A 246,977-nucleotide genomic window follows, 5' to 3' on the forward strand; every position below is an offset into this window, starting at 1 on the left:
ATTGTTTTATGAGCTCTTGACTCAGTAATTGAATTATTTACTTCCAAATTTGTGTAATGAATTTCACTGGACTTCAGCAATCTAGATATGAATGTCCCACTGAAAGCATTCAAAGCTGAGTTTCCCACATATACAGATGCCTTATTAAATTAAATCCAGAAAGTTAATGGTAAATAGGACAACACATTTTCAAACCACTAAGTTACCCCTCTTTCACGTGAGGTCAGCATTCTCCTTGCTCTGCCAGATTCTTTTCCCTCTTGCTTCTGTCTAACTCACAGGTACAATGCAGAGGTGAGGGATGATTGAACATTGTTGATTCTTAGCAAATTGCGATTCCTTTGCAGATTGCTCAATCTCTCTGTGGCTGCAGCTGTACTAGCACACTGTTCCTACACTTGGAAGCAGCTGAGAGAACAGAAACTCTTCATACTTGGGTGACTGTCATCTGAAGTCCTCTGTTCCCCCTTCAACGGAGATGAAAGATGCAAATGATCTTTGTGTGTGACTAGAGCCCTTTGTTTTTCTTTTTATTCTGAGATCAATCATCTTATAGGCTATTGCAGTGCAGAAGCCCAACAATTATCCAGAATTAAAGGACAGCGGCTGAATGGTATGAATGCCTCTGAGACAACACAAAGAGCATGAGCTCTGGTATTTTTGAGAGCAGAAAAACCTTAATGTCTCAAATGTGGGGATGGGTACAAAAAGTCAACATCTGGATTTCAAGAACTATAACAACCCTCGCTTTTTATACTAATTTCTTTCCCAATTCCCCATATGTTGGACCATGGTGTGAAATGGGCAGTAGCATACACATGTGCAAGCTGGGTGGAGAATGGATTGACAGCAGCTCTGAGGGGCAACACCTCAGGGGTGTTGGTGGCTGAGCAGCTCAACATGACTCAACAACCTGCTCGGGCAGCTCAAAGGACTCCTCTGCCTTTCTGGGCTGCCTGTGGGCAGCAGGCCAAGGGAGGGGGTTCCCCCCTCTGCTCACCCTGGTGAGACCCTACCTGCAGTGCTGCATCCAGCTCTGGGGCTCCCAACATAAGGATGTCAACATGTGGAACAAGTCCAGATGAGAACATGAAAATGCTGAAAGGGCTGGAGCACCTTTGCTGTGGAGAGGCTGAGAGAGTTGGGGTTGCTCAGTCTGGAGAAGAGACGGCTCTGGGGAAACCTGAGAGCTCCTTCCAGTACCTGAAGGGGCTACAAGAGAGCTGGAGGGGCACTTGGAAAAGGGCATGAAGTGATAGGACAAGGCGGGAGGGCTTTAACCTGAAAGAGGGAAGGATTATATTGGATGATTAATTAGTCATCTGCTTACACAGGTGAAACTGAAGGAGGAAAGGAAAAGCTGTTATTTCTTCCATGATCCAAACCAGGAATCAGAAAAAGATCTACAGAGAAGCCAACTGCAGAATGCTCTCAGTAGCAGATTGGAAATGTTCATAGCAGCCTTACATTTTCAGCTTGTTTTAGGCATCTTGAAATTACAGATGGAAGAACTTTTCCACAGCCCTGCATTATCTGATTCTCAGCAGCATTACAGAAGGCACTCACTCTTTGCCTGGTATGTTATATGGAAGGGGGTCAAGGACAGCATGAGGGGAACAAAATAGTAGAAATTTGATCCAGTACTTAGCAAAAGAGAGAAAGATGCCAAAATTTTGATACTGAAAGTATCTGCTGTGCCCACCAAGCATCCATTGTGGTCTGGAGCCTATGGACACCATCTAAATTAGAAACACTACTGAGATGACAAACTGCACAAAATACTGGTGAAGTGCAAAAATGAGGGGAAGAAAAAGCAAAAAGTCTTTAATGAGCTCACTCAGCTTGTCAAATATCTGCCCAGACACAGCCTCCTAATGAGAGATACATCAGCCCTGTCTGCTGGGAACTGAACTGAGGATGCCAAAGACAAGTCAGACAATAACAACTCAGCTGTCAGATGGGCAGGCGATTTTCAAAGCAGTGCCCTAAAGGTGAGACACCAAAAAACAGTTTGTAAGAGCAGAAGCACTAAGAAAGTAAATTTAATTCAAGGAATCAAGCAGCAGCAAAGTTTTATGGTTATGAGCCTTTGGGCTACAACTCACACAGTGCTAAAAAACTTAAATCACAAAAAACATGCAGTGATCTTATTAGCCAAGGACCATGTAGGCATCCATGTTCACTTTTATTATAAAAAAAGAAACAATAGCATGAGGTTTGCAATTTTATTGTAGGAAAGCATGTAAGGGGTTATTTACACTAAATACAACTGCAAAGTATTTCTTCACTGTTTTGTTTAGTTGCTAAAAATACACCTCTTTTTAAAAAGAAAAAAACCCCAACTGATTAATGAACACAGGCAACATTTGGCTGCTGCACTAGAATGTTTCACACATTAGGTCCTCCTAAAAAATCCTGCCAAAGGATTGCTACAAATCATAGGAGGTTCCTCAGTCCACTAAGCCTGGCACACAGAAACAATGCACAGACACACTTCCTGACAGGAACGTAAAATGGATCATGTTTTAACTAAATTCTTGTGTCTCTGCACTCCCAGCTCACCTCCAGAGGGAAACACTGACAAGCTGCCCAACTGCTGCTGAACAGAGGGTGTTTGGCTACTTCAACTGGCAAGAAAGACTTTTAGTGCCAAAAGTGCTGCTGAATTGAAAATCATGGATTTTCACATCCCACTAGGACTGGATCAGGCTAGGATCATCACACAGAAACAGATCCTGTAAAACTTAGTGGGTTGTGGTTAGGAATTTTCCAACTGGTACTTACGTTGCTCCTCAAGCTGTACAAAGGTGCAACAGGAGACAAACTGCTTTGTTGCTGTAGCTCAGTTAAACCCCACGTCCTGCTGACTGAAGTTCTGCCACCTGCACAAAGAGGTTCCTCCTGCCCCTGCACCATCAACAACCTGTGCCCTCCCCAGAGCTGGACCAGCTTCAGTACAGCTGGAGAGGATGTAGAACAGCAATTGGCAATTTCCTTCCTAGGTGCTGTTCCCACGCAAGAACAATAGTACTTTTTAGAATATATTTTTTTCTGTTAAAAAATTAGGTACCAGTGCACAAATCCAAGTTTTAGACATTAAAAAAAAAACCCAAAAAACAAAAAAACAAACCCAAACAATCAAAACCAAAACAACCAAACCCAGAAAACTGCAGAAACAAACCAACAATCCCACACAAAACACAAAATGCTGAACTCAGCTTCACTTCAGAGTACTGTAAAAATAACATTGAATTATGTGTCCAAGGATTTACATAGTAAATACATAGCAGAAAACCTAGAGGCCTTGGAAAAAGACTTTTTGTAGGTAAAAACTGAAGGTATAGCCCGATGAAATTATTACTGGAATACTGATTGAGAACTGTTCTGTTTCTGTTGAGTCAATATAGAAAAACCTGCATTTTCTTGAAACCACTCCTAACTAGCTGAGCATCTCCTGCTGCTTAAGAGACCAACTGCTCTTCAGCAGCTTTATTTTGACTCCCTTTATGCATGTAAAGGCTCTTTTGGCTTGGTTTGCTGTCTTGGACACAACAAACCCATAAATAGGTTTTTCAGTGCCAGCCTTCACCGCCTGGCAGGTTTGGGCATTATATACACCTTGACGGGTTTGCTGAAGGGGATGGTCCCCTCTATGCCATTTTCAGAGGCTGGGAGAGCCTCCAAGCTCTCACTCCAGGTAGATTTAGGAATTCTGGTAGATGCTTTGCTCCTGTTGGAGTTGTAAGCCAGCAGCAATCGCACCTCAATCTGACATGGCTCTGCAGAGAAAAAAAATAGAACAATCCAAATGTGATTGTCATTGCACAGTGAACAATCAACATCAAATGAATTTTAATTTCACGTATGGTGGGTATGTACAGACCTGTTCTGGAGTGACTAGAATCCAGTCTAGTGTCTGAAAACAAGCTTTTGGCATTACATTCAGCACAGCAGAACTAAGGACTATTCTAGGTTTATCCCCCTCTCTTTGTCATCATTTAAATCTTACCACTAACTTACAACCTTCAAAAATAACTGTTGGAAAGTTACTACAGTGAAATAGTAACAATCATTAAAACCCCCACAGAACTAGCAGGCCCTGCTCACTGTATTTATGTCAGGATCAGTCCAGATAACATCTGGCAACACTTGTGGCACAGGCGATTACTTGAAGATTCTCTATTTGTTGGAAGTTTTTGCATGCCCAACAGCCTCTTCCTCTCTTTCACCAACTATGCAGCTGGGCAGAACAAGGTTCCTAATACTGTCCTAGGATAATTTCAATTTACTCTTCTCTCAGTGGTCATAACAGAACAGGGGTTTCAGTATACACAGTATTACCCTGGACTTACTGCTGGACCTACATACACAACAAAGTTCTCCTTTCTAGACTGAAAACCAGATTTGTTTAGGTTTTCTTTATGGATGGTACTGGTTTGGGCTGGGATAAAATTAACTTTCCTTCATAGTAGCTTGCAGGATGCTTGTTTGGGATTTGTGACCAAAACAGTGTCAATAGCACAGGGATGTTGTAGCTATCACTGCACAGTGTAATACCCATGAGTTTTCTCACATTGCCTTTCTGATCCTCTACCTGTCCCACTGGGGAGTGAGCACCAGGTGGTGTGCAGGACTTAACTGTATACCAGGGATAAACATAACAGGACCACATTAATGAAACCTAAATGAAACCTGCTGAAACCCACAGGATTTTAAGATTCCACATCTAGAACTGCAGGGATCTCCAGCTGAGAATCATCAGCACCCGACAGAACACAAGAAATAACTCTTTTGCACAGGGACTCCACCTTCAGCCAACACCTCCCTAAGCTCACTTGTCACTCCACCAACTCTTATTTGCAGCCTGCAGTCACTTCTTTCACTTCTGCTTTATATCTGGCAGTTAATCAGTGCTTTGCACTTGAACATTCTCCTTCCTAAGCACACTCTTTCAACTGGCCTTTAACGAGTTTTATTGTCTTGAATTTCAAGGCAATTCTGACCCTGTTTTCTGAGGCCCTCCCAGCTCAGTTTCTTCCCCCTGTTTTATATGCCTAAGTGCCAATGTCAAAGTTAGTGATTAAAATAATGCCTAGAGGAGACACCAGAACAGCATGCCTCAGGTCCATGCTTAAAATGCCCTTGAACACTGCAGAAGTAGAAATAAGGACTTCAGCTCCCTCTGGTGAAGTAATAGGAACAGCCCTTAAACCCAGATACTTCCAGTCCTAGAAACAGTACCATGTTTTCTTCTCCAAAACAAAACTAAGACAGCAGGATGAGTGAATACACCATGGAGATACTATATAAAAAAAGCATATGTGAAGGAACATGGAATAAACAAAATTCTGTTGGTTAAAATAAAAAAATCAACAAATCCAACGAAAAATTGCTCAGAAAAAAAAAACCTCTCAGAGGAAACCCCCACATTTGAATAAAGGTGAAGAGATTAAAAGAAAATAGGACAAATGGAGCTGTGAATCAAATACACTTTGCATTTGTTGTTTGAAGTCCACAAGCCAATTACTGAAGTGCTTCCATGGGGAAGTGTGAACAGCAGCTGGGACTGAAGAGGACTGTTGGAGTCACATCATCATCAGAACTAAAGGTGGGGTTTTCAGGGCATTAAAAGGGTGAAAGTTGAATCAGCAATGAAATTGTACTGCTGTACTGTTCCCTGCCATGCTCTGATACCTGTGAGACCCGAAACAACAACTTACAAGGAGTCAGTTTAGCACAATCCCGTGCCTTTACCTGAGGATGCAGACCTGGCTCCTTTGCTCTGCACATGAGTGGGTGACCTCACCTTGAACACAGCTCTCACGGGAAGGCTCCCAGGGCTCTCCCAAAACAGCATCCCCTTTAATAACTTACAGAGCAGCAGTGTCTGGTAAACAGGGAGCTGTAACTGCTCAAAGGCCTGATCGACACCAAGGGCAGCACAACCACAGCTGCAGAGTCCAGGATCCTCAGAGCCCCCCAGACTGTGGGTATGTAACTTGTGTCTAATGGAAGTGCAGCCACACAGCCACATTAACTTGTATAATTAACATTACCTGTCCAGGCTGTGTGAGAGAGGTAAACCTGAGTTATCAGCCTGTGCCTCCCAGGGCCAGGATTTCGGAAGTCAGCTGGTTTAGGATGGATTATCTGTGCTTGTCCATCTGGATACAACACCTAGAGGGGAACAAGAAAAAGAAAAGGAAAAAAAAATAAAGGAATGACTGCACGGGAGATCTACACAGTGGAACAGTGCATTACTTGGCTGTTTACTGTGTATGAGTTAGGAAGGAAAGACAAGTGGGCTTTAGCTTGGAGCCAGAAGTTCAGCTGCCCCGGATATAACAGCCACATGCTGCCATTCAAACCCACAGCACAGGTGGAAAAATGGCCACACTAACATCACCTTCTTCCTCTGCATTCTAACTGAGGATTTTGTTCTTTGTAAAGCAGTGATGCTGCACAGATCATACCACTCCTACCTCCTCAGCTGCATGAAAAACTGATTCAGCAGCAAGAAGAAAACTAGAAATACAGAGAGCCAAGAGCCTGCATATCTTTGTGCCACACAGAACAACTTCTTTTGCTTCTTTTCCTCCTACTAGATCAGCTGGAAGCTCACCAGCACTTATTGGTGTTCATGTCCATAACATGCACAGTGCACATGGAAGCACAGAATGACATCCAAGTGCTCAAAGCAAACTCAGAACTGCACCCAAGTCAACTCTCAGCCCACTACAGACAAACCAGTTTCTGAATGACTGGTCAAAACCCAGAAATCCAGCATTGTTACTAATAAAGTATATCATTACTTGCAATCTAAAAGCATTGACATGCTCAAAGAAATTCCCCCCAAGACATAATCTTGTTCGCATTTATGTCAAATGACTTCTTACCTGAACTTTAACAGTTCCTTGGGGATCCTGCACGTGTTCCAGAGTTGCATCAACATCCAGTGCCACAACCAATCCTGATGTAAACCTCAGGGGATTATCAGATTCACCAGTAGGCTCAATGATATTTGCAGTGGCTCTATGGAGCTGTTAGGGGCAAAGCCATTGGCAAATTCAGAAGGTGGGGGAAAGAGGAAAAAAAAAACAAACCATAGTTACTACTCTTCTTAACAGAGACCTGCATCAACTTTGGATTTTTTTTTTTAATATTGCGAGGAATTACTAGGTTTTTAATGTTTTTAGCAGTAGTCTGGAGGATGCTAGATAAGAAGACAAACAAGAAATAAGTAAGAGTTGTGTCTGACAAGACCCTGAATTCTAAAAGCTTAATGGTGTATTAGAAAGCAGTCAGATGCCAAGACAGTCCACAAGGATATTGCTTTTTATTTTCTGTTAAACCAACCTGCTCTGGAAGAGGAAGGTGGAGGAAGGTACTTTGCCTCAACGTTGTCTGAAGAATCTTGACCACTTCTGAAGGCTTGGACGTCACAAGTCTGGGCATTAAGTCCAGCAGTTTATCTACAAAACTGCCTTGCATATGTGGGAGCTCAGAGATGAAACATCTGTATCAAGAATAGATTAACAATCAAATATATTTTTCAACTTTTCCCACAGTATTGTTATTTTTAGTCAAGCTACTTTAATACTTATATTTAGTTATAATGACAGAATTAGCTACCTGCCTTTCTCTTCTGATGTATCTCATTCATAAGAGATGACTTGTGTTGGGACTGTGCCTTGCACTCAAACTGACACCACCAAGGGCTATGTAGTGTGGGCAGCAGGTCAAAGGAGGGGATTCTCCCCCTCTTCTTTGCCCTCATGAGATCCCCCCTGGAGTACTGTGCCCAGTTCTGGAGCTCACAGTGTAAGAAGAACAGAGGAGGCCAGGAACATGCTCAGAGGGCTGGAGCACCTCTGTTAGGAAGACAGGCTGAGTGAGTTGGGAGTGTTTAGCCTGGAGAAGGGAAGGCTCCAGGGAGACCCCATTGCAATTTTTCAGTACTTAGAGGGGGCTTATAAAGAAGACTACACAGGCAAATCATGACAAGACAAATGAGAATTGTTTTAAACTACAAGAGGAAATATTTAGATTTGATTTTAGAAGGAGATTTTTCACTGTGAGGGTGGTGAGGCACTGGCACAGGTTGCCCTGAAAGGCTGTGGAAGCCCCATCCCTGGAGTGTTTAAGGCCAGGCTGGATGGAGTTCTGCCCTAGTGGAAGGTGTCTCTGCTCATGGCAGATGCAACAAGATGGTCTTTAAGATCCCTTCCAACCTAAACCCTTCTATGATTCTGTGATTCTATGATTTTATGACTCAGCAAGGAATTGTATAGCTAGTCCAGAGATACAAGTATCTTTAGTTGGCTTAGCAGAATTTTATTTCTAGTTCTGCCTAAATTCACATTTATTATAAGCTTGGCAGTCGTGGCTGGTTAACTGATAAGAAAACAGGACCAAATCTGTCCTACCCTAATGCCCATCTGGAGCTGGAAGATAGAACTCTTTCATTTTGTGTGTATCTTTTCCTTGCACAGAGTCTCAGCAGAATTCATCACTATTTCACAGAACCAGAACCATAGAATGGTTTGGAAGGGACCTCAAAGATTACCTGGTTCCACAGCCCTGCCATAGGCAGGGACAGCTTTCACTAGAATCAATCCAATCATCAAACTGACACTTAATACATCTATTCTCCCTGGAAGTAAAGGTGACTACTAAGAGGTGGCAAAAGCAGTAGACAGGGCCAGGAAAGATACTGCAGAATTCTTCTCTGACTTATTGCTACATGATGAGTACATCAAGGGTAATCAGCTTTTTATTAAGCTCTGAAAGTCAAAACACTTTCAGCAGACTTCAGGAGACAAAATAACAAAAAAAAATTTAAGTATTTATCAAAACAGCATCTACTCAGAATAGATAAATCCCCATAAATACAAGAAAAAAGCCAGCTATTCTATAAAAAAATAATTCAGAGCACATGTTTCTGAAGTACCAGCATAATATCATGGTATTAAGGAGTTTAACTACAAAGGTTCTTCTTGCTTTTATTATTATCACATGACAGTTCCCAATGTAGGACAGCAGGGAAGGGAGATGTGAAGAGATGAAAAACAAAGTGAATATCCCCTGATGACAATGGTGGTGATATAAAGTGAAGAAGCAATAGAGTTTGTCACCTCTGAAATGAATCCACTTCTTGGAGGAATTTTTCACACATCCCAAAAAGAGGTTCCACTCTGTAATTAAAATAATATTCCTTGGTTTACTTTTAAAGAAAGAAAAATGGCTCTATGGCTATACACATTGAGATGGTTTGGAATCCAATTGGACCTCTTAAAAATGGGAAGATTTTAGTTTTTGAACCAAAAAAGTATTCCTCACTTATCTATCTCCCCCTCTTACATAAAAACCCCCATTTGCATAAGGCACTAATTAAGTTCCCAAAGCTACTGTTAGAGAATACTCATTTTCCACCTATAAAACAAGTGGTTAAAAGGCTAATATATTATGGACGTCCACAGTAACACAGTAAATTGATGGCAACAAACCTGAAACAGAAGTAAACTAAGACAGTAGCCAATTTACTCTAATTCCATCAGCTGAAGTTCTCATTCTACAACCATGTGTTACTTCTTTAACTTCATCAGCCAAAACAAACAACTCAGCCTCTCATGTACCTAAGCCTGCGCAGGAGCAGCTTCTGAGTCACACACAGCAGTTGCACATCAGTCAGGAGGACAAGAGTTCCCTGATGCTAAAAAATCAGCAATGAATACCTAATGAAGCAAATGTGTTTGGTACATTCTTTTGATATATTACTTTTCCTCATTTAAGCAGGTCCCAAATATCAACTCTGCAATGTTTTTAACCTACTTATATGTTCCTAAATGAGAGAACTCAACCCACAAAACCCATCTTCCCAATAGTTTTGTCATCTAATTCAGGATTGTGTCCCTATACAGCTGTATCAAAGGTAATAGAAAGCATTTTTTTGTTCTAAATTACTCCAGCAAATGATTATTGGCATGCTGCCCTGTTATGTGTCTAATTTATACTTGCTGTTTTTTTAAACAAAGCTTAAGGACAATAATGTTAGAGCTAACCCTAAGAAGATCCTTAGGTCAGGTGCTCCTTACCCTCTGGTGGTGCGGGCAGTCACTATCAGCTGCAAGGCCTTTGCTTGAAGTCTCATGTGGTGAATAATGACCACTTGTCTACTTTCCACTCCACTGTACATGAACTCCATTTTGTAAGTTTCTTCCAAGATCTGCCAGACAGACACCATAGGGATAAAATAACCATCAGACTGTTAAGCCCTGGTACAACCATGATCACCAGATTCTGGTATTTTTATCTCATACTGAGAAATACATGAAGCAAGAGGGTGTGCTCAAATAAATACAGTTGAGTTCAGTATGACTGTGCAGATGCCAAAGAACTTTCAAGTTATTTAACAGGGAATACTCCCTCATCTTGCATTGACAGCAAGTGACCTACATTCACCATCACAACAGAAAACACTTTCCAGGAGGTTCACACACTACTCAGGAGGGCACGCAAGACAAACATTTCAATTAGAGATGATTTCAAAAGGTGTATGGCTTTTGTTTCTACTCATCAACAGCAGAGAAGGCTTTGATGTACAGCAGTACCTGTCTATTACATCTTAATTATCTGAAGACTCAAAATATCACCAGTTTCCCAGCAGATCCATGAACTTGCTTTTACCCTAGATTTGTTACCAGACTATCGAACACCTTGCTTTGCTTCTTTACCTTTTCTTAGGGTTCAGCTTCAGTTTTTCCAGGATCTGATCATTTATACATCACAGAATCAGAATAACTCAGATTGGATGGGACCTGTGGAATTAATCTAGCCTAGCTCCCTGCCCAGAGCAGGTCTCATTAGATCCAGTAACTTGGGGCCACATCAAATTGCAAACTTCCAACGACAGAGATTCCTCCCACCTTTCTGGGCAACAGTACTCAACCATCCTTACAGGAAATTTTCCCATTATAGCTGATAAAAAATTCTCATAATTTGCCAAGTGCCTCCTGTCCAGAGTAGTCTGGTTCTGTTTCATTTATATCCTGTAATGACAGTGCTAGACAGAAGTAAATCCATCCTGAGGCCTGCTCTTTCCAGGCTGCACCATTCCAGCTCCCTCAGCCTTTCCTTGCAGGTAATGTGCTCCAACCCTTGACCACATTGGTGGCCCTCTGCTGAATTCAGCCCAGTTTGTCAGCCTCTTCCTTCTACTGGAGAGGCCAACACATGACACAGCCCTCCAGATGGCATCTCCCCAGAGCTGGATCATTTCCCAGATCAAGTCATCCCAGTTGCAGCTGGCCTCCTGCAGTGCCTCATATTCAATGTACTGAACACGATGAGGTTCCTGTCATCCCAGTTCCCCAGTGTGTCCAGACCAGCAGCCATGCCCTCCAGCATATCAGCTGGCTCCTCAATTTGCAGGACCCTTACCACCTCTTATTCAAGCTTTGCAATTTCCATTGCCCTCCCCTTGGTCACAGCACAGAGCTGTGGTGGTGGGCAGCCATAATTTATTCTTGAGAAATGCATTCTGGCTGTTCCAAGTAGCTTTGTTGATCTTGTTTAGGAACAGCTTTTATAAGTATTTGGTGCATAACCTTCCCAAGGAAAGGGGCAAGGACAAGCAGCCCACAGTTTCCTGGATCTTCTTTCTTACTCTTCTGGAAGATGAGTGTGATATTTGCCTTTCTACAGAGGTCATGAACTTCCCTCCCTCCCCACTCATCTTTTATAGAGTAGAGAAATTACCTCAGTTTGGGGGACTGAGATTTACTTGGAAAGACTACACCAGTGGAAGGTCTGCTGTGTATAATTGTTCCATGGCAAACAAAAGACTCCTACCCAAGGACTGGCCTCTGTGCAGGCTCAGCTGCTTCCATCTCACCTGTTTTGCTGCAGTAGATGCCAATGCATTCTGTTTCAGGTACAGGGGAGCTGCCACATTCCACAACTTCTCCTGCAAGGCCTACAACAAAAAATAAATAAATTATGATAAATATCCAATTCAGTCTAAACAACTGGTTGAAAAAGCACACCAAAGCTTTCTTTTGTGCTTTTAAATACAACACAAGGAACCAAGGCCTCCAAAATACACATTGTTCTATAAAGAAACAGAGATACCTATGCAACTAGAAAATATAATGGAAGTTAATAATAATATTAACAAAGCTGTGAATGAGAGACTCGTCAAGCCAAACTCCTTGTATTTCATAACCAAGAGCTCACTTGTTATCAACCCCCTGGGACCAAGATCAGGGCAATCTCAGAGGGCAAGAAGTGGGAATAAAAATAACTGTCCCCAGAAACACACTTACTTCCACAGTCACTTTCCTCCACTCCACCAAAATCCTGGAGTTTCTACGAATATTGTGTCTAATTCAGCTGCTGATATTGGTATTAAAAACAAAACAAAAAAAACCCCAACAAACAAACAAGAAAACCCAAAAAAACAAAAACAAAACCCCAGAAAACCCCTCAAAAAAACCAACCAACCAAACAAAAAACCCAAACCAAACAAAAAACCAACAAACCCCCCCCAAAAAAAAAAACCGAAAGATCCCAACTGCCTACCTCACTCTATTTGCTTTTTGCTTTATATTTTAAAAAATGTAGAAAGCTTGACTGACTATTTATATCACTGCCTCCTTTTTGAAGTTGCCTGTACAGACTATATCCTTCCCCCAGGCTGGCACATGAATCCCAGTTAACTACCCCTAAAATCACAGGGTATTTAGAGCCTTTAAAGCTATGGAACCTTTGAGCCTTAAGAGGCTGGGAAATGAAAAAAAAAATTCCCCCAGCAGCTTTTTTACTGTTGGGAAAAGAAGCAACTGGAAAGAAATCTACTGAAAAGGACTACATGGACATTCAGGTTCTCTGAATTTCTAATTGTATTGTATGAGTGGAGGGTGTCCCTGCCTGTAAGAAGGGGTCTGGAATCACATGATTCTCAAAATTCCTTCCAAGCCAAGATATTCTGTGATTCCTGATATTTTCAGTTACTTTCCATTCCATGCACATTAGTGACTCCTCTGCATCACTGATCTATTGACTGTTCTACAGCTCAAGCCAAAAATGGCTGATGCAGCTTTTGCCCTTCTTCCAAACAGAGCACACCTCTGCCAGACACAAAAACCATCTGGTTCATTCCAGTCAAACCCTGGAGAAGGACAACAAAGCTATCTCCAAAGGCTAGTGCTCTGCCTGCACAGCACATTTCCCTTTGCATTTAGCTGGATTGTACTGAACCGTACCACTGCTCATCTGAAATACCTTTGGGTGATAAATAATATTCCAAGGATTTGAGGCCTGCCATGAGATATGCCAACTGGCAACTATGCATTAGCAAAGCAACTGAAATCTATCCTTGGTTTTACGTAACAAAGCTTTCATTGAGTCCCTTCTGGAAACCTGTTTGCTGCTTGTTTTACTTCTTGCTTTATATGTGTATAAGTTACACTCAAACACCAAAGAATGCCAAGAGACTAATTTAAATACTACTGCCAGCTTACAGCCCTGAGCAATCTGATCCAGTGGAATCCCTGACCACAGCAGGGGTGATGGAACTAGAGGGTCCCTTCCAATTCAAGACTTTCTATGAAGTAAAAAATTAGTTCTTGTTTACAGCAAGAAGCTGACTTTGAAAAGAGACTTTTGCAAAGGGCTGCTGCAATGGTGTCTAAGTAGTCACTTGACCTGCTAACACTAAATAGACAGATCATTTCAGCACTACAGAAGAAAGCATGACTGATATGAAGGCTTAAGAACTCCTCTAGCACTGGTACCAATAAACCTATCTCTGCAAATCACCATCTATAAAAATGGCAGCAGTCTAACAAAGAACATTCCAGTAGCCACAAGCAGGGAAAAGTTGCTCTCCTAACACAGTGGCCCTCAGTGTGATTTCTGTCAGATAATAAACTCTGCACTGACAAAATGCTCATGAACCAACACAAGCCCTAGGTACAGCAGCAGAGGTCTGCATTGGCAAAGTTACTGCATAAATTATTTGCCACAGGAGGGAAGCAGGATTTTCAGAAATCCACAGAACCTGCTCTTTCATCACACATCACTTTTCAGCATGAGTATCAAAACATGAAAGCATGCCACTGTGATGGACTGGGGGCATTTTTGAATAACAGCTCAAAAAAACCCAGATGAAGTCAAACCTTGATGAGGAGCAGCTGACACTGAAGGTAAGTTGCAGTGAAATCTGCCATCCCTGCCAGTTCTGACTGCAGCTCTCCAAGCCTCTGAAGATCACTGAAGCATGTGAAAAAAAAAAAAAAAAAAAAAAAAAGAGAAAATAATTTTGAGACAGAGAACAGTTTAATCCAAACACACTCAGAAGGCAGTGACAATAAAGCCAGCTATTTCTGCTGCCTGCTTTTATTAGAGCAAGCACCAGAAACAGCAGCAGAACACACACTACAAACCAGTTTGCACCTTGGGACCCAGCATGTCCCTTTTCTGGGAAGCTGACACCAGCACAGCAGTGCAAGCATTAAGTCTGTCAACCCACATTACTCTGCAGCCCCAGGGAACCACAGAGAGTGGCAACTCCAGATTTAACTTAAAACACTCCAGCCTTCTACATCAGCTAACGACCTATTTTTGTTACACTGCTGGGAAATCAAACTATTAATGTTGGCTAAGAAAGGTTGTTGGGAATGTGTTAGGCTCATGCAACCAAGTGTATCTGAAACAGAGCTGCCCTTTTAAGCCAAGCTAGAATCTGATGTACTGATATTTGCCCAACTAGGTGGTGTGTGTTGCCTGGTATGTCTTGTAAATCATACAGCAATATAAGCAGCTTTTAATATGATAGAAAAAAATTGTCAGTTAATGGAACCCAAAAGGCTTTAGTTCTCTACTGCTAGCCAAGTCTTCTTAAAGTGTGCATTAAAAAAACAAAATTAATTTTTCTTACAGAACTGGAAATAGGTTGGATGATGTGGTTTCAACATGTGCCTTTTCTTCTCCATGCTTTGCTTTGATCCCATGTCTATTAAAATTGTCACTTCCAAATTTCCTACTTAATTTATTAATTTTATTTTTCAGCTGATAATTTTCTTTTGTTTATTTTATATTTATCTTTGTATTTAGGATGCAATTCTGAATCTTTGGCTCTGCCAAACCAGAGACGTACTGAGCCCCGAGACATTAACAAAAATCCATGAGGTTATCTGTATAATATGCAGTCAAAGAAAATCTTTCCTAAGCAGAGAATCATAGAATCGTTTATGTTGGAAAAGACCTCTAAGATCATCCAGTCCCACCATTAAGCTAGCACTGCCAAACCCACCACAAGTGCCACATCTACATGTCTTTCAAATCCCTCCTGGAATGGTGAATACAGCATTGCCTTGGACAGCTTTTTCCAGTGCTTGACAGCCCTTTCCATGAAGATATTTTCTTACAATCCAAACTTCCCCTGGCACAACTTGAGGCTGATTCCACCTATCCTCTTGCTACTCAGATGAGACCAGTTCCACCTGGCTACAGCCTCCTTTCAGTTAGTTGTAGAGAATGATAAGGTCCTCCTGAGCCTCTTTTTCTCCAGGATAAACAGCCCCAGCTCCCTCAGCTGCTCCTCACCAGACCTGTGCTCCAGCCCTTCCCAGCTCCGTTGCCCTTCCCTGGACACACTCCAGCCCCTCAATGTCTCTCATAGTGAGGGGTTGTGCTTTCCTTCAACAGCAATGCACCAACAGCTGAGCCAGCCTCAGTCTTACACAGAGATTCCATTTAATCTCTTTCCAGAGAGCAGAGTGAAGAGGAGACTCTGGGGTGCTTAATTCCCATGTCACAATCAATCAGAACATACTAATGGGGAACAGGATGTTATCGCTCAGCTAACAACTAGGCAGATATTCAATTCCCCAGTCTTATATAGTTCCAAATTCCACTACTATTTCCTTACAAATCTTAAACAGATTTCAACATCTCTGTAAGAAAAATTATTATTGGATAGATGGAGAAACTAAACCACAGAACAGATTTGCTCAACAGCCTGTTTTACATTTCTAACCACACTGCAGACTGATGCTCCCCAGGCTCTGCAGCCAAAACTCTGAGTCCCAAGAAGACACAACTCCACAAGATCTGTTATTTCAGTGGATGACAATGATAAAGGAGGAGAGAGTTATGTTCCATGACAACATTCACTGCTGTGAGCTGCTTCTATCCTTCTGCTCTCAGCAACCAAATTGCTGGTGCAGGGATATCTTGACCTCCGCAAAATAACCTTTAACACTTTCTTTGGCTTTGTCCAAATCCTCCCTTTGGCTTAAGGATGGAAAAGAGGAGTTAGTTTAGTACAATTTCCTGGGGAGGGGGGCAATCCCATCAGGAAAAAAAACAAGCCAATAATTTCCATCAACCCAAAAACTGAAAACAGTCATGGCCTGGTAGCTTCCCAGACCCTCATGACTGAGAGGTTCTGGATGCTTGGCCTAGAGATTACCTGTTTCAAGTGTTTAGTGCATTAAATGCTTTGAGACTATATTTTAGGCTGGTACACAGCAGCTGCAAAACAGCTGAGGACAAACCTCACAGCTCCCACAGCTGGGTTTTCAGTGAGAGCACACTGTTTACTCTCTGCTGCAGATGGGTGTGACAGTGATTCACAGCAACATACACACAGCAGAAGGCAGCTATTTTGAAGGAATAAAAATAATTAAGCTTTTTTTAAATTCCATATTCCAAACAAAGCATTTTGGATTGTTTTCCTAACTCTTAAAATAAGGCTCTTTTGCTCTTTCCAAGCAGAGGAATCACATTGAAAGGACCTTTTTCAAGTGTTTTGTTTGTGTAAATGAGTCTAGGGATGAAATGGAAGAGGCAGCATAAAACCCACACTGAGAAGCAACACCATACACCCTTATCTATACAGCAGCAGACAGCAGCATGCAAGAATGCTTCCTATTCCTGGAAAAGCTCTCTGATTTGAAAACTGATGAGGAATGCCCAAGTCCTTTGTAAGTGGGATTAGTAATAAGAACCCAAAACACCAGAAGCAGGTCCTTTCCTGCTGAATGAAGGGCCATAGGATCCAGAAAATGCAAGAGCAAAGGGGACAATACCTTTCCCCCCCCCACAAAAAAAAAAAACAAAACAAGATCTTGTGCATGCACATTACAAATAATACGATCAAAGCCAAAAATTACCAGGATATAAAACTGAGAATGAGATACAAGGCTGTCACCCATAAACCACAAAAACTGAGAGTGTATTTTAGCATGAGTGAACAGTCTAAAAAGAACATCCTTACCCAAGGCTTACCATGTGCTGAAAAGATGTCCCCTGCCCAAAAGGCACACTGGTTATTCTGGGGGGCTGTGCCAGACCTGAGACCATGCATTTGATTTGAAAACAGGTCAAGAACACTCTTTTATCACAACAGTCTCTAAAGGAAGGCTCTAGTTAAGTGCTGGACAGAAGATTACAACACTCACATTCAGAAGCAAAGCACCTGCATCAGAGTAAATAAGCACCATAACACATCTTTCCATTAACAGGGCAGCTTGAGGCCTTACCGGATGGTAAATTCCAGCAGCTCCTGTATGCCCCGTGGGTCGAGGTGCTGAAAGTTGTAAACCCTTTCCAGGCTCTGATGCAGGAACTGCTGGGAAGGATCTTCATGTGGGGTAATACTGGGAGAGACAGCAGAGGACACCAGCTTTCTACCTGGCAACTAAGTGAGAAGGAACACATACAAACAAACAAAAAAAAAAAAGGAGAAAAGTCTAACACAAGGCATTGCAAAATGCTGACATCTATTTAGCAAGAAACTGAAAGCTCCAATTCATTTCTCAAATACAGAATTTATACCAAGGTTTTAAAATCCGCATCTTTGTTAGCCAATCCTCCCCACTTTACAATCCACTTGCACTAGAGATCCTCAGGTTAAACTTCAACATCCCTTTGAGGGAAACATCTTCCTCATCTTACATTTGACACTGTGAAGACAAGGGAAGTCTGAGAACACACAAATCACCACTCATTTTATAAGCTGTGATAAGACTTACAGCCAACTTCAATCGTACCTATGTTTCTATGCAGGAAAAGCATGTTGCAAAGCAGAATAGAACACATTTCACCTATGAATAAGCTGTTCAGGTAGGACACAAGTGAAATGTTGGATGATCTATGAAGCCAGAAGCTATAGAAAACTCCCAGGAATACTGCCCTCCCAGTAATCTTACCTAACCAGCAAACCATGTAGTATTCTCACCTGAGAGCAATGATGTTACTATTCTCCCCAAAATATTACAAATTCCATACTGTAACAATTTAACATTTGTCTCTCCCGCCTTAATGCACATTTCAGTATTAATTCCTGTGGTGCACTGGAGAAAAGCCTTTCAGAATCTAAGTGCTACACACAGACATGGAAGAGACTGGCAATATTTCTAACAGGTGTCAAAGTCCAAACCAAAGCAGTTCTACTTACTCTTAATGGAGGCACCAGGTGAGAGAGACTGTCCCGAAGATAAGCGTAATGTCTGAATGTATGGTCAGAGAACAGGGCAGGCATTGTTGGGCAACTTTTAGCAGCATTAAAAATCAGTACCAGAACAGCAATGTCTATTGCAAATGGATTGTTAAGAAAAATGAAAAACAGCAAGAAGAGCTCCTTGGGATGGGAAGTTAAAAGAAGTCATCAACACTTTCTTTGGCCAGGATTTGTCTAGGAAGTTCTCTATAGTTGGAAAATACTGAGCCAAACCCAAAGAAACAGCTGTCTGAGCAGATGAAAACCAAGTACAAAGTGCAAACATTACAGGGCGAGCCATACTGGAAAAAAGATGTTACTGCCAACATGGGATGGCTCAGAGGGAACACAAAGGAAAGGAGCCAGGGATTCCAAATACAGAACATGCACATTAGGTGGAGTTTCACTCTTCCTCACAGCTTACTGTGCTCACCAGTTTACATCACAGAATCACAGAGTGGCTTGGTTGGAAGGGACCTTAAAGACTCTTAAAGTTCCAACCCCACCCTGCCATGGGCAGGTTCACCTCTCACTAGACCAGGCTGCTCAAGTGTTTTGGTGCCCTAACAGCATCCAAAATTGTACATTTACTGCCAAGTCTTTGAAAATTGCTGCATTACCTAAAATGCCCTGAAAAACATCACTCTGCAGAGACTTTAAGCAACCCAAAGAATCAAACATGGAAAGATAGTTCTGAAATAGAAAACACGTTTTCATAGTCAGAGACCTGTAGAAATAGAGAGCAGCCAAAGGCTTTTGAAGTTAGCCCAAAGGCTGACACCTGCACCAGGGCTGATCCCAAGCACAAGCTCTGATTCAAGTTTCCTAAGTGCTTTGAAGCAAACAAAACCATGTTTTTAAATATCAGTTTACACTGGAAACATGCTATTCAGGTTTACCCCAACTTCTGGCTCACAGGCCCATCTTCACATAATATGCCTCTGTAAAATTTGGTGGCAAGTTACCTCCAAAACATTCTCTAACATAATATTCTTTGGTTCCTGGCAGGAAGGTGCACTGAGTTAAATAACAGCATTCTTCCCACTGCAATTCTTTAATTCTTTAAGTTCCTTTAATTCTCAATTCATAGGACAACTTTACTCATATTATTACTAAACCATGTAATTACAGATTCATTTCTCTCAACCTGATTCTAGCCCATTTCAATTCTCACAAGGTATTAATTTAATCTGTATAGAATTTCTCGTTGATGGCCTGTGACTGGTGAGAAAAATAAGGAACAGCTTCTAGAGGAAGGTTCCACTCCAATGTGTCTCAGCATACATCAGAAATAACATTCTGTTCTACCATCACACAGAAGGGAAGCAAGGAATAACAATGGAAAAATGCATTTCCAGGCATCTCCTGTTGTTGAGGAGAATGGCGTATCAATAATCATTTGTATTCTAAAGCACTGGAAGAGCTAACAATAATATAAGGATTTCTGATGTTCAATTTTTTCAGAAAGATGAAAAAATCAAAGCATTATGGAGATTCAGGCACTGCTGTACTTAGAGATGGTGCTCTTTTATAAACTGTACACCAGTGAGCACAGCAGAAGTTTTACCTAAAAAGAAAACAGATATGAAAAAACACTCTTCTTATTTAAAAGCTAAAGCATCTTCAAAATTAATGCAAACTAGACAAATGTTTTGACATCAAAGGGCTCATCTGCAAAGCCTAAACCTTGACAAATTACTTGATTACTCATCACAGCACAAAAAGAAGACCAATTATAGTCCACTGATATTTATGAAGATGGTTCCATCTAACAGTTTTTCCATCCTTTGCTGAGTAACAAACTAAGTGCAAAGGGATTCAGAAACAAGCACAGGATTGTTTGTCTGCTACAGTGAGAAATGGTTGAAGAAATGTGAGAGTCAGGAAATCATCAATAAAATCTACTGCAGTTGAAATTATCGACTGGCTTCATGAATAAAGATACAGGCTGGGTCATCCATGTCTGGTTCTGGAGTGTCAAAGAAAGGATGTGTGCTCAGCAGCTCTGGGACTAATGGAAGCACCAGTGTGGGATGCCTACTTCCCAGGAACTTCAGACATCTGGAAATACACAGATTGAAATATATGTTAGTAAACAGGCACTTTTCAAAATACAACATTTTAAAGCATTACTACTTTATATTGCAGCAACATTTTTAGACAGTCAGCAAGAAAATCCTGCTGTCCAAGCTCACTCTTTCTTTGCAACTGACCATTTGCATTAATATTTTATAGGATATGAGAAAACTGGAAGGACAAGCAGTAATAATTTCAATTTTTTTATTTAAAGTGTCCACAAAATAGTTAACACTTAGAGTTAATACAAACCAGGAACTTTTATACTAAAGACTAGTGAATGAATGCATTTTTTTTTCTTCAGAAATAAGGAAGATAGGAGGTAAAACCTCAAAACCCTCAAACTCCAAAAACAATGTAAAAGTACACTGGAAGTCAAAGCAGGCTAACCTAAGTGTCTCCAGTAATATATCTAAGAATTCCATCTCAAACCATGTGTGTGGAGCACTATTCCCTTTATTGCTTTCATTAAACAACCAAAAAATCTGACACAGAAGTTCCTTCTTTTTACTTAGACAGAAAAATTCCTCTGACAGCACAATGCCACTTATCACAACTGATGCACTCAACTGCTGGTAAATTATTACTATTTAACTCAATATCAAGTGAGCAAAACCACTTTTTTTTTTTCAAAGAATTCATTCTTCCTGTGAAAGCATTGAGTGCCTGGAATAGGAGGACATTTCCAGGAGTGGTCATTACATCTGGATTCTCAGTACAAGTATTGGCAAACAAGAACAATACAGAGTTTCCACACTAGTCATGAATAAGTACATATTTACAGAGTAACAGGATTGTACACCTGCAATAACTATTACCACCTTAGCAAGCTCAGTACTTCCTAGCATCTCACTTACTAAAAAGAGAAAAGTAAGTACACACACAAGGAAACTGAACACACTCACTTCCATATGGATTCTCTGTCTGTGGGATACTTGGTCAGGTTTTTCAGCAGCTCCACCAGTGCAAGATGGATGCCTTCTTTAGTTGAAACATTGGTGCAACACAACAGTTCATGAAGAGCTTCCCGAATGTCCCTTGAAGAATCCTGAAATAAAACCCAACCCAGACACCGCTGAGTGAAACACACCTGCACACACATTTACTTTAAAGGTGGCAGCCTCTGCTCCTTGGCTGAGTTAATAAAAGAGGTCAGTGAACAGCAGTGCCTGTTTCTAGTCACCAGAGCTAAGCACAGATGAAATGACAGACCAGGTAAGAGACTCCTTGTCTCATTCTCCTATGTGCTTCCTTTACTGGAATGAATGGGAACTGCTTCACTGCTGACCCACTCAAGCAGAGCAAAAATCACTACTTGGTTTGGGTGATGTTGTATCTTTCCATTTCTCTTACAAGAAAAGGAAGGTGTTGGGCAACTTAGTAAAAGAATCACCAAAGATTGGTTTAGCATTTTCACAGCAGCCTTTTATCGTTTTTCAACCCAGGGAGCTCAACTCCACAGGTTTTCAGCCCAGTCACCAGCCTCCAGAGGGTCTGAGTACGCACTGAGGACATGTCAATGTCTGGACAGACCAGAATAATGACATTCCTTCTGCCAAAACCACCTTGACATTCCATGCCCATGTATCACCATGTTCCTTGCTATCAGCATTTGCCTGGCACTGCTGGACACATTGTGAAAATTTGATAGGATACAAGAAGGGGATGCTTTTCAATGGTGGATTTTACCTTTTCTAAATTATATTTTCTAAGTATCAACAGCTCATTAATCACTGTCTTACACAAAAGAAGAAAGAGTAATCCTCTTGTAAAGGCTTTTAAATTACAGCCAACACACCTGAACAATCAACAAATGGCTTTTGTTGGTCAAAGACTATGACCACAGAGAAGACAAACTCTAAGGACTGGAATGACCACAGACATAAAATACTCCAGAGCACTAATAAAACCCACCAGAAATGTGGTACAGAGACAAGCAAGGCAGAAGACTACAAAACGACAGAGATGAGCACAACTCCATAGAAACTGAGATAAAGGACAACAGGGAAAGCAAATTCCAAAGTCTGGTGAGAAAAGCAAGGTGTACCTGGTACAATTATTCTGATAAAGTAAAAGCAGTGGGGTGAAAACAGAAGTTACTCTCAACACCCCAGTGTTCCATATTTATGCTGCTGGAACAAATTTAGGCACCAAAGTTAATGGTACTTTTCCACATCCTTTATTTTTGAACTGAAAGATGGATTTTACAGAAAAGCACCAAGCATCTTTCAGAATCAGATAAATCCATCAAAATGTTAATAATTCTACACTTAAGCTATGCCAATGCCTGATGATAATTATGATAATATAAACCACAATACATGTAGGATTTATCATACATGGTTAAGTCAGTACAGAAGAGCCAGCCTAACCAGGACATTTTCATACCTCAATGCACAGGTCCCCAGTTTAAACAAATGTAAATAATGACAAAAATGTGAGGCACCTATAGTTTATTGTGTATTTGCAAAGTCAGATCATATTCCACAGTATTAGTTGCAGACTGATAAAATAGGCTTAATTAATTTGCTACTTCCTGAGGCACAACTGAAAGTAGTAATGGCTGCCCTGGGTCAAGGAAATAAAAGGTGAAGCAACTGAAACAATGGATTTGCAGTACCTCCCATGGCACTTCCCAAAAGAAGCAGAAACTTGCCTGCCATGAGCGGTAGATTAAAAAAAGCCTCAGGGGCTATAGCTCAGCAAATCAATCAGGTCTGAGAGGACAGTTTGACACACTACCATTCATACAGCCAAAATCTCTTCCTGGATCAACCTCATCAACCAGCAAGAGCAGCTGACTCATGCTGTTCCCCAAATCCTTGCAGAACACCGACTGGGAGGATGCTGGTTGGGAAAACTCAAAATTATACGGCAGAGCACACTGAAAAACACCCACAACAGAAAAAAGATCTCAGGCCCATGGCCAGCTCTGCTTGGTGAGCAAAGATGTGGCCAAAGCAGCTGAGTCAAGGAAGCAGAAAGAAAATGAAGCTGCATGCAACATGAAGTGCATGGAGTGCTGGACCTCAACACAAGACAGAAGGAAACACATGGAGGCAACAGCACAGTGATCAGAGGAAGAGTTTTTATCTAAAATTTGTCTATTTCAGAAGTACTCTCCTGTTCCAGTGCTTACAAGCTACCAGATTTTAGGAACCTTTGGCAGAGTTCAAAGAGTCAAAAAACTCCAAAAAAGGGTGTATTTGCTCTCAGAGGAAGGGACTGGTTAGCAGTACATAATTAGGCACCCCAAAGCAAGCAGAAAAGCAATTCTTGCCCTCCTCAAGAATTTCTTACCTCCAAGACAGCTAACACAGTATCCAGCTGGTCTTCCCGCAGCGTGATGTTGTTGGAAATTTTTCTCATTGTGTGTATTGATTGCAACCTGACCTCCTCAATTTCATCATTAAACATGTCAACCAAAAAATCCAGGCATTTCTCCGCAAAAGAAGGCGAGGACTGAGCCAACATACACAGGGCTTCAACCGCAGCAATTCGAACCTCTGTTAAAAGAGGAGCAGGGAATTCACTGTAAGTTAATTTAAACTGTCTGGTTTAAAAGGACATTCACCCAACAGTCAGGTCTTGTACTCTTCAAGGGCTGGGCTAAGGACAGGAGATGCTAAGGAAACACTGAGGGCAAAGAGCCTAAGCAGGGACCCACTGGGGACCTCCTCACAGGCAAATCTTCAAATCAAGTCTCACTTCTGATACAGCCCCTGCTGCTGCCATAAGCATCTACAAAAGGGACCTGCAGGTGAAAAACAGGTCTCCAATCCATCAATAAATACTGCATATTTTATAGTGTGTTTTGCAAGCATAGCATTAACAATGATATCTTAAGCAAACTAATTTAGTTAATTAAACTGTGATTGTTTTATTCTTCCTGACATTTTAATTGCTTGGCGCTTTCACTGCATTTTTAACTTGATATGCAGCCCTTTATGAATTGCTGAAAAGTCTCCAAGAATCAATGTTTTGGCAGTTAACAGAATGAAAGTCTTTTGCTTTCTGACTTCAGATTCCTCAAAACAAAGGAAAAAGGTACCACCTGAGTATGAAAATTATTTGAATTAAAATTAAAAAAGCATCAGAAAGCATCCTGAGTGTACTTATGCTGTAAAGCATTGCAGGAATTTGAAGAATACCCAAATAACAAGGTTAGGAAGAGATAAGATTCTCTTTCCTATAATCAGCCGCATTAGCTTCCCTAACATTCATGTGCTGTGAACAGAAAAATGGTAATTAATTGATGTCCTGCAAACATTGTAGTTTTAAACATACTTTTAGTTTTCACTCAAATTAGCTCATATTGAAAACATTTACTTGAACTTGTGTGGAGCTTTTAGGCCTACTGTTCTTAAAGAACAGATCTGACTCCTCAGGATTCTAATCAAAAATGCACAGACAGCAAAAGCCCTGCTTGCTCAGTGATGATGCTTTTTTCACAGCTCAGCGTCTCCATGATCATTAAGACCCAGATATTAAGACAAGAGAAACATTTTGCCAATGTTGCTCTCATAAGCTGACACACTAATTCAGATTTAACTTATAACATGGAATTCAAGACATGAAGCAGCACTGCCAGTCAGGGAGAGCTCAGCAGTACTTAAAAATGCTGCAGTGGAGAGAGAGATCTGTGTATATTTCACATTTGTTCATTTTATCCACATTCCTTGACAGCATCATACAAGACCTGTGGCACAAGAAATTGGAGAACCTATTTCTTAAGGCCAAGGGGCTGAACCAGTGAAGCATTTTTTACTGTTAGGAAAAAAACAAGGTGCACTTTCAAGCTTCAGGGAGAGTTAACTACTGGGAAAAAGTGCATTTATTTGCAGGGCTCATGGAGAAATAAACCCACTTTTACAACACAATCTAGAACAGTATTTTTGTTACGATAGTTTTGTATGTTTTAACCTCATCCTTCCAGTAACATTAAAGGCAAATTCAAAAATGTCATTCAGAGCTTGGAATTTTCATGGTTTTTGCAAATGTACCAGGAGAGGCTCAAATGGAAAACATTCAGGTTGTCAATCATTGGAACAGACTACACAGGGAAATGGAGGAATTGCCATCCTTGGAAGTGTTCAGAAATGGATGCGGCACTTAGGGACATGGTTTAGTAGTGGACTTGGTAGTTAACATTTGGAATCGATGGTCTTAGAGGTATCTTCCAACCTAAATGATTCTATGAATTTCCTTGTTGCTGACAAAACACCAATTTCAAACAGCAGCAACTAACCGCCAATTTATGTCCACATGCAGCTGTTAAATTTAAGTCAACAACAACAAAAATTAATCCCAGTGGGTTTCTGCAGAACAGAAGCAAGCCACTTATTACCATACATGTTACTAAAACTTTACCATTTATAGGAAGCTATTTGCTTTTGCTACCCAATTGAACACTTCTATCCAAAATTCTGTGAAACAATTCAATACCTTTGAAACAACTGCCAATCAGAGATCACAATTATGCTCATCAGCCAACACACATCTCCTCCCATTAGCTATTCCGTGGCCAGTTAACACTTACCATACATCTCATCTTCCAGGCCATGAACAAAAGCTCCACAAGCTCCTGATTCAATCAAGTTCACAGCACCAGTATCGATTTCCTCTTTGGGAGCATCATCTCCCCACTTTCTGCCACTTGAAAACTCCCCAGAGCTGTAGAGCTCTTTGGCTCGTTCATGTGCAGTGCGCTTCCTCTGTCCAAACAAGCATTTCAGTTACAACCATGTAAACTTCAAAAGATGATTGAACAAAATATTAAACTGGATCTGAAAATAGACATAGCTGGAGGCTTAGACATTGACACACATGCAAGTGCTAAGAAAAGCAAACAGTACCTACTCTTCTATGGCTATTCCTAACTGCCAGTAACTCTTTGTAGTTTTGATGCAGGGAAAGGATAAGAACACATTTTAGTTAACATATTCTTAGACATCCATTGTAAAAACAGCCGAACTCAGTCAGAACAAAGGCCCATCTAATTAAGAAGCCAATAAGTGATCTGCAAAAATGCTATCACTTTGCAGTTCAACTTGTTAAACTGCAATTAGATACTTTAATGCTATCAATACTATCCAGAGTACAGCAATGTGTAAAATGAGATATTCATTCAGTGTGCTTGCCAGTCTGCCTCCTTTTCCCACATGCTCTAAATAAAGCTGTGCAGCACTTTCTTTAACAGCCTTTACCAAGGCACACAAAAAACAGCAGCTCATCATTCTTTTGTAGACAGAAAAAAATTAACATAACCTTGAGCATGTTACTTAAGGAAGGAACATTACTGAAAAATTTTGCTCACAGGGCTGAGTAGACTTTTAGCTACGCATGTTTCTTGAAATGTTGATGCTTTTGATCAGATGTTGCAGGATGTTTCCAAGAGCTTGCTCCTAGAACTAGGATGCCATCTTTCCATACACTATAAGCAAAGCTTTTAGCCAAAAACTATCAGAACAACACAAACGTTTACCTCTCAGTTGTTGCAAATCTTGAATAGCCTAGAGCTGTTTCTTACATACTTGATTACTGAAATCTAAAACTAGCATTTGCTTCATTGACTTTAATCTAAAACAAAACCTGTCATCATCAATTAACTCTCAGCAACCCTCAGGCAAGGACAAGGTGAACAAGCACACTCAATATTAACATACCTCTTGTGTGATTTTAGCACCTATACACAGGAAAACAAACCTAAACACTTACATACCCTCAGATCTGACATGAGCTTCTTGTCAAGGGTCTGCTCCAAGAAATGGGAGCTAACTTGTTGCATAGAACCCTGAAAAAAAAAAATATATCAAAGGGATGGAACAGGATTATTCTGAACTGCACCATATAATTTCCTGATTTATCCCAATATGGCATCCAATCTTATCCCCTCATTTGAACAGCTTTATGCAATGCCTGACAGTACTGTACATCATGATCTAAAAAAGTGAACTTAAGAATCAGAATATCTTATTTTCCCACTGAGGTTAATGTGGCTTTTCTTGAGTTCAGTCAGTTCACATGTCCTGTGGTAGAGAAGTAGGGTCAGGAAATTATTACATGGATTTGTTTTTTTTCTTTAATGTTCAACAATCTACTCTCAAGGTACAGCTGAGCTGAAAAATTGTTGGGTTTCTTCAACCTTCCTCGGTTACTTCACCTCAGAATTTTGGGAGAAATTTACCTATACGGTTTTAAACATCCTCCCATTCTTCTTTATTTTTCAAATATATATGAAAAGTCAAGTAACTTAAGAGAAACTATTCTCTGCCAGAGAAGCAAAGAATGCAACTTACCAATAACTTCGCAGCTTGTACTCTTACAACCCAGGAACCATCACTAACCATATGGCAAATTTTTCCAAAGGCATCATCAACCAAGCGAATTTCTTCATTAGAAGAAGGAATTGGGACGATGCTGACATAGAGAAATCAGTTTGTTGATTGTATTCCATACTGGATGGCATCAATAAGAAAAAACCATGCTGATTTCCTATGAATGTTTAACAAATGCCAGGAACCAAAACTTCACTGCATCAGTGCATTCTCATCAGGCATCAGCCATTTGTACACATCAGTTTCCTAACAGCTCCTCCTCAGACCTACTAGCACGAAACTCTCAGGATTATGATGATTACTCAGCCAGTATTTTGAGGACAGTGCATGCAGGACGTACCTTTCAGGGTAAAGCTGACTGAGGACCCAAATCAGCTGAACTGCAGCACTGCGCACTTGTTCATAATCATCTGCCAACAGCTTGCAGGCCTGAAAGAACATTTACACCTGAAACATTTCCACCTGAGCTGTCATTCACATCTCACAATGTCAGCAGCATCCTTAACACAAGACAGTTAGGACAGATTAAAAATCAAAATGAACCCAGTCTTCCCTGCTCCTCCCTAGTATTTCCAAGTTTGATCAGGCAGACTAGATCTAATCAAGTCAATCAGGCACATGTTTTAAACTCCAGAACTGCCTGTACTATGCAAGAAGGATGAAATGTGAGTCTGCAATAGAACTGATTTGATACAGGCTGCAGCTGCACAGCTTTACTGATATAACAGACACAAGCTTTATGGGTGCTCTCCAACAAACGAAGGTTTAAGACATCCAGACTATGACTGCCAGATGACAGGAATGACTTCATCATGCCTTGCCCTTTCCATGATCACCTTCCCAACAAACAATATACAACAAAGCATATGCTTTAGTGCATTTAAGCACAGTGGATGCAAAATAACCTTTTTTTTCCAATGTCATACAACAACACAAAATACCTTCAACCTAAGTGTAAAATACTCCTCCTCTGCTCAGTGCCCTCCTCCTCACAAAACACACTGCCAGAAAACTCAAAGAGAAAGATGTGCAAACAAGTACAAAACAAATATAAGGTTTTACCTGACTATAAATAGCTTGCTGTAACTTTAATCCTCTTTCATGAAGCTGTAGCTACAAGGAAAAAAAAAAACAAAAAACAATGCAAGAAAGTGTAAGTACAGGTTTAAAGGACACAGACTAAGTTTTCACCACTGGTTTTCTGTTTCAGCTGCTTGCATTTTTTGATTGTTGCATAATTAAAATACTGCATTACCTTGACCATAAGTATTTTAAATAATATTCTTGACTTCAGTATAATTTTTTTTGCTTCATAGTCATTCATACTTAAATTACGGAAAAAGAATTTATACAAATACACTGCTTGTTCACTGTCCCATTCTTCAAATAATTTTTTAGTGTTAGCCATATTCAACCACAATTAGAACAATAATGAATTACTTTACTACAATTCCTGAAACATAGATCCAATAGTAGCATTTACATGGCATGAAAACTCATGGGCAATTTTGCTGTTACTGAACCACAGAGGCAGCAAAGTGTCCTACATTGTTTCCTTTTAGAAGGATGACTTTACAACATCCAGGAGAGAGAGATTTCAGAGAGATTCAAGTGCAACCTGATCTTCTCAAATGCATCTTCCTTCCTTCTCTGGAGTTTAGTAACATTAATTCAAAGATCCTTGTTGACCATCACATGAGATGGAACATTATTATAAACTCTCAGGGTAATAAGAGAAACTTCTGTATCCCCACACACTTACAGGCAACTCACATTAAGCAGTATTTTAAAATGCATGGTCTTTGCTTGCATTTCTGCAAAGCTAAAAGCTTCTGAAGGGTCCCCACACAAAAAACTCCAGTATATAGTATATCTTATAAACAGTTAGAGAATGCTAATGCATGCAACCATGAGGCTACATGTTTGCTTTAAAACAAACAAACTTCCTTCTGGACTTATCACAAAGGTTTCCTATCATAAGCAGATGCCTACTGCATTTTGGAGCACTAGTAGTTTACTGCAGTTCTTGTAACCAATACTAAATCTAGAAATAAATCTGTCACTAAAAGGAAGAACCTACACACTCAAAAGAATAAACAAGTTGAAAAGCTGCTTCAGCTATAGATGAAACAGAAGTTATGAACCACTCAAATGCCCTCTCAGATCTCATGTCACCCTAATATTTCAAGATCTATCTTATTTTTTCAGGTAGTTTTGATACACTGAAAAGACTTTTACTAGTTTAATTACAATAATCTCTAAACCAAACCTCTGTGGAATAGTTTGCAGTCCTCTCTCAGCTTCCTGATACAACCTCAAACCATTTATTCCATGCTACCAGCTACACTTACCATAGCTTTTATAGCTGCAGTCCTAACTCGAGGGTCCTGATCATTAAAATGATCTCCTATTATCTTCTGGACATCTTTGGCTGCCTGGCTTTCAGCCTCTTTTGCAATGCCTTTTTCCACTGGGCCAAGACAGCCAATTAGCTGAAGACACTTATTCCTTACTCCATGAGAAGAATCTGTCAGATGCTGTGGAACAAGAGATGAGCAGATGTAACTGGATTCTTATGGTTCTTTCAGCCTTTTGAAACATTGTGCTATATTTCCTGGCAGTTATTAATGTTAGTATTGTAACAGTTTGTTGAGAAAAATTAAAATAATTTTAATACTGGCTACCTTTGTTTTTTTCTTGTGGCAGTGACAAAAGTTCCCTAGCCCAGGGAGGCCTCCTTACCTTGCAGGCTACCTCCACCAGCCTCATCCTGACAGATGGATTCTCTGGGAGTTTTGTGCCAATCACTAACAGGGTGTCCAGCAGCTGAGCAAGGACTTGGTGAGACTCTGCAAAACAGAAGAGTGAAAGGCTATGCACTACTTTGCTGAACTCTTACCAGCTACAGGATCAGAGACTGATCTACATTGGAAGGCCATGCTGAAACAGTCTCATTTCATGGCGTGAACTAGCCCAGCTCCCTCAGCTATGCCTTGTACATCACACACTCCAGTTCTCCACCACCTCAGTGGTACTGCTGAACTCACCCAACCTTACCAGCACTAACCTGGCACTGGGGAACCCAAAACTGGATAAGGTATTACAGATGTGGCCTAACCAGTGCTGAGTAAAAGGGTATAATACCCTCCCTTGACCTGCTGGCTACACTCCTGTTGATACAGCTTGATGAGCTGGTCTCTAGCACGATACAAAAAAAAACTGCTCTTCAAACACATTTCCATTTTAAGCAAAACTGTCCTGTAGAACAGAGAATCTCAGAAGCAACAACTTTCAGATTGAGATTGATGCAAAAGCAAATTTTGCACTCCCTTAGAACAAAGATATAAAGCAGACAGGTCAGGGGAACATTCTTCTCCTCCTCAGAACGTGTGACAGTCATCTGTCATCATTCACAAAAACAGAAAATAAATACTCTAATCAGCAATTCCCAATTGTACATCTGAGATGTAAGGCCTTGCCACTGCTCCAAATGCTTTGACAGCATGATTCCACCTTGACCTCAAGCATCACATCAAAAGTGAGACTTACTCTCATTCTGAAGGGTGTTAATGGCATCATCCATAATGCAGTCTGGGGAAAATCCTGCAGTCTTTGACAACAACCCCAGCAAGGATGCAATCTTCAGTCTTACAGAGGCATCATTCTCCTGGAAGGAAACAACACCCAAAAAAAGCCCCAGTCCAGCAAGGTTAAAGAAAAAAAAAGAAAACAGCATATATTACCTATATACATCTACTCATTTAAGAAACAGCAAATGCTGTCACAGGTGATAATTACATAAGTAACCATCATCAATGAATATTCCTTTAAAATTAATTTCAAAAGCTCATGCATTTTCGAGATTTATTTCGTGGTTTCTAGAGACTCATGTACCCAAGACTTTGGGTCATAACTGGACCCTCTCTCATTGTATTGCCAAGGACATCCAATGTAGAGTAGAAAGGCAAAAAGTCATCTGGGTGTCATACATGGATCTTATCAGCATTTGTGCAACATTCAGAGTTGCAGAAAAATTACATTAACAAATATCCCATCTTTCAACAAGAAATTTTACAGTTACAACTGTTATATCTGTCAAGTATTTAAGAGAGACTTCAGTGCCACACACAGCCTCCAAGTGACAAATGTGACACCCAAAGTAGCAGTCCCTTTCTCAACTAAACTGAGATGCATTTTTTATTTTAGGGTTGAAGCTATGTGTTTGAAAAATGAATGCTGTCATCAGGACTGCCCTACCAAAATATATAGGGATGAAAGAGCATGAGGCTACAGACCATCTTAAACAAATCAATGACACTTCAAACAAATAAATCATCACATAACTTCCACTGTAGTTGCAGCTTTCAGGTTCAGGTTTCTGGATGACCAGGAAAAGTGTGTTATGGAGTACTAAGAAACAAGTTCTTTCGAAAATTTTGTCTGTAAGTAAAATAATGTCAGCTATGGTAGTTTTGAAAGCAGTATTTTTAAAAGCTGGATCCTGTAACAGGCTGTGCTCTTGCCAGTGTGATCCTGTCTGCAGGTTCATGAGTCTTTCTTCTAATACAAGCTACAAAACAAATTTCAAGTACAATTAACCTGTTATTTGACCAGGAACTCTGTATTTCATAGAATCAGAGAATCATTTATGTTGGAAAAGACCTCTAAGGTCATCAAGTCCAACCCTTAACCCAGCACTGACAAGTCTACCACTAAACTGTGTCCCCAAGTGCCACATCTACACATCTTTGAAATACCTTCAGGGACAGTGACTCAACCACTGCTTTGGGCAGTCTGTTCCAGTGCTTGATAATCTTTTCAGTGTGGAAAGTTTTCCAAATGTCCAAGCTAAACCTCCTTGGAGCAGCTTGAGGCCATCTCCTTGTTCTACTGCTTGCTAATTGGAGAAGTTTGGACAGTTTTCTTCATAGATTTGATATTAGGAAGAAATTCTTCACTGAGAGGGCAGTGAGGTACTGGCCCAGAGAAGGTTACCCAGGGAAGCTGCCTCATACTTGGAAATGCTCAAGGTCAGGCTGGATGGAACTTTGGGTAACCTGGTCTAACAGAAGGTGTCCCCTAGCAGAGGGGTCAGAAGTGGATGATCTTTAATGTCCCTGCAACCCAAACAATTCCATGAGTCTATGATTTTAAAAGTGCTTCTTTTTTACTACATAAGCAATAACTAAAAGGTTTCTCCACTGCTAGAGAAGATTAAGAACAAGGTAAGGGCACATCAGTCAGGAAAGTGTTGTATAAAGCTGAAACAGCTCTAGGCAGCTGGGCTCCCTGGAAAACTTGACACGTCTTTTGTCCCTCGCCAAGTTAACTTACACACAAGCCATGTGCAGAGATAACTTGTCACAGGCTGGTGAAACCATCAGCACAGACATCAAGTATCACAATCAGAAATCACTTGGGTCAGGGGCTACAGCTGTTCACTCTCAGCCCAGGCTGGTGGCAACTGAGTCAGCAACACAGGAGCCTGTGAGCCCCTGTTCAACATCCCACACCAAGCAAACAGGAATAGAAGGAGCAAGCATGTTTGACTCCCAGCTTCACCACCTTGTAATAATGCTCCAGCAGGATCCTGACAACCCCTTCCACGCTCTCCACTTCCACAGGCTTCCTGGCAAACTGGAGCAGGTACTGCAAGGCATCTGCGGGCGAGGTGGCTTTGCACAGGTCCACGTGGAGCGCTGCCGACTTGCTGGGCTTGGTCAGCCGCAGCTTCTTAGTGGACAGGTCCTCATGCTGCTGCTGTGGGCAGAGGGACAGAGCTCAGAAACACAGTGTATCCAGACCCACTCCTCCCAGACTGAACACGGGGAGGCCTAAGGAAGCTGCCATGTCCCACGGCAGTCACTCTCCTTCATCCATCTGAGAAAAAATACATCCTCGCACCACAGTGGCTGTCACTGTCCTGCCCAGGTGGTCGCTGTCCCCGCGAAACACGGCCTCTCCCCACCCTAGGCTGGGTCCAAACAACTAATCCGGGGCCAACACGACTTCTCCCACTCCCACCGGCCCGGAGCAGCCCAGCAACTCGCCGTAGTTCCTTCCTCTTCCCCGCAGCAGTGACGGCCCTGCTCAGGTCAAAGAACCAACACATCGGGTCCGGCTGGAAGAAACCACAGCGGGTCCTCTCGCCCAAGCTCCCTCTCAAGCAGGCTCACCTCAGAGCACGCTGCACAGCACTGCAGTGTCCGGACCGCTCCTCAGCATCTCCAGTGAGGGAGACTCCACAAGCACTCGGGGCCGCCCCGGCCCGCTCCCGCCCGACCCCTCGGGGGCCGCCCCGGCCCCGGCGAGCCCCGGCTTTCCCAACAGCTCCGCCTCACGCTCCCGCCGCAGGCAGAGCTCGCAGCCGCCACCCCGGCCTGGGGGGGATGTGTTACCTGGACCACCTTGGTGAACTCCTCGTACACCCGCTTCTTCAGGTGCGCCGCCATGGCGCGGCCGCGCAGCCGGAACAGGAACCGCGGAGGCGCCGGGCGGGGCGGCGCGGCCTCGTCCGCCCGCGGCTTCCCCGACAGCTGCGCCCGCCGTTCGCTGGGACTCGCTTTTAACCCGGCTGTGCCACCTCTGGGTGCTTTTTGAGCGAGCAAAGAAATGATGTTTTTGAAAAATGCGTATTTAACGATTGGCTTCTCGCAAATATTACCGTGAATATTGTATGTGTAATGTTAGAAAGTTATGCTGTGTTAATTCTCTTACGTAGTGTGTTAAATATAGTTTTAGGTTCCAACATAATGTTAAAATAGAGACTATGTGTGGGGGGGGAATTGTTTTTTTTAGAAATTAAATACTTGCTTCGAGGAACGCCTAAATCTTCCAAAGGAGAGGAATTTGTGGCTTCTTATCAGAAGAAACCAATTTCTTCAGGCCTTGCTCAGACTCGAAGATGCCATGGGGCTTAAAGGAAACAGTTGGCATACAACAGACAGAGTTTCTTGTTTTAAATGCATAACCATGAAGGATATATGAATATGCAACGAGTGTATTGTTTTAAGTGTAATTCCTTTGTTCACAAGACGTGCTTTTTGTGACTTAGTGTCCGAGAGCATCCGGACATCCGTAATTCTTTGCTTTTTATTGTCTTGTAATTGTTCTAACTCTAAACTTTATTACTCTAATTGTATTATTATTTTATAACCATTTTATAATTATTAAACTTTTAACATTTTAAAAATCAAATGATTGGCATTTTTCACAATGTTCATCAGTTCTATTAAATAATTCTCTTCATTAATTAGTATTCTGTCCTCTATTGGTTATTTATTCTTCCTTCTCACGTTAATCAGCCCCCATTTCTCAGACTCTTTGTAGGATGTGCTGCAACACTCCAGGTAGGAAGTGTTGCAGCACATCCTGAAGAATCTTTGTTATCTTCTGGTTTCTGCAAAGTTCCCTTATATTCTATAAATGCCGCATTTTTTGTGTCCACTTTCAAAAATACATCTCTCGCAGGTTTTGTTCATCAAAGCATATCAGGGCTAGTTTAGCAAAACTTAAAGTTTCAGCGATTTTCCCAATCCAGCTCTTATCAATATCAGTTTGTGTAAAGAAACTTACTTACGTGCTGGCTAAAAGTGACTTAAGACTAATGCAATGCTAATAAATAATATACTGCTTATGATTAATAAATTAATTAAAAATAACTAGAAAATTTATTTCCATCAGAGTAGTAGAATCACTAAAGTCAGAAAAATTTTATAAGATCATGGAGTTCAACCGTTAACCCAGCACTGGCAAGCCCACCACTAATCTCTATTTCCAAGTGCCACAGCCGCACATTTTTTGAACACTTCCAGGGATGGGGACTCGACCAATTTCTTGGGCAGCCTGTTCCAATGTCTGACCACCCTTTCAGTGAATACATTTTTCCTGATTGTTTTCCTGGCACAACTTGAGGCCATTTCTCTTGTCCTGTCTCTCACCTGGCTACAAGCACCTTCCAGGCAGTTGTAGAGAGCGATAAGGTCCCCCTGAGCCTCCTTTTCTCCAGGCTGAACACCCCCAGCTCCCTCAGCCACTCCTCATGGGACTTGTGCTCCAGACCAGCTCCATTGCCCTTCTCCAGGACACTGCAGGGCGTCAATGTCCTTCCTAGAGTGAGTGACACCAAACTGAATGCAGGATTCAAGCATGTACCAATTCAATTTTCTCATGGCAGCAGTCCTAGAGACTTAGGAGGTTGGTTGGTGTGAGGCTTTAGGTATTCTATGCTGAGATTTTTTTCCTCCTAATATCTGATTTTCATCTCTGTTGTTGTGACTTAAGCCAGTTTCCCCACCCTTAGTATGTACAAAGTGTAACAGATCTCTTTAAACCAGCCTTTTGTCTATTGGGAGGCCTCCTCAATCTCTCTTCTTCCAGGCTGAGCACCACCAACCACTTGATTATGATCAAAAGAGCCTATTTCCTAAACATTTTGTCCTCTCAGACACTGACTGCATCCATTCTTAACAAGGCAATGAATGTGACAGATCTCAGAGTCCCTTCACCCCTACAGCAGAACTGCCCCGCAGTTGCTGGAGTGACTCATGGCTGTCACTGGGGGGAAGTCCATGCTAGGATAAGCACATCTGAAACACAGCTTAATTAGGAATGGTTCAAATCTGTTCCCTAAAGACAAAACTTCAGGTCTTTAGAATTTGGGGATCTTGAGGGGGAAATGTCAGTAAATAAAGCACTTCTGCATCATCCAAAAAAATTGTAAAATTTATTTCTTTGAAATCTCAGGGACCATTCTATGATTCTATGGTTATTGCCCTTGACTGGAAGAAATTAATCTTCCAAGAAGTAAAAGAAATATGATCCTTATCAAATCAACCATTATGATTCTCAGAGTGATTAAAAAAAATCTCCAGTATAAAAATAAACTTTCAAATTCTAAGAATTTTAAAAACACATTGTAGAATGCAACTTGTGTTCTGTAAAAGAGAATTTGCAGGCTGTTGCTTCAGTACCACTTCCTTCCCACCAAATCGTGGCAGGTTTTCCCAATTCTTCCAGGAGCTTATGTAGTTAGAAATAGCATCATAATAATAATGAGTGTCATAAGAAAGAGATTAAGATTGTGTGGTCTGAAAGAGGAGTGTGTGTCCTTAGATTATAAACTCCTCACATCAGTGATGTTTTTGCCTTTTGTTGATCATGGACCGTAGATGAGGTTCTCTGTCTTTCCTTCAGAACAAATAATAAATAATTGTAATAAATACATTGAGTAGAGAGTAGGCTGTCTGCTGGAGGAATAAGAAGCAATCAGAGGAACTGAATCCTTCCTTTTAACCCAGATTCTAGTGTAGAAAGGAGAGAGAAAAATAGCTTTTGCCTTCCCATTTAGAAACCAAATTTAATTCAAGTATGTGGTAATATCACTGTTTCAGTCAGGATTTCCACATATATGACCTGTTCCCATTTGCACTGAGAGAGCAACTCTACATGTTCACAAGACATATTTGGGATTATTCATTTCTCTTAGGTTGAGTGAGGTTGGCTCTATTCACAGATCCATCTCTTTGAACTGAATGAATAGTAAGCAACACTGAAGAGTAAAATTTGTCCTTTTTCTGGAGCCTTTTAAATCCCCCAAAAAGTTATCCCCTAAAGCCCAAGTAAAGTGGCTCTTAAGTGCTCTTTGATATGGCAAACAGCCAAAGGAGATCCTTTCATTGGCCTGTGCGTTTCTTCCTGTCCCTCTGGTAGCTCGTCGTTTAGTCTCCACAGTCCAGGTTAATTTGTTCCAGTGATTGCTTTCTAATGTTCCCTACCAATGGCAGCACTTTGCTACCACCAGGTGAACAGGAACTTGTAGAAGAAGTCATGCGATTTGAAGCGAAAACCTTTTTCAGCAACATGGGGCTGAAAGGATATTTTATACCCTTTGGCTTCAACATCCATTTGAATGCAGTCCAGCAGATCAGAAATACTGGGCACAGCCTTCCAGGGGCCAAACTTCACCACAGATTTTTTATCCATGTCCAAACTGTTCAAGACATCCTGACACCTGGCTGCGTCCTCCTCGGTTCTGACCACACATACGATGACGCTGGACTGTCGGGATGCAACCGCTTCCGCCCTGGCGATGCGGATCATCAGCTCGATGTTCTCGCTGTAGTTGGGCACACGAGCCAGAAACTGCCTCCTTGCCACGAGCTCCCCAAATATCTGTGGGGAGTCCTCAAGCTGCTTGATCAAAGGTTCTATGTCATAGAACAACGCCTCCTTGTAGACGTCCTGGATGCACTGGGTGGGCACTTGGTTACTGCGCAGGTATTCCAAGATGTATTTGAAGTAGGTGCCTGGCCTGTCAATGAAGAACCTCCCTTCAGAGTCAGTCCTGAGTTTGGGCTGGCCGGTGAACATCTCTGCCAGCTTAGAGCCAGGGTGTTTCTTCAAGGTGCTCAGTGTTGTCGTGTACATCTCCCCACCAACATTTAACTCCACAATTGGTGACAACTGAAAAAGAAAAAAGTGAAAAGCGATGTTCATTATCAGTTTGAGGTCATCAACATGGAAGCGTCAAGGAAAAGGCAGATTGTTGTGGTTGAAGGATGGAATGAGTGAAGAGCAGTATGAGCTCCCATTTTGTGGGTATCAGATGGGAACCTCCACCTGATTTATTGCAAAAAGCAGCTGCAGAATGCTAATACAACTCTCACAACCTAAGCAGCAGAGACTTGGACATTTCTAAATGACGAAGTCCTCACCTCATCCTTGGAATGTAGGAAAGTGTCATTTTCCTGGTGGGAAAGACGGAAAAGAAGTACCCTGCCTAGGAAATCTGGGAGTGACTACAGGATCCAACACTGATCTCCTAAGTCACTCACAAGCATTGTCCCTGTGGGCCACCTACAGCAACTCTCACCCACCCCTTGTGCAGAGGGACAAAGATAGAGCCCAAAGCTGTGCCACTTCATTTTTATCATCTGAACTGTTCGTTCCTCTTCAAAGGAGAAACTAAAGCTCTTTATAATGGGTGGAATTGGCTTCCACTCATCTGAGGGTTCAGCTGCAAACACTGAAGACACAAAAATCCATAATGTTGGAGGTGAAGGACAGAAGCTGTTTAGCAAAGCACCTTAAAAAGTATGGCTTTAGTTAGGAAGTAAAGGAAATATTTCATGCAACTGGCATGGACTTAAGAGGAAAAAAATGTAAAGATTGTGGTTTTGTTTGCATTTTTAAACCCTCTGTATTAACACCATTGTGTGAATTGAAGGAGGCCTGAATACCTGGAAAGCTGGATTTTTAAAATTGGCCTTCCTGTATATTCAGTTCTGAAAAATTTTACCAGCTTCCCTTCGCACTTGGTCATTTTATGTAGTACTCAGCAAGTGAAAAGAAAAGGGAAGAAAGAAAGAAGACAGTTCCTTTCCTCCTGCCAGCACTATTGTAATGCGAGTCACAAGCCAGGCCAGGGCCACACCTGCCATTGGGAAGGCGTGAGTCAATAAACAACCATATTTTCCAGGAGCTCACCTGCACTTTCTTGGATCTGAGCACAAAAGGAGCTGCCTCAGTGCTGCTGGTCACATGCCTCAGGTGAAGTGTGTACTTACGTGCTTAGCTGCATCACATGGGCACAGACCCATGGCATGACGCGAGTTGATCTCATAGCACACACCAAGAGAAGGGGGGGCTCCTGTGCCCTCTCCCTGTCCTGTTCTTGTACCTATCTATGTGCTCTCTTGCTCACCTCATGCCAACTCTGCTTCTCTTTCACCTTAGTGAGTTGGGTTGGATGACAGAGGATTTAATGAGCACAGAGCTGACAAAAGGATGGGACAAGGAACAGACAGCCTGGTGCAATGGGACACCTTCCCTTTAAGCAGGAGCAAACTATCAGATTTAGCAGAAATTTGCTCACACACTAAGCAAGCCAGGGAAGCAACAGGAGATTCAGGCAAAGACCCTACTGGAATATTGCTTTGCACTAGTGTGGGTAGTTTCAACTCAAGAGCAATCATTTACGCTTGGGTCAAGATGACAAGCACTATTCTGTCTGAGACTATCTTGTGATTTCCACCTACTGAAAAATACAGCTGTTTCTGGAGTCAGGTCTCTCCCTAGGAGATTTGCTGATAGTCCAAGAGCTACAAACAGCACACCCCACCAGAGAAAATTTGACAGGAGAGTCTCAGGCTTTTGAGCCTTTGCTCCATTTTCAGATGGTAGGTCAGATGTTTCATGCTGTTTGTCACTAACACAAATGGATAACATGTTATTCCTTAATACAGTAGCCCAACAAACTTCATGTTCTTACAGCTTGATTAATGGTTTTAGCCTGGCATCAAAGTGGTTCTCAGCAGACTGGAAGTATTGGCATCAGCTGATTCCCAGTTCTGTAATTAGCCAGCAAGGTGACACTCAGGAAAGCAAATCCATCTATTTGTGCCCCAGTTTACTACTCTGTAAAACAGTTACTTCCATAGGGAAGCATTTTGCAACTTACATCTGAAAAGTGCAATATAGGATGCCGTGCAAGTGGGTTTTCTTAATACAGAGAGGTCTGGAGAAGAGATTGTTCATCTTTAGCCAAGAAGACAAACTGGTTAGCAATAGACTGAGGGTAGAGGAGAGTTAAAAAAAATTATCTCATCACTGATTTCTGCTTAGTAACATGCTGCTTGTCTGAGACCACCATTAATTTTCCTTATAGCTAGAAAAAACTACTGCTCCCACCTGATGATCCTTCATGTCAACAACACAGGGCAGCTTTGGCATCATTAGAGACTCATAAGACTTGTTCAAAATCCCAAAACCTACAACAGGGTTGTTCTATTTAGGGAACTGACCAATTCAAGTTCATGTTAATTGAATTCCATTTCTTGCCAAAGGAGAACTGCTCTGGTTATTTGCTGTTGTAAGATCTTGCATGCCTGTGAGAGACCTGGCCCCCCTGTAATACAACAGGTGCAAAAAGGCCAGAGTCAGTCTAGTTTTTAACTAGAATCTTTTTCTTAGGGAAATTTGGCAAGGCCTAGTGTCTTCAGATTAGCATATGGGGGGAAAAAAACCCACTCAAATGTAGCCCATTAGGGCTACATGGAGGGGTGCTTTGATCCTGCATGAGGGAATTGTGCCCTTGAGGACATACCTTACTCACCATATGCAGGCTGCCGGCGACCTGCTTCCCAAGGGGCTTGTGCTCCGATGAAATACTCATCTTCCCCAGGAGCTGAGGACTCAGCTGTTTGGGCAAACCTGCTGCTCAGTGCTGGTGTCCTACCCCACACGCAGGATGGCTTCCAGCTGTTCTCCAAACCTCTTTTGCTTGGACTTTCTTTGCTGGGTCGCCTTTCCCCACTCCCAGCCCAGCCGCTGCCACGGAGGTTCCACTTTGTCCCAGGCAGAGCCCTGGCTCTTGCTGCAGGTGCAGGGAGAGGGGAGGGACAGCCTGAAAGCGGAAATATTTGCTCATTAGTTTTCTGGCAGCCAGCAAGGTGCAGGGTGGACTGGGGCTGGCTGCCAGCACACACCTCGTGTGCTGCTATCAGAGTGGTGACTAAGGGCTGAATAATCCCTTCCAAGGAGGCCCAGGGCTCCTCCGATGAGCCCCGTGAGGTGTGCCTGTGTGTCCACCTCTGCCGTGACAACTGGCTGCATCAAAACCAGTAAACACTTTCACAGCTTTTTGGCCTCCGTGCCAAAAATGCCTCCATGCCTCCACTGCTGCTTTATAGCACAGTTTATCCCAAACAATTTCACTGATACCATTTTTCATGCACACTGATGACAGATTTACAGGGTGTCTACAATCTGTCCAAGATGGTGGCATTTTCTTCCTCACCTATACAATCTCTGGGCACTGAGTAATTTGTGCAAGATAAATAAAACCAAACCTGGATCTCTGCTTGAGCAGAGATTGAGAACTCTTCAATTGGCCATAAATATTTGATTATTATCTTTTCATGACATTGTTTTCTAATATCCTGTATCCACCAAATATAGAATGTGGCCAGCACCACAGATTTAGTGGTTGTAAGAGTATCACAAAATCAAAACACTCACAAGGATGTAGTGAAGGTGAACTTGAAAGTACTTAAAGGGGGCTTATAAAAAAAAGAGTGAATTTTTGCCTGAGCACATTGTGACAGAACAAGGGGGAACAGCTTGAAGATAAAAGAGGAGAGATCTAGACTGGATATAAGGAAGACATCCTTTACTGTGAGAGTGATGAGACACTGGCACAGGTTGAGAAACCTGTGGATGCCCCATTCCTGGAAATGTTCAAGGCCTGGTTAAATGGGGCTTTGAGCAACCTGTTCTAGTGGGAGGTGTCCCTACTCATGGCAGGGACGGAGGGGTTGCAACTAGATAATCTTTGAGGTTCCTTCCCAATCCAAACTATTCTGTGATTCTGTGATGATTCTCTGTCTGTGTTAATTTATTAAGCACAGAGTATTGCATTAAAGCTAGCCTAAATAACCTTTCCAGAACCAGACACAGTCCTGCAGGGTCTTCTTTATTTCATTCTAGGTAACTTTAAGTGCACTGTTGCTTTCAAATTTGTCTTCAGGTCACTCATCACTTCTGTGTCTTTGTTTCATTATGGTGGCAATATTGCCATGGGCATGATTGTCCAGAGATGTAACTTAATGTTTGTAATGAGAGACAATATCTTTTATTAGATCAGCTGATACAGATGGATAAAACTATCCATGTTTTAGGGCACATGAGGCATTCCCATGTCTGTCGGATTCTGCTTTATCTTGCTTGGGTTTTTTTTTTTCCATTTTTTTTCCCGTTTCTGTTGGTCTAGGAAAAGGTGCTACCTCTCTACCAACGTTGCCTTACCCTCTTTTGTTTCAAGATGCTCCTCTTTGCCAGCAACTAAAAGAAAAAGCTCAGACAAATACAGCGTTCCTAAAAGTTTTCCTGGGGGAGATGTTAATTATGAATATTGACAGCATGGTATGTAAGGAAATAATTTGCACAAAATCTACATTGTGCTCATGGACACCAGCTTTGTTGCTTTTGAATACCCCAGGGGTTTTGCTGGATCTGTATCCTCTCAGAAGACGTCATTGATCTGAGCAGGAGCTTGAGGCATGAAGGGAAAAACAGTTAGAATTTAGATTGATTCACTTTCCTTGAAGCCTGTCCTGATGAAAGGCTCCCTCAAAGGTGGGCCCAGTTGAACGCTTTGTGCATTTGGGTAAACCTATCATTAAACTCATCTTACATTTTGCTTTTGGTTCTTATGCATCCTCAGAGATCCTCAATGATAACCTCTCTCTGAGTTATCTCTGCTGCTTTGAATAGAAATGCTTGAATTTTCCCTTTTCCAGACCAGCAGAATTGGTAGTGCACCAGTGGATGCACCAGTGAGGTCTGCTTGGGACCCCAGGCTTCGTGACTTGTAATAAATTTTAAAAGATTAATGCTTACTGGAAAACAGGGAGATCTGGAAGATCTGCGTGTCCTGGACATCTAAGGGCTGCAAATCCCATTCGTTGGCCTGGCTTATGTAGATTTTTCAGATAATATAGCTAACAGAGTTCACATCCACCATGTCTTCAATGCTGGAGGTGGTAACATTTCCTTCTGCAGCTGCAGAGCTGGAAAGACAGGTGGACCATCACCTCTCTGCTCACATAAGCTTTTCATGTGGGCAGGATGAAGGGCAGTAGATGAGTTTTCCTTGCTCATCTGAGAGATTTCCCCAAATCAGAATCAAGGGTGGCTAATGGCATTCAATTCCACAACAGAAATCCTTACCACTTTAGTAAAAGGAATAGTTGCCAGCTCACGTCCACAACTCTCTTCTACTGCTACACTAACCACAGCTGGTCCTTCAGTGTGATGAATATACTGGTCTGGTTCCTCTGCCCATCATTTTTATTTGATGTAAAAGGGATATTTCCTAGTCTGTAAGCTCTTTCAGGCAGGGACTGGATATCCTATCCCTGTTTTTTCACAAAAGAGTTAGCCTGTGCCTGGACCTTGGATGAGCAACCACAATAATGAAGCATAGGAATAATCATATTAGTGCTTAGAAATTTGGTTTTACAAAATAAGAATAACTTGACAGTGACTTTGTGGGCAATAAATATGTGCTTTTTAAAAATTGTATAAATATTTATATAACATGAGCTGGAACATCTCTGTGCTCATACGTACATTTACTCAGAGAGTGATGAGGCACTGGCACAGGTTGCCCAGAGAAGTTATGGCTGCCCCACCCCTGGAAGTGTTCAAGGTTAGGTTGGATGGGGCTTTGATGAAACTGATCCAGTAGGTTACATCCCTGCCCATGGCAGGGCTGTTTGGGAGACCTTTAAGGTCCCTTCCAACCTAAACCACTCTGTGATTCTGTGACTGCACATCAGTTTGGAAAATAGTACTATCCATAAAAGTATTTAGTTATTTAATATATTCAATTGTCAGCCTCTGTTTAAGAGACTCAGCATTCAAGAACCACTCCTAAATCAAACACCATGTGCTGTGCAAACACTGTCAGCATTCCTAACAGGTGCCTTCCAGCCATTTATCAGCTCCACCCACCTTCTCAGGATGCATGGCTGAAGGCTTGTATCTGAGATCTGAGCTGCCAACAGTACATTCCACTGCTAAACAGCACAACAATTTTTCTTTTTTATTTTCTGTGCAATTAGAGTTTCACTAAAATAAAAGCAAGGCAGGGAGGTCCTGCTCTTATCTTCCTTTTACAGTGCTGTAGATCTTCAATTGCTGCCAAGCAATCAGGACCCTGCTAAAGGGGTCAACATGAATATATAAGCAAGGCATGGAGCTGCCTGGAGGTGAGTGGAGGAAATAAGCATAGCATCTGCAGGACATCTGCAGATCATCATTAGATGGAGGTTTTTGGAGCTGATGAGTCTCTGATTTCAGCCTGAAGGATGTTATTTCACTTTTGTGTTACAGCGGATTCAGCGAGCACCTGTACCAACACGAACAACACAACCAGAGTCTGCAGCACAGGGCATGGTGGCAGTCCTCCTCTCACCACAGATGCTCAGAGATCTCCAGTTTTATAATCTAAAGTGGAAAGTTGTTGGAGAACCAGTGTTTGTTCAGCCAAAGGAGCACTATTTCAACAGCTGAAGCTTTTTAAAAATGTCCTGAACAGATATGGGGACACTTTCCTCTAGTGCCCAGTTCAATAGGACTTCCCAAGGGTGGTGTATCTGGGAGGGAATGAGTCACTTGGAGGTGGGACCCAACCTGTCCTGAAGGCTCCAACCTTCCTGAGAAGAGCTTACAGCTCCTGCCCACCCACCCAGTGAGGGCTTTGCCCCTGGTTTCCCCACAGTTCACAGTGATCAGACGTGAGCAAGGTCCTGCCTTCCTACTCCAGCTGGGCATCTCCACCTCCTCCTCTGTCCTCAGCTCTGGAGTGTGTCATGACTGAGCAAGGAGAAGCAGATCTGCCTCACCTGTTTTGCTGGGGCTTGTGAAGATTCCAAACAGGTTGCTCCAACAGGAGAGGACACGGTGCTGGGAATCCAGGAGAGAAGATGATACTGCAGGAAGGAAGGAAGGATGCTGGGGAGCAGATTGGGATCCAGAAGCAAGCACAGAATGATGGTAGGATTACACCAAGGTTTTTCAAGGTGGGAGAGACAGAGAGCTGGGGGAACATTAATCTCAAAGCCCTGCCAAAAAAAAAACCCAGGTCATTTCCCTGCATTGGAGCCTGGCCTTGGTGGCCAAGGTCCTTCACCCTCATGTGCTGGGGGACGCTGGTTCGACAGGAGTGACAGCTGGTAGGAAACACAGGACACATCTGCACAAAGCTTTACATTTTATTTATATTTCCAAAGAAAACGGTTTGGAGGGGTTTATACACACACAGAGAACAGCATCACTTCAAAGTTACAGATGCTTTCTACAAAGCAACTACACAAACCACTCATTTCTGCCCTGCAGAAATCCCCCTAGGACAGGAGTGAAACAAGGCAGGAAGCTTGCCAGCAGGATCGGCCACAGGACAAGTCAGATGGTATAGGCAGCACCCAGCAGGCAGACAGCCAAGCTCTGTGCTGCTCACAAAGGATGCTCCATGGTGGGACTTGACACAGGCAAAGCGCCACTGGGCTTTGAGAACAGACCCTGTAGGAATAACACACATGGTTGGGATGTCCTCCTTCCTGTCTGGGTGTCTTCCTATATAAGGGTAAAGTCCTGTTAATGCCCTCTGTTGTGGCTATCATTTTTCTATACTCCCCATTTTGCTACAATGAGCTTGGCCATGAGTCTCATCTCTGATGGATCACGGGGATGTCTCCCCAAGGGGCCTCAGGCATGAAAGTCCCATCAGTAAGAACAGGTTTGCTTTTCAGGCTAGGGCAAGACTGAAGTGTCTGAGCTTTTTGCTGGTGGTGTGCCAAAGTTAGATATTTGGAAACCTGAAAGTGACAAACTCCTCCCTAAAAATGACTGTTGCATTTTCATTCAGAGAAAAAAGATAAATAACTGGAGCACTAGTGTCTGGCAGCTCCTGGAGTCCAGTCATGATATATCTACCACCCATCTCTTTTGTTCCTGGGATCATTTGTGTCACAAGCAGAAAGACATTGCCTATGCTGCAAACTGGGGAGCCTTGGGGACAACGTGGCGCTCATGGAGTAGCCTTTGTTCACTGACACAGCTTGCATCAATGGCAATTGAGAAAGACACATCCAGGAGGATGTTTCTGTTGAGCAATAAAGTGCAGACTCAGAACTCCTGGGATTTGGGGGTGTGATGCAAACATTGTAACACCACACAGCTCATGGGACATGAGGACGAAGTATGTTACCCCTAAACCAGCTCTTCCTTGGCACTGCATGTCCCCAGGCTCTTACCTCAGAGACGAGAAGTGCAGGCTCAAGAGCTGGACTGATCTTCACTAAGGTTGATCTGGTCCAGGATCTGGCTGTACCTCCGGGTCAGGGCTTTGGTGTTTTTGGTGAGGTCTGTCAGAACCTGCTGCAAGCCGTTGACATGATGGGACAGGCGCTCTTCCAGATTGCTGTCTGCACCCTCATCTGAGGCTGTGGCTGTGTCTGTGTCGGCACCGCGGGGGCTCTGGTCAGCGACAGAGGCCAGGCCTTTCTCCACCATGGGCTTGATGGCCTTGAGGAGCTGGTAGCGCTCGTAGAGGTCCATGTGGCTCTCTGCAGCCGGGGCTGCCCCCTCCTGCTGCGGGAAGACCCCTCGGAGCAGGCTGGGGAACATCACCTCCCGCTCCATCTTCTGCGTGGCTGAGAAGTACTGCTCCATGGCCCTTCTGCTGCTGCTCTGGCAGTGCTGCTCTGGGCTCTCCTGACACTGTCACCTGCTCCCTGTCCCTGCGGGGGCTTTTTATGCACTGCTGGGGCACATCCCTCCCCTGCTGTCCTCCCCTGCCAGCCCGGATGGTCTGGATGGCCTTGGGGTGGGGCTTGGCTCCAGCCCAGCTAGGGCTCAGCTACACCATGTCCCTGGCTCTGTGTAATCTCTTCTGAGCCTCTCCGTGGCCTTCACCCGAGCTGGCCAGGGGTCCTGCTGGATCCCTGTGCTCTGAGTGTGGTGGTGAGGAGATGCTTGGGGTCTGTCAGGAACTTCCCAGTCCTGCCTGTCACCACTGTCCTTACTACTGCTGGAGGCCCAGGTGAGTCCAGCCCCTTTCCCCAGGGCGGACAGGTTGCAGGCAGCACCATGGGAAAGCTGCCTTGATCTGGACAGTTTTGAGGAGTGGAGAAAGAGAACAAGTCATCACAAGTTATCACTTGGTTTATCCAGAAAAGGTGAATTTCTCATGTGCTCTGCCTGAAAACTCACTTTCTTCTGTTCTGGTCTGGGGTTCTCACCCAGCCCAACTATGGCAGCTGGCTTAGAGCAATACTGCTAAAAGAAGGTGATATTGAACAGGTGATACTTGTCCAAAGGTGCTTGTCCCAGACTGCTTATTAAAGGAGTAATATGAGCAGCAGCAGGATTTAAAAGTGACTAGAGAGTTAGAAAAGGTACTTTTAAAATTCAGAAGTTTTCAGCCTGAGGAGGAACAGGAAGTTCCAAGTCTGAAGGAGGGTCCTTGGAGGGGCAATGACAGGAGTCAAAGACTGTGGAACCCACCCCAAAGCAGCCCTGCTCTGGAGGATTCCAACCTCCACCCAGGCCTGGCAGAGCATCCTCCAGTCAGGTGCTGTGAGCAGCTTGCAGCCAGCTCCTGGGCTGACAGCAAAGGGAGCATGAGGCAGGGACAGAGACAGTCAGTGCTGGAGAGGTTGGAAGACACCTCTGGAGACAATCTGCTTCAACAACTGCTCAAGCAAGGTCAGCAATGGGACCATGGATATTGGATATCTCTGGGAATTAAGATTTCACCCCCTTTCTGGTAGCCTGTGACAGTGAGCACCTTCAGTTTTAGGAAAAAAAATAAATGTTTTCTTATGTTTATATGGGATTTATCTTGCGTTTCAATTTGTGTCTGCCCCTCTTTTCCTGTCCTGTCACTGAACACCAGATGCAAGAGTCTGGAGTAATCTCTTGATCTCCATCATGTCTTTACAAACACTGATTAGAACTTTCTCAGCCTTCTCCTTCCAAATCTGCACACCACCAGCTCTCTCAACCTTTCCTCATATGGAAGATACTCCTTCTCTTCTATCACCTTTATGACCCTTTACTGGACTCTTTCCAGTATGTGCAGGTCTCTCTTGTACCAGAAAGACCAGAACAGCACTCCAGGTGAGGCCTCCTTAGATCTCAGCAGACAGGAAGGATGACTTCCCTCCACTGCCTTTGCCCTGAACACACCTTGCTGTCTCACAGCAATATTGCCTGAAAACAGAGCTAGACAGGGGGGGAGTGGGTGTGAATTTGTGGGGTGCTCTTCTCCAGCATCTGCCCAGGAAAATGGTAGGCAGCAGCCGGGGGTACAGATAAGGTCAGAGCACCCCAAAAATTGAACGGCAAGGGTGTACACGCAAGGAACCTGCCCTGGGGGAAGGGAGGGGAAATTGGCAGTCCCCCATTGTTGGGGCTGGGCAGCATGTGTGATTAGGATGTCTGAAATTGGTTAGGGAAGGGAATTTGGTATTTCTTATTAAATACTTTGGGTCAAAACTGAGCTTTATCTCTTGTCTTTCTCACACTGAGCTCTGTCCCATGTCACTGCTCTCTCGTGGATATGATGTCTCTAAACAGATTTAAAAGAAGCACTGCCACTCTGATTTTCTTGAACAATCTGGAAGAACTTTCCCCGTGCTGGCCAGCAACAGTGTGGGTGCCCTGGGAGGCTGTCCAGGGCAGCACAGAGCCAACTCCCCCTGCCACAGATGCCAGATCTGCCCTGTCTGCCAACATCCCACTGGGACCAGTGCAAAAACCTCTTATCATCTGTGGCCAGCAGCAGTGGGCAGCAGCAGGGCCCCGTCAGGCCGTGGCGCGCCCTGGGGCAGCGTGGTGCAATCCCTGCAATCAGAGCAGGAGGGAGGTTCCTGTGACACACCGGGCTCGGGGCCAGCTGGAGGGACAGCAGCTCTCAGAGACAGACCCACGGCTCCTGGGGGATGCAGGCGGCCCACAACACGTCAGCAAGCCCTTCCAGCTGCCCCGGGTCATGGCCTTTGATGACATCCTAGGTCTCCCACTGCTCCTGTTCAGCAGCCGTGGTCAGCGCCTCACCCTGGCACTGCTGGGACACTTCCCTGGGGCACCACGAGCCTCTGCAGCTGCTGAGCGCTGCCCAAGCCCAAAGCCATCGCTGCAGTGACTGCAGGTGTCCCTCGCTGTGACACCAGTGGGGTTCCACCCCAGCCGGCCACCAAGGCCCACACAGCCACTCACTCACTGCCCCACCAGCAGGATCAGAGACAGAATCGAGGGCAAGAACGAGAAAAGACGTGAGCTGAACCAAAACCAATGTAATAGGGAAAGCAAAAGCCATGCATGCAAACAGAGCAAAGCAAGGAATTCATTCACCGCTTCCCATGGGCAGGTGGGTGTTCAGCAGGACTGCAGGGTCCATCACAGGTAATGATGGGAAGACAAAGGCCATCATTCCAAGTGTGGATCACTTCTTTCTTCTTCCTCCGACTTTATATACTGATGACATATGATCTGGAACATCCCTTGGATGGGTTGGGATGAGTTATCTCACCAGTGTGTCCTCCCAAGTTTCCATGTGCTGCAGTCCCCTCACCGCAGTGGCTGAACAGAAACAAGAAAAGAAAATTAATTCCATCCCTGCCCAAACCAGCACAGCCAGCCGTGTTCTCCAGGGGACACAGATCCCACCCTTGAGCAACAGCCAGACAGAGCCCCAGAAGGCCATTTCCCTGTCTGTGGTCCTCTCCCCACCAGGGACCAGTCTCCATCCATTCCTTATGGTTCAACATTTGCCTCTGCAATCAGCATGGAGACCAAAGATCTCCAAAGGAAGAGCTCCATCATGCCCCAGCCAGAGGTGCCATTGCAATGGGGACGGCCCAGGTCTATCCCAGTATGCCCCTCATGCTCCATTTCCTCTGGATAAGACAAGGCTGCAACTTTGCCCAGGCTGGGGAGAGACATGGAGAGCAGATCAGCTCTGAAATGCTCACTCTGTCGGTAGGGAATTGTGTTTGCCCTTATCTGGGAAACTTATTGTTTGGCATTGTTTTCCTGGAAAAGCAGCACTTCATGGTACTGTTGCAGTGAGCACCTTGGGTCTCTATGGCCACAGAACTGGTCTTTGGACAACCTGTCCACGACCCACCATCCTCCTGGGAAGCCCACCCAGGCCGGGGTCAGGAGGGGGGAAATGTCACCCCATTTATCTCCAAATGACCACTATCATCCCCAGTACCTCCTGCTGACACATCTCCCATGACTCTGGCTGCCCCAAACCCCTCAGAAGTGGCCCTGTCCTGCCTAGGACCTGGCCAGGACCCTTTCAGAGAGGGCACTTCTGGGTCTGCCCTCAGCTGCCCCTTCCAGAGCCCCCATTCCCCTCAGCAGTTCACACAACCACAGCTGGCTGGAGACCCTGTCCCTGCTGCCCACACTGGGGCAGGACAAGGCAAAGCCAGAGAGGTCCCAGCAGCTGAGAGAAAAGGCCTGATCAGGAGAGAGAAGATGGGGATCTCCAGTGTAACCCAGAGCTGGGATGTCTGGACATGGAGCTGGGGTCTTGAGGGAGGGTAGAGGAGCAGAGACCTACAGCTCTGCTGCCCCTGGCTCTTGTCTGACTGGGCCGAATTTTAGGCAGATTAACCCTTTTTGTGCACAGCAATCAGGCATCAGCTCTTGGGGTGTTGCTGTCAATAAAAGAAAGAAACATTTCAGCCTGGGGCTGGTGACACAGAGGAACACGTTGCCCAGTGAGTTTGCACAGGCCCTGAGGTTGGACACAGTTCTGAGGCACCTGGTCTAGTGCAAGATGGCCCAGCACACAGCAGGGCATTGCACTAGGTGGTCTCTAAAGATCCCTGCAAACCCAAACAATGCCGTGACTTTGGGATTCTTTGTCCCATTCACATTCCCCAGCATTGCCATGGGAAGATCCCACCTCACAGAGCCAGTGTCCCCGTGCCCCTCCCAGGGGCACTCCATGAGTGAAAGCAGCACACTGACAACACTGGCTTCCCAGGGATTCTTTTATTAGCAGAAACAGGGGGAAATGCCCTTGGAGTCCAGGTACCAGCTGGAAAAAGGCTTGGCAATCTCAAGGAACCCTTGGAGGTTGGGCCCACATCACAACACTCCCAACTTCCTGCCACTCTTTGAAAATAAAGAGGAAGCTACGAGCCTGCAGCTCTTCCAATGGCCTTCCCAGCACAGCCAGATGCTTCTTCCTATGAGGATAAGGCACCACCTGGTTCTGCCGTGGTCACAACCATCTCCAGAGTCGGTGCCCGGGCCGGGAGATCCCATCAGCTGCCACGGAGTGGGGAATGCCAGCGAGGCTGGGGAGAGCCTGCAGTGCTCAGCGACGGGGACGTCTTGTGCTTCCTGACAGCAGCGCCGGTCCTGCAACAGCAGCATTCCTTAACTCCAAGGCTCATCCCAGGGGCACACAGCACCCTCAGCCCTCAAGCCCTGCAGTCTCTGCACAGGGCAATGGCACGGGTTCCCTCCTGCAGCATGCAGAGGGAGATGCAGCCCCAGCTGAGGGGACAGCCCCCATTTCTAGGCCCTTCCCAGCAGGTCCCCTGCCCTGCACTCTTGGGCACCTCTCCCAAGAGGGAGCCCAGCCACTGCCTTGCTGCCCCTGGACTCTGCATGTCCCCAGCTCTTACCTGGTGGCCAGGACAGGGTCACCAGCTGGGCTGGCCCTCGCTGGGGCTGATCTGCTCCAGGATCTGGCTGTACCTCCGGGTCAGGGCGTTGGTGTCCCTGGTGAGGTGGGTGAGGACCTGCTGCAGGCCATTCAGGTGGTGGGACAGGCGCTCCTCCAGCTGGGCATCCTCGGCCTCGTTGCTGTCCGAGGATGTGTCCACGTCGGCGTCGGCATCGCTGGGGCTCTGGTCAGTGACAGAGGCCAGGCCTTTCTCCACCATGGGCTTGATGGCCTTGAGGAGCTGGTAGCGCTCGTAGAGGTCCGTGCGGCTCTCTGCAGCCGGGGCTGCCCCCTCCTGCTGCGGGAAGACCCCTCGGAGCAGGCTGGGGAACATCACCTCCCGCTCCATCTTCTGCGTGGCTGAGAAGTACTGCTCCATGGCCCTTCTGCTGCTGCTCTGGCAGTGCTGCTCTGGGCTCTCCTGACACTGTCACCTGCTCCCTGTCCCTGCAGGGGCTTTTTATGCACTGATGGGGCACATCCCTCCCCTGCTGTCCTGCCCTGCCAGCCCGGGTGGGCTGGATGGCCTTGGGGTGGGCCTTGGCTCCTGCCCAGCCGGGGCTCTGCCCTGCAGTGTCCCTGTCTCTGTGCAATCTTTCTTGGCCCAGGCTCCCGGTGGCCTTCACCCGAGCTGGCCAGGGGTCCTGCTGCCTCCCCATGCCAGGAACTGTGGGGGTAGAAAGGAGGAGAGGTGCCCAGGATCCTCCCCCATTCTGTCCTGTGTTACCTCAGTCCCCAACGCGACCAGTTCTGGAACCCACTGGGTGTGGGTCCAGCTCCTGCCCCCCAGTTTGGGAAGGCTGTAGGGGACTGTCACCTCCCCTCCTTCCTGCTGCCATGCACTCAGGATGAGAATACCCCATGGACATTGAGCAAGATCTTTGGCACACATAGAGAAATCTGGAACACTCTGGAAATTCACTGGAACCTTGTCCGCTGGGGGTCAGGGGACAATGGAGCCTGCTAATGTCCAGAGATTTGGGTGTTCATGAACATCCAATTCCCCGAACGTCCCCGTGAGCTGAGCAGGGTTGTGGACAGGGACAGGGAGCTGACTCCATGCTGTGTAACTCCTGTGGCAGCAGCACAGAGCCATTGCTGCTCCCAGGGGGATTGTGGACATGGATACGCTGCCAGGGTCACAGTTCTGGGAGAGCAAAAGCCACAGCCAGGGCAGCAGCCAGCATTGCCTGTCCCTGCATGTCCCTGAGGCGTGTGGCAATCAGGGAAAGTGGTTCTATCTGGGGAAAGGTTGTGGGGTACCTGGTTCCTTTTGCAGCCCTTGGTGCTGGCAGCTCTCCCTCTGTCCCCCTGTGTCTCAGCCCAGTGCCCGCACTGCCCTGCAGCCTTTGCCCACCCTTTCCCCTCCCATCCTCGGCACCCCTCTTGTCCCTTTCCTTGTGCCCTGCCATCTCTTTGTGTCCTGCCATGAGGCCCATTGCTGCACCAAGGGGTGTCGGTGCTGCTGGCCCCGTGCAGGTGCCAGACAGAGGCTTGGCCACATCAGGGCACCTGGGCCACTGCGGAGCTTCCTGCAGGTACAGGCACATCACAGGGCTCTGGGGACAGAGGGACACAGGGGATGCTTTGGTCTCCTACTCCCCCCATCAATTGCCAAGCTTCTCCTGGAGAGCATGGAGAGAATTTTTTGGGATGACAGGGGCTCGGCAGACTATGATTCCTCCACAGCTCCTCATCCTTGGGACGTGAAATATTGCCAAATCCACTCAGTGACTCTGGAGACTCCGTCAGCCAAAATTTCAACCCCACATCTCCCATATCATGCAGTGAGACACTCAGAAGAGCTGGGGTGCTGTCACTGCCAGCAGGGATGGCAGGAGCAGAAGGACAGAGAGTCCTGCTGGAGCACAGCATAGCCACCACAGGGGTGGAGACTGGCTAGGTTTGGGCTGAGCTAAACTGGGGTGCCCAGTCTTGATTTGGGTCCCTGGGGAGGCTGCTCAGGACCACCAGGGTCCCCAGGAGGTGCACTGATATCCTCGGGTCTCTGCTGCCCCAGACCCCCACATTTGGGCAAGCAGAGCCCTGACCTGCGCTCTAATGAAGGGTCCTGCCCCAGGCCCAGCCCCAGCTCAGAGTGCAGATCCTGCCACCACATCTGTCCCCAAGTGTCTGAATCATCCCTGGCACATTCTCCTCTCTTATCCCTCCATGGCACCAAGGCAAGGGAGTGTGGCACCATGCTCAGCACATGGAGCTGGGAGGAGAAGGAAGAGGGGCACAGCCAGAGTGACAGCAGTCGTCCTGCCAGGTCACCATGACATGCAGTGGAGCCCTGCTCTCCTGCAGGTGACTGAACTCCTGAGTGCCAGTGGGAAGGGGTGAATGAATACTGCCTTTTGCTTTGCTTACTTGTGCAACTTCTGCTCTCCCGGTGGAGCTGTCTTCATTTCTCCCAGCAAGTTTTCTCTCTTGATCACTCTCCAATTCCCTCCCCCAGCCCATCTGCGGAGAGTGCCAAAGCAGCTGAGTGGGGCTGAGTTTCCAGCAGGGCTCAAATCATGATATCCACAGTGAAGCTCCAGCCCCTGGGCAGATGTGTCCCACCCTGAGGCTAATCTCGGGGGAGTCTATGATGTCTCTGAGCCTTTGGGAATCTCCATGATGAACCAGAAATCCTGAGAGCAGGAGGCTGGCAGAGTGAGCAAAGCTCAGTGGAGCCCTGGGCAGCCCGAGATGCCAGGAGCAGCCAGAAAGGGAGAAGAGGAGCAGTGGGGTGAGGTCTGAAGAGGGGAAGGCCAGTGGCAGAATGGGCACCTGGCTGGGCTGTGAGGGGACAGCGGGAGACCTGCTAACACTCAGGGTTGCAAAAGGGAGGAAGGACCCTGCGGACTTTCCCAAAATAGAACCAATTCCTCCAATTGCCACATACTGCAAGAATAGCAGGGACAGCGGTCCTGGCCATTGACCATCCATGGAGTGGGGTTGATATGGTGGGACCCCCGAGCCGGGACAGGTGAAGGCCTCAGGGAGTCTGGGCCCAGAGCCAGGGGTGACAATGAGGAGAGGTGCCCGGCTTCTCTCCCATCCTTTCCTATGCTATCTCACCACCCAGCAGGTTCAGTTTTGGGGTCCTGTGGGATTGGGTCCACCTGCTGCTCCCTGGTGTGGCCAAGCTGCAGGCAGCGGTGCTGCTGGGGATGTCGCCTCCCCCACGCCTCCCTGCCATGGGCTCAGGATGTGAGCACTCCAGGGACATTGAGCAGGCTCTGTCCATGACTGCCAGCCTGAACTCGGCAGCACACAGCGGTGTGGAACATCTCACTGCGAGTGCTCTGCTGCATGGGATCCTACCTGGGTCATGAGGACATGCAATGGGGACAGAGATGGGACCAAATGCCACAGGGGAACTGCATCCATGGGACTGAGCTTTCATTGCCCACAGTGAAGCACAGATGGTGCCACCTTCACACCCATCACCTCAACCCAGAGCTGAGGCCATGGCAGGTAAATGGCCAGGACTGCTCTCCCTTCTTATCTCACAGTATGTGGCAATTGGAGGAATTGGTTCTATTTTGGGCAAGACCACGGGGTCCTTCCTGCATTTTGCAACCCTCAGAGTTGGCAGGTCTCCCTCTGTCCCCTCAGCACCCAGCCAGGTGCCCATTCTGCCACCTGCCCTCTCTCCATCAGACCTCAAACCACTTTTCCTCTTCTTCCTAATGGGGTCATCAAATGCACAGAGTGGATTTGGCAGTTTTTCGTGTCCCAAGCATCAGGAGCAGGAGAGCAATCAGTCTCTGCCGAGCTGCTGTCATCCCCAAATATTCTGCCCATGCTCCCTATGAGCAGCTTGGGAAGCAGTGAGGGGAGCAGGAGGGCAAAGCATCCCCTGTGTCCCTCTGTCCCCAGAGCCCTCTGATGTGCCTGCACCTGCAGGAAGCTCCGCAGTGGCCCAGGTGCCCTGATGTGGCCAAGCCTCTGTCTGGCACCTGCACGGGGCCAGCAGCACCCACACTCCTGAGTGCAGCAATGGGCCCCATGGCAGGACACAAAGAGATGGCAGGGCACAAGGAAAGGGACAAGAGGGGTGCCGAGGACGGGAGGGGAAAGGGTGGGCAAAGGCTGCAGGGCAGTGCGGGCACCTGGCTGGGACACAGGGGGACAGAGGGAGAGCTGCCAGCACCAAGGGCTGCAAATGGAACCAGGTACCCCACAGCCTTTCCCCAGATAGAACCACTTTCCCTGATTGCCACACGCCTCAGGGACATGCAGGGACAGGCAATGCTGGCTGCTGCCCTGGCTGTGGCTTTTGCACTCCCAAAATTGTGACCATGGCAGGGTACCCATGTCCACAATCCCCTGGGAGCAGCAATGGCTCTGTGCTGCTGCTACAGGCATTACACATCATAGAGTCAGCACTCTGTCCCTGGAAACTCAGCCCAGGAGGACGTTGAGGGCATTAGATATTTCTGGGCACCCAAATCTCTGGACACCCGCAGGCTCCATTGTCTGCAGACAGCCAGTGGGAATAGGTTCCAGTGAATTTCCAGAGTGTTCCAGATTTCCCTATGTGTGCTAAAGGCATTGCTCAATGTCCCTGGCGTGTTCACGTCACGAGTGCATGGCAGCAGGAAGGAGGGGAGGTGACAGTCCCCTACAGCCTTCCCAAACTGGGGGGCAGGAGCTGGACCCACACGCAGTGGGTTCCAGAACTGGTCGCGTTGGGGACTGAGGTAATACAGGACAGAATGGGAGAGGATCCTGGACACCTCTCCTCCTTTCTACCCCCACAGTTCCTGGCATGGGGAGTCAGCAGGACCCCCGGCCAGCTCGGGTGAAGGCCACCGGGAGCCTGGGCCAGGAAAGATTGCACAGAGACAGGGACACTGCAGGGCAGAGCCCCAGCTGGGCTGGAGCCAAGCCCCACCCCAAGGCCATCCAGCCCATCTGGGCTGGCAGGGGAGGACAGCAGGGGAGGGATGTGCCCCAGCAGTGCATAAAAAGCCCCCGCAGGGACAGGGAGCAGGTGACAGTGTCAGGAGAGCCCAGAGCAGCACTGCCAGAGCAGCAGCAGAAGGGCCATGGAGCAGTACTTCTCAGCCACGCAGAAGATGGAGCGGGAGGTGATGTTCCCCAGCCTGCTCCGAGGGGTCTTCCCGCAGCAGGAGGGGGCAGCCCCGGCTGCAGAGAGCCGCACGGACCTCTACGAGCGCTACCAGCTCCTCAAGGCCATCAAGCCCATGGTGGAGAAAGGCCTGGCCTCTGTCGCTGACCAGAGCCCCAGCGACGCCGACGCCGACGTGGACACATCCTCGGACAGCAACGAGGCCGAGGATGCCCAGCTGGAGGAGCGCCTGTCCCACCACCTGAATGGCCTGCAGCAGGTCCTCACCCACCTCACCAGGGACACCAACGCCCTGACTCGGAGGTACAGCCAGATCCTGGAGCAGATCAGCCCCAGCGAGGGCCAGCCCAGCTGGTGACCCTGTCCTGGCCACCAGGTAAGAGCTGGGGACATGCAGAGTCCAGGGGCAGCAAGGCAGTGGCTGGGCTCCCTCTTGGGAGAGGTGCCCAAGAGTGCAGGGCTGGGGACCTGCTGGGAAGGGCCTTGAAATGGGGGCTGTCCCCTCAGCTGGGGCTGCATCTCCCTCTGCATGCTGCAGGAGGGAACCCGTGCCATTGCCCTGTGCAGAGACTGCAGGGCTTGAGGGCTGAGGGTGCTGTGTGCCCCTGGGATGAGCCTTGGAGTTAAGGAATGCTGCTGTTGCAGGACCGGCGCTGCTGTCAGGAAGCACAAGACGTCCCCGTCGCTGAGCACTGCAGGCTCTCCCCAGCCTCGCTGGCATTCCCCACTCCGTGGCAGCTGATGGGATCTCCCGGCCCGGGCACCGACTCTGGAGATGGTTGTGACCACGGCAGAACCAGGTGGTGCCTTATCCTCATAGGAAGAAGCATCTGGCTGTGCTGGGAAGGCCATTGGAAGAGCTGCAGGCTCGTAGCCTCCTCTTTATTTTCAAAGAGTGGCAGGAAGTTGGGAATGTTGTGATGTGGGCCCAACCTCCAAGGGTCCCTTGAGATTGCCAAGCCTTTTTCCAGCTGGTACCTGGATTCCAAGGGCATTTCTCCCTGTTTCTGCTAATAAAAGAATCCCTGGGAAGCCAGTGTTGTCAGTGTGCTGCTTTGACTCATGGAGTGCCCCAGGGAGGGGCAGGGGGACACTGGCTCTGTGGGGTGGGATCTTCCCAGGGCAATTGTGGGGAATGTGAAAGGGTTAAAGTATCCCAAAGTCATGGGATTGTTTGGTTTTGCAGGGATCTTTAGAGACCACCTAGTGCAATGCCCTGCTTTGTGCTGGGCCATCTTGCTCTAGACCAGGTGCCTCAGAACTGTGTCCAACCTCAGGGCCTGTGCAAACTCACTGGGCAACGTGTTCCTCTGTGTCACCAGCCGCAGGCTGAAATGTTTCTTTCTTTTATTGACACCAACCCCACATTATCTGATACCTGATTTTGGTGAACAAAATGAGGGTGAATCTTCCCAACACATGGCCCAGACAAGTAACAGTGAGGGGCATCAGAGCTGTAGGTCTCAGCACCTCTTTAGAGTAGCCTCTCCCACAACCCCAGCTCCATGTCCAGGCATTCCAGCTTTGGGATACACTGGAGATTCTCATCAACTTGCTGATTGACAGCTGCTTTCCTACAAAAGCCAGACTTCTGGATACAGGAGCAGTGAGCTCCTTGGGTCTCTGTGGCCACACAGAAATGGTGTTTGGGCACCCAGTCCACAGCTCACCATTGTCCTGGGGAACCCGCCCCAGATCATGGCTCAGGACCATGGCTCACCTCCACATCAGCCCATGCCTTCCCCAGTACCTCCTGCTGACACATCTCCCATGACTCTGGCTGCCCCAAACCCCTCAGAAGTGGCCCTGTCCTGCCTAGGACCTGGCCAGGACCCTTTCAGAGAGGGCACTTCTGGGTCTGCCCTCAGCTGCCCCTTCCAGAGCCCCCAGTCCCCTCAGCAGTTCACACAACCACAGCTGGCTGGAGACCCTGTCCCTGCTGCCCACGCTGGGGCAGGACAAGGCAAAGCCAGAGAGGTCCCAGCAGCTGAGAGAAAAGGCCTGATCAGGAGAGAGAAGATGGGGATCTCCAGTGTAACCCAGAGCTGGGATGTCTGGACATGGAGCTGGGGTCTTGAGGGAGGGTAGAGGAGCAGAGACCTACAGCTCTGCTGCCCATGGCTCTTGTCTGACTGGGCCGAATTTTAGGCAGATTAACCCTTTTTGTGCACAGCAATCAGGCATCAGGTCTTGTGGTGTTGGTGGTAACAAAAGAAAGAAACATTTTAGTCTGAGGCTGGGGGCACAAGGGAACAGGTTGTCCAGCGAGTTTGCTCTGCCCCTAATGTTGGAGAGAGACCTGTGCCCTCCTGGGGGGTCCTGCCCCAGGCCCAGCCCCAGCTCAGAGGGCAGATCCTGCCACCACATGTGTCCCCAAGTGACTGTATCATCCTGGCACATTCTCCTCTCTTATCCCTCCATGGCACCAAGGCAAGGGAGTGTGGCACCATGCTCAGCACATGGAGCTGGAAGGAGAAGGAAGAGGGGCACAATCAGAGTGACAGCAGTCGTCCTGCCAGGTCACCATGACACGCAGTGGAGCCCTGCTCTCCTGCAGGTGACTGAACTCCTGAGTGCCAGTGGGAAGGGGTGAATGAATCCTGCCTTTTGCTTTGCTTACTTGTGCAACTTCTGCTCTCCCGGTGGACCTGTCTTCATTACTACCCATCAGTTTTCTCTCTTTAACACTCTCCAGCCCACCTTGAAGGAGTGACAGAACAGCTGAGTGGGGCTGAGTTTCCAGCAGGGCTCAAATCATGATATCCAAAGTGAAACTCCAGCCCCTGGGCAGATGTTTCCCACCGTAAAGGCCACACTGGGGGGACACTACGATGTCTCTGAATCATCAAGAACCATCATGGTGAACCAGAAATCCTCAGAGCATAAGGCTGCCAGTGTGAGCAAAGCTCAGTGCAGCCCTGGGCAGCCCGGAATGCCAGGAGCAGCCAGAAAGGGAGAAGAGGAGCAGTGGGGTGAGGTCTGAAGAGGAGAGGGCTGGTGGCAGAATGGGCACCTGGCTGGGCTGTGAGGGGACAGCGGGAGACCTGCCAACACTCAGGGTTCCAAAGGGAGGAAGGACACTGCGGCCTTTCCCAAAATAGAACCAATTCTTCCAATTGCCACATACTGCAAGAATAGCAGGGACAGCGGTCCTGGCCATTGACCATCCATGGAGTGGGGTTGATGTGGTGGGACCCCCGAGCCGGGACAGGTGAAGGCCTCAGGGAGTCTGGGCCCAGAGCCAGGGGTGACAATGAGGAGAGGTGCCCGGCTTCTCTCCCATCCTTTCCTATGCTATCTCACCACCCAGCAGGTTCAGTTTTGGGGTCCTGTGGGAGTGGGTCCACCTGCTGCTCCCTGGTGTGGCCAGGCTGCAGGCAGCGGTGCTGCTGGGGATGTCGCCTCCCCCACGCCTCCCTGCCATGGGCTCAGGATGTGAGCACTCCAGGGACATTGAGCAGGCTCTGTCCATGACTGCCAGCCTGAACTCGGCAGCACACAGCGGTGTGGAACATCTCACTGCGAGTGCTCTGCTGCATGGGATCCTACCTGGGTCATGAGGACATGCAATGGGGACAGAGATGGGACCAAATGCCACAGGGGAGCTGCATCCATGGGACTGAGCTTTCATTGCCCACAGTGGAGCACAGATGGTACCACCTTCACACCCATCACCCCCATCCCAGAGCTGAGGCCATGGCAGGTAAATGGCCAGGACTGCTCTCCCTTCTTATCTCACAGTATGTGGCAATTGGAGGAATTGGTTCTATTTTGGGCAAGACCACGGGGTCCTTCCTGCATTTTGCAACCCTCAGAGTTGGCAGGTCTCCCTCTGTCCCCTCACAGCCCAGCCAGGTGCCCATTCTGCCACCTGCCCCCTCTCCCTCTGACTTGAACCCACGGCTCCTCTTCTTCCTAATGGGGTCATCAAATGCACAGAGTGGATTTGGCAATTATTTGTGTCCCATGTAACAGGAGCAGGAGAGCAATCAGTCTCTGCCGAGCTGCTGTCATCCCCAAACATTCTGCCCATGCTCCCGATGAGCAGCTTGAGAAGCGGTGAGGGGAGCAGGATGGCAAAGCATCCCCTGTGTCCCTCTGTCCCCAGAGCCCTGTGATGTGCCTGCACCTGCAGGAAGCTCCGCAGTGGCCCAGGTGCCCTGATGTGGCCAAGCCTCTGTCTGGCACCTGCACGAGGCCAGCAGCACCCACACTCCTGGGTGCAGCAATGGGCCCCATGGCAGGACACAAAGAGATGGCAGGGCACAAGGAAAGGGACAAGAGGGGTGCCGAGGACGGGAGGGGAAAGGGTGGGCAAAGGCTGCAGGGCAGTGTGGGCACCTGGCTGGGACACAGGTGGACAGAGGGAGAGCTGCCAGCACCAAGGGCTGCAAAAGGAACCAGGCACCCCACAACCTTTCCCCAGATAGAACCACTTTCCCTGATTGCCACACGCCTCAGGGACATGCAGGGACAGGCAATGCTGGCTGCTGCCCTGGCTGTGGCTTTTGCTCTCCCAGAACTGTGACCATGGCAGGGTACCCATGTCCATAATCCCCTGGGGGCAGCAATGGCTCTGTGTTGCTGCCACAGGAGTTACACAGCATGGAGTCAGCACTCTGTCCCTGGAAACTCAGCCCAGGAGGACGTTGAGGGCATTGGATATTTCTGGGCATCCAAATCTCTGGACACCCGCAGGCTCCATTGTCTCCAGACAGCCAGTGGGAATAGGTTCCAGTGAATTTCCAGAGTGTTCCAGATTTCCCTATGTGTGCTAAAGGCATTGCTCAATGTCCCTGGCGTGTTCACGTCACGAGTGCATGGCAGCAGGAAGGAGGGGAGGTGACAGTCCCCTACAGCCTTCCCAAACTGGGGGGCAGGAGCTGGACCCACACCCAGTGGGTTCCAGAACTGGTCGCTTTGGGGACTGAGATAATACAGGACTAAATGGGAGAGGCCATGGACACCTCTCCTCCTTTCTACCCCCACAGTTCCTGGCATGGGGAGTCAGCAGGACCCCCGGCCAGCTCGGGTGAAGGCCACCGGGAGCCTGGGCCAGGAAAGATTGCACAGAGACAGGGACACAGCAGGGTCGAGCCCCGGCTGGGCTGGAGCCAAGCCCCACCCCAAGGCCATCCAGCCCATCTGGGCTGGCAGGGGAGGACAGCAGGGGAGGGATGTGCCCCATCAGTGCATAAAAAGCCCCCGCAGGGACAGGGAGCAGGTGACAGTGTCAGGAGAGCCCAGAGCAGCACTGCCAGAGCAGCAGCAGAAGGGCCATGGAGCAGTACTTCTCAGCCACGCAGAAGATGGAGCGGGAGGTGATGTTCCCCAGCCTGCTCCGAGGGGTCTTCCCGCAGCAGGAGGGGGCAGCCCCGGCTGCAGAGAGCCGCACGGACCTCTACGAGCGCTACCAGCTCCTCAAGGCCATCAAGCCCATGGTGGAGAAAGGCCTGGCCTCTGTCGCTGACCAGAGCCCCAGCGATGCCGACGCCGACGTGGACACATCCTCGGACAGCAACGAGGCCGAGGATGCCCAGCTGGAGGAGCGCCTGTCCCACCACCTGAATGGCCTGCAGCAGGTCCTCACCCACCTCACCAGGGACACCAACGCCCTGACTCGGAGGTACAGCCAGATCCTGGAGCAGATCAGCCCCAGCGAGGGCCAGCCCAGCTGGTGACCCTGTCCTGGCCACCAGGTAAGAGCTGGGGACATGCAGAGTCCAGGGGCAGCAAGGCAGTGGCTGGGCTCCCTCTTGGGAGAGGTGCCCAAGAGTGCAGGGCTGGGGACCTGCTGGGAAGGGCCTTGAAATGGGGACTGTCCCCTCCGCTGGGGCTGCATCTCCCTCTGCATGCTGCAGGAGGGAACCCGTGCCATTGCCCTGTGCAGAGACTGCAGGGCTTGAGGGCTGAGGGTGCTGTGTGCCCCTGGGATGAGCCTTGGAGTTAAGGAATGCTGCTGTTGCAGGACCGGCGCTGCTGTCAGGAAGCACAAGACGTCCCCGTCGCTGAGCACTGCAGGCTCTCTCCAGCCTCGCTGGCATTCCCCACTCCGTGGCAGCTGATGGGATCTCCCGGCCCGGGCACCGACTCTGGAGATGGTTGTGACCACGGCAGAACCAGGTGGTGCCTTATCCTCATAGGAAGAAGCATCTGGCTCTGCTGGGAAGGCCATTGGAAGAGCTGCAGGCTCGTAGCCTCCTCTTTATTTTCAAAGAGTGGCAGGAAGTTGGGAATGTTGTGATGTGGGCCCAACCTCCAAGGGTCCCTTGAGATTGCCAAGCCTTTTTCCAGCTGGTACCTGGACTCCAAGGGCATTTCTCCCTGTTTCTGCTAATAAAAGAATCCCTGGGAAGCCAGTGTTGTCAGTGTGCTGCTTTGACTCACGGAGTGCCCCAGGGAGGGGCAGGGGGACACTGGCTCTGTGGGGTGGGATCTTCCCAGGGCAATTGTGGGGAATGTGAAAGGGTTAAAGTATCCCAAAGTCATGGGATTGTTTGGTTTTGCAGGGATCTTTAGAGACCACCTAGTGCAATGCCCTGCTATGTGCTGGGCCTTCTGCCTCTAGACCAGGTGCCTCAGAACTGTGTCCAACCTCAGGGCCTGTGCAAACTCACTGGGCAACGTGTTCCTCTGTGTCACCAGCCCCAGGCTGAAATGTTTCTTTCTTTTATTGACAGCAAGCCCACATTATCTGATACCTGATTTTGGTGCACAAAACAAGGGTGGATCTTCCCAAAACCTGGCCCAGACAAGTAACAGTGAGGGACATCAGAGCTGTAGGTCTCAGCACCTCTTTAGAGTAGCCACACTCATGACCCCAGCTCCATGTCCAGGCATTTCAGATTTGGGATACACTGGAGATTCTCATCAACTGGCTGATTGACAGCTGCTTTCCTACAAAAGCCAGATTTCTGGATACAGGAGCACTGAGCTCCTTGGGTCTCTGTGGCCACACAGAAATGGTGTTTGGGCACCCAGTCCACAGCTCACCATCGTCCTGGGGAGCCCACCCCAGACCATGGCTCAGGACCATGGCTGTAGTAGATAGGGACAGGCGAATGGAAGATTTTGGGATGTCACGGAAAGAAGAACCCTTCCCCCTTATCCTGCAACACATTATCTATTACCCCCAGAACATGTAACCACACCTAACCCAGTAGTTTTCCACTCCTTACTAACTCTAGTGACCCTACCAACCCCCCCTGATGTAGCAAAGTCCTCTGAGACTATTTAAACCCATGAGATAAGATAATAAAGGCCTTTCGACCGTCCACCACATTGGTGTTAGCCTGTGTTGTTGGCCCGAGTAGCCCGGGCAAGGCCGGGCTGCTGTGCTGTTCCTAGCAACCAGGTCGCCTTGCCTTCCCCTGAAGGCCACATATCTGGTGCCGAAACCCAGGAAGATTCGCTCGGGTAGCGGGTGTCGCCTGGTCAGGGTCAGCAGCTGGAGTGGTGAGACCGTATCCTTGGCGGGGGAGACGTCCCCGGACCCGTGGATCGTCATGGATGCCATTGCGAAGGTCATGAGTGCGATTCATAAGCAGTGGGGTATTAAGTGCAGGCTCAAAGACTTTTATGTTGCTATAGCAAGGCTCCTTGAGGTTAGGGTGATTGAACGCCCCGTGGATGTTTTGCATCCAGAGATATGGGAAAAAAGTACAGCCATGCTGGCCAAGAACATGAAATCCTCAGGCAGTGGCAGAAGCCTTAAGGCGTGGGGCAAAATTGAGAAAGCCCTACACAGAGCATTAGAAGAGCAGGAGGCATGGAGCGTGGTGCGCACATGTTTATTAGTTACACCCAAGCTAAGGGTAGGAGCAGTAACACAAGCCGCCCCTGAGGGTGGCCTGCCCGGGAGCAGGGATCCAGCAGGGCCCGGCATGTCACCCCCCTCCCCGGGCCAGAGCCCAAACCCCACCGCGGAACCTTCCCAAAAATCCGCAGCTTCCCCATCCGTCCCGCAACCACCAATCAGCGACCTGTTGCCGGAAGTGCAGCAGCGCGCGGAATCCTTTTGGCAGGAACTGGCGAAGGAAGCCAGAGAGGCAGAAACCATGGCTCGGAAAGAGATCCAACCCCCGCCACCACCCCTGTACCCTGCTAAAAATGGTGCTGCCAGCCAAGGAGAGGGGCGGGGCGCGGGCAGTCTCGGCGCGAAAAGCCCGGAGGCGCGGGGTTTCACAAATGTGCGTGTGCGGGAGAAAGAGGAGGAGAGCGGCAGAGGGCTCGGAGCCGATCGGCAACCGCGCCTGACGCCGCCACCATGTAAGGGAGAAACCCACCCCTGCAGGAGGCAGGGCGAGCCCGGGGGGCGGCAGCGGCGCCACCCCTGGGGGGAGGAGCGGGGTCGGAGCCGCGCAAAACGGCACCGAGCCCCGGAAGTGCGCTGGCATTTGACTTCCGATTCTGAGTCCAGCAGCAGCCCCAGCAGCTCGGAAGAGCTGCCAGGAGCCGGCTGGGTCTCTGAGACAGAGGGAACAGAGCCAACGCGATTTAAAACAAAACCGAGTAAAGCTTTAAGCCACACCGAAAAGCAACCACAATACAAACCAGCCCAGTTTACCGACTGGGGAAAAATAAAAATAGCCTGTGCTGAATGGTCTCCATCAGCTGCCATCCAAGCCTTCCTGGTGAAGATCACCAGCCCGGAAAGGAACCAGCAGAGGGTATATATTCCGGTAAATCCAAAAGATGTATAGTCAGTTGTCAAAGCCATTTCAGAAAAAGAAATTAATTCGGCCATGGTCTCCACCCTAGTCGATAGTCTCTTTAGTAATGGCAACTTGCTTCCCTTTAATACTATTAAGAATATGCTAAAAAGAAAAAACACACCCCACCCCAAAACCTTGCCCTCAAAGATCACCAATACCCCGACCGGTCATGCGGATGCCTTCCAGATAGGCCACGTAGAAAAGTCAGACCCAAACCCAATCTTTCATATACTAGAAGGTACCTTTCTAACCCTGAACGAAACCAAACCAAACCTAACTAACTCCTGCTAGCTTTGCTATGATATTAAACCCCCTTTCTACTAAGGCATTGCTTTAGACACCCCCTTCAGTTACTCCACAGCCAATGCCCCCCACCATGCAGATGGGACACTCCCTGCAAAGTGTTGTGGCGCGGCATGCGCTCCTCTCGCTGCGGCACTCCGAGCCGTGCCGGGCTGGGCGGTGAGGGAAGAGAACGGGCGGCCGCTTCCCCCTGCAAGCTCTGCAGTTCAGTTCGTGGTGCGCGGGGACAGACGAGGGCGGCATGGGACTTGGGGGTGAACGGGATGGTTTTATTCAGCGAACCCCAAGACCCCCTCGGGGGCGGGAGCAGAGGTTTTATACAGAACTCAGGAGGAGGGGTGTAGGAACAGTAACTACTAAGGGAATAGCAGGGGAGGAGTTTAGGGCAGAACTAACATATCACAAACCTATCAGGGGAAACAGGGGAGTGCTAGGGAAGACTGACACTGGGGAGAGGAGGAGATTGGGAGGTCGGGGGGGGGGGAAACAGATATTAAACAAATATTAAATGAAAGAAAAACACACCACCGCATCTCCCTCTTTTCTTTTACAAAAGGAAGGAGAATTCTGTGGTTTAAGCAAATTAATAAAACATGCAAATAATATGATAACTTTGTAAATTACTTAAAGGACATGAAAGTCACATTATTGCATTTATAGGGCAGGAAGAGTAGTCACATCTTAAATCAGACATAAGACTGTACAAAACTTGCTGTTTTGCTGCTCTGAGTAACAATCTAGAATAATGCAAATAATTGAAATAATTGAAATAGAATTGAAATTAGATAAAGACTAGGTGATTGAAATAGAATGAAATAATTGACAGAAATTAAACTAAAAAATTTAATTAGAATGATTAAAATTACAACTATCTAATTTAAATAAAATAATTAAATGGAATTATTGGAATTAAATATAATAAAAGATTAACTAAATATAACTAATACATTTTTAAACCTCGCAGCAATGCAGCGAGCCTGAAGCGATACACTAGCTACGTGATTCCTGTAGCAATAATGGTTAAAAACACAGCCTTTAAGTCAAAAAATATTAGAAAAGACTGAATTAATTATAATTACAATAAAACAGCTTAATATAAAATCAAATTGTAACATTACATATTATTAAAAAAAAACATAAGTTGAAAGACATAAAAAAATGATAAACTAATTGTGATTATAACATATGAAACATATAAAAACTTCATCTGGAATATATAAAATTGTCCTAAACGAAAGTCCAAATTAAGGGTACAAAGCACAGCAGGATTTGTGACTTCATCTGATTTAGAATTTGCTTCGTTACGGCGCTTGCGATGTTCAGCTTCTTAAATTCTTAAAGCAGAGTCAGCAGATATCAGCGCTTGTCTTAAAGCAGAGTCAGCGGATAGCGATGTGGTTTGTTCAATTTGAATGTCCGTTTGAGAGGTGGGCATAATATCTTGAGTATTAATTAACTGGGATGATATTTCTTTCTATAAAATATAACTCAACAAATAGATTATTCAAAAAATAATTAAAAGCAAAAAGAGGAATTCGTAGTTAAATAAAAAGGAGTATTGGGTAGGGTACATTAAGGAATAGGATAGGGGAATCAGACAATCACTTAATTAGTGATTGCCATGATTAACAGGGGGTATCGGTAAGGGGTGGACCGGGGCGCCGCCATTTTAGGGGGAAGACAAAATGACGGATCCCCAGTCCCGGGTTTCGGCTCCATTTCCTCAGAAGAAGATCCCTCCCGACCTTCCCCCCGGAGGAAGAGCCCGAAGAAGGATGGGGGAATATCCAACCCCGCCTCCCCACAATAGGGACTAGCCTCGTGCAGGGACGGTGCAGGGCCATTGGGAGAGAAATGGGACTGGCGGGAAACCAGGGGCAGAAAAGAAGGGTCAAGGCAGGAAAATGGGTCCCGAGCGGCGTGGCCAGCGCCATCTTGGGAGGGGGTGCCAGATACACTGCACTTGGCCTGAGCAGTGTCCGGCAGGGCACTTGGGGCGGCTCAGCCACAGCAATCCCCAAGGGAGGATAGGAAAGGGTTTTAGGAAAGTCCGAGGGGATGGGGATATAGGGAGCTTCACAGAAGCAAAAAGGGAAATTTACAGGAGGGGGCCCGACGCAGCTGGATGTAAAGGGCCTCTTTTAACTACCCTCCCATAATTAACATGTCGCCCTCTTAACTGTTCCCTACTGGTGTCTTTTCTACCCCCTCCGTCCAGCCCAGAATGGGGAGGGGAGGATAGAGAAGACAACATTTTTGAGGAGAAGAAAAAGCAATCCAATCTAGGTCCCCACAGAAGACTAGGCGAAGAATAGCACTCAGTGCTAGCTTCCCCCAGAAAAGGAAAACCCACCCACCTGCCAGGGACATGCAAGGCTACAGCCCCAGTCTGGGCGCAGACGGGGGTTAAAACGCAAAAAAAAAAGTGGCAGACCCAGCCGCCCATCGGGGCGATCCCCCCCCCCGTGTAGCCTACCTTACCTTGCAGGCTCGGACGGAGATGGCTTGGATCTTCTCCTCGACTCGATGGAAAAGTCGCGCTGAAAACTGGGGATGTTCCTTCCCGGTTTTGGCCCTTCCGGAGGCCTGGGTGTTCCCGTTAAACCAAGACTCGTCCCTGAAGCCTTGGTTTCGGCCACTATCAGCCTCCGGTGGTCTCACTGCAGATGCTGACCGAGGAATGAACCTCTTCTCGGTCAGCCTTTCTTCAGGCTCCCCCGAGCCGCTGCCAAAACCGCCCTCTGTGTCCTCGGGTAAGTCTGCCTGCCAAAAAGCTCTGCAGCCCGGCTGCCCGTGCAGCGCGGCTGCTCCAGGGCGGGTAGATGGCGAGAACAAAGAGGGTCCCGGAGCCTCAATCTTTTTTGCTCGGCGCTCAGCTCCTCATAGCATGCGGCAGAGCTTTTACGGCCGTAGATTTTCCTCTTCCCTCCTTCTTCTTCTGTGAGGCGGGCGCCCCCGCGAATTTGCCCGTTTTTTTTACAAGACGAAGGAGGGAACCATCCTCTTGCTACCATATGTTGTGGCGCGGCATGCGCTCCTCTCGCTGCGGCACTCCGAGCCGTGCCGGGCTGAGCGGTGAGGGAAGAGAACGGGCGGCCGCTTCCCCCTGCAAGCTCTGCAGTTCAGTTCGTGGCGCGCGGGGACAGACGAAGGTGACACGGGACTTGGGGGGTGAACGGGATGGTTTTATTCAGCGAACCCCAAGACCCCCTCGGGGGCGGGAGCAGAGGTTTTATACAGAACTCAGGAGGAGGGGTGTAGGAACAGTAACCACTAAGGGAATAGCAGGGGAGGAGTTTAGGGCAGAACTAACATATCACAAACCTATCAGGGGAAACAGGGGAGTGCTAGGGAAGACTGACACTGGGGAGAGGAGGAGATTGGGGGGTCGGGGGGGGGGAAACAGATATTAAACAAATATTAAATGAAAGAAAAACACACCACCGCAGCAAAGGAATCACCGTGAGTCAAATCACAGGACAAGGCAGATGTTTTGGCAATGCAACTTTAGCAAAGCAGAAAGGCAACTTATGCACTAAAGTTGTCAAGCCCAACAGAAAGATCAATCAGTGGGTAGTCCCATCCGCATCTGGGATGTGGGTTTGCCAGCGATCCGGAGTGAGTCCTTGTGTGTTCCTTGCCAAATTAAACGACTCTATCAACTTCTGTGTCCAAGTTCTGATTGTTCCTAGGGTCCTGTACCACTCGGACGAAGAGGTATACCACCTTTTTGAGGAACACGACAGACTCCACAAAAAAGAAATAATCACAGGTATAACTATCACAGTGCTGCTCGGCCTGGGAGCAGCTGGCACAGCCATGGGTGTCTCAGCCATCACAACCCAACTATATGGACTCTCTCAGCTGCAAATGACCATTGATGAAGACCTGCAGAGGATCGAGAAATCCATCTCTTATCTAGAGAAATCAGTCTCCTCACTTTCAGAAGTAGTTTTACAGAATAAGCGAGGACTAGACCTCTTGTTCATGCAACAAGGAGGACTGAGTGCAGCCTTGAAAGAGGAATGCTGCTTTTATGCAGATCATACGGGAGTCGTTAAAGACTCCATGGCAGAACTCAGAGACAGGCTAGCTCAGAGAAAGAGAGACAAGGAAACCCAACAAAGCTGGTTTGAATCCTGGTTCAATCAATCGCCTTGGCTTACCACTTTAATTTCCACCCTGGTAGGTCCACTGGCAATACTGCTTTTAGCTGTTACCATAGGACCATGCCTGCTGAACAAGCCAGTCTCATTTGTTCAGGCCCATCTAGAACGGGCAAACATTCTGTTCGTAGGCCAGCAACAAATGCTATAAACCAAAAACTGTGAACACTGCCAATCGCAAAAGCCTTCGAAACTCACCTTGCGAGAATTACTCAGGTTTACCAAACCCCTTTTTCCTTACTAAGTTACAAGTTTGTACCTCACTCCAGTGCCTATATCTATGACTACCTCATTTTATTTATGAAAAGGAGGGGGGAGATGTAGTAGATAGGGACAGGAGAACGAAAGATTTCGGGATGTGACGGAAAGACCCTTCCTCCCTCACCCTGCAACACATTATCTACTACCCCCAGAACATGTAACCACACCTAACCCAGTAGTTTTCCACTCCTCACTAACCCTAGACGCCCTACCAACCTCCTCTGACGTAGCAAAGTCCCCCGAGACTATTTAAACCCATGAGATAAGATAATAAAGGCCTTTTGACCGTCCAGCACATTGGTGTCAGTGCGTGTTGTTGGCCCGAGTGGCCTGTGCCAGACCAGGCTGCCGTGCTGTTTCTTGCAACCAGGTCACCTTGCCTTCCCCTGAAGGCAACAGTGTGGGGTGAACCATACATCTTTTGGGGGGTGGGATGAAAGAGTCCATTTCACCCCAGGACACATCCAAAGGCAGGGTCATTGTCCGGCTAGATGGGAGAACTGTTCTCATGTTGATGTATTATTTATGAACAATTATATTTATCTATCATCTGCGACACCAGAGGATTGTGGACATGGATACCCTGCCATGGAGGGAGAGCAAAAGCCACAGCCAGGGCAGCAGCCAGCATTGCCTGTCCCTGCATGTCCCTGAGTTTTGTGGCAATCAGGGAAAGTGGTTCTATCTGGGAAAAGGCTATGGGGTACCTGGTTCTTTTTGCAGCCCTTGGTGCTGGCAGCTCTCCCTTTGTCCCCCTGTGTCCCAGCCAGGTGCCCGCACTGCCACGCAGCCTTTGCCCACCCTTTCCCCTCCCGTCCTCAGCACCCCTCTTGTCCCTTTCCTTGTGCCCTGGCATCTCTTTGTGTCCTGCCATGGGGCCCATTGCTGCACCCAGGAGTGTGGGTGCTGCTGGCCCCGTGCAGGTGCCAGACAGAGGCTTGGCCACATCAGGGCACCTGGGCCACTGCGGAGCTTCCTGCAGGTGCAGGCACCTCACAGGGCTCTGGGGACAGAAGGACACAGGGGATGCTTTGCCCTCCTGCTCCCCTCACTGCTTCCCAAGCTGCTCATCGGGAGCATGGGCAGAATGTTTGGGGGGGACAGGGGCTCAGCAGACTCTGATTGCTCTCCTGGTCCTGTTACATGGGACACAAATAATTGCCAAATCCACTCTGTGTATTTGATGACCCCATTACGGAGAATAGGAGCAGTTGGTTGAGGTCTGATGGAGAGGGGGCAGGTGGCAGAATGGGCACCTGCATGGGTGCTGAGGGGACAGAGGGACACCTGCCAACTCTGAGGGTTGCAAAATGCAGGAAGGACTCCGTGGTATTGCCCAAAATAGAATCAATTCCTCCAATTGCCACATACTGTGAGATAAGAAGGGAGAGCAGTCCTGGCCATTGCGCTTCCATGGCCTCAGCTCTGGGATGGGAGGGATGGGTAAGAAGGTGGCACCATCTGTGCTCCACTGTGGGCAATGAAAGCTCAGTCCCATGGATGCAGTTCCCCTGTGGCATTTGGTCCCATCTCTGTCCCCATTGCATGTCCTCATGACCCAGGTAGGATCCCATGCAGCAGAGCACTCGCAGTGAGATGTTCCACACCGCTGTGTGCTGCCGAGCTCAGGCTGGCAGTCATGGACAGAGCCTGCTCAATGTCCCTGGAGTGCTCACATCCTGAGCCCATGGCAGGGAGGCGTGGGGGAGGCGACATCCCCAGCAGCACCGCTGCCTGCAGCCTGGCCACACCAGGGAGCAGCAGGTGGACCCACTCCCACAGGACCCCAAAACTGAACCTGCTGGGTGGTGAGATAGCATAGGAAAGGATGGGAGAGAAGCCGGGCACCTCTCCTCATTGTCACCCCTGGCTCTGGGCCCAGACTCCCTGAGGCCTTCACCTGTCCCGGCTTGGGGGTCCCACCACATCAACCCCACTCCATGGATGGTCAATGTCCAGGACTGCTGTCCCTGCTATTCTTGCAGTATGTGGCAATTGGAGGAATTGGTTCTATTTTGGGAAAGGCCGCAGTGTCCTTCCTCCCTTTGGAACCCTGAGTGTTGGCAGGTCTCCCGCTGTCCACTCACAGCCCAGCCAGGTGCCCATTCTGCCACCGGCCCTCTCCTCTTCAGACCTCACCCCACTGCTCCTCTTCTCCCTTTCTGGCTGCTCCTGGCATTCCGGGCTGCCCAGGGCTGCACTGAGCTTTGCTCACACTGGCAGCCTTATGTTCTGAGGATTTCTGGTTCACCATGATGGTTCTTGATGATTCAGAGACATCGTAGTGTCCCCTCAGTGTGGCCTTTACGGTGGGAAACATCTGCCCAGGGGCTGGAGTTTCACTTTGGATATCATGATTTGAGCCCTGCTGGAAACTCAGCCCCACTCAGCTGTTCTGTCACTCCTTCAAGGTGGGCTGGAGAGTGTTAAAGAGAGAAAACTGATGGGTAGTAATGAAGACAGCTCCACCGGGAGAGCAGAAGTTGCACAAGTAAGCAAAGCAAAAGGCAGGATTCATTCACCCCTTCCCACTGGCACTCAGGAGTTCAGTCACCTGCAGGAGAGCAGGGCTCCACTGCGTGTCATGGTGACCTGGCAGGACGACTGCTGTCACTCTGATTGTGCCCCTCTTCCTTCTCCTTCCAGCTCCATGTGCTGAGCATGGTGCCACACTCCCTTGCCTTGGTGCCATGGAGGGATAAGAGAGGAGAATGTGCCAGGATGATACAGTCACTTGGGGACAGATGTGGTGGCAGGATCTGCACTCTGAGCTGGGGCTGGGCCTGGGGCAGGACCCCCCAGGAGGGCACAGGTCTCTCTCCAACATTAGGGGCAGAGCAAACTCGCTGGACAACCTGTTCCCTTGTGCCCCCAGCCTCAGACTAAAATGTTTCTTTCTTTTGTTAACACCAACACCACAAGAGCTGATGCCTGATTGCTGTGCACAAAAAGGGTTAATCTGCCTAAAATTCGGCCCAGTCAGACAAGAGCCATGGGCAGCAGAGCTGTAGGTCTCTGCTCCTCTACCCTCCCTCAAGACCCCAGCTCCATGTCCAGACATCCCAGCTCTGGGTTACACTGGAGATCCCCATCTTCTCTCTCCTGATCAGGCCTTTTCTCTCAGCTGCTGGGACCTCTCTGGCTTTGCCTTGTCCTGCCCCAGTGTGGGCAGCAGGGACAGGGTCTCCAGCCAGCTGTGGTTGTGTGAACTGCTGAGGGGACTGGGGGCTCTGGAAGGGGCAGATGAGGGCAGACCCAGAAGTGCCCTCTCTGAAAGGGTCCTGGCCAGGTCCTAGGCAGGAGAGGGCCACTTCTGAGGGGTTTGGGGCAGCCAGAGTCATTGGAGATGTGTCAGCAGGAGATACTGGGGAAGGCATGGGCTGATGTGGAGGTGAGCCATGGTCCTGAGCCATGGTTTCGGGTGGGCTCCCCAGGACAATGGTGAGCTGTGGACTGGGTGCCCAAACACCATTTCTGTGTGGCCACAGAGACCCAAGGAGCTCACTGCTCCTGTATCCAGAAGTCTGGCTTTTGTAGGAAAGCAGCTGTCAATCAGCAAGTTGATGAGAATCTCCAGTGTATCCCAAAGCTGGAATGCCTGGACATGGAGCTGGGGTTGTGGGAGAGGCTACTCTAAAGAGGTGCTGAGACCTACAGCTCTGATGCCCCTCACTGTTACTTGTCTGGGCCATGTGTTGGGAAGATTCACCCTCATTTTGTTCACCAAAATCAGGTATCAGATAATGTGGGGTTGGTGTCAACAAAAGAAAGAAACATTTCAGCCTGCGGCTGGTGACACAGAGGAACACGTTGCCCAGTGAGTTTGCACAGGCCCTGAGGTTGGACACAGTTTTGAGGCACCTGGTCTAGAGCAAGATGGCCCAGCACAAAGCAGGGCATTGCACTAGGTGGTCTCTAAAGATCCCTGCAAAACCAAACAATCCCATGACATTTGGATACTTCAGCCCTTTCACATTCCCCAGAATTCCCCTGGGAAGATCCCACCCCACAGAGCCAGTGTCCCCCTGGCCCTCCCTGGGGCACTCCATGAGTGAAAGCAGCACACTGACAACACTGGCTTCCCAGGGATTCTTTTATTAGCAGAAACAGGGGGAAATGCCCTTGGAGTCCAGGTACCAGCTGGAAAAGGGCTTGGCAATCTCAAGGGACCCTTGGAGGTTGGGCCCACATCACAACATTCCCAACTTCCTGCCACTCTTTGAAAATAAAGAGGAGGCTACGAGCCTGCAGCTCTTCCAATGGCCTTCCCAGCAGAGCCAGATGCTTCTTCCTATGAGGATAAGGCACCACCTGGTTCTGCCGTGGTCACAACCATCTCCAGAGTCGGTGCCCGGGCCGGGAGATCCCATCAGCTGCCACGGAGTGGGGAATGCCAGCGAGGCTGGGGAGAGCCTGCAGTGCTCAGCGACGGGGACGTCTTGTGCTTTCCGACAGCAGCGCCGGTCCTGCAACAGCAGCATTCCTTAACTCCAAGGCTCATCCCAGGGGCACACAGCACCCTCAGCCCTCAAGCCCTGCAGTCTCTGCACAGGGCAATGGCACGGGTTCCCTCCTGCAGCATGCAGAGGGAGATGCAGCCCCAGCTGAGGGGACAGCCCCCATTTCTAGGCCCTTCCCAGCAGGTCCCCAGCCCTGCACTCTTGGGCACCTCTCCCAAGAGGGAGCCCAGCCACTGCCTTGCTGCCCCTGGACTCCGCATGTCCCCAGCTCTTACCTGGTGGCCAGGACAGGGTCACCAGCTGGGCTGGCCCTCGCTGGGGCTGATCTGCTCCAGGATCTGGCTGTACCTCCGGGTCAGGGCGTTGGTGTCCCTGGTGAGGTGGGTGAGGACCTGCTGCAGGCCATTCAGGTGGTGGGACAGGCGCTCCTCCAGCTGGGCATCCTCGGCCTCGTTGCTGTCCGAGGATGTGTCCACGTCGGCGTCGGCATCACTGGGGCTCTGGTCAGCGACAGAGGCCAGGCCTTTCTCCACCATGGGCTTGATGGCCTTGAGGAGCTGGTAGCGCTCGTAGAGGTCCGTGCGGCTCTCTGCAGCCGGGGCTGCCCCCTCCTGCTGCGGGAAGACCCCTCGGAGCAGGCTGGGGAACATCACCTCCCGCTCCATCTTCTGCGTGGCTGAGAAGTACTGCTCCATGGCCCTTCTGCTGCTGCTCTGGCAGTGCTGCTCTGGGCTCTCCTGACACTGTCACCTGCTCCCTGTCCCTGCGGGGGCTTTTTATGCACTGCTGGGGCACATCCCTCCCCTGCTGTCCTCCCCTGCCAGCCCGGATGGTCTGGATGGCCTTGGGGTGGGGCTTGGCTCCAGCCCAGCTGGGGCTCTGCCCTGCAGTGTCCCTGTCTCTGTGCAATCTTTCTTGGCCCAGGCTCCCGGTGGCCTTCACCCGAGCTGGCCAGGGGTCTTGCTGCCTCCCCATGCCAGGAACTGCGGGGGTAGAAAGGAGGAGAGGTGCCCATGGCCTCTCCCATCCTGTCCTGTGTTACCTCAGTCCCCAAAGCGACCAGTTCTGGAACCCACTGGGTGTGGGTCCAGCTCCTGCCCCCCAGTTTGGGAAGGCTGTAGGAGACTGTCACCTCCCCTCCTTCCTGCTGCCATGCACTCGTGACGTGAACACGCCAGGGACATTGAGCAATGCCTTTAGCACACATAGGGAAATCTGGAACACTCTGGAAATTCACTGGAACCTATTCCCACTGGTTGTCTGTGTCTTGGTTTGACAAGACAGGAGTCTGTGAAGGAGGGCAAAAGCCTCCTGTGCAATGGAGAAGGTAAACCCCCTCCCTCCAAATTACCAGGATTTTTAAATTAAACGGCTCTCAGGCAAAGATATGGGAATAGGAGTAACAATTCTTTACTAGGAGAAACTAAATAACAATTTAAAAAGGCAAATGCAATTGGTACAAACAAAACTAGTGATAAAGTCCACAACCTGAGGATTCGGGGTGTTGGTAGCAGTTCGGTTGAAATGATAGCTGCTCCTCTTGCAGCGGCTGATGAATTGCAGCTGCAGTGGTGATCTTTAGAAGGGTATAGTTTTCTCTGAAGATCTGGTGGCAGTTGGGCTGGTCTTCCTCTGCGCCGGAGTTGCCTCCAAGCTCCGCCGCTGCCGCCTCACGGCGCTCCTGCCGCTTCTTGAGGAATCCTGCCGAAGGAGCTTCTTCTCTGGGAATCCCGCAAAGAGAAAGCTACTCTGTCTCCCGAAAGCTACCACTTTATACAATAAAAGAGTGCTTGGCTTCCCGCTCTGGGTGGAGCATCTCACAATGGTATGGTGTTAAGTTACCAGCCCTGCACTGAATCAGTCAATGGCCCATTAACAAACCATTACCTCTTCGGAGCAAACCATTGTTCTTGGAAGAGATAATAAACCTGCCCAACCTCCAACAGATGGCAAATAGAATACAAGCTTATCTTACAAACCAGGACAGTCTGGAGACAATGGAGCCTGCGGGTGTCCAGAGATTTGGGTGCCCAGAAATATCCAATGCCCTCAATGTCCTCCTGTGCTTAGTTTCCAGGGACAGAGTGCTGACTCCATGCTGTGTAACTCCTGTGGCAGCAACACAGAGCCATTGCTGCCCCCAGGGGATTATGGACATGGGTATGCTGCCATGGTCACAGTTCTGGGAGAGCAAAAGCCACAGCCAGGACAGCAGCCAGCATTGCCTGTCCCTGCATGTCCCTGAGGCGTGTGGCAATCAGGGAAAGTGGTTCTATCTGGGGAAAGGCTGTGGGGTACCTGGTTCCATTTGCAGCCCTTGGTGCTGGCAGCTCTCCCTCTGTCCCTCTATGACCCAGCCCAGTGCCCGCACTGCCACGCAGCCTTTGCCCACCCTTTCCCCTCCTGTCCTCGGCACCCCTCTTGTCCCTTTCCTTGTGCCCTGCCATCTTTTTGTGTCCTGCCATGGGGCCCATTGATGCACCCAGGAGTGTGGGTGCTGCTGGCCCCATGCAGGTGCCAGACAGAGGCTTGGCCACATCAGGGCACCTGGGCCACTGCAGAGCTTCCTGCAGGTGCAGGCACATCACAGGGCTCTGGGGACAGAGGGACACAGGGGATGCTTTGCCATCCTGCTCCCCTCACTGCTTCCCAAGCTGCTCATCGGGAGCATGGGCAGAATGTTTGGGGATGACAGGAGCTCGGCAGAGACTGATTGCTCTCCTGCTCCTGTTACATGGGACACAAATAATTGCCAAATCCACTCTGTGCATTTCATGACCCCATTAGGGAGAATAGGAGCCGTGGGTTCAAGTCAGAGGGAGAGGGGGCAGGTGGCAGAATGGGCACCTGGCTGGGCTGTGAGGGGACAGAGGGAGACCTGCCAACTCTGAGGGTTGCAAAATGGCAGAAGGACCCCGTGGTCTTGCCCAGAATAGAACCAATTCCTCCAATTGCCACATACTGTGAGATAAGAAGGGAGAGCAGTCCTGGCCATTGCCCTGCCATGGCCTCAGCTCTGGGATGGGCAGGATGGGTGTGAAGGTGGTACCATCTGTGCTCCACTGTGGGCAATGAAAGCTCAGTCCCATGGATGCAGCTCCCCTGTGGCATTTGGTCCCATCTCTGTTCCCATTGCATGTCCTCATGACCCAGGTAGGATCCCATGCAGCAGAGCACTCGCAGTGAGATGTTCCACACCGCTGTGTGCTGCCGAGTTCAGGCTGGCAGTCATGGACAGAGCCTGCTCAATGTCCCTGGAGTGCTCACATCCTGAGCCCATGGCAGGGAGGCGTGGGGGAGGCGACATCCCCAGCAGCACCGCTGCCTGCAGCCTGGCCACACCAGGGAGCAGCAGGTGGACCCACTCCCACAGGACCCCAAAACTGAACCTGCTGGGTGGTGAGATAGCATAGGAAAGGATGGGAGAGAAGCCGGGCACCTCTCCTCATTGTCACCCCTGGCTCTGGGCCCAGACTCCCTGAGGCCTTCACCTGTCCCGGCTTGGGGGTCCCACCACATCAACCCCACTCCATGGATGGTCAATGTCCAGGACTGCTGTCCCTGCTATTCTTGCAGTATGTGGCAATTGGAGGAATTGGTTCTATTTTGGGAAAGGCCGCAGTGTCCTTCCTCCCTTTGGAACCCTGAGTGTTGGCAGGTCTCCCGCTGTCCACTCACAGCCCAGCCAGGTGCCCATTCTGCCACCAGCCCTCTCCTCTTCAGACCTCACCCCACTGCTCCTCTTCTCCCTTTCTGGCTGCTCCTGGCATTCCGGGCTGCCCAGGGCTGCACTGAGCTTTGCTCACACTGGCAGCCTTATGTTCTCAGGATTTCTGGTTCACCATGGAGCTTCCCAAAGGCTCAGAGAGGTAGAGTCCCCCCAGGGCGGCCTCAGGGTGGGACACATCTGCCCAGGGGCTGGAGCTTCACTGTGGATATCATGCTTTGAGCCCTGCTGGAAACTCAGCCCCACAGCAGGCTGGGGGAGAGAACTGGAGAGGGTAAAAGAGAGAAATCTTGCTGTAAGAAGGGAAGACAGCTCCACGGAAAAGGAAAAGCTGCACAAAAACCCAAAGCAAAAGGCAGAATTAATTCACCCTCTTCCCACTGGCACTCAGGAGTTCAGTCACCTGCAGGAGAGCAGGGCTCCACTGCGTGTCATGGTGACCTGGCAGGACGACTGCTGTCACTCTGGCTGTGCCCCTCTTCCTTCTCCTCCCAGCTCCATGTGCTGAGCATGGTGCCACACTCCCTTGCCTTGGTGCCATGGAGGGATAAGAGAGGAGGATGTGCCAGGGATGATTCAGAGACACTTTGGGACACATGTGGTGGCAGGATCTGCACTCTGAGCTGGGGCTGGGCCTGGGGCAGGACCCTTCATTAGAGCACAGGTCAGGGCTCTGCTTGCCCAAATGTGGGGGTCTGGGGCAGCAGAGACCTGAGGATATCAGTGCAGCTCCTGGGGACCCTGGTGGTCCTGAGCAGCCTCCCCAGGGACCAAAACCAAGACTGGCACCCCAGTTCAGCTCAGCCCAAACCCAGCCTGGCTTCACCCCTGTGGTGGCTGTGCTGTGCTCCAGCAGCACTCCTTGTCCACCTGCTCCTGCCATCCCTGCTGGCAGTGGCAGCTCCCAAGCACTTTTGAGTGTCTCCCTTAATGTGGGAGATGTCAGGTTGCCGTTTTGGCTGATGGGGTCCCCAGTGGCACAGAGTGGATTTAGCAGTTATTCATGTCCCGAGGAGGAGGGGCAGGAGAGCAATCAGAATTGGCCGAGCCCGTCACCCCCAAACATTCTGCCCATGCTCCCTATGAGCAGCTTGGGAAGCAGTGAGGGGAGCAGGATGGCAAAGCATCCTCTGTGTCCCTCTGTCCCCAGAGCCCTGTGATGTGCCTGCACCTGCAGGAAGCTCCGCAGTGGCCCAGGTGCCCTGATGTGGCCAAGCCTCTGTCTGGCACCTGCACGGGGCCAGCAGCACCCACACCCCTTGGTGCAGCAATGGGCCCCATGGCAGGACACAAAGAGATGGCAGGGCACAAGGAAAGGGACAAGAGGGGTGCCGAGGACGGGAGGGGAAAGGGTGGGCAAAGGCTGCAGGGCAGTGCGGGCACCTGGCTGGGACACAGGGGGACAGAGGGAGAGCTGCCAGCACCAAGGGCTGCAAAAGGAACCAGGTACCCCACAGCCTTTCCCCAGATAGAACCACTTTCCCTGATTGCCACACGCCTCAGGGACATGCAGGGACAGGCAATGCTGGCTGCTGTCCTGGCTGTGGCTTTTGCTCTCCCAGAATTGTGACCATGGCAGGGTACCCATGTCCACAATCCCCCTGGGAGCAGTAATGGCTCTGTTTTGCTGCCACAGGAGTTACATATCATGGAGTCAGGTCCCTGACCCTGCCACATCCCTGCTGAGCTCAGGGGCAGTTTGGGGATTTGGATGCTCCTGGATACCCAAATCTCTGGACACTGGCAGGCTCCATTGAACCCGGACACTCAATGGGACAAGGCTCCAGTGAATTTCCAGAGTGTTCCAAATTTCTGAATATCTGCCAAGAGTGTTGCTCAATATCCCAGGCATGTTCACGTCCTGAGTGCATGGCAGGAGGAAGGAAGGGAGTTGATGGTCCACTGCAGCCTTCCCAAACTGGGGGGCAGGAGCTGGACCCACACCCAGAGAGCTCCAGAACTGCTCGCACTAGGGACTGAGATAATACAGGACAGGATGGGAGAGGATCCTGGGCAACTCTCCTTCTTTCTACCCCTGCAGTTCCTGGCATGGGGAGGCAGCAGGACCCCTGGCCAGCTCGGGTGAAGGCCACTGGGAGCCTGGGCCAGGAAAGATTGCACAGAGCCAGGGACACTGCAGGGCAGAGCCCCGGCTGGGCTGGAGCCAAGCCCCACCCCAAGGCCATCCAGCCCATCTGGGCTGGCAGGGCAGGACAGCAGGGGAGGGATGTGCCCCAGCAGTGCATAAAAAGCCCCCGCAGGGACAGGGAGCAGGTGACAGTGTCAGGAGAGCCCAGAGCAGCACTGCCAGAGCAGCAGCAGAAGGGCCATGGAGCAGTACTTCTCAGCCACGCAGAAGATGGAGCGGGAGGTGATGTTCCCCAGCCTGCTCCGAGGGGTCTTCCCGCAGCAGGAGGGGGCAGCCCCGGCTGCAGAGAGCCGCACGGACCTCTACGAGCGCTACCAGCTCCTCAAGGCCATCAAGCCCATGGTGGAGAAAGGCCTGGCCTCTGTCGCTGACCAGAGCCCCAGCGATGCCGACGCCGACGTGGACACATCCTCGGACAGCAACGAGGCCGAGGATGCCCAGCTGGAGGAGCGCCTGTCCCACCACCTGAATGGCCTGCAGCAGGTCCTCACCCACCTCACCAGGGACACCAACGCCCTGACCCGGAGGTACAGCCAGATCCTGGAGCAGATCAGCCCCAGCGAGGGCCAGCCCAGCTGGTGACCCTGTCCTGGCCACCAGGTAAGAGCTGGGGACATGCAGAGTCCAGGGGCAGCAAGGCAGTGGCTGGGCTCTCTCTTGGGAGAGGTGCCCAAGAGTGCAGGGCAGGGGACCTGCTGGGAAGGGCCTAGAAATGGGGGCTGTCCCCTCAGCTGGGGCTGCATCTCCCTCTGCATGCTGCAGGAGGGAACCCGTGCCATTGCCCTGTGCAGAGACTGCAGGGCTTGAGGGCTGAGGGTGCTGTGTGCCCCTGGGATGAGCCTTGGAGTTAAGGAATGCTGCTGTTGCAGGACCGGCGCTGCTGTCAGGAAGCACAAGACGTCCCCGTCGCTGAGCACTGCAGGCTCTCCCCAGCCTCGCTGGCATTCCCCACTCCGTGGCAGCTGATGGGATCTCCCGGCCCGGGCACCGACTCTGGAGATGGTTGTGACCACGGCAGAACCAGGTGGTGCCTTATCCTCATAGGAAGAAGCATCTGGCTCTGCTGGGAAGGCCATTGGAAGAGCTGCAGGCTCGTAGCCTCCTCTTTATTTTCAAAGAGTGGCAGGAAGTTGGGAATGTTGTGATGTGGGCCCAACCTCCAAGGGTCCCTTGAGATTGCCAAGCCCTTTTCCAGCTGGTACCTGAACTCCAAGGGCATTTCCCCCTGTTTCTGCTAATAAAAGAATCCCTGGGAAGCCAGTGTTGTCAGTGTGCTGCTTTGACTCATGGAGTGCCCCAGGGAGGGCCAGGGGGACACTGGCTCTGTGGGGTGGGATCTTCCCAGGGCAATTCTGGGGAATGTGAAAGGGTTAAAGTATCCCAAAGTCATGGGATTGTTTGGTTTTGCAGGGATCATAAGAGACCACCTAGTGCAATGCCCTGCTTTGTGCTGGGCCATCTTGCTCTAGACCAGGTGCCTCAGAACTGTGTCCAACCTCAGGGCCTGTGCAAACACACTGGGCAACGTGTTCCTCTGTGTCACCAGCCCCAGGCTGAAATGTTTCTTCCTTTTGTTAACAGCAACACCACAATAACTGATACCTGACTTCGGTGCCCAAAAAGGGTTAATCTGCCTAAAATTCGGCCCAGTCAGACAAGAGCCAGGGCTGCAGAGCTGTAGGTCTCTGCTCCTCTACCCTCCCTCAAGACCCCAGCTCCATGTCCAGACATCCCAGCTCTGGGTTACACTGGAGATCCCCATCTTCTCTCTCCTGATCAGGCCTTTTCTCTCAGCTGCTGGGACCTCTCTGGCTTTGCCTTGTCCTGCCCCAGTGTGGGCAGCAGGGACAGGGTCTCCAGCCAGCTGTGGTTGTGTGAACTGTTGAGGGGACTGGGGGCTCTGGAAAGGGCAGCTGAGGGCAGACCCAGAAGTGCCCTCTCTGAAAGGGTCCTGGCCAGGTCCTAGGCAGGACAGGGCCACTTCTGAGGGGTTTGGGGCAGCCAGAGTCATGGGAGATGTGTCAGCAGGAGGTACTGGGGATGATAGTGGTCATTTGGAGATTCATGGGGTGAAATTTCCCCCCTCCTGACCCCGGCCTGGGTGGGCTTCCCAGGAGGATGGTGGGTCGTGGACAGGTTGTCCAAAGACCAGTTCTGTGGCCATAGAGACCCAAGGTGCTCACTGCAACAGTACCATGAAGTGCTGCTTTTCCAGGAAAACAATGCCAAACAATAAGTTTCCCAGATAAGGGCAAACACAATTCCCTACCGACAGAGTGAGCATTTCAGAGCTGATCTGCTCTCCATGTCTCTCCCCACCCTGGGCAAAGTTGCAGCCTTGTCTTATCCAGAGGAAATGGAGCATGAGGGGCATACTGGGATAGACCTGGGCCGTCCCCATTGCAATGGCACCTCTGGCTGGGGCATGATGGAGCTCTTCCTTTGGAGATCTTTGGTCTCCATGCTGATTGCAGAGGCAAATGTTGAACCATAAGGAATGGATGGAGACTGGTCCCTGGTGGAGAGAGGACCACAGACAGGGAAATGTCCTTCTGGGGCTCTGTCTGGATGTTGCTCAAGGGTGGGATCTGTGTCCCCTGGAGAACACGGCTGGCTGTGCTGGTTTAGGCAGGGATGGAATTAATTTTCTTTTCTTGTTTCTGTTCAGCCACTGCGGTGAGGGGACTGCAGCACATGGGAACTTGGGAGGACACACTGGTGAGATAACTCATCCCAACCCATCCAAGGGATGTTCCAGATCATATGTCATCAGTATATAAAGTCGGAGGAAGAAGAAAGAAGTGATCCACACTTGGAATGATGGCCTTTGTCTTCCCATCATTACCTGTGATGGACCCTGCAGTCCTGCTGGACACCCACCTGCCCATGGGAAGCGGTGAATGAATTCCTTGCTTTGCTCTGTTTGCATGCATGGCTTTTGCTTTCCCTATTACATTGGTTTTGGTTCAGCTCACGTCTTTTCTCGTTCTTGCCCTCGATTCTGTCTCTGATCCTGCTGGTGGGGCAGTGAGTGAGTGGCTGTGTGGGCCTTGGTGGCCGGCTGGGGTGGAACCCCACTGGTGTCGCAGCGAGGGACACCTGCAGTCACTGCAGCGATGGCTTTGGGCTTGGGCAGCGCTCAGCAGCTGCAGAGGCTCATGGTGCCCCAGGGAAGTGTCCCAGCAGTGCCAGGGTGAGGCACTGACCACGGCTGCTGAACAGGAGCAGTGGGAGACGCAGGATGTCATCAAAGGCCATGACCCGGGGCAGCTGGAAGGGCTTGCTGACGTGTTGTGGGCCGCCTGCATCCCCCAGGAGCCGTGGGTCTGTCTCTGAGAGCCGCTGTCCCTCCAGCTGGCCCCGAGCCCGGTGTGTCACAGGAACCTCCCTCCTGCTCTGACTGCAGGGATTGCACCACGCTGCCCCAGGGCGCGCCACGGCCTGACGGGGCCCTGCTGCTGCCCACTGCTGCTGGCCACAGCTGATAAGAGGTTTTTGCACTGGTCCCAGTGGGATGTTGGCAGACAGGGCAGATCTGGCATCTGTGGCAGGGGGAGTTGGCTCTGTGCTGCCCTGGACAGCCTCCCAGGGCACCCACACTGTTGCTGGCCAGCACGGGGAAAGTTCTTCGAGATTGTTCAAGAAAATCAGAGTGGCAGTGCTTCTTTTAAATCTGTTTAGAGACATCATATCCACGAGAGAGCAGTGACATGGGACAGAGCTCAGTGTGAGGGAGACAAGAGATAAAGCTCAGTTTTGACCCAAAACGCTAAATGAGTAAGGATTCCCAAATCTCAAATCAATACATCTTCACCCCCAAATATGGTCAGTGTTTGGATTCAGGAACCAGCAACCAAGTGAGAAAACAGAAATGTTGAATCCTTATTAGCAGCAAAGAAAAATCTACATAATAATAAAAAACACAGAGATGGAATTAAGTAAGGAGAGCATGTATTTTGTTAGCTGTTCAGAAAGAACGTCACAGCGAGACTTGGGTACAGCATCAACAGGGGCTGGCCAAGAACGTGTTCAAAGGTCAGGAGAACTGCTACTGAGAAATAAAAAATATTAACTTACAAATCTGCTCTCTGGGTTTTATAGAATATATGTTTTGTGAACAACTTGCCATTCTTGCAATTAAAAGAACTGAAAAAAACATTAATGAAAGTTATTATGCTGTTAAAAATATCAGTCATCCACATCCTGACAAACCATAAAGGAACAGAAGAGCAAATAACTAAACAATAACTATTTAATCAAGCTTTCATTACAAGAAAGTGAGTAAAGTTTCATCTTTTAAGCCATGGACGGTTCAAGAGTTGCAGCCACCTTGCTGAAGTTCTCAGGATGGCAGGAATTGTTTCTGTGTTGTGTCACCACTCAGCGAATTGGGTAGAAATCCTCCAAGAGCTGCCCTATTCTTTTCTTTTCTGCAAGAGGCAGGAAAACCTAATCAGCATTTGAGATCAATGTGGAAAGTGTTTCATATTAAATCTTTGATGTCAACAAAACCACTAAAAGTCTAATTTTTGCTACCCACAGCAAACTATTAGCTTGCTCTTGTAACTAAATGCACAACTTTTTTTTTTTTCTCCCCATACAGCTCTCCACAGGTCCCCGTGGAGGAATCTCCATAGTAACAGTTTTTTATTTCTACATAATCCTTGGCATGATACAGACCACAATCTAACAGCCAGAGTCACCCAACTCTATTGTATTGGAAAATGGACAATTTTCACCTAAATTTGCCATTGCATCGTTGGGTTCAGTGACTACATTTAGTAAAAAACCCCTGTTCTTCACCATTGCTCTAAGCCAACACCAATTCAGGTTTCCTGATATTCCTATTTATTCTTTTTTCACCAGTTCTGCTTGTTTTCTGAATATTCATAATGAAATTTCGGCATCTATATGCAACAGGCATTTTACAGGAATAGACAGTACAATTGTGAAGTTACAAGAATAAAATCTGCGATTTCTAATTTCCATTATTTCTTCTTCAGTGGCACAAGTTTGGTGTGTCTTTTTTTTTTTTTTTTTTTTTTTTTTTTTTTTTTTTTTTCTTGCTGTGCTACTTTTATATTAAAATGAGCTTATAGGAGGAAGAGGCGGTCATCGATGCAGAACAACAGCTCGGTAACAGCATGTATTTTCACATCAGAAAATCCTTTAGAATGCTACAATTTAGATCGTGAAGGAGCAGGGAAGCCTTAGCCTGGCAAAATCTTTGCACACGGGTTCTGGCAGGCTGAGGTCTCTGCTAAAATACCAGCTGAGTGTACCTGTTGGTGACTGGAAGTCCAGCGGGTGGTGCCTGATGTACTCGAAGAGCTCTCTGTCCACCTTGGCATGCATGTACTCGGCGCGTTTCACCAGCTGGTAGCCAACAAAGTATCCCAGGCTGGCTAACAGGATCTGCCGGTGAATACCTGCAGCAGGAGGAGAGAGGAATTGTCCCCATGTCTCCCAGCTCCCCGCAGGGCCCCGCTTTCTCCAGGGCCCCCAGACACTCCTCTCTCCCTGCTTCGCCACTGCCAAGGTCTCTACAGCACCCACAGCTCCCACGGCCCCCGCCAGGCCTCCTTCCCCTTCCCACCACCCACCCCCTTCAGGGAGTCGCTCCAGATCCCCTCCACCTCCAAACCATTTCCCAGCCCCTCCCAATCCCCCAGCTCCCTCACTTCGGGGCTCCCACCCCTTGGCTCCCATCCCCACAGTCACACAGAGAACTCCCTTCCCTCCAGGGCTCCCTCTCTCCCTCCTCACTTCATTTACCCTCAGTGACACCCCTCTTCCCAGGCCCCCATATTCCCTTTACCGCCTCTAGCCTCGGATCTTGGGGCTTCCTCCCCAGCCCCAGCCCCCGTCACCCTCAAGGTCACCCCAAATCCGCCCGTCGCCCCCATTTCCTCTCCAGTCCCTCATTCCTCGCTGTTTCGCCTTCCCCCTTCATTGATCCCTCCGTGACCCCAAAGCCCGCACGGCCCCAGCTCCTCCCCTCCGCCCTCCCTCGCACCCGCTCCGTTCCCCCTGCCCTCAGCCTCCCCCGTCCCCCCGCACCGGCTCGGAGGATGGGGCGCCTGTTAAAGGCGTTGTCCATCAGCGCCGACATCCACCCCACGAACCCGAGCCACACCGAGCCCTTGTTGAGGAGCGGCGGCGGCGGCAGCGCCCGCGACTCGTCGGGCAGGAACGCCATGGCTGCCGCCGCCCAAGGTGCCCGCGGGAGCGGTGCGGCGGCTGCGCCTTCCCCGCCGGCCCGCGCCGCGCTCCCTCGTTCCGCCCTCCCCGCTTATGGCTGTTTTACCTAAACACCGCCCCGAAATCCAGCTCCCGCAAATCCCACAAATACAGCTCCCACAAATCCCACAAACCCATCCCAAACTCTCAGGCTGAGCGGCCTTAGCCGGGTCGAGGAGGGCGTTCTCTCAGACCTAACCCCACTGGGTGAGGCGGCCCCGCTGCAGGGCCAGCGAGGCCGGCCAAGAAGTAAATTAGGGGCTTAATTAATTAATTAATTTTAAGAGCTCAGATTAAAGTCTGAGACCTAACACATAGTGTTAGTTTTTTCGGGTTTAACTAATACGAAATCACATTAAATAATTTGCCACTGTCGCAGGATAGACGGAACCGTTGAAGAAACCTGCATTAACAAAACACATCACAGCTCCCAAAGGCTTCTCAGCCTCTTTCCTAAAAACGTATTATTTAGCCTTTGTCCATGAAAGGAAAGCTCATGTCTTTACACACAGTTTGATGGGTGAAGGTATAGGTGTTAACATCTTTGAAACAGGTCTGAATGTCTCTGCTGGCTTAGGGCAGCCGGTTTGTTGCAGAGCCCTGGCACCTTGGCTCTGAAACTGCCCCGGGTCTGCACAAGCCTGAACCTCTGAGCTTTGGGAAAACAGGAGGTTCAAGGGGGAAGATGTGGTGGGCAGCTCGGGAAGGCTGTACCTCCCTAACCCCTCAGCAATGGGGAAAGGAAGGGGGACACGTGCGGCCGGGAGTTTAGGAACAAGGGAGGCTGCAGCCCCGAAACCTGGAGAGAGAAAACCCTGCGGGTGTGTGCCCCAGTGCCTCTCCCCCTTTATTCAAATAAAGCTGAAGGACTCCTCTGCCTCCTTTTTAGGCATAAACCTCTGGGGTTTGTGGATTTTCCAGACATCCACACAGAAGGAGGTTGGGCCGTTGCTGCTCTGCAGTGGGAAATGCTTCAGTTGAACCTGGGATCGTACAATAATGATGTACAGCCACTTCCAGTCACAGGTTTAACTTCAGAGAATCACAGAATGGTTTGGGTTGGAAGGGACCTAAATGGTCATCCACTCTCAACACCCTACCATAGGCAGGGAGAACTGCCACTAGAGCAGGTTGCTCCATCCAACCCTGCTTTGAACACTTCCAGGGCTGGCACACCCACAGCTTTGCTGTGCGGCCTCTTGGAGGATTTCAGGATGTGCAAAGGCACGGCTGGAGAAGAGCATATTCTTACATATCACCATTTCCCTACACAGGACAGCCCAGTAGACAGATAAACACAAGCACTGTGGATGCCTAGCCCTGAGCAGAGCTTTGAGGCTTGGAGCTGAGATAAAATACAGGTGCAAGAAGCATTGTGGCACCACTGGCAGCCACAGCAGCTAAAACAACATGGCAAAGCCCTTGATAGTGTAAAAAAGCAGAAACTGTGAGAAAATAATGAAAACCAGAGTGAGAATGTCTTGAATATAAAATCACCGGCAGTGAAAACTTTAAATGTACAAAGAATTTGGTTACAGAAACATCCACAGTGATTAATTTACCTGTTGCCCTAACAAGTGCCACTATTTTAAACACCCTAAATATTCAAAGAACTAAAACAGCATAACAATCCCCTTGGCTATCCTTGATGAAGGGGTCCCATACTTCACCTAACATAGAAGAAAGTTCAGAAACTACTGTCAAAAATAGTAATAGTAGTAATAAAAAATCCATCTCTCTCTCCTCCCATTTTTAGGTCAGCACTGGAGTCCAAATCAGACCCCAACATCACAGCAACATCTTCTAGGGATGGTTATGTAGAGTTTAAAAGGTATAATTATTTACTGCAAAAATAACTGCTATTCTTTGAGGAACATGATTCCACAGATGCAGAAAACAATCTACCTTTTCCTTAAGTCATTACAGGAACCATGGACACCTGATCTTTTGTTAAGAATTACAGAATTTTACATGACTTACAAATACAGCTAATGCAGCCACATTATCAGGTATGTTCAATAGCATTAAAATACTTTTTAATTTTAGTAGCATGCCTCAATTTGATCATCTGGTCTACAAAAAAAGAGCTACTAGAAGAATATGAAAGCCTATTTGCAAAGTATCTATGAAACAAGGAGATCAACATGACATGGACATATTAAAATTTGGTATTTGAGTGTGCAAGAGTTTGACAAAGCACCTCAGGACAAGTTTCCAGCTACACACTTAGTTGTGTGTGTGTGTCCCTCAAAAGCAGGGTTTAGACAGGAACAGAAATAAGGCAAGAAATACTCAGACAAAAAATACCAACTTTTTAATTTACAAATTCCATAGAACACAGTTACAATGCTCTCCTACACAGCAATCATCCCTTGTAATTCGCCGCAGCAACTTCTATTCAAATACGAACCATAACGGGAGAATCAGGCAGGTTTTCCTCAGGCCAGAAGTCTGGACCTTAAGCTTCAGTTTACCCGCAGCCCTCCCGTCACTGTGACAGAGCTTCTGATCAGAGGTATCCTCGCTGGGCAGCACAGGAGTGTTGGAAGAAGATCGCCCATGTGGCATTGGCACACATACACCGTGTCTCGTCTTGGATGGCCTTGTGACAACCCCTCACCGTGCCAGGAATCCCCTCCAAGGGGTGTCCTGGGACTGGTCCCAGCACTGTGGCTTTACTCAGCCTTTTGTCTGACAGGAATTCTCTCAGTCAAGACAGAGACGTAGAGTTTCAGCCAAGCGTATGTGATTCCCAGAGCACAGTACACTGAGGTCAGCAACAGGGGGACAAAGGGGAAGTGCCGTTTCCAGGGGGTCAGGGGAAATATGATTTCACAGAAGATTTCCAAGGGCACTAGTTGGATGAGGTAGATTGTTTCAAGCCAGTTAAGTAGAGGTTTCTCTCTCCTGCCAGAGAAATAAAAAAAGAGGTACTGTTAAAACATATGTTAACTAAAAATAACTATTCTGTATTTCAGCTATCTCAATGCAAAGAGAATCTCCCATTAGACTGCAATAATGGCTTAAATAGCAAGTTAAGAGTTTCAGTAGGAAAAAAGCAGTGTGATAACCAAGAGTACAGCTCAATGTCCTTATCAAGTTCCAGGATGCCTTGGAAGCCTAAGGAGAAACCTCATCAATTGTTCTGCTTCACCTCACTGGGTTTCAGTGAACAACTGAACAGCCCTTCATACAAAGACTTGTTCCACCAAAGTTGTTCTAGAGCCAAAGAATGGAAATGTCAGATTTTTTTAACCTCTTCCCCAAGCTTTCTGTAGGATGGACTTTTCTGTGATCTATCTCTCTTGCAAAGGACACTGATGGCAGGAGTTTATTGCAGGTAGTTTAAAGGGAATTTCATGTTTTAAAGTGAATTTTCATGGCAACTTAAAAAACTCAGAAACTTGCAAAAGCTCCCTCTCTTAACAAAAACTAAGCTCCTATGAGTTTTTTAGCTAGAGCTCTTGAGACAGAATGACTGAATTCTTAAAGAAAATCACCTACAACAGCAGGTGTCTGAAGTACTGAATACATGTTTACAGCACTTCATTACAGCTCGGGTTTGCCCTGAAAAGTTTGGGAAAGAGAGAAGTGGGGACTGCAGGGGTTATAATGATAAGCACTATCTTTGGCCAAGCGGTAAGAGATCCACAGGCTGTGAAACTACACAGGGTGACTTTGGCAATTCTATGTTCTGCCAACCAAATACTTGTGGTTTTGTTGACCAATTACAGCTTGCAAATGAATGTTATTTACAACCCGTCCTTTCCACACATTAAAATACTAACTACTACTGAAAAAATCCACAGTACAATAAGAGAAACAATCAGCAGACAAATCACTGTTGTAAATACTAGAATACCAAATGAAATCCTCACACGTTACAGCATCACAACTCTATGCTTTAAGAAAGCAAGAGGCAGGTGGGGATCTACAGCCTCCTGGGACTAACTGGGCAGCTGTCACAATTACCAGGATGTGCTGCAATTATCCTAATTTAAGCATTGCCTCCTGAGAACAGAGGCAGCAGCATCTTTTGACTAGTAACATCTTAATTTGACTCTTCAGCATCAGTTTTCTGTGCTGTTTGTCCCTTATGACAATGGCTGTTCCCAACACCAGAAGAAACGTTGTTCCTGGCATTAAGATCAAATTTCTTTAATTACCTGAACAGAGATTTCAATGACGAGAAGCTATAAACAGTAAACAACAGCATAAGCAGTATTTTAATTGGAAGTTCTGAAAAACAAAAAACATTATGTATTTTTAAAATTAATGATAAAAAGCTTTTGCCACATATATATTGTAGTGTCTTTAAATCTTACTAGTCACATTTGCATTATCTGGCTTTATTTTCTCCATACCTACATGTTTTACTGCTTAGGATACCTAAAAATAAGTACAAACATTTACTAAAGCAAACACCAAGCATTTGCAATACACTTGCTTCAACTATCTATAAACATACTGAACACATAAATTATAATTACTATTTGAGAAAGCACTACAAATAAGATTTTCCTTTCCTAAAGAAAACACAAACAACTGGGAAGTGACTAAAGCAAAATGACAAACAAATCAATCAAGACTATTGAGCTCAATGTTGCAAACTGTATAAAAATTAACTAATAGAAGAACATCTTACCTGGTGCTGTGAACAACAATGGAAAAAGTGAGAAATGCCCTGTTGTTGCCAGAATCAAGTAGATGCCAGCATCCTTGGCTCTCTGAATAGACAATAAGCTAAAAACAACAATAATTTGTTATGCTTTTTTCTTTTATCAAAGAAACCTAATTTCAGCAGAAGACTATACAATTGACTGAAGACTCAAGAACAAGTCAAACAGTTTCATAGTAGCCCCATCCCTGCTAACACTGGACCTGTGATGAAGTCTCCTGCTTCCAAACCATTTGGCCTCAGAGATAAAAACACAGGAGAAAAATCAGCCAGGAAACCCTCCCTCAAAAAACAAGACACCCACTGAACAAAACTATCAGCAAGGCCCAGCACAAATCAAGAGCTTGAACATCACTAAATCTCTGAGGAAGGAAAATACAGTTTGTAGCAATACTGGTCAGGCAGCTTATGAACTAAAGCTTCAGTTCTACCCCAGGCAGGCATGAAGCTCTTTTGGAAGAACCTGTGTATTGTTCTGGTCAAGCACAGTGCAGAAGATCCCTCTCCTCAGCTGGCTCATGAGCAATTTATCCAGCAGTTTAAAATGTGAACCACAGCACCCATTGAGGTTTGAACTGTGCCTGAAATTAATTTACTTTAAGTGCACTACACTGTTACAGCTTAAGGCATTCTATGGAAGAGATCCTCTTCTGAAATTTACTGAAAACAAAGTGATTCCCTTTGAGGATTCTTCAACATGTGGCTGCAGGTTCAGTTTGGCCAACTACTTTGTACCAAATTTGCTTACCTTAAAGGCAGAATAGCAAGGAGTATTGCTTTCTCGTGCACGTGCCAGCCAAACATGAAGGAGCTCAATGCACAAAGAACAAGGCACTGTAGAAAGCCTCGGGGCCCTTGAGGTTTAAACCAAAGACAGAAAACAGAGGGCTAGAAACAACAGGCAAAAACAGGACTTCAGTGATAAGTCTGGCAATCCTGAAGACAAGCCATTGTCCAAAGAGATTTCTCAATGCTACTAAACACCACTGCACCCAGGTTGTGCGTGTGTGGCACAAGCGTTATACTGCACTGGAGGAAATCAATCCATTTGGATGTATGAGAAGAGACTGAAGGATTTTTGTTGAAATACCAGGAGGGAAAAGCATACTGAAAGACCACAGCCAACCCCCCACTATTTGTGCTGCATGCAAAAATTGTCTGCCAATCTAAGCCACTAAACACATTTTATCAGTCACTATGTATTAGTAACAATGTATCTGTTGCCCTATAATCAAAATTCATATGAAGTGCATACTATCAATTAAAACATACTAGGGACAAAACAAAAAAATATTCAAAAAATATTAGTTGCTCTTACCAATATAGCTATGAAAGTACAGATTAATGTTGCCAGTGGAGTCACTGAAGGGAGGACAGTGTGCTGAAACTCTTGAACCAGCCCTCCTGTCATGGAGGCTTTAGGGATTTTTGTGCCATCAAGAAAATTGCACTTTAACCCTAAAAATAAAACATAAAAAAGCACAAACTGATAAATGCTAATAAAGAAAACTAAGTAGCTGAACTAAGTACATGGCCAAGTTTTTTCTTTTTTTGAAGGATGGCAGAGGAAAGTGATTGACCTCTGACCTACTGCTGATGCACTGGATTATGTGGACAACCATACAATTTATGGCAATCTGAAAACATAATTTACTGCCTACATTTCAAATGGGGAAGACTAAAGTCGAGAGAGCACTCTATCTGCAAACAGGCACCAAAAAGCAAGATTAACATACTGACCAAGAATTGTCAGTGCTTTATCCATGGCATTATACAAAGCCCAGAAGTTGGGGGCCCAATAGGCATGGCAGAGACCTCGCTTGAAAGGGAAGAGCCGTGAAATTACTTGAGGCAGCTGACCCTACAGAAAACAAGATCAAAGAAATGGCCAATTTAGATGAGACAGGGTTTATATTTTTATAACAAAATTTTCTAACTGTTCAGGGGAATAACATGTGAAAGGGGTTATTACCAATACTAGGAAGGGTCCCAGTGAAAGAGCAGAAACAAGACAGACAATCAGTCCCAGAAGAGTTACATGAAGAAAGCTGAAACTTCTCCACTTCAGGGATCCATCTACAAGAAACAAAGTTTAAGGAAACAGCTGCTGTGGGAAGCACAAAGGGAGACAAAGCATTCTCCATTGATAAGGCTAGCACCTCTCTAAAAGAGGCACACAGCCTTTTATGTCAGTATATTCAGTTTCTTCCTTCAACTGCTGGCATTTCTTTTGCCCACATTGCAGTTCCTGCATTATACAAGCTTTTAATATTTTCCAAATTTACATTCCCTATTCACGTAGGGTGTATCAGGCATGTTTCAGTGCTAAAAAGTGGGGAGAAACTCAAAGAAGGTCTTTGAAATAGTTTCTAATACTGTCTAATTGTTCCATATCCTGAATAGTTCTTATGGCTTCCATGTGCTACCTGCAGCTTGTTCATGTTGATTTTTCTTAACAAAGAATTCTTGCAGGAACTGGAATTGTACAAAACAAATCTATTTCAAAGATCCTTCAAGATCCTAGCAATTCTGCTCTCAAGCAGAATTTTTGTTTGAGATATTTTGTTCCAATTCTATCTGCAGGTCTTGAGTGCTCCCCTAGTTCCAGTGATTAACACAACTTCCCCCAAAAGTGAGGAAAATCCCATCTTACCTGCATTATTTGCAGTAAAGCAGTAGGATCGTAACAAATAAACGCCATACGCTGGGGCCACATATACGTAGATGTGTTTGAAATGCAGAAGAACAGCAAAAAGAAGAGCACCCTCCAAATACCTTTTCTGAAAGAAAACAAAATAAAACCTAAGCTTTTCTCTTTGTAGTCACTTTTAATGATCCTTGGTTGTACTCCTAAGATGATGGGACATTTCTTATAAGTATTAAAATACTTATATTCTTCAAATATACTTCAAATTACAAATTCAGTAGTGTTACATGTAACAGGTATGGACACAGGAACTATCCTGTCACACAATCACCTCTTCACAGCTTCAGAAGTATGTTTTCTAAGGCCTGGTGATTTGGAAGAAAATGCCAAGAAATGATGCCACATTGCTCAGGGGTAACACTGATTATAGCTTTCCTATGGGGAACTGCAATGCTGCAGCATCAGTAAGCAATTATGGTGAGTTTCAAGTTTTTTTCTTCCCCACAAATTCAATAATTAGACATCCAGCTTCACACAGCTCAACATGAAGCCACTATCCTTACCCACAACATGAGCAGCACTATGAATTGAATTAATGCACCCAAAATACACATGGCAACAAATAGACAAGAGTCACTTGGGTTTACCTGACACAGCCGAGCAACAGAGAGAAGCATCAGGCCAAAGAGGAAGCCATTGTACTGGAAGTGAATATCTGAACCCGAGTCAAGGAATAAAGCAGGCTTTCTTTACTAGTATGTGTTCTGGAGAAGACTAAGTTTTGAGAATTAAAATTAAAATAGAATTTAAATCAAGAAAGCAACCTTAAATTCACAGCACATAGACACAAGTCATTATTTAACCTTACCTGTAAGTACTGTCAGACACAAATTACACGAATGCTGGCATATTACCTTGATAAAATGAAACACAACAATCTACACATGTACTGTGCAAATTCTCTAATAGAAAACAAAAAAGGTTAAATATCTGATTTAATTTTTAAGTTATTAGTTTCTGCCACACATTGGTTGATGGATGGTGACAATAGCCCTCACTTTTCTACCACTTATAAGCAGGCAACATACACAAGAACTATGACAGAGAAAATTAAGTCCTTCTTCTAAATGCACACTGTGCTAAGACTGATTTGCAATTTCCAGAGTTATTTTTATATACGATATGGACCTGTTGGAGGGCATTCAGAGAAAGCCAGGAAGATCCTTGGAGGACTGGAGCACCTCTTCCATGGAGACAGGCTGAGATAGTTTGGGTTACTTCAGATTGAAAAAGGGAAGATGCTGGGGAGAACATGTAGCTCCTTTAGAAGATGCTCTAAGAGAGCTGGATAGGGACTTTAGACAAGGGCATGGAGGGCAAGGAGGAATGGTTTTAAACTAAAAGAGGAGAGATTTAGATTGGATAATAGGATGAAATTATTGTGAGAGTGATGAGGAACTGGCACAGGTTGCCCAGAGAAGTTGTGGATGCCTCATCTCTGGAATTGTTCAAGGTCAGGCTGAATGAGGTTTTGAGTAACCTGGTCTAATGGAAGTGTCCCTGCCTAAGGCAGGGGGTTGGAACAAAATGATCTTTAAGGTCCTGTCCAAACCACTTACAATTCCATGATTCTTCTTTAGAAAGACTTCCTAATTCCCATATAAAGTTAAACCAATTGAATACATTCTGAGTCTCAAAACACTTTGCAGATTTTCCTTGCCACAGGACAAACTTGGAACCACACCCAGAACATGGAGCCACTCTGCTAATACTCCTGCAGGTGTGCAGAGGAGGAACAGCCAGCAGGAACAGGCACATTGCTGCCAGACTGGTTGGTCCTCCTCCACTTCTGGAAAATCAGACCAAGGACTGATGAACTTCCATTTTGCCAAATAGTAATTCTAATGAAAACAAAGTTATTTAACTAATCCCAGAAACAACCCCAGCAGTGTTACTTGCTATGACAGCAATAATAATATAGGATTGTGCCACACACTGTAAGAGGTTGTTAAAAAACCAAACAAACCACCACCAACCCACACCGGTTTGAAAGGATACGATCCACAATTAACAACCCAAAATTCCACAAGAGCAGAACAGCAAGAATAAATGTTGGTTTTTCCAGGATATCCTTTGCAGCTCGTTTTCCATTTATACATCTGCAGCACCTAAGCAAGAGCAGAAGAAACAAAAGCTTTAATTCAAACATATAAGCAAAAACATTGTTGATTTTAAGAGTGAAGAGCTGCACTTACTCTGAAGTTAGCCATTTTACCAGGATGCAAGGCAATGATAAAATTCTTGCTAAATTCAACAAAGGCAAACAGTATCATGAACAAAGTCTAATATAAAAAGGAATTTTCAATTTCAATAGCTGTGGTGTGCTCCACATGCTAAAGCTTACACTACATAACAGTCTCAGGTTCAAGACTCCCACTCAGTAACTGTAAAGCTGTCATAACCTTCATTGCTTTCATGAGCAGTGTATTGCTACTTTTGGAAACAAAATAGTGTTGTATTTAAGGTCCTCAGCTGGACATGAACCTCTCTCTGGCTACTTCGGCCTCCTGACATATTATGAGTTATTTCTGTTGGTTAAAAACAACTTATTACTTCTCAGTGTGAAGCAATATGGTTCATATGACTCCTGAAAGCAGTCTTAAATTACATAAAAAAGTTACAGATCATCAGTGTTGAAAGACTATTAGTGCAACCTCCCTGCCATGAGCAGAACACCTTCCACTAGACTGGGTTGCTCAAATCACCATCCAACCTGGCCTTGAATTTTTCCAGGCACAGGGCATATGCCACCTCTCTTGGTGAAATGACCTTGTGCACACACCAGCCCTGAGCCTTCAGCCTCACATTCATACATCTGTGAGTCAAAACAATAAAAGGAAAAGAAGTCACAGTGCAAAGCTAGCTAGCATAAAGAAAGTAAATAAAGGAGCTTAGGCAGTGCTCCAATCAGAGAACTTCCTACCCAGGTCTTGAGCAGAAAGAATAAAATGATGGAAGACTCTTATAACCAAATCATTAAGGTAGGCAACACATTTCTCAGAACAACTCCCCCTCCCCTACTCTTTAGGAGTAAGGTAAAAAATTCTTCAGTCAGGCCGCAATGAAAGCATCCAATCCTAATTACATCAGACTTGGAATAATCAGTTTATCATCAAAAACACTAGAGCAATTTTGCATATTTGATAATACTGCCATTTTGTGACAGATCTCCTTTATGCTTCTAGAAAAAAACAGAGTAATAAGAAAAGTAACAGGAAAAAACCTGTTCTGAGCACACCAGCTGTCCTGCATCTCCTACAAAATGAGTTCAGTGCATAAGCAAACCTAAGTATAACACATGAAACAGCAACTGGTGTCCAAGTGCCTGCAAATCATCACATGTAGTGCAACTGTATCTCCAAGAAAAATGTGCTATCTTGTGTTTAGCAGAATATTTCAAGATTCTCCTTGAACAAGTTCAAGCAACTCTGGCATTTCTCTTCATTTACAAGCTTATTTGTACAAATAGTTATTTGTTGTGTCTACAAAACAAACCCACATACAAAGGACTACCCACTATCCCTAAAATCAGAACATTAAGACTTACTCATGAACTGCATATATGAAGAGGGTATCTGTAAAGATGACAGAAAGCCTTTGGAAGATGATGGTTGCACGACTGGCGTAATTCAAGTTTTCAACGACCAACATCTGGGGGTCAAAGTACTTGGCAATGTGAGAAAGCACATATTCAAACCAAGCAAAAAATGGTGGATAATCCAGGGTCCATTCTGAGGTCGCCTAAAGACAAAATAACAAACCATGCTGTTTGCAGTCCTTCAGTGCAACAAACCAGCTAATGCATTTTCTCTCCGTACCCTCCATGTAACTCCAATCACTCCACAATCTGTAGCCAGCTCTGTGGTGCTTTAAACTGTTCTCCTGCAGTACTGGCAGAGATGTGACATTTCCTGATTAGCAGGAAAAGATTAAAGAGCATCTTGTGCACCTGCACTAACCAGTATATAACTGTTGTCTACAAATAATTTTACAGTAATAGGGTCATTATTACATAATCTCAGTAAAATAACTCAGAGACAGTGTTTGTCTCTATTAGAGCGATCACCAACACAATCAACCTTAGGTAGGCTGAGTCATGACAAACCCAAAGGTGAGTTATCTAGATAAAAATCAATGCATACTACTAATACACCAGCAAAGGCTTCAGCCTCAAAATGACTTTCACTCATCAGCTAACAAGTCTTAACTCTCAAACAACCATATCAAATGGCATTATGTGATCTCTTCCCATAAGGACATTTGTTATGACCTACCAAGAATTAACTCCTTGGCTGTGGAAATAGGAGAGGAAGAGGCATGTACAGAGCAGGTTGGGGTGGGGTATGTTTTTCAGTGAGCATGTTCCCAAATGCTTATGCTGTATTGATGAAAGGCATCCTATGTTCTGGCATAGGGCTAATGCTGACATTATAAAAATCTGTTTGTAAAACAGTCCTTGGATCAGTCCTACAAAGCTCTGACCTTCACAAATCATTTACTTCTAGATGCTTATGTGGAGTAGGAGACACTACAGTATCTATCTATCCCTGTACTCCAGCAGATACCAGGGGACAGATTAAAACCCAATTAGGTAGGCTGAGTCACGACAAACCTAAAGGTGATTCGTCTAGATAAAAATCAATGCATGCTACTAGCACACCAGCAAAGGCTCAAAATTTAAATACAGTAATTGATTTCATAATGGAAAGATGTATATACCCGTCAGCATGACTCACTCTTTATTCTGGTAACTGTGTATCACCAATGAGAAGAACACAGACATCAGCAATTTAAGAGTACAATTCAACTTGCCCTGGTGCTACACAGCATTTCCAATAACCCAAGTGCCTTAATTGCTTTTCCCATTTTGCCTTCATAAGTACTTGCAGCTTCGCCAACTAACTTTCATTTTCTATCTAAATGCTACACAAGGCCAGCAAATTGTGACTGGCACCTTTTTGTCCCACTAATGACAGCTGCCAACCACATCTTCCACCATTCACAAAGTCTGTCATACCCAACGTGCTTGTAATTCATACACAGCTAAAAACCACCCCAAATGTGTCCTTACCTCGTAGTACCACTGAGAGAGGGGCAAGTTGTGGGTGATGGCAAGCCAGTTCCTATGGACTTCGAAATCTGTGGAGTAACTAGAGAAGGTTCATGTTAAGAGTCAGATGTATGCATGCACTAAGGAGGGAGAAAATTCAGAGCACATCACCACATGCAGATTAGAAGGAAGCCACTCAATTTATCAGTTCTAGGACACCACAGCAATCAAGTAACAGAAACAGTAACAATGCTTCTCAAGAACTTTATGCTAAAGATGTATCATAGAATGGTTTGGGTTGGAAGAGACCCTAAAGACCATCTCATATCAACCACCCTTCCACTAGACCAGGTTTCTCAAAGCTCCATCCAACCTGGCCTAGAACACTTCCAGAGACAGGGTATGCAGATTGTCTGGGCAGCCTGTACCAGTGCCTCACCAAGCTCACAGGAAAGATTTTTCTCCTGACGTCTGATCTAAATCTCCCATTTTATTTAGTTTAAAACCATTCCTCCTTGTCCTATGACTGACCATGTAAAAAGCCACTAATACAGGTGCTTACAGGGCAAGAACTATTTATAGCTTGGCTTTTCCGGACAATTAATGCAAAATTCCAAGTTCTAACTGAAGTTTATTAGGAATTTGTTAGGGGGTTTTCTCAGTACAAAAACTTAAAATTATAGAGCATTATTGTTTCAGCACAGTTTCAGTCTTCCCGAACAGCAGCCAGCCGGAACGAGCAAGAAGGGCTTTCAAAGAGGAAAGGAAAGTTGTGCCACGGGGCGGAGGCAGCGCCGCCTCGCTTCCCTCACGAACCCGGGAGCCACATGGACCTTCAGGGCCTCCCTCAGGAGCGCGGCGCCACGCTGCCCGCGCCCGGCCGCCCTCGGGGGTTGGCGGCAGCCCTACACCACCCGCCCGGCCCCGTCCCGTGCGGTGCAGAGGGAAGCTCCTTACTAGGCGGGGATGAGGAGGCACTTGAGGAAGGAGACGCCGAGCGCCAGCGCGCGGAACCAGCCGCGCCCGCCCGCCGCCATGGCGCGCGCGCCCCCCGCCCCGCGCCGGCGCCGCCCCGCGCATGCGCCGCGCCCGCCGCGCCGGTTTGAAGCGCGCGCGCCGGCCGCGCTGGCGGCGCCGCGGGCGGGCCGCGCGTGCGCGGGGAGGGCGGGGCTCCGTGAGGCGCCGGAGCGCGCGGGGGCGGCAGGGAGGGGAGGCAGGCTGGGTGCCAGGAATCCTGTGCCGTGAGGGTGGCGGGGCACCGGCGCAGGAAACGGGTCAGTGATGAGCCCGCACGAACACAGAATGAGAGAACGCCACCAAAAATCAGAGCTGGAGCAAGAGGCGCGAGAAGAATGGACTGAGGGTCTAAAAGCTCAGGGACTTCTTTGTTGAGCATCCCTCTGCGCAGACACCCAGCTTGAGCTGACCTGCTGCTGTGGCGGGCTATTGCCATTTACTTTTAGAAACCCAGCACCTGCGGGTGCTGCGGGGAAGCTCGGGTGGAGCCCTGCCTGGGAGCGAGTGTGGGTGAGCGAGGAGTTGGTTGGTGCCGTGAGGCCACCCGACCTGCCCTGGGCAGAAGCTGCTCTGAAGTACCAGCTCCGCTCCAGGGAGGGGCCACCTCCAACCTGTGTTGCTGGTGTCCGACTCGGCTTCCAAGTACAAAGTGCTCTTTCAGAGGAATAGGCTTAATTTTTAAAAATACCTTCCTGCCAGCCTGGAGAGTTGATGCATACAAGGCTGATGCCTTTTTAGCTTCCTTACAGCAAACCTCCATCTAGCTAAGAATACTGTCTTGTAGGAGCTGCATGGAATCGTGCGGTTAACATGTTCAATTTTTATTTTCCTGTACAGCAGCAGTGTATTATTTGCTCAAGCTCAGGAACTAGAGACAAGTCTAACAAGCAGTAATGCATCAGGGTTTAAGGGTCCTCACTGGAAAAACAAATCCTCTTGCGCATTTATAATTGTTTGAAACATAAATGGACTAATGAATTTTAAATGGTTTTGTTTATTTACAAAGCCTTGTTCATTCAAGGTTTCTACAACTTGGAACCTTCTTGCAATTCCCAGCCACTGAGAGCTCGAGGTAAGCATTACAAGGAGGCAGTGGTTAGAAAAACGGAAAGCTGTAGGTGCAGCAAGCATCACTCGTGCTTTTTTCTCAATAAATATGTCAGGCAGAGAACCTTCTTCTTCATTCACATTTTATTTACTGCTTTCTAAAATACATATTAATAACAGTTCACAGGAGTTACAAGCAGAGGAATGCAATCAGGTTTTTAAATGTAATAGCCCTACAGGACCTCTATGAAGGTGGCAAGCAATAAAGACCATCTTTTCACACTTTTCAAACACTACTGCTTCAAAAGCATGGCTTTTAGCGGGTTGGGGTCCAAATTCCCATCAGTGGGAAAATCCCGCAAGTAGGAGATGGAGCATGAAAAGACTGAGGGGAATGCCCAGAGGATGAGGAGAAAAGAATATTATTAGATATATTATTAGATACAGCCCTCCCCTATAGCTCATTTTTCTTCTGAATTCACAGGGAAAACATTCCTTGTGTTATTCCCAAGTGAATAACACTGTGAGTTTGATCTGGATATTTATCAGCAATCAGCCCTTCTTGCAGAGACTATCTGTGACTGCCTGTACTAATTAATGTATGAGACTGTTATTGGGAGAGCCTCATGTTAGCACTTCTTGTACCCTGCATGTTTGTGTCCATCAGACACAGGTGCAGAATGGAAGTTAAATGTTTCAAAATACATGGGAATTATGCACAGAGGCACCAAGTTCTACAGGATGGGGTGAAAATAAAACTGCCCAGAGGAGTCTTCTTCATAACTTCTTCATTAGTCTGTGAAGTATCAGAAGTTCCTAGACTTATTTTCCACAGTCCATGGCTGAAGGCAATATTTCTCACTTCCACCAACCTTGTATACAGACTCCACACCAGCCTTTACACCTCACCTTTTATTCCTGGGAATAAATACGATTGACTGCAGATATTTGCTGCCAGTGAACTTGATCAGCCATTTATACTCAACAATCCAGATAAAAAGTTCTAAGTACTGAAGTACAAATGCTTGGTGACTCGAAGTACATGTAAATTGATGCAAAGCTGCCTGCTCCCAAGAAGCTACTAGCCTAAGTCTTGGCATGACCTGTATTTGAAGTGCATAATAGGAGATTAAAACTGGAAAGGACCAGTGAATCATTCTAATCACAGACTCTTGTAGCAAAATCTTTTTCTCCGTTGTTATCTTGCTGGTTTTTTTTTTTCCCCTGAACACATCAAGATACTTTTATTCTCCCCCTTCTAAATCCTGGATTTCTTGTTAGTACGAATTCTTTCAGATCAAACTTTTTGCAACTACTTCTTTTATTTCTTTACCACTGTGCAGAAACAAACACTCCTCCCATCAACTCCTCCCAGCCTTTAACAACTGTATAGACTAAGTCTCTCTTATTATTTATATACAGTTTCAATCTCATCATTGTAACTGTACACGGTTAGATATTTAAGGGCTATCAAGCCTAAAAGCAGATGAAGAACTCCATGAGTGATTCTTTCTGGAGTCCATTAAGATGTTTCATAATAGTCTTTTTGCCACATAAGAAATACCACTGTGCTACACACATGTCCAGATATGAGAATGCCATTAGGCTACAGCTAAAATCTTGTTTATCATCTGCCTTAACTCTGGTATTCTTCTCCTCTAACAATACTGAACACTCTATTCAGTGGTCATTTAGGAAAGAAAAATGAGGCCATTAAAAAAAAAAATTGCAGGGCTTGGCTCATTTTGTACACTAAGGTATTGAGGGAGACAGGCATATGGCAGAATCAGGATCTTGTTATGCACCAAGATGTAGGAGAAAACAGACACAAAACTTTAAGGGAAGAAAATGTCACTATATCCTTTCCAGGAAAGAATATGTTTGTTCTGAGAGTGAATATTCCACTCAGCAGTGAAATAATTTTTAAATGTTACTGCTAATAAATGCTACGTGCTTTTCATGACTAGTGATGGGGTTGTGCTATACTTAGCATGGCTTTGTGCATGTTTGCTTCTCTTTAATTCAGGCAAACTCTTGAGAAGAATCATTATCAGTGCTGTTGACTGGTAAAGAAAAGCAAGTTACACCCCAGGGCTCAGAAAAAGAAGGTAAACAAAAAATAGCTATTCAGATAGAATGCAAACAAATTCTCTGGAGAGAGAATGTTCCCATAAACAGCCATTATATTGTAACTCACAGACTGCAGAATTTGGAAGCAGCTATAAATTGAGCTAAGTGTGGAGTTTGAAATAGCAGCTGCATTTGTAGAACATATGTTTGACTGTAATCAGAAGTGATTCACTTATCGCCCTTTTCCAGTATAAATAGTACCTCATGCTTAAGGACGTTTATTGTGCTTAGCAAGTTTGAGCTACATCAGGTTTTTCTGTTCCCTCCAAAGCATGGCTTCACTCATGTCTTTGCACTGGAATTTTCCATCTATTTATTTTTATAAAAGAGACATATTTTGCATCTCACTCTCTGTTAATAAATGACAGAGATCTGGGGCCAGCTGTACCTTTTACTGACTTAGTTGCATGAGCACAAATGTGTATTTGATTTGTTCATCTTCTGCATAACAGATTGATGGATTAAAGAACTCCAGGTGAATATCTGAGTCCACTTCTCTTATTTTACAAACTCCTCTTATTTGCCTTTCACCAAAAATGATACAACTCTCCCATGGAGTATTTTATTTTGCTGAAACAGAATGGAGCAGTACTGATCCACAGCTCTAAAGGGTGTAGGTCAAGCTTTCCCCCCTCCACCCTTCCAGATGAGATCTAAGCCCACTGCTCTTACCTTTGGATAAACTCAAGGTGACAGGAAACAAATTCCTACTGGTATTATTTTTGTCATGACATACAAAAGCTCCGGTTACAGATAATTTAAAATCTATTCTCCAGGGTGTGGGTTAAAAAGAAATACCATCAACAGTCCCCAAAATCTCTGTTATCATAAATTCAGGAACAGCCTGTTTCAAGTCACAGATTTGATGAAAGAGGGTTCATTTTACAGATCATAATCATGTTACCAGCACAGATCATCCCTGTCAATGTCCAGCTGACTGGCCAGCTCATGCTTTGTAATTCAGGACTGGGATGGAAAAAAAAAAAAGAGTTCTTCCTAATGCAACTAAATATAGAAGAACATGGTGACTCCAAGTGGAATTTGGTCACAAAATCCTGTTTACAATCATCAAAACCCACAAAATTTGCCACATTTAGTGGTTCTGAGGGCTTCAAGCCCAATCAATGCTTTCTGACAACACGGTCCCCCATATATCATGCTGGTTTAGCACCAAGTCAGACAAAGGGCAGTAGTTTGTAACAACTGCAGAATATGCATTCTACCCATGAGCATGCTGATTTGTGTTGTTTATGCAGTCACAATTTGGGGCAGTGGAAATATATTGATCACACTGTTTTTTTACAAGAAAAAAAGCTTCTTTATGCTTGTTCACAGGTCAGCTTAATTTAACAACAGAGTAGTTACTTTGGGAAACAAGAACATGTGCTTTATTGAGCTTTGCAACCCTGTGCTAGAAACCTTTGGAAGCACTAAACCTCTAAATGCAAAACTTAGTTATTGCATTTTCCCTTCTATCTCGTTAAAGATACCTGAAAATGTTCCAGAGGGCCTCTCATGCACTCATAGCAATCTGGTTAAGGAAATACAGTTAAGATACTTTGAAACATAATTAGCTGAGAAAGAACCATCTTGAATGTGGCACACATGATGTTTAGAGACAACATGCAGCTATCTAGTGAGTTATGATCTTCATTACAGTACAGATGAGGTGTGCAGGGGAAGAGTTTGACCTCTGGTTTCCCACTGCTTTCCCTCTGGCAAGCTGACACTGAAGCAAGCAGGTAAAATTCTTTTAGTGACCTGACCATTTCACAAGATAATAGACCATACAAGGCTCAATGAACCAGGATAGGAAAAATGACCCTCTGTTTTTGCAATGAAAAATACTAGGTGTAACCTGGTGAGAATGTTGTCTTTTCAAATTAAATCCATCCTACCAGACAGTATCCCATGCATTCCAGGCACTGCTGCCCAAAAGAGGCTCAAATGTTTAGAAGACATTTGGGAGTCTCTGCCCCAAAATCTGTCTTCACCTTAGAAAGCTTCAGCAGCATCCTCCAGACAAATATTAACATTTTAAGAATAAAAAAAGGACTAGCTGTCTTGGATGCCTTTGGAATGTAAAAGTAAAGATTTAATCTTCTTCATTTGTAATAACACCATTCTCTCTTCTATGGCTTCCTTGCCAGTCACATTATTCCAACACAGCTTCCCTGAAAGCGCAATAAAGCAGGGGCTTCCTCACAGGGTTCAGAAAAAAATCCAAGCCAGCTTCACAGAAATCCTTTGTTGAACCCAAAGAGATGGGATCCCTTACTCATTTGCAACTCGTCCCATCCCTTACAGCTGTCTTGAGTGCATGTTGGAAGGCTTCTCCTCTGCAGATCCAAAGCTTCTTGAATGCTCTGCACAGGTGATACATGGCAAGGCATGGCAAACGTGCTCCTAGGGCTGTCTGCTGCACTGCAGCTCCATGGTATCTTTCACTGCATCCATTCTTCAGATACATTCCAAACCATGGTTACCAAACTCTTGCATCCCCTGGCAATGCGGGTTAAGGATCACCCATTTTCCAACTGGAAAATGTAGAGGTGGCAGAACTTAAGTGATTTTCCCCAGAATTGTACAGCAGGTCAGAGGCAGAGGCAGAGACAGAGCCAGTCCTTAATTCAGGCGCTAGACAATATTGCTTCTGTCTGGAATATGGACACATTCTGGAAGGTCGTATTGGTAAGTACATTAAAGGACAGTCATCTCCTTGTTAGTGACTCTTAATCCAGATAAGAATGATTCTGAATTAGGCTGTAAGTGTGTTTTAAAGGGAAACACTTAACCTGTGTTATCGCCATGCTGGCATCACAACAGCCATTCCTACTTGTATCGAATTAGGCGAATAATCTTATTATTCATGAAATCTGAAGTATGTGGATGAGCAGAATCTATGCAGAAACCATCACTCATGGCTATTTTCAGCACTTCTTCCACAAACACCTGGAAACTATTGATTTGCTTATTATCTGGCACCACCCAGAGTCTCTTCAAGTTCTGTTTGGTGTACTCCTCTTCGGGAAGGCCTTTCACACTTGCAACCCAATCTAAGGTCAAGTGGTTGGGGTCCTGCAAGTAACTGGATATTGAGGAAAGGTTTCCATTGAAACAGTAGTACAGTTTGGAACCAAGAAGCTTCAGGAACAGGCATGATGTGGAGAAGATATGAGCACTGAACACTTCCATGTTGGAGGAAGACAGGCTGTAAATCTGGGGTGCTTCTCGGACAGTGAAGTGAACGGTCTGGGTCTTCTGATCTAGGGTGATGTTAAGCATGGCATTTTTCTCTGCTTTAGAAAGCTCTACCTCCTTCTCCTGCAAGGCCTCAATCAGGGGCTGAATTTGATAAAAATCTACTTCTCGCCGCAGTAAGCCCATTTCCTGAAAATCTTCGGGAAGGTCCAAGTGAGAAGTTCGCAAAAAGTTCAGGATATAGCGGAAGATTTTGCCATCTCTGTCAATAAAGCAGTTGCCTTGGCTGTCCTTCTTGGTTGGGATCTTCCCACTAAACATGGCCCCCAGCATGGAGTCTGGAAAGCTAGTCAGAGTGGACAGAGAGGTAGTATAGAGTTTTCCTCCAACATTGAGCGTGATAGGTTCTGACATGATGGAAAAGTCACGGTGCTGGGACTAATTCTAAAAAAAAAAAAAATTAAAAAAAATCCAATACCACACATTTAGTTGCATTAATATTTTTGAAAGGTTACACTAAAGAGATAAATAGTACTAAATATATAAGGGTAACCATGTGGCAAGAATTCACCATAGAAATTAGAAGTGAGGAATTATTTTTTGAGGTTGTATCTTGAGAACAAGCATAAGGATGTTTTTTTCTCCTAACAGATTTGAAGAGGACTTTGTTTAATTCAGTTAAGTGCCAGAAATCATGAGTCTTCCAAACCTTTACAATTATGCTAAAAGTGAATCTCTCCTACCAATATCTACAATGAGGGCAGACTTCAAAGTAGTGTTCTGGGCTTGTACGACCTCATTTCCCTCACAAACAGAGAATTTAGAGGGTGCAAAGAAGGAAAGGACAAGAACTTGACACAACCCAACATCTTCCACAGTGTTTGAAGCTATGATTAAAGTAATAATGTCTGAGTGCAGTCAGCCATACATAGCAGGGAGCCAGACAGCAGTTGCTGCCTTAAGCACATGACAGTCTGTGGTTACTTTCATTAAAAAAAACACCAGACTTTTTCCTTCCATTGTGCTTTACCCTAGAAAACATTTTGTAATCATTTGGGGCCATATTCCAGTTGACATTGTTTCCACACCAAGCCTCTGCGCCTCTGCTGTCAGCTGACATGAACTAAGGATGGGGTTCTAAGGTGCAATTAAACCATAGGAAGGGCATGCATGACCTCCCCTTGCCTTCCACCATACTATCTTCCTCCCTTATGCCACCTCTGGCACTCATCTGATCCCACAGTGAGTCAGTTTAGGGAGAAAACACAACATTTTATCTTCAGCATGCCTTACTGTGTGTTGGAACTGGACCAATGCCAGGGCTGGTGCAGCTGTCTCCATTGCAGTTCAGCTCAGCTGCCTTGTGCAGGTGGACCATTATTCCTGCTACCTGAGGACGTGAAAATCTGTTTTTTCTTTGTTTACTGAATTTGAATGTATCAGCAGTTCAGCAGGAATCTCACCAGAGGCGGGAGGTAGCTCTTGCTGTAGTAACTATAGCCATTGAACAGAAAGCTCCCTTAAAATTGAACTTAAGTGCAGGCATTTTCCTAACTACCCACTGTTATCAGCTCTGGAGTCACAGCAAAATGCACATAGGGAGAAGGTTGCCTGTGCTGGAATATCAATTCTTTCACGGCTGCTAAAACCCAGATAATAGTGCTAATGGCATTCTGAAACAAATACATCTCTAGACAGCAGCACATTTAGCTAAGAAAAACTGGCCCAACCTAGGGCAGATAATTAACAAAGGTCAAAGGAGAACCTGTCTTTAGGTTGTTGGTTAAGACTAACATTCAACTTTGCTCTTTAGCTCTTGGCACACAGCCAAATCCCACTGGACAATAATGGAAAGATGCAGATGAGAATCCCTGTGAATGCCTTGGTCCCATGCATCCAGCAAAACTGGCAAATAAAGATGCATGTGTAGGCCAACACAACAACACGTGCATTGATGACCATAGACCATCCTTGTGACTATCCTCAGCCAAATATATTCTAGGAAAAAAACTATCCTTTCCAATGCTAAATTCCCCTTGAACTGTAGTCTCAGTGTACTTCCCACCTTTGAAGACTTCAACCCAATTTAGAGTCAAGAGCTGTTTAAACTTGATCATGTGGAGGCTTCAACTGATTGAATTCTGTAGCACGAGTGGCTATCATGGATTTTTTTCCCTAAGGGCTTGCAATATGTCTGCAAAAGCATTGCTACAATAACAATCAGGCAATCACAAAAGCAGCCTAAAATGGATTTTACTTTTTTTCATATTTAATCAAACAGAAACTTCCCCATACCTCCCTACAAATAACACAGCCTGTAGAAGCATTACTGATAATAACTTCAAAAGTCATGTTCATTGCTTTCCACCTCTGCTGCCCTTCAAGCTTCTGTAGACTAAACAACCTGTTCTTCCTTCATTGGTAAAGCTTTCCAATTTTTGAGCCCATACCTGCTTATTTACCCCATAAGAGTTTTTCCTCAAGCTGTCTGCCAGACTTAGTCGAACACAGAGGAAGATGTTTCCTTTGATGTGTCTGTGACAAGTCTTCTCTTGGCAGAGCTCATGGTCAAGACCACCAAGCAGCCCAAAGACACAGATCTTCATTTCAACTCATCATCTGTCCTAGGTTTACTGTGATCCAGCACCTCACTGATAGCCTGAATGAGAGGCAGACAACTCAGTCCAACCTGAACAGGTAACATTTAAATTTCCTGTAACTGTTTTCTTATCAGCAGTCCAAAAGGGATGCTGCAAAAAGTGTGGCAGTAACATGAGCTCTCTTAGGCTGGAGACTGTATCTATGCCAGCAAACTGGTTTGATTTCTGATGTTGGTGGCAATAGCATCAGAAATCAAACCAAGCCTTAGCTCCGGAGCTGGAAGAGTAGCACAGAGATTGGGAGCCTCTCAGTGTGCGGGCTCTGCTTCTCTCCCCTCTCTGGGCATTGCCCAGACACATACCCTGGACAGCCCATTCTGCTTTTCTCTATTCTGCATTCTGAAGACCCATACAGACTCGATTTTGCTCTCCCAGGACACCAGCATGCTCTGATTTTGAACCTGCCCATTACCTCTGCACTAGATTAAATTTTAAAACATTTAATGAGGCAAATATCTTGCCCATGGATAAGGCCGGAGGATAACTATTCCTCAGCTGTCATTCCTAATTGTCTTCTTTTGCCCAATTCATCACATTTCTTAGAGGTTTATATCCTCATAGTGTGAAGATGAATCAGATAGTCTGGGAACCTCAGAAGAGCCAAAAACATGAGCACAAATGAGCATGAATGTCCACTGGATTTATAATCAACATGGACTTAATGCATTGACCAACCAACATATTTGGGAGTAGCTGGGCAAAGTCAGTCTTTGCTGCTTGTTTCCCTAAACACTTGTTTATGAAAAACTATTTTTCATAAACCTGTAAAAATTGAAATAAAATGGGTTGTAAATTTTCTCTCTTTAATCATTCAACCAGCATTTGCAGCCCCTAGCATGTTTTTTGAAGCCTGGGTGCTCTGCTAATGCAATATAAAGATTGTAGAAGAATACAGCATGAAAATCACTTCTTCTTGGTGAGATTTTCACAAAGAGGAAGTACCAAGAGTATCTGATCTTGGACATGGGACGTTACTGGTCTAGTGGAAGGTGTCCCTGCCCATGGTGGGCAGGAGGAGGTGGGTTGGAACTAAATGATCTTTAAGGTCCCTTCCAACCCAAACCATTCCATGATTGTATGATTCTATAACCTACAGTCACCAAGAAGAAGTATAAATTGGGTTACAGTTCTTGGAAACAGAGAATTACAGTGAAGTATTTTGTGTAGCTCCTCCCCAAGTAGCATTTAAAATTCACTCAAATTAGGTTAGCTAGAGATCTAATTTGATAGCTGAAGATGCAAATTTGGCTGAAGAACACAAGATTCATTTTGTGTTTCCAAGAGCAACCTGTATTTAAATACCTCTTTTAATATCATGGACGGGGGTAAAATCTACATTTGATTTAAAGTCATGTTCATACCACATGATGTAAAATGAGAGAAACCAGCAGTGCATGGTCAGCTTTATAAAAAAGTCAAACTCCTGAACCAAAGCTGCTGTCTCAGCATCTAAGCATTTCAACTGACCACAGCTTGTAAATTTTAACTTGGGTTTGACTCCTAGGAGCATCCTCAACAGCTGCATAGAGAACATTTCTGTAATAGCCCTCCAGCCCATGAGTTTAGTTGAGCAAATAACTGGTTTGAAGCTGGGAGAATGATGGGGGTTGACACAGCAGGAAGGTATGCAAGTATGCAAAATGAGAAAAGCTAATTGTTTTCACTCATCAATGCTTTCATGTATTTAGAACCATCCTCATCAGACCACTTTGTTTCATAATCATTTTGAATGTTGAACAGTTTTGGATAAGTTTATTTCCCCTCTCCTGTATTCATCACATTTAAGAGCGCTTTAATTAGCTAATAAATAAAATTCTGTATACATAATTTAACTGAGTGACTGTTTCACCCAACTTGGCAAAAACCCACAAGTGTACAGTAATCATCAAAACAAAAAAAAACCCACCAGTCACGATTTCCCAATCTAAGTAAACTGTAAACAAATGGCACAAATATTGCTATGCTTTCAACTACTGAAAAACACATACAGCTGTAATCTCTCCTTCCTAGCAAAAAGAATGCAGTTTAATAGAAAGTCTAAAGTTATAGATATGTTTATATGGTTGTCAAAAGATAGCCATAGCTCTTTCTATATATATACATATATATATAAAGACAATTTAAAACAGGATTTTAATTAGGAAAAGAAATTGATTGCCACATTTCACTTTAAAAATGTCAGGGAAGGAAAATGAATCAATCCTTCTGGATTTCAGAGGCAATGCCCAAGATGTGGATAACCAGTTGATCCTAGTATCATTCAGGGGATTTAATTAATGAGATTAATTAAACACAGAACAGCAAAACAAGAGCAATCTGTAATTTGGTTGAAGAGGATCATGTTGAGTTAAGGTTTCCAAAGTCCACCCCACAGGCTGCTTAGGGCCTCTGAAGCCCTTACACATGGTACTAAAAGCATTAAAATTGTAACATCCCCTGAAATATGAGTTAACATATGCTGTTACAGAAATAGAGTTTTTGCTTCAAGATGTAGCATTACATGGCCATTTACAAAGTCACTGTTTTTAATGGTCTTAATTTGATGGACTCACACAATTATAGAATGGCTTGGCTTGGAATGGACCCTAAAGATTATCTTGTTCCAATCCACACCCCATGGGCAGGGACACCTTTCAGTAGACGTGGCTGCTCAAAGTCCTATCCAGCCTGGCCTTGAACACTTCCAGGGATGGGGCAGCCACAGATTCTCTGTGTAGGCTGTACCAGTGCCTCCTAACCTTATGTCAAAAGATTGCATGGCTGGTTTATTTTTTCATGTAGCCTTTAATAGCTCACCTGTGAAACATCCCTTGACAACCAAAACTTGGAAATTCTGTATTTAAGACAGTGAAATATGTGCCGTTGCTGTAAGAAGTAGGACTAACAATGAACCACAAAATATACACACAGGAAAAAGAAAGGAAAAATAAAAAAAAAGAAGAAATTAATTATTTAGTTTGACGCAATGAATGATGCCTAAGTGGCAACAGAATTAAAGCAAGCCAGGGACCATTTCTGCTAAGCATCAGGAAGAGCAGCCAGACTAAAAACCTCTCTGGCTTTTTGAGTATTGCCCAAGAGAGATGGTGAAAGCCACATGAAGTAGACAAATGTTACAAGAGACAGATCAGGTAGTGCTTTATAGGAAGTAATTCTGCCTTGGGAGGAGCAGGATTGATTTCACCTCAAAAGGAAGTATGAAAAAGAAATGGCTAGGCACCTGTCTGGCTGCTGGAGACTTTAAATGGGATTCAGCAAAAGACGGTTGTTGCAGGATGGGGCTCCAGTCTGCTCCATTAGAGCATATTAACTGTGAACACATCATCAGGCAAAGATGCTCCTTCCTTTGTGAAGCTTGTTCTGCTTTGGGTTTTACCCACACCTGGCATGCAGCACTTTGCTCCACTGTGTCTTACTGAAATACATGTTTTTGTTTGAGGTAAAAATTCCAGTTTCTACAACACCTGAGCCTTTAGAAAGCAACAAACAAACAAACAAACAAACTCACAAACTCTCATAAAGCTGAGAACGCCAGACCTGGACACAGACTAGCCCATGGCACTTGCTGCAGTTCTACCTGCAGAACAGTTCTGTGCCTTGTCCCTTCTCAAGGAGACAACCTCGGGAGGAATCCAAACCCTACAAGTTTGTGCCTTTCTGTGTTATGAAGGCTGCAAACAAGGCACTTCGAAACCTAGAAGTCACCTCTTGAAAGAGAGGTTTATTATTTAATAATAATAAACTAACTAAAAGGGGAGGGCAGAAACAACAAAGAAAATAGTATTTAAGGGTTTAAAAAACCCCAACAAACCACACCTCACATGACCACTTACCCAGCTTTCAGCAGACAGCAGGCACCATTGAGAGCTAAGTTTTAGGAGGAATTCTGGACAAAATCCTATGCAGGGATAGACTCTCCCCTCCCTTCATATATCCCTGATGCATTTACTTAGGTCAGCTCATCCTTTACGATAGAAGGTTAAACATTCTCAATACAGTCTCTGCACCCTATATGCTTATTTATGGCAATCTTAGAGAGGAAACCCCATGTTTTCCTATGGCTGCAGAACGGACCCACCTGATTTTGGACACTTAATATGAACCCCTCCAACTGAGCAGCACGTAAGAGGCTTAAATTCAGTCCGTGAAGCAGAGCATGGCGTGCCTGCCAGGAGCAATAGATCCCAAAATGAAGCGCCTGCGGGCCGGCACAGCAGCTTTTTTTTTCGGGACTACTGTGGTGCCTCTGGAAATTTCCAGCGGGCGTCTGGGGAAAGGCCGCTCACCCCGAGGCTGGCACGGGGGACGTGGTGACGAGCTCTGGGAGGGGACTCAAATTCCCAGCAGGCGTGAGGCAGGAAACGACGGCTCAGCCTTCCTTTCTCTTCTTGCTACAGAATTGCTATTGATCTGCCGGCGGCTACAATGCCGGGGGACAGACATACTGACCATCCACCTTCGGAGTGCGGCTGCTTATCTGCTATTTGTTTGTATTTAATTTATATTTAATTTATATTTAATTTTCTGACCCTGACGCTGTTCTGCCAGGGAGCCGCAGGAGGGATGGGAAAGCGTGAACGGGAGTTTCATAACAGCCCTGGTCTGCTGCGGGTGCGATAAGTGTGTGTTCATCCCTTTCCAAACCTGCACCTCTGTGCCCTTGAGCATCTCCTGGGCTGCTTGCTTAGGGATGCAGCTGAACGCAGGAGGCTTCATGTAGGCTCTCTGCAGCTGGTGAATTTACGCATAAAGAGAAGGGGCAGGGAGGCAGAGGTAGGGAAATAGGGCCAGTGCCCAGCTAGTAAAAGCAAGGAGCGGTATGAAGCAAAGGTCAGGTTCCTCCTGAGAGTAGAGGAACAAAAGCAGCAGCACACAGCAGGGAGCAGAAGAACGAAAGAAGGTTAAGTGCTGCCGAAGGAGAACGGCAGACGACAAGATGGAGGGGGAGAGGGAGTGCAGAGCCACGGGGATGCGGCTGCAGCCGGGTCTGGAGAATAAAAGCCCAAGTGCTGCAGTGCTCAGCGCTGTCCTGGTGACCTTCAACACCCGTAGGCTCAGTGGCTGCTGGGTGGGCAGTGCAGATGGTCAGGAGGGCACTGCCACCGCCTGCCAGAAAGGAGCCTGCCTGGGGTCTCAGGGCAGTGGCAGCATAATTTTTCCTTCCAAGCTCATGGAACCCTTTGTACAGTCCAATATATTATGCCAGTTCTGGCAGAAGTTTTCACTGATTTTCAATGTCCTGTACCAGCACCCATTTAAGTATCACTTGGCATGCCTGGAGTATTTTCCAGATACACTTTATTTCCTTCATGGACCACTTTATTTTGTCCCTGAACAGTTTCATGGCACACGTGGTAGCCACCACCTGCTTGATGGACACACGAGGTGGTTCAATAATCCAGTTTCCACCTCATCTCCCACTGACACCATTGTTTCCAGAGCATCCCTGCAATTAGAGGACGGCTAATTCCCAGTACGGATGCTGTCGCACCACAGCAAAATCCACTCAGAAATCACGCTAACAAGGGAGGCATCACCAAAATTAGACCCTCTGGAGGGCATATATCACTCCCATCACCTAGATGGATCCAGCTGCGAGTGTGGGCATACAGGGCTTGGACTCGCCGTGAATACTTGAATTTCGGAGATGTTTCATTGGAAGGGGGCAGGGGAATGTGCGAAGTTTGCAGAATAGCTCTAAGCCCGACCCTGTTACGGACAATCCTTGGTACGGCTCCTCCCTGCATAGCCAGGCGCTCACAATACTGAATTAGCTTAAAATGCTCCAAAAATAACCCCAAATTCCCCTTCAGAAGAGGCTGACCCGTCCTTCCCGCATCCCTCAGCGGACCAGATGCGCGGCTCCCGGCCGCCGGTGCCCGCTTCCTCCCCGTGCCTCAGTTTCCTCCCGCTCGGGGAATTCCGCTGGGGGTGCCCCCGGTCCTCCCCACGCCCCCCAGCCGGGCGGATCCCCCCCCAGCACCGCCGGGGACCCACCTGCGCCCCCTCCAGCCGCCGAGCTCCGCCGCTGCCCGAGAGGCGGAGGGAGGCGGAGGAAGCGGGGGGCGCGGCGCTCCCGGCACGGCCCGGCACGGCTCGGCCCGGCCCGCTGGGAGATGTAGTTTCGTTTCGCCGCCGCCCTCGGCCCTGCCCAGTGCTGCCCCAGGACTGCGGCTCGCAGCCGGTCACGCCGCATCCCGGCCCCGGCCGGAGGTAACGCGGAGCGGGCGGAAGGGAGAGGGGTTCAGGAGCGGGGCGGTCAGGGGTTGGGGTGATCGCAGGAAGGAGGGGTCGAATGCTGGGGAAGTGGTGCAGTAGCGGAGGTCTGGGCTTGGGATGTAGGAGGGATGTTCAGGGGAAGGGATGCAGGAGGAGTAGTCGGGAAAAGAGGTACAGGAGGGATGCTCGGTGTGAGAGATGCAGGAGGAACGCTCGGCGTGAGGGGTGCCCAGGAGAAGGGTTGCAGAAGGAGGAGTTGGGAAAAGGAGTCCTGGAGGGATACTCTGGGTGAGGGATGCAGAAGTGCTCGGGGTAAGAGATACTGGAGGAGTGCTTGGGATGATGAATGCTCCGGTGAGGGATTCAGTAGGAATACTCAGTGAGAAGCATATACGAAGGGTGCTCAGGGAAAGAGATGCAGGAGGGGTAGTCAGGGAAGGGGATACTTGGGGCGCATGGGATGCTGGAGGGATGAGGGAATGAGGGATGCTCTGGGTGAGTGATGCAGATAGGCTGCTCAAGGCAAGCGGTGCAGGAGGGGTGCTGGTGGAAAGCGTTGCAGGAGGGATGCTCAAAGGCAAGAATGCTTGGCAGTCGGGATGCAGAAGGTTTTTCAGGGGTCGGGATGCAGAAGGTTTTTCAGGGGTCGGGATGCAGGAAGGAGCTGGAAGTAAGGGCTGCTTGAGTGTCAGGATAGAGTTGGCATTCTCAGGAACTGGGATGCTCTGAGGGAGGGATACTCAGGAGAAGGGTAGGGGTGATGGGAAGGATACTCAGAGGGATGGATGCTCTGGGTTGCAGTGTAGCAGAGGGCTTGGAGTGAGGTATGCAGTAGAGATGGTTGGGATGAGGACTACTGAAAAAGCTGAGATACAGGAAGGATGCTCAAGAGAGGGATTCTTGTAGGGAGGAGTTTGGGAGAAAGGGCCGGGTTTTGGGATTGCCAGAGAGATGCTTGGACAGAGGTATGCTCTGTGTTCAGGGTGCAGACGGTCATGGTGAAGGAGGGGAGCTTGAGCATTTGGCTTTTTGGGAATTAGACTATAGGTGAATGCTTGGAGGGAGAAATACAGGAGCAACATTGGAAAGTGGGGGTGTGTGCATTCCTCATCTGCCTGCAGGACTTTGCAAACGTGTTTAGAAGGCAGCATCTTGTTATAACAAACTTGCCAAGACAGATTCAGGTTTTCCCTAGGGAAGCTGACCTGGGGAGAGACAACTTGGGATATTCCCATCTGATAGGGAGCCAAAGACTCTAAAAGTGAGGGTCAAATTCAGATTAGCTGAGATCAAATCCAATTTCAAATAAGATCAGCCCTGTCTTGGACTTTGTGGGTGTTACTGAAGAATAAAAGCAGATGTTGGAATATTTGCACTGCTATGAGGTTTTCATAGCATTTTAGGAGATCAACTATGCCATGCTGCATCTGGTGGCAGGGAAATTTCAACAGCATGCCTTACCTAGACTGAAAGGATGCAACTAAGCTTTCACCTGAGAAGGGGTCTCAAAATGCTCTGGGCACCTTTGTGATGGAGTCCATAAAGTTTGCCATGGTCTCACTTTGCATTTCTGCTTTCTGAACTGGCTGAAAAGCCAAATATATTGGGGGCTGGAGGAAAACTGAGGTCTCAAATGGGCATCATACCCCATTTTTCCTTTCCTGAAGGCACCACCAAAAATTGGAGATCTTTGTCTCCAAACAGTGAATCAGTGTCTGATGAATGCCAGGCAGCGTCAGCAGTAGCCGCCCTCAGTCTGGTATGCTTTGGTGAACGGGACGTGGTTTTTCCTTGGGTTATATCCAGGGTTTTAATTTCTATACAGAGACAAAAGCAGACAGAAACCTGAAGAAAGAAGAGTGATTTGAATGCTATAAATACCTTCAGGAAAACAACCAGCTTTCCGGAGTAGATGTATTTACAGTCTCCAGGGACAGTGATAGAAAGTACCCTTGGCCTGAAGGTCAGTGCAGGATCTGGACACTCCCAGTATAAAGCCTTATGGAAGTAGGGTGCCACAGCCCAGGCTGAGAACTCTAGCTAAGCAGGAAAGCAGAAGTCTTCTGGGGAAATAAAAGGAAGATATCTTCAGCTGGAGGATGTGAGGAGGAAAACTGGGTAAAACTTACCTATTGCAGGCAGAGCAGAGCTTTTGAGCATCCAATGCCAAATAAATTCAGAGAAATCAAAAGCAACTGGTGTGGGTTATTTTTGTTCTGGAGTTGGTGCTGGGCTCAGCCACAGAACCAGTGTTTTTTCACTGCTGGTCTGGTGGTTTGAGCAAGCCTTACCTCATGCCCCTTTCTCTCCTGCTGATTTTCAAGTCAGAGAGGAACTTAATTCCTTGTGTCTTGCTTTCTGTATGCATACCAGGATGGTTGATAATACACTAGGGATGGTTTTGAGATGCTTTATTAGAAAAGGATACCAGTATGTACTAGAGATGTGTGTCTGTGGTTGTTGACTGAAGGGAAGGAATGGACCTGGGAGGAGCAGTCTGGAGAAAGAGAGGATGAAATGTTAGAGCCGTAGGCTTTATTTGGTAGTGCACTGATTGCTTTGACATCCAGCCAAAACCTTTTTTTTGAATTTTATGACTGAGTGCCTAACAGCGAAAAAAAAAAAACCAAAAAAACCAAACCAAACCAAACCAAAAAAACCACAAAAAAAAAAAAACAAAACCAAAAAAACAAACAAACCCCCCCTCCCCCCCAAAAAAAACCCAAAAACAAAAACCCCAAAAAAAACCCAAACCAGCAAGAGAAGAAACTCAGGGATCTGTGTGCACCAAAGGGATCAAAGAAGAAGCATTGAAGAAATAAGAGAGCAGGGTAGGATAGGTAAGATAGATGGGTTGAGATAGGGCAGCCTGCCCAGCACTGTTGTCACTTGGAGAGGGCTGATAGAATTGTATGATGTGGTCAAACATATTTATGATATTTTAGAGGAAAAAAGAACAATGAAATACATGGTACTGCAGAAAAAAGGAAAGGGGTCCACAGTGGTCTGTGGATCAAAGGTATCAACAAATTTTAAAGAAGGTAGGGATTACTACATGATAAATTTAGGCTGATTGCAAATAGATATCTTCTTGTTGGTTGCTTTTTTGAGACCTTTGCAAGAGTGTAGCCACAAGAGAGGAACTCATTGTTCCCAAGGTGGAGCCCCTGATGTACAGCAAAGCCATGCAAAATTCCCGCAGTCCAGTTGGGTGACAATGCCTTAAATAAACCTTCACTCTCTGGAGAGAACAGAAAGCTACTGAGCTTTCTGGAGAGAACTGAAAGCTACTGTCCTGCAGAGTGCAGGGACAGCCTCCTGCTCCAAATCTGCTGCCTGTGGTGAAGGGCAATCTCCATCGGTGCTGTACTAAAGGGCGGTTCTGATTCCGAGGATAGAAAAGCATGAAGAGCCTTGTGAGCCAAAAGTAATTAACTCTAGTGAGTAGGAGACACACAACACAAGTGCAATCTGCCATTGGAAAAGAGTCTGGGACAGGAAGCAAGGAATATGTGATCTTGAAAAGTGAAGGTGAATTTAGAAAGGCAGATTATAATCACATGCAAAAATTCAGCCAGGCTTCTGTGCTGGCAATTTTTCCCTGTTGTGACTGCAAATGGGTAGTCTCACTTCCTTTTCTAAAGGGCTATTTAATGGGATTTTTCTGCAGTTATTAGCTCTAGTTTTCAGCTTAGATCTCATAAAAATTAACCTGGTGCTCCGCTCTGCCACAGCACTTTATGAAGTTCAACTCAGCCAGCAGCTGAAAGCAAAGGACAGTGGAGCATTGCCATTAATGTATTTGCAGGTCTGAAGAGGTTTGGGTGCTGGCTCTGTAACAGCATATTCCATCTCCTCGAGCAAATGTTTTGATCTAGATAATTTTTACGGTCCCTTCCAACCATTCTATGATTCTATGATCTAGATGTGCCTCAGTTTTCATATTGCTACAATAACATGAGTATCTGTTAGATGTGGTAATGATGTGTGGGCTGTGGTTTCTCCTTCTTAGCTGGATGAACAGAGATGTGCTTTGAACAAAAAAAAACCAAAAAAAAACCTCTTTGCCTATGAATTTATTGGACATTTGTTCCCTGCAAAAAAAAAAAACAAAACAAAAAAACCCCCCAAAAAACAAAACGTTGGTACTACACAATTACGAGGTTGTATACCAAGTCATGGCAAATTTTGTAGAAATTTTAGAGAACAGAGCATTTTTTGTGCTGTATCAAGGTAGTATATGAGCTCCCTTTTATCCTGCAGCAGCTGTGCATGCTGCAGGATTGAGCCCTAATTGCCTGGCTGCCTGGAGGATGCAGCAGGAATAGCAGCAATGTCTTGGCTGACATAAAAGAAACCGTTTTGGCAGGAATTAAGGACAATAAAAGGTGAGTCTCATTTCTGTATTTCCAGACCTCCAGGGAGTTCAGGGAAGTAGATACTTTTCTTCTTTGTAAATCAGAAGCAAGCCACTTTGTGTGGCTCTACATTTGGATGGTGGGAATTATTTTTCCTTCTTTAGTGGTATTTATCAAAGTCTCTATGATGCCATTGTAGGTAATGTGCTGAATTTATTACTAAGGTTCCCTAAAGGTAAGGTACATTTTGCATCTATGTTTTCAGAGCTTTGCTAAGACCTAGGGTGTGGAAACTGGTACTATATTCTGCAAAAAGTACTAAGGAGACTTTACTGGAAATATGCTGCTGGCAGGGATAAAGGAGTGAATTGATTTAGAAGTAATTGGATAGATTTCAATTGAAATGAATCCTAATTAAAGAAAAAGAATGGGCAGAAGAGAACTATAAGTACAGCTCGAAACAGTGGAGTGTGGAAAATAGACCCAAGCAAAGCCAAAAGTGATTTTTCATCCTGAAGTTGGGTTTGGGTTTTTTTTTTGGGTTTTTTTTTTTTTTTTTTCAGTTTATTCAGTTTGAAGAATAACACTAAGCTGGCCAATGCTGCTCTTTGCTTAAGTTCCTTTTCCTTCTCTGGTTTCTAGAACATGCTTGGGTTTCAGGGAGCCATCTTGTGGTCAGCAAGCATCTTTGATGTCAGTAAGGCTTTTGAGATGATAACCTGCACCATCCTTATATCAAACACAGATGTGTGGACTGGTAATTGGGTAGGAAACAGGCTGGAACTATCCTAGGACCTTTCCCTTTTCATATTTGTTATGAATGATGTGGAGGAGGAGATGAAATTAATTTTATCAAATTTGTGAGTGCGGCCAGAGTTGAAGAATAGTTAGTATGCTTGGGGACAGGGCTGCCAAACAGGACATGCTGTGGCTGACATGAACCTCATGGAATTTAACAAAGACAAATGCAAAGTATTTTAGGATGAACTCTTGGGATGGGCTCAGCTGGGATGGACTAACTCCTTGAACTGTTGAAGGCTGGGCACTGACAGCAGCTCCTCAGTGCCTACAAGGAAGCTATTGAGGGGACATATCCAGGCTTTTTACAGGAGTAAAAGGCAGGTGAATGAGAAAAAACAGACATAAATTGAAACAAGAGCTTCAACTGCAAATAGAGAAAACTTTCCCACTATGAGCTAATTAGAACAGGAGCAGGTTGCCCTGGAATATTTTCTAGACCTTAATGGATAAAGCCCTAAGCAGCTGGGGTTGATTTCAGCTATGGGCAGGGTTTGGGCTAGAGACCTCCCAAGGTTCTTTTTCTCCTCATTTTCTGATTTTGCATGTGTTATTCCTGCCAGTCATTCACTGGGATAGTAGGACAGTTTTGCCATTTCCTGTGATGTTTTCTTTTTCCCTCCAAAGCTCATATTGTGTACTCTGCGTTTTATGTGAGCTACAGAACAGATGGGAACTTCAATGTGACTCTTCAGTTTAATAATTAACTCTTTGACCTTCTACTTCATCCTTGTGTGCTCCAGGAACTCGGTTCTGTTCATAAGCAGGAATGAGCCAATCCTCCCAGCTCTTCAGTGTGTTGTTAATGCTGGTGAGGAAGAAGTGCAAAAGGTTGTTCTACTTCAGGAACACTCATTATAGAAGCTTGATTGTCTGAATAGATAGACTTTTTTATGTCAGTATTAAACAGGAGAACCAGATCTCCAAGGTAGCATTCAGCTGCCCGACAGTGAGCCATCCTTCCCTCTCCTGCAGTTCCCTGGGTTGTTTATGACACACTTCCAATTTCTACAACAAATGAGACAGTGATCTTACAGACAACACTCCAAATCACTTTACTCCTCCTCTGAAAACCCTGATTCACTTTCCAGGGAGGTCTTGGGAGAAAAAAATTAATATTAGATGCTTAAACTGATATTGCTCTGAAAGCATCTGGAACGGTGCTTATCTTGAATTAGCCATCTTAATGCCTAGCCTTTGACATGTGAATGAACTTTTAGTTTAGAATGTTTTTTTAGTGCAGTTTTAAGACTATAATATTTATTATTGCATACTACAAAGCCACTTAAATGTCGCTTTAATGTAGTTCTAAGATTGCAATATATGGCCTGGCTGGCATTCTCCATCCTGGCCTTGTCTGGCCCAGACCTAGGGAGCAGTTTGGTCTACCCTGATGCACAGCAGAACCATGGGCTTGTCTGTCCCCTCTTGCTGACACAAGGTGGTTGGAGGGGTGCAGGTGGGACTGTCTTACCTAAAGGCCAGCCTTGTCCTGCAAAGGCCTTCATTGGTGAGGAGAGCATGGACCCTTCAGCACAAGGTCAACTCAGGGGCTTCTCCCTGTGTGTCTTCAAGGTCTTAATGTCCATATAAGTCATTATGATGCTTCCTGCTGAGGAATATGATCCTTTGGGACTTGTTTGTCTATTGACTGTGGAAGGAGTTTGTTTCAGCCTTGTCCTACTACATAATGTCAGTCATGACCCAGTTGCACTCCAGACAGCAACACTGAGGAAGCCCATCCTCCTGTCCCTTTCTGTGATCAGCCTGAGGAAGAACCAAGCCTTTTAGGAGATGCAAGTTTATCTCAAAATTCAGATGAAATTACTCTTTGCATTGAAAATTTGGTGAAGTTTGGTGATGCTAAAGTAGCTAAAAGCCTGATCATAGTGGGGACAGTGGTAGGCCACCATCAAATCTGAGAGGGACAGTGAGAGCACCCAACACCACATACACCAGAGAACTGTGCTGATTTATGGGGTTAGGTCTAAAAGAAGTGCAGCCATTGTTTGGCCATCCTGCCTGTGTGGTGTTTCCAAATCACTGTGCCAGGCTCAGCATTGATTGCTCCAGGGAAGTAATAGTGAGATATAACCAATGAGCACTGTAGATCCTTCTGTCTCCTCCTGGCCCCTTATCTATGTTCCAGATGACCAGGGTGGCTGGGATCAGGCTGGAAACCTGCAGAAAGGAGGTGAAAGGGCTACCAGCCTGACTGCAGGTGTGTGCCAGTTTGTGTGTGGTCAAGGTAACCACTGAGCTACAACAAGGACAAATGCTCCTGATTTTGGACTGTCTGCAAGCCCCATCTGCTCTCCACGTTGACTTTTAGCCTTTTCTGACACTGTGGTACTTTCTGTTTGAGATGAAAAGACATTATCTGTGGTATTTTGTCTTCTCATTTTATCTTTGCCACTGGTTTAATGCAGGTTGGTCCCTCAGGAGTCCTGCTTATATATTCTAACCTGGGAAAGTAGTGTGATGGAGAGCATTAGCTCTGCCATAGCTTGTTGCAGGGAAGGCAGCAGTAATGCTTGATGGGGAAGAAATAAATCCAGCACATGAGCAGAGGAATGTATGAGTCAGCAGGCAGGGGCCAGAAAGGACAAGGTGGTTCCTGGAGAGGCATTGCAATCTAGTCTGCGGTCATCGCTGGATTGGAGGTGGCTATATATATATATTTGTATATGTATTTATCAGTAATGTTTTCTTGCCATTCTGTGAGATTGTGGGGAACCAGTGATGGGAAGAGGTGATATTTGGTCAAGTGAGAAGGCTTCCCAGCCAAGCAGCTGTGAGTATGAGCTTGATGTTTGTGTCTGGCATGGTTTTACTTCTCCACCTTCAAACAGCTGTCTACCAGGAGAAAAGATAATCTCTGGCTCAGATACAGGCTTACACCAGGGATGGCATGGTCCTTGGACGGCATCTGCTGAAGTCTTTTCTGGGCATCATCTGTGAAAACCCTACTTGGGGCACATGTCATCTGCATTTATATTCTTCATAACCCTGTCCACTTGAAAAACTTCAAATGCTTGCCAAGTGCTAATGAAGGCTCTTTCAACCAAGCCCGCTAGGAATTGGTGCATGTTGTTCTCATTTCACAGATTAGGGAGCTGAGGAACAGAAAGGTGGGGATTATTATTCCAGTCAGATACACGAGCGCAGCTCATTTTAGGCTATAGGCAGGAAGAGACCTTCTCCAAATGTGTATTTGTGCACTGCACTGTGCTAGGGGGACCTGCTGTGGATGAGCTTTTTTAGTCCCTGTAATACATTATAATAAATCCTGACATCTAATTTTATCACTCTATAATGGTTTGGTTTTTGTTGGCTTTTCTTGGATTTTTTTTTGGTGCATCCAACAATTGGTTATAAATGTTATTCTGAGCTTTTCCTTGGGAATTCCTTGTTTTTTTTAAACTCTTCTGTAATGCCTTATTACTGGTGAATTCAGGCTGTGACAAATGGGAAACTTTGCCTGACTCTGCAGTTTCTCTCCCCGCTCGCTTTGGTCCCGCATACAAATGCGGCAGGTCCCTGGGGAGCAGCCAAGACTGCACCACTCAGATGGAGTGGCTGGCAGCACGGTGTAAATGTTAAACAAACACCCCTGCCATTGCACAGAGAAGCTGCAGTCCCACCTCTGCTTCCCAGGCCTTTTCTCTCCTTCCTGAATGTGAAGACAATCATTGGGACCATCTCTGCCTGTTGAGGACACCTGAGCCAGCAGATACCACTGTAAGACCTTGGCTCCCTTAATTCCCCATTTATCCCTTCTGTGGTCTGTACTTGGTTGTTTGCAAGACAAAAGTGTTCAGATGTGTGATTAACCAGAAGAAGTTCTGTATCTTTTTTATATTCATTCTGTTTGGGGGCTATAGTCTCAGTCAAATATCACCAGAGTGGAAACTTTTCTGAATGCTACATGAAAAAGCCACAAGGATTATCCTCTTCAGAGTGGTTCCAAATAGCTCTGCTTTTTTGACCTTCCTTGCCCCAGCTTGGGCTTAAAAGCTCAGCAGACCCTCCTTGAACTAACCTGCTGCTGTGTCCCTCTCTTTTAGGAGCAGGGAGCAGAGATGGATAAGATACTGGAAGCTGTAGTGATGTCCTCTTACCCCAACAACGTGAAACAAGGGCTTGTGAGGCGCGTCATCGAGGCGGCGAAGCAGCCCATGGACAGCGAGCAGTGCTGGTCCATGCTGGAGCTGTCCACCAAGCTTTATCTCACTGGGGACACCAAGTATAAAAGAGAGATTGGGAAAGAGGTTTTGGAGGTCTATGGCCACTATCACCCAGAGGAATTTGAGGAGTTCTTCAATGTCCGCTTCCTGCTGAGTCTCCTCCAGGAAGGCTATGGACCTCTGGGGAAGAGAAGCCATTATGTACTTGATTATATCCAGCTGGGACTGCAGTTTGTCCTGGAAAGCCCATCAGCAAACAGCATCTTCAGCTTACTGAGGATCGAGGTGCTCCGGAAGGTCTGCGAGAGGCCCAGCCCCAAGCAGTGTGCGAAGATCAGCAAACTCCTAACGCAGCATCCCCAGTGCATTCCCACAGGAAAACACCAGCTCCTGTTCTGTCAGCAGCTGATCCGCTGCATCGGGCAGTTCCAGTGCGTCTCCGAGGGAGAAGAGGAGATCATGGAGTTTTTGGAGCAGGTGAACAAAGTGAGTGGTCTTCTGCAGAGAATCTGGAGGACTCAGACCTCAGCCATCCTGCCCTCTTTGAAAGAACTGTTCACTATAATTTCTTCAACAGGTAATTTAAAAATAATGATTATAAAAAGGCTGGGAATGTAAATGTTGGCTCTGATGAAGTCCAACTCAATTAGTTTGACATCTTTCAGGGTTTTCATCCACTACAGAAATGCAGCCACAGATGAAATATAATAGACAAGCATCTCTAAAAGTTACCAGGGCTCTGAGCTGGGAAAACAATATCACCCTGAAACCAGAGATAGTCTGCAGACAGGAGCTGTTAACAGGATCAAAGCATTTGCAGAACAAATTTGTGTTCAGCACTTTCCAGCATCAGCTGGGCTTAAGGGAAAGCATCTGCAGCTTGTTGGAGTGGAACTTGAGAGCTTTTAGGAATGCCCTCTCTTTCGGCTGACTTTGTGGTGCCCCACAGCCAGCTCCCTACCAGATACTAGGGATAAAGCTAAGCAGTTATTTCTCACTGACCTAGAGGTATGAAGCCCTGCTGACTGTCTGAAGGGTGGTTGCATCTAAGGGTGAGACAGACAATATTTATCCAACTTCTGGGGCCTTTAGGTTATTGTGGGGGGTTTCAGAAGGTTTTTGGGAGGTACCAGTGCCATGAAAGGCTGGTGAGCTCCTCCTTTAGCTATTCCTAAGACTACAGGAGATGGGGTTTTCAGTATGACAGCCTTATCCACTGGAAGCAGGCCCATTTCCAGGCAGGAAATATTGCAGTTGCATCCTTGCATCCTTTTGCAATTATTTGCAGTATTTAGTAAAAAGAGAGCAAGCAGAAGAAATTTGGTGCCTGGGTGGGGCCAAACACATGCCTGTAATCTTTTCCTCCCTTGGGGCTACATATGGCTTCAGGGAACAGCCATCTGCTAAGATCCAGCTTCATTATTTGTTGCACTGTGATCTGGGGAATTTTCCTCCTAGCACAGCCAATGATGGACTCTACACTGCTCATTGGCAGCAGCTCAGTATCTGCTCCATGATGTGTAGGTGTGGCATGTGGGGATGTGGTTTAGTGGTGGACTTGGCAATGCTGGGTTAAGGGTTGGACATGATCATAGAAAGCTTTTCCAACCTAAACAATTCTATGATCTTATTTCTTGTGGGCAGAAATTATTTGTTTTTTAGGACAATAAATGACCTAGTGTGCCTGGTTTTCCTGTGAACTAACATCTTCATTTCTGGGGCTCACCCCTGTCTTGCAGAGGAGCAGGAAGCGCCCTCCAATGCCTTGGCCAGTGTGGTTCAGTTTGTCCCTCTGGAGCTCATGGATGGCGTCATAAGAAACCTCACCAATGATGACAGCATCACTGATGTGCAAATGATGATGGCCATTGGCAGGTGGGAGAGGCTGTGGGAGTGAAAGCTTTAACTCAGTTTGGAGAAATGCTCTGTGTGGTTTTATCTCAAGCAGCTTGGCTGGTGCTGCTTGGTGAGGAGTGTGTAGGGAAAAAGAAAACTTCTGTATAATTTCTTCTAGCCCTGAGGTCCTAGAGAACTAGAATAAAGAGTAGCTTTTATTATGATTATGGTGATTATTATATGTGTTTGATTTAATTTAGTTTATTTTCTTAGAAATAAATTGCATTATGGATGTCCAATATAGGCTGTGTTGAAAACATCTGATTTTTTTCCCCCTGAAACTTTTAAAGCCTTTTTCTTCCCAAAAATCTCCTTTTCAGGATTTCATTATGATCTCTGTCCCCCTTCAGAGGGTATCTTCTTAAGCCACCAGTCGCATGATGATGAGTGTAGGTGAAAGGCTACCTGACATGCCAGACCTGGTCTTTGAAGCACCAGTGCCCTCTTTGGCATCACCAGGTCTTCTTTGCACTCTTATGTCCAAGTCCTACAGCTTTTCTGTGCTCCAGTGCCTTGCTCTGCACTTACTGAGGTGTATCTTCAATAACCTTGAGGGTATTTTCCAGCCTAAGTCATTCCATGATTCTGTCTTTAATCCATGTTTTCCTTAGAGGTCTCCATTTAAATAGATGATATTCACATGCAGTGGTGTGTGCACTTAACACAAGGGAGCTGCTCTGACTTGATCTCACTTTTTTCTTTTTCTCCTCTTTTTTGCATCTTTTTTCCTCTTCTTATTACAGGATTTGCATGTCCTTCCCAATAAGGTTACATGACAGAAACATGTTATTCCCGATGGGAAGTTTATGTATGTAGAAAGGAGTTATTTCTCTTTGACTTGCTAAGGAAGGTCATGGTTTTCCCAGAGTCCAGAGCAACCCAAGACAAAATATGAAGTTATCAGTTCAGTTCCTAACTCTCTTCTCCATCTTCTTCTCCTTCTGGACAGTTGTTGCTGCAATATCCAGATGAATCTTAGAATGCCATTGTCTAAATACAGAGGGTGCCAAATCAATTGCATCATTCCTTAAAACAGTCTTTGTCATGCAGGAGAGGGAGTAAATAATTAGTCAGAGCCTGCAAAATGTAATTAATATAATTTAGGAGAAATGTTGAAGTTTTGGCAGCATGTTTATGGCAGGTAGGTGTCCCAAAACCAGCATGACCACAGGCTGTTTGATATGTCTGCTCCATGCCTAGAAAAACCAAAGGAAAATGTACAAACTGAAGATCTTTTAGCTTAGTATCCCTGACAAACTGGTTGCATGCAGAAGTGTTTTCTTCCAAAGTTTGGCTTTGAGAGTAGGAGGGGAATAAACTGTATTTGTGTAGAGCTTCTGGTCAAGCATGTAAAGAACAAGTGGTGATAAAAAAAGCAAGGCTGTCACCTGCTGGCATAAGTGTACACCACAATCTCTTTTACAGAGTTTGTCCATTTTTAGATAAACGCTGTTATTGTGCATCTGTGATGTCAGAGGTACTCATAGATTCGGGTTTTATTTTTTTTTTTCCTGGGGATGTATCTGTTCCAAAGAGCCCAGGTCCAGATGCAGAAGGCATCTACTGTCACACAGCTATGCAGGCACATGCTGCCTCTGGACATCAAGGTCTAGGCTTTTAAAAGTTTAGCATACCAAATCAATGACTCCTTTATCAAATTAGGATCATCACTACTAAAATATTTGTGGATAGTGCAATGTAAATTAAAAATGTAATTTCTTCCTACTATAGCAACACGGGCAGCACTGTAACTTAGCCACCAGTGCTGACAAAGTATAGCTTCAAGTAAATAAGGTTATTTTATGCCTTTTTAAAGAAGATAGGGAGAAAACGTACCTTTGAATCTCTGGATCCATCTCCCTGCTTTATAGCGTTGACATTACAGATCCCTTTCATGAGTGTTCAGCTCTGCTCCTAAAAGCAGGACAAAGTTCCCACTGCTGTTCTTTCACAGCTCTTCCACCACTGGGTTGCTTTAGTGGGTCAAATCTCTCTTCTAACAGCCAGTCTGTGTGTATTTCTGGACATCTTACAGTTCATTTGATCTTATGCCAACAGAAATAGCTGAAATATCTTTTGCCTCCCTGGTGTTTATTCCTTCAATATGTGCAGGAAGAGCAGTCCCTTCCCATCTCTGCTTTCTCATGGCTGTGCTAAACAAGCCAGGTTATTTTAAGCTTTTCTTGCAGGAAGTGTTCTTCATTTCTCCTACCACCTGAACAGGTTCCTTCCACACAGTTCATTGGTCTTGGGCACAGATAGTGGTGTTTGTGACCATGTTCATCATGGCAGCCTGACCACAGCCTGGGGTGTCTTTGTTTTGCTATGGAGAGCACCTTTCCTTCTGCACCACAGGTGGTGATGGTCCTTTCCATGGCTGCTGTTACACTGGGAACTTGTAGTCATGTGGTATCTGCCTGGTTGTCTTCAAGCAGATGAGTTCCTGTAGCCTCCATTTCTAGTGCCTTGCATGCCTTTTGAATCAATACATTTCCTTCCAATTCTACATTTCTAATCCTCAGCGTCTTCCTTGTGACTCCTTGATCTTCCTCTTGTGTTGATGATGCCTGACAGCTGTGCATCTTCACATACAGAGATTGCGTGGCTTTCCTTGTTCTCCTCTGGTGCAAATGTCTGTGCAATCTTCTCTGGCATTTGCTTTATTATCCAACTTGGCTTGACTTTTATTATTTTTCAGCATCCCAGCACATTCTGCTTTTCAAGGTTTTTTTACTGACTAGACTTTAATTTTTCCAGTTTCTTGTAAACTTCACTAATTCCCACTCTTTGCCTAGTAGTGGTCTATCTTCCCTTCTTTTATTTTGCATGAGATACAAATTTATAAGCAAAGGGAACTGACTGGGTAAGGTAGCTGAACTGAGGTGTAGCCTGAAGGTCTGGGGTATCTTCAAATCAAAGGTACTGAAATGATCAGCAAAGTTTGATGCTTGGAGATCCCAAGTCTTACTTCCTGGTTAGCATTAAATTTAAACAGAAAAAAATCTGTCATCACTTAAACTTATGTTATTGTTTTAAGAGAAACTTGTGTAAAGCACTTACTTCTTGCAGAAACTTGACCACATGTTGGTTGAGTGGCTAGAAATGAAATTTTTTACCTGTGACATTCAAGCTTCTATTAGAGTTTCCAGGTGGAGTTTTTTTAATATGTTTTTGGAAATCAATGTTTCCCACACAGAGGACTAAAAGATATGAATCTGAGTGTTTTTTTCCTTACCAGCAACAATGCAGAGATCAAACCAGTATAATTTGTTTTCTAATGGTGACAGTGCAGAGACCTCAATCAAATCCTCATGTGAGTAGTGTATAGAGCACTGCACCAGATTTAAACACTTGAACTTGACTAGACTAAATTTTTTTGAAAAAATCCCCACTTTACTCAGACTTGAGCCTGATCCTCTGATAAACCACCGTGTGATGGTGACATTGTGGTATTTCTACTTCAGACTCTGTTGTTCTTTGAATAACATGTGAAATGTCTTGTGAAGAGTCTGTCTCATCCCAGTGACTGGACACCAGTTTGGAGGAGGTTTGATCCAGAGTGGAACTTGACTTTTACAATATGTGCATTAAATTTATTTAAGAGCTTGTGTTTCATTTCAGGATGATTGACTGGGTGTCCTGGCCCCTGGGGAAGAACATAGACAAGTGGATCATTGCTCTGCTGAAGGGTTTGGCTGCAGTGAAAAAGTTCAGCATCTTGATTGAAGTCACTCTTTCAAAAATAGAAAAGGTCAGTTGGCTCTTTTAAATGTGAATGTGAACCACAGAAATACCATCTTGCAGCTGAAATATCAGCTTGCCTTTCAAATGACAAGATGAGATGTGCAGAGAAAAAAAGAGTTTGCTGTCCTAAGGGATACTGATTTTGCAGCTAGGAATGATGTTCTCCAGAACAACCTGGGATTCTGCAGGTTGTGGTCTGCAGAGGTACTGATATCTTAAAGGTTATGAAATAAAGTAGCCAAGGATTTTCAAACCAGTCAAACACTCTCCTTCCCAAACTATGAAGCTCTTGTAAAACTTGCTTTTGGGAATGTGACATTCTGTCCTTTGACCAAGCCTGGGTCATTGCTGGCTGGCTCAGGTAAAGTACATCTCAGTGAGAGTATTAATAGTCTGCACAGTCACAGGTCAGTTCTAAAGCCTGTGCCCTGGTTTCATTCATTTATTAGTGTAGATAAAGCCACCACTGCCATTGCCATCACCTGTTTCAGCAGTGAGTACTTGCCCTCTCTGAAAACTGTAATCAAGCACTGGAACTATTCACTATTTCATAACTTTTTCCATACTGTGGTCCTACACTCCCCTCCTTAGAATAATGGGGATAACACCTGGCTGAGCCACCAGAAGAAGTCATCATAGAAGCTACTATGTTCTTGGGACATGTTTTTGTGGTGGGCTTGGCAGTGCTGGGTTTACAGTTGGGCTCAATGATTTTAGAGGTATTTTCTCACCTAAATGATACTGTAGTTTTAAAATTATCAGTATTGGAGCATTTTCAATACCTGCATTTGTCTTTGTGATCCCTCAAGTGCATTGAGCAATGGGACAGCAGCCAAGCATCTCTGGCTTTTCTTTCTTTCCTTTCATTGTTAATACATAGGAAAGGGACACAGCCCATAAAATAACATGTGATATTTGGAAACCCTTGGAAGTTATGATCTGACAACAGTAGAGGGTATACAGGTATTTTTTGTAAAGTAGAATAAATATTATTATGTAGCCCTTGAAAAATATACTTGCGTTTTATCTCTTTGTCTGAAATGTTAGTGATAAAGTTCCAAATATATGAATAAATTGAGGCATGTTCTAGAAAATCTAGCATTCTGCTGTGCTTGCATAGTTTTTTCATGAGGAGATATGGAGATGCAGCACTGTCATAGAGACATTACACAAGGCTGAAAGGGTGAGGATAACACACAGAGTATTTTTAAGGGTGCCCTGAGCCAATACTTAGGACAGGAGATGACTGGAGACCTAGTTACAGGCTGCTTGCTTCAACATCCAGCATGGAGTAGGAAGAGACCAGCAGCCATGGTAGATGCCTAGTGCTTGTTTCCTGCTCTTTCCTTCTCCTGCTGGTTGTAGTGCCATCCTGCCTTCTCATTTGCTTTTTTTTTTTCTCCTCCACTAGGTCTTCTCCAAGCTGCTGTACCCCATTGTGAGGGAGGGGGCTCTGTCTGTCCTGCAGTACATGCTGCTGAGCTTCCAGCACTCCCACGAGGCATTTCACTTGGTAAGGCTGTGTCTGGCACTGGGATGAGGCCACTGTCCTGAGTGTAACCCTGCTGTGGGGCAGCAGGGAACCTCACATGTGGCAGATGTTGCCACTCTGGCTTTGGAGTGCATCTGGGGGAGCCTTTGCATTGAGAACATCTCGGAGGGCCCTCGCTGTGGAGGGCAGGGAATGCATTATTAACCAGCCCTTGCTTTTCCTAAAGAGGTGCCTCACTGTCTGTTGGGCTCAGTGGCCCCATCCCACATGTGACTTTAAATTGTCACCAACACTTGGCACCCATTTCTTTAAGTTGTGGGTCATCTTTGAAAGGTTTGTACATCAGTGCAGCAAGACACGAAAACTGGATCAGAACAATTCACTACACAAATTCTGTTAAAAGAAAAACCCCTTTTGGCAACATTTGAATATCCACTTTTCATTTTCACAGTGATATTTTATAGTTTATTTTGCTGTTGGCGCTAAGGCACAGCTCTGCATCCTGCTGGTGTTGAACACTGAATTTAAAAAGTGAGGCTGAAGGCAAAAGCATGCTTGTAGTGATTGAACTAATAAATGCAGAGATGAAAAATTACTCCTATTAATGTTTGATTTTGTACTTTCTGGTTAAAGCCCTTATATTTGGCTTTTCACCTGAAGTTCTCAGAATAAACATGTAAGGCTGGAAAAAAGCAACACTGCCAACATTTTCAACTGATGTTTTTTCATTCCTCAGCTGGAGATACTTTGAAGGAACCTGAATTTCTTGAGAAACTCTTTGCTTTCTGAAGATAGAGTAATTCAAATGTGTTGTCTTCAGTTGGACATCAAATTTTTAAATTCTCCAAAAGCTGTGAGTTGCTCCTGGCTTGAAGATTCCATCTGTAGTCCATAAGCATACTTTCCTCCTTTATTTAAAAAACCCAAAACCTGACAGGGCCAAACCATTTCTTTTTTTGTTTGCCCTGGCACTTTGGAAGGGTTTTGAGAATTGTTCACATCACAGCTTGGAAAATTTCTGATGTATAAAAAGGTTCTGCAATTGATCTTCCCCAACAATCTTTCCTATTGGAAGGGAAATAATTAAAATCTCAACATTTTGAAGGGAAAGAAAAAGAGAAGAAGACCAAGGGAGGAAGAGAGGACCTGGAAATGGCTGGACAGGGGTCCTGATACTTTTCTCCAGGATTACACTGGGCTAAAAATAGCACAAAATATAAATATGAAAAAGGTTGTGTAAGTGCCTGGGTTACTCTAGCACATCTGCAGGGTTGGAAATAGTTTATTAATTCTGTGTGCAGCTGCAGGGTCAGCAGAGGGTGCCCGTGAGCAATGGATCATCTGCATTATTTGCATTTGCATTTGCTTGTGCATTTTTATGTTTTTGAGCTGAAAGCAAAATAAAGACCGTGCTGTTTATATGCCTGATGCCATCCATACCACCGTATCAATTCCAGTTCAGTGTATTCAGTATAAAACAACACAGAGCACAGCAGACAACATTTCTTTTAGGATAATTCCATTACCTTGCAGGTTTAAATCCCTGCACTTGGCAGTCAGTATATCCTTCCCACCGTGAGTGTGGGATTTAGGGGAGACTAAAGAATGGCAATTGCATCTCAGCAAAGCAGCAACACAAACCTGCAGGTGTCATGCAACAGAAAACCCTCTAATGTTGCCAAAATCAACAAGAGAGTTGCTGTTGAGTTCAAAGGGTGAAGGATGAAGTCTAGAGTGGCACTGATGTCAACTCCTGTTCATGATCTTTTCTGCCTGCAGGTGAATTTCATTCTCCTAAATGTATTAAAATTCTGTGAATAATGTGGAGTAATTTCTGTAGTGAATTTTTCTTTTCCAGCTGCTCCCTCACATCCCCAGGCTGGTGGCCTCCTTGAAGAAGGAGGACTCCAATTCTGCAACCAGCTCCCTGGAGCAGCTGGCCGAGCTCATCCACTGTATGTTCTTCCGCTTCTCAGGATTCCCCGACCTCTATGAACCCGTCCTAGAAGCAATAAAAGTAAGTCACGCCCTTCTCAGTCATTTTACTGCTTTCCATATGGAAATGGCATCTTTGTCAGTAGCTAGAATAGAGGAATTGTCCCATTCATAGGGATGTCCTGACCTCAACACCTCAGATGGTGGTAGAAGGAAGGGGATTAAAATTCTGAGTCTGAGCCCTGTGTGGGCAGGTTGAAGGAAATTACTTCTCTAATGGTGGCCTGCAGCAGTCCTGATGGTGCCTGTAGGTTTTAGCTATAACTTTATTCTGAAATGCCTCTAAAGAACTAATACAAACAGATAAACTCTTCTGTGCATGGAGGCAGGTTCATGTGAAAAGCAGGCAAAATTAATTGTGTGAATGCCTTTAGCAGAGGAGTTTTGCAGTTGCCCATTACTAATTCTTCATGGGAAAAGATCAGTCATAGGATCATAGAATACCCTGAGTTGGAAGGGACCCACAAGGATCATAGAGTTCAACCTCTGACCCTGCACAGGACAGGAATCGTACCAGGTGCCTGAGAGCATTGTCCAAATGCTTCTTGGCTTGGTGGCATGACAAATTCCCTGGGAAACCTTGTTCCAGTGTCCAGTCACCTCGTGCTGGACACTTTTCCTAATATCGCCTAAACCTCCCCGGACACAGCTTCACTCTGTTTTCTTGTGCCCTGTCACTGGTCACCAGAGAGAAGAGATCAGTGTCTGCCCCTCAGCTTCCCGTGTGAGGACAGATAATGATTTGTAACACAGATATCTTTTTCCAAGGCTCTCCCGATTCCTAATGAAGACAGGATTAAACACCTCTTGGGACAAAATGCTTGGACCTCCCAGAAGAATGAGCTGGCCTGCTTCTACCCACGCCTGGCATCTAAATCAGAGACAGGAAAGATTGGGTTAATTAACTTGGGAAACACTTGCTACATGAACAGCATCATCCAGTCTCTTTTCATGGCTTCAGAGTGAGTTTTTCCCCTCTTGCTCCTGTTCAAGACTGCTCCAGGGGTTGCTTTTCACACCAGCCTTGAGTGTCTCACACTGATTTTCCATCTCACAGATTGCATCTCTGCTTTTCTTCCACAGCTTTCGGCATTCAGTGTTGAATTTAAGTGAGGGCAACTCCCAGCCCCTGATGACAAAGCTCCAGTGGCTCTTTGCATTTTTGGAGCACAGTCAGGTAATTATTTCATGTTTTAGTTATTTGTTTGGACTGTCGGCTGCGGAAAGGCTCGTCTCCAAGTTGCTTCCTGCTGGCTCTAATGTGCTGATAAGAAGCTGTGGGTCTTGGTGGGTTTTTGTAATGGGACAAATTTTGTTTATATGAAGGAGGCTAATTTTGGGAGAGGTGGAGGGAAACTCCTATCACCCATTAAAGAGGGCTATGTTCACACCAGGCTGCCTGTCTTTAACTTGTGGTCTGCTTGGGCTGGGCTGATGTCATAGCTTATGGTTTTGACAATGAAGTCTATTAGGTAATAGTTTACATCTGTGGTCAGCTGTGTCAGAAGCCTGGTGGTGTGAAGCAGAGGCTTTGTTTCTTGCTGTGCAGCAAGAGAGAAGACTGGAGCAGCTCACTTGTCCCACTGCTGCCCAGCAAAGCAGTAGCAATCACTGAAAATTGCTTTACAAGTAACACCCTTAAACTAATTGTAAATATTTCCATGAAAAATGTGAAATTTAATGGACTCCTGGAGATACTGCTAGGTTATATTTAATTCCTCTCTTGAAAAAAGTCAGTGAATTTTTCCCTTGCTGTGTAGAAAGTCATTGAGGCTTTTCATTTCCCAAGGCTTGACAGGCATAGTTCGCTGGTAGCATTGTGGTATTATGTCACCACAGATGACCTGGGGGGATATATAGACATCCTGTTAAATTTAATATTTGGCCATAGAAGAGTCTAGGTTTTGATGGCAAGTTAGGGTGTCTGTGTTCTGTGATGAGCAAGTACAGAAACTTATTTGCTTGTTGTGTAGCTGATTGTTAGTTTCCTGTTAATTTCCTTTTGGTTGTTCTTGAAGCTACTTTTTTGCTAAAGATGGGTTCTTTTTTCCATGTTAATTAATGATCTGCTTCCTAATGACACCAATTGCATTATCTGATAACACAGATTACCTGCCTGCAGTGATCAGAATGTTGGGTGCAAGTTTAGTGGTCTTTTGGGGTTGTTTGTGTTTTTTTGTTTTTGTTTTTGTTTTGTTTTGTTTTATGAAAGGATTTAGTAGAGAGATCCTGATCAAATTAAATGGAGCAGCAAATTAAATTCAGGCTGAATTAAGTAGAATTATCTGGATCAGGCTAATAAACCATTTAAAAATTGAAGGATAAACATATAAATAACACATATCCATGTGTTTATTTTATAGTAGTATATGTAAAATAATGTCTGAAATTCATCCTTGCCATCCTGGTTTGCAGCAAATCAAGAAGGTCTTCCTGTGCCCTGGGATTAGCCTTTTGCAGGGGGAAAAAAGGGACTTTATCAGGCACAGAACACTGCTCCCAGTGAACCAGCCAAAATAACACTCCTCTCCCCTCTCTATCCCACTTTGTGAATTGAGGAAAAATCGCTAGAATTAAATGCATTTCTTCTGTGTTGCTGCCAGCGACCTGCCATCTCCCCTGAGAGCTTCCTCTCTGCCTCCTGGCCGCCCTGGTTCACCCCTGGAGCTCAGCAGGACTGCTCAGAGTACCTCAAGTATTTGCTGGACCGGTACGTGACAAGCGCTGTGATCTTGGAGCCTGGTGACAACGGCGTCCCTAAACCCCAGTGTAATGTTTAATGCAAACAGGGCACGTGCCTCACACCCAGAGGAGCTGGGAGAGTGGAGGGTTGGGATAGTGAGACTGGTCTGAAATGAAATTCTCTTTCTAATGAAACCCTGTTTGGACAATTTTAAGGGTTCGGTTAGAACTTAGTTCAACTTGAAAATTTCTGCCTTTGTTCTGAGGATTCAAGGAATTAATAGAATTACAGAGTCATTAAGGTTGGAAAAGACCCCTATGATCATTGAGTCCAACCATTAACACATTGAATCCAACCATTAACAAGTCCACCACTAAATCATGTCCCTAAATGCCACCTCTACACATTTTTAACACTTCTAGGAACAGTGATTTCACTACTTCCTTGGTCAGTCTGTTCCAATGTCTGACTGCCCTTCACCCTTTCAGTGAAGAGATTTTTCCTGATATCTAATCTAAAATTGTACCAACCTTAGAAATTCACCTGACAAACCACTCAGCCTGCTCTGTAAAATGTTGATTTTTGCCTTTACCTAGAAATATCAAATCTCTGGTGTCCCAATGATCCCTCTAGAAGTATGTGGTCAGTGACACATTAAGACTTCAGGTTCCCAAATTCTGTCTACTCCTTTGCACCTTTCTCCCACAGCATCAGACCCCTGGGAACAGGCAGGTTAACTGGGATTAAATACTTGCAGTGAAGAACAGGAACCCTACTTTAGAAACTGTCCCTTGGTGTTGTATTGGTGCATAACACAGCCTTTTTCTTCCCTCCCAAAGATTGCATGAAGAGGAAAAAACTGGAAAAAGGATCTACCAGAAACTCAAGGAATCCAGCTTGACGTCTCAGGCAGTGGAGCATCATTACTTAAACAAGACACTGATTGAGAAGATGTTTGGGGGTAAAATGATGACAAAGATCCGCTGCTTGAAGTGCCTCAATGTTTCCTCACGAGAAGAAGCCTTCACAGACCTGTCCCTGGCTTTTCCTCCATCAGACAGGAATGTGTGTGGGAGGACATCTATTCTACCAGTGGAAGAAATTGGCCCACAGTTCATTGAGCCTCCAGAAAATGCAGGCCAGCTTATGGGCTCTCCCTGGATCCCAAGGAAGGCTCCCATGGCTAGTGACCATGCAGCCCCATCAGTGTCGGTGGAAACATTAGGTTCCCAGGAACAAGGAGAAGCAGCAAATCCCATACGTGGCAATGATGTTGGGGTGGATGCAGCCAAAGACCCTCTCTCAACTTTCAGGGAGCAGGCATGTGCTCCCAAGGACTCCAGATCTGTTCCAGATTTAATCAACTATTTTCTATCCCCAGAGAGACTGACAGCAGAGAATAAATACCATTGTGAGAAATGTGCATCCCTGCAGGATGCTGAGAAGGTGGCAGAGTTGACAGAGGGTCCACACTACCTCATCCTCACACTGCTGCGGTTTTCCTTCGACCCACGGACTATGAAGAGGAAGAAGATCTTGGATAATGTCTCCATCCCTGTGGTGCTCAAGCTACCCATCCTTGTTGCTTCAGAGGAAACTGAGGAGATTTGCCGGCATAGGAAGGATGGTGCTGTCCCAGGGAGTGGCTTCATGACTGTTGTGTATGACCTCTGCAGCGTGGTGGTGCATTCAGGCATCTCCTCCGAGAGTGGCCACTACTACTGCTACTCCAGGGAGTGCACTGACACCGTCCCCCACGGGCAGCCCCGGGATGGGGTGCCTAAGACAGCCTCTGACAAACAGCTGGACTTTGAAATCCAGTGGTACCTCTTCAATGACACCAGAGTTTCCTTCTCCTCCTTCGAGTCGGTCAGCAACGTCACCTCATTCTTCCCCAAGGACACTGCCTATGTCCTCTTCTATCGGCAGCGGCCGGACCAGCAGAGCTGCCTGCTGCACGAGGCTCTGGCTGAGGCCGGCCGCCTGCATGGAGAACCGTCCCTCCACAAGGACTTGATGGAAGCCATTTCCAAAGATAACATCCTCTTCTTGCAGGTAACTCCTGCTGCTGTGCACAGTGGGGTGTGGTCCTGTGGCTGTCTGACTCATGAGCCACATTCCCACAAATCCAGGCAGCAGTGGGATCCTGTCCTGTGTTTAAAATCCTGCAGATGCCCACCCACTCCCTGAAGCCAAATCCCTTTTTGTTTTTAGTACCCAGATATAAGCAGGTTACAGGCTTCTGATGAAACTGATATAAGCAGGTTATAGGCTTCTGGTGAAACTGGGCGCTGAGATTGGTACAAGACACAGTGTGGCCGTGCTTGGGGTTGACTTGCTCCTGGAAGTTTAGCATGATATTTTCTTTGAAGTGCCTGGGAAAGAGAGGATGATGGAATAGGTTGGTTTAGAAGGGACTTTTAAAGGCTATCTAGTCCACCTCCTCTGCAGGATGAGCAGGGACATCTTCAACTCAGAGGCTTAGAGCCCCATGTGGCCTGACCTTGAATGTTCCTGGGGTGGAGCATCTACTGCTTCTCTGGGAAATCTGTGCCAGTGCCTCACCACCTTCATTGTAAAATACTTGTTCCTTGCATTCTACCCTTTCCTTTCCTTCCCACCTTCACTCACTGGTAACTAGCTGTTCCTTCCTACCACCCCTGACGTTCATCTGAGTCATTGCAAACAAAGTCTTTTTTTTTAACTTTTTCTCTTCTTATGATAGAATCATAGAATAATTTGGGTTGGAAGGGACTTACAGACCAGCCAGTTCCAGCCCCTCTGCCATGGGCAAGGACCATTTATGCTGGACCTGGTTGCTCGAAGTCCCATCCAACATGGCCTTGGACACTTCCAGGGATGAGGCATGCACAGCTTGCCTGGGCAGATGGGTGAGCTGGGAATACAAACTATAACAGATTTAATTCAGCGGATGGAGCTCAATGTTTTCCAAAGAACAGTGTCACATATGAGACACTGCATGTGGGGCAATTTGGGGGGTCCCTCCCCTCTCATGGGTGACATGGGAGGACTAGGTTTGATCACTGAAGAGCTGCAATTTTCTGTTGCATCCCTCCTGCTGAGCTCGAGAGCACATGGACTTCACACCCCACTTTAATTTGAAGGAAGCTCCCGGGGGGAACCTTACAGGCTCTTGGCTGCTCAGGGATAGTGGGAGCATCCCTCCACTTGAGTCTTTTATCTGCTGATATCCTTGTGCTCTCTTTGCCCCTTTCTTCTTCCAGGAACAAGAAAAAGAAGCGAGGAACAGAGCTGCCTATATTTCTGCTTTGCCGAAATCCCCGCTGTGGTGGAGAGACTTGGACAGGGACAAGGATGATGACAGCTCGTCCGGGGGCTGCAGCCCAGCAGCGGGTGGGGGTGGATCCGGCTCCTTCCACGGACTCGTCTTTTAGCCCACAGCTTGAACCAGATGGGCAGTGTCCACAGGGCCAACCCAAAGCCAGAAGCTCCTCTTCCTCACCCCAGTGACAGTGGGCATCTTGGAGGAGGATTTGAGAAACATTTCAATGGAAAAGCTCTCAGGGCTGATTTGGAGGCGTCTGGAGGGTCTTGCTGCTTCCTATGCACTTGGTCTTCATGCCTTAATGTACATAAGCTAGCGCAGAGATCAGCAGCTGCCAACAGCTCAGAGAAGTGCCCTTTTGCTTCATCATAGCCATGTCTTGCCTGCTGTGAGCCATGCCACCAGCCTGGGGAAGTGACAAGGACTCCTGTCCTCCTCATGGGGAGGAAGACAGACCCAGTAGGACCCCAGGGATGGAGATGTCCCATGCACATCCTGTCTGCAGCCCTTTCCATTGAAAGGCACTGAGTTGGTTCTGGGGTGACCTCTGCTCAGTTGTTGTATTTCTTTTAATGTGGTTTGGGAACCAACCATGAAAAACCCTGAAGGTAGAAAAGGTCTGGAAAATGCCAAAATGTAGCAGTGCTGGTCTGTGAGGCAGTGACCTTGTAAGACAAGCAGTGTCAGGTTAACCAGAGGGAGTTTCTGCTTTTTTATTGTTTTGTTTATTGCAAGACACCCAAAAGAGACTGGGGGGCACAAACCCCTCCAGCCTAGAGTGAGTGACCTGATCCAGTTGAGGTTTCTGGGCTCCAGTGAAGACCCATTGTGTTACCTCTGGATGCTTTTAGTGTGCACAGCAGGCCAAGACACACAGAGGTTTTTCTAGACGTTTCTTTAGGACTCCATTAGTCTCTTTCTGCTGCTGTCTTTTGTTGGCTTTCTAGGCTGGATCTGCCCTTTAAAATGTGGGTTTTCCCTTGGAATACCCTGAACTCAGTAGCAGATGACAGAGGCCCCCCTAAACTCATGATTTTTTTTTTCATGCTTGTTTGCAAGGTGACTAGCCCAACCAGATATGTTATATCAATCCAATATCAGTATATGCTATGTAATATATACAATGTATTATATAAATCAATAATGAGATGGGGCTGATTTTGATGGCAGATGGCCTACTCAAGCCCCAGGCAGCACATCTACAGGGACAACAGCTCCCTCCCTTGTCCCTCCCCAGCTGTTTTCCCCTGCCTGCTCTTCCCTCACACCTGTAATAGAGATTTCTCTGACTCAAGTGGCAGAGACTTGTGCCTTAGGTCCTAAGTGCAAGGCCTAATCCTGATGATTGTGTTTTTGTGGAGGAAAAGGCAAAGCACAGACATTGCTATGGATAATATGAGCAGAAAGTCTGCTAGAGAGGACACTTGGGGTCAAATATCTTGTGTATACTATCATATTCTTTTATTGTCTTTCCTATATATGAATAAACGAAATTAATTCAACATACAGACTTAGAGTTGTATTGCAGTACTCAGAGATACTGGGCTGATGGATCAAAAAAAGAGATGGGGAAGCTGAGGTGTCCATCCTCAAGGACATAGGACAGTCCTGCAGAGTGGTGGCTTGGAAGAGGGGATCGAACAGAAGTGGAATGGCAGAGCTGTGTGCCCTCCAGAAGATCACAATACTAATAGTGGAGCCTTGTAGATGAGCAGTGGAGTGTGTTTGTTTTTTTTAAGTCAGGTGCTGAGAGGAAATAAATGAAGTCCCAAAGCTGAAGTGTCACAGAATGTACAATGTTTCCTGGTTTTATTACTAGACTTCCATTTATTTCCTGTTCAAAGAGGTTGCTAAAAGTTTTCCTGTTGCTGTCACGCTAGTTCCTTTCTTTACTCTGGAGTATCACCTGAAGGCATTTTTTGTACTGTTTGCCTTAAGGTGCTTTTGTAGGAGACTGGCTTTAACATGATGGGATCATAATCTAAATAACGAAGGCAGATCGTTAAACCAACATGGAAAACACTGGAAAGGCCATATCATAGCTCAGCTCTTTCCTAAGTATGTCTTGTTTTTTCCCCCAAGATTTTCTGGGATGAGCAGAGGCAAACAGCATGCATGAATGGCAGCCTGGAGAGTGTTGTCAGGGCTGTAATGAAGTTGACCGGTTTAGCCCCTCTTGATTTCCTCTAATTATTAGCACTGGACTTCCCTTTTGGACTCAGCCAATACTACTGTGTCTGATGAAGATATTAAATAGTATTGGTCCCAGTACAGATCTTTGAGAAACACTAATCATTGCTGGTTTGGACACTGAATCATTGACTGTAGCTCTTCCAATGTGGCCATCCAGCCAATTATTTATTCATCCAATGGTCCATCCATCCATCAAACTCTTCAATTAACAGCTGAGAATGTTATAAGGGACCATATTAAAAGCCTTAGAGAAGTCTAGTATAGTACTGGTATGGTGTATTACTATCTGTGCTACACCAATTTTAGTATATGCTCTATTGGTACTAATGTTAGTAATACCAGTCATTTTTGCATATGGCATATTGATAAAGTATATGCTATGGTATATGAGATAGTTTGGCTTGTTTCATCTGTCACACGTGCCTCTGGTCAAGGAGAGCCCACAGGGGAGTTCTCAGCTCTTGGTTTGGGATTCCACGTGTACTGCAGATGTGAGATGCTGCTACTCGTGTCTAAGAGAGGTGTTACAGGAACTGTACTTAGGGAGGTGTCTTTTTCCAGCTGTTTTTTTTTTAAAAGGAAGTCTTAAAGGGAGGGTTGAACTTTTATCTCTGGAGAAGAAAATTTATCCTTTTGCTGAAAGGTTCTCTGAGTGATTTGGTGTCCTGAGCTGAGAACTCCCCTGTGGGCTACCCTAGCTACAGCCCTAAAGGCCCTCATTTCCCATACAGGACTTGGCAACGTGCCGAGAAGATGCTCTGAAAGTTTTAAAGCTGCTACATAATCAAACTTGATCTGCTTATTAGTTTCTCCTTTCTTTCCCTGCTCTGAATCCATGCTGGGAATCACCAGGGAGAGATGTCTTTTTAGTATCATTCTTTTATTTTCCTGTTTCTTTTCTGTTGCATATACAGTACTTAAAAATGAGATCACCTTCACGTCAGGCATGTACCATGTTTATTAACAGCAAAAAAAGTATTATCTAGGCTTCACTCAAGACCGATTTACAGGATAAATAATTGTTTCAAATTACTTTTAAAAAAACCAACCAAACAACAACCCCCCCAAAGAATAAATTAATAACTTAAGTGATTAGCTGTCCACAGTGATTTGAAAACTTAATAACCATTCAAACAGTGACACCACAAGAAGACACATACTGTACAGTTTGCCACAGATTACTCTTGTCCTTCCTTCTACAAATGGAAATCAAAAAATTAAAAATACTCCTCTTTAAGAACAGTCATAGGCTTTGAAACACACAAAACATCCCTGCGAATCGGCTGCTGATGCAACAGCTTCACAGCCAGGGCTCCAACCCCTCCTCGCAGCAGGTTAAGAAACAAATGGAGAAAACTACCCTAATTTGACCGATCTGTTCCCACACAACAATGCCCAAAGTCAGTGGGGACACGTTGACTTTGCCAAGGGCTGGGTTGAGTGGGATATAACTACTCTAAAGGTTTGGTCCTAACCCTACAGGATTCATTGACAGGCTCCCTGTGGAGCCCAGGGTCTTTATCCTTTTCCCTCTCTGCAACGTGGTTCAACCACCACGTCCATACTGCTCTCCAAAAACCCATGGTATTGTCAGGGTAAATGTGGCGGCGGAATGCTGAGAACTGTGCAAATGACATTTCCCCCATCCCCCCCCACTCAGAAGAAAATCCTGCCAAGTTTTTTTTTCACCTTGGTAGTTAAGGATGGGTTTTTAATGAGTTTTGCAGAGCAGGACGTGTCGGTGCCATGTATGATGCTGGGCATGACAACAGGGTAACACCACATGCTTCCAAGCCATTGCCTGCAGACTCAAAACAGCTCTTTGCATTATTAGATGTCAATTAATTACGCCTCATGACATATCTGTGAGGTGGGGAAATAAGTACTAAAAACCTTCATTTTACAAGCCGGAGAAAAAGCAGGATACAGAGTTCACATGAACCCTCTCATCCCATGTGAAAATACAGTGTGGTGTCACCCAGAGAATGACCATAAAAATGATGGTTTCTCATCTCCTGGTCTGGGGGCAAACCTCTCCCATATGGTCAACCCACTGACCTACAAATGAACCTGTTATGTGTTAGCAATGGGCTACATCAAAAATTATGAGCCTGCTGATTTGGAGCAAGTCTGTTGAGAAGCTTTTTTAGCTAAAGGGATGGAGCCATGTGGCCCAGCTTCTGTTTCAGATATTACTGGCTGGTGTTAAAACTTGGAACACCACGTGCCAGGACCAGCTGGCCGTGGGCTGGAAGGGGACAGCTGTATTGTGACACCTTGCTACATATCAACTTTTCTCAAGAGAAGACACTAAATCAGCAACCTGACCAACAGTACAACACTAGGAGTTGTGAACAAGGAGATAAAATTGTGACTACAATGATGAGACACCAAGGACAGGCTGACAGAGGGATGAACTGCTCCAGACCAAGGAGGAATCATGATCAAAAAGTGTGAGCCTCATTAACAGCTGCAAGATCATTGTGTACATGTGGGAAGGTTGGGCAGAGAAGAGAGGCACTCAGACTCATCAGAGGCCCTCCACTGGCTTATTGGTCCTTGTGTTTTGATGCTGGACTGGTGCCTCTTGATTTTCTTGATGGCTCTTTGATAGCCATGTGTGTTCTATGGCTGGTGCTGGTTAGACTTTGCTCTTCTGCCCTCCTGTAGAACTAGGGCTTCTCCATAATCACAGCTTGGCTGCATCCACCTCATCTAGACAGCATCCCTCCCATGGGACACACACTGTGGGTGTCAACTTTTACATGGAATGGAACTTTTACATGACCAGGTGGGAAAACACAAACACAATGCAAGCACAACTTGAGGAAACCATCCTTTTACTTGCCTCCTAGGCCAGAAAGGTCAGACAGGACCTGGAAACTATTTTAACATCTTCCATAATGCCTGGACATGGCTGTACCCCTCTCCCCACCCAAGGAGCCATGATCATTGGATAGCCAAAACAAGCCAACTCTTCCTGGTATACCAGGGTGTGGAGGTGGCATGGGTTTGCTAAGAGGTCTGGATCTAGCCTAACAAATTTACAGGTTCAAGCTGTCTCCCAGCTGCTAGAACTGCCAGTCCATGTCCTGGATCACTTGTTCTGGGCCAGCCAGCCCTTTCCCAGGTGCAAGGGATGGCCCAGTGTGGATTAGGCCTTCTCACTGGGGAATATGGCCTTACATGTTTATCTGTGTGCCTTGTCACTTGGCTTCATGGCCAGAGAAGTGGCCCTGTCCCTGTTTTGGACATTATAGGGCTCTAAGCAACCCCTCGAGCCCCTTCCCTCACATGGAGGAGTCTCCACTCAACCCCAGCAGCACAGGGTCTCAGTGTGGAAGAAATGCTCCAAGCAGGGTCAGCTATGGGGTTGACCTAGACTGGTCTTGAAAAGCTCCAAGGATGAAGATGGCACCTCAAGGGACAACCCTGTGAAACCATGGCACTGCTGCCCCATGAGCAGCTCATGGGAGCCCCTCAGCAAGATGTCTCACAGCATTTCCTGGTCCCCACACATTTCTTGTAGGGTTCCTCCTGCCCAGCTCAGAGTTGGGGGAATGGACCAAGCATTCCTGAATGCCACGGACAACCCTTCTCCATGAGCACACACACATGCAAGCACATCCCTTTTCTACACTGAACCATAGAGCCATAGAACACTCAAGCCTGTTTAATTTCAATTAAAATGAATAATTTGCAATGTTCTCAGTTTCCTTAAATACCTATTACTAACAAAGGAGCCTGTCATACTTGTGAATCCAAATATAAAGTGGATGTGATAAACTCAATGCCTTCAGGACAAAGTTCTTGGCAGTCCGTGTAATTAAAGCAGCTGCTTTTCAATATGGTTTAAGACTAAATACTGCACAAACATTAATCATCAGGGACTGCTGTAATCAGCTTGGCAATCATCATGGGTGACTATTTCCACTGAAGCCATTGATTACTTAATGCTTTCAGGAGGGGTTGATTCAGTCATGTCTATATGGCACAGAGTCTGTGGGCTTCTGCTTAGTTTGGTGGTGCTGTTTGCTTGGTGCTTTGCAGGGGAAAAGGTAGAGGAATGTATCTGTTTCAGTGAAAACACTGACTTCACTGCAAAGCAGAGAGGGACCAGCAACCAGCAGTTAAGCAGCTGCTTTTGGGCTGTTTTGGTCCTTGGTCTGCCAAATGCAATGGACCAGTTACTAGGGATGAGAGCAAATTATCAAAACAGTGTCTGAGCCTGGGAAAAGAGCTATCCCATGCCAATGGTTGCCCCATGAATAAAGACACTTGTGAAATGAGTGCACCAGTTTCTCCAGTACCACAAAAGGCTTTTCCGTTTTAATTAACGCCTTGGATTAAATGTGGGGGTGGGCGCTGGATGCACCAAGTCCAAGTGCAGAAGCACAGGGCACCCACTCAGCAAACTGCATTCAAACCCACTGTGCTCTCAATTGAACCACTAAAGCTAACAGCTTAGAAGAAATAGGAAAAAATCAGCTCCCCAGTGGAGTGACAATCTTTTTGGTGGGGATGGGGAGCTCTCTTCCAGATGGATGAATGCACACTTCAGTGAGCTCTGGACCAGGCCCAGTGTTTAGTCTCTCCTGAGATGCAGAGATGAAAGGGGAAATAGAAATATGAAGTACTGCATTCTAGTCTTCTTTTTGTCATCTCACCATGCAAGTGTGCAAGCCTCCAGCAGGAGGCAATGGCCTTTGCAGGCTGCAACACACTCCCTGACCTTCAGAAAGCATCTGACTGTGCTAAGTCTTCCCCTCTGGGGCTTTGGGGTTTTTTTTTTTCCTTCTAGTAATTATTATTTTTAGCATAAACATTAGGGTATTTGCTTCATTGTTTCTATAAAAGTCCAACACTTCAATGTCTCAACAGGGTTGTCAAGAGCTTTTCCATTAACATCCTTCCCTTTCATGGCATGCGAGAAGAAAATACAAAATGGTGTTGAAAGCTCAAGACTTATTTTACCAGCACACAGCAGCACATAGCCCTTCAGGGACTGGTATCCTATCCCCATGTGGGTCACGTCTGGCCCCTTCCAAGCTCAGACCAAGATTAAGCAAATGTGTTAATGTTTAAAGCATTAATAATCAATATAACTTGGTGGTGTTGGTGGAATACAGAGCCCACAGCACTGGGAGGGGTTCAGCTTGCAGAAAGAATAGCTCCAGCTCTTTAATAAATATTATTACTTAATCTTTCTAATGTCTCCTTCATTTGGCTCTTGGTTTGCGGTCAGCCTGTTTATTCGTGTCAGCGCTTGCTGTCTGGCAATCAGGCTGCTCCATGGCAATCATTAGTTCTTCCTGTTTTCATGAGATCATGAATTATTATCTCTGCATTAAACTGTCTCATCCTTCTCTTCTCTCTGTGCTCAGCAGCTGCCTGGCGAGTGATCCCAAAGCCTGTATGTGTTAAGGATGCTGGCAAGGGACGACAGCAGATTCTCCCCATAATTAGAGCCTAGGGTCATTAATGTCAGCAAGCCCCAGTTTAGTGGTGAAGAAACACTGCTGAAGATGAGGGGAAAACAGTTCCACCTTTTGCACTCTCCACAAACCAACCACAATGCTATGTTAAAGCTCATACTGAAACGCCCTGCCCTGACTCTCCTGACCAGCCTCTTCCCAAGCCTATGACTTTACCATCAACCAACATTTCAATTGCTCTTCTTTCTTAAAAAAAACATTCCACCACATCTCCTCACCCAGAACCAACCTCTGCAATACAGCACCTGCCTTCTCCCAGTCCTCATAGCAGCCTTCCACTCCCTTCTGGTTACTCATCCTTATGCCAGTCCACATACACAGGGTCTGCAGAGTCTCCCTGCCCCCTCATACTCAATCACAGAGCTTCTCACAATGGCCACGATGCAGGACTCTCACTCAATGGGCTTCTTTTGGTGCCACAAAAGGCAAACTTTGGTTTTTAGGGTCAGATTCACAGGAACTGGTTTCAGACAGACAGTGGGTCAGTGCTTAAATTCTACCTTCCAAAGCCAATCCCTTCAGCCCCTTCCAAAACCAATCTCTACAGCCCATTCACTTCCAGAGTTAATGGAGAATATAAACAGAAGAAACCCCAACAAACTCATGAGAGCATGTGCTGGCATGTGTGTGTGTGTGTATGATGGGCCAAGTCCTGGACTCCTAAGTCAGCTCAATGGGATGGTGTGGATAGTGTGTTAAGCTCCTGAAGGTGGTAACAACCCCAACCAAAACCTTGGCAACTGTCCAGCCAGGAGCAGAAAAACCCTCAGAGGTTTTGAACACATTATTTACAAGAGACAGGACAACAGAAGTGATTTCAAAAGCAATGGTCCTCGCTTAGTTTTGGGACTGGGAGGAGGCAGAGAAGAGGACAACCATGAGGAGTGGAGAATCAGAGCTGGGCAGTGATATCCTATGGGAGATACTTCAAACCTGCGTGGCATGGTTTAGGATACGATATGGAAGAAGAGAGATGATGCAGTGTTAGCACATACAAGGTGGCTTTAATAGCTGTAAGGAAAAGATGTGTAGGGTGAAACCTGGTATTGCTAAGTCAAAGTTCCTGGATAGCGCATCCAGCAGCTAAAGCACAAACCTAGCCACCAAACATAGTTGGTCTTTATCACTGGCAAACAGTATCCGCCAAGTCTTCCCCTGAAATTAAGTTTTGTTTTAAGAGAAAAAAAACCAGTGACACCCCCTCCTCTCCACAGACAAGTCTTAGAAATCCAGCCCAAGTGGGTCTGGCAGCCCAGCGGGGTCGCAGCTGGGGAAAACCAACAGGGCATTGGCCTGTTTCGCTGCCTGCTGCAGGCACTACTGCTTCATGCTCTTGGCAGGCTCCGAGGACTGCCGCACATCAGTCCACTCCTGCATGGTGCTCTGCAGCGCCTGCGTCTTCTCCTTGTCCACTTGCACGTAATCAACCTTCTCATCTGAGGCGACCGACGAGGTGGAGGGCTGTGGGGAGGAGAAACAGGGCACCATCTGGTCACTCATCAGCTACCTGCTCTTCCCTCCCACTCCTTTCTGCAGCAGCACAGCAGGAGCCACAAGCCCACCAGCACCATTCCTGCTTTCTTGAAGACCCCACAATTCATCACCCCTCCCTCTGACCTTCCAAAGACACTTGGATGAAGGATTTCAATCTCCTCTGCCTCTTGCTGGCATGAGACTGCAGTGCAATGGGAGGGCAGAAACAGCACGTGGGTCTCTGCCTTCTCAAAAACTTTGAGACATGGATGTTTGGTTGTAATTGTGTTCTCTAACTGCTGATTTTTTGAGTTCAGCCTTGCATCTTCCTCATTTTCTTGTGAAGAACTCCAGAACTCTTAGAGATACACATAAAAATACCACCTCTATACCTTTTAGCTGTGTTGACTCTATTCACCTATGGCACTAGCTCATTTTCATCCCCAAAACAATAAATGTTCGCAGGGTCTCCCAGGAGATGTGTTGAGAACAAGGAGATACTTTTTGCTATAGCTTCTGGAGTCCTGGAGTTTTTTCTGAGTTTACAAGCATTTCAGAGGACCTCCATCTGCTTGTAACTGGAGCTGGATAATGGTTTTTAGTGGTCTAAAATCACTTTTCCAGAACGGGATATAATTTAAATGGGTGATACTTGCAGAAATATCACTGGGCAGAAAGAAACCACCAAGGGACAACTGTCAAATAATAAAAAAGACCTAACCAGTGGGATGCTTTGCCTAGGAAACAAGGTGGTGTTTGAGAAAGTGAGGCCAACTCACAAATGGTTGCCGTGAAGTTTTATACAACCCTTGTCCTTCACCTTTCAGGTGCAAAATCCAAGTCTGGTCTAGGAGGACCTGTTATTTTGAAGGAGGAAAAACCCAGTTCTGATACTTCTTGGCGTACCTCCTGACAGCTTTTCAATATATAGTCTCCAGCTGAATTTGTGGTTTCATCAGCATCCCTGAACCCTGAATATCCATGCTTCTACTTTTCACTACCAGCAAAGCTGCTGACATGCAAGAGCGACTGAGTTTGACCTGGAGTAAATATAGCAGTGGGTCATAGAATGGTTTGGGTTGAAAGTGGCCTTAAAGATCATCTCATTGCAACCATGCCATGGGCAGAAACACCTTCCACTACACCAGGTTCCTCTATGACCCATCCAGCCTGGCCTTGAAGACTTCCAGGGATGTTGCAATCAAAGCTTCTTTGGGCAGTCTGTTCAAGTGCCTCACTACCCTCATAGTAAAGAATTACTTTCTAATATCTAAACTAAACTTGCCCTCTGACAATTTGAAGCTATTACCCCTTGTAGTGTCACTCCATGCCCTTGTCAAAAGTCCCCTTCCAGCTCTCTTGTAGCTCCTTTAGGCACTGGAAGATGGTTTAAGGTCTTCTTGGAGCCTTTTCATCTCCAGGTTGAACAATCCCACTTGTCTCAGTCTGCCTCCATAGCAGAGGTGCTCCAGTCCTCTGAACATCACAGATTCCTGAAACCACAGTCTGCGGCTTTGGACCCTGCTGCTGCCAATGTGCACAGAACCCCCTAAAAATGCATCACTTTTAATCAGAAGTTTATAAAATCCCCCATACCTTCCTGTGTGGCCCTGGAGAGCTTGGCTGGAAGTCCAGGGCCAGGTAATCCACACTCCCCGAACTCTTTTTAGGTGCTGGGCTGTTGGTACCACTAGGAACAGGAGAAGCAGAAATGGGGTTTTGCTAATGCAGGGAAGAGACAGGAGAGATAATGAGGATTAAAGTGGGAAGAAAGAAAGAAAAAAGGAAATTAACACAAATCCTGAAAAACATGTTGGAGGCACCTTTAAAAGAGCCTGGGTATTTGCTCACCTGCCCCTGGGACAAGGATGTGCAAGAACTGCTGAGATACTATAAATGTTGTACATTGTGCTAACAAATATTTCAAGTTCATGCTCTTGATTTCAAATATAAGAGCAGCTCTGCTGCCTTTGTGCTGATTTTATTCACATGCCTGACAGCAGACGTGGGCTTTAGCATGTCCCTAGAACCACACCTCAGCAAGGCCAGTCCAGCTCTGGGATCTTTGCTAATCACAACCATGCTGCACAGAGCACAGATTTCCTCTACTCCATTAGTTACATATCCTCAAAAGTATGCTTCAAGTCAGTAGCTTCACCAAAACAGACAAAATCCCCTCCCTGTAAGCAGTGCCACTCCCTGCTTCTGCTTTGATAGCCCCTGCTTCCACAGAAACATGATGTCAGCAGCTATTAGGGAAAAAAAAAATTTAAAAAATCAACTTTAATTAGGAAAATACACCCTGACAGTCCATATAAATTTTTTATCCCCTCTTAATTCCTGGCAAAGTGGGTGATATATGTTTCTGCTCTCATACACGTTTAAAACTCCAATGAGCCGTGTTGTTTTCAGAAGGAAACACCCTGTTTTGTGCATTGAGGGATGCACATAAGGATGTACTCCACACAGTGCTATCTGAATACTTCCATGTCATCAGCTAGGAATGCATCTGCAGAACTGGGGAGATTGTATGTCCTGCCAGAACCATCTATCTCAGCTGTGGGTCCCTTACCATTGCCACGTAGTTCTCCTCACTCTCTCCCGAGTCAGTGCTGGTGATGCTCTGGGAGGAGACAGGGCGACAGTACTGCAGAGAGCCAGCGTTGAACGTGTGCCTGCGAGAACAAAGGTTGAGGTGTTACTGGTGGCTGCAGCTCCTGCTTGTCCTTTGCCAAGGAGGGATGGGAGAGGGCAGCTCCTGATGCCTGCAACTATCACTGTGATCCAATCTGGGCATGAGGAAGAGCTGGTGGATTTGAGGTTCTCCAGCCTGTCCTTTCCATGAACACCTTCCTTGCAATATACCCGTAACTCTCCTGCTCTCATCTATACAAATCAGATTCCACTAACTCCTTCATGCCACAGGAAACATTTAATTGTGGAGGATGGAGGGGCAGCCTTGGTGAAGCCTCTCACCTCCAGCCTCATCACAGCAACAGGATTCATTTACCGTACAGGCCCCATCCAAATTTTTTGCCAGAAAACAAATCCTCTGAGGAATTGTCTTGCTTTCAATTGGCCAAATCTAATTATACCAAACAAAATAATGAAATCAGCTTCTGGCATTAAAGCACGTGTCTCAAAAAGCTATTTGTTGCCTTTCAGTAAAGCAGGGTCATATGATTAGCTGATAGGGGAAAAATCCATTAGCTTCTCCAGGGTCAGATCTCTTGTCAATCAAACCCTGCTTGCTGCTTCCCAGTGCAGTGATTTCAGCACACAGTGTTCATGCCCTGCAGTCAGTCTCCACACAATCCAATTTATTAGAGGAGTCATAGCAGCCAAGCTTTGCTTCTGCTTTTACTGGTCAACATCAGACCATGAATTAGTAGCAGAGCTGGAATTGTGCGAATCCTGTTATTTTTGGCTGGCAGACATAGCTCTGAAGTGCTTTGGTTTAATTTTGCAGACTTCCTTCAGGCCAAGCTTTGCTTTCAAGGCAATCAAAACATGGCTTGGTGAGACCCTGAGAGTCACCCTGTGCTTTGATATGACAGTGGGGTTTTGAGGGGAATAGCTTGGATGTGAAATCATGCCCCCCACACAGCATGGCTGAGTTAGTCTGGTTCAGCTGCATCATGAATTGTGGTGGACCACAGGTCCCAGGTCAGAGCCACGACTCTCCAGTAGTTGTCAGATCCCAGAAATAGGAAGTGTCTTCAAGGGATCTTAATTAGCTTGTTAGCCACATGCTGGGCTTTCATGTGAAATCCCAACCTAAATGAATTTATCTTCCTGCCACCAGCTGTGATGTGGGGAATGTTTAATCCATGGCAGAGGCGACAGCACAGATACCTGTGGACACCAGTAAGAATGGGACCAGAGAGCTGCTTTTGGAGCAAAGGAAGAATTCATCCCCCAGCCATTACTCACGTTGGCCTGGACCAGGATTTTGTGACTGGCGATTTGAAGGGAAGCTCATCAATGACAGTATTGTTCCTCAGGTCCAGCGGTGATGGCTTTGCTGGGGAGGAGAAAAGCCTTTATTCAGAGGCAGCATGTTCCTACAATTCAGCATCCATGACTGGCATGAGAATATCCCCAACAGATGGTTGATTACTTCCCATTCTACTAATCAGCCCCCAGCCCTCTCTGCTGATGACAAATACTCTGAACCAAAACCCCTGTGCTCATTTAATGCCAGAACTGGAAGAAAATTTCTCCCTCTGCTTCACAGCCCCAAGGTGGATGCGTAGTCCCAAAAGGGAGTTGTGTCTTCCAGAGAATAGAGATCTGCTAAAAATGCCCAAATCCCAAACCACTTATTAGATATCTGTGGTAACTAATGCATTAGATTAGTTGACTCCATGCCTGAACTGCCTCTGTGTGGAGTGTTTTCCCATAGGGAATGGGAAAGGACATCTGCAGGGCAGTGTGAAAGCTCTTTTCATCATGGATGGTTCATTAGGTGGAAGAGTCCTATGCTCCAACCCCAGCCCTTGAATGGAGTGTTCATGGGGTTAGGTGTTGACACCCTAGAGATGGGAGGGGAGCCTTCCTCCTCAGGATCTCCTTGGCCACCTGTCAGACAATGGATTAGGGAGAGATTTGGAGAATGTCAGCAGAGCCCTGAAATAATTGCCTGGAACCAGCCAGTAAGAAAATGTAGGAAAAACTTGTGTCATCTGAATACAACAATGAGATTTTGGGGTGGAGCACAGGGAGGGGTGCAGGTCAAGGGGGTGAAATCCTGCCTGTGACATCCATCTCCTGTAAAGGCCTGGAAGGGTTTGAGACGGACTGTTCAAACACCATGAAAGCTACATTTGCACTACAGAGCTTCTGAAAGAGGAAGAGGATGGGGAACATCTGAAGGTCTGACTGTACTGGCAGTAGCAAAGCACATCCCACCTAGAACTGGACACAACTTCCCAGATGCAGTCTGAAGTACTAAGAGAACAGAAGGATACCTGGAAAGATTTGTGCACAACCAACCGTTCTTACCTTTCCGGTCGGGTTTGAGGTTGCGGTTGACTGGTGGGGGCTGGATTTCACTCAGCCGTCGGTGGCACTGAGCCACGGCTCCTCCTTTATGCACGGGAAGGGTGGCTGAGGACAACCCCACCAGGTCAAAGTGATGCGGCCCAGGGCTCATGGGGATGTAGAGACTTTGGGCATTGTCGTTGGCTTTCTCGGCGTGGATTAGGGGTGAGGAACCAGGGTTCATGGGGACGTAGTTGTCCTCGGAGTCGGTGCTGTGGGAGCGGGCCACCGCTGCCTTGGCCTGCTGGGGGAGGATGTGCTGTGAGCATCAGGCACTGCTCAGCCCCATCCACTACAAACCCTTTCATCATAACCAAACAACATCTGAGGGGACACTCTAAAGTCTAAGCACAAAAGGAAGGAATGATCTATCTCCTCCCTGGACATCAGTTTGCACTGAGAGAGTCTACTTCCTTTGTTCCCAAGACATTGCAACATCCTGAGTTTTCAGAAAGGTCTTTATCAGCCAGATCTGAGCATCTTCTCATGATCAGAGTGAGCTGGAGAAGCATGTTTAACCTGGAAAGTCTTTCTTCCCTAGGCTCTGTCTATGACTAAAATGCAGTATGAAAGGTTGCTTTAATGTCATTTCCAGCTCAGGAAATCTTAGAAAGTGCGCAAAAGAGGCTGGTCTGGCAGCATGTCAAAATTTAGCTCAGTGGTATCCCAGACGTTCAGGAAGAAGGCAAACTCTTGGGTTGTTTTTTTTGGGCCAAAGCTGCAGGCAGATACACTGTGTGGAAGCAAAGCTCTGCACATGATGCTAGGTTAGGTGGTTGCAACTCCATCTGTTCTCTGCAAGCCACCATGGTTTTAACAGAAACCATTAATAGAACCCTTTTTGACTTAGCTCTGCAGGACTGGCTGTGAGGGCCAACTTGGAACCAACCTGTCTCTGAATCTGAAAGGTGCAAGTGGTGCCTGTAGTGTGGTGGCCCACACCAAGGCCAACTCACCAGGTAGGAGTTGTAGCCATCGTTCATGGACTCGACCGACTGCACAGCGCTGCCGCCCCCGTGCTGGGGGTACTCGTACGTCTCACAAGAAGAAGCTGCAACACAACCACAAATGCACGTGTCCCTCCACAACTGCTAACAAAAAGGGGTCCCTGCAAACAAAATCCAGGCACTGGTAGGGCAGTATCTGTTCTTGTTGATTGAGATGCTGATGAGAAGACGTGGTCTTTAGCTTGTCACAGACTCTCTGCTATGCTCCTTCCCAATTAGCACTCGTGCCATGCAGACCCAACCCTGCTCTGCTGAAGTGCTGCAAAGTCCCATGGGGAAAGGTGTCAGATAAAGCAGAACATGGTGACAAAACTGGGTTAAGGGTAAGCTCTGTTAGAGCTTGCTCAGTAAATGTAAAGGCTGGCAGCCTCCATCAAGGGGAGGATGGGTGCTAAGCTCTTAGACCAGTCTGTTTACTGCTGAGCATGAACCTGATCTCAGTCTAAGTGTGGGCATTTAGGTAGGAGGAAATGGGACAAGCATTTCAGAGAGCTGTGTGTCTAATTTACAGTGCATTTTCTCTCCAGCCACCTTTCCTCAATTACTTTGCAACTATTTCATCCTAGGCACGAGGTTTGGAAAGGGCATGTACACCTATAGCCCACCCATGGCCAATAGCAATCGTGGATCTGCTGCACTTGGGGATGTTGGGTTTTGCAGATATGCAAAACCAAGGTTTTGCTCACCCACCTTGGTGAGAAAAACCAAGGCAGCTCCAAGCTGAAGTATTTTCTGGTAAACTTGGTTATGAATTGAAGTAAAGGTAAGCTAAAAATGTCTGAAATCAAAAAACTCTGGTGAAGAGCTGCATAAGCAAGCACATTTGGGGTTTTGATTTAAGGTACAACACAGCCAATAGCCAGCTGAGCTTGCTCTGGTGGGCAAAACTCTGCATATGCCTTTCCATGCCTGCTGAATACAAAAGCCAGGGCCAGATCCTGGCTGGGCAGAGTCTGTCTGTGTTCAACCCCTTGGTTGATGCTACGTGCACCCCAACCCTACTGCAACCTAGTGGGACTGATCCGCCCAAGGCTGCTGGAGAGCACAAAGCCACCCCCAGGTCCCCACCTCCAAATTCACCTCGGTGCAGTCTGCTGTTCTCCATTGCTGGCAGTGTGTTTCTCCGGGGAATGGTGGCTGGCATGGGCGTCAGACCTAAATTTTCACCAGGCTGGGGCCGCTGGGGTGGGCTGCCCCACCGTGGCTCTGTCTGCCCAGGTTTTGGGGGCCGTGGGGGTGGTGCAGCGGGCGAGTCGCTGGCGGCCACAGCCAGAGCATTGTGGTTCTTGTCCAGTGTAAATGTCCTGGGGATCTGGTAGATGGAGAGTGGGGTGGCAGGGATGTCATAGGAGTCCGTGGAGAGCTCCCCAAACTCCTTGCATAGGGTGTTGTTGGGAGTCTTGTAGGTGTAGACCTCCTCATTATCAGTTTCAGAGCTGGTGAGGCTTGACTTGGGGTGGGTGTAGGAGCCAAAGGAGCGCGGGAGGTCGTAGGCACTGTCCCTGAACTCCGAGTTGTGCCGGCTGGGTTTTGGCAGGCTGTAAAAGCCGTGGAGCTGCCCACCAACGCCGTTCATGCAGTGCCCGTTGCCCTGCGAGAGCTTCTGGACCGCCGTGTCGCTCCGCATGAAGAAGGCAGACCTCGTGGCTTGGGAGAAGCTGGCACTCCTACAGAGGGAGAGGAGAAAGGGGCTGGAATGGGGGGAGAGCTGGTTCTGGGTGCAGAGAGCTCTGCTCCCTCTGTTTGTCACCTTACTGACCTGCACTGCCCAGCCCCAGAGCAACGAGAACACCTCAGACCCCTCCAAACATGCCCACAAGCCACTTGATCCTGAAACACCACCAATGCCTCTGTCGTAGGTGAGAGACACAAGCACCCAGCTCCATGATATTGCCATAAGCAAGAATGAGCCTTTTGTCCAGGCATAAAATGCTCCAAAAGGGCAATTTTCACACCAGTTGACAACGTCCCAGGGCATAGCTGCAAAGTGCCAATCTGCCAGCGCTGCCATCATGCCTCGACCGCCCATCCACAGTTCAGGAGGGAGACTTCATCTCACCTCTGCCTTGCAAATGTGTTTGAGAAGGCCTGAAAAACATCCTGATGGGGATTATTTCAAAGTTGCCAGCCATGTCATCATCCTGCCCTCCCACAGGGCAAGCACTGGGGAGGTTAATAGAAGCCACCAACTAGGATCTGCCATTTGCAGCCCTGACGTGCACGGGGGGAAGAATGAACCTTAGGGCTAATTTCAGATTTGTAAAAGCCCTTGAGTTGTCCAGGTTAAGCAGGGCAGTGTGGTCACTAGATCCATGCCTTGGTAATAATTCCTCAATTTACATGAAGTCATGCCTGGGGACACTTGTCAGAACAGAGGCCAAACACAGAGATCCGGGGCCTCTAACAACTGCTGGTTAGCCACTCCTCCTCTGCTGATTCCCCTCAAGATACTTAATCTCCTGTTTTATCCCTGCTTTATCCCACACATGGGTCAGGCTTTTGGGGACCACACTGTCCCAGTCAGAAAGGGCTCAGCCAGCCCCATATAAACAGCCCCCCCAGAAGAAAGTTCTGCCCTGTATCAAACATTGTGGTGAGAAAAAGTGAAATGCTTATGGGGAGAGTTTCCAGTTGTGGCAAATCACTGGGAAAGTGCCAGTCCTATGGGAAAAGCTGGGATATGCTGGTTTACACTGCTCTGGTGTGGTTGATGCTCTGCAGGGACAACAGGGCTCTGTTTCATGGAGCCAGCACGAGATGGCGCTCAGAAATAGAGCTTATTTAGGGGAAAAAGCAAGGGATGCTGTGGTAAAACAAATTAATCCCTGCCACCTTTGGACCTCAGCCCACCCAGAAGTGGTTTGGGTTCTGTCAGGGTATTTTTGGTTGATGACTTGAAACATCTCATGGGTTAATTATTCTGCATTGCCTGCCAATTAACTACTATTACCCTGATTTTATGGATGAATAAAGTAAGAGCTCCAGAGCAAAAAGGGAAGGGATTCCCAGCAATCCTGCAGCCTGACCCTATGCACTGGGCATTGATCAGAGGATTATTTCTGGCCCAGTTGCAGAAGCTACCACTGGCCAGTTTGTTTCTGCTCATCAAAGCATTGGTGCTTGCTCCTTTCTCCTCTAGGTTTCAGCCCTGTTCAGGTTCTCAGAGGGTGGCTTTTAGGAATCCTCACAGCTGGAGTGTGAGAGAACCATTTTTTCTAAACACTGCTCCATTAACACTATCTGAAGTTAATTTTTCTGAGCCTTTTTTTCTGTTGCTGCTTTCTGAGTAGGGAAAGTCAGCTGCAGCAGGAAAGCCCAGTGGAGGCTGCAGCCTGAGCTCTGCTCTCACTCCATGCCAGCTGGGTTCTGACTGTCCCTCCCTCCCTCCTCGCCTGCTGCCGTGAGCCAAAACTCTTCACGTCAATAAAACTCCTCGCTATTTAAGGCAACCGGCTGGGTCTGGAGGCGGGGGGTTGTCACTGGCTCAGAAATCCCACACTGTGAACCACCAGCTGCCACGAAAGCCACTGAGCTCTGGAAGGGGTGAACAGTAGGGTGGTGCCAACCCTGCCCATCCCTTTGTTTGTCCTAATTCCAAGGGCAGGAATTAGGACCCTGTCTGCAGGATCACAAAGTGGTTAAGGTTGGAAAGGACCTGTAGAAGTCATCTGGTCTAAACCCCTGCTCAAGCAGGGCAGCCTAGGGCTGTGGCTGGACTATGCGCAGACAGCTTCTGAATATCTTCCAGGATGGAGACTCCTATACTTCTCTGGGCTATGTGTGCTAGTGTTTAGTCACACTCACAGTGAAAAAAAGTTTCCTGGTGTTCAGATGGGCTCTCCTGCACTTAAGTTTGTGCCTATGGCCTCAGGTTCCTGGCACTGGGCACCACTGACAAGAGCCTGGTTCCATTCCCTTTGCACTGTCCCTGGAGGGGAGATACCCCTGAGCCTCTTCATGTGCCAGCTGAACAGCTCCAGCTCTCTCAGCCTTTCCATTTAAGAAAGATGCTCTGGGCCCTTCAGCAATTTCATGCCCCTTTGAACTGGACCCAGTATTGACCCGAGGTACTGCTGGAGACTGGCCTCCAACCAGACTTGATGCCACTGACCACCATTGTCTGGGTCTGACCTTTCAGCCAGTTTTTAACACCACCTGAAATCTGGGAACTTGTGAGGTCACCACTCTGACCTCCTCCCAACCACGATAAGATGAGACATCACTCAAGACTTTCTCCAGATGGGTTTTGCAGGCCTCCAAGGATGGAGGGGGGTTGAGCCACTCACACCCAGCCCTCCCCCTAGCTGTCCCCAAGTGGGTGGGCCACGATACCTTGCATTTTCTGACTTTCTGCTCATACACTGGTGCAGGAAAAGGTAGTCCTGGGGGGCACTGGCAGACAGGGTGCTCTGGAGGTGGCTGGCAGGTGAGTCGAAAGTGAACAGGGTGGGCTGGCTGGAGTGGGACGGCGCTGAGGACTTGCGCTCTCGCAGCAGGTGGTGGCTGGCACTGCTGAGCTCGGCTGGGGAGGAGCGCGGGGCGTGGTTCATGGAGGCAATGCTCCTCAGGGTGTCTGTGCAGGGAAAAAACACACCTGTGAGTGTCGGACGTAGCTACCCCACATCCCCTGTTCCCAAGGTTTTCCTTACATAAATGCTCTGGCATTTACCGGGTCGCTGTGGTTTGCTGATGGCTCCGAGTGATCCTCTCAGCTGCTCTACTCAGAGCACAGCAACTACAGGTACCATGTATGGAAATAAATATTTATTGTATTTTATCATAAATCATATTTCCTAATTTTAAAATACTTTGTCACATGCTTAGTGGCTTGCTGGGATGTCAGCCTATTTCTTGGGGAGCTCAGTGGGTTGTTAAAACCTGATTTAAAAGACAGGAGCTTTCACATCGCAATGAGATGTGATTTAAGTCACCTCCATCCCTCTGTGTAAGGGCATCACTGCTATCCCTTTACACTTGGGTTAACTGAGGAATAGGGTGGAAATCTAGACAGACATAATGACAGCAAAGACGAAAAATATTCTCATGTTTCCAAATTCTGTATTGATTTTGTGACCTCAAGAGAGTTGCTGCTATTTTCTGTGAATATAAAGGGATGCAGACCCAAGATGTGATTCTTAGTGCCCACTCCCCCTGCTCAAGGAGAAAAAGACTTTCAAACATTAAATTGATTTCAATGGAGAATATCCCAGTGGTCAGGATAATCACCCATCCACTCCAGCCCTCTCATAAGTGTGCTTCATTAATTCAAACCACAGATTAATTTTTACAGCCAAGCTGTAAATGTACATTAAAAAAAAAAAAACAAAAACAAAAACAAAACCAAAAAAAGCCAAAACAAAACCAAAACACCCAGAAAACCCACAAGCTGCAGAGTATTTTGGAAATGCTGATCCATCTCTGTTTGCAAAAGACCACACAGAAGACCATCCATGTACTCCTGACATGTGAAAACCACTCACTGTGCTTCGCAGAAGTCACAATTCATATAGTAAGTGTGATTTACATTTATTTGGTGCTGATACAAAACACAGAAAAAGAGCAGACCCCAACAAAAAAGGGAAATCCACACATTTTCTAGCCACCACTAATTTTGGGATTGATCTCAGGTTTCCCTGACATGATGTTCACCAGCTCTTCAAATTTGACTTCAGGCACTCATGCTCCAACACAAGGATGAGGGACTTTTTACAGATTACCAACCCCTTTTTTTCTATTCCTTCCCTCAAATTCCAGATCATACCAGAAATTTTGCACCTGACACCTTTACACTACATAGAAATGAGTTCTCTACAAAGCGGCTATAGTGGCTTGGACAAGGAGAAACTCCACACAGTGTGATTTTTCACCAACTTCTGAATCATGTCAAGATACAAAATCAATCTGTCTGCTGCTCATTCACAGCTGCTACATTTTTTCCCTGGTGTTACTGCAAACTTCACCCGTTGCACAAAAAGTACATTAATAAGAGCCAAAGAGCCTGGCTCGACTGTGTTGCTTGGTTTGTGCTAAACACAGAAAGGATCGATATTTAACATTGACATTAATGGTGGGGGATGACAGCTTAAAACTCTGTTTCTTGTCTTTTTTGCATAGGCATTAAAGATCCCCTGGGGCTCTTCATGGGAGTAAATGGCCATCTCAGTGTCCTCGGACAAAACAGTGTCTTGACCCTCATTCTTATTAAATATTTATCCCATAGCAGTGCAGAATGATCCCCATTGGAAAAGGACTCTTCAGAGCTACGAAAATTCCAAGCCAAGCACTTTGAGATAACCAGGATGAGAGATCCCAAACCCATACTGCCATCAAAAGTAGGGTGCTGCAAAGTACCTCTCAGGAACCCCATCTTGCCACCTCCCAAATCACCACCAAGAATTGCCCATGGCACTGTGCTTTGGCCAAGACTCTTCAGGCATGGTGAGGATGACAAGTTGGTGTTGTGCTCCCATCCCAGCATGAAGGTCACCTCTGGGGACAACTATGAACTGCACTGTGTTGGGGTCCCTCAATAGCTCTGAGCTGTTCTCTCACACTATCCCTGCAGGCTCTGCACTTGCCATTGCATCAAAATACCATGGCAAGGCAAAATACATCCAGGAGTTAGAAATAACACTCATTTATTTGTGCTAACACAGCCTGAGGGGAGAGATGGGGCTGCACAGAGGAGACAGTCCCCAGCAACACCCCAGGGCACAGCAACTTCAAATTGTAACCCTTCAGGGAGCCTTGGCATTCTGCACTGCCAGGAGACCTTTATCTTTCCCCAAAAATCAGTCTGATTTGGGGAAACCAGAGAACGCAGTGAAAAAGATTAACTCATTGAAATTAGGATTAATTACTCCACGGTTACTCCAACCACATAAATGAAAATGGGGGATGAAGGGGGGCAGGAGGCAATGCCTGGTAAAAGCATGTCACTTCCCTGGGGAAAGCCACTCTATTGGCATCCTCATCGATTTTCAAAATGAATTCCCAGCTTGCTTCCCACAGCGACCCGGCCACTGAGAGCATTAGTGAGAGCCAATTCAGGACTCACGTACTCCATTAGGTCTGTGAGATGAACTCTGTAATAGTAGGTGAGAGATGGATTGCTTTGCAGGACTGGGAGGGTATTGCAAGGGCTGGGAAGATAAATCCTGTTGAAGGAGACTGCCAAGATTGGTCTGGATATTTTATGTTGTGGGGTTTTTTGGCACTAGAATAAAGGACAGCTCATGTGTCCAGGTCACACGCTGACAGCGGGTCCTGCTGGAGGGCAGGAAGGAGGCAAGAAAGGAAATCATGGTAGAAAAATAGTATTTGACAACTAGCACACACTAAGGGAAAAATCAGGACACCACATCAATTTAAACGCAGATAGATCCCCATGAGGGTAAGGCATAGAGGATGAATAGGAGACAGAGATCCCAAAGACATTTCAGTTTGCCATGCTGCAGCACCTGGCTACCAAGCAATGAGGACAAACACTCCTTTTCCACATCCATGCAGCATTCTTAGTGAATAATCTCCATGGGATCCCATCTGCCCTCCAGGCATCAGTCCCACCCACATCATGACCAAAGATACTCAACTCAAGCTCTCCACAAGCCAAAAAGAATGGTGATTCTCAGTCCCTCGTGGCCATCCACCTAGGGGCCATGGATAAACTCAGGTCCCTCCATCATTTAACAGCGTAGACGTAACCATCTAATTCTTTGGACTGATGTTGTTATGTTGAGGGAATGTATCAAGTACAGCCAAGGAGGGATAAGATCCTGTGCAGTTCCTACTGCCATTCCCAGGGGGGACACACCTAAAGTTATGTAGTGGGGCCATGTGGGAAGTGTCATCTTAACCCCATGTTTCCCGGCCAGTTCTGGTCTGAGTTTGGGGAATTGGACTCTCACAGTCTGAAAAAGGCACTGTTGGACGCCCACAAGTTAAAATCCAATGTCTTCAGCATGGTTTACACAAATACATCTTGCTGGGCTCAGGCTGCAGCTGTTGCACTGGTCCCTACAATAAGCCAGCAGCTCTGTGGGGACAAACCAGCACAGCCCTGCAAAACCCCATGATGTCAGTGACCTTTGGCTGAAGGCTTGGAACTCACTAGTCCAGATTAAGATACATCTTTTTATCCACGTGTTCCATCAAAGTGGGGAAAAAACTAGGAAACCCATCCTCAAAACAAAAATCCACAACTGTGAGCACAGCCAGCAATGGGATGGACTAGGCTGGGAGCCAGGAATTTTTTATGAATGTGTTCAATCCCCCAAAGCGGTAATTCCCTCCTCGTTGACAGTTTTGAATTCCCTTGCTCAGAACACTTGACTACTGCTGTGTGCACATAGTTTCACACAGTGTTCCTGGGCTTATCTGAGCAAAATAATAACTCAGCCTCCTTTGGAAACTGTTGCTCTGAATGTCCTTTTCCACTGGAGCCACAATGTCAGCTTTCCCTGCCTGAAGGCAGAGGCTGGGACTGCAACTCCCTGTATCTTCACATGATACTGTGGATAAATTCCTGTGCTCCTGTTGATTGCAGCAAAGGTGGCAGGCTTGCTTGGCATCCCTGAGTGGCACAAAATTCCCATGATCCCCAACATCAAACTGGCAAGGACTGGTCCAAGATCTCCACAAGAACTCCTCAGATCTGCTCTGGCCACAAAGTGCCTTGGACCACGCCGCTGACTTTGTGCCAGTTAAAACTTGTGGCAAATGAGACTTTCTTTATCGAGGGAATAGTAGAAATCTACTAGAAATAATCCCTAGGATGGCACAGAGCAGATCATGCTCATGCACACCATCATCTTCCTCACTCTTTGGAGCAGTTCCATCATTTATTAGCAAAAAAGAGGGGGAATCTTCATGGGAATCTCCCTGCACCCCCAATTTTGTTGCCAGCTCTCACCTCATGCACAAATACCAAGGAATAATTAAAACAAGACAAACAACCCTATCAAAACAAGCCATCCACATGCTTCTCCTGGCAGAAAGAGAACAAACAACATGTCCAGTGCATGAGTCAACACACCACAGTGCTGCCAAGAGGCCCTGGGATGCCATGAGGATGAGCATGGCACCCAAGGAAGGTTTATTTACTAAGCTTTCCGTATCGCCTCCAAGCTGGATGGCATTTGGAAAAGCTGTTGTCAGCCTGAGGATGAACTGGCAGAAGACTAAAGGTTTTCTCCAGCAGGTTAGTGGGACACAGCATCTGATCTGGATAATTTCCCCTCTCCCTCAAAATGGAGAGCTGTGTGTATGGACACAGGCACCCCAGTTCTCATGACTGCCTGAATTTTGGGCGCCAAGCAGGGACAGTCGAACTTCCCAAAAGTGAGGACAGGGCACAGCTTCAACCCTGACTGCAGAAGAGCTGAAGAGTAGAGAGACAACAGTGACATAGGGCTTTTGAGCTTTTCCTTTCCATTTTCTGATGCTCATTTCCATTTGCTTTGGGAAACTGGTCAGGACAGACTGGCCAAGGGAAAGGAGAAACATCACCCCTTTACAGACAAAGATCTGCTGCACAGAGGGCTGAGGGCATCGTTTCAGTTATACATTTTCACTCATCTAAATGATCAAACTTAGCCTATGCTAGTTTCCTTGGTTTTTTTTTCTATAGGGAACAGTGAAATCTCCCAGTTATTTGAGCATTTGACACAGGATAGGGAGAATTACCCAATAAAGAGTTATGGGAGTGACAGTGAGAAAAAGATGACAATAAATAAACAGCCTTTCTCCATTAGTATCAGCGCTGTGTTTGCATTTATATGAAGCAACTGCAAAATACTGGAAAAGTAAGAGAGCATTTGCTTCAGAGAAGCAAGGGAAATGGGAAAAAAAATCACTGGAGAGTGAGTGATTGAGAAGAGAGAGAAAGGAACCAAGTCCTGACCTCAAATCATTATATATCTCACTTATTTTAACAGTAATCAATTATTTGAAGAAGAAAGGGGCAGAAGGGAGAGAGACTGAAACAGAAACAATGAAATGCTTCCCCCTGGAGAACACAGGTTTGCTTCTGCAAGATGGGGCTGTGCCCCAAATCCCACCCCTACCCTGGGAAATAGCCCTTAGTGACAGCGACCCATCTCTGTTTCATATCAACATGTCCTAGACATTGCAGTTACCATCCAAAAAGCAAATCTGCCAGATGATGGTGGAGCTCAACACTCATGTCAATACTTAGAAGTCTAACATTTGGCCAGACTGGGATGCCTGGTGGTATAAATATAAACCTATTTATTTTTATTACAAGGCTTCTGTGCTTCAAGATAAAAGCAAATGAAGGTGAATGCTCACAAACATGGCTTATGTGTGCCATTGAGCATCCCACATGGAACACCCTCATCAGAGAGTCCTGGAGTGGGACAGGAACCCACAGCTAGGGATGAAGGACGGTCCCAGGGTGGCAGCACGGGCTGGGATGAGCCTCGTTCGCTGGATGGAACTAACCTCATCTTGCTCTGCTTCATGGATTTCTGATACTACAAAACCAATCTGTTGAGGGGATGCAAAACCCATCTGATTAAATAGTATAAAGAAAAGGGAATAGAGGAAAAGGGCAAAGATGATGTGGTGTAACTGTAAAAACCACAAAGCGGTCTCAAGGTGGGTATTCTTGCCTTTGTCAGGGTAAGTATATAAGGTGGCAAAACCAAGGCCATGGGGAAGTGTAGAATTAGCTGCTTTCTGTCCGTGAGTGGCACATGTGATTTTGGCAGATGCTGCAGGACAGGGTTGAAGCTGTTGAAAATGAAGAGCTATAGAAAGAGATGACACATTTATATGAGAAAAGGGTTTTTCTTCCCCAGAGGCAGTCTCATGATGGCCCAGGATCAAACCAGCTCTCTTACTGTGTGACATGAAGCTCTGGCACCCTGTTTCAGAGGATTGCACTGGATATTATTATTGGTTATTACTATTTATGATGATGATGATGACTAATGATTTTGGCACCTCCTAACCCAGTTTTCCCTTGGAAATCACTCTAGAGCTGTTTCACTCAAGCACTGCAGTCCAACGTGTCATCAAAAAGTCCAGAATCTGATGCACCACTGACTTCTGCTAACCCAGGAAAAACTTGCTATTAGATCCTGAACAAATTTTTCCTTGTCCCCTTATCATTCACTGCAAGCAGTATGTGGGAACCTGTCTTTGCCTGAGCAAACATGAGTGCACGCCTCCCTTAGCAGGGATGGAGGAGTAAGAACGAATCCTGGTCTAATCCCTGACAGGGCTTCTTAACAGCTTGCTTTAAATTTTATAGCCCTTTTTATAGACAGTGGGAGCAGAGGTCTTTAATGTTCCAGGAGAGCAGAGAAAAACTTTCACTAGGAGAAAATGTGAACCCATTTTACTTATGCATGATTTAGGACCATTTCTATTCAAGGCAGCGCACAAGAGGCCCAAATATTTGCACTTTGTATTACATAAAAACTGCCATTCCTGGCTCTTTACAGAAGTAATTTATTTCGATCTCACTTTACCTTGGGGGGAAAGAAATATTATAACTCCCAGTTTGTCAGGGAGTCAATAAAACAGCAACATTGTTATGGGCCTGCTTCACCATTGCTCAGCAAGCCAAGGCTTGGGAAAGAAAGAGCACCCCCAGATTTCTCCTCTCAGAGTCCCCTTCTTCATGGGTGCATCTGTACTGCTGCATACGACCCAACTGAAGGAGTTTGACTCTGTTTTTCTCTCCTATATGTAAGATTAATGTAATTTTTGCTCTGTGGGTGGTATTTTGCTGATGAGTTAAAAGGAAAGGGAGGTGGGAGCTGTGGTGCAGGGGTAAGGGGTAATGGTGAGGACAGGTGGCTGCAGAAGAGCTCCACATTTCTCGCACAGCTTCAGGTGAACCTGTCATGCCCAGCCCTGCAAAAATCCAGAGAGGAGACAGAAGAAGTCATTAACCCTCATAGACACAATATTGTGTCCATGAACCAGCCAGAAAACAGCCCAGAAAGTCAAAGCAAGCAAGAATCAGTCCAACTCCAGAAAACATGCTTGTAGGGGCGGAGACTGACTTGGTTTTTTTTATTGCTTCCCTTTTTCATCTCTGCAGCCTTTTCTCCAAAACAAGCCTATCTGCAACAGTTTTCCATGTGTTTTTTTGTTTCTTTGTTTGTTTCCTTGTTCTTTGTTTTGTTTTTTTTTTTTTTTTTATTTGAGTATACCCTGCACACATACTGGGATCATCTGAAAAAATCCTGAAGGCGATGTCATTCTTAAGGTATTAGAGGGCGAAACACAAGAAGCAAAAATCTGTATAAGCAATGGGAAGATTGCACTTTGCCCAGCTGCTCTCCTGATGGGCTCTGCAACACCAGCACTCCATGAAAAATGCAGACAGCTCAAAAAGCCATCCAGGATTTTTCTGCCCATCATTAAAAACCCAAGTCCTGCACATTAGACAGTCTATTAACAGTGCTCAGTGGAAGGAGAGAAAGAAAAGGTCCTTTCCAGCAAGCTATTCATATTGCCATGAGGTTAAAAATGCCTGTGACCCCTCAAAGCTTTATGAATTCAGAAATCAGGAGTTCACATGCAGTAAAGGTCTTCAGTATTGGTTAAAGCCCAGAGGTTTTTCTCTTCCTCTTCTTTTAAGATGCAATGATGGCAAAAGGACTTGGAATTTATTCCCTACACATTGCCATAATCAAATAATATGCTAATACTATTAGCATGGGACCTTGCATGGCAAATGACTTAGACTCATATTCTCTTTCAAAATACTAGAGTTTCATTTAAATTGGTCTCCACAGCAACCAGAAATGAACTGGAATAACGTCAGATGGAAATTTTCATGTCTGGGCATGGCGGACAAGAAGTTTTGCATCAGGGATTGAGGGGAAAGCCATGAAAACAGCCTGATCCCATCTGGGTTGGTGGGCTTGTGCTGGTCAGTTCCTTCCCAAACAGTCAAGTGATGACAAATGCAAGGACAAAATTCACCTGCACATCCAGGAGGACCTCAAAGCATCCTGATGGAAAAAAGATGAGAAGACATGATGTGGCTCATGTAAAGAGAAGCCTGAGAAGGTTTTCTTGGTCCTCCTCCCCACAGATGCTTTCTAAATGGTCTCAGGGCAGACACATGGTTTCATTGATGCTGAATCAGTTCTTGTCTGTTAAACTCAAACCTGGCTGTTTGCAACTGGTCTGAGAGAGCCAAACTTCTCACCATGGGCCACACTCCTGTATCTCAGGGTTGTACAAGCACAGACCAGGAAGAAAGTGTTTGTTACTGGCTTCCCTCTGTTACAATGGGAAATGCTGCTGCTTCCTTTATCTCAGCTGCTCACAATCTCTCCATGGCAAGCACAGTCTCCCATGAAGGATGCAAAGGACCTGAAGCATTCTCTGACCTGTGCCCACCAGCTGATCACATGGCTCTGTGCCACTCCCCAAACCCATTTGAAAATGAGCTGAGCTTTGCAGTACCATGGCTGAAAAGCTGCTGGTTAGAAATTAGCTCTAATTTCCCAGGAAAGTGTTTTCCCAAATGCAGTACTCATCTTCCCTGCACTTGTTTCACTCTGTGGTAACCATTACATCAGCAGGCATGGTGTGATCCTCATCCTGGCTGGGGCTTCTAGACATCCTTCTAGTCATAAAATGAGGATTAGCAACATGTCCCACAAAAATGTCTTTGAAAGAATTGTCATAAAGTGGGAAGCATCTCGCTTGAGAATGGCTTAGAGTTCAGGCAATTAAAAGAAAACAACTCTGACCAGTCTTTTGATTCTGCTTGTAATTATCTCGGTTCTGGTGGGTGTTAAAACATCTGTACTGGTTTGGCAGGGAGTGGGGAGCACAGCTTGTGCCAAAGGCAAGAACTGGCGTGGGTTGAAAGCAGTGCAATACTTTGGAGTGGTATTTGCACTCAGAAACACAGGGCTGGCAGGTCCTCCCACAAACGATTTTGTGTTAGGGTCAGTTCCAGTAATGTCCCTGTCCCCACATTTCCCATCCACAATGGCTTGTGCCCCCGTGGGACCACCCCAAGAAAGAGCTGAGGGTGGCTAAAGGAGATGCACAGTGGACTGGAGTCCTCAATCCTACTGGGCTTAACATTCTGATAGACTTTGGTCACCATCAGTTCAGCTCCTTCTTAAGATCTTGTTTTTCTTTTCCCTGTGCATGAGTGTTTCCACCTGGACACCCTCCATCTCCCCATCACATCTGGTCATGCACAAGCAAGTCTCTTCCCGCTGGATATTTCTGCACTGAGAAGCAGAGCAAACTCCCAGCATGGATGCTGCTGTTTGAACCCTGTGCACTAAAGCATGGGCTGGTTTTGTGGTTATTTTTAACACACAGCAGCAGTAGAGCTGCGCTCAGTGGAGCAATGGAGCGTAATGTATAGTTTGGTCCTCAGGAGACTCAGGTAAGGGAGATTTATCACAATCTCCTTCATGGTAACTCTTTTGGATTTTGGCATTCATCGCCTGACTCAGGTACAAAATCCACTGGCATCCAAAGACCGGAGCAAACCATCCCTGCTCTGATTCTTGCTCATGGGTTGGGAACCATCCCATGAGCTTACTCAGAATTTCCTCACCCTCCTCTTCCCTGCTCAAACCAGCTCACAGTGTGGTAGGCCCATTCTTAAAAGCCAGAAGCACCAGATGACATTACTGCCCTTGCAGCTCACCCATCCGTGCACCCACCACAGCTGGAACCAGCATCCACAGCAAAATCCACATCTTCTTGCCCAGTGCCTCGCCTGGTGCTTCACGCTTGGCTTAGGGCCAGCTGAAAATCTTCTGACATCCTCCAGCTGGAAAATGCCATTTAATCAAAATAGGAGCTTGCCAAGGGATCGTTTGAAGCCAGAAATTACAAGAAACCTTCAGAGGATAAAAGTGAATTTTAAGTAAAAGGGGAGAAGGTCAAGGTATTTCAATTCATTCTGATCAGAGCAGATCATTTTTTCAGGGCAGATTGCCCCTCTTTGACTGAAAATCATCATCATGTGCTTTTTAGATGAGAAAGTGCAATTCTTGTTTTTTCCTGAAATTCATTCAAATTCAGAATGAAAAGGTGTGAATCAAAATTGACACTGAAAGAGTATGAAAATGAATACCAGAGGGAGTGAAAACGAAGATGCTGAATTTTCACTGCCTTTTAAAGGGAGTTTGTTTTGGGCATGTCACCTGCTTCACTTGCTGCAAGAACAGCATTTCCCCAGATTGCTATGACTCCATATAGGCAACTTCTGAGCACTCCTTCTTCCTCACAGGAATGGGATTTATTTAATTTTTGATTTTAATTACTGACGTGACATGTCTCAACTTAGTGTATTTGGCTGCTGAGATAGATCTGGGTGAGATCCATCTTCATCCTTCCTCTACAGGATGAAAAGTGGAATGGTGACAAATAGATAGTACATTAGACCCATTTTTCTCCAGAGATTCTGGGAAGAATAAGCCAGGACATAATGACTTTTGGCTACAACCACAGGAATGCAGGGACTACTGGGACTAGATCAGACTAGAAACCAGCCTGCTCCAACCTCCCAACTCCAACTGCTCTGGAGACATCTGAGAACATCACAGGGACCACTCATGCAGCAATGCACCCACAGAGAAAACCCATTTGTGCGTCAGCTCATCAATCATAAACCTTATTAAAGCAACTATTTTAACTTATCTAATACGATCGAGGGCATTCCTGCAGTCAGATGGCACCACGAGACACCAGACCAGTAGCATGTCTTCTCATCACTGAGATGACGGTAGATCTTTTAGTACACAAAGCTGCTTGCCCAAGACTTGGACAGCATGGATTTATCTCCATAAAAAAGTTACTGGTGGGCAGAGGACAGGGTGGTCCTTCCAACATCGTGCCAAAGAAACTCAAAGCATTTCCGAGCCTTTACTCTTGAGTTCTTCTTAGAGGTAGAAGAAACAGTAGAAGTGAGTTTCTGGAGCATAACAGAAAAAAACAACAGGGTCTCAGATGCTCAGAAGGAGTTATGTTGATGCCAGAGAAGAGATCTAACAGTATTTAAAAACTGCAATAAAGCTGTAAAAGCATGAATGAGCTTCAAATGAAAATCACAAATCCACCCCCTTTTCTTAGAATCACGGGGATGAGGAAAAGCCACAAGAGTCAATAAATTGGGATCAAGATACTTAAAAAAAGTAGAAACTTAAGAGATACCATAGTGCTTTCTGGGAAAAACAGTCTTCTGCTCATCAGGAGTTTTTTTCAGACAAATGTCAAGGGAGGAAAGCAGCATTTTCATAGGATCATAGAATGCCTTGGGTTGGAAGGGATCTTAAAGACCACCTAATTCCAACTCTGCAACATGGGCAGGGCCACCTTCCACTAGACCAGGTTTCTCAGAGCCCCATCCAACCTGGCCCTAAACACTGCCCCATCTGGGCATCCACAGCATCTCTGGGGAACCTGTGCCACTGCCTCACCACCCTCGAGTAAAGGGTTTCCTCATAACATCTAGTCTAACTCTCTCCTCTTTTAGTTTAAAACTGTTTCCCCCTGTCCTATCTCTATATAACAATGTAAAAAGTAACTCTCCCTTTTTTTTTTATCAGTCCCCTTTTTGTTTTTAGCTGGAAGACCATGTGTTGACCAGGCTGTGACCCTAACACTAATCATCAAAGCAACCATCAAGTAGGAGAAAGATTAATCACAGAATTTATGGATTTCAAGTGAGTATTTGAAAGACTTCATCATGACTCACTGGAGAGCAATATGAACCATCATGGCAAGCCAGCAAAAATAATTATCATCATAAAAGCTTTATATCAAGGTTTAGTCAGTGCAGAGCACACGCGGCCTTGAGGGGAGGGCTTGCACATACAGCAATGTCAAACAAGGTGGTGCTTGGCAGGGCTGGGATGAAGGTGATGATGCAGCCACAGGCAGCACCACAGCTGCTCACTACACTTTTACAGGTGATGAAGTATTTGTGAGTGCCCAGACACCTGCCCAACACTTCAAAAAGAGGATTCATTATCAGTTATGGGGAAAAAAAAAAAAAGGCAATTGCAATGAGTCACTCCACTCCAGCTTACTTTCAAAAGCAACAGCGCACAAGTCCAGGGACAGTCTGGCAGTGAAATGATGGAAGGTAATCACACCAAAACTTGGCACAAGCAGCTGTGCTGGCCGGGATGGGATTAGGTCATGTGGAACTGAGAGAGCACATGATGAAATTTTTGAGGTGAAATGTTATTTTCCATTTTAATAAACAGATATAAAGGGTGGCAATCAATCAATCAAAGGTGCAAACCAGTCACAATCCTCGGCATGTGACAACAACTCAGTAAGTATGAAAGGAAGCTACATCCCCAGTAAGTGCTTGATATGAGGTTTAGGTTGGCTATTAGGAAAAGGATTTTTAGCCAGAGGGGTGCAGGGGCAGCAACAGCAGGTCAGGACTGTGTCCAGACATGCTTTGAGTATCTCCAAGGACAAAGACTCAAAGTTGCTGGGTTTTGTTGGCTTTTTTGGGGGCTGGACTTCTTTTTTCACACAGCTTTAAGTATTTGCTTCATCCTCTGTGGCTTAAAATGACTGTAAGCATGGAAAAATGGCAAAGATGGTCCTTGGCTATCTTGTGGAAACTGTAACTCTCTTCTGTGTCTGAATCCCACAGAGAAGCAGCCGATTGTGGGCAAGTGGGGAACAGAAGAGATACAGACCATCTAATTTTCCTGGACAGTCTCATTTTTAAACACATTTTTCAGGAGCTGTGGCCAAACATCCTTTTAAAGACCATTCCCAGCTTGGAGGGAACAGGCACCATTGCTGATGTGCCTCTGGCAGCAAATGGCTACAGGCAGGATAAAAGATGCACCAAACACATCTGTGCTGTGCCCTAGTGATGAATCCTTTCAAGTAGAGGCTGCCTTTCTGCTCAGTGCTTGTGCAGCACCTGGCACAGCAGAAGGCATGTTTCTTGGCTACATCTACACTCTGATGGACCCTTAGAGATGTTCTCAGACATCCTGGTGGGAACTGGGATGTGGAACAAGGGCATCCCTGGATCAGGTGTAAGCCCCGCAGCCCTAAGTAATTGCCAATATCATAGCTCTGGTATTGTACCACAGTAAATAAACCGAAAGTATGTTTGAGGAGTAGGCAGTAATTATAACTGAGGCATAGAAACCGTCTAGGGAAGAAATGCCATCTTTACAGATAAAATCAGTAATAAATGCTACTGCATTCATAAATAAAGATCAGTCTAGAAACAAACCCTGACTGGTGTCATGGAAAGTTCACAGGAATCGACAGCTTCATGTCTCCTTCCTGCTCCATGTGCCTTCACTTGGAGGCTTTAAAGGCTTTAGAAATCTTTCTCTTTGCTCAGGCTTGGTTTTAATTGGAAATATAAAGCAATACAAACCAGCAAACAAACAGGCATTGTGGTTTGGGAAATGAAGAGTCTAAATCTGTCCTGGCTTTTATCAGGTTTTACAAAGCAGTGTGCAGGGCATATAAAAAACCATGTCCCTCTCAAAGCTTTGGAGGGAACAATGGGAAATGTATGGAGGAAAGAAATGGGGAAATACATTTATGTGGTGGGGAAAAAAAAAGTGTCACATTGTGAAAAACTGCCAGAAAATTATCCTTTGCAAAGGTAATTTTTTCCCTTGTCCAGCCTGCTCGCACTTGCATTTTTGGGTTTTCTGTCCATTGCATTTCCCAGCCTGGCTCTTACGTATTGGGCATCACCTGCAGATGTGTGTCCTGCCCTGATGCCTGAGAAACTCTGCAGACACAGATTCATGGCAGCCCCATGAATCCCAAAGCGCATGACTGGGGCACACGGGCTACAACAGTCCCAAGACCCCTCTGGGAAATAGAAATGCAGGCGAATCTGTGACTTTCCTCTTAGTTGGCTGACACCCAAAAATGCCTCTCTCCCTCAGTTCTGCTCAGACAGTGTCACTTCACTCCAAGTCTATCAGCTGTTTTTGTTTCCAAGGGCTTTGCATGGTTTTGTTTTTTGATGCACTGCTGATACCGTCTGCCATGCTCATTTTTCCACGGTCAGTAAGTCACCCTAAAAATTCCTCTGTGCCCATTAAACTAACAGAGCTCATCTGACAGGGCTCACAGCCATATAAGCCAATTACAAAACAAAGAATTATGTTAAATGGGTTTCTGATTCTGGGTGCCAGGCCAGGAGACAGCCCTGCCCAGGGATGAGATGTGAACTCAGCTTGTCAATCTCTGCTACGGAACCTGTGCTGGAAAGGCTGGGCAATGCTTTTAGCTCTAAAAAAACCTCAAACCTCTTGAACTTCACATTTCTTCCTTCTCTCCCAGCTCAAATCCCAGCCTCAGTTCTGCTAAACCAGTGGGACTTTAGCCAGGAAAGGGCAGGATTTTCCCCAAAGGCCCCAGTCCTCCAGCTCTGTATTTATCTTCAGAAGAGGCCAGTTGGATACCCTTGAGCTGGGCGCCAGCTGGGAAACAGTCAAGAAGAGCTGGAGTATTTGGCTGTTGGTCCTTTCTGAAAGCTGAGCATAAATTTTTTTTATTGCTGGTTGATGGTTTTATTATTTGCAATGAGATAAGAGCATTTTTTGCCTACAAACCTTGTGCTCCCACAAACAGCTGCATCCTCTGCCAATTCCCATCAGTGCTGGGTATGGCCAAAGGAGGCTCAAAAAACACTTGTCTTCCAATGGACTCTCTGGGATAGCAGAGTTATGGGTTTGCAAACACCAGGCTCACATATCTTCTGGATTTTTTGCTACCTCTTCAAAATGTCTACAGTCACAATAAAAACATCTAAATAAGAAAATCTTAAACATTCCTAAATTTCCAAAACCCAAACTATTAAGAAAGTCTTGGTCTAAGCATTGCAAATGTCAGAAAATTGATTACATCAGATGCCCTGAAGCAGAGGCTTGGTTTCTCATCATGTAGATACCTTAAGACCCTTTCCCTTGCTGAAACCTTCTGCATGCTTGCCTCAGTCCTTTTCTTGGAACCTATATGGAAAAATTCCTCTTGGTATCAAGGACAGAGACCACCACAGCAGTGCAGCTGGTCTTGCAATATTTCTGGCAACTAGCATGCTGCAGAGCAGAGTACAGCAAGAGGAATAAGGTATGGAAGATTAGCAGCGGTTGACTGTTGTCTGGTGTAAATGAAATTATGAAAAGGAAATCATTGAAGATCCAGCTAGACAGCAAAGACCTTGATAGCAGTGCTGAGACAGGTGGGATGAGTTTTAGTAGAAAGTGGAGCCCTGAGCTCATCAGTCCTACTTCCTTGGAGAACCAAGGGAAAGAAATGGCCACTTTCAGGTTGCAAATGATTAGCCTAATTCTAGACATATTTTTTCATTTTCTCCCAAGAAACAGACAGACTACAACCATCCAAACATGTCTCACTCTTAGTGGCACCAGTTTCCCCTCCAAACTGCCAGGGGACTCACAGCAAGGACACTCTGACCAGCTGGTAGAGATCAGCAAGGATCTCCCCCTGTTTTTGTCTTCTAGGAAGAATATTCCAGGTCATTAGTGGCGCTCTGCTCTTCAGCAGACTCATCAGTACCACAGCTAGCTTATCTCCAGGGGGAAAGAGGAAAAAAGGGGGGAAAAGACAGCAGGCAGTTAACTGCTCTCAAGCTGCTCCTTTGTGCCAATACCACTCCATCTCCAGTATTGTTTACACAGAAATAAAAGCTGAACAGTGTCAGATCTTAAAATAACTTGCTGTTTGTGGAGCAGGAAAACCAGGGTCAGGGAAGTTTGGAAAAAATTTAAAGTGACAGGAATGTTAAAGAATGAACTGTGACTTTGGCAAGAAGGTGCTTGCATGCACCTGAAGTTTAACCATGAGCCTGGTGCAAAGTTTGGGCCACCAGGTCTCTGCTACCTATTCCAGTGAGGCTGGGTCAAACCTGGGGTTGAGATATGACATTTACATTTGTCCTCCAGAGTAGATCTCCAGCCAGTGCTGTTTCCCTTGTTAGGAACACTCAGAACATGGAAGAAAAGATGAGGGGGGTCTGATCCAAATGCCCTTGAGATGTGCAACCAGTGGATCTAGACGTGACATACGTGTTTTAAAAGAAGGAGTTCCTTTACACTGAGTGTTGAAACTATTGATGGGAACACTAAGGAAAAGGCTGCATCTGTATGTATGGTGGGACAGCAGGTCAGTACAGGGCTCAAGGCTCCACACTCCTGCCCCAACACAAGCTACCTCCAAGTCCCAAATGGGGCAGGGGACATGAGGTCTTTGGGGAGGTGAACAAAGGTAGGACGGTGAGGTATCTGGAGAGAATCCAACCAGATATGCCCTGTCCAGCCCATGGTCAAGCTCAACTCAAACATACTCTTGTCCACTGCCTGCTGTACTGTCTGCCAGGGGACAGACTGGCCTCCATGTGAGCTGATATCCAAGTACAACTCATACCAGGGCTTAAAGATTGAGTCAAGACTAATTGACTTCTGGCAACAGAAGCTAAAAAGTCAAGTGGTACAAGGGGGAATACATTTAAACTGACAGGAGGCAGGTTTAAATTATATATTAAGATGAAATTCTTTCCTGTGGAGGGTGGTGATACACTGGCACAGGCTGCACAGAGAAGTTGTGGATGCCTCATCCCTGGAAGTGTTCTAGGTCAGGCTGGATGGGGCTTTGAGCAATCTGGTCTAGTGGAAGGTGTCCCTGTCCATGGTGAGGGGTTGGAACTGGGTGATCTTTAAGGTCACCTCCAACCCAAAGCATTCTATAATTCTACAAAGTCATGAGGGCACAAGGCTCCACAAGGGGCTGCCTGCTCTGTTACCCTTAGGTGGCAGTGCTGCCTGCAGATCCCAAAACAACACACAGCAGGGCCTGGGTGCTGTCAGGGACACAAGGACATCCTAACATATCCCTCCTTGACTCCATTTCTCATCCCACCTTCCCCAGCCTCTGCACACTCCCTGGCTGGGTCTGGGCTTGTAACTCCTCCAGGGCACAAGTTGGGAAGGAAGGAGGTATATGCCAGCACTATAGCAAGGAAATACCTGGTCTTGTGTATTTCCCCTCTGCTTTGGTTCTTCCTGGCCATGGAAAAGGCAGTGGTGGCAGGAATGCAGGAACTGTCACCTTACACGTGCTCCCTGGTGCCCTGCTCCTGCATGCAGGGATGGGGAACACTGGTGACTTGGGAGTGTTTGGGAGAGGTGGGTGGCGTACAGTGTTTAAACTTGGTTTTACTCTAGTCTTGCAGGCCATAGCCTCTTCATTGTGTTTTGGGCAGCTCCTGTCCTCCCAACAAGTCTTCAGGGGTATCTCTGTTGTTTTCTTCTCTGGTCCATCTTGAGTTCCCTTTGTTGGGCAAACAGCCAGGCAAGCTCAGCTGCAAGGAATCAATGGGGCAGGAGGTATCACTGGCCTGCTGCTGGGACAAACATGTTTTTGGGAGAGCAGTGAGGAGCGTGCAAGAGCAGCCAGATGGGCTCATAACACAGACTTGCAGGCAGCAGGCTGGGGGACAACCAGCCTGTGGCCCATATGGGACCCCCAGCCAAAGGAAGTCAAGTGAGAGCAATGAATTTGCTGTCATGGGCTGGAATGGGGCAACTGGTGGAGGGTCTGGGGCAGAACCCAGGCAAAGACATGCAGGCATGTGAGGTGCAGATCTGTCCAGTGTGAGCAGAAAGTAACTGGGATCCAGAAGCTGATCCACTAAACTGCAAGAATGAGCATGTCTGAGTTGAAGGAGGAAGGAGAGACACATGTCCATTAAACTTTAATGCTCAGTCCTGACCTATGTTCAGCGAGACATTGCTGGGATTGCTCCCTGTCATGATGTAAAATACCAATGCCACGCCTTGGAGATGGAGTGGGGAGTTAGCCAGAACCCAGAACTGCTCTGGAGCAACTCCCTGACAGAAAGCAGAGAAATAAATAAAATAAATTAAGTCCCAGTTGGGAAAAAAAAAAGATACCATGCCTGGAATGGGTGGGAGAGGCTACTGCTGCCAGACACAACCCATAAGGGCAGGAGCCTGTGCCATCCTTTTCCCACGCCTTCCTCACTCTCTGCAAGTGGAGGGAACTTTCAGCTCAGCACAAGGATATCTACTTACACACAAATATTCCCTTCCCTCGTTTCATGTCTGTCTGGGTTAAACCTCTAGCACAGGGCCATTAAAGATGTGCATGAATAAGCTTTTAAACTCCCACCCATGTTTGGTCAGCACCCACAAATCCAAGCCCCTGAAAGAGCCCCTTTTCCATGGAGGAGGTAGAAGAGGAGCTCCAGGGAGGTGCTGGGGGTGGCACAGTAAATTGACATCAAGTTAATAAAGTTATTGACTCCTTCAAAAGTCAAAAAGGGCCCCTGCAAGGAGATGCTCACTGCATGGGTACACACATTGGTTTGTGAGAAATTAAACTGCAGGCTGTTGTAGCTGCACCTCTGTCATACTGGGGATGGGACAAGGAGGGGTTTTGGTTGACAGCATCAGCTTCAGAAAGGGTTAATGGCACATGAGATGTTTAGTGGGATTTGGTATTCTTTTAACTTCAACAAACAAAGCACATGAGAAAATCCAATTCACAGCTGAGCCCTGGCTGCCTGCCCACTAGGGCAGGGAAAATGCTGATGGTCTGAAATAACCACGTGCTGGCCTTTCTCATGCAGCCTGTGGCCCAGGGTCCCTGGCTGGTCTCCCCCCATTGTATTTGGATCAGCCAAGGTGGCAGCAGTGCAAACTGCAGTGTAAAGGCAGCACTGAGACAGGAGCAAATCTACTTTCCTTGAGTATGGTCGGCTTCCTCAGGCACACAAAGGAGCCGGGATCCTGTGAGGTTCTGCTTGTTCAAAAATCATAATTAGCTCTCAAAGTAAATAGGTGTTAATAGAAACAAAGAGCTTTGCCACAGTCTGGATAAATACTTTAGAATCAATTTAATTTCCCTTCTCCTGGCAGACGTAATCGTGCTGCTGTGCAATTATTTTCAGGTCAGGGCAGGGAACAAAGCCACTGGGGCGGCTTTGGGGAGCAGCTGCTCCTTGGGACAGCTGGCAGGACCCTCTGCTTCACTGACATTCAGGCCCCCGAGGCTGAAACGAGCTTCCTTCCGCTGAACCAGATGTATAATGCAGCTGGAGACCAGCAAACCAGCAGTGAGCCATAGCATGACATTAAACTGCCCTGAAGTCCAGCCTCCTTAATCCTGAGAGTCCCCCTGTCTAGACAGGACATGAAGGACTAATGTGAAAACCAAGTGGCAGAAAATTTACACTCTCCCATTGAGCTGCAAACTGCAAGAAGTATCAAAGGGTGTAAATCTGTTTGCCTTTTAATTGCTTTGCCTTTTGGGACCATGGGCAGTACCTAAGCATGGATGGTCCCACACTGGTGCAGAGGGCTTGCATTACTGCTTCCAGGTTGCCCACTTGCCTACTAAATCATGCTAAAAGGCCTTTTTACCCTGCCTTTTCCCTACCATCACGGGGAGCTGGTGGCCCCGTGCACCCCGTGCTGGTGATGGTAGGGAAAAGGCTTTTCCTCAAGCTGCCCCAAAAGCTAATGAGTTTGTCCTCCATCACCACTGGGTTATAAGCAAACTAGTGACTGGTGGCTGGGGCTCAGCTGATGTGGGGTGGGTGTCCCTTTGAGGAGACAGTAACTCAGCATATGATGGCAAGTGCAGTCAATGTGTTTGCTGGTGATGGAGTGTTCCCCTAGTTGGGATGTGAGTACAGCCCAGCTGGGAACAGCCTGGCTGTGGTGTCAGACCCAGCAAGGCTTCTGGGCCAGTATAAAGCAGTCACACACCCAGGAACAAGTACAACCAGAAAAATGTGCACAGTGGCTTCCCTGGCAGTTCCTGATCTTGTTCCACCATGCTGCCTGTCTGCTGGGAGAAGGAGATTTAGTTAACTAATTGCTACAATTAGCATGGAACTATTCCTGCTCACGATGGTTACCTTTTCCTCCCCCTTTTTGGTTCATCCAATTACCAACTCATTCATTCTCTAAGGCAGAGGCCACAGCAAGGCACAAAGAAGCTTGAGGATGAGGGGAGGAAGGTCCAAGAACAAAATGCCAAGTGTCCCAAGCTCTGTTTCTACCCAGGAATTGTCTTAATCTTGCATAAACTCTCAATCTTCTCCCATCCATCCAATCCTTGACTTCAAGGAGATGATGAAGAGGGAGCACAGCACAGCAAAGCAGAGTTATAAACATTGCTATGACTGCTTCATTACTCCCTCCAGCTGACACCTCATGAAGGATGTGTGATGAGCTTATATATGCCAAGATGGACAAGACTTCTGACACCCATCATGCTCCAATGACCCCTCAGCTTCTTCACCCAGCCTCAGGCCATGGATTCTTCAAATGAACATTACCCACTTTGGGAAACTGATGATTTATTTGTCATTACTTAGCAGGGATGGTGAAGGAAAGGTGAGCATGGGGTCACTGCTTCAGCAAGGACCAAAGTGAAGCACCAGCCCTGAATAATTCATGCTCCCTCTCTGCTGCAGCATCTGGACACATCTGCTGCATTCACTGTTGCAGGCTTTTTCTTGGCTTACTCAGAAAATCAAACTTTGGCAGCTGGGTACTGTTTCAAGTGGGTACTTTCCCTACAGCATTAACGAGATGTGATTCTGTAACAAATAGGGATTTTTGTTCCTCTTTTGCTGATGTCACTCCATGATCCTGCAGGGAATAGTGCTTGGATCTCTGCAGCCTGATGATCCCTGTGTGCCCTTTGGGACAGATGTACTTGCAAACGGGAGATTGTTTTTCCTTTTGCTGCCCAGATTTATATTTCACTGAAGTCCCGTATCGATCCTGCTGCCGCTGGGCTGAAAGCTCATTTTACTAAATGAGAAGAAAAGCAGTTCCCCCAGCTGAATGTACGCAAAATGGAAAATCCTGCAATGAAACAGCTCTTAAAAAAGGGGCCTGAACAATTTTGCTGAACCTCGAGGGCTGCACTGCTGACATTGGAACGGTATGTAATTTATTTAGCCTGACCTTTCCCTGAAAGACCTGGCTGGCAACATTATCAAGGATCCTTTCTGCCACTTGTGCACCCATTGCCAAGGTGACATCCTGTTTCATGCGTCAGTCAGCGAGGATCGCATCCGCGCTGCCGCGATGCTTTGTTTACTGTCCTGCCTGACAAGCTCTTGGCAGGGTTTCAACTCCTGCGGATGGCAGCTGCTCCACGAGGGACCAAAACAGATTCAAGCTGGACGTTGTTATGAGGAGTTTCATGGAGACAGAGCAGAGGCCTGCAGTCCCCTGGATGAGACTGGACCATGGATGAGATGAAGCAAAGACACCCAGAGATGGTACCACGTATAAAGGGATGGGCAGGTGACTGCAGAGCTACACCCCAGACTCACTCCCCCATCCCATCTCACCCAGAATTTATGTGTGCCCTTGTGGTGCTGGGAAAACAGAGGCAGCTCACTAGTGCTTAATGCAGAGTCTTGCCTTAGTGCAACTGAGTATTTGGATGGTGGAGTAGAACTCAGACAATAGGTCCCCTCACTGCACATAAACTACCTGGAGTTTTCCTTCCTCCCCTCCCAGCGCTTTTCCTGAGGGTTCCAGGAAGAGATGGGGATGCAGGTGCAGGGAGTATGTCTGTCCTCCACATGAGAGCCTGCCAGCAAGGAAAACTGCAGTGGAGAAGAAGGTGGCTCCAGTAAAGCTTCTCCCCCTACTCCATCAAGGGATTGAAATGTCTGACCAAAGGGGATCTTCACTGCTGGTTCCCACCACTCTCAAGGGGATTTTGGTGATGGACAGGGACAAGGGCTGCAGCTAAAAATGTCCCCAAATGCCCCCACAAACTTCTAAGAGACTGAAAGGTCTACAGTTATGGAGGGTAAAAATGATTGGCTCTCAGAGTAGTCAAGACAGCTCTTTAGATGTCAAAGGCAGGAAAGCCTAATGAAAGTTTCCCACATTCCATCCATTTCCCACTTCAGCCCCCCCCAGCCTTGTAGCAGGATGCATCCCCTCCTACAGGTCTGATCTGAAAGAGGCCCAGGGCCCATTGGGAGGACAGGAGAGAGGATGCTCTTAGCAGTGGACCTGTCTCTCATGGTACCTGTGTTCTCCTCGGACTGGTTGAAGCCACAGATGTGGCAGATGCTGCGGACCCATTTGTTCATGTCGTCCTCAGTCTCAGCCACCAGGTAGAAGGTCCTGTCACTCGTCTTGATGTCGAAGATGTAGCTGTCTTGCAGCTCCTTCTTGTTGAAGGTGAGGCCCGCGTCCACTTGCTCGCAGAAGTTGAGGTTGATGACGCGCAGAGGTTTCTTGGAGTGGTCATTTTTGTAGTACTCCAGGACATCGGGGTCGCCACTCATCCGACCGCTGCGCAGGACAAACCAGCGTTTCTTCCATGCCTGAAACCAAGACAACAACAAGCATGAACCCCACTGCTGAATTTATGAGAGCAAAAATCCACTGCTAGGAACAGGGTGACACGACACTTCTCCACCATGGGGTGCTCTGGGATGCTGCTCAGGCACACCTGCAAGAGGTGCAGAGACTCAGCTCAGTTCCTCACTTCAATACTAAAATCCAGGAGAATTAAATATCAAAATAGCATCATAGCATAGGATGACCCCAAAAGGTGCCAGTTTTGTGGCTCAGAGGAACCTACGCTCTTCTCTCCATGATGTGGATACTCTGTGCAGTGGCATTATCGGGTGTCACAATGCCAAAATGCCTTCCAGCAGGTCAGAGGCACTGAGGCACTTTGGATGCAGCACCCGGGATGTCCTAACCTTCAGAGAAACCCCTGAGAGCATCATAGAATGTGTCTGCAGATACTGACCATGCCAATCTCTGTTTAAATGCCAGGATAGAAAGACTAATAAAACCAAAGGAGAACTGGTTTGTTTTTTTAAATATCAGGAATAATGCCAGGGAGACCCATGGAGAATCCCAGCTTCATTTGTTTTTCAGCATCCTCTGCTCCCTGGCACGCAGGCAACTCCTTAGCAAAGGAAAAGGTTATCATTGATTCTTCCAAGCACTGCTGACAGCAGCCTCTGGCCAAACTACCTGCAGAATGGACTCAGGGGGTTGCAGAGTTTGAAGCAAACCAGCAGAACAAATGTCAGCCATCAGCCCTGGCCCTGAGAGCTGTGGTCCTGCTGCCCCCCCCATGCCAGACACATTTGGGAGGCCACAGGAGGGGGAGTAGCCACAAGTATAACACATTAAAGGCTAAAACTGAAAGGGAAAACCGTGCAGGTGTAACCCTCCACACCATGAGGTGAGCATAGAGTTTCTTTGGGGTGTGCTCTGTGTGAGGATCATGGCACCTCTGGGAGGGATGAATGGCATTGAGGGACCACCTCGAGCTGCTCCCCTTTACAGAGCTATGCTCCCTTGCAGAGGCCTCAGCTCCCATGGCCTAGGGAAGGGGAGAATTACATCTAAGCATAGTCCTTGAAACAGCTTGTTCAGGGTGTCTTTGAAGGCAGCAAAGGTTTGAGAGGTGCATGTGGTTAAGCATGATGTGAATTACAACCAGTGCTCCTGCATTACCTGACACAGACTTCAGTTTGTACCAGAGGATGTCAAGGGAGGGGATGTGATCCCCACCATCCTGCCCTGGCTCTGGACAGTGGTGCTTTTTACATGAGATTTACCTTATTTATATTTTAATATATAACCAGCTTTGGAATTCTGATGATTGTAAGAGGTTGGGTTATGAGGAAGCATGTGATATTTCTAAGAAGGAAGAACAAACACCTATAGTAACCCAAGAGAGGCACCAAGGCAAGCAGTGTGCTGGGTTCCTCATGATAATGCCCAGGTGCTGAGCACAAGCTTTACATAGTGGTGATGAGCACGTGCTAGATCTCAGCCAGCCAACTGCACCAGGATCCCACAGTTTTGGAGAATTTCATTGCTGAAATAATGGTAAGAAATTCCTGTGGTGTTTTCCCTAACAGTCTGATTCAGACCATACTTCTCAAAAGCTTAAAAATATCTTTTGTTGGTGTCTTTGAGATTTGTAATCAAATTAGTTTTGCACTAATTCTCAAAACGGCTTCTGGTGCCAGGAAAGCAACTTCAGTGCAATCTTCCAAAGGCAGCGAAGCAGCAAATTGCTTAGCAAGAGGACGTGCAAGGCTAGCAGATTTTGGCTTAATCTCACCCACTTCTCATCAAAATGGCTGCTTTTGAGTGACAAAATAGATACAGTGGAGCTGTGTCCATCAGGGAAGGAAAAGCCAATTTCATCAGGCAGCAGCAATAATTTACTAGTCCATCTCCTCAAAATGGATCATCCAAATCATTGGGAAACAAACCTATGAACATTTTTTTCTTAGTTCTAGGTGGTAAATGTCCCATGAGCTTCTTCCTGTTAAGATTGAGTCATTTTTTGCAGCCACTTGGCAGGCGTAAGACATGGGCATGCATCAGTGAAGGGACTGCAATAAGATGGAGTTGTGCAACCACATGAACCAGCACCTGAATGCAGACATTCAGCACCAGTTCTTGCTACTTATATTGTTGCTTTACAACCATCTAAAGTCCAGTCTTGCAGTCTCCCTTCAAGGCTGAGGCATTGCATTACAACACCCACAAAGTGCAGAAACTAGACTTTAGAATTTAGAGCTTTCATGAAAAAACCAGGAGGAAATGCTGCAAGCACGACAACTGATGCTACCACGACTTCTCTTTTTATTGCCAGTGTGAGAACCACAACTCCTCAGTTCTCTTTGGCCTGTCCAGTAGCAATGACAGGTACCACACAGCCAAGATCTGGCAGAGAAAACAGTGCCACACGCATAGTCTGGTTGCTTTGGATAAGTTTTAACATAGGCTGGTTGCAAAAGAATGGGTCTTGTAGGCACAATATTTCTTGGAAAGCTTCAGGAGGTGGAGTATCACTGGAGGGTGGGACCACTGGATAGGGCAGGAGTCCCACAAGCCTGGAACGACCACCTTGTCCATCCCTGTGTTGTGCCCTCCTGATGATAGAGTCACTGGTGTTCTTCTAACACAGCTTCTGACCCAGAAAAAGAGCTCATGGCAGCAGTCTAAGGAGTGCCTGTCCTGGACAGGTGGCTTTAGGCAGGACAGCTGGAGGCATCTCCTACCACACTTCCCCGCAGCAGGACCAGATGTTCCTGCCTCCTAAGATCAGCTTCTAAGCCAGAGGAATAAGCAATGATTGACAGAAGAGAGTGGAAGTAAACAGTAAAGAAACAGACAGGAACCTCCCTATTTTTGTGGACATTTCTCTGAATTTTTGAGTGCTGGGCTCAGCAAGTGTAATTTATTTATTCCCTGTGGATTTGCTATGCCTTTATTGGGACTAGGGCTCAGCTTGTGTTTGCTAGGCTGTGGCTGCTCTTGGGGCATCTCTGTCGGCACTAATGCAGCTTGCTTCAACATATCACAATATGGAACAAAGGATATGTAGTTTGCAGCATGTGGCTCATCCTCCTGGGACACCTATTTCCCCATTCAAAGCTACCAATACCATCCACATCTTCTACATTGAGATTCCCTAGGATATCACCTTCCTGCAAGAGAGTGACTTAAACATCTACTGACCAGCAGCTGTGACAGCAGTAAGATGTATAGGATCCATATGTGTGTGGCCATCTTATCTGATGCCAAACCAGGGGAGGATGTAACTCCATGTGAACCTACACACTCTTTCCAAGACCACCTTCTCCCAGCATGATGCTGAGATGGCACATGGGCATCTCATCCTCCACTTGAATTTTCTTTCTCTGCTTATTTCTACCTCTTCACAGCTCTTCTGAAGCCTCTGCTGCCATCAGCCTGCTCCTGCCAAAACACCGTGCCTCCCTGACACGTGTTGTGAGCCAAGGGCTGTGTTTGTTTAACAGCTTTACAACGTTGAGAGGCCAACAGCTTAACGGCCATAAAATGCTGCTTTGCAGCACAAATTTCCAGCTGTGAGGTCTTTTGCTGGCATCAGGTTCCTTCACAGTTAAATTATGGCTGCCAAAAGCCCTTAATATCACTGAGAAATATTTTGACACTTGGCAAGTACTTCTTTTAAAGACTTGTTTGTTAAAAAAAAAGTGCCCATCGTGCTCCTACTGCGATGTGAATCCTCCCTGGGCACTGAGAACCGTGGCTGATGCTCAGTTTTTTTTCCACCTCAGTAGTGCAGTGGCAAAGTTTAAATTTACAAAATGAAGCTCTTTCCAAGTGGATGCTACCTGGAGCTGGTTGTTTTATGGAGAGCTGGGTTGGCAGAGGTGAGGCAGCGCTGCTGGGTTCACTGGCTGAGTGAAGGATGTTCTGGGGGGTTCAGGCAGTGGTTGGGACCCTTCCTGTTCCATCTGCTGGGTGAGGAACCAGAAGAGCCAAACCACATAGGTGGCTGCCCTTGAGCAACTGAGATACCACCATGGATGGCAGGAGATAACATCCCACCGCTCCAGGAGTGAGGTCCCTCATGTCCCCTGTGGCTGTCCTGATGGTGCAATGCTGTGACAGAGCTGGTGGCATCAGGGTATAGAGCTCAGAGAATCTGGGGCCTCCAAGGGACTAATAATCCAAATTCCTTGGCTGACAGCCTACAGAGAGGCTTTATTGTTATAGTGAGGGACATTCAGACAGCATCTTCCTCTCTGCTCCCCTGTTCCCTGCAAAGTGAACACAGAGATCCAGCCTATACGCTGTTCCAGAAAAAAAGAAAAGAGGTGAGGGAAATTATAATGTACATGTCAGTAAAGCCAGGTATCCATCCCTGGGGAACTTGCCAAGTGTCACAATCGTGAGAAGGAAGCAAAGAGTGACAACATGGAGAGATGGCTCATGGTGGGGCCTGTAGGAGTGGCCCACCCAGTATTATCTCAACTTCAAACTGAGGAGTTTGAAACAGAGACTGTTAGCTTTGGGCTGAAAGGGATGTTCTTTCAATTAGGATCAACTTCTGAGCCACATCTCTCTAATCTGAAATACTAGTATTTTTACCACCACACCCTTATAGCACATATAGGGAGAGGAGAGGGGAGAGGAGGAGAGGAGAGGAGAGGAGAGGAGAGGAGAGGAGAGGAGAGGAGAGGAGAGGAGAGGAGAGGAGAGGAGAGGAGAGGAGAGGAGAGGACAGGACAGGACAGGACAGGACAGGACAGGACAGGACAGGACAGGACAGGAGCTGTATATTTCCCAGGAATCTCTCTGTCCTGTTCCTTCTCCCCGGACACCAACTTCATGCCCACCAGCACTGCACACCAGCAGTGTGAAATAAACCTTCCAAAATCTGACCTGACACAAATCACAGGACCTAATCCAAGCTGGCAGGCAGGATGAGTGACCTAGCCATGACATCAGGCAAATTTCTCACACCAAGATGAAGCTGGGGACAGAGTGATTCAAACAGGAAACCCCACAGCAGGACAAACAGGTGCTTGTGTCCCAGATTTGCCCAGAACCAGAGAAGCCCTGGGTGCAGGATGGCTCCTGTCATTGCCTCTGTGGCCACCAGCTGCCAATGGGGGTGCCACCATATGCACAGAAAGCCATAAGTCTGTCCCAGCCACACAGTTTTCACTCTGCAGTGCAGATGAGTCTTGCACCCCATTGAGCACATTCTCCCTCTGGCTCCTTTCACATCTGGTGCGGCAGAGAGGAGTTCACACTTCAGGAGCACGTGAGAAAGACCACAACACCTGGAAAGGTTTCACTGTTCTTCCCATTTACTGTGTCACCCTGATATCCCCTCCAGGCTGTTACCACTTTAGCCATCCTGAAAAGATCACCCCTGGGAAAGGGGGATAAAGATGACAGAAGTATGTCAAGAGCATGTTTCGGGTGGCTTGGGTCCTTCAGTGGTGTACTGTTTTTGCTATCTGCAACAATTACAGCTGCTGGACTCTGCAACCCAGCACTGGGGCAGATCCTGTCCTGCCCACTCCTCCCCACAGCCCTGTAGCAGGAACACGGTCCCCTATTCTGCCAGCATCAGGGAGTGAAGCCCCATACAGGAGGATTGTAGAATAACCTACTGGTGACCTGTATAATAATGTTGTCTTCCTCTGTGTCCCTGGGGGCTTTTTATCTCGTCTGATGGACAGGAGGATGCTGGTTTTATTATTCATGCAAGAACACCTCTCTCCTCCCTGTGTAAGTGTTAAAGGAAATGTGGCTTGGAAGTAGATTTGTAAGCAGCAAGAAAAGCCCCTCTGTCTGCACAGGTAGTGTCTGTGCTTACTGATTGCCCCAGTGTCCCCAGTTCCCAGGGCAAACAGGATCCCCCTGAGCCCCACTCCCACCCTTCCAGATCCCCCCATTGCCCATTGCTGGCACACAGCACCTTTCCATATGATGCTGGGAACAGACAGGTCCCCACCCTGCTCCTCGCACCCTTCAAAGGGATGGAGGCTGCTCCCTGCTAATCACACTGCAGCTGCCCGAGCTCACGGTGGGTTCATTATCAGCCCCGCTCGGGGGAGCCGTGATTGGCAGAGCTAATAACACCACACTGCAGCTGCCAGACCCTGCGGGGCACAGGAAACCTTGCTGGGGTACAAAGAGCCTCCTCCTTGCTGAGGAATAGAGGGAAGGTGATGCAAAATAATCCCAACCCAGTGCGTATCTCAGGCTGCCAAACTGACCTTCCCTCCCAGGATTTTTCCCCCATTCCTGGAGGTGTAATTAGGCTTCAGAGCACATGCAGAATCACTACATGTGACATCCACCCAGGGCATCAGAGCCAGCAGGAGACGTCCTGCACCGAGCATCACTCACGGCGGGGTGAGAGAGGGGGTTTCAAGGAGCTGAGGCACAAACACAGGCTAAAGCCTATTTATTTGTAAGGTCATTTAAAAATACACAAGCTTCATAAACAGCTCCTGCCATCAGAGTTTGCTACCAGGGAAGGAAGGGTGGGGGATGGCTGGGAGCTACAGGTACACTGGTGTGAGCTGGAGGACTCGCTCCCCACCTCCGCCCTCTGTGAATGGGACAAGCAACACTACAGTGACACAATGTGGAAAACATTTCTCTTTGTATTTATTTTACAGGAGCTCTCAGTTTGGAAAGATTTCAGTAGCTTTGTGCTGCATGGTCAATCTTAGGAAAATAAAGATTTCTCTCTAGGATGTAAGGGAACTGACAGCATTTCTGATGGGATGCTGGAGTGCCCGATTAAGGATGGGATAGAAAACCAAAATACCAAATAGTGAGGCTGTACTTACACCACCAGACAAGCTGTGGCTGTCTGAGAGCATAGGACACAGGAAACTCTGTGAGGTCCAGGACTGCTCCTGCCTGGAGGGTGTAGAAAGGATGGACCCAACTCTACTGGGAGAAGCATGTGGATAGCATGAGACATGATAGAAAAGTCTCATCGGGTGTAAGGAAAAGGTGTCACAATGAGGGGCAGAACAGCAAAAAATCCAGATGTGGTGGGTGATGTCCATCTTTGGAGACAGTAAGAACCTGGCTGGACAAGACCAGGAGTAACATGATTTACCTCCAGACTTGGCCCTAACTTCAAAATAGTCCTGCCTTGAGTAGGAGTTGGTTCAGAGACCTCCAAAGGTCTCTTCTGACCTCAGTTACCTCCAAATCTAAATTACTCTTCCATAATCAGGTCCACTCACAGTGAAGAGTGGACATATGGAGACCTGATGAGGCCACTCAGACTCTGAATCCTGATGTGGGACCAGCGCAGCCACCCACTGCACATCCACCCACAGCATTTAGCATGGGAATGGGCAGCACTGGCATTTTCCAACTCTCATTGACTAAAGCAACCTTTTCTGGGTAATTCCTTCTGTTGAAAGCTGGATGGCAGAGCCCTTACAAGTGGGAAGGTGCTAGGAAAGCAAGGGGTTCACAGGAAGAACCTGGAGCCCAGCTCTTGCCTTGGGGCTGGCTGCGAATGGTCCATGTGCAGAGCCTCCGGTGCATTCCTGCTGCTGCGCATGGATTTTGTTATCTGGAATTATTTCCTGCTATTCAGCCCTGTTCTGTTCTCCACTCTGTTATTCCTTGCTGAAATCTCTCCCACCACCCTGCTGTGGCACATCCTTTGTGGGGGACTGGAGCAGCACCCAGAGGAGGTGCAGGCAGGTGTGGCACAGACAGAGCCAGCGGCTCCCTGGAAATCTACAGGATACCCAGGCTTGTACTTTGTGGCCTCTTGGAAGGCTGACAGGAAACGGGGCTGCAACAACCAAACAGGATGTTCCAGCAGCCTGTGATGTGGTATTTCACTTGTCATACATATACAGCCATACTTATTTTACATCAAGGCTGCTGCTCTCCAGGTCTGTTTGTACAAACCCAGCTGCCACCACTGGCTACACTCAACCCTGTGCTCAAGAGCCGACCAACCCACCAGAACAAGTCAGCCTGTACCATGTGAGCACACCGAGAGCAAGAGCAGAGTTTAGTTTGCTTTTTCAACTTTGGGTTTCTGGAAGCAAAAGCAAACTGCTCAGAGATTTTTCTTGCCTCCTGAGACTCTGGTATCAGACTCTGATAAGAGCTTTCCCGGCTGTTACACAAGTAGGGCTGGACATGGGAACGCAGCATGAATAAATGACTTGGAGCAAAGCATTTTGATAACTGAGTTTTTCTAGCTTTCTGGCCTCTGCAAGAGCAAAATAAATTCCACAGCACTGTCAGCAATTTCCCTTCTCTCAGCCCTAGCTTTGGGCTACCTTGAATTCCTACCCTCATTGCCCAGAGAAGCTGTGCATGCCCCGTCTCTGGAAGTGTTCCAGGTCAGGCTGGATGGGGCTTAGAGCAACCTGGTCTAGTGAAGGTTGCCTGTGGCAGAGAGGTTGGAACTAGATTGTCTTTAAGGTCCCTTCCAAGCCAAACCATTCTATGATTCTATGAACAAGGATCTGCTCCAAAAGTACCCATTCTGTGCTGGCAGGAGCCACAGTTCCTGCCCCAGGCTTCTTTGGCAAATGTACACCAGCCTCTGCTCAGGAAAACCTCATTGCACAGATGAGTCAACCCATGAATGCCCAGTGACAGTCACCCCAGGACAGGGCATCATGAGACAAAACAGCACTGCACATGTCTCCTCTGCCTTCTCCTGGAGACTGTGACTGCTCTCCCACTCTGTGTCACCTCTTCCCAGCCCTCTATGACACCCACAAAGATGCTCAAAAGAGGACAAGGTTTACTTTGACCAGGCTTGGGCTTGGCTGAGAGAAAATTTCCAGGCAGGGCATTGTCTTTTGGGGTTTCTTTTGTCCCACACCCATGAGCATCCATGAGACCCAGAAGGAGATAAGGAAGGGGCTGCTATCTATTCCCTATCAGTGAACCCTTTTCAAGCTCTAAACACTGTGTTTCAAAGCAAGGCTGAATTAAAGTGGTTTTGAACAAAGAAAAGAATGTGAAAAAGCCAATCTGAGATTTAGTTTTAATCAGTTAGAGATACACAGCCATGTCAGGCCTAGCAATGAACCCTGTAATTAAACTGCTCTGCCCTTAATCTCTCAGGTGAAGGTGGTTGGAAATACAGACGGACTTAGAATTGGATATCAGCAATGAGAGGTGTGTCAGGATGCTTTCCCCTTCCCCTGGCATGCCACTTCCTTTGCTTAAAGGCTGCAGAAAAAGTGCCTTACAATGTGATACTGAGACTCTTATGAGTTTAACAGGCTCTATGCACAGCAAAAACCACCACCCAATTTGGTTTGTTAGGATGAGCTCGAGATATCATGGGGGTGAAGCTGATAGTAAAGTGTGAGGATGTTTTTCCTGTCATCTAAAGGAATCTGGCTTGTAGCAGGATATTTGGGATAGGCTTGCCTTTCCAGGGATGATTTCTAATTATAGAAAAACTCTGAGGCTTGTTAATTTTCAGCCACTTTAATGAGCTGTCTCATCGTCTGTAACCACTTCCAGCTCAGCTAAGCTCTGCAACGGGAGAAATTAGCCTGATTTGGCTCATATTGCACTCACAGTCTGCTAGGCAACCCTTTGCACCTTCTCATGGTAGCTGTCTGGGTGGCACAGCCAGCATCACAGCTGCTGGCACAAAGGGGGCAACAAGGAAGATCAAAGGGCTGTAATGGCTTCTCTGCAAGGAACTAGTGAGACAGGTCTGGAAAAGGGTCAGCATGGGAGAGATGCTGAGGAAACCATCAGTGGCAGGCAGAAGGTGATGGAGATGACCTACTCACTCTCACCCAAGACAAGAATGACAGGGTATCAGAGGAAAGTAACAGGAGCCAGGCTTGGGGCACACAAAATGACTCGTCCCTTTGGGCAACACAGTAATGACCTTGCTGAAGGTTGCTCAGGAGGATTCAAGTTTAGCTGGCCTCAACTGGAGACTGAACAAGATCACAGAAACAAAATCCCCCCCCAAGGTTGCCAAGTGCCACCGTGTCTGATGATGGATGCCTGCAATGAAAACTGTTAAGAACAGGGAAAATACTATGAGGAGGAGGAGGAGGAGGAGGAGGGAGTCTTGCCAGCCTAGATGCTGGCTCACTGACCACTGTGCAACAACCCACATTAAAAGGATTTGGGAGTGACCCTCTATGGATGTTCAAATGTGCCAGGCTTGGAAGGGCAAGGTAGTCAGCATTTTTCACACCAACCCTCATGGCAGAGCTCAACCTTCGTAGCTTCACATGGTGCCCTTGCTTTGCTCCGGGAAACGTGGGTGTTTCCTTTTTGGCAAGACAGAGAGGCAGGAGGCTGTGAAGCCAAACACATTAAATGTGGGCAAAAAAGAGAAATGGAGCCAAAAGCTGCTATGAGAAACACAGCTCTGTGGAGATCAGCACCAATGGCACTCACCCGTCAGCTGGATTCTCATGCTTTCGTTGATTTTAGGGCCTCAGGTTCATTCCTGCAGCTTGAAAGGGCACCCGAATGAGTGGATTCCCTGGTGCTTCATAACATGTAAGCTCGTGTGAAAGCCTTTCCTTAGTTAAAAAATGATTTCTCTCCTCTTCCAGCTCACCCTTGTGGATGAAACTCATGGAGACTTAATTATCTCATCCTTCTGTCAAGCCCCTCTGAAACCTCCTGGGGGGTTCACTGGTTCCCAGGAGACATTCACAGAAAGCACATGCACACACAGACACTCCCTGAGGCTGTCCCTCAGCCCTGCCAGCTCACAGCCCTGCCTGCTGCTCTGCTGCCAGGCACTGTGCTCAGGCACTCGGGGTAATGGGTTGGAGGGCAGTGGGATAATTCAAGGTACACATGGGGGCAACCCTAAATCTGCAGCAACAGGTCCAGATCTTACCTGTTGCACAGCTGGTTGAGGGTGGCCAGCTAAAACATGTAGATTGCTGGTTTCAAGCTTACTACAGTGAGGTACATCTTTCCAGATGTGCCCAATAGCCAAAACATCTGTCAGTGACAACACTTGGTTGGGGTCTGTGTTGAGTCCTCCCAACACTTCTAGTTCCACAACCCGGTGCCTACAAAAGGAAATTTTCTCCAAGTTCCCCTATACCTGTGAGAATCACAGATTCAGACAGTTCAGGACTCCCAAGGTCCCCTTCAACCTGAATTATTTTGACTGTAAACTGATTTCTTTTATATCACAGGCTTTTAATTAAATGCACATTTATGCCCATATGGACACCATTAACTGTTCATTTGTCCTCATATTTAGCCACCACCTCCAGAAAGAAAAAACAAGCAGGGGGTTGCTTCCAATCTGTCACATTGTGGGTTTGACATCTTGCAAGGGGCTCTCATGATGCCTTTTTCCACTAGACTGGAGCTCTCTTAGCATGTTCACAGAGAGAAAATATCACAATCACCTGGCTATTCCAATCCCTCATCTCTTCCAGGAAACTAACCAGCTGCCAGTCTACAAATTTCTGTGCTAAACACCATTTCTGCAATACTGTCATGTTTCCTTTCTTCCTCTTCAGCATCAACATTAGCAGCCAGCTACTCCAACACATTTTGCTGTTGCTGTACATAAGGAAAAATAAATGCATCTCCTACCCCTTCATTTAGACATCAAAGGTCGCTGTAGCTGTTTCTGCCACAGCCTCAACTCACATCAGGAGCTGCTCACACAGTTTCTTTCTACCAAACCCAGGAAACCCTGCATTTGGTGATTCACTGCCCCTTTCTGTAGGAACAATCTTATTTCTTTCTCCTTTGATGTTCAATTTTGCATTGGGCTGTCCTCTAACATATTTTTTTCAAATGTGCTCTGCCTGCCAAGTGATCCAGACTGCCCTGTCTGATGAATTTGTCTTCAGCATTTACCGTTTCATTACCCTTTGTGCCACTGGCAGCTTCTCCCCACAGGAGCCATTAGATCTGCCTCACTTAGGGAAATGCTGTGACTTGGTATTAATCCCTGAAAAACGGCATGAAGAAGAGCCCCATTTGTGGGTGGCATCTTCCTGGGATCTGCCAGGTTTTAATTCATGTGCCAGGTGCTTGGGGCTGTATGGACTAAGCTCACATTACCTGACAGCTCACCTGACATCGGCAGACCTGTGGGCTCCACCATTTGGCCCAGGATTGATGCTGGGCATTGACCTATTGCTGCCTAGGGAGTCCCTTCTGAACGTTTCTTCTGCTCTCTGAGTTGGAAGTAACCCCCTTAATCAGGATTAACCTTATCTGGAAAGCTGTTATCCCCATATTTATTATCCCCATATCTGGAAAACTGTTGTCTTCTTTTTCCATGCTTTGGTGGAAAGAAGACCACTGCTTCTTGGACCTCCATGTGCTTTTCATACTGCTCTGCTCACCTCTTCCTCAAATACTGATTTTCAAACCTCTCCATGGCCCTTCAGTGATGGGAACTATTATGAAAATCAAGGGAAGATGGCCATTGAGAGTTTTGGTTGCAGCAGAAGGCTTTAGCAGAGGCAGTCTCCAGGGACCATCCACAAAGAATCTGGAAAAGAGCAAGGAAAACCCTTGGCTCCCTTGCAGGAGGAAAGACCTTCCCCAAAAGGTATCACCTCAAAGGCAGACAAGCAGGGTTTAATGGGTACTGCAAGAGCAGATGGCTGGGCATTGGCAGAGTCTCTCACCTGATTAACCACGTGTTAACCCTGTTAACCCAGCCTTTGCCTTTTGCCATCAAACAAAGCCTAGGGAAGATATTCCTGAGCTCATTTACTCTATTTGGCTCTGGGAACTCAAGTGCATAATAGGTCACTTGATCAACAGTAGTACAGTTTAGTCAACATGGATGAGAAGATGAAATGGATGACAAGTTGGCCCATTCAAAGACAACCTGCTCCTAATAAATGGTCACATCACTATTGCCTTCTAAAATTGGGGCCTATAGGAGCCCTTGCAATTGTACATTTGGGACGCTACAGGGTTTCTGGTCATTTCTGTTTCCAGTCTGACCAACAGCACAGTGAGAACATTAAATACTCTGACTCTGACCTGAAGAAGGGCCATACATCTGGCTGGACAGGGCACAAAAATAACTTTGGATTATGGTGACAGATTGCCTTATTTAATGACTTTAAAATCAAGGAAGTCAAAGGGAAGTAAATCAGCTGAGGTGCTAAAAAACACCTCACAACAACCAAGGATCTACCAGATCAACAGGACTGTTTTGTGTGGCCTCTGTGGATTAGCTTTTTCTCCTTAAATTTAAATTACTCCATTAAAAATGGCTTCAGCCAGACACAACTGAGGTAGTCTACTGTTTCTTCTGACTGATCACAAAACTCTCTTCATTTTGAAAACCAGCTGGAAGCCCAGCTTGAAGCCCGTGTGCCTCAGGCTTCAAAGGAGTGGACAGCAGGGTGGGTACTAATTCCACGTTACCAGCACTCCAGAGCAGTTCCTCCATCTGCCCGTTAATGTGTGCTCAAAAACCAATATAAAGACTTGTATCAGTGGGCTGAAACAGGGTAGCTGTTTTGTCCCGATGGCACTGATATGGTCATCGGTGGAGGCTGATGCCCACCACCTCTCCCTCCACTGGAATCCCAATGGCCACTGACCCAGCTGTTGACCCCATCAATGGCTGAAAAGCCTTTCCAAAAGCAGCAAACCTCTCTCCTTTCATGTATTATTAAAATTCTCACTGGTTAATTTATTAGGGTACTTTGCACTGGGAAAAACGACCTCTTTGTTGACCCACTTAAACATGCTCCACTCCAACACAAAACGGTCAGAAGGGCGAAAGGGAGAGCTGGGGAAGTTGTGTGCAGACTGATGTCCTTTGTATCAGTGAGACAGCTCCAGGATGGAAGTGCTGGGACTCCCTGGCACGAGAGCAAAGGGCTAGACACAAGCCTTCACAGACCAAACCACAAAGGAAACATTCAGCCCCTACGCCAAATGGACACAGCCAGAGAAACAAGACTTCCTGGTCCCACTTCCTAGGCAGTGCTCATCCCTCCCTGAATCTGTGGGTTTGGGAAAGAGACCTTGATTTCTCCCCATGTTGCCTCCTCTAAATGGAAAACAGGATGAAGAGTGGTGGATGAACCCATCCACATATGTGGGATTTGCTCATGAGGCAGCAAAGGTGCATCCTGGCCACCCTCCAGTCAAAGGTGTCCAGATGTACATCCAGACTCTCTTTTTACCTGCTCCTGTGTTTCTCTAGCAAGAGAATCACTAGATTTGCTCCACAGAAATCCCTGATTCAAAGTAACTCATAGGATATGGAGGAGCAGGGCATTGCTGAGCAAAAGCCAAACTGACAGCATCAACACCACTCAGCACCAGAAGTAGCCCTGAAAGTGAAACGAGCAGGATTAGCTGTAATTAGGTCTTGTTTTTCCATTAGTGTCATAAAGATAAAGCTGCTCTCCTCCCAGAAAGGCAGCCTGCAAAGTGCTCAGACTCTACAGGACTCTCAGGTTATTAGAGAGGACACAAAAGCTCCATTTGCTTTCATCACTGACAAAGCACCTGGAAAGTGCAGCGATGACAAAAAGACATCACAAGGTTCCTTCATACATGGGGGGATTGGGAGCACCATCCTGTGCCCTGCTCATTGTCCTGACCATCACACCAGATTCCTGCTAGGGAGTACATTACAGCTCAAATGCTTTTTTGTGGCTCGTTCTCATGTGATGCTCTTTATCTCAAGCAAAGGGACTGCCAAATAACTTTGATACTAAGAGAGGAAGCAAAGAAAGGATCATGAGGACACCTAAAAAGTATCTGAAATTTCACCCCTAAAGAGATGACCTGGAAGAAGGACCCTGGAGATAGATATGCAACACATTAACCTCTGCTTATTCTTAGTTTCATAAAGCTCATAACATATCCTGGGTGTTAGATGAGTAGAAATACACAGAATGGGAGTGAACACAATAAATTATGGGAAGTAGGAGTTTGCAAGATCCGATTTTGCAGCTGCCATGTATCTGTCAAAAACCCCTGGAGAAATGGGGTTTTACCCTGTTGTGCCACCTTTTTCCAAGCATCACATAAAGACTCAAACTCAGAAAGATGTTTCAAAACAATGACTGAACTGCCATCTGCAAAAATACTTTGGGGGTGGAAAGTGCAGTTATATGATGGCTGAGGAGTAATTTTTCTCCCTGCACCAGTTCTGCAAACCAAGAGGTAGAAAACAGCCTGTGGGAACCTGAACCTGCAGCAAAGAGAGGTGGAAAGAGCAGTAACTGATGAGTTTTATTGCAGGATGTGTTAATATTTCTCTAGGTGATGGACTGGGATGGGGGTGGAGGACTTGGCAGCTGGAATTTGAAATGCATTTGTAATGCTAACACACATCTGGGATCCATCCTGGAACAGGAACATCTTGTCTGGACCAGGCAGGCCAGAAGAAAATGTTCTTTGTGGCCAACCTTCATGAAGGACCTGACCTGCTGAGCCAAGTGTGGCCTTCAGAGGTGTCCCTCAAGCAATCTGGGGTCACGAATACCACAGATACTTTCCAAAGGGAGCATGGAGTTTCTCTGAGCTCAGGAGCAGTAAGGACTGTCTTGCATGGATTGCCAGTGAAAACAGGTCCAGCTCTCACTGTGAGTCCTTGTCCCCAAATTCTTTGTCAGGGCCGGCTGAGTTTGGTGATCTGGTGGCTCAGGTCTGTGCACAATGAAGTTGAAAGATATTTTCACCTCTGTTTTAGGGTGCACCTCCATCCTAGCACTGTCAATTCAATTTTTCCTGCTTATCTGACACACTGGTGGGCCTCTCCCACCAGCATAACCCTCCATACTTCAGTGCAGTTATCCCTGCACAGCAGCGAGCAGGAACCAGGGTGTGGGCATGGGCATGCAGGCATGATCAGGGATTGCACCTACAGGTGATAAAAGAGTCACTGTGTTCCTGCACAGGCCCCCATTTACAAACTCCTTTGGAGGCATTTCATCTTTAGAAAGCAACACTGATAGAATACAACACTTCTGTGGCTGTGCTAGAGAATGCATGGAGTACGTGGCTTTTCTGCCCCAACTTGCATAGGCTGTTGGGTTTGGGAAAGAAAGATGGGCAGTCTACACTGGTATCTGATACCTCAGATTCCCTGGCTGGGTGCTTCCAAGGATATGTCTTCCCAAAGATATTCCCTGTGCTCTGCAAGAGTCTGAGGGAAGGCACTCCTTATTACATCACCTCCTGATGTGGAGGGGATCCCATGCTTTGCATTTGCTGTGAACTTCCTGGCCACCCCGTGCATCCCTGCACACCCAGTCCAGCCTGATGCTGCCCAACCAAGCTGCAGCAGCCCTGATGCACATGGTTTGTGTTAACTCTATGGATGCCCTTTGCGAGCTCAAGTGGTTTCTGCAGCTGTGTAAATAGGAGTGAAACCCATGATGGATCCCTGACCTGTCTACACGTGGGTTCCTCACCCTCCCACCAGCAAGGATGAGCAATGGAGACCCTGCTGGGTTCTCCACCCTGAGAAAACACTGGAGAACAGCTGTCCTCCACAGCAAGTGTGGGCTCCCTGTGTAGCCCAAGCACTCCTGATAACCTCTTTTAGCATCCCAAGATGCAGAAGAATGTCCAACACCAAGCCAAGGATGTCTCCTTGCTACAGAGAGCAAAATTAAGTGAGAGATTATAACAGCAGGAGCATGGCAGGATGCAGACTTGGAGGATCTGCCAGCAAGACCATTACCATTACATCTAGAGATAGCATTTAGCAGGGTTTTTTTCTATGGGAGAAAGCAGCCCCCACACACACAGGTGAGCTGGGAGAGAAGCTCTGACAATCCCCTTGATGCTGCAGGTTTTCAGCGGGGTTTGAGTCCGGCAAAGCTCAGTTTCAGATAACTTCACTAAGTAGAAGACAGGAGGGATGAGTCCAAGGAAGGACCATGAGACAGGCATCTACTGATCTCCACAAAGATTGGTCCTGTATCAGCAGTGAACAGGGTGGAGCTGGGTTAACAGCTGGCCTTGATTAGCTGGTCCCTGGGTTCAGCCAAGGGGCCTTGGGGCCACCTCCTGTCTGCACTTAGTCAAACAAGACCAGGAAGCACCTAGACCCCATGAAACCCAGCACCCCCTCTGGCTTCACATGCCACAGGCACCTGGATTTTCTATCCATCATCTGGTCTTCTTCTAGGATGGCACCTCCTGTATCACCATCAGGTTCAGGTGCCAGGATCCCAGGAAAATATCAATAAACTGCGGGAAATTCAGAGAAGAACAAAGCAAACTATTATCATGGAGCCAGAGAGACTGACTTTCTGAGCTCATGTGTTTAGCTTGGCTTAACGGCAGCTTAGCAGGGGCTTGGCAACTCAACTGTCTGCAAATATTTGAAGGGTGTAAACACCAAGGACAAGAGAGAAATCACTGAGGGAGTTTTACAGAGTAGGCTGAGTAGGAATGTAGGCACTCACTCACCACCACTGCTAAATGGGGCTTGGGTCTCTCCATGTAAATTTACTGAAGCTCCCTGACCTTACAGCTGCTCTCTAGGTCTCTGTAGCACCTCTTGTGTCACAAAGGGACTCAGAGAAGAACATACAACCCTTACATCAGGTTTTATACCTGAGGATGCCAAAAAGGAGAAGGTTCTCAGACACTGGTGCTCACCAAAGCAAGGGCAAGTGGTATCTAACACCACACAACCCTGTTCCCAGCAGGTCTTCAGGTTGTTCAACAAGCACACTTCCCCACCTACACCCTGTTTTCTCTTCTATGTCTACCAGTTCCAGATCTAAAGCACAGGGATGAAGACTGATTTTTAGATTAAGTCTTAGGACAGATATGGCAAGAAATGTTTTGCTAATTCATAATAATTCTGCAATTTTTATTTGTTTGGTTGGACAAAAACATCCTTTAATTTCCCTTCCAAGCTCCTGAAACAATTAATTTTAGCATTTAATAACTATGTTTGGATTTTTCAGTTCACACTGACTTTCACACTGGAAGAGTTAACACAATTGCTCAAAATCAAAATATTTAATTTACAGTCAAAGGAAATACTTATTCATCTTTCAAGCTACCTTCTGTGGCTTCACAGACCTGCCAGAGAAACCCCCCAAAACAAGTCACCATGTCTCATAAGGTGACTCCAAACTGTTTGGACAGCCTGGAGTGACGTTGCTAAACCCCAGACAAGGATATATCCCAGAAGGCACAAAAAAAATTGCTTACGGAAGGGAAGATTCAAAATTAGAGTGGTTGCCTATCTATAAATAGTCTGCAGAACTAAAATACATTCCAGTCCGGCTGGAAATGCCTTTTTGCCTCATACTCATAAACACTCCTGCCTTTTATAGTTGAAGCAAATATTTGGTTTCTATAGTTATAACAGTGAGTACCCAGTGGTCTTTATTTTTAATCTTCACAGTGTTTGCCTGAAAAGCAGGGTAGTGGTTTGTGGGGACCCTGGAGGAGTCTGAACCACAGGTGCATCATTAAAAATAAACCTGTGAACAACAAAAAAGCCCTCCCCAAAGTATCCAAACGCAGAGAGGTTTGCTAGTAAACAGCACTTGGCTTTTAGATGCGGCTCTAAGTGCGCTGAGAGTGAAAAAGGCCAAGGATCCGGTGATTGCTAATATAATAATGAGGCTCTGTCCTACTAATCTGATGTTCTCAAAGCACTTTGCAAGCATTAATCATCCTCCCAGCAGGGCACGGTGGAGATCATCACTCCGAGCACGTTACAGGGCCAGGGTGGATGGGGGAGAGCCGTGCACGGTCTGAAAGATCACGGATGTCCAAGGAGGGGGCAGTCTCCAGTGCTTTATGGATATGGATATATATATATTCCAAAAGCCACAGCCACCTCCCCGAAACTTGCCTTCAAAGGGGCCTATTTATCTCTCTGACAGCAATACACACGAAAGCCCTGTTATTCAGCGCTTAATAAATCAAACACCCATCCACAAGCATTACTGATGGAAGGAAAAGGAAATTAAAGGTGACCTGCTTGGCTTGGAGATCACAGGATGCTTCCCCATCCACTTAGAATAATTTAAGGTGATTAAATCCTGCCTGTAACAACTAAACAGGTTTCACTTATTTTCACATCCCAGCTTGGAAAGGATTTCAGGGAGGGATACTGGGCTTTCCAAGGGAGGCCTGGAGATGACAGTGCAAACCAAATGCCTCCCTCCCACCAAGAAGTGAGCTTGCAAACCCAGACTTGTCCATGGGTAGTGCTTTTCCTGGAAAACACCTGAATTCAGCTTCTTTGCAAATCCACAGCTGTTTCACTTAACACCCCTGAAGTTCTTATCAGGCAGGACATGCCAAGAGGATGATGGGGTGGGAAGGGTGAAAGGTGAGTAAGCCCAGTCTCAGTTTTAGCAGGGCTGGGCTCCCACTGGCCAGCCAGAGACCTGTTTCCCCTGCTCATGCTCAGGAATGAGGGCTATCTTCATGGCTCATCCAATATTGACTTCCATCAGAAGAGATTCACAATTGCTGAGGTCTGCCTGGCATACTCCTGTGCCTGTTTCTGACGGGCTGATGGATGTCAATGTGTCAGACAGTTGTGTGAAGCTGCATCCACCTGGGAAAAATCCCCATTTCAGCTCTTCTGCCCAGCTACAGAAAGACAAGAGAAAGCTGCATGGGAAAAAAAAAAAAAGTATCTGGAATCACAGGGATTTACTATGGGAAGAAGGATCTTTCAAACTGCACTGAAGGGGCAAGTTTCTGCATTACTCATCCATTCCTGACCTCTTGCTTTATTAGGGAAAGAGAATGTTGAATTATCCCAGGCCATGGCTGTGCTTGCAGTGCTGGATGTGAAGAATGGATAACATTGGGGGTTAACAGGCAGTACAAGACCCAGCCTGCGGCAAGGGGCTAAAGAGAACCCAGCACATTCACTCATGGCAGTCAAGGAGCCACTGCTCCCACCCCTAAATTCATCAGGAATGAACGTGGATGTTCGGGTGAGATTAAAACTTTTTGCATGGCTTTTTGTTACTCACACAGTGCTCTGGGAATTCACCCAGCATTTTTTACCTCAGCAGAGGGAGTTCAGACATTACCACCACCCTGCATCCTCCCAGACCTTAGCTCTTGCTTAAAGGCAGAGCTGCTGGAAGAACCTCACTGCCCTGCTGTGGGCAGGCTGCCTGCTGGCCACAGCGAGACATTGCCAAAGGAACTATGACAGCAGTGCATGGACCTGTTGGATGTCTAGAGTCAGGCTTTCCACTCTCAGCAATTGCTGCTGCCTTAATTTACCAAAATTAAGGTGCCACAGATGCTTTCCCAAAACAAAGACGTAGTACCAGGTTCACCAGGGTGCTGTTGTGCAGCCTAGGACACTTGTGCTCCCAGGACTCTCTGCAGAGATGCCACCCCCTCCATGATGGCACAGTTTTGAAACCCTCTGAACACTGTGATTTGCCTCAGGAGCTGATGAGGCTTCAACAATTGTTCCTTAGCATGCTGCTATCTGCAAACCTTTGGCACCTCATCCCTCCCTCCTCTCCTCCACAGCATTAAAATGCCTCACGCTTGCTGTGTCACTGACTTCCAAACCTGTGGCCACGCTGCAATATTGATATTCTTGTATTTACCACTGGCCATCTCAGAGCTGTGTGGAAAAGACCTACAGTAAATTGCTTCCGTGATTTAACAACCCCCTTGGATTTCCAATGCATTTCCAAGCAGCGCTGGCAAAGCTGAACATCACTGCATCAGTCCAGCGCTGCTGTTTCAGAAACAATCCCTGAACCCCATCCCTGGCTGAGAAAACCCCAGTTTTACATCAGCTGTAAAACCTGATGTGTTTTGAGATGCTGAGGAGGCATAAGATGGCTTTTTGCTTGGCCCAGTGGCTACCAGTGGCTCCAGGAATCCATGTTCCTGGCATGGGAGACAGTTCTTACTTCACAGTGGAAGAGATTTTGCCCTCCGTAGGCTCACAGAAATGCAGAGAAGTTCTAGGATGGTACACTGATCCCATTTGGGACTACAAAGCAGGACAGAGGGCCAGTGTTTGTGACATGCAACAAACCCCATTTCAAACCCATTTGTTTTAAAAATTGCCCCGTTCACCTCCTATGACCTCTCAGAGCATCACCCTGATTGTACAAAGGTGTCTTTTCCACTCCAGATGTCTCAGCACCCCTGTGTGCTCCCTAAGCAGGTTCCTACAGCAGCAGGGAAGCTCCTCCAGGGAGTCCTGGAGTTATTTGGGCAAGAAGATAAAAATACCAATGACTACAATCATTACTTCATCACGTGGCACCATGCAGAGCATGCGGGAACCGTCCAAGGTTATACAAGAAGAGCACACAGGAACTGCACCCCAGGAAGATCTGTGTGTGCTCCCTATGCACAGCCCCATAGGATGAACAAAATGCTTGTGGCTTTTCTGATTCAGGCTGGGTGAAAAGCTTGTCTAGGATACCACACATAAGAAAGAACTGATGGGCTTATTTCCGAATAAGATTCTTCTGGAGTCTTCAGGTCAGGTCCAGCAACCACTTGCTGCATGTCCCAGTCTCTCATATGTCCAAATGTTTTATGCAATTTGAAGAAATTTAAGGAAACTGATTTTCTTTCTTCTTCTTCTTCTATTTTTTTTTTTAACTTTTTCAAGAAAGGAATCATTTATCTTAAGAAGTTTAAAGTGAAACTAGGAGGATGTGACTGCTCTTGGAGAACTCAGGATCCTGGGATGGGGAGGGGAGGGGCAACAGGATAGCAATGCCCTAATGAAGGGCTTGAAACAACAGGAAGAAGATGCAGATTTTTATATGGAATAAGGCGTGATTTCAACAGCCAAACCTCCTTCAGCCTGGCCCAAGCCATCACTGCAGCAGAAATACAGATTCAGGGCTCAATCCTCATGTCTGACATTTAGGTGAACATACAGCCAGCCTCCACTGGTTTTAAGCTCTCCTGATTTACATCTCCGAGAGGCTGCAAGAACTTCCACAGCCATCAAAAGCTGCAGCCCCTTGGCACTCCTCCACCTGCCACAACTTCCTGCAACTTGGCTCAGCCGTAAGTGCTGAATACAAGAAAACTGTGGCTTGACAGCAGCAATCTCCCATCTGCCAACTGGGTAAATTCCCATGGTTTTCCAGAGGAGGATCTGCAAACCTGCTCAGATATGGGAGGTTTTGGCTGAACACTCACTGCTTAGTATGTCTCCCCAAGGACCACCTGGGATCTACTAGCCTGGGTCATGGTCAAAGGCCCTCCAGCCTCTTTGTTATCCCCAAAGTGCAGCTGGTACTGCATGGCCCAGGGAAAGGTGTAGAAATCCCTAAAAATTTGAAATAGCTTGATTGTGGGAAGAGCATCCCCCTAATCCAGGCAGCACAGGACACGTACAGCACGCAGGGCTTAGCAACCCCCTAACCACAGCTGTGGCTGATGTGGAGAAACAGATCAGATAACAATGCTCCCAAAGCTTTTTGTCTATTATTTAAAAGTCATTAAAAAGTGGATAATCTCCTCCTCCATAAAAGCGTTGGCTTTCTCTGGGAGCCTTTTGGCTGCTCTTTTGAGTCAGAGCAATCTAAAGGCTGGCTCTGTACCGAACCAGGAGATAGCAACAAAAGTTGTCACAAAACTGTGTCACAAAAAAAATTTTGGAAACTCAACCTGGGATTTTCAGAGATGGGGCTGAGCTGCAGCAATGGAGCTGTGCCCCTAGAAAGCTGTGAGTCACATATTAAAATGTGGTGACCTCACTGGTGCTGGTCCCATGCAATCCCAGCAGGAAGGACATAAAAGTAATTTTCTTCTCCTCTTGTTTTTCTCCTTTTTTATGAGTATTTTAGAAACTTAATGCCAAACTTTTTACCAGTATTACTATTTTTCTTTCTTTTTCAAGAAATGCCTACTGCAGTAGAGGAAGCTGGGACTCATCCATAACTCTTTGCCAGCTGTTATTTTGCCTTTTGTGTTTCTTATTTGCCAGCTCTCTGAGGACATAAAGAGGCTGGTTGTAAGAAGAGCCCTTTTGGATGAGCAGCAGGCATGGCAGGAAGAGACAAGAAGAAAAACTCAGTTCTTGGCTTCTGCACTCAGATCTCACCTTTGCTCCTCTTTCTATGGATGGATTGCAGCAGCAGCAAGACAAGCAGGTATCCAGGTGCTGCCACATACTCCCACTTGCCCATGCACTGTCAAAATCCCAATTATGATGCTCCTTCACCTGCTGGTTGCCTTGCCCTACATCTGACCCAGCCTCACAGCACTGGTGCCTGGGAGTCACATCCTGCTCTCAGATACACAACACCCTCAGACTCTGTGAGACATCCCATCTCATCCTCTTTACTTCTCACCTCTTGCCAGGCATGTGCCAGAGACCCAGGGTTTCCCCCAGCCCTTCCCTTTTGCCAACACCTCCTTCCTCCATTCCCATTGCCTTCCATGATAGACTTCAGATATTTTTGGTACTGGGGGAAAGGAGGGAGAGGAAGAGCCAGTTCTGCTTTGTTTCAATCCATTGCCATTGAATGAGAAGGAGAGGGCTGCAGTGGATGTTTCCTTGGGAATCGGCTGATCCATCCTCCTATCAAACCCGAAGGTCCCTGTGGAGGAGCTGTCTAGTGAGGCCAGACAGCTCTTGTTATATTTAGGAAGAGCTTCCCCTCCTGTGTTGTCAATTTCATGCAGCAGGAAATCTTTTATTGGATGTTTTATTTTAAAAAAAGAGCCCAAAACAACAAAAAATCACCTCATTTCCTGGAGTCTTCCTCTCTGCCTCACTTCTTTCTTTCCGTTTTCCCTGTTTTTTAGCATTTGTTTCTAGGGCATGACACTCAGCAGCTTTCCCTTTACATCCAGCTCCAATCCTGGGATGCCAGCATGGACCTCCACTGCACTCACAACCGCTGCATGGAAGCAGTCAAATGCCCCGAGCTACTTCTGGCACCTGGAAAAGTGCTCCAGGGAGCATCCTCGTCTGAGTCCCACTCCAAATGCCATTCAGCATGTGAAGCTATCCCACTGATTCTGGCCAGTGTTAGAATTGACCCTTGGGGCACAGCAGGAGCACGTGCAAGCTCCTCTTCCACATCCATATGCTCCATCCGGAAACATCAATTCTCTTTCTATAGGAAGGCAGGTTATCCTGGGGCAGAGGAAATGTTTCCTCTTCCTGGCAGGATGTTTGCAGTGAGCCCAGAGTGAGGTATGTATAGAAACCTCCTGATGCAGAGATTTCAGTAAACACCTCCTAGCAAAACAGCCTGGACCAATGTTAGTTCTCTTGGAGCAGATGAGAGCCAGCCCCAGGGAAACAGCCAAAGACAAATGTAAAAACTCCATCCTACCTTTGCCAGAACCAGGCAGAATGTCCCCTACCTAACCACAATGATCAATATTTGGAGGAATCCCTATGGGGAGCTCTCCATACATGGGATGCCCTGAATTCAGGGAGATGGTGCCCAGGTCTGGCCAGAAAGGAGTTTCTATTCTCTACTTCCACTGAATTTAGCTCTTGAGTAAGGACAAGCAAAGTTTGAATTTTTTAAAAAATAATTTAAAATTTTTCTGACCCCAAAAAGATTTATCCAGAATTCCCCACCTCAGTCTGTTAATACAATTGAGATCTCAGCCCTTCATCTGGGTTGATGCATAATGCCTGATGCACAGCTCCTCAATACAAGCCTCTCTTCCAGGCCCAGGTACCCAGCTTCAGGGTACAAAGACAAAACTTCTAAGACTTAAGAAAATTTAGGGATTTGGGAATTTCAACCCCAAATGTTGCATGAGGTCATTAGCTAAATCAAAGCTTCACCCTTGGTATTCAAATCACCGCCTCCAACACTGCTTGTGTGAAGAGATAAAGTGGTGGCTGAGCAATAAGCTCTTCTGGATGCTGATAAACCCCCCCTTTTAATTGCTTGATGTGATGGTAATTATTTCATTTGCCTCTATTTCCCTCTCATCACGAATCCAGTCCCTGTGAGATCCAGCACGGTGCAGCTCTGCCACTCTTTCTCTCTCGGAATCTTTAGGGATGAACAGCAGGAAGTCAGAGGGGTAAACATGAACTGTCCATACACTTCCAACAAGGTTTGATACCTAGTAAACTTAGGTATTTTTGAAATTTTCTGCAACACAAATAAAAAAATCAATGGATTTGCAAAATGTCAGGGTTTTTTTGTGTGAGTAAACCATGCCAGCATCTTGCTGCCCTACTGTGGGGCATGCCTGAGTGGTGCATTGCTAGTTTTACCACTAATGATGGGTCAGTCCATCAAGATTTATTTTGATTTTATGACCTTTACAAAAAAGTCTTGTGTAGCAATGATTAAAATAGCAACTGTCTCCTGTTTGTGCTGCAGTGAAACCGTCTGACATCAACACAGACACACCACTAAGATGGAAAACATCACTCTTCCTAATTCATCACATAAACACCGGTGGCCTGAACTCATCAAGCCAAACCTGGGTCTTGGACTGACCTGGTGCTTCCTGATCCCTCACCAAGTCCTGCCCATTCATGCAGGAGACCCAGCAGCACATTTTCCCACAGGGATTTGCAGAGCAGGGTTGAGGGATGTCTGCAGTGGTGCCAGAAGCTTCACAGACATGGTGTGCTCATTCTCTCTATCTCCTCTTTCTGCTGAACGTGTCCCCAGGGCTGATCCTTGTCATTGTCAGCAGGGAAACTCAGACCCATTAACATGAGCTAAGCCATTCCTCCTGCACAAATGTTGTACCAGTTTCATATGAGCATGTAGCACAGCACAAGGAAATAAGAGTGAATGATTGTATTGTGGGATGGGATGGATACTTGCTTTGCTAGCCAAAATTTCCAAATGATGATGATGATAACAATAATAATAACAGTAGTAATAAAATTTTCAGGCATCTGATATTCAGAAAGGACCAATCACCTCCTGAAGGAAAACCAGGTACCTCCTTGCACCAACTTGAGACCTGCTACTCCTTCCAGACACTGGCAGCTAAAAGCTGCAGTTGGCCCTACCTGCATTTCTGCTTTTCTTACTATTTTTTTCTCTGAAACATTCATACGAATGAAGTTTTGTTTGTGGAAAAATTACATCACTTGGGCTGAAGGAGACTTCCTGCTTTTCTTCATCTTATTATCTCATGACTGCTGTCTCTTTATAACATGCTCACTTCAGTATTTTGGGTTTTGCTGCATCAGTGAGATCGGTGGAGGGGTGCAGAGGCACGAGTCTGAGGGCACGAGGAAAATGCTGCCTTCTTGGTCAAACTTGGTTTTCCTTCTCATTGCTTCCCCCCAGCTCTACTGCTGCTCCCCTACTGCTTTTGCCAAAACACACAAAATTAAGGGCAGAAGGTTGAAGGGGATATTTCAAAGACCTCAGCCCAGGCCCTACCCAAGAATGTCTCCCAGCACAAGAAGCCATTCCTTCAACTCTGAGAACAGGTCCTGAGAACTTACAGAAAAATGTGAGAAATTCACAACGTCTTAGCAAATTGAGCAACCCTGTTTCCAAGGGCTTGGGCTAAAATCCCAGATTTCAAGTCCTCCCAGCCTCACACACAATCATTGGCTCCATCATGAAGACACGCAGGTACCAGGCTCTGAAGGCAGATGAGCTGCAGAGCTAAAGGAACTACAAAGGTAATTGGGGACACATTTCAACCTCAGAAAGGCTTTGGGTGCTTACACAGTGCTAACGATAAGATAATTTAGAAATATTTCAACCTGACAACATAACATATCAGCTCTGGCTGCAATTTAGTGCGTGTTATCAGGTTTTTCATTGCTTTTCACTCGCTGTGATGGATTCCAAGCTTGCCGTTATTACAGCCATTACATCCTTGATTTTAATGGGGGGTGCTTGCAGCTGTCACAACGGGCTGAAAATATATTCTTTATGTCAGATAGCACAGGAGACATTTCCTCCTTGAGTCACTGACAGGTCACCTCCCCAAACCAATTAGCTAATTGTCTCATATCACTCCCTCAAGAGCAAGAGAAATGAGTGACTTGTGAATGAACTCTGCCAATAGAAACCACTTGTTCTCTCTCTCCCTCCCTAATTTAAAATTTTTTTTTAAACCTTAATTTAATCTGTCAGCCATTCCAACAAACAAGGCAGTGTGCCTGCCCTTTCTTTGCATTCTGACTCTGCCAGACCATTTTATTTTTTATAAATAAAGGGGAATAAAAATTATTTCTCTCCTAGTATATATAGGCAAGTCACTGCAGCAAAGTGGGTCATCCACAATCATTGGATCATGATTGGGTCCTACTCCCCTATCTGCCATCAGCTCTTTCTGGCTTGAACCTGGTCCTCGAGAGCTGTCAAGGCTCTTGCACAGTGTAAGGACACACTCATGTCTTCTTTGGCTTCAGTCAGCTGTGTTAGAAAGTGTTACTGTACTTGGCAGAGCTGCTCCTCAGGCAGAGCCTCTCTTGGCTGTTGGCTTCACCAGTGGCACTGAGCTGTCACTCTTATTTTCTGAGTTCTGCAAAAGTGATGCAAGTAGGGGAAAATAAAGAAAAAAAATTGCTCCTCACTGAATATATCAACTGAGTTGCATGTTGTATTTCAGAGAGGATAGAGGGGAGTGGGGCTTTATGTACAGCAGCATGGAGAGAGGAGACCCTTTCCCCTGGCAGAGACAGGGATGTGAGTGGATCAGGAGAGACATGCTGGCGTCAGTATACCCATTAGAGGGGCAGCCATGGGGGCAAGTCCTGAATGACAAACCCCTGTGTGCTGCTGAGCTCCACAAAGAAGCCCTGTGCCTGTCCAGCCAACACCTCCCCTGCTGCTAGATGTTATTACAGCATTTAATTTAATTACAATATCATGGCTGAAATGCTCCAAGAAAAACTGAAATATCTGTTCCAGTTACCACTAAATCATATCTTGACCTTCTACAATCCCCTCTGACCCCATGTGATTCTGCAGTAAGACCCCTAAATCACCCTTGACGAACACAACAGACCTTTATGGGGAGATGACTGGCTCAGTCAGAGCAGGGGGTGCTTCTTACTGGGATGTTAATAATGCTTTCTTCCAAAGCATCTCCCATGAGGTGCTCATACACAAACTGCTGAAGAATGTGCTAGGTAACTATGCAGTGAGGTGGGTCTCACTAGGGCAAGACAAAAATTTAAAACACCACCAGGAAACACACCATTTAAACATAAGGATCATCTTTTAACTGTGAGGATGGTCAAACACTGGCACAGGCTGCTCAGAGAGGCTGTGGAGAGCCTAAGCAATCTGCACTTGATGACCCTGCTTTGGGAAAGGGGGTTAAATGAGGTGACTCCAGAGGTCCCTTCCAGCCTTACTGATTCTGGGCTCCAGTTGATGATTCCCTCTCTCTCATACCCCACATCTTCCTTCCTGAGCTGCTTGTCCCTTCTGTGCAGCTGCTCAACATCCTCTCATCCTCCAACCTCCCAGCTCAACAGAGGAGTTGAGACCTTCAGTGGGTTGGGAGGAAACAAATGGAAAACAGCAGGTCAGGAGTCAGCATGTCCCTTGTGAAAGCCAGAGATCCTGAAGGTACGAACTGAGCCTGATGCTTTGGCCTCTCCATAATAATAACCTGTGATAATCATAGTTTACCTGAAGCTTTGTCTTACAGGGATGTGAGAAGAATAAAACCAGTAAAGATCTTGATTTACTGAGGCACAGTGCTAAAGGAGCTGGTAGAAATATATCTCAGACAGACAGAGATGGTTAGGACAGGAATGTGACCTGCTCATTCATTTTTCAAGTATTGCTGGACTTGAGATAAAACCTATAGTCACCACAGCAGAAACACCCCATAGAATGACATTTTCTTTACTGCGTTTTTGAAGGAGTGGGAGGGACAATGAAATAAACTGACAGAGAGCAAAATATCTTAAGGTCAGGAGGAAAATGAAAGCAGTCAGAATAAACAAGGAAAAAGCCTGTCCTTACAATCCTAGAAACTGTCCTAACAGCTACAGATTTTAATCCTTGTTCAAGCTCACCCAGAAATATTGAACTTGGCTTCCCACAGCACCCTAATCCCACTAGCAGTGACCCAGCTAGCCAACACTCAGGGGATGTTCATTAATCCAGCATCTGGAGGGTTAAGAAGAACCTGCCTCAACACATCGCTATCCACAGTCTCTTTTTTCCTTCGGAAAATGCCAAGTCACTCTTTAGCAAGAGGCCAGGCGAGAGGTTGCTTAGGAACTAAATTACTTCTCATTCTTAGACAGTGATGCTAGCTGGCACCCAGGGTGTGTGGAGCCTTCAGAGAGGGGCTGGAGTGCTGAGAAAGCTGCAAGCAAAGGGCTGCAGGGTCATCCCAAAGACCAACCATCAGCAGCAATCACTTCTCCCTGGGCTCTGGCAGGAAAACCTCAGGTTTGGTCCAAAAAAGGAACCCTAAAAGGCAAGAGATGTCTAAATTAGAAAGGTTTTAACAATGTTATAAGAGGTGGTGCACAAGCTCATATTCAGTGTTAACGTTTCTGCTGGTACTGTGTCCAACATTAAGAAACAGGGATGCTTCAGGAGGAGCAACCTTTCATCCAAGATTTCAAAAATGCTTTCAAGACCCAGAAGACATTCAGCCCACAAGGCTGTCAGCTGTGTCTCTGAGTCACTCACAAGAGCTGCCCTCTTTTAGGTAAAAACACTGCTGAAGAAGATTTTCCCTCAGATGCTTTTAGGGAGAAGCTAAAAACCTTGTAGAGAGCAGAATCACCCCAGAGGAAGCCGCCAATTCCACAGCTCCTCAAAGAGAAGTTGTGTCACCGAGGCTGTCCTGTCCTCATGCCATCTGCCTGGGGGAAGCTATTTCAAGGGAATCACAGGAAGAAAGACTGCTTAGTCAACAGTTCGGACCCAATGAAGCAACAAAAACTGCAGGAAGAAGCCAAATTGTCAGATTTCCACTACGTGTGCTCTTGGGGAAAGGACTGCTTTGACTGAGCCATGCAGGAAAACTTGGAAGTGGCAAGGTAGGGATATGAAAAGTCATATGCCTCTCTCCTCATCTGCTGAGATAGTCCAGCAGCTTGTGTTGACAGCTCTATTCAAGATTTTACACCATTAGCACTTGATGTAAAACATGCCCAGCTTTCAGACTTTGTAAGATAGAAAATCCAAGCAGTTTCTCTGGGATACACAGACTCTGGATACCCAGGGAAGAAGGTTAGGCCGAGCCAATGGATGAGCAACTGGTAAGGACCTCACTGGCAGGGAGCTGCCAGAGATAAACTGTTGTTCCTGAATGATTTTCTGGATGAGCATAACAGTTAGATGCCCGTCTTCTGCCAGATTTCCCATCCATCCACAGAGATCCATTTGGAAATCAGACTAAACCCATTATACTCCAAGATGACATCTTGCAGCCACTCGGATTAGATTCAACCATGTCCTGTTAGATCTTCATGCTTATGTTCAAGTTAGACCCTTTTACCCCAGATAGGTTTTGTACTCTGGGAGATGGAGTCCCCTAACACCTAAACAAAAAAACCCCAAAGACCAAGTTAGACATCTAATGATGCTTTCTGGGAAGGCCCTTCACAGATCGTTCTTTTCAGCACCATCAAAAATGATGGAGAGGATGAACACAAAGATAATCAGATAATCACACTACAAATCCAGATGATTAGTTTTCAAAAGACTTGGCACCCTTGTGCCTCTATCCCTGAGCCCAGCAGACCAGCACAGATGTCTACCACCTGGAGGGGACAAATCTTCATTGCAGGAACCACACCGACACTCTACATGGATGCAGAGTCTGTCACAAGAAGGTCAGGGCACCCAATCAGATTTTTTCATATGTCAGTTTCTGTACTATTTTATGGAATATCAATGTTGAGTTCAGGATCCAGCAGAATTTGAGACTAAGCATCCTACAAGCATCCTCTCCCATCCTGTAGAACACACATGCGGGGAGAAGCACACACTGAAGCAAAGTTATTCCCTAATGGACAAAACTGCAGCTTACCAACCTGAATGAGAAAGAGGTAAACTGGTCATCACTACTCCCACTGCCTGCCTCCTAAATTCCTGTGCATCATGGATTCATCATGGATTCACATGAGACTTTTTGTACCCCAGGGTAACCCAACCACCTCAGTCAGTTCCACAGAAGGAACAAGAGAAATTGGAAAGTTCCCAGGACACAATCAGCTGGAGTAGCTATAAACCAGCTCATGGGATGTTCTATTCTGGGCACGGCTCGTGCACATAAAGGCCCCAGCTCTCCTCTCCCATATGTGGGTATCACAGCAGTCTTGTGCACAGAGCCACCCAAACAGAGATGTGAATTGCATCCCTGTAGTGTGATCAAGTCGAGATGAGTCAGTTCACTATTAAATCCTCATTTAGCATCTATCAGCTCCCAGCCAGAAAACAAAATAACTGGCTAGAGAAAGAGCCCAAGGAGATTTCAGCTGGCTACAGCAGGTGCTTGAAACTCAGTGCAATATGCCAGCTTGCAACACTTGTCCCCATCTTTATCTAGGTCATGGATTTTTTGGCCAAGGCAGTCCAGATGTCAGGGACTAGCAGATGTTCTACATCACTACCTTTCAGTGCAGTACCCTCCAGCTCACTTCACTCAGGTTCACCACACCTTCTGGAGACCCGGAGTAAGCAGGAACCCTCCAGACTCCTGGATGCTATGGGTTTACCTTCACAAGATGGTTTGATCTTGGATGGTTTCCATGTTACAGCAAAAGCAAAAAAAAAAAAAAAAAAAAAAAAAAAAAAAAAAAAAAAAAACAAAAACCATAAGGCAACCACCTTTCACTCTCCAAACCCTCTGCCTCACACCAGGGCACTCATAATACTCTGTTTTTCCCCAAAATTGCTAAATCCTGTAGTTCCCTCTTTTGCCTTACAGTCTTTCTTGGTAGCTGTCTCAGCATGCTCAGAAGTTTCATCTACTATATTTTGACATCTCCTATCTTGCTGCCAGCCAAGCTTCATAGCCTTTCCTTGGGATGCACCATCCCAAGGTAGACAAATCCACATGGATTACTCCTTGTACACATCCCCATGGGGTTTATTTCTCACCCTGCTGCCCCTGCACAAGCATAAGAAAGGGCTTAGCAAAAATTTGACTTGGACTTCAGTACCTGCAACCAACTTCACCAAAATGTGCTGTGCCATTGTTTTCTCTTCAAGAACAATTCTGCCAATCTCAGTTCATGAAGAAGGGTGGAAATAATCTACCCAGACTTCCAAACTGTTCCCCAAACAAATCCCTTCCCTTCTGCCTGCCAAAGGCAGCTCACATCTGCAGAGCTGCACTCACTGTGCTGACAGCCAGCATACCCACCCTGCTCCCCCCAAAGGGCATGGGAAAAGGCAGCGGGGATGGAGGACAGAAATGTGCAGATGGGAACGTGGCAGGGGAAGGAGTGGGAGACTTTGACCTGCAATTTGTTTGCTCAGCATTTCATCTCTGGATGAAGCAATGTTTCCTTTGTGGAGGGCAGGAGAGAGGAGCCTGTGTGCAAGAATAAATTTGGGATAGGGGGAGTGCAACAGCTCTTTGCTCCCCAGTTTTAAAGCCCAGGAGGCAACTTTTCTTGCACCTTGTCCCTTTTCCCCCCTCAGTAACCAAGTCAAGGGGCAAGAAAAGATGACACAGTGTGATACAGTAGCTCACTTCCTCACTCAGGGACTTTGAGGGGGTCATGAGAAGAGAGGATGGATGGTCAAGTTGGTGAGAACGGTAGCTTAAGGTAAGAGTTTTACATGAGGATTTGAAAGGCTCCCCAAGACTTTGCCACCTTTACACTCATTCATACAAAGCTGGATGAGAACTTGCACAAGTCAGAAAAGATCTCCCTTTCTTGTATTTACTCAGCCCTTTTACCATCTGAAAGGTATCACCCCGTCCTCCTCACATGATTCCCAAGCTTTCAGTGATGTTTAAAAAAAAGAAAGGGAAAAAAACTCCCAAACCACCACTCAGCAAGCAATACACTATGAGGACACATGTTTTTGTGCTCACTTGAGCTAAACCTCCTCCACAATTTTTCCTTTTGCCAAATGTTTCTGAGTGGGAGCACTGGAAAAATAAACTCCCCTGGTGTGGTGGGACGCAGGCGGGTGGCCAGGCTGAGCTGAGCCCCAGGGGCTCATGGCCACGGGCAAATCCCTGGGAGCCCCTTCCCAGTCCTCTCTGCAGCACAGCCTGTCAGCTGGGAGACATTTACTGGGAACAAGTGCCTATTGTCCCCCATCAAGACTGAGAGGCAGCTCGGTGGGATAAAAATACAATCAAGTGGAATTTCAGCCTTCCTTTTTGTCCTCTTGGCTTTACTTTTACTCTCATGTCTGCATAAAGCCCCAGCACTGGTCCTTCTGCCTGATTTTATAGGCAGCTTTGAAATGACACCTTGAGAAAATTATTATCATTATCATCTCCAGAACAGGTCTCTCCTATTATTACTATTATTTTCCCTTTGCCTTGCAGCACTGCTCCAGCCCACAGCAGGTTGCGGGTTTTGGATAGCGTAATGGGGAGGGCTGCAAGACTGAAGGTGGCAGGAAAGTTGTCAGGTTTGCTGGAATAAAGACTGGGTAGTACCTGGTTTCCAGGGCACAGCTGAAGTGGTTCAAAGCAAGCATGTGTCAATGACTGCAAGGTTCATACTGCCTCTCAGGAAGAAATCTTGGGCAGTTCTGTCAGGGCATGCCTGCAGCTGATGCCCATCTGGTTTCTTTGGTGCCTCTGATTCCCCATGTGGGATAAATACACCAATTTCTCCAAGGCAACGGCTCCTGTGATCCTTGCGTGACATTTGTTGCACATATGACAACTAATAATAATAAATATGCTAACAGTATCGCTGAAAGGATACACAGAGCAATAAAAAAAAAAAACAACACTTAAGAAGGACAAGGAGAATAAAAGATGGCAAAGGAAAGCAGTAGCATGGAATTAATGATCTGAGATCAAACTGGAGGAACTAACAGCCCTTTTTTCACAGCCTAGTTAAGTGTATGAATATGGAAAACCTTCTTCATAATCCTCCAGCAGGGAAACACACAGCAACTCTAACAAGTGAAGAAAAAATTAGCAGCCACTTCCCCTGGGAAAATGAGGACATTGGTAGAAGCTGGTTCATAAATTGGCCACAAGGATGAAAAAAACCCTATTATTACCAAAATCCTGTTGCAGGATGAAAAAGGGCACTAAGCAGGCATGAAACCCCTGCATCCATGGAGGCCAAATTCTACTCTGGCTCCACAGCATCTGCCCCATCCTGTTTTCCCCACAGCTCCCTCCCCAAGTGCCTGGGAACGGTGATGGTCAGACACTCTGCAACACATAAATATCTAGGAGCAATTTCAAGCCAGATCAGGACCCCAACTATGTATTGATCAGTTTTACTTCCAGCAGACAAGGCCTTCCCCACTGTTGAAAATAAACCCATAAAGGCTAATTCAGCATGCTGCAACAAGTTGGATGAATCCATCCACACAGATGGTACTGCGTGGTGTTCCATCCTCTCATCCCTCAGTCCTGAAGTTGGACAAGGCATGCAGTTGAGGACTGGCTGCCACATGCAGACTGCCACCCTGACCTTGCTCCAAAGCATCTGCACTTTCAATCAGTCCTTCTTCCAGCTGGTTCCTTTATTCTTGTGGTGTCTGTCATTAAACAAGCCTCATTAATGCAACAGGAAGATGAGGTTCACCTCAATTTTGTTTAATGCTGTGAACCAACAAATCTTAGATTGCCTGGGAGGAGGTGAGGTCTTTGAGAGCATCCTTGGGCCAGTGCTGGCCAAAGCATGTCCCAAGGAATCACCAGGAGCAGGAAGAATCTCCAATTCATTTGGGGAAGATATTAAGAAGCTCTTTTTGCCTTAGAGCAAGCAATCAAGGCAAGGTTGGATGGGCTCTGAGCAACCTGATGCAGTGGAAGGTGTCCCTGGCCACAGCAGGGGAGCTGGAACTAGATGATGTTTAAGGTTCCTTCTGACCCAAAAGATTCTGTGATTCTGTGATACCACAAAGTATTTCTCTGACATCACTACTCATCTGTTGATGATATTCCAGCACTGGAGGTTAGTGTAGTGATTTCTACAAAGAGTGAAAAGACAGACAACATGAAGCCTGATCTTGGGGAAAGCTGATGCAGAAACCAGATTCACTGGACAGAAAAATGCCACTGCTGCTTGGCTGGAAACATCCAGAGCTGTGGGGTCTCTGGAGGCATCTCTGCTTTCCTGGGAAGGCCATTGTTTAAAAAATTAAAAAGCAGGCACAGCAGTTCTGAGCTCCCCAAGACTTTCTGAGCTTTTTTGGATGGTCTTCACTATGCAAATACGACTTTCTGAATTTTTTTGGGTAACACTACATAAATGATTTTTGGGTACCATTACATAAATGACTTTTGGCTGCATCTTTATGGTTACAGACCCAAATTCTAATAGGTGTGGCAAAGAACAAAATTTACCACACGACTGCAACTTCAGCTTGTGTTTGTAAAGGACTACAAGACCAGCACTGTCACTTCTTCAAAGGATCATTCACAGGTTACAGCAATTAAAGATTTGGACCTGAAGGTTTGCTGAGGTGCAGACTGAACTGACCCAAAAGAAATCAGCCTTATCCCTACTCCCAGCGTGTTGCAGCCATGCAACACTTGCTAGATTTACTCTCCTGAGAGCTGAGATTTGGCTCAGTTTAGTAAATATAAGCTTGATGAAGATGCACTATCTATCCTCCATATCCTTGTTATCCTCAGGCCAAGAACATGACTGGGAGTTACCTGCTCCTCGTGATGCAGCTCTAGCAAAGACCCTGAGAGCCCACGCCACCGTAACACCTGTCCATGAGCCCCATCCATTCCCTGGATGCTCACAGGATTGTCCTTTCCATTTAAAATATACTTTTTGGATTGAGACCCCCCTCCCCCATGCAACACCACACAGACTGCAGCTTCTCACAGTACCACGTTTCACTGGCTGCTACAGGAAAGATGAGAGTATTTGAAAACAGCAATTAAGCATGTCTGAAGTTTGGCAGTGAGATTTATGTCAGCCAGGAACTGAGAATTGGTCTCCAAAAGTTATCACTTGGTTTATTTCAAAAAGAATGAAGGAAATTATAGAGGACACATAGGTTATGGAGAGAAGATGGGCAGAGCTGGACCAGAATCCCAATATTGCCCTGGCACTGATACTCATCTGTTGATGATATTGTCCAGCACTGGAGAGAAGTGTGGCGAATTTTATGCAAAAAGGAAAGATGGGCAACTCGAAGGCTTGGTTGAGCCATTTTCAGCTTAGAAGCAAACTCACACTTGTATGCAGCAGGCAATAAACTCAATCTGCTAAGAAAAGCAAAGACGGGCTGTGTAAACTGAAAATGCCAGCAGCAAACTCCAGCCCTGAGGCCCTTCTTGCTGGTCTTAAGTTTAAAAACAATTACTGAATTTTAAAACCTCCTAGAGCTTCAGTGCTCTAGGACCTGGCTTTTTATTATGAAATGGTGGAAAAGGACAGAAAAACATAAAAACACAATCAGCCTTCCTTTTTGTTCAGTAACAGCCCCCAAACCAGTGAGATAACTGTCCCGATTTCAGAGAGGACGGGTGTGGGTGGCACCTCCCGGCACGGGAGGGGACGTTTGCATTGGCAGCCGAGGCAGAAAGCCTCCACACAACCTAGGGAAAAGGAAAAAAAATGAAAGAAAGAAATAAAGAAAAAAAAAAACCTCACCCAGCAAATAAACAAAAGCATTCCTAATAAACTGGAAATGTCATACTACATCAGGGATCACAAGATCAAGCCCAGAAAGGTCCAAGTGGCAAGAACATGCTGTTAAAAACAGATGGGAAAAACAAGCCGGGAAAGGTTGAGACTGTGTTTCTAAACTTCTGTTCCCAACACAGCTTTTAGAGCTGGTGCTGTTGTGGCTGGGAAGACAGCAGGATGAATTACCAGCTGTCTACATCATCCCAATAGTCCCTGTGGAAACCTTATAAACAGGACGATGGGGGAAAAGAGTTTTACACTAAAATTCCTATTCAACGACTTTGGAAATGTAGATTTTTCCAGCTTCCTAAGTGAAGGCTCATCACATGTGGAGTCAGGTTAATAATACGCTTTTTAAAATTTTAGCCTTGGTTTTGTGGAGTCCTGCTTGGAATGGAATTTGCTCCTCACAGCATGGCTGTGTCCAAGCAGAGGTTGAAGCTGAGTTTCTGGATTTTCTGCAACACATGGAGATGGCCATGTCAGCCGTCCTGTGCTCATTCCTACTCATGTCAAGATGGACTTACAGAAGCAGCTCCACTCAGCAATATAAAACCAGGTGCTCAGTGACCAAACTACAAGTCACGTGCTGGGAAAAGTGTGTTCCTGCTGACAGCCCCCTAAAGATTACACATTACATGAAAAGGAGAAAGGAAGACTAAAATAAAATGGACACAAGAGGGTACCTCCTGTCACAAAGTCTGCAGAGAGCTGTGCAGAGGAAACCTCTGTGCCTGCCACCTCCATGCTCAGCCCATCATCCCAAAGGTGACTGGAGATGAAGCCCCTGGTGACAAATTCCTAAGATATACCGGATGGTACCAGCTACTCCCTGAGATGTTCAGAGGCCTTTCAATTAACAAAATAACAGAAGTTTATTGTTCTAGAGGACTTTTTAAATGTAACTCCTTCCCCCAGTCCTGAGCACATGAAGACACAGCTGGAGCCAGTACAGCTCTGCATACACAGGGACCTGTTCGGGGTCCACAGTTTTCGGACGCATTCAAGCCAAGATCTATTATTCAGAGAAAGAAGGTCTAGCCTGGAAGAACTCAAATACTTTTGAGCTCTGGCACCTGGAAGATCTCAAAAGTATTTGTAAATATTGGGGTTTGGCTCAAGTGCCTTTTTATGCAGGAAGAGCGTGGGGGAGAACACTTTTCAAAGCACAAACCAAATGCTATTCTGAAATTTAACAAGTTTGACTGATTTCCTCTATTATTTTGCATTCCTTCATGCTTTAGGCTCCAGGAGATGCCTAAATATCCCAGTGCATAGGCTGCCAGCACAGCTTTTCCAGCCCAGCAGGAAGTAGGAGACATCTTCAGGGAGAGCCTATTTTTGGAGAGCTATCCAATTCCAAACTAAGCCTTCAAACTTTTTCTTGTTATTATTTGGATTAAGACAGCAGAGTGGGAGAGCTGAGGCATTCCCACAGCAGATCACTCCTTGTTCTCAGTGGTGGAAGAGGGATTTTATATGGATGCAGAACATGGCTGGAAGTCCAGGGCTAACATCCTGCAGGATTTTGTTGAAATCCTGAGTTGATATGTGGGCACCTGGACACTTGGATGCTGTTGTGTTTAAAATTTCAAAAAATGGTTCTTAATTCGGACCAACTTATCCTATGTGAAGCCAAGATGGATGGAGAAGACTATTTTCTCTTGTACCCAAAACACTCCAAGTGAAAAACATGTATAGAACAAAGAATTGCATTACAATAGTTTTTCACATTACCCAACATGTCTGTAGAACCAGCAGCCAAGAGCAGGACACCCCAGAGCCCCCCTGCTGAACAACTAGATTACACTAAATTAATTGCAACATCCAGTATTGGTTTTTTTTTTTTTTTCTTTTACAGCTCCTATTTTATACGTTAAAAAACATTTAATCGCCACCCCTCAGCTTATTCTTTAAGATTAATAAATCAAAACAGAAACACTGGGGAATATGTAACAAAAAATAAAAAATACTAAAACCCCCTTGGCTGAATTTAATTTCTATTAGACTCCTTAGTCATGATGGAAATGTTTTTATAACCACAGACCTCCACTAAATTATCTTAACAGCCTCTAGCTGTTGTCCTGATGGCCGAAACAGCACAGTAAATTACTGTCTCACCGTACAAAATTATACACATCGCTATCACACCATGTTTCAGTCCCAGCCTCTCAAAAGTGGAGCAGATTTATTCTTGTTACCCAGCTGAGCTCACCCACCAGCACACACATGTGTCCTGCCACGTGTGTACTCCCAAAACAGAGTAAATCCACTGATTCTGGCACAAACGCCCTGCCCAGCACACAACAACCACTCACCTTTTCCCCCTCCTTTCCCATGTCTGACTTTCCGCTCGTCAGGTTTTCCTGTCTGGCAGCTGGGTTGAGTTTTTAAACAGGCTGAATTCACTCCTAACCTTATCCGATGAACTTCAAGGCAAGGCACGTGCGAGTGAACTTGGCTCAGGAAACTTGGAATTTCTCAGCATGAGACTGCAGGGACTGAGCACGCTGGGATGCAGATTAGGAATGGGGAGACGAAGATGAGACTGAAGGATGTTGGTGTCTGATTCCCAGCTCTTTGATAGACTTGTTGCAAGCCCTGAAATATTCATTTAGACCCTGTACACTGTAATTTCCTACTTATAAGGCAGGGCCACTAAAGATCCAATATCCAGTAAGCAACCTGGTAGCCCGTGGGTGGAAAGGTTGGAATCTCACTGAGTGTCCCACCTCTTGTGCCAGCTCTTTGCTCTGTTGGGATGTGCAAACCTAAAATAATTTGTGTTTACAACCCATCTCAGTGTTATAATGCCAAGACGCTGGAATATTCAGGGTAGGTGTATGAGTATTAGTGAGAGTTCAAAGTGCAAGGACCAAAGCTTGGGGGAAAGAAAATGAACTCAAGCCCAGGCCAGACCACTGGCTTTGGGAACAAAAAGGATAAAGGTGGGAAAATGGAAGAAGCAGATATTATAATATCCAGGAATATATACTGACCAGGAATGAATATCTTGAATTACAACTTGAAGAGAACCAGAGCCACATTTCTGATTGTGCTTTGGTGTCTCATTTTCCATCAAACCAGTATTTTGTTCAGTATTTTTTGTTTGGTTTGCATGTTTTTTTAGTTTTTTTTTGGTTTTTAAATACATATAACAAGTCAAAAGTCTCTCACACTTTGAAGGAAGGAAATCCAAGGTTTTGACCAGGCCCTTCCACACTTGCCTGACATAGCAGAGTTGAACCATACCTAAATTACAGCTGACTCAGCAGGAGTGTGCACAGCAGAGGGGAACACACAAACCCCAAACACGTCATTCTGGCTTCTCACCTTCCCCCACAACCTGAGCTACGGTTGGTTAGTGGGAGGCTAAAGGTACAAAGAAATGCAAAGAACAAGCTTTAAAAGCTCTTTTTAATTACAAATGCAAATCTTGAAGCTTGTCCTTCCCAAGTGGTATTCAACAACTCAATTCTGTCTGAAATTCCAAGCATGTCAGAGCAGCAGGTCCACACTTCACCCCACATGCCTTAATGACAACATTTAACAGCACTGAGTTGGTCATGGCAGACTCTCCCAAGAAGCAGGATGGACAGAGAAAAATCACAAACAGAACATTGTCATGAAACACCCTACTTAACCAAGAAGTCATAAAAAAGCCTCATGAACAACCTGCACATTGCACAAGTCAGGATTTGCTTTATGTGCCTTTTTCTGTCCCAGCCCAGAGTAATCATGAGGCCCAAGACAAACTCGTTGTCAACTCCCTGTGAACATCTAACACACACTCCTGAGCAGAGTATTTTGTGAAGCACTGTCCATGACACCAACCTGTAACACACTCTGCATTCTGCTGCATGTGAGGCGCCTTCAGTATTAAAAAAATCCAAACAAATAAACCTTGCAAGCAACCTTTTTCTCTACACAACTCTGTCTTCAAATCTTGCTCCTCAACACTCCTCCCTGCGACAGCACATGATACATCAGCCCATCAGCATGCCAGCTGGCTGTATGATTTGATGCTAAAAAGGGTGTATTGATTGATTCCCAGTTGAAGCCTCAGCCAACGAGTTTTGCAAGTGTTTGAGACAACGGCTTGATCCCTTCAGGCCCTCCCTCCCATGGGTTGACTTTGAAGGGAGTGTAAGGCAGTGGCTGAAAATGGTTTTGGGAGCACCTCTGTGGCTATGGTGCTGGATCCAGCTAGTCTTGGACCAATGCACATCCCATTACAGGTGAAAACTAACTAAAAAGGAAAGAGGAAACAGCCCTGTCTCTTGGAAAGAGCCATCCCCAACTGTTTGACTGCTTTAAACCTCAAACTAACAATTTTGTTCTTTTCCACTGTTTTCTTCATGCTATTAACTTCTGAAATTGCAGATTTTCATGTTATTTATCTCATCTACTTTATAAGGTGCAAATTCAGAGTTGGTAGGAGGAGGCAGCTTCTCCCCCATTGTACATCAACAGCAGAGGCAGAACTTGCTGAAGGATGAAGAAACAAAAAGACCTTTCAAGTTTTAACATCTATGACCTGCTCCCCTTCTGCGTCTGATGCCAAGGGGTCAGATACATCTGGTCACCTCTCCCAAGCACAAATCTCACCTCTCCAAGAGCAGGTTCCAAGATGGGATGGGACATCACTCTCTTTGGTAATGTGCCAAATGCTTTGGGCCACCTCCTGAAGAAGGACCGTGTGGTGCTCACATCAGAAGAAGTCCCACAAGCAAAGCTGAAATGCTGTCCCCCCTCAGCATGGACAGCAGCTCTGAGGACTTTTATCAGGGCACTTTCTCGTTCACTTTCCTTGGAAGGTGGCTGTCCTTTGCTGCTTTGGAGGCCTGCTGTGTAAAGCTTTCCCAGGCTCCTAATCACTCTCATCACCCATCTCCAAAGACGCTAGTGTCAGGGGTCCACCCACACACACATTGCTGCAGGATAAAGTCCTGATTGCTGGCAGGAAAACTTCCTGCTCCTTGTCCTGCCTCACTCCATGCACACAGAGGGCTCAGAGAAGGATCTGAACAGATAATGCCCAGTTAAAACCTCAAGTGCCAATTTTGAACCCTTGAGCAGGGACCAGCCTACATAATTTCTCAGCATCTCCTTCTGGTCAGGACAGCTAGAAGGACCCCTGCCAGTCCATACACCCCATACTTTCTGCATCTTTTCTCTCCTTTCATTTATATTTATTCTCCTTCCTCAAAGGTTTTAAGGAGCCACGACCACAGAGTGCCCACTGTCTGCACGGCTGCCCCTATGGATAACATACGGCCATGCTGGAGGTAGCAGTAGGGCTCAGCTGCCAGCTCTGTGCCCTCCTCTCCTGCCACCCTGGCCCTGTGCCCTGACCCCCAAAACAATGAGCTCTTCTGTTCCCCACAGCCTGCTGGAAACTCCAGCCTGACATTACGTGTGGTGGACAGTGGGCGAGGCCGGCAGGGAAGGCGAGACGGGGGGAGAACACAAGCCTCAAGTCATTGATTCTTCCTGGGTCAAAGCAAACGAGGTTTTCTCCCGAGCTTCCTATCTGGAGGGAGCTATTTAGGAACAACACAGTGACCCAGAATCAAAGGAGCTGTGTGCAGTTGATGGCATGGAAGTAGAGTGGCTGCTTTATGCTGTCAATCAGCCAGAAGGGGCATTTACAGAGGGGCATTTATGGAAGGGGCATGGAGAAGAAAAGGCTCTGAGAGACCTCATTGTGGCCTTCCAGTACTTAAAGGAAGCTTATAAAAACGAGGGAGTTTTTACACAGGCAGACAGAGATGGGAAAACAAGGGAAAGTTTTAAACTAAAAGAGATTTAGCTCAGACGTTAGGAAGAAATTCTTTACTGTGAGGGTGGTGAGGTTGTTCAGAGAAGCTGTGGATGCTCCATCCTTGGAAGTGTTCAAGGCCAAGTTGGATGAGGCTCTGAGCAACCTCGTCTAGTGGAAGGTGTCCCAGTCCATAACAGGGGTGGGACTAGGTTGCTGCCAACCCAAACCACTGTAATTCTATGATTCTATGGTTTAGAGTGCTTGCTCCTTCCTATGCTGGATGGCTCTCAAACACAGCACCTGTGGGCAAGCAGTATGAGAAAAAAGGAGATCTGGAGTTGTTGATGTGGCTTCTACAGGAGTGGTAAGAGACTTTTAAATGGAGAGGCAACTACCGAAACCCTGAGCTGAATTGCACAGCCACCCTTCCTTTTTCATGGGGCACAGTTTCAAGCCAAGAGCATCCAGAGAGTAATAAAACTACATATTCACCCCTAAAAATAAATTTCAAAAAAGCCAAAAGATCTTTAAATGACAATGTGGATGAGAAGAACAGATCGGTAGCAATGACTAATAACCCCATTAAGCATTATTACTGAAATTATTATGAGATTAAAAAAATGCAGACAAGCTAAAAAACTGCCCAGTTCAACAGCAGCACACAGTACCAAAGCTCCCATGTATGTGCAACACAGCTCTTCAAACCTGAGAGTTTAAAAGACTCCCCAGTGCACCAGTAGAGAGGAGAGAAATGAAGGCTTACTAGTCGCTTTTGGAAACGAGACATAATCCCTGGTTGGATGTTAAGTGGCCAGAAAGTGGATTTAGCAAGTCAACTTGCAACTTTTGGTGGCTACAAGAAAGTCCATCGGCTTGTTCTGAAGGTCAGTGAGGAACCAGAATGGGTGAGGCAGCAGCTGGAATCATCAGCAAAACTTAATCACTGAAAATCCATGAAATTCAGGAGACCGCAAATCTTTTGACTCAAAATGTTACTTCCATCTTACCATATGGATGTGGGACCTGGAACTCCACCAAAGAAATGTCTAAATGCCTTCCAAAGCAAATGCCTTTGGAAAATACCAGGTTTAAATGGAATAAGATGCATAACAAGTACTGAAATGCTATTAGGACAGTATCTTCGATCCGGAAGACATGATGGAAATAGTTTGGATGTGTCCAAAAGGCGCGGGGAAGCAAAAGAAAGAATAAATAATAATTAAAAAAAAAACAACCAGAAGATAGTTCAGTCAATAGATTTTCATTTCTGTCAACAGATTATTATTTCTTGAATAGAGAGAGCAAACATACAGCATTTAAAAATTCAGAGGCCATGTGGAATCTGGAGTAGGCAGAGACAGAAAAGCTTTTGAAGCAACAGAAAAGAAGAAGCAATCTGATCACGTAATACAGAAAAGTCTAAGAGCTGTTCTCAACTGGTCCTGCCTCAAAACCAGATCCTATCTATAAATAAAAATGTTCCATTTCTGACCCAAGAGAGAACTTCCTACCCTGAACACACATCATTTTGGGGGCAAGAATATTCACATTTGGATGGAGAAGTTAATTTCTAGGCATTTGTGTAATGCAGACAACCAGACTAATGTAAGATTTCCCAGATCAGAACCTTCTCCAGGAAAAGTGCACAAGAACTCAGCAAAAAAATAGGAACCAAATATGAAAACACACATCCACAGATGAAATCAGCTCCCCCCTTCCCCCCAAGGTTGCTGTATTTAGTCCAGATTCAATGGAGAAACCGGCACTGCTGACTGTCTTACACAGCAAGAAACATATGCTTCCAGCACTCAGATTTTCCTCCTGTCATTTAAAGGCGCAGCTTGCAGGCTAAAGACAACTAGGAACAATTTTTTTGACCAAATCTGCTTTTTAAATTTATTAAGACTTTCTATTTAAATGCAGCATGTATTTAAATTGCTGTATGACTAGATATGTTTGATGATGTACGTATGATGGCACTGTGCAGGCTTGCACTCTGACCTTGAGGAAATCCTCTTTGTGCGTTGCAAGGTCGTGGCAGGCATGCCTTGGTGCAACTGTGTATGCCTGGCAGCATGCAAATGGTCTGGATTCTTAAGGTCTTCATCATGAATTCACATGATGAATATTTGCTTTTTCTGTCACTAATCACAAAGAAGAAAGAAAAATGATCATAGAATTACAGAAAATCCTGAGCTGAAAGAGACCCACAGGGATCACTGTAGTCTCGCTCCTGGCCCGGCACAGGACACCCCGAGAGTCACACCATGTGTCCAAGAGAATTGTCCGAATGCTTCACTGCCCAGCCAACCTCTGGGTGAAGAACCCTTTCCTAATACCCAGCCTAAGCTTTCCCTGACACAGCTTCATGCTGTTCACTCAGTCCTGTCACTGGTCACCAGATCAATGTCTGCCCCTCTGCTTCTATAGCAGTTGCAGACCACAATGAGGTCTCTCCTCAGTCTCCTCTTCTCCAGGCTGTACAGCCCAAGTGCCTTCAGCTGCTCCTTGAAAGGTTTCCCCTCCAGAGCCTTCACCATTTTCATGCCCCTCCTCTGGACGCTCTTTAATAGCTTTGTATCTTTCATACACTGTGGCACCCAAAATTGTCCCCAGCCCTCGAGGTGAGGCTGCCCCAGTGCAGAGCAGACCAGGACAATCCTCTCCCTTGCCCAGAGTCAGCTGCCAGGGCACTGCTGACTCACATTCAACTTGCTGTCCACCCGGACCCCCAGGTCCCTTTCCGTGGCACTGCTCTCCAGAATCTCCTTCCCCAGGCTCTCCGTACATCCAGGGCTGCCCCATGACAGGTGCAGAATCTGCTACTTTCCCTTGTTAATCTTCATATGGTTGGTGATTGCCCAGACCTCTAATCTGTTCAGATCTCTCTGTAGGGCCTCTCTGTCTTGGAGGGAGTCAACAGCTCCTCCCAAATTATTATCATCCCCTTTGAGACCTGCACCCAAGTAATTTTTTAAGATGGTGAAGAGCACTGGCCCTAAGACTGAGCCCTGCAAAACTCCACTAAAGATCAGTTACCAGCCATGCTCTACACTGGCTCCATCTACAGAGCCTCCCATGTTCACTGCCAATTTGCTGTGATTTAACCCATGATAACCACAGGATAACCACAAAGCTGGTTTCACTTGGCAGCAAGGTGGAGAAGCTACACAGAATAGCAGCAAAATGTCTTTCAGCTCTGTTGCTGCTACTCTACAGGCCCCCTGAAGTAAATAAAAATCTCTCTCTCATTTCTTCCACCTCCTGAGATACATTTTGTCACCACTGTAAGGTGCTGAAAAATCCACCTAAGCATTATGACAGAAAAGTGAGACTTAGAAGACCTTAAATGATTACTGAAAGGAAGGGCCATTTATATTAAAAGCAGTAATTTCAAAACCTTTTGGATCAACTCATCTCAGAGAGACCCTTGATGACCTTGGAAACCTCATCATCCAAATCCCTGATGGATGTGTTATGTACTTCTTTGGACAAGCTGCAATCTGTTTCTACAGCTTCACACATCCTCAGCAGCTTGCGAGCAGCTCGGAAGCCCCTGGCTCAGGTAGAAACCCTAAATCCAAGGTTGAGTTTCCAGCTGTGGGAATGACCCTGAATACAAGTGCAACAAAATCACAGACTTGCTCGGTGCCTTGGTTGCCCCATCAGACCAGACCTTTCATGGCAGATGTGGTCTTCCCAAACAGAGCATGTGGAGCCCCAGTTGCCTCAGCTGCTACTGTAATATAGATAAATAATTTTCGTTCTGCCTTTGAGTCACTACTATAAATTATGTGCTTCAGTCTGGTAAACACTTTTGCATCATGTCTTCCATCTGATAGCTGCTAAAAGAAAGAGCAGAAAAAAAAATTGTTTCAGTATCACTTCTGCTCTCTTTCAAAGAGAAACAAAGCCAGCTTCCTCACACACTTTCCTTAAGTACTGTTTGTCTTTCTTAAGTTCAACCTGTGCTTTGCCACCATTAATCTTTTACATCCACTGTGGACTGCCAGGACAATCAGCCAACACTGAAGTCATGACAGATAGCTGAGGATTCACTCAAGCTGTCTTAGCAAAGCCAAAATACCAGGAAAATATACCAGTTTCACCCCCCACACAACAGATGGACTCCTTACCTCTGTGGGCATGTCCACCTCAATTGATGCAACGCCTCTGAACACCCATGAGTTAGTCCTAACCAAACCAGTTTGGGTTTCAGCAGCTGAAGAGCTGCCCCAGCACGTATGAGGGCAGCAAACAAAACAAAGACTGCCCACCTTCCCAGTGAGCTGGGCTACAACAGCTCTCCTGAGATTCATGGCTCCATGTTGCACCTTACAGAGCTGTAAGAAATGTTGGGTTAGAGGCATCTCAGGAGGTTTCTAGTCCAGCCTTGCATTTGAGGTGTCACTAGATCAGGTCAGCTGGAATTTTCTCTAGTCAAGTCTCGAAAACCTCAAAAGACCGAGACCCTGCAGCCTCTGTGGGAACCTGTTCCTTTACACCATGACCCTCTTATTGAGGGGCTTTCCTAAGACCCAACCCAAACCTACAAATCTGGATTGTGGTTGTCACTCCTTACTTTGTCACCTTCTACAATCAAGAGTTTGATTCTGCCATTCCCAGAACCATCCTTCAAGTATCTGCCTGTTACTAAATCACAATTATCATGATGACAATATATCATTACCTGTCTGTTTCCAGAAAATGCTACAGTGGGCAAATGAATGCAGCCCCACACTCAAAAAAAATGACCCCAAAAGGAGGTTGTAGGGAAGAGGTCGTGTGTTTTGACTCATCAGCAATGATGCAGCAGAGAAACAAGTTAGAGAGTGGGACCTTTGTGCAGCATTGCACAAGAGAGCTGGTGCAGCAGGAGTGCTGGCAGGCATTGCCTTTACAAGCAAAATGCACCCCCTGACCTGCAAAACCTTCTCCGGTGGAGCAAGTGTTCATCCCTCCTCTGAATCATGGGGCAGATTACAATAGCTAAAATATATGATGGTCTTTTGGAATCAAGCTGGGAGATTACATGGGAGGAGCAGGGTGCAGCAAGGCAGTTTGACAGATGGAATAACTGCAAACTCATGGAGTTTCAGTGCAATCAAAACTTTCTACAAAGAACTTGTCAGAGGACTTCCCTGAGTCCCATCAGGAGATCCAGGTGACATAATCAGTGCCCTTAAGCCTCTTAGCTATCCCTCCCTGCATCTAGCTCAAAATCCATAAATTCACCCAAACCAGCACTGGAAGGAACTTCTGGAGAATTTGTCAAATTTATTCCACTGCCTCAAAACAGATTCAGCTCTCTGAAGTGGAGTTTGGCCAGCCTGCACTTCAGAACTGCCACGATGGAGACTCCAAGCCCATCCCAAACCATCTGTTCCACTGCTCCGCTCCTCTGGCAATCAGAGGTTAGGAAGTTTTTCCTACACTTGTTTCCCTTGCTGCAGTTCAAGCTCAGCGCTTCTTGGCCTCCAATCACCATCCATGTAGAACAGTTTACTCCCTTCCCCTTCACAGCCACCTTTGCCATACTTGAGGACTCTTATTTCTCCTCTCAGCCCTCTCATCCCCAAACAACTCCATTCCTTTTAGTCTTTCTGTTTTCTATATTTTTGCTCATTTTTTGGTGCTTTTCTCTGGCGTGTCTGCAACTATTTCCTATTTTTCTTAATGGGTAGAGCATCCCGAATGAGGCATGGCACAGCTGAGCATGGGAGTGACAGATTAAAACTCCTTAGAGAGAAGAGAGAAAAAAAGGAGATAATTTTGCACAATACCTATCTTTTGTACTTTGCTGCAGAATAAAGAGATGTTCTTTCTTCTCCCTCCTATAAAATTTCATCCCAATCAGCACTGTGCCAAACTTCACCTGGCATTTCCACTACTTGACAGCCTATGATACTTCTGCACTAATGGTCCTACTTCAGTCCACATCCCACATTAAGGAGGACATCCTTACAATGCATTTTCAATTGGGATATGAAGGATCTACTTCAGCCACCAAAATAAGCCCTTCATCAAGGAGTTGCCCTTAGGAACAGGGCTGCAATCACTAAATCAGCCCTTTAACCTCTTCTTGCTTGTCCCAGCAGAGAAGAGCAGCTCTTCCAATGACCTTGATTAAACTGCTTTTGCTTGATGTAAGAACGACACTGATGCACAAAGCCAAACCCAGATAAACCAGCTGGGAGGAAAAAAAAAACAAAACCCAAAGCAATAAAGGACTGTACAACCAGTACATGACGAGAAGCTTTTGTTTTAGTCAGAACTGCAGACATACATCTCAACCAGACAGCAAATACCCTGACTTCATGGTACATAAATGAGCAGGCAGAGCACACTGATCTAACGATAGGGAGCCGAGCTGCTCTATGACAGCACTTGTTTTTTACAGTGCTTCCCTGCCAGACAGCCCACCCCCGAGCCCATCGTGCCGGGCAGCAGACAGACACCAACCACTGCTCCAAGCCCAGGTCTAACACAGGAGACAACAGACAGGCACGTCCAGCAGGAGAGGACCAGGAGACAGTGAGTCAGTGCAGGACCAGCACAACACATGCTGGTCTCAGCTCGTTGGTCACACAACTGAAGCCCAGGGTTTTGTTTAGGGATTGTTTTTTTTTTTTTAAACATTTTTACGTGTGTTTTAAGGAGGAGCCAGGAGGAGAATTAAAAGACAGTTCTGTGATTGGTAGCTGCGTACAAGGAGACCCTTCCATGCATGAAAGTCAGAGAGGCAAAGGTAGGAAAACAAGCTTTTTAATCGGGTCTGTAGCAACAGGACATAGGACAATGGTTTTAAACTGAAAGAGGGTAGATTCAGACCAGATATGAGGAAGAAAGTTTTTTTAAATGGGGGTAGTGAGCCACGGGCACAGGTTGCCCAGAGAGGTGATGGATGCTCCATCCCTGGAAACAAACAAGGCCAGGCTGGAGAGGGCTCTGAGGAACCTGGTCTAGTTGAAGATGTCCCTGCTCATTGCCAGGGGATTGGGATAGATGAGTTTTAAACCTCTCTTCCAACCCAAACCATTCTATGAATGTACAAGATGTGTTTGTCTGAGAAAAAGCAATTAAGCAAGAGGACAAGGGAGCTTGATGTCCCAAGCAGAGCAGAGGTGAAAAGAGATATTTTGGTACTTCAATTACTTTTGACCTTCAATTGTTTGCTTAGCTTTTGTTATCAATATTACAGTAGTATTTACTGCCAAACTGCCCAGAGTCTATATGAACCCCTGTATGCAGTTGTGAGACTGAAAAAAGGCACACTTTGTTTCACCTTTAAGCAGTCATCGTTTGATCATTTGAATGTCCCTCAACAGAAGAGAAACTCACAACACTAATATTTCCCAGAGCGTTGTACAAATAGATCCCACAATCTCACATAAACACAATCCTCTGAAGTGAAACAGAGCAGGCACTGCTGTAAATGCAGATTAATGCTGCACAGATCAGGTGTGGAGTTCACCACACCTTTATCAACCACCCTGAATGGAAGTCAGAGAGAAAATTTAGTCCTTTCCTTTCTTGCCATAGATCTCCTTGAAAAATAAAAGCAATACAAAACCAGGCTTATAAAAGCACAGCACTTCAAGGACAGCGTTAGCAACACACCCATGTGCAGACACATACATTTGAAAGGCACTTGTCAAAGAAAAAATAAATCTATCCTCTCCCCTGTGTCAATACAGCCAGAGCAGGAACTTCAAACCCCATTAGCAGCATCCTGCAGCCTGAGATTTCTCCTCTGAGATCTCAAAGCAGAACGTAAACTGAAGACATAAGGAAAGTGGCAAAGGCAGCAATTCAGCACCTTCCCTTTGAGGCCATACAAAAGCCGGCATAAACTGCCTTTTGTGCACAAAAAACCAAAGTCCAGCCATGTGGGTTTATTGTGGACAAAGGCAGGTTTTACAGAAGGAAAGCCATCACTCTCAGGCTCTGGACAAACAAGCTGCTCTGAACTACTCTCAAGGAGAGCCTGTTCCACACGCCAACATCCTAAATGCACACCACAGCTACATAAATACAGCATCAGTAATAATGCATTAAAGGCAAAGGTACAAGGCACCACCAAGTGAGACACAGTCCAAGCTAAAGGCCAACACTTTCAAATTCAGCCACTGATGCAGGAAGCTGGTGCAACTGGTGTGACTGGAAGGGAAGTCCCACTGACCACAGTGGCGGGACTGCTTCAGCACAGAGTCCCCTTGAGTGACATCTGCCAAGCATCGCTTCCTGCCCCGAGGAGGCTGCGTGGGATGGCTGGGCACATCTCAGCATGGCTGCATTTCCTCTTGGGGGAATGAGGATGTTTTGAAAACATAGGTGGCTTGCAAAGCACTTTGGGATGCATGTGGATGAAAAGCACTCTTATGCACATCAATAATTAGCACTAACTGCCGGCGTGTCACACCCTCCATGTAGAGCATTTAGCAGATTTATTCAGCTCTTGCTAGAATGCCAGAGCACAAACTGGATATTCAGACCGTGATGTGAGCGCCCTTTCATGGGGCAGATGCTGGGGAGCTAATGATGTTTGATGAATTAAGGCCATTGGTGACTCAGGATCAGCAATTAGTTGATTTCTGCGGGAGGAAGGTGCTTTGCTCCATTAAGCTAAAAGCATCCTCCACAGTTCAGCATGCACAAAGTCATTCTGTCCACCTCCCACAAAGCCTGCCTACGTTCATTTGGGGGTTGGTACTTCCCACATAAACACTCAGGTTTACCTTACTGGATTCCCTAGCAGTTCCATCCTTCAGCCTTGTGCCAACCTGATATTCCCTGGAAGAGCATAAGGCACACAAGGAAAGAATTGCCAAGAGCAACTGAACGCACAGTCTAATGCAAAGGGATATGGTACCACTGATGTCCATGGGGCTGACCCCTTTTTTGGGCAAGGCTAAAAACACTATCACAAATCAGACACAACCACAGTCCTGCTCTAGCCTGCAGTACGGGACTACAGACATCCATCTCCCTCTCAAGGGTAGGCAGTGATGCTTCCATCAATCATTAACAGGCACTGGGGAGACACCAGCCGCACTTGTTCTGCCTGCCATTCCCCAAACGCATGCAGGCAAAAGCAACAGGACCAAAGGATGATCTGGCTGGCGTTACCCCAGGAAAGGAGAGCATCCAGCTCCCTCCCAGAGGCTGCATTCCAGTCATCTGAAGGCTGGCTGAGGCTGGTCGCTGGTGTCAGGGAGTGGGACCCTTGACATCCCGGGGAGCGATGTGCCAAGTCATAGGACGGCAGCGCGTTTCTGAGCGCTAACGCTCGTGGCACATGGCAGGACTATCAGGCGGAGGACGCAAAGAACAGTTATTTCTTTCAAGGAGTGGGGAATGTGACAGAGCTGGCATTTGGACCCTCTTTTTACAACTTCTTTGAAGTGTTTGATCTCAGCCGCTAACGACACAAAGGCTATCGAAGCGCTACTGGTGCTATCTTCAAAGGGTTCCGAGGTTCAATGATTAATAGGAGCCCTGCACGGGATGGAGGAGAGCGACTATTACGGGAAGGTTGGGGGGATCCAAGACGCGGTAGTACTCTTACTCTTTGGGACCAAGGTACTCCCAGCCTCCCCTAAAACAGCCGACTCCAAAGGCGGGGGTGTGACCGTCGCAGGTCCCGGGTGAGCCCGGCCACCGCGGGGCGCAGCCAGAGCGGCCCCGGCGCCGCGTCCGCTCCAGCGCGGCCGTCACCGCCCACCCCGCCACCCCGGGCAGGGAACAAGCCGGGGGCCCGGAGATGCTCCCACCCGCCTTCCCCGAGAGGCGGGGAGCCAGGGGCGTTCGTTCCCGGCCCGGGCAAGGGGCACCCCCGCCCAGCCGAGCCTCCGCGGCGGCGGGAGAGGCGGCGGCAGGTGCACCCGGGCTGGCGGCGGAGGAGCGGGGATGGAGGCGTGGGGAATGGTTCCCGGCTTTCCCGGGGCCCGGGCGAGGATGAGATGGGGTGGGCTGAGACTTACGTATCTCCGCAACTTCTTCTCCGGCGGTGACTTTCGGAGCCAGCCCGAGCACACCACCTCCCCGCCGCTCATCGCGGCAGCCGGGCGCCGCCGGGCGCTGCCTCCCGGCGCTCAGCGCCGGCCGCGCCGGCCCATGGAGGGCGGGCGGGGCTGGGTGGGTGAGCGGACGGATGGATAGATGGATGGATGGGTGGGTGGAGGGAGGGAGGGAAAAAGGGAGGGAGAGATGGAAGGATGGATGCGGGGGGCGGCGAGCGCCTCCCCCCGCCGCCGCGGCCGCTGGGCTGCGAGCGGGGAAGCAGGAAACTGGCTCCTTCCCGGCTCACCACGCCTCCGCCCGCCCGGCGCCCCGCCAGCCGCGTTAAAGACACAAACCCGCGGGGAGAGGGGCTGCCCGGCCCCACGCCGCCCCCAGGGGCTGCCGCTCGTCCCTGTCCCCCCCACACTCACAGAGTGCCTACAGAGAAACTTTATCCATGCTGCAGCAGGTGATCCCTAGCAGCGCAACATTTCCTTAATTAAAAAGTACAGCTCCTCCCCTGTAATGTTTCATTATCCCGGGACCCTTCCCCTGTCTTGAGGGAAGAGGTCCTTCTCACCTCGGAAAGGCGAGGCTGGCTTTAGCCTCTCTGTGCTCAGAGGCTTGTGCCTGAGATGAAGGTGCCATAGGAAAATAATGAGGTTGAGCAAGAAACAGCCAAACACCAGTGATGCCAAAAACCCTCCTGAAGAAAAAAATATAGCAATAAAAAACCACGAGGGGAATCAATAAAAGCTTCGTATTTTATTATTGATTTTTAAGTAATGGAGCAGTGGCCACTGAAAGGGGATTTGACTGCCACTGGAGTCTCATGCAGACAAGCCAGGTTTTGTATTACAGTGTATTATACCCTGGCTGAGATTCACTATCAACTTTTAGATCTAGAAACACTGTACATTTCAAAGCCTGATCCTCTCTTCTCCAGCTCAGACAGTAATAAAACATCTCTCCACAGCCCTTCGAATTGGGTTATGCTCTAACCTTGCTTTCACTGCACCCTTTAAAGCAAAACTTGGGCATGGCACCCATAAAAGCTGAGTCCTCTTAGCCCACGCTCATGTGGAAAGCACAACAATTTGCTAGGGATGAATTTCTAAGACCTGTCTCTATACAACAGCTCTGCCCCAAACCTGCTCGGGCACATTCAGTCATCCCTGCCTCAGCTTCCCTGCCTGTCCAACCTCTATGGGCAGGGATGGTCCCTCCTTATGTGTTTGTGCTGTAGCTGGTGCAATAACAACTCCATGCTGGCTGGATGTGCTACCGTATGTCACACAACAACAACCTTTATATAACGTCACTCGAGCAGGGATCTTGCAACACTTCAGAGCAGTAATTGCAACTTGCAGTGCCTCTGGGAGGCAGGAGCAACACCTCTTTTCAAGATGGGGAGAGCACGTTTAAGCCATATGTTGTTTATCATCTTTGTGAATGCATAAAGAAGGGGAATAACCCCTTACAGAACAAGTCAGTCATTTGTTAGGAATGTATTTTCTCAACAGCTTTGTTTTACTGCCAGTGAAATGCAAAGGCTAAATAGGAAGATTTTTCTATCGTCTCACTACCCAAAGGAAGAGCTTGATCCTAGTCCAGTGCTGGGCAATCTCTGCAGAAAGAGGCTGTGCTCAGATCAGCGTGCCCATCTCTGCCAACACAGCGTGTGTGATGGGGCTGAGAGCAGGGGAGAATGGAGGGACCAGTTCTGTGCTGGCCTCAGTTGACATCACCTTATTCAGCACACTGGAGCCATATCAATTTACACCGCATGAGTGCAAGAGGCTCACCTGCAAACTCTCCTGGTTAGAGGCACTTTGTGTATTCGTAGAGAAAATTGTGTCCTGGTGGCCTGCACTTCGGAGATCTTCCCAAAACAGAAATTTCAGGGAGGCTGGTGAGCTACTGGGGATTTAGAAAGATTTAATTAAGAACAGATGATCAGGATTAATACAAAGGTATCATGCAAAACTATCCCATGGTGTATGTTAATGATTCACAAGTTAGGAATTCACTCATACTGACACCAATGCAAAGTGGTATCAGTTTGAATACCAGTTGCAGAGAACCCTGTCTGCATTTTTATGCTAACAACTTCCACCACACAGAGTTGGAACACTTCATTTGGGTAATGGATGTTTAAAGAAAAGCTCCATAATTATCATTGTGTGAATTGGAATGAATTATTCTACATGTTCTATGACAGCCCTTGGTTTATTACCTTGCTCCTTTGCTGTACTCTTCCTTCTCTCCACTCATCCCCTATTCTGGATCCCATTTACTGACTTGGTTACATCACAAGATATATCCAAACAGTGTCCAAAATATTAAGTACCCCTGTAAATTCTTTTTTCCCATGCTTTTAGTGATGCCTGACAGGTATCTCAGTTTACTGGAACTTTTAGATGGGAAATAGGTTGCATTTTCTGTACATTTGAATGTGCTGCTGTTCTCAGATGTGACACAGAATCACAAAATTATTGAAGTTGGTAAAAGCCTCCAAGATCATCAAGTCCAACTGTAATATAAGCTCTGTGCAGAAAAATGCTTCAAAGATGCTGCACGTGAACGTGCCTCTCCAATTCCACTGTGGCTGTACGCAGAATGGGAACAGTGAGTTAATTCTGGCATCAGGTTTCCAGATTACATATGATCCAATGCATGTAACATTACAACGCCTTATAATGCTGGCCCTCCTTAAAGCTTTTGGCCAGGAAGATACACAAATACTACCCTCAGTGCCCCTGGGAGTTAAAGACGATGTCTGTCATGAGCACAGCTCGATTTGGCAGCGCTTGCACGTTCGTAACAGTTTTTACCAACTTCAAGCTGTTCCTCCAACCGGCAGTGGAGAATGAACTCAGGCTGGCCCCAGCTGACTGTGTAAATCTCTGGAGTGTGAGCTAACAGCCAGCAGCCTTGGCGGAAAACTGTGTGAAAACCGCATCCCTGTGTTGGAAAAATCTGACAAGGGAGTTATGCGAAGCCATCGAGAATTCATCTCTGCCAGCAGAAGCAACTGAAGGAGGAACAGCAAAATTAGCAGATATAGCAAGGGAGAAATTAAGAGACGCCGTGTAAGAAATATTTCTTGAACAAGGGTAAGGCTGAGAGAGAAACATTTTTCTAAGAAAAAGCCCTTGTACTGTCTTTAACTGCCGTGCTGGGGTGCACGACAAAGCGACACTTTCTTCTGCAGAAACCTCCGGGGTTTTTAATCGTAGCCTTCAGTGTGGTTTCTTGTGCATATCTGAAACCGAAAAATCAGAACTTCTAAGAAAGAAACCACAATGTCCACGGCTACTCCTTCCTGCTCCAAATTTATTCAAATGAGCTGTGCCATCTGCTGGCAGACGGGAAAGCTGCAGGCGGAGCAGTTCGCTCCCAGCCGCTGGTGCAAGCAGCCGGGATGGAGACACCGGGCATTTCCTGTGCATTAAGGACCAGCTGGCTGAAACGCTCCGGGCCACTTACTCCAGCCAGGCACAAATCCCTTGGAAATGCCCTATACGGTGGTTAATATAAACCGAAACAGGCTGTGGGGATGGGAGAGGAAAGGCTTGAAAAATCTACCGTGTGCTGCTTCGTGCTCCTTGCCTGCTTTTAATTCTGAGCGAATGCTCGGTCTCGTGAGATCCAGCTCCACAACAATAAGACCCGACTTTATCTTCATGCAACAGTTCCTGCAGCAGAGCGGGATGGAAGCAGCTTTTTGATTTAATGAAAGAATTTTCAAGGTTAAAAAAAAAAACAAAAACCACCTCTTTCAAGAAGGCAAGTCTTTTCAAGCTTTCCACCCTCCATAGAAGAGCACAGCAAGCCCCCCAGAATGACTGCAATTGAAGCCAAACCACAAGGCAGTCCTTTCCTTCTTGTGACAGCAGCTCCAGCAGCACTGGCTGCTTTCCATGAGCAGAGGGAATAGTAGCAAAAGGTGCTTTGATCAGATAATGAGACAGTTTGAAGCATCTTCCGTGGAGTGTTGTGGCAAAGACAGGGGCATCAGAGCTCTGATGCCTTAATACAGGCTTGAAACAGAGATGAGATGATGCAGGTCAGCAGTGTTCAAGGCACATAGATTTGCATGGAGTTGATGGTCCTACTTTGTCCTCTCTCTGTTGGAGATCCTGGCCAGAACCAGCACATCCCATCTGGGATGGATACAGACCCCCTGGGCAGCACAGGAAGGCGCCTGGGGTGCTGAGCTGGATAGCGTCTGTGGCTGCAGCTGGAGGACACTGCCAGTCCTCACACTTGAAGATGATTAAAGAAGACTTCCTATTCCTATTCAGTCAACACTGAAGCCCAGTGCTATTTCTCTCACCAAACTAAACACTTAGAAATAACTTTGCCTGGAGCTGAGCTGGGGCAGAACACTACTGATGCATTTCTCAGTTCTGGACCCAGGTAGAGTTTTTTTCTTTGCGCCTGGTGATTCCTTCTAGTGTGGATGAGCTCCTTATGCAAAGTGTCTTGCCTGGATCCAGACACATTTTTGGCAGCAACTTTTACCTTTTTCCTCCCCATCCCTGCAAATGCTATTTTTACCACGGAAGTGAAGGAAACTACGAGATTTCCCATTTTTTTCTCATCTCCTCAAAACAGAAAACCATTATACAATTGCTTGGTGGAAAGTGCACCAGGCAACACTCCAGACACAGACACTGTTCTGACATAAGCATAAAGGCCACTTCATCTTTGTTTTTCCCTGATGAGACCGGCAGCTCAGCATGGGAAGGACTCCCTCTATGGACACTATTTGGCACAATGGGGCTTTGACCGCAGCTGGACCCAGGGCAAGCAACCATAAAACAAATGATAACAAAACAGGCAGGGAGGAATCTTTGCCGTGCTGCCCTGCCTGCTTACCCGACCCCGGTGCACTCTCACATCCTTAGGCATTACTTCAAGAGCAGATGGTGCTCTGTGGTAGAGCAAATGAGCAATTATCCTCCTGACACCCTGCAAGGCCTCCCCTTCTTGCAATTGCAAGAAGTTACTTCACCCCAAGCTAAGAGCTGTTGTCTGGCTTTTCAGCATAATTGGATGTAATCAAGTTTAATTTGGTTGGTGCAGTAACTCTGAAGACTTTTGTAACTGGATTACTGTTGGCTCAACGGTCATGTGCCATTATATCTGCTGGCGAAAACAGAAGCCAGAATAAAAACAGATGCTTTCGCCCTACTCCTCCTTCCAGTGACACCCCTCCAGGATATGAGCTTGCCCTGTACAGCCAATATAATGAACTAAAAATTCTATTAGAAGAAGGAAGTCATTGCTGATGTATGATGTCCAGGCCTCTTCTACAAAGTGTAAATTTCTTAGAATATATATCTCTACATTTGTTTACAATTGTTGACCATACACAACTTGGAGCTAAAACTACTGGAACACAGACCTACTAAAAGCATGTGAGCTTTTAGAATTATAAATCTTATTATTCTAACTATACAAGTAGAGAAGCTGAGACCATGAGCAGGAGTGAGTGGCTGATGAGGATGGACTCCCCCAGGTCCTATTTTCCACTCTACACCACCATCTGAGACCAAGGAATATACAAAATGCTGTGTTCATTGCAGACCTATAGCTCTACTGCAGGTAATTTCTGGGTGAGAAAGGGGCATCTGGTAAATGTAACAAAGCCAGCATCATAAAGACCTTATTTTCAGACCCCCCAGCTGCTACCAGTGTTAAGTCATGGAAGAAACATGTGAAAGCCATCATGCTTTAGGTCAAACTTTGCAAATTCAAGAGCTTGTTGTCTTTTGTAATGCCTGACAAATGCTGACAGTTAAGGCACACAGATATACTCCTAAAAGATGCTGAGGCCAGGCAAACAAAGAGTGAAACATGTCACTTTTTTAATAGTGAAAATAATTCCTGGAGCAACGCATGGAGCGGATATGGCCCTTGTGGTTTCAAAGCATTTTAGCCCATCTAGAGTGTATTATTATATTCCTGGCTGAGATGTCAATTGCATTTTAAATAGACATCTCCTGGAAGTCTGAAGTGTGAAGAGACTTAGCTGAGATCAGAGCAAAAGCTGCTCTGCAGTTGCCAGTCCCAAATGCTACACAGCAGCCACCCTCCCAGCTGAATGCTGTTAAACTGTAGTTGCAGGCATATGCATCTCTGGTTTTGGCCAGATGGCTATTTTAAGTTTCTAATGATCTGGGAAATGAACGCTTCATAATGTTCTATCTCAGAGGGTTTAGCACAACCTTTCTTCCTTTTATCCATGGCAGCACTGTTACAGAGAGTATTAGATCTCAATTAGGGACTGGAGTAACACAGTGCTAAAACCATCGTGTTTTAGCATGTACTCCAAGGACATGGCAACATAATCTGCCTGGCAAGTCATCCATCAAGTTCATTAACAAATAGGCCCATGAAATTTCTTAAATACTTGAACCTTATACTTCCTAAATCATCATGAACACTAATAATTTATTAATGCCATTAGTAATAACGGAATCTGAAAGACTGTTTGAAGCCACTGTATAAACCAGGCCCTCAGATTTGATTTGTGTGGTTATTCGAGTTTTGCAGGTGGCAAAGTTCAGCCCTGTAGGGTGATCTGGAAAAGCACCACCCATGCGTGTTTACAGAGAGGTACATAAAGCATGCCTCACTCCAGCTGCTGTGCAGAGCCCCATCTCGGCAGCTATGACACCACTTACACGCTGCTGAGCCAGCCTGAAAGCACATGGTGATTTATTTATACTAAACAACTGCAGAGGTCATTTCAAGTGCTTCACAGAGATGCCATCATGTGAGCCCAGCCTGTCAAAAGGAGACCTCCTCAGTTACAGAGATGACAGAATCTCTGCAGTAGGTAAGTGCTCACAGCTGGATCTCCTGGAGCTGCAAACTGGCTACGGGTTGAGCACTGAGTTTCTGTAACTTTGTGCAGAAATGGGAGAAACCTGTTCTCAACTCTGACAGGGCAGCCTGGAAATCAATCCCTACTCCTGACTCTTGCTTCCCTCCACAGTGTCTGGCAAGTCCCTTCATCTGTCACTGACCTGGAGTGTCCCAGCTGTGTGAACACTGAGAGGTCAGTCAGCCTTTGAGCTGGCTGTGGTGACGGTTCAGTTGTCTCCTGCTTGGACGTGCAGCCCATGGCCACGCATTCATCAATGGAGCAGCAGCAAGGCTGGGGGACAAGCAGATAACGGGAGACCCGTGTCTCAAAAAAGTATGGATCATATGCCTGCTTCACACAGCTTAACCACAGTACTGAGCACAGAGAGGTCAGGATCTTCAAAGAACCATCAAAGATACTGGAATTATTGCTCAAAAATCACTTTGAAGGTAAAGACATCATGGAAGTATTAGTAAAAAACATTGTGTCAGCGAAGTGTAATTATTTCCTACTGTGACTGAAATCTAGCCTCTTTTAGAAGCCATGACAGATAGCAGGGAATACTCCCATACTGAACCTTAAATGTTTATGTGATTACCAAGACCTCCTACTAGACCACAATGATTTTTTTCTGAGCAGTTTGCATACTTTTTTGCTAGCAACCTGTATGATCAGTGACTTCTAAAAACTCTGAACTCCATTCTTTCAGCACAAGTATCAGTACATTAACCTGCTGAAAACAGTAAGATAACACAGATATCAACGAAGAGCAAAGCGCAAGATGAAGCCTTGCAAAGAAAATTAAAAATCTACACTTTAGGCTGCCTCAAATTATTCAGAGAAAAAAATCAATTGTAAGAGTAATAAAAATAAACATCAGGATTGCTATATCTGAAAGGCCTCGGGATATACAGGGATAGATAAAAATCACTGAAGCACAGTCTAGGATCCTAGAAATGCCAAAAATGCGTTTGAAACCAGATCAGTTGCAAACATCCTGCCTTGTTTCTGGTGTGGCAGTACAGCCAAAGGCAAAGAGAAGGAAGTCTCGTGAGCAGGCGCCAAGCAGGGATTTGGTTGATTTGGGTCAGTTCCATGCTTCTGCCACACATCTTCCTTAACCTTGGGCAAGCAGATTAATTGCTCTGTGCCTCAATTTTCTGCAGTAAAATAGTGTCAGCAATAACAGCAACATGGATTCTAAAGTAATTTCATCCGTATTTCACTCACAATAGAGCCTACAATTTCTGATGTAGCTGGTGTATGACTTTTAAATGGCCATACAGTCTTGTCCCTCTCTCACCCTTTATGTGAAAGATCTCCCTTCACAGCATCTTTTCTGTACACCTTGTGCAGCAGACACTAAAGCACAGCAGCCATAAAACAACGGGAGCCACAATTTCTTTGAACTCTGGGTCAAACTTGTTGTTAGCCAAGTCTGTAAGAACTCATATAGTAAATTACATACGTCTCTTTATCAGCAGGATTATAAAATAAAACTTTACAACCCTTCTGAAGGTCATGGCTCTGCAACAAACAGTAAGACAAAACAATAAATTCACCCCCTAGACCACTGTTTTTGTGGCTTTAGCAGCTTTGGTTAGGTCTGAGGAAATTAGAACTCTGTCAATCTTTATACAAAGTCTTATTCCTCCTTTGGACCCATCTCTCATTTGTCCCTAAGTGAAAGGTAAAGGCTAAAACAACAGTCATAATGGCTGTTACTGGTTTCAGCAACAGCAAAGCCATGTTTATCTCTGTACACACATTTAATGGAAACAATGACAAAAGCGTTTCTTGGCAAATTAGTCCCCTTCACCCCCTGAGGAAAAACACATCTATAAGCTATTCCCAAAACAATCAATATTAGTCCAGCAAGCAAAACTGTACATTTCCCATCAAAGTCTTGGCATTCCCTCAAACAAGTGATGCCTTATAAATTACATCTACTACCAAATCAACCAGAGAGAGAACTGCTGAGCTGGGCACCTGCTGCATGTTTCCCTCAGGTCTGTGGCCCTGAATGCAGATAATTCAGCTAAAATCCCTGTGCTGGTCTGCTGACATTTAAACATTTGGCCCACGTACTGTTTTGTCTCTGCTTATACAGAAGGTACAGCAGTTCAGGATCTGAGCACTACCACAATATCACAACATAAATCATAAAAGAGAGAACAGCAATCTCTGCTCCTAGCTTCCAAGTGTGCATTTGCTCTCCTGTGGATTTAAAAATGAGAAGACTGGAACAGGGTGTTAGTTCTGCAGGTATTATTTTTTCAATTAAAAATACGAGTACTTTGGGATACTTTGATCTTACACATTAAAAAAATAAGTGAAGGGATTATCTGATATTCTTGAAGTGAAAAAAATAGACGTTTTCCTCTAAACACTCTTCTTAGAGGCTGGAATTTAGTTATGCAAAGTTTATAGTGTAGCTCTTTTATCTCCCATCACTCTGTTCTAATGTTGCAAAGCTACCCAACGCAGTAATCAATGACACTCATTCTTTCCTCTGATGCTCAAAGTGAGAACAAACTTGAATAGAAGCAAGCACGGGCTGCTGAGGAACTGAAACTTCAATAAATACTTACAAAATGATGCTAGCAGAGACAGTGCTGGTCACCTGGGCCTGAGAGCTGACTGCTTACAGCACTAAAAACACCCCAGCACTAAAAACACACCGTGCACTGCACGGTCAGCCTAAGAGGTGATTCCTGTGTGCAAAGAGTATCAGCTTTTTATATGAAGAAGTGTCACAGTTTTTATCTGGCTTCAGTCACTGTCATGGTGCAGGCTCTAAGAGAAGATGTAGCAAGGAACACTGCTTAAATTAAAAAAACCTTGGTGCATTTCCCTGCTTACATGTCCAAGAGAAATGACCTCCTTGTTCTCCAGATTAACTCCTGTTTCATTCTAGGAAGGGAGATTCAAAGGAAATACATGACATTCCACATGGAAATCCCAGAAAAAACGTGTTGCATTCCTTGGCAATACCAGTCCATGTTATGCATAAATAGCATGAGGTGAACAATGCCAGCCTGGAGGGCAATAGTGGCTCCCACCCTTGCTGGGCACCCATAAATTAAGTTTCTCACAAGAATGCCAATCTCAGTATTAACCCTGAGCAGTATCATAATGCACAGGGCCTCAGCCTCTTCTCTTTCACACCACGAGCAAAACCAGCACATGTTGAAGGCTATTACCAAGACCAGACAACCTTTTCTTCCCCTTCTGAGCCGTCTGGTTACCTCTCTTGAGATAAACCTGCTCAGCTCCTGCTTCATCTGCCAAATTACCAGGGGTAGTTTTTTTTCAGTTTTCAGACCCAAGGGCAATGTCCCTTTAGCTCATCGAGCACCTTGAAATGAAGCAGGACATACAGAAGACTGGATGGCTCCTCATGGACACCTAGTTAGAAACACACAAAAAACCACTCACAGTGCATCTTTGTTACTTCTTTCTTTCTTACATCTACATGTCTGTAAATCAAAGTTTCAACCTTTACCTTCAGTCCTGCAACAACCTCTGAAAAAAGCAAAGAACAAAAAGTGGATTAGACCAGTTCTTTGTTCTCGCCCTGTCACCCTGACAGCCACCCTGCAAACCTGTTTGAAGCAGTTGTGTCCTTCCCTGTAACTTGTGACTCATGTCACATTAACCTGGAACTTTTTGGCACCTTCCATTGTCTTCTTTTTTACATCTTGTTTTAGCCCCGCCTTGCCCATCAGATCTGGCATGTCAAAGCAGGATCAACAACCTCCCATTGATGCCAAAAACAACACAGGCAGCCCAGAGCTGCTGCTGGAGATTGACAGCATCACTCCACTGTGTTCTCAGAAGATGGGCTTCCAGTTCAGGCACTCTCATTTACAGCAACTGTGACAGAATCAAGTGACTAAGGATCTCAGTAAGGACACCTGCTCACTGCAAGTCATTTAAGGGAACTTGCTATGGATGAGGCTGTTTGGCAGCTGTGCTCTTTCCACATATTTCTTCAGAGAAGTAATTCCAAAACATAAAGGCCAGCAATAACACTTAAGACAACATACTAAAGGAGAGATGGTCCAAATGCAGGAAGATTCTTGATTGTCTGATGTGGGAACTTCTCAGTGGTTTCAAAGGGAAGGCAAGTGTTCAAGCTGTTTTGTGGAACCAGACTTGCCAACTCAGGGCTGTACTGGGAAATGCAAACCAGCAAACGCACAATTAACACCTGCCTAATCAAGTGGATAAAGGAGACACAAAAAAATCTTGATATGCAGGAGATGTCTCAGTGCACTCAAGAAACCCCCCAAAGTAATGACTTCATGGTGATGTTGCTTGCATGATTGTAACAGGTAAAAACCCCAGCCATGGAGCACACCGAGACATGGCAGGAGGCACATGACATAAACAGGTATTTTTAGATGCTGCAGGTGCAGTACCACACAGCCTCACCAGAGAGAACTGTGACTGCAGTATTACCAGTGCAGTGCTAGTTGATTACAATTTTTCAATCTCTTCCATCTACTTGGAAAAGAAGATTTTAGGGCTGTCCTGCAGCCACTTCTTGTAGTGTGTGCCCATATACATGGGGCTCATCAGCAGTAAGCTTTTTCTCTTTATATACATGGTTTATATTCCA

The 246,977-nt window shown here is 46.4% G+C and overlaps 13 protein-coding genes across 23 annotated transcripts; 4 read left to right on the forward strand and 9 right to left on the reverse strand.

Moving 5' to 3' along the window:
- Positions 1-2,211: 2,211 nt before the first annotated feature.
- On the reverse strand, positions 2,212-34,390 carry INTS4 (integrator complex subunit 4). Of its 2 annotated transcripts, none has more exons than XM_021533978.4 (23): positions 34,317-34,390; positions 33,484-33,675; positions 31,468-31,585; positions 30,661-30,767; positions 30,270-30,455; positions 28,981-29,031; positions 28,259-28,347; positions 27,880-28,000; positions 27,303-27,374; positions 26,121-26,295; positions 23,882-24,087; positions 21,487-21,629; positions 20,451-20,566; positions 18,464-18,597; positions 17,547-17,704; positions 14,178-14,271; positions 11,894-11,974; positions 10,095-10,225; positions 9,135-9,194; positions 7,357-7,516; positions 6,897-7,040; positions 6,057-6,177; positions 2,212-3,779 (listed from the first exon to the last, which is right to left on the reverse strand). In XM_021533978.4, the coding sequence occupies exons 1-23, from the start codon at positions 34,368-34,370 to the stop codon at positions 3,586-3,588; spliced, it is 2,907 nt and encodes a 968-aa protein (XP_021389653.1). In that variant the 5' UTR covers positions 34,371-34,390; the 3' UTR covers positions 2,212-3,585. The 2 variants fall into 2 exon arrangements, with proteins under 2 accessions (XP_021389653.1, XP_021389652.1); XM_021533977.4 differs by having other exon boundaries at positions 33,484-33,678.
- A 3,171-nt stretch (positions 34,391-37,561) lies between these two features.
- KCTD14 (potassium channel tetramerization domain containing 14) lies at positions 37,562-41,226 on the reverse strand. Of its 2 annotated transcripts, none has more exons than XM_021533980.3 (2): positions 41,033-41,226; positions 37,562-38,382 (listed from the first exon to the last, which is right to left on the reverse strand). In XM_021533980.3, exons 1-2 carry the CDS (start codon positions 41,090-41,092, stop codon positions 37,711-37,713), a joined length of 732 nt encoding a protein of 243 aa, XP_021389655.3. In that variant the 5' UTR covers positions 41,093-41,226; the 3' UTR covers positions 37,562-37,710. The 2 variants fall into 2 exon arrangements, with proteins under 2 accessions (XP_021389655.3, XP_085448897.1); XM_085592771.1 differs by having other exon boundaries at positions 41,024-41,226.
- Positions 41,227-45,862: 4,636 nt separating this feature from the next.
- LOC144248882 (mid1-interacting protein 1A-like) lies at positions 45,863-47,244 on the reverse strand. The gene is made up of 2 exons (XM_077790863.2): positions 46,737-47,244; positions 45,863-46,002 (listed from the first exon to the last, which is right to left on the reverse strand). The coding sequence occupies exon 1, from the start codon at positions 47,152-47,154 to the stop codon at positions 46,759-46,761; it is 396 nt and encodes a 131-aa protein (XP_077646989.2). The 5' UTR covers positions 47,155-47,244; the 3' UTR covers positions 45,863-46,002; positions 46,737-46,758.
- Positions 47,245-51,777: 4,533 nt separating this feature from the next.
- On the reverse strand, positions 51,778-52,636 carry LOC144245894 (thyroid hormone-inducible hepatic protein-like). Its single transcript, XM_077781296.2, has 2 exons — positions 52,137-52,636; positions 51,778-51,867 (listed from the first exon to the last, which is right to left on the reverse strand). The coding sequence occupies exon 1, from the start codon at positions 52,554-52,556 to the stop codon at positions 52,155-52,157; it is 402 nt and encodes a 133-aa protein (XP_077637422.2). The 5' UTR covers positions 52,557-52,636; the 3' UTR covers positions 51,778-51,867; positions 52,137-52,154.
- A 4,500-nt stretch (positions 52,637-57,136) lies between these two features.
- Positions 57,137-58,001, forward strand: LOC144245895 (thyroid hormone-inducible hepatic protein-like). The gene is made up of 2 exons (XM_077781297.2): positions 57,137-57,642; positions 57,912-58,001. The coding sequence occupies exon 1, from the start codon at positions 57,223-57,225 to the stop codon at positions 57,622-57,624; it is 402 nt and encodes a 133-aa protein (XP_077637423.2). The 5' UTR covers positions 57,137-57,222; the 3' UTR covers positions 57,625-57,642; positions 57,912-58,001.
- Positions 58,002-62,465: 4,464 nt separating this feature from the next.
- LOC144245896 (thyroid hormone-inducible hepatic protein-like) lies at positions 62,466-63,289 on the forward strand. The gene is made up of 2 exons (XM_077781298.2): positions 62,466-62,965; positions 63,235-63,289. The coding sequence occupies exon 1, from the start codon at positions 62,546-62,548 to the stop codon at positions 62,945-62,947; it is 402 nt and encodes a 133-aa protein (XP_077637424.1). The 5' UTR covers positions 62,466-62,545; the 3' UTR covers positions 62,948-62,965; positions 63,235-63,289.
- Positions 63,290-74,789: 11,500 nt separating this feature from the next.
- Positions 74,790-75,946, reverse strand: LOC110472300 (thyroid hormone-inducible hepatic protein). Its single transcript, XM_077781299.2, has 2 exons — positions 75,446-75,946; positions 74,790-75,176 (listed from the first exon to the last, which is right to left on the reverse strand). Exon 1 carries the CDS (start codon positions 75,863-75,865, stop codon positions 75,464-75,466), a length of 402 nt encoding a protein of 133 aa, XP_077637425.2. The 5' UTR covers positions 75,866-75,946; the 3' UTR covers positions 74,790-75,176; positions 75,446-75,463.
- Positions 75,947-81,146: 5,200 nt separating this feature from the next.
- On the forward strand, positions 81,147-82,302 carry LOC144245897 (thyroid hormone-inducible hepatic protein-like). The gene is made up of 2 exons (XM_077781300.2): positions 81,147-81,646; positions 81,916-82,302. The coding sequence occupies exon 1, from the start codon at positions 81,227-81,229 to the stop codon at positions 81,626-81,628; it is 402 nt and encodes a 133-aa protein (XP_077637426.1). The 5' UTR covers positions 81,147-81,226; the 3' UTR covers positions 81,629-81,646; positions 81,916-82,302.
- Positions 82,303-84,975: 2,673 nt separating this feature from the next.
- On the reverse strand, positions 84,976-87,279 carry NDUFC2 (NADH:ubiquinone oxidoreductase subunit C2). Its single transcript, XM_021533857.4, has 3 exons — positions 87,107-87,279; positions 86,329-86,475; positions 84,976-85,476 (listed from the first exon to the last, which is right to left on the reverse strand). Exons 1-3 carry the CDS (start codon positions 87,243-87,245, stop codon positions 85,427-85,429), a joined length of 336 nt encoding a protein of 111 aa, XP_021389532.3. The 5' UTR covers positions 87,246-87,279; the 3' UTR covers positions 84,976-85,426.
- A 2,299-nt stretch (positions 87,280-89,578) lies between these two features.
- On the reverse strand, positions 89,579-100,774 carry ALG8 (ALG8 alpha-1,3-glucosyltransferase). Of its 2 annotated transcripts, none has more exons than XM_021533858.3 (13): positions 100,679-100,774; positions 99,743-99,821; positions 98,219-98,412; positions 96,670-96,779; positions 95,259-95,326; positions 94,618-94,744; positions 93,937-94,040; positions 93,705-93,825; positions 93,283-93,422; positions 92,713-92,852; positions 91,932-92,029; positions 91,453-91,525; positions 89,579-90,193 (listed from the first exon to the last, which is right to left on the reverse strand). In XM_021533858.3, the coding sequence occupies exons 1-13, from the start codon at positions 100,756-100,758 to the stop codon at positions 89,962-89,964; spliced, it is 1,566 nt and encodes a 521-aa protein (XP_021389533.3). In that variant the 5' UTR covers positions 100,759-100,774; the 3' UTR covers positions 89,579-89,961. The 2 variants fall into 2 exon arrangements, with proteins under 2 accessions (XP_021389533.3, XP_085448856.1); XM_085592730.1 differs by lacking the exon at positions 100,679-100,774 and adding an exon at positions 100,284-100,377.
- Positions 100,775-105,280: 4,506 nt separating this feature from the next.
- Positions 105,281-115,910, reverse strand: KCTD21 (potassium channel tetramerization domain containing 21). Of its 3 annotated transcripts, none has more exons than XM_021533855.4 (2): positions 115,774-115,910; positions 105,281-107,560 (listed from the first exon to the last, which is right to left on the reverse strand). In XM_021533855.4, exon 2 carries the CDS (start codon positions 107,528-107,530, stop codon positions 106,748-106,750), a length of 783 nt encoding a protein of 260 aa, XP_021389530.1. In that variant the 5' UTR covers positions 107,531-107,560; positions 115,774-115,910; the 3' UTR covers positions 105,281-106,747. The 3 variants fall into 3 exon arrangements, with proteins under 3 accessions (XP_021389530.1, XP_021389531.1, XP_085448889.1); XM_021533856.4 differs by lacking the exon at positions 115,774-115,910 and adding an exon at positions 113,855-114,072; XM_085592763.1 differs by lacking the exon at positions 115,774-115,910 and adding an exon at positions 112,997-113,021 and having other exon boundaries at positions 106,600-107,560.
- Positions 115,810-141,957, forward strand: USP35 (ubiquitin specific peptidase 35). 2 transcript variants are annotated; one of them, XM_021533852.4, is made up of 11 exons: positions 115,810-115,989; positions 125,219-125,915; positions 127,078-127,213; positions 130,856-130,985; positions 132,390-132,491; positions 134,329-134,487; positions 135,234-135,427; positions 135,549-135,642; positions 137,069-137,175; positions 137,988-139,203; positions 140,394-141,957. In XM_021533852.4, exons 2-11 carry the CDS (start codon positions 125,234-125,236, stop codon positions 140,562-140,564), a joined length of 2,991 nt encoding a protein of 996 aa, XP_021389527.3. In that variant the 5' UTR covers positions 115,810-115,989; positions 125,219-125,233; the 3' UTR covers positions 140,565-141,957. The 2 variants fall into 2 exon arrangements, with proteins under 2 accessions (XP_021389527.3, XP_077637427.2); XM_077781301.2 differs by lacking the exon at positions 115,810-115,989 and adding an exon at positions 124,764-124,892 and having other exon boundaries at positions 140,394-140,715.
- Positions 141,958-147,441: 5,484 nt separating this feature from the next.
- GAB2 (GRB2 associated binding protein 2) lies at positions 147,442-235,793 on the reverse strand. 5 transcript variants are annotated; one of them, XM_021533850.4, is made up of 10 exons: positions 235,455-235,793; positions 182,751-183,051; positions 159,999-160,239; positions 156,747-157,333; positions 155,616-155,710; positions 154,621-154,903; positions 153,550-153,640; positions 152,189-152,291; positions 151,213-151,338; positions 147,442-149,604 (listed from the first exon to the last, which is right to left on the reverse strand). In XM_021533850.4, exons 1-10 carry the CDS (start codon positions 235,524-235,526, stop codon positions 149,461-149,463), a joined length of 2,043 nt encoding a protein of 680 aa, XP_021389525.1. In that variant the 5' UTR covers positions 235,527-235,793; the 3' UTR covers positions 147,442-149,460. The 5 variants fall into 5 exon arrangements, with proteins under 5 accessions (XP_021389525.1, XP_021389526.1, XP_021389524.1 ...); XM_021533851.4 differs by having other exon boundaries at positions 154,621-154,900; positions 235,455-235,773; XM_021533849.4 differs by having other exon boundaries at positions 154,621-154,900; positions 156,735-157,333; positions 235,455-235,726.
- Between the last annotated feature and the right edge of the window lie 11,184 nt (positions 235,794-246,977).

Source organism: Lonchura striata, chromosome 1, assembly GCF_050655825.1.
Source record: "Lonchura striata isolate lonStrDom1 chromosome 1, ASM5065582v1, whole genome shotgun sequence".
Lineage (NCBI taxonomy): Eukaryota > Metazoa > Chordata > Aves > Passeriformes > Estrildidae > Lonchura > Lonchura striata.

Excerpts from the sequence above, each read along its gene's own strand:
- INTS4 (XM_021533977.4), bottom strand. The coding sequence starts at position 34,370 with ATGGCGGCGCACCTGAAGAAGCGGGTGTACGAGGAGTTCACCAAGGTG. Across the intron at positions 24,088-26,120 it reads CCTGGAAGATGAGATGTATG|AGGTTCGAATTGCTGCGGTT; the intron begins GTAAGTGTTAAC and ends CTCTTTTAACAG. Across the intron at positions 10,226-11,893 it reads CATCTACTGCAGCAAAACAG|ATCTTGGAAGAAACTTACAA; the intron begins GTGAGATGGAAG and ends TCTGTCTGGCAG.
- KCTD14 (XM_085592771.1), bottom strand. The coding sequence starts at position 41,092 with ATGAGTATTTCATCGGAGCACAAGCCCCTTGGGAAGCAGGTCGCCGGC. Across the intron at positions 38,383-41,023 it reads GCCTGCATATGGTGAGTAAG|TTGTCACCAATTGTGGAGTT; the intron begins GTATGTCCTCAA and ends TTTCTTTTTCAG.
- LOC144248882 (XM_077790863.2), bottom strand. The coding sequence starts at position 47,154 with ATGGAGCAGTACTTCTCAGCCACGCAGAAGATGGAGCGGGAGGTGATG.
- LOC144245894 (XM_077781296.2), bottom strand. The coding sequence starts at position 52,556 with ATGGAGCAGTACTTCTCAGCCACGCAGAAGATGGAGCGGGAGGTGATG.
- LOC144245895 (XM_077781297.2), top strand. The coding sequence starts at position 57,223 with ATGGAGCAGTACTTCTCAGCCACGCAGAAGATGGAGCGGGAGGTGATG.
- LOC144245896 (XM_077781298.2), top strand. The coding sequence starts at position 62,546 with ATGGAGCAGTACTTCTCAGCCACGCAGAAGATGGAGCGGGAGGTGATG.
- LOC110472300 (XM_077781299.2), bottom strand. The coding sequence starts at position 75,865 with ATGGAGCAGTACTTCTCAGCCACGCAGAAGATGGAGCGGGAGGTGATG.
- LOC144245897 (XM_077781300.2), top strand. The coding sequence starts at position 81,227 with ATGGAGCAGTACTTCTCAGCCACGCAGAAGATGGAGCGGGAGGTGATG.
- NDUFC2 (XM_021533857.4), bottom strand. The coding sequence starts at position 87,245 with ATGGCGTTCCTGCCCGACGAGTCGCGGGCGCTGCCGCCGCCGCCGCTC. Across the intron at positions 86,476-87,106 it reads GCGCCCCATCCTCCGAGCCG|GTATTCACCGGCAGATCCTG; the intron begins GTGCGGGGGGAC and ends CTCCTGCTGCAG. Across the intron at positions 85,477-86,328 it reads GGACTTCCAGTCACCAACAG|AAAAGAAAAGAATAGGGCAG; the intron begins GTACACTCAGCT and ends TGCCTCTTGCAG.
- ALG8 (XM_021533858.3), bottom strand. The coding sequence starts at position 100,758 with ATGGCGGCGGGCGGGCGCGGCTGGTTCCGCGCGCTGGCGCTCGGCGTC. Across the intron at positions 92,030-92,712 it reads CTTGCTATTCTGCCTTTAAG|CTTATTGTCTATTCAGAGAG; the intron begins GTAAGCAAATTT and ends TGTTGTTTTTAG. Across the intron at positions 90,194-91,452 it reads TCATTGAAATCTCTGTTCAG|GAGAGAGAAACCTCTACTTA; the intron begins GTAATTAAAGAA and ends TTTCTCTGGCAG.
- KCTD21 (XM_021533855.4), bottom strand. The coding sequence starts at position 107,530 with ATGTCAGAACCTATCACGCTCAATGTTGGAGGAAAACTCTATACTACC.
- USP35 (XM_021533852.4), top strand. The coding sequence starts at position 125,234 with ATGGATAAGATACTGGAAGCTGTAGTGATGTCCTCTTACCCCAACAAC. Across the intron at positions 137,176-137,987 it reads CTCAAGTATTTGCTGGACCG|ATTGCATGAAGAGGAAAAAA; the intron begins GTACGTGACAAG and ends TCCCTCCCAAAG. Across the intron at positions 139,204-140,393 it reads ATAACATCCTCTTCTTGCAG|GAACAAGAAAAAGAAGCGAG; the intron begins GTAACTCCTGCT and ends TTCTTCTTCCAG.
- GAB2 (XM_021533848.4), bottom strand. The coding sequence starts at position 235,526 with ATGAGCGGCGGGGAGGTGGTGTGCTCGGGCTGGCTCCGAAAGTCACCG. Across the intron at positions 157,334-159,998 it reads AGAAAGTCAGAAAATGCAAG|GAGTGCCAGCTTCTCCCAAG; the intron begins GTATCGTGGCCC and ends CTCCCTCTGTAG. Across the intron at positions 149,605-151,212 it reads CTCCAGGGCCACACAGGAAG|CCCTCCACCTCGTCGGTCGC; the intron begins GTATGGGGGATT and ends TCCTCCCCACAG.